Genomic DNA, 276,652 nt, shown 5'->3' on the forward strand with positions numbered 1-276,652 from the left:
TGGCAGGGGCGGTTTGGCGGGGGAAGGCTGGCTGGGGGCTCCGAAATCGCTCAGCTGGGGGGGGGGGGGACGATGGCTGGGGGGGGGTGCACGCTGCCTTTCAGCAAGGCAAATAATCACAGCCTAGGTTAGGTCTTCCGTCGAGAGAATAATTGTGCTTCTAAAGGCCCTGATATGATGAGCAGCACCGCTTTGAAATAGAAATAAATACATAAATAAATCAGGGATCTTGGACTGATTAAGGCAATTGCTTCCCTTGCTTTTGCAACCCCTTTGGGTCCTGGTTCCCAGAGCCAATTACATATTTAAAAAGTTTCCTTCTTAAAAAAAAAAAAAAAAAAAAAAAAAAAGGGCTGCAACTCTAAAATAAAGTTTCTTTGTGGTTGCCTAATGAACAGCGAGGGCCGGGGCAGTTTACTGCTTATTAATTGGTTTTAAATGGCTCCAGCTCCATCTCGGAGCATCTTTACGAGCCGGCCACAATGCACAGGGTCAGGGCACGGCGGGCACGGCGGCCCCGGGTGCTGCGCTCCTCCCGCACGGCCACGGTGCTCCCGGGACCAGCAGCCACGGGGGCAGCCCCGGCAGCTGCACAGGGGGAGTCTGTTTCCAGCACGTGGAAATTCGGGACGTAGGTCTGCTCTTGTGCACGTTAAAAATGTTTTAATTTATCAAGAGATTCACTAAACCACTCGAAACCTTCAATTCCTGCGTTTTCCAGTTGCCTGTAAAGCTGGTATTCTTAACCCGGCTTCAGTGGTGGCTGCTGCAAATGTCTTTAAGCGTGAGCATGGTAGGCTAGTATTTTAACCTGACTTTTCTTAGCTAAAAACCCCTAAGTACGTGATCATATACTTATGGTATGCATATACTATGCTCGGTTGTGCACCAAGGCCCCACAACCAGGATGCAACCAGGGGAGAGGAGCTGGCGAAGCCCTGAGGATGCTCAGCCGCTGCTTTTGTAAATACGTACTCATTTTTTCCAGCTACCTACCCCTCCTTTTTCTCTCAGTGCTCCCCAACAGGGAGACTTGCTTTGCCACCCTCTCCCCATCCTGTCCCACACCACGGCACGCTGCACAAAGCCCCTCGCTGCCCAAGCCCCGGATATTTTTTAGGCTCTGCACAACCACGGGAGCTTTGTCCCTGCTGCTCCTCCTGGCCACGAGCGTCTGGGCACTGCTGGGCACCCAGAGCCTGCAGGCACCGAGAAAAGGCTCCGGTCCCAACCCAAAGACAGCCAGGGGTTGAATTCAGCCACCAGGTTCATTGTGGGGGACCTTATCTTCAAACCATCACAGCCTTTGTGCCGTGCTGGCCTCCACGCCAGACCTCCAGTGGGAAGGGAGAGCAAGCCTGGGAGGGCTCCGACAGCCGGGGCCTTGCCAGCATCTCAGCAGCTGAGGCTATGAAAAGAGACCGCTTTTGCTGCCTCGATTTGCCTCTTCCAACATCTCCTCTCCATAGATGTGCATTATCGGCAGCGGGAATTGCGTCTGATTGGGTTTGGGAAGCAAGGAGGTGCTGATGGCGTTGATATTTTCCAGAGCTGCTTCCAAGCCTGGCCTATTCTCGGCCCCGAGCGCGCAGCGTGTGTCATCTCCGATGAACAATTTGGAGCTTTAACTCGAAAAATAGCATTATGTTTGCGACACTATGTAAGGTTCCATGCCGGCTGTCCGCGCGTGACTATATATATATATATATATATATGTGTGTGTACGCGTGTGGGCCTGGGGGTGTGCGCAGCGCTGCAGTGAGGCAAACAGCTCAATGCGCAGCTCCTGCAGGACAAGAGCTGCTGGGGCAGCCCGCAGGAGCGGCTGCTTGCCTGCACCGTGGTTTTAGTCCCTTTTGACCAGCCAGCAGGGTTTAGGGGCGCCTCGCCTGGCTAAACACCTAAGAGCTGTCCCCGATGCACAGACACACACGGCGGTGCTGTGGGTGCAGGTACCCGGCTGGGCCGTGTTGGGGCCGTATTCAGCACCTGTTGGGCGGCGGGGACGGGCTGGTGCACGACAATATGCCAGGCGCCTTTCAGCCCGTCGGATCTGTACCTCAGCACTTTTCGGAGCAGGAGAGAAGCAGCAATTAGCCGGCGGGACTCGCGCCGCGCTCGCGGTGCGCCCGCTTTACCCGTGCACACGCGCGTGCAAGCGGGCAGATCCACGCCGAGTGGATTCACAGCTTTTAGAGCACAACGCTGATTATTTTTTTGTTGTTTGTTACGGCGATGGATAAATTATCCAGCGGGAGCAGCGCTCCCCGATTCCGGGGTTTCTCCAGCAGCACCTTGGTGGCGATCGCTGTTGGCCCCTGCCCAGCCCGCCTGGTTTTGTAAAGGGCTCTGGAATAACGCTGGGAATGTCAGTGTGTGGGAAGGAGGAGGAAGGTTCTAGCTGCATGGGGTCTTCCATCTCTAGCTCTGTTTCTATGGATATCTGAATGGAGTTTATATTTATCCCTCCTGTTTGAGCCATTTGTGCAACTTTGGAGGTGGAGGAGAAGGAGGCGGAGGAGGAGGCAGAGGAGGAAGAGGAGGAGGACGCGACCCCCCACTGCCCGGCTGGGGATAACAGGGCAGGAGCATCGCTCCTGGGCCCTGGTCCTCCTGCTGCTGCCCTGCAGAGGGCCAAAACTACTGGGGGAAAGGGCTGCCCCCATCACCTTTGCTGTCAGGGCAGGATTTAGGGCAGCGTGCCCAGGCACCGGGGCAGGTAGGAGCGGGGAGGCGAGCGCCCGCCTCGGCCTGGCCCTCGTGCACCAGCTCCCAGAGCATTACCGTGATGGCTCCATCATTAATTGATCAATCACAGGATGACAGTTAATTAAGTAGAAAATAAAGCTACTCTGCCCAGCCTGGCATTAGTAGGCAGAGGCATTAAGATTTCTGGATTACAAAGGGGGGGGGGGGGGGGGAGAAAAAAGGGATAAAAGGAAAAAAAAGGGCACAGCTGGAGGAATGGAGCCGTGGTGGTGGCGGGGGTGGCACTGCCACCAGCAGCCGCCCCAGGCCCTGTCCAAGGCCGGGATGCTCGGGAAGCCTCGGGGTGGCGATGGCCGAGGGTCCCTGTCCTGCCCTGCGGGTAACCAGCAGCCGTGGTGGGGACAGACAGACGGACAGAGAGCAAAGCATCCTCATCCCCCCCACCTTGTGTGCCAGCAATTGTCCTGATATGAAAAATTATGGTTTTTGTTAAAAACTATTACTAATGAGGCGTCTTTCCTGCCCTTAATTGTTGCCAAGGCGATGACCCCAGCCAGCCATCTTTAATTAACTTAGACTAGATCTCCTGAAATGAGTTCCTCGGGTAAATTGCTCACCACGGCTTTCAGGCACGGAGCCGTGTTTGCCAAGCCCACCCGCTCCGGCACGCCGCCACCGCCGCCGGCAGAGGCGATGGCACGGGACCACGTCCCCCTCCGTCCCCACCCTGCCACCCGGGCAGGGGACCTGGGCTGCACAACCCAGAGCAAGAGGCTGGAAAGGGAGCGATGGGGAAGGAGCGGCTCGTGCCCTACAAATGGGAACGGGATGAGGGAAGTTTTCTCCATAAAACGGGAATTCGCACAGGCTGCCGGCTCCTCCCGGTGTGCCGGGGACCGCGCGGCTGCTGGCGCCTCTCCCAGCGCGCGGGGAGAAAATCACATTTCCTGCCTGACAGATAACGCCGGTCAAGAGAATGCCAGGACAATTCCTGAAAATGCCCATAATTGTTTTAATCTGATCGCGGATAAAAGATAATGACGCTAACAATATTTAAACGTAATTATAGTTTCCTGCGGCTGTTGGGCTCCCTGAATACTCTCCACTCAAGTGGCTTTGTTTACGAGCGGCTTCAATAACGCCGGGCCCGCTGCTGCGGGTGCGTTTTTCTCTTCCGAGGCGTTTCCACCTGCACCTCCAGCAGGCGGTGGGATGGACGCTTGCCAAGGGGCTCGCTCCGCTCCGAGCCGCCGGCCCCGCGCCTCTCCTGCCGCTGCCCCACCGTCGCCCTCCCGGGATTTGATGCCCGCCTTGAAATCGGGGCTAGCAGGCATGGCCTGTACCCTGCCAGCACCCAAAGGGGTGATCGGGGTGTAAATCCCCCCTATATGGATGGGGCAGGTGCATGGGGGTGCGTTTGTAAAGGTCCCCAGGATGCTCCGTGCCAAGCCTAGAGGTGACGCTGGGGTGGGGACGGTGGCTGTGGCAGGGGGGAAAGGAGCAGCAAGGGCAGGAACTGCCCAAAATGTGTGGTACCGGCACCCATCAGTGCCCACAGGGTTTTGGGACATGGGCAAGGAGACGGGAGCCCATCCAAATCCCACATTATAACAAACGTGCTGTGGGCCAATGCGGATTTAAGGCCACCCGGAGAAATCTCGCAGTCAAACAGAAGAGCAGAAGCAAACACGTGCCCTGAAAACGCAGAAACCGGGGAAAATCCGGAGGAGCAGCAACGCCCAGCACGGATGTAAAACCGCAAGGCAGGACAAAGAGCTTCCCGGGAACAATTTGCCAATGGCAAATAAAAAGCCCCAGAGGTGGCCGTGCAGGCAGGGCTGGGCGGTGGCAGCCGGGCAGCCGAAGAAGGAAACCAGATGAATCCCCTGCCCTGGCAATTGCTCCCAAGACCTTAAAGAAATTCCCCCACAGGAGGCTTTCTTACGGGAGCTGGGTGCGCTCGCAGGCCAGGTAGTGGTGGAAAAGGTCGCAGAAGCTGCTCCCACAGAAATAAATAGCGACAAAAGATGAGATTTCCACAGGAGTTTTGGAAGGACTTAAATATGAAATGGCTATTTCAGTAGCTGGAGCATAGCCTCCTGTGTGAATCGGTCTTTGTAAATAGGAATGGAGGATAGCCAACTTCCGAAAAAGGGCTCGACGGGGGGTCCGGAAAATCACAACGTCCCGAGTTTAATGGGGAAAACAGATAGAAATTGTAACAAAGAATGAGTAGAAACAGCAATAAACCTGATTGTTTGGTAAATAAGGCCGGTCCCGTTGCTGAGAAGGGAAGTTTGAAAAGCAGCTCGGGAATGAATAACCGGTTAAAAGTTAGGAGACAAAGTGGCGTAACAAAACCTGGGGCTCCCGCAGCGGAGGGGTCACCGCGGGAGCCTCCGCGGCGCAGGAGCGCGGTGCTCGGGAGGCTCGGAAGTGGCTGGGGAAAGGGAGGAAGCTGCCAAGTGCCAACATCCAGCGCTGGTACAGCCCTAGCACTGTGCGGAGGGGGATAGAAGGGGCTCTGCGCTGATAAAAGCCTTAAAATGAGAAGGGGATTCGGTGGTGAGCGTGCACGGAGAACGCAAATCCGCTGCCCACGCAACAACGAGGCGGCTGCGGGAGAGCTCCGGGCTGTGGACGTGGCTTTGAACAGCTCGCATCGCCAGCTGGCAGGGGGGCAAAGAGGCAAAATGACCTGGGAAAGAGCAGAGCAAAGCGTGGCGATGGCAGGAGAGGAGCCGGGGAGGCTGCAGGGAAGGACGGGGAGGCCGGCGGCTGGAGACGCGCGGTAGCTGCGGTCAGAGCAGGGACTCAGTAGGCTGGGGCTCTTCAGCCTGCCAAAAGAGTTGACAAAGGGGGATAAGAGAGGGGGCTGTGAAAGCATGAATGGCAGGGAGAAGGTGACCGGGCACTTATTATTCCCTGCTCGTCTCAGCAGGAGAGGCAGAGGGCATCGGATGCTCCGGCTGGGCGCTCGGCACGGGAGCAGCTCTGGCGCTCACCTGGGGGGTGCAGGGCCTCAGGTTTAGAGGGGCTGGAAAAATATTTGGGAAATCAAGAGCAGAGAGGTGCCTGGCTGCTGGGAGGGCTGACGGGGAGCCGGCTGGGGGCTCTGCTGGGTGCGGGCAGGCAGGAGGGCACATCCCTTGCTGCCACCCTCCTGTGCCCTGCCCTGGGCTAGGGCTCTTGTGGGGATGGGGTGGCTCATCCCTGGAGCTGCCGTGGGTTTGGGGGTGCCTCAGTGTCCCCTGCTCGTCCCCAGAGCATCTCTGTCCCCCACAGCACCTCGGGAGGGGACTTTTTTCCTAAAGCACCGGACGGCACCAACTCCCCGCTCCCAAACCCTGTTCCCACGTTTCCCAGACGACCGCTCCCCAAAACCTTACACGGACCCCATCCCGTGTTACCCCCCCAGCACCTACATTTCTCCAGCTCCTTGTCCTTCCCCTGTGCCCCCCTCCAGAGCCGCACAGTGCCTCTGACCCCCCCGGCCCGCCCGCAGCACCCCCTGCCCTGCTGTCCCTGCGCAGCCAGGGGACGGGGGCGCTCCGTAGGGGGCCGAGGGGGCGCCCCTGTCACAAAGCTGGTGAAACGCCACGCTGCTCGCCCACGCGGGACCGAGTTGCGGGTGAAGGCGGGGGGGGGACAGCTTTGCCAGGGAAGCCCCTTCCCTGCTCCTCCCAGCGCCCAGCCCGCCGCCGCGGACACGCGTGGCCGGCGCCACGCGGCTCCACGGGCTCGGCGCAGCCCCGACGGGGCGTCCTGACATCTGTAACCAACACGGCGGCTCCGGCGAAGGCAGGGCTGCCCGGCCAGGCGGAAAATGAACACTGACATTGAGTTTAATTAAACAAAACAACCGGGCTGCCACTTGGAGCCGAGACGTGGCGGCAGCTGGGGGAGCCGGCATGGGCGCGCTTCGGCGGCGACCCCCGCGGTCGCCCCAGCGGGACGGGCCCGGCCCCGGTGTGCCGGAGCCACCCGGACCCTGCCGTCTAGGGACGGGAAACGCCGTCTTTTCCCCGAAAAAAAAAACCTTCCGCGGGGGATGCCACGCGTGTCCGTGCCCCTGCGTGGGCCGGGGGAGCTGCGGGGCGCGGGGGGGGCGCGGGGCGGGCGTCGAGGGGCGCTCGGGGGGGCGGATTTCGTTGACAGGGGTTGGGAAGTCGCCGCTCCGGACATCCCCGGCGCCGGCAGAGACCGACGGACACCCGCACCCCCTCCGGCTCCGGCCCCGCTTTCCCCCTCCCCGACCCCAAACTAAAACAGGTGGGAAGGGCCGGGGCCGGGCAGGGAAACCCCGGGGGAGCCGCAGGCAGCGGGGAAGAGGCAGCGAACCGCCCGGCAGCGCCGCTCCGCGCCGCGCACCAGTGGCACCAGTGGCACCAGTGACACCAGTGGCACCAGCGGCACCAGCGGCACCAGCGGCACCAGCGGTGTTTCAGGGAAAGCTCTGGGGCTCCGCAGCCCCACCGGGCGAGGCAGAGCCTTTCTGCTCGCCGCCCGCCGCCCGGGAAGGCGGCGCGGAGCTGAAAATAGCGCGCACCGTCGGCGCAAGGCAAAGCCGGGGCAGCCTCCGCCGAGCCGGGCGGCTGCAGCGCCGGTGTCCGCCGGTCGGGGCCGGGGGGCTCGCCCTCGCCTTGCCGCTGCTTCTGGCTGACCCCCCCCTCAACCCTGTGCCCCCTCGGGAGCTCTCTCCAGCCTCAAATCCTCCCCCCCCACCCCCCAGACACCCCCCCGCCCGCCCCAGCCCCGCTCCTGGAGGCGAGGAGCCTCTGCCGCCGGGCTCAGCACCCTCCTCCTCGTACCCAGCCCCTAGTTTAGGGGCTCTCGGGCCGGTCATTTTATTTTATTTCTTTTTTTTTTCTTTTTTTTTTTGGGGGGGGGGGGGGAAGGCCGTGAAATGTCGGCTTTGAAGGATATTTGTAATAACATAACCAGCAAAATGAATGTCATATTTTTGCTCCAATGAATTGGATTTCCTGAAATATTGTCTCCGTAATGATGCCTTGAGGCTCCTCTGGATTAGATAACTCTCCAACCACATCAAGAAGGCTAATTATCCCGCAGCCACTTTCCCTGCGTTTCCACATCTATTTTCTATACGTGTGGAGCTGTGATATTTTCCCCAAACCTCCGGAGCCGCGTGGGGACGCGAAGCGGGCGGGTGGCGGGGTGTCCCCCCCGGTCCCGGCAAGGCAGAGCCGTCGGGGCTCATTCCCCCCCCCCCCCCAAAAAAAAATCTCGGTCTCCCGTGCCGGGGCGGGACCCCCGACGGGGGACCCCCGTCGAGCGGCCGTGACGTCATAAATCCGAGCCAATTCTGGCGAGTTTGGCTCGTGTCGTCATCGCCAGCTGGCCAACGAGAGCCGAGAGGAGCGGCCGTGGCGCCATCCCCTCGACGGCTCGACGGGCACATGGGGAGCGGGGTCCCGGGGGGATGGGGACAGGGCTGGGGGTGGCCGGGGCTTGGGGTCCCGGTGGCCCCGAGGTGCTGCGGGGAGGGGGGGAGGGCTCGGTGCCTGCCCCCAGGGCTTCCGAGGGAGCCCCCCCCGAAGGGGTTTAGGGCTGGAAGGAGCCTGGTGCCCCGCAAGGAGCTTTGGGGACACGGGGACAGCGGTGTCGCCGGGTGACCCCCGGACAAGAGGCGAGCGGCTGCACCGACCCCGCCGACCCCCAGCGCCCCCAGGGACGGTGGGGGGGGGGGGGTGCGGGCAGGGCCGGCCCTGCACACGCGTGGGTGCCCCCACTGTGCCCCCCCCCCCCCCGGCCCAGCGCTGCTTTCTGTCCCGGTCCTCACTCGGGACGGGGAGTTTGTCCTTCGGGATTATTCATCTCCTGCAAGTTTTTTGTTAGGCGGTCCTGAAAGGCCTCAAAGGCTGGGAATACCATTCTAATTACAGGGAAGCACAGCTTATTTAGAAGATAAAAAGAGACTTGTAGTCTCATAACAGCTTCTTATATCCGTCAAATAAGGATCTCTAATGACGGGGTGAGAGCCAGTGAATGCCTAAAACAAACTAAAAAAAGGAGCGAAAATAAAGCAGCCAGGGGCTTAAGATATATTAAATTACCCTGATTAGGAATTTAGGCCGTGGCTCGAGTCTGCTGGAGAGGCTGGCGAGGGGGGGGGACGGAAAGTGCTGCTATTCATTTCTGGGGAGAGGGGTCAGTAGGTCGGAGGAGTTCACAGGGCCTGGCTCTATTCTTATGCTAACAGAGAATACAAGCGCTGGCCTGGAAAATAGAAATGAATTTGCAATAATCCGAGCCCCTCTGTTTGCAAGGCGAGCGGCTCTATAGCTAATTGCAGCCCGGCCTCCCCCGCCTCGTTGCGGACAGTTGTAACGATGCATGGGAGATTAGAGCCCGAGGGGGCTTTTTCTTTTTTTTTTTTTTAAGCTGTCTCCCCCCCCCCCCCCCGCTTCCCCTCTCCCCGACGGTGAAATATTCCGGGGCAGACGCTGGTGTTTGGGCTGGCTCTGCTCGCAGGGAGCGGGGCCAAGCAACTTCTTGAACTTCCCCGGAGCGGCGGGCGCGCAGGGGAGCGGGCTGCGGGCAGCGCCGTGTGCCCGGGGGGGGGGGGGGGGGGAGAGAAAAACGGGGGGGTCCCCTCGGCCCCGCTCTGCACAGCCCCCGGGCGAGGGAGGGGGAAGGCAGCTCAGGTCCCGGAGCCGGTGGGGGGAAGCTTTGAGCCGCCGGTGACAAGCAGTAAATCGGGGAAGAATAGCGCCTGCAAAGGCGCCGTCGGGGCAGCCCTACAGCTGCCGCCCCGTCTCGCCGCCAAGCGAGCCGGCGGCTCCCCCGGTGTCCGCCGCGGCGAGGAGCCCGGCTCCGGCCCCTCGTCCCCGTCCCTGTCCCCGTCCCTAAAGTGCCTCCCGGCCCCGTGCTCGGCCCGTCGGCGGCTGCCCCGGCCCGCCCCGTCGGCGCCGAGCGGGCGGTTTCAGGACCCTGGACAGGAGGGGCCGGGCGGGGCCGCCCGTCGGGGGGCGGCTCCGTGGGGTCCTGAGCGGCCCCGCAGCACCGCGGCTGTCCCGGGGCTCCGCTCCTTGCCCCCCCCCAGCCCTTGTCCAGTCGGTACCGGGCTGGGCTCGGCCCCCGCCGGGGCCGCGCTTGGGATGCGGGTCGGTGCCGGGCTCGGTGCGGAACGAACCGGCTGGGAGAGGAAATGGTTTGTAGGGTTAATAAAGGTTTGTAGGGTTTATAGGGGAAAGGCTGTTATTATCCGCGGTAATAAACGCCCAGAGCCTTCGCCAGCCTCCGCCGCTCTCCCCGGTGCCGGGCTGCTGCCGCGGCCGGGGAGGGAAGGGCACCCCCGGCCCTGGTCCCCGTGAACGCCCCGACGGGCCCCGACGGGGAAATGGGGTGGCCAAGCCTGGGGCTCGCCTTGCCCGAGCCCGGCGGCGAAAAGCTGACCCTGCTGCCAGAAACGCAGCCCCCTTTCGTTAACCGGCGCTTCCCCTTCTCCCGCGCTGGCCCCAAAACCGGAGCTAAGGATGCTGCGGGGCAGGGCTGTGCGTGGGGCGGGCGGCACGAAGCAGTACCGCTTCTGACCCCCCCACCCCAAAAAATCCCGTTCCGGGTATCGGGATTTTGCCGGGCCGGATCCTGCACCCCGCGCCTCGCCCTAACAGCGCCGGGCGCTGCGAACTTGGCTCTGCCCTGCCGCAGCCCGGGGCTGAGCGCGGGGGTCGCCCCCACCGTCCGCCGGGGAAATCGGGCACGGGGAATAAAATAAAAAAATAATAAAATAAAAAAAAATAAAAACGGGGCAGGGAGAAGGGCTCCGGGTCTGGCTGCGGGCTGCGGCCGGGAGCGGGGCCGCCGGTGCCGCCCCGCAGCCGCGGTGGCCGCAGGTCCCTGGGTGTCCCCCCCGTGCCTCGCTTTTTCCCACTCTCCCTCCACCCTCCGGTAGTTCCTAAATTGACCGAAATGAAAAAAAAAAAAAAAAGGAAAAAAAAAAAAAGATTCCCGTAAGTGGCATCGGCTGGACACGTTCAGCCCCGCTCGGCATTGTCCTTGGCACGATGCTTCTCCTGGAGGTTTCAGCTGGTGTTTTTGTCGTTTTAAAAGAAGGAACCGCTGGGTATTATCCAGCGGGCTGTTCTGAAGGGCTTCCGAACCTTAATTATATTTCAGGTACATTTAAAAAAAAAAAAAAACGACAACAACGGTGTTGGTGTTTCTAAGTTCCGCTTGTATATGGAGGCGCTGAGAAAAGAGGCAGCGTTATTTGTAAGAATAATCTATTAACTCTATTTGGGAGGAATTTTCAGCAGGAAGAATTCATCGCAGGGCTGCTCCGCGTGTTCCCTCTCTCCCGAGGAAACGCGGGCAGATACACGGGAGCTTTTCAAAATTGTGCTGGAAAACAAAATCCGGCGGCGCTTTAATCTCCCGTGCCGTGGGACGCGGGGACGAGGCGGCGCGGTTGGGTTTCTCCCCGGCAGCCGCAACTTGGCTTTACCCCCGGAGCCCCCCGGTCCTGAGCCCTCTCCCCAAATAACGCCCGGCCCCGGAGCCCTCTCCCTCCCCGGTGCCGCCGGGGACCGGCGGAGGAACGCGGGGCTCCCGGCCCCGCAAACCGCCCGTGCGCACCGGGGACCTGCTGCTGGGGGCTGCGGGAGGACGGTGCCGCGGCTCGGGGGCACCTAAATTGGGGCCGGGGAGCCCTAAATTGGGGACGGGGACCCCGGGGTGCGGAGAGCAGCGAGGGGAGCCGGGGACCCGCAGCATCCCCGCAGCATCCCCGCAGCCGGGGCAGGGAACGGGAGCTGCCCGCTGCGCCCCCCCGCACCCCCGGGGCCGCCCCCGCTTTCTCCCAAAACCTCCGTGGTTTTTTTTTTTTTTGGGGGTGGGGGAACCGTGACGGGTACCCGGGATGTGCCCCCCCCCAATTTCGGACTGGGTTCGTCCCCCCCGGCTCCCTCCGTGGATGCTTTTTCCTCGCCCCGCGGCCCGCTGCTTCGCCTGCCGTGCCGGCAGGGCAGGGCGAGGTTCCCACTTCAACGAAAACACGCGGGGGTGTGGGCAGGGCGCCCCGCGGCCCCCCCCACGCCGCACCGCAGCCGGCGGAGAGGGGATGCCCGGCCTGGGGGGCTCCTGGCGGCTGAGCTACGAGCGGGGGGGGCACGGCCTTCCCCGCACCCCTGGGGCCGCGGCTGCGGGGCTCAGCCCGCCGTGGGACGCACCCACGGGTGTCCGGGGAGCGGGCACCCACGGTGGGTGCGGGACCAGCCGGTGGGTGCGGGTGCCCTCGGTGGGTGCGGGTGCACAGGGCTCGGATACACCCCCCGTGTGAGGGTGCCGGGGGGTTTGGGGGGTGCGGCACGTGCAGAAATCGCCGACACCCCCCGTGGGTGAGCCCGGGTGGGGCCACGCGTGTGCAAAATTTGGGGCCGCGGCCGCGCACGGGCACGGACAGCGGCGGGGGGACGGGGGGACACCCCCCGAGGGAGGCTCGGCCATGGGTGCGGCGCGATGGGAGCACCCCGAGGGGTGCGTCCCGGTGCCCCCCCCAGCTCCGGGGCCGCTCGGGGACCACTGCCGGGCCCGGGACCCCCCCGGCCACGCTCCCACGCCCCCCTTTTCCCCTTCCCCGCGCGGTTTCAGGCGGTGGCGGAGCCTGGAAGCAGCAGCGGTTGAACGGAGCCCCCCCAGCCCTCCGCCTCCTTCCCACGCACAAGGTGAAAACCCAGCCCCAGCACGTCCCCGGCTCGGGGCAGCCTTGTAGTGACCCACGCGTGTCCCCGCGTCCCGCGGGGCTGAACCGAGCCCAACCGGGCCGGGTGGCTCCGCACCGGGGCCGGGGCCGGGGAGGGGGTGGGGGGGTGGGGGGGGCTGCGCTTTTCTCCCTCCTGCACCCGGCCGGGCTCGGGAAAAGGGGCGACAGGAGTGGGGTCCGGAGGGGGTCGGGGATGGGGGCGCGGGGGGGGACGGTGCCAGCTTCGGGGGAGCTGGGGGGGGGGCGAAAAGGGGCCCGCAGGTGCCGCTGGCGGGAGCCATCAGCAATGGCTGTTTGGGTGTTGCATTAACACACGCTGCAGTGCGCACACAGGCGGCCCCTCCCCCCCCCCCCCAATCTGCCTGTATGTTAATCACATGCAAATCGTCACATTTGCATGTTTATCTCTGTCAATGGGCGAGCGTGCCGGGCGAGGCAATACATTTCCCACCGTGGCACGGAGCCCCCCCAGCCCCGCCGGGCCGGGGAGGGCAGCGAGCACCTCCCGCCCCCCCCCCCCCCCCGCCCCGCCCGGCCCTGGCACGACGGCAGGCACTGCCGCAAAATGGCTGCCGGGAGGGGGGGGCCGGGGGGGCCCCGCCAGCGGCCCCAGCGCCCACCTCTGCCCCCCAGCACCCCCCGGGCCCCCTCCCCTCAAAGCCAGCGCTGGATTTTCGTGCTTAAGCGGCCAATCGGGGGGCGCGGCACCCTTCCCCCCTCCCGCCCCCCCCTCCAGCTCTCCATCCCTCCTTCCCCCCTCCATCCCTCCTTCCCTCCATCCCTCCTTCTCCCCTGCATCCCATCCCTCCTTCCCCCCTCCATCCCTCCCGCCTCCCCCCCCCGCCGGGGAAGGGCTGTTTCCATGCGCAGGGGATTTCTGATTGCCGACCGGCCGGGGGGGGAAAAGTCGCTTTGCCCCCCCCCCGAAGGGCTCCGACGCCTTGCGACGCCGGCCCCGAGCACCTCGTGCCCGCTGCGGGTCCACCACGGCCGCGTTCCCCCCCCGGAGCCCCCCGGGTGGGGGTCCCAGAGGTGGTTTTATCCCTGCGGGGTCTTGGGGGGGGGAATCCCGCGGGGACACGCAGCCCCGTGGGTACAAACACGCGTGGGGGTCCCCACGGCGGCGGAGAAATGGGGGGGGGGGGGCTCGCCAGGCAGCGCACGGATGGGACGGAGATTAGAGGCACCGGGGCGCTTTTATTTATTTATTTTTTTTAAAATAGCTACAGAAAAAAAAAATAAAATAAATAACGATAATAAAGCCTCTCCCACATCAGCGGGCGGGTCCGCGCCCCGATGTGCGCCAGTTCTGCTATTTTCAAACGTGCGCCGCCTTGAAGCGCAGGGCTCGTGCTTTGGGGAGGGCCAAGGGACGGGCACCACCGGTGCCCAGCCGACCCCCCCCCCCCCCAAAAAAAATTCCCCCCCCGTCCCGACGGGGCGATAACGGCCGTGGGGAAACGGCTCTCGTGTTGCGCGGGGGGGAAACGTGGCGCCCCCGAGGGGAAAGGGCCCCCGCGGTGCTGCGCAGGGCGCGGGGAAGGGTCCCGGCTCCTCGGGACCCCCTTCCTGCCTTCCCCACGCCATATCCCAGCCTCTCGCCTCCCTTTTTTTTTTTTTTTTTGTTCTTTTTTTTTTTTTTTCCCCCCCAAATCTCGCCCTCTCCGCCCAGGTAAGGTGTTTTCGTTCCCGCCTTGCCTTATCTCTATTTTAATCGCGGGAGGGGAGCTTCGTTCCACCCCCTTCGCCCAAATTTGTCTTCGAAGAAATGCAAAAAAAAAAAAAAAACAAAAAGCGGAAAACCAAATCTGCCCGCCCGTGCCCGAGGCCTGGGGGCAGCCGTGGCCCCGCGGCCCCGCTCCGACCCCGCTCCCCCCCAGCGCATCCCAGCGCGGTGCTGGCACGCGTGGGGTGCTTTGCGTGGGTTGAAGCCCCCCCCCCCGGAGGAGGGCACGGCCACGGAGCTGTGCCCCCGCAGCTCAGGTGCCAAGCCCGGGGCTGGGCCCCCCGGCTCCGCTGCTGTCCCCCCCTTATACCCCCCCTCCCCACCTCCCCCCCCCGTTAAACCGCGCTCCCCACGGGCACCCCGACCCCACGGCGCCCCGAGCGGCCCACCTGCCCCCCCGGGGGGGCGGAGGAGGCCCCGGGGGTGGGGTTTGCCCTCCGGAGCCCCCTCCGGGAGCCCTCTGCTCCCCATCGCCCCCCCCCCCCCTTCCCCCATCGCCCCGACGGCAGCGGGCCCGGTTTTACCGGCGGTCCCCGGCTGCAGGTGCGAAGCCGCCGGGGGTGCCGGCTCGCCGGGGTCCCCCCCGAGCCCCCCGGGCCCGCTCCGAGGTGGGTGTTCCCCTCCCGAGGGGGGCGGAGGAAGTTTGGGGAAGTCCCCCTCGGCCTCCCGACCTCCCCCCGCCAGGCAGCGCCGAGCATCCCCGCACCCCGGCCCGGCCGCCGCCGCGCACCCCTGCGGGGGAAGGGGTGCGGGGGGGGGGGGGGCACTCCTGGGGGGACCCACGGCCACTGCAACCCCCCGGCAAGCCCTGGGAAAGGATATATTTTTGGGGGGGGTGCTGGGGGTGCAGTGAGAGAGCCCCCACACTTGCCCGTACCGGCGCGCCCCGCAGCAGAGGCAGCCCCCAGGGATTAAATTTGGGGGGGTGGGGGGGTCCCTTACCTGAGCGCCGTCCCGGGGCAGCAGCGGCCTGGGGGAGCCCCCGGGGGGGGATTTGTGCAGGATCCGGCTCGCTCCTGTGCTCCCGCCGTGTCCCGGAGCGGCAACTCCGCGGCCGCCCTCGGCGGGCCGGGGCCGGGCCGTGGGAACCGGGGGGGGGCAGCCCCCGGGGGAGAGCCGCGCACCCCGGGCCGTGTTTATACGGGGAAAGAAGGGGAATTTGAGTGCTTATAACCAAGAACCGGGGCTGTTAAGTTTGCAAGGCAGGCAGCTAAACGGTGCCAAGTGCGGGAAGGGGGGGGGGGGGGGGGTCGGGGGGGCTTGCGGGGGGGAGGCTGGGGGTGTGTAAGAAATAAAGAGCAATTGTCAGAGGCGAACAAAAGGCGGAGGATGGGAAGGAGCTGGGAATCCCGGGGCAGAGCCCCCTCGGCGTGGACTTGAACTTGGGCTTTGACACCGGCTGCGAGGCGGAGAGCGGCTCTGGCCCGGCCGGGCCGGGCGGTGGGGGCTCCGTCCCCCCCCCCGGGGCTGCAGGGGAGAGCCAGCAGCACCCAGACACATCCCCCTGGAGGGGGGGGTCCCCCTTATTTTAGACCGGGGGGGGGGGGGGTGACCCCGTCGGGCTGAGCGCAGCTCCCGGAGCGCCGCTGCGAGGGGGGCGGCGGGGGGGGGACGGGGACCCCGTCGGGGCTGGCCGGGGCCAGACGGCCGGGGGGGGCCGCCCGGTTCTCACAGTCTGCGCCCGAGCCTGGATTCTCTGCACGTCCCGGCCGGTCCCCCCTTTGCCGCTATTCAGCACTTAATTGAACATTAATGGCAGCTGGGGATGAGGTCATTGGAGCCGGCTTTTCTCACACATTTTTCATGCAAATCCGCTAAACTCTAAACAAATTTGAATAAAACCCCCTTTGTGCGGGCCCTCCATGGTGTTTTTCCACGGGCCGCTCCGCCTGTCTCCGCACACTTCATCCGGGCCGGGGGGGGAGCCGGGGGGAAACGGCGGGGAAAGAGGGGCTGGGGGGGGAGGGGGGGGGCCGGGGGGGCCCCGGCTGAGCCCGCTGCCACTGGGCTGCATCCTCCGAGAGGCCGAGCCTCGTCCTCTGCGGGGATCCCAAAGCCGCCCCCACCCCGCATGATGCCCGTGCCAGGCACTTCACACGGGCTGGCTGGATCCCGCGCCGTGCCATCTCCTCTCTTGTCATGCCCCTTCTCCCTGCAGCACCAGTTTCCCCAGTAAAATCCGCCAGCGACCCCAGTTCACCCTCTAATCCAAGACCCTCACTAACCCACCCCCAGTAACACCGGTTCCCCAGCACGTACCGCCCCCCCCCCAATAACACCAGCACCCCGATAACCCAACCCCCTCCCAGTATCACCAGCACCCCTCGCTCCCCCGGGCATCCATCCCCAGCGCTCCCTGCGAGGCGCTTTTGGGGCGCTGGCGGCCGCGCAGGATAACGGCACGCAGAGCCCCCCGGCCCCCCTGCTCCCGGCCCCGAGGCTCGGCAGCCCCATTAGCATCCCTGCGCGCCCGGCCCCCTGCCCAGCCTTGAACTTGGCCATGCCGGGCTGCGCTCCTTCTGCCTGCCTGGGCGCGCACAATGCGGGCCTTGACCCATTGTTTGCTTTTTTTTTTTTTTTTTTTTTTTTCGGGTTTCAGCTGGGAAAGCAGCCACCTCGCGCGCTCTGCCGAGAGCACGCCGGGAGCCGGGCACAATGGGGAACCCCGCTCCGCAAGCAGAAGGGCTCCAAATCATTTTAGAGACATATTCATTATCCCCTTTCACAGGGCCTGTTTGCCTTGGGTTTAGCGGCTGCTTCCCAGACAGGGTGCAGACCAAATAAAGATCGCCCTCGGCTGCGAGGCGTTCGCTCGGGCACCACGCAGCCCGGGCGCCTGGGCTGGGCCGCTCCCGATGCGTCTGCGGGCGCCTGGGGTTGTTCTGGGCCCGTCACCTCCTCCGTCCCGAGAGCGCAGCAGATGACACAGCTCGCTTTTGCAAAAAGGAGTGTTTATTTTCAACAGTGCGAGGGGTGGGGGTTGGTTTTAATGGGAGACAATTACAGACAGTACTTTTTTTTTTTTTTAACAGTGCAAGAGAATGGCAGCAGGGCTGCCCGGCCCGGACGCAGTCACAGTCCCGTGGGCTCCACACACACGGTGCCACCAGGACGGCTGCGCCCTCGCAGCCCCGTGGATGAGCAGCAAGGGCCAAGCCCTGCTCCATGAGCAGAGCCCAACCTGCAGAAACCTGCTGGAAGCAGGGTCCAGCCAGCTCCCACCTCCCTCCCGCCCCCTTCGTGCACCCAGCATTTTGCCAGTGGAGGCAGTGGCTTGCTCAGATCTGAGCGCTGTGGTTCTGCCGGGGGTATTTGGGGTACCGGAGGCGTACAGGAGTTAGGCGGGATTGTCCCTTGGTTCCCTGTCCCTCCCCGCAGCTGCAGGCTGTGATCCAAAGCACCGCAGGAACCCTCCGTGTTCACCAGCCAAAGCCGCCTCCTCGCCAGGGCCATCGCTGCAGCAGGTTGGGACCCTCCTGGAGGATCCTGGAGGCATCAGACAGCGAGCCCAGGCAGGCGGCAGCCAACTGCGACGAGGAGCTCACAGGCTTGAGAAATCCCTTCTCCGCTCACTGGGATCTAGGAAGGAAAGGAAAACACGGAGAAGTTACAGCCTGCAGCAGGGCAGGGCACGGAACCAGCACGCAGAACCGCAGCAGCGCTCGGCTGAGGGCTGAACACCTCGGATCACGGGTGGACCAAAGCTCCCCACCCCACGCTGCACAGCCCCTCCAGCCCCGCAGCTCGGTGCCACCTTGCCCAGGTCCCCCCTGGTCCCCGAGACGCTGAGCTCCCCCCGTGCCCGCCCGGACCCCCGTCCGCCCCTGCCCCGCCAGCCCGGGGAGGGGTTGCCGCTTGTCCTTCCTCCGTAGGCTTTGGGGCATGGGATTACTCTGCATGTCAGAGCCACTAAAGGAACAGCCCTCTGATGTTTTAATCTTCACGTTAACTTTCCCTGCCCTCAGCGCCCTTGGCTGTCTGTAGAAAGTGATACTGAGCCTCGGAGCTGGAGCCAAAGCTGTTTGCTGGGCAAAAGTGCCGTCTCGTCCCCTTCACGGCTCTCCCTGCGCTTCTGCTTTTGCCCCACACTTTGTAGCAGCTTCTTCCCTCCTTTTCCTGATTTTTCCTGATTTTTCCTCCATTTCCTTTTTGTTTTCCCCATGGCAAGCACAGATCCCCTAGCACAGCTTTTGAACCCAGTCCCATCCTTTGCTGTCCTCCCTTTGCTTTGCTTCTAAACCGCCGTGCGGGAAGGAGCCAAGCCAAATACCCCCCCCAGTTCCTGAGTACTCTTGGACCCAGGATGCAAAAGGAGCCATCAGCCGGCTAATTTATTCTTCTTATTGCGCCAAATTGTAATTTTATAAAATATTGCAAATTTTATAAAATATTTGCAAGCCCGTTTTGAGAGATAAATCTTCCGTGTGGCTCTCTAATGAGCCGCCCTGGGAGTAGCTGGCATGTGATGTGCTGTAGGTCGCACAGCGACGTTCCTGGGCTGCGAGTGGCTGAACCGCCGTCACTCTTTGAACTGTGCAAATACTCCGCACTCTGGGGTCCAGGCTGCAATTTTCACGGGTATTTTTTTTCCCTCTTAAAAATAGATACCTTCTGTAACCCCTTTATTACAGTATTCATAAAGCGCTTGATGGGAATCCGAGGAAAATCCCTTCCCTTTCACAACTTTGAGGCGAGCCTAGAAGCTGGAGGGGCAGGAGGCAGCTCCACCCCAGGTGAGCTCAGCTGTGCTTTATCCTGACATCCCGGTGGGCAGGGCAGCACGGATGGGAGCTGAAGGGTGCTGGGCGCTTTCCCAAGGCCCAGGAGAGGAGGAGGAGGGTGCACCCTCGTGCTTGCCAGGGGAAACCCTTGCTGGGTGCCCCTGACCTCCACCTGGGCAGGCTGAGCTTGCTACGAGCTCCTGAGAACCCCATTTAATGCGCAGATGGGGAGGATGCTCGCTGGTACGAGACATCACCCCACCTGGTGATGTCCACCAGCGCTTGGTAAGAAACTGGGGGCAGGAGGCGCCGGACCAACGCGGCTGGCCGGAGATAACGCCGACAACCTGCCCCGCGGGGCTGTTCGGGGCAGGGAGAAGGGCACACACCCCCAAATAACAGCACGCCGGTGCACGAGGCTCTGCCTAATCGCATTCCCATCCCTTGCCAATGCCCCGTTTGTGGCCAGGAAGGAGGGACTCCGCTCCTCCCCTCCCCTCAGCCCAGCCTCCGCTTCGCAGGCTCGCGCGGAGAAACTTTCTGGACAATTTAATCTCGCCAGGGTGTTACTTAGAAAAACCTTTTTCACTGTCATTTTTTTTTTCCCTCCCTTCCTTCTTCCCCCCCCCCCCACCTTTTTCTTCCCTCCCAGCCTTGATTGAATTTTGCAAGCCCCTGATATCTTTCTTTTTGTACTGATGCATGCTGCTTATGCAAATACAAGCCTTTCATACCTCCTCCCTGGCTCAAGACCTCCAACTTGAATGTGACCAAAAGCTGCGCTCTCCCCTGCTAACTCCTTAGCACAATTACACCTCCATTCTGCTCCGGGGGCCTGGGGAGGGAAAAAATCATTTTAACCTAATAACACGTGCTGTTTGCTTTGGATAATTACAAGGGAGCTTCAGCTTCTGAGAGCAAGGGAATATTCGGCGCGGCGGGGCGGGAGGGAGGCTCCGCGTTAACGCCTCCGCGGCGAGTTTTATCTCCTGCCTGGCATCGGGCGCGCGCACGGCCTCTCGAGGCTCCCTCCACCTCTTGTCCTGTGCACCTGGGCGAGCATTTACATTTCCGAGCGAGGAACCGGGGCTCCGCGAGAGGAGAACGCCGCTGACATTTTCTTATCTCAAGTTACAATTTCCTGCAAGCATCAAGATAATGAAACGGGGGCGAGCTGCGGGCCGGGCAGGAGGCGTGCGGCGCGGGCAGGGCCGGGGAGCGGGCAGGGAGGACGCCCGAGGGATGCGGCTGCCGCTCGCCGTCATTGTTGTCCTCCTGCCTTGTCTTCTGGGGAAGTTTATGTGGAGGGCTTTCGCCAGGGCGAGGAGGAGGAGGAGGGGAGCTTTCCCCCCAGAGCACCCAGGAATCTGTCAAAAGAGGGACAGAAAAGAGAAGAAGAAGAAGAAGGGAGACAGAGAGTGGGAACGTCAAGGACCCCTGACTAATGAATAGCAAGTTTGCCCTTGAACCTCCCTGGGCTTTGCCATTCCCAGGCTCCAAACAAGGGCTGATGCATGCTTGGGCCCAGCTGCAGGGGGACCGGGCTATGGTTCATCTCAGACACTTTGACAGCCCGGGCCTTTTCCCCGCATAGCTCAGACTCGCCTAACTACTCCCCTGGCAACAGCTCAGTGCAGGAACCTGCGCTGAGGCCCTGCCTGCTGCATACAGAAGTGCGAGGAGGAGGGGAGCGCCGGGAGAAATTAGCTGGAGACCGGCTTAACCCATTAAAAGCTGGGCGGGCGCCGCCGGCCGGCACCCCCGGCCCGGCGGCACGGCGCTGGCGGAGCCGTCGGGCTCCCCGCGGGGTGGTGACGGGGTCCCCGTGTCACGGAGAGCCCAGGTCCCGCTCCTCGCGGAGCCTCGGAGCTGCTGGGACGGAGCTCTGTGAGGCGCCCCGGAGGTGGGAAAGGCCACGGTGGGATGGAGATGACACCGAAAGCCGCTCGGATGTGTCACCTGTGTCGCTCGTGTCACCTGTGTCCCAGCCTTGCTGAGGTGCAGCACGGTGAAGCCAGAGCAAGGGCAGGGCCTGGCCCCGATGTGGCAGGGCTGGAGCACCCCAAAACCAGGGGTCGGGCCGGGCACGAGGGGCACGGGCTCGCCCCGGCCGCTCTTTTTGCATTGCAGATCAAAGAGCCGGGGAGAGCTGGCCGTAGGGGTCTGCGCTGAATGGCGGGGGGAAAACAGGCGCTGCAGACGGCAGCAAGCACCCGACGGCTCCAAAGCACGACCCAGAAACGTTCCCACATCCCGGCCCCTTATAAATCAAGGGGGAGAGGGGGAGGGCTCCTTCCCGGCCTCTGTTTTTACAGAGCATCTTTCATGTGCAGCCCCTGAGAGAGAGGGCTTTGCCGAGCTTGTTAAGGAAGGCTCCTGCGCCAGGCAGAGAGGGGGACGCACCATATGGAGAGGAAAAAAAGAAAAGGGGACACTGAAAATGGAAAATTATGCAAATCGGGAGGAGAGAGGCTCCGGCGAAAGGGGGGAGGGAGGCAGGGAGGCGGAGGGGGATGGGAGGCCGGGAAGGGAGCCCTGACTTAGGGGACACCAGCCGAGCCGGCAGGAGGGACAGAAGTTTCCCACGTTCGGTGTCCGGGCGTGGGACAGCCCTCGGTGGCACCTCAGGGCTGTCACTGGTGTCCCCCACGAGGGCACCGCCGCGGGGTGCTGGCAGCCCTGGCCCCGGGGAGCAGCCCCACCGAAGGGCAGCTCGCCAGCCCCGTTGTTCCCGTGCCCTACCGGGGGGATGCCCCGGCCCTGGAGAGGCAGCAAAACGGGGTCTGCGGTGACCTACTTGGCAGAGGTGTCCTCAGGACCTCTGTTACTATGGCAATGAGGTAGTGAGCAAATACATTTTTTTTTTTTTTTGGTCAAGGTTTTTGCTTTTTATCAATCCCCAAAACTGGACTGATGCACCAAGGTGCCTCGTCATAAACGGCCCCGAAGGGCGGCACCAAGAGCAAAGCCCTGAGTTGTCCCTGAGTTGTCCCTGAGTTGTCCCCGAGTTGTCCCTGAGTTGTCCCCGAGTTGTCCCTGGGTCGCAGCCGCTGGCCAGGTGACACCCAGGTGAATTCAGCAAAGTCACAGGGAGGTCCCCAGAGTTCTTCCCTTCCCGGTTCTGGAAGCTCTTCCCTCGGTTCCCCCAGGGTCCCCGTGCCGCAGGGAATTGGGTGCGGGCAGAGCTGCAGCCCCAGCGCGGCACGGGGACGCTGTGCAGGACGGGGAGCAAACGGACCCTCCAGACCCTCGTGTGCGTTATTCCCTGTGCTGGGCCCGAACTCCAGCCTGGAGGCCAGGCCGGGACTAACGTGGTGCCCGGAGAAACTCCTCGTCTCTTCCCTGCCCGCGGTGCTGGCGGTGGGGAGAAGGACCCCAGGGCTCCCTCCCCAGGGCTGCTGCATTTCGGGAGCAGGTAAGTCACCCAGCTCACCCTCCCGACCGCAAGCTGCCTTCCCCCTGCGTGCACCAGCCTAACTTGCCAAGAGGTGCGCGACACATCCGTGTCAGCTCCTCCTCCTGCCTGCAGCCGCTTTGGAGAAGAGCTCTGAGAAGAAACGGCTCTCCCACCTCTCAGGCATGGCCACGGCTCCTTCAGAGCTCCTCCTTGCTCTCTGGAAACCTTGCTCAGGTCCTGGCTTTTGGGCTCGGCTCACCTTCGGGAAACCACCTGGCTTGGTTCTGTCCATCCTGCTCCCGTCTCCCCCATATCTCCATTCAGTTGTACCCATTGAGACACATCGGTGCTTTCCCTTTCGCTCTGTGCAGCACCGCCCGAAGCCCAGGCACACAAACCACTCCTGGCTGCCACCTCTCCTCCTCCTTGCTCCCATCACAGCCTTCGACCACTCCACTTGCTTTTTTTAGCTGCTTCTCCCGTGCATCCCATCAGGACACTTCCCCGCGTGGATCATCCCACTAATCCCTTCTACCTCGCATCCCTCCACTTGCCATCAGCCCCGAGCCGTGCTAAGAAGCTTTCCATAAGGGGCTGATCAGGTCTCGGCGTGCCCTGGCAGGGCAGTCATTAACCAGGCTCCGCACACCCGCCCCATGTCCGTCTGTCCGTCTGTCCCCGGCATCACGCCCCGTGTGGGTGCTCCTGCGGGTGGGCGAGAAATAAATCTGCTGGGGACCTGAGGTCGGGAGGAGGCAGAGGCAGTCCTGGCGAGGAGCTCGCCCCGGTGGGACTGCAGCACCGAGATGTCCCCCGGTGCCAGGCTGGGGCGAGCTGGGGGCGCAGCCTCCAATTCCTAATATTTTGCTTTGAGACGCCAGCACTTGCTGCTTCCTTCCCACCCGGCCAGTCTGAGCCCGTGCGTGCCCTGACAGGTGGCAGAAACGTCCAGCAAATAAATCAACCCTTGCGATTCAACGCCAGTAAAACCCAAACCCCTTTAAGAAGGCCCTTCAGAGGGCCGCCCTGCCCTCACCTTGCAGCCCAGGGCTTCGGGCAGGGACGGGGCACGGGGCCGTGCTGCCGTGCAAGCACACGCGTGGCCGTGCCGGTGCGGATGGGCACGCGTGCCCCAGCATGCGCGTGTTCCTGCCTGCACACGCCAACACCTCCGTGCTCCTGCCCACGTTCCCTCTGCTGCCTGCCAGGCTGCCAGGAGCTCGGGGGGAGCTCTTCTTGTTCTCCCGCACCCGGGGCACGTGCGTTATCCGTGCAACACGGCTGCGGGCAGGGATTTGGGCTGCTCAGCCTTGCTGTGGCTGGGCGAGAAGCACGCCGTGTCCGGCTCCCAGTTTCTTCAAGAGCCGTACCCTGGAGTAAGGCTACATATGTTGGCCAGATCCTCGGTAAAGCCCCGGAATCAGCTGTAGGCACTGAAGAGGATTCATGTAAGCGGCGCACAGAGAAAAATAGCAAAAAATAAAGTTCACGGGGGTACAAGGAAAACAGAGCTTCCACCCACAGACCAGCTGTGTGGGGCTCCAGGGACAGGCAGACAATGTGGGAGATATTTCAGAGCTTGCTCTCAGGATGATGCATTTGCAATCGCTCCCCTCCTGAAAGTGGCACAGGGAAAGCGAGCCACCAGCCCTGCCGACACGCATTTCCATGCCCCTACCTTCAGGTGAAGGTACGCGACCTGCCTCACCTCTCACCTGGGCTGCCGTAAGGTTGGATAGCCACCAGGGCTGAGCTACAAAAAACATGACGCGCCCCCAGGGAAGAGGAAGAAGAGGGGTATCTGCCGCCCCTCGGTGCCATGACATAGGCAAGAAACTGCCCCTGCTCAAACAAAGCCGGGCGAAGGGGCTGCTCGGTGCCCTCCCTGCAGGTTCCCACCAGCCAGAAGCGGGTGCGTGGGGCGGGGGGAGCAGGCGGGAACTGTTCCGGGTGTCCTTCGGATCAGGCTGGCCTCAGCTGCCACGCTGGAAGCTGAACCACGTCCAAGGAGGATACGGCAAGAACAGCGAGTGCTGCCCAAGCGGCAGTCCGGAGCGCTGGCACTTAGTCCTGATTCAGCCTCGACCCAGATTCCAGCCCCTGGCGTGGATCCAGGTTTCTCTCTCCTTGACCCGTCCCCATCAAAAGCAACGCCGCGGTGCGTCTCTGCTACGAGTTCCTATTCTACAAATAGAAGCAAAGGAGCGCCCCGCTCCTCAGCTGAACGTTCCCACTCACCCCTAGTTTGATGCCTGCCCCGCTGAAAGAAACCTTCAGAGACCGTGCCCTTGTAATGACCTCCCCCTCCAGCGGCGCAGGACAGCGCCGTGACACTAAACCACACCACCACCAAGTGTCCCCGCCATCCTCCCCGCACAGCTGCCCTGCGAAGGCCCCGCCTCTGGATGGGGACAGGCAGCAGGGGCACGATGCGGGCAGGACGGGCTGATCCCGGCTCCGAGGAGCATTTCATTTCCAAACGGGGCCCTGGAGGCCTCTTGGGCGAGGGGCTTGTCGGGGCGATGCGGGAGAGCAGGAGCACCCAACGCCGCCTGGCTGCCTCGCACCCGGAGCGGACCGTGCAGAAGTGAAACCTCCCAGCCACGTGCTCGCCGTCCAGGTGCCGCCACAGCAGCGCCGAGCCAGCCACTGAAATCCTCCCCAGCCACCACGGAGCCCTTCCTGCCGGCCCGGCCCCTTGAGCAGGAGCATCTCTGTTACTCTGGGAAATGGCGAATTGGGATTTTTTCGCCTCCCTCTTCCCACAACGCTTCCCTCCCCCAGCTCTTTTTTCCGCATCATAAGCAAAGTCCTAATAAAGCTCCCATCCCCACTGCCGGCCCTGCGCCATGCTCCCAGCAGAAAAGAGATGCAAAGCCACGCTTGGAATCTGATTCCCCGGCTTTAAACGCTGCTCTGCCAGCAAAGTGCGACTTGAAAGCTCCCCTGTCACAGTTACAAAGCTCCGAACAGCCCTTCCTCGGATAATCACGCTTATCTCCAGATTAAGAAAGAGAGACCTGCAGCTGAGGCTGGTCACATGGGCTGGGATGTGGGCAAATCTCTTTTAAACAATCCCCATATAGCTGTGACCTCCGCCGCAGCCCAAATACCCGGCCCCTCGTTCCCACTTGAAAGCCAGCTCCGGAGACACGGCGGAGCGCTCGCGAGAGGGGAACACGCCGGAGAGAGCAGGGGCACGAGCGAAACCGGGGGAGGAGTGAGAAAACGACGCGGCAGAGGAGCGGTGGAAGGAGAAAGCAGCCAGGGGAGGAGGTGGGAGAGGGAGAGAAAGAGGTGGGATGCGGTGCGGAGGGAGGAAGAGCGCGTGGATGAGGGGGAGGCCGATGAAGGACAGGTCTGTGCTACTCTTCCCGCTGGGGATGAGCTGTCCCCGCTCTGTCCCCACGTTAACTCCTCCCGCTCTGTCCCCGGCCGGCAGCCCACGGCGGTTACGTGCCTCCGGCTGTGCCAAGCAGCCTTGGCAGGGCGAGCGCGCTACCTACTTTGCTGCCACGGATTCATTAAAAGGCTTTGCTTGTGTGGGAATAGTCATCCCAACGGGGGAAAGGAAAAAAAAAAAAAACAAAACACAACCCTTCTGCAGCTCAGCCTGGCAAGGAGCTCTGACAAAGCGGTTTCCATAGCCCCGCGTGGGGCCTGGGAGCAGGATGAAGGAGGCAGGGATGCGCGGAGGGGTGGGAGAGCAGCTGGAAGGGGTCTCCAGCAAGGATTTTGCTTGGGGATGAAGCGCAGGGAGGGAACTGCCCGCACTTTGCAGGGTGCTGCTTCCCTCTTCGTCCTTGTGACTAAAGGCCACGATGCACCGGGTTCAGCTGTGGGCATCAGATTCACCCCGTGAGCAAACGATGGGTCCAAGCACCTGCACGGCGACTTCTCCTACCAGCAGCCTCCCCTCTGCTTTATAACTTAATGTCAGCACAATGGCTTTGCGATGGAGGAGCCCCAGCGGCCCTGAAAGGGGCACAGATGCCGAGCAGCGGGCTGGCTCTCTCCGAGGACACCCACGATTTGCTGGCACCGACTCGGGGTTTCCAGACGTGGGGCTTGGCCACTGGCTGCAGCCCGCTGGGAGGACGGCGGGGCTGCCTCCCCCACTGCTCATTATTCACCCCGCGCAATTAGGCACTGCTGATAAGTCACACCAAATTGCCTTTGTTCTCCAACCGGATGACCTGCGTTTCGCAAGGGTCCCTTCTTCCCGCGCGCTGCCCACGGGTGCTCGGGGTTGCCCGCTGTGCCTGCTGCTCCAACGGCAGCGCGGATCTCGGAGCACTCACCCCACGCCCCGCCAGCTCCCACCCAGGCTCCTGCAGGACCCTGCTGCTCCTCCACGCCTTCGCTGCCAGCACCAGGACCCCAGCGTGGAAGAGAGAGCAAAGCCACCAAACCTCTGCGTGCAGCAGAACTTCCCCAAACGAGCCCGGCTTCAGAGCAGCCTTGCGTTGGGCGCTGCTCAGCCGCGTCATTCCCTGCTCTTTCAGCACAGCAGCTGCTCAGAGGCGGACGGCAGCACGGGCAGAGATGGCATCTCACGCCTTTCTAGGGCCTCTTCTCGGTCTGCTCAAGAAACGTACGTGGGCTCTGAAGTCTTGGTGATTTAAGGGAAAGGATGCAAAAAAAAAAATAAATTGCACAAGAAATTAATTTTCCCTAAGTGTGCTACGGATTCTTGGGTGAACCTATCGAATGCGGATGGATGGATGGATGGACGGACGGACGGACGGATGATAAAAGCACTCTAGGAACAGCATTATGTGCTGGTCCATACACTGGGGGTGCAGAAAGACTTTTCTCTCTGTAATTAGTAACTCCACCCCGAGCCAACGTTTATAAATCCTTTAAGCCCTTGATAGCGCCCACCCCTTTGTCTCCCCAGCCCCTGTTTCCACCGCCCCATCCCGCACGCCCAGCCATTTTGCTTCCTTCCCGTGTTTTGTGGCTGGCACTGGATCCGACTGCCTTTCTGGAGAAGCAGGCCGAGGTTTTGTGTGCGGGGCTTTGTGTGAGTGATTGCGTGTGTGTGTGTACATACAAAGATGGATACAAACCCATTGGAAATAAACACCCTTAAAAAAGGGACTCGAGAGAGAGACACAGGGGCAAAGGAGAAGAAAGAGCCCACAGCCCCTCAGCCAGACAATCAGCAAAGATGAACAGAAAGACCCAGTGAACCAAAAAAAAAAAAAAAAAACAAAAAAGCTTCGGTTCTCTTTTAAACTCTCCCCAATTTGCAGCAAGGGCAGCCGCTCGCATCGCTGGGAAGCCCAGCTTCACCCCGGCTTCTCCCGGCTCCGCACAGCTCAATCACCCCGGGCTGCACCCAGCACCCCCCCCCCCGCCGCCTCCCAGCGCCCCGCATCTCCCCCGCCGCCGAGACAGCTTTCGCCAATGGAAGGAGGACAAATATATTCATTGGCACCTTATCAGACATGCATGCAAAACTAATTAACATGGGGAGACATGCAAGCTGCCACCCAGCCACAAACACACACCCACGAGCATGCACACACACACGCACACACGCACAAGGCAACCCTTGTCTAGGGGGGACATTCAAAAGGCTTTGTCACTAATTTAGGCATCTGTCTCAGTCTGGTCTGGTCCTCCTGGCTAGGCTGGAGTTGTGGTTTTTTTCCCACTCTGTTTGACAATGCTGGGAACATGCCCGGAGACCCCTCATTCAAATCACCCCTTGACAATGGTCTCATTGTGTGAGCGTACAGAAAAGGGAAAGGATGGGGGAGAAGATGGGGAAGGGGGGCAAGGAATTAAAATGTGAACCCAAGGAAGTGTTTACTAACACAAGCCCCGCAGCTGCCCCGGCTCTCCTCCACCCCCTTCTTCCGCCCCCGGCCACTCCAATGGCCCGGGCTGTCCCCGTGCAGCGAGCCCTGAGCCCGAGGACCGCAGGGATGGAGCCTGCAGCACCTCGGCGGGGATTTAGTGACTTAAAATGTCCCGCAGAGGACATCTTTGGGGAGCTGGACGGCTGGCCGGTGGAGCAGGGGATTTATCAGTAGAACCGCCCGCTCCCAGGCTTTCCAGAGAGGGAGGAAAATTGTTTAAACGTGGCCTGGTGGATGAGAGGAGGAGAGCAGAGCGGCGGCGCGGGTCGGATGCTTCCCGCGGGGCTGCCGCCGGCCACGCCACGGCGGGAGGAAGGCGGCGAGCAGAAGGGTGTCGGGGCCGGGGGCTCGGGGAGCGGAGCAGACCCCCCTCCAGGACCTGACCGCCTTCCTTGCTAGTCAGAGGGAATTAAGCAAAAATCCCCCTGATGTCCTGCCCGCCCCCCGACCACCCCACGGCCCTCTAGGGAAGGGAACGGCAGACGGAGGAGGGCTCGCCCCCAGCCCCACCACACGCTTGGCCGGGCTCGGCAGACACCGTTCAGCTGGAAATGCCCACGAGTCGGCGGAGCGAAGGCAGCGCGGGGCTGGGGAAAGGGGGAGGAGATGGTGGCAGCATTTTCCATATATGCAAATGCGGCTGCACAAGGTACTCGAGGGGGAGACAAAACAAAGAGACCTCCAAGAGGCAGGCGCACAAAGCCCAGCACCTCCATCCACCTCCCATGCTCCCCAAGGAAGAGCCGAGCGATGCTCGGAGGTGTCCCCCCCCAAGCCGAGCAGGCACCAGCCCCGCGTGTCTGCTTTGGAGGAGCTGTAAAGGAGGGGCCCGGCGAAAGCTGCCGACACAAATGCCACAGCCCACGTCCTCCTCCACCAACAGATGCACCTCGGGAGGAAGAAACTATTCCCGGCCATCAGCTTAATCGGGAAAAAAAAAGCCGTGATGTAAACCCGAAAAGAGAGCTGCCTCGCTGCGGCAGAGGTCTGGGAGCTGGAGAAAGCCCGGCTCCCGTGACATTGTTCCTGCAGGCAGGCCCACCACCCGGAGCTTTTTTGTGTCCTCTGAGAGGTTTCTGGACCCCGCCACCAGCACGGCAGGGCAAAACTTCGCACGGAAACCCCAGAACCTGAGTGAGGGTGAAGCATCCTTCCCGTGACCGCTGTGCCACAATGAAAGCGCAAATATTTCTGCTAGAAAGGGGAAGCCGCTGCCAAGGAAGCAAACCTGGGCTTTTTATCCGCACGAGTAGTCGTGAACAGTTTTAGGGCCACATCCCTCTCCTCCAGCACACGGGGACAGGCACTGGACACAGTGCCACGTACAGGACCAGGAACAGAGCTCTGGTTTTAACGGGGCGATGCAGACACCACATGAGATAAAACCCACCAGAGATCAGCGTGCCGGGACGCGGGGCTGCGGGAAGCTACTTGACGGCACAGAGAAACAAGGACACGCGATTCCGCTCTCATTTCCCTGCTGTAAATTTGGGCGGCTTTTACCGACCGCAATTAACTCCCCACTTGGGGTTTAACCCGGGGGAGCTGGGGGCAGAGCTCGGTGCAGGACCCGCCTCTGGGCTCCTCTCCCTGGCTTTATCGCAGAGGGCAGCGGGAGGTGCGAGGGAGCTGGGTGAAGACGTAGGGCGATTGGTAGCCAACGCGGCCAGTTCAAAGTCCTCTCCAGCTCTGGCCTCGCTCTTCTTTCCCTAACCAGTCATTTGCCACTTTGCTGAAGAAGCCTCGGCTGCAGGGGAAAGTCAGTGCCAGCCTCTTGGGCACAGAGACTCAAAGGGATTTGGGCATCTCCTACCCTTTAACAGGGGCTGAAGACCTTCCACACACCTAGTCCCTGTCCCTGAGGGCTGACTCTTCTTGTCAAAGACCCCAAGGGTCACAGCGTGTATCCTGTGCAAGAAAGCGCGCAAGACCCTTCATTATTAACTCTTGTTTGAATAATCTTTACATTTCCCCTTTTCCTAAGTGCATTTCAAAGTGCTGTGGGGTTTTTTCCCGACCAACCCTCCGGGTTTCACCAACGCCAAGAGACAAAGCTCCTCCCCTGCCCGCGCCACGCAGGTCAGGGCACCTCCACGGCCCTGGCAGCGGCAGGCTCGGGGCGCCCCTGCGACCTTCCATCCACCCACCCAGGCTTCTCCTCCCAGACACCGAGGCGTGCAAATCTCAACGTCTCATTAAACCGACCCGCGGAGCGCTCAGAACGGATTGCCTCCCAACATAACTTTTCAGCTGGTCACTATCCACGAGCAGATGATTTTACATGACATTTATTCATGCAAATTACAGAGGCTGCAGTCCCGTTACCCGGTTAAGAGCATAAAAAATTACAGTTTAGATGCAGAAATGCTTGCACCAGCACGGAAAGCGAGGCGAGGCTGGAAACGCATCCCCGGCTTTTAAATGCGGCACAGCAAAACTCAGCGCAAGGCCTCGTCGGACGGGAGTTTATCGGAAATAACCCCCCCAAAAAACACCCAGGGGAGGCAGAGAAAGGCATGTGCAAAGCTGCAGGGGACGCAGAGAAATGAACTTCTCCTGCTGCATGTGCAGGAACCTGCCACGGGGAGAGCGCACACGACATTTTACGTCACTCACAAAGCCTACCCTGTCCAATAAAGTGTGGAAGTAAAACAAAGCATGAAATCCAGGCATAAATTAGCATCCCTCCAGTCTAGCTTTATTTGTGCTGCTGCTGATGTGGATTAGCATCTAGCTAGCTGACAGGCTGATAGGCAGACAGAAACAAGGAGATATGAAAAAAGCAGTGGGTGTCTTTTTTTCCCTACGGTTCCTGGGACGGCTGCCATCAAAGTGCAGGCAGTGTTCATCCCTTCAGGACCAGAGTTTTCCCGTCTTTCCGGGGAAGCAATAGGATCTGTAGGAAAGCAAATCCCCCCTGAAACATTTGCGCCTGCACCCTACGAAGCCGGCACCCGTTGTCTGACTGCAAGCCCAGCGTGAGCCTGTCACATCCGCGGCCGGTGTCCCTCCGGCAGCCACGGTATCGCTCCAGGGGCATTTCGGAGAGCCCCAGGAGCGGGGGCCACGAGACTTTTAGGACAGCACCTCGCCGCAGGCGTGCACGTGGAGCAAACGCCCCAGGATCAGCCCTGGATCGTGTTCGCCAGCGCTCAGGGCAGCTGCTGGCAGCCACGGCCGGGCCCGGTACCCGATCCCGGCTGACACGACCAGGATCTCACGCTGGCATCTCCTCTCCGTTCGTGTCACAAATGTGTCACCGCCGGCTCCGCGGGCAGGAGGGCCTGCGGAGAGCATCAGGCGGGCTGTCACGCAGCCTCCCGCTCCCCAGGGCTGCGTGGCAGAGCGAGTGGTCGTCACCAGAGCCGTCCCTTCTCTCCCTCGGGCTCGGCAGCCCTGAGGTGCCCCCTGCCACCAACGCTCTCCCCCTGACGCGGCACCACGGGAGCACGCCAGGCAGCAGAGGGGAGCGGGGATGCTCGGGGAAGGCGACAGCACCGTGGCACTCGTGCCCAAACCAGGGGAACAACAGCTTCAAGCGTGACTGCGTGCAGAACGACCTGCAAAACCCATTTCCACCCTCACTGAGCCGTTCACAGCTTCGTCAGGCTCTCGGGTCACAGGAGACCTCTAGTCCCTGCCTGTCACTTGAAGAGCCAACGGGAGAGCTCGGTTTTTAGGCTAAGGAAAGCAAATTTTCAGCCGTTTCCAGAAGTGGCCTAGAAAATGCAGACTAATTCCGCACAGCCGTGAAGCCGGTCCCTCAGGGGCACGGTGTGCGGTTTGCACAGCCCGGTGTCCCCGTGCCTGCCCGGGTGACACGTACCGAGCAGGTCTGAAGGTTCAGCAGGACGAGCAACCAGTGCCAGCAATCCCAGGCTGCCCCCAGAGGACGGGGAGCAGGCAAACCCTGCACGCAGCGGGCGTCTGTGGCCAGCTCGGACGGACCCAGGCCCCGTGCTCACACGGGGCAGCCCTTCCACAAACGAAGGGAAGCAGCAGAGCCTTTGCTCCCCCAGCACTCAGCCATGTTGCGCACTGTTGGTTAGGGACCGGAGACCAGCCACCATATCCTAAAGCTCTCGCAGCAAGAGCAGGCGCTCATTTAACCTCTGGCACGTGAGGATGGAAAGAGACACAAGTCTGAGGTCCCACCAGCCTACAGAAGCCCAGCAAGCCGCAGGTAACATCTCCCCTTCGCAAGGCAGCGGTCCCCTAAGGGGCTCCCCAGCCAGCCCGTGTACGTGAGCCGTTTGTTTCCTCCCCAAGCTCTCCGCTTGCTCTGCCACGTCACCCCTGAGCCTGATCACGGGCAAAACGAGCCCGATGGGCCCCGGCCTAGCACCCGCTCATTAGCGCTCTGCGTTTCCACTCTGCTCCGCAGTTCCACACCGCCGGGAAAAGCCCAGCCCGGGGACGGTGCAGGACCGGAGCTGCTTTAAATGCTGTGGATGAGCAGAGCCGGCTGTGTGGGGTAATGAAAGCCAGACCCAAAAGAACTCAAGAAGCCACGGGGCCAGCTCATACAAGTCCTGACTCGTGCCTGCAGTTTCCCCTTCATTTCGGTGAGCTCCAGCACATTTCCACATAAGATATATTAAAAACCACGCTGGTTACAGCACGTTCAGACAAAGTGGTGACTGGTGTGAGGGTGATGCCTGTGCAGCGCATCACAAACGGACTGAAGGAGCATGTGCCCCTTTGAGACCGGTCTGAGTGGCAACCTGGGACGTGGCTGTGGCAACCCAGGGAGCTCCTGCACAGCCCCAGGAGGACAGCACAGGGACAGTGCCTTCTCCCCTGGCTCTTAAGCAGAGTCCCCCATGGCACTGAGCACAGCACTGACCTCTCAGTTAAAGCAAGGACCAGAGAAATGAAAAAACCACGCATTTTTCTCCTGAGCCCTGGCAGTGGGGAAGTCAAATAATGTTCTGCCAGCTGTCCCCAGAGTGTGCCAGACCAGTACAGGTCCACAGGCACAGCCAGTCTGCCTCTGTGCAGCCTCACCCCCACCAGCTCCATGAGCACATACACACGTGGGCACCCCTGACTTGATCTCCTGCAGAACAGGGTGCCTTCACCAGCATCACCAACTATTACAGGTCAGAGGCTGAAGCACACACCGCAGACATTCACTTCCAAGTTTCTCTACGATCAGTGGCTTGGACCGCTCCTGAGAGTCATCAGTACACCCAGCAGGAGCAAGCCAGACCCCATCCAACCCAATGCAATCCATCGTACTTGAATTTGCTAGGCTCTCTTTCACTCCCCAGTCAAAGCTATGCAGCATTTTATGCTTCCAGCCTCGAGCTCTGAATACCAGGAATCTGACTCCTCAAAACCATTAATTTTGACTCCAGAAACACCCGAGGATTTGGAGGATCTTTTTCAGATTGGCAATTCCAGGCCCTAGCATGTCTTTGCCTTGTTTCCAGAGCTTCCCCTGTAATGATGATGCCCATAAATACACTTCTCGTTAGCACCATTTTATTACTTTTAAGTGAAAACTGAAACTTTCAAGCAGCCCTTGATTCCAGGTGATGGGGTTTTACAACAAACATCTCAAATCCCAAGCCGTGTGATAAACCCCCTGAGAGTCATTCTGGCCGAGCCTCGCCAGCTGCCGTTCCACCCAGAAGGCATCCACCCCTGAGAGAGGGATGGAAGAGGGGAAGAAAGCTGGAAAACAGGGATTTCTGGCACCCAACCCAGAGTGCAGGGGGGGCATTCCCACCTCCACCTTTCCTGAGCAGGGCATCGATTCCTTATTTCTTTGTTTAGGGTACGGCACAGACCCTAGAAGAGGGCACTGATGCCTTCTACGGGCAGAGCTTCTCAAAGCTCTGCCTAGTGCTGCTTAAACCAGAAGAAATAGCCCCAAAAGACTGTTCTAGCCCTGGCCACCTGCAGCAACGACTTGCAGAGCTCCCTCTGAACTTGGCTGAGTGTCTGATAGGGTGGGAACCAGAGGAAGAGAAGCACTGCTCCTGGCTTGCAAGGTTTTCAGCCAAGCTTGTCCATAAGGCATGCTCAGCCTATGCACACATACCCCAACACCCTCTCCCTTATGTGGTTTCCTGGATATTTCCTTCCGCCTCCTGCTGCCCTCCCCAAACCACGAAGCCACCACAGCCACGTGCGAGGTGCTGCACACGCCTGGCCTGAGCCCTTCTGCTGAGCCAGCCCCAACGTGGGGCATGCAGGCAAAAGAGCTGCCTGAGGAATCCAAGCCAAGCGGCGCTGAGCACGACCTTTCTGCTTTACAGCGGCAACCTGAATCCTAAATACTGGATTTCTAGGCACGCATTAAAGCCATGAGACAATGGGGACTGCGAGGCTGGCGCTGGCTGCAAGCCAGCTCCGCTCCTGCCCTGCCAGTGTCCTCCATTTCCCATTTCCTTCTTTTTTTTTGCCCTGGCAGATAAGTGAAGTCCTGCTAAGCGTGCACATTTTCCCTCGTGACCTGGGGACTCACCCCCACCGGACGATGGATGCCTAAGAAGTCACAGAGAGGTGGCCATCTTCCCCCCTCTCTCTCTCATAGAAGCATTGCTTCTCCTTTAATTGGTTTCATTCATGGCGGCCCTCCACTAAATGTAATTATGCCAGGCTCTCTCCATCTGTCTGCATTCAGTGTTTTTATTCTCAATCTTTATTTCTGCATTAATTCCCCCTCTGCAGCTTACATGCACAACAACGTCCAGGACCTCCTGAGGATGTGCAGACACCAAGTGAAGAGCAGGATTTGTCCCAGGTCTCTCCTGGCTGGACGCACTGAACGTTTTTTCTCGGGGAAAGCCCCATACCTCAGCTGCTCTCTGTAACCATTTCTCAATAATACCCACACAAGCCAGTCCTTTTGCAAACACCAGGCAAGATGAGATACCTTGATTTTTGTCTGCACCCTACAGATGCAGAGGTATTACTGCCCAGTCTTCCCAAGCCTGGTGCTTAAAGCTACCAAGGGGAGATGTCTGCTCAAGCTGGCACAGACCTTTTTTTTTTGCATGAGGACAGCATTTAGTCCTACACAAACTAACATGCTAATTTTCCTTCCCATGAATGCAGATGGGGTGAACACGGCTGAGCACGGGGATTAACAAATCTCAGCTTTGCAAGGGTAGCTCGTATCTGCATGGCTGAGGCTGCAAAGCGCTGAGCACTTCCAGAAGCATCTCCTCTCTGGGATACATCACCCAAGGTCCCTACATCGTCCTTGGACAGGACAGGTAGATCTTTAGGGGACACAATACTAAAGGGCTTGTTGGCTTACAGAGAGACCAAACCCAGCGACACAGACCCTGGGCAACCAAGCACCATCTGGTGACCGCCGGCTCCCGACACAATAGCCCACGTTGGCATGTTTATGATAGAGACCAGAGGCAGATTCCCTTTATCCCCATCGGACCCTGTGATGTGGTTTCAGGAGAAGGACCATGAGAAGCAGATGGGATAGCAGAAGAGAAAAGAACACGGCGAGACAGACAGACAGGAGAGATTTATATGAAGCTAAAGCACATACCCATAAACATGGGATAAGCAAATAGCATGTAAGTATGAAATTAAATGCAAGGAATCCACGTTATTCAATAATCAGTCAAATATCTCCTTCACCTCTTTTTTTTTTAGTTTGTCATCAGCATTTTAAAATGAGATATGTATGCCAATAAGTAACCCAGTTGTATATTGTAACCTTGCAAATATTGGATGGGATCTGAGAGATTCGTCCCGACAGACAATTCATTTTTACAGTTATTTTTGGACTCCCGGCTTTCGTGGAACACCGGCTCTCTGTGTTGGATTTTATGCCCCTGAAATGTATTTACAATGCATGGCATCTGTATTGTGCATTACACACTTAAATCACTGCTTTTCATTCATCGCTTATATATATAAAAAAAAAAAAAGCAATATCCTGAAGCCCCAAATACTCAAATTCAAAATATTATTGGTGCGTTTTCAGAGAAATACTGTAAAATAGCATTGCATTTTTAGATAAAGGAGGGAAAAACGATCACAAGGAACATGGATTCCCAAGATCTGGGAAGAGGGGGAGTTTGGATTTCATGCCAGGATAAACGCAAAATAAAAATAAAAGCTGAAAAAAACACAAAGGTTTATTTTCTAAACAAAAACATAGAAACATTTTGTCATTTAAACAAAGGGAGGAGGGCGGGGGAGGCTCCGCATCCATCGCTTGCTCTGTGCAATGGACAAATACTATCAGAAACAAAAAGCATGGCATAGTTAGCAGGAGCGGAGCTTAGTGCTTTAGATTTAATGATATGTATTTAAGTTCCTTTTAGGGGAAGCCTTCTGCAATCGTTGGGGGGGAAAAATCATGGTTTTAAAGGCTTCTGTCATTGTTGCATACGAGCCGAGCAGAAAGGCGCTTTCTTTGTCATCCAGGGGTTTATGGAAACACCTTAATGTGTCCTTTTCATAGGTGAAGCAAGGCGTACAAAGCAGCAGCGTGCCAACGCGTCCCCCCTGCCATCGGAAAAATAAATAAATGGAGGAACGCGGTGAAAACGGCCGTCGTAATCCACCAACAAAACGACAGCAAGGATGGTCTATCTCGGTAAATATTGCACGTCTCCTGCCAAATCCCTCATGGGCTATTGTCCCGCCATCCCCACCCCCACGCCACCCCTTTTATATGTCATTAAGGATTTTTCGCATACAACCAAACGAGCGGAGGGGAAGAATGCGCTCGCTCCTTCCCCACCAGTTGGATAAGCCATGACGAGGCGGCTGGGAGCCGGCGTGCAGAAAACACAGGGCAAATTAGGAAGTATGTTAATTCAATTAATATCACAGAGGGGCTGGCGGGCGGGGGGGAGAAGGGGGGGGGGGGTTATGCGTGCAGATTTTCCGCCCGAGGAAGGAGGTGGCAGAGAAAGAACTGGGGCATGCCAGCTCCCGTTATTGTTCTGCCTTCATTGGTAATTAGCAAGATAAGGAGGGGACGGCGTGAGGGAGGCAGCGTGGCGAAGACGAGGCAGCGCTGCACCCCACCTCATGCCCATGCGGCCATCTTACAGGCAGCGCTTGCCTCCCTCAAAATGGCCGCCAGGGCCCACGCTGCCTCAGGGCTGCGGCTGGCCTGCCCCGGCGGGCTCCTCTCTGCCCGGCCCTTGGCAGCTGGCACCGGGGGCTGGAAGCATGGGCAGCCACCCTGCAGCCCTGAAGGGAAAAAAGGGGGGCCCTGGGAGCCAGGGAGACGCCATCACGGGCCTGAGTGTGCCCACAGGCGGGGCGAGCGGCCATCTTAGCCCAGGCCGCTCGCTCACAGGGCCGAGGCGCCAGGTGCATAGCGCTCCCACAGCTTCTCCCCGAGCCTTTCTGACCTGAAAATTCAGCTCGTGGGGCTATTCACTACAATACACCTCTCCTTCACAAGGCAGTGCACGTTGCCAGGAACCTGCCTGTGATTATAGAGGTGGCTGTGCCCTCACAATGCCTGTCCCTTTAGGCACCTGCTGAAGCCGAGGCGGGCCTCAGGTCCACCCTGCACACAGGCAGGCGCTTTCAGTACACAGCTGCCTGTCTGGATGTGCCCCATAAATCCCGTAAGCTGCTGGAGACTGTGTCCCAACTGGGGTCTGACCCAGGGAAAGGTTTTGTGGACATCTACAGCAGCGCAGGTAGTTGGGCTGAGAGCTATGAGGGAAACCATGGCCTGCCCAGCCACCAGAACAAGTCACGGGCAAATCCTGCCTTTCTCCTGTGCGGAACAAAACAAATCCCAAGCTAAATCTGCAGAGGCACCCGTAACGAAAACACAACCTTCCCAAATTTCAATTTAACAAAAATTTAAAACAAAGTCAGTTATAAAAACGTAAAGGTAAGGTCATACAGATGACGCAAACAATGCTACACCTGGTGTTTCCCATTTCATGAGAACTTTACAGTGGAAACATCAATGTTGTTCCTCTCCAAATGAGTAAGCTCAAATACTGAATGAGGAACTCTCATCCGTGGTCTTGGGCTGTCCTCAGGATGGCTATAGCAATTACTGACATAAAAGCGGTATTTGGGAAGCATTTCATGTACCTTTAGCCAAGATGGGGCTATTTCGCGTGGCAAAACAGGCACATGACACACATAGAAGATTTGGCATCTGCTCCACTACACTGCTGAGAACCAGAGCACGCGTTACCCGGGCAAGAGGGCGATTACAGCCGCACGCAGACAAGCTGTGTTATACATCTCAGTTAGACAGTGAAACATAAGGGATGGCAGGCTAGCTACTCCACTCTGGGGTTGTCTACACGGAAAGCCACACCGTTATCATGACAGCCCTATAGGTCAACCGATTCTGCTGCTTGCTGCTCCGGTGCACATCTCCAACTCATATTCCAGGCCAAGACCGGCTTTCTCCAGTTTAGCTTAAAGTGCTTCCAGCATGACATAACCATATGCAGGACAGTCCTGCCTTCTGCTGAAGTAAATATCCACAGAGGTTGTACGCGTACAGCTCGTTGCTTTAAAATCCATCCCCCAACCATAAGTCTGTAGCTAGACCTGCCCTTCGGCTAACCTTTCTGTACTCTGCGCACTTCTGGGCTGTTCACAGTGCCCGTGAAACACTATTACACCCTGCTTCCCTTGGGTGCTAATCCTGCTTGTCAACCCAAAGGCAGAAACAGACGGTGGCTTGGCATTTTGATTACGTTGTGATCTGTTTGAACCTTCCAGACTCTTTTGATGTCTGTGCAAATTTGAAAGGGGGAGTTGCAATCCTCCAGAATGAAACTCTGCTATCGCACGGCAAAACATCTCGGGACTCCTGCGTCCATAGCCATCGCTAGATTTGGAGCAGGGAGGGGAGTTACAGCTCCTCCAGGAAGAGTCTGAATTTCAGGCTAACCAATTCTGGCCCTGAGCGGAGAACACCACGGGGACAGTGCGTTGCTCTTCAAACAAATGCATGCGTAGGGGAGTGTGCGCATGCACGGAGACACCATATTTATACAAATAGATGCATTCATAGGAAAATGCAAATAGCATCCTCTTCCGTCCCAGGCTCCCTTCGAGCTCCTGACATCCCAAGGTTTCAGAGGAGTACAGCCGAGCCTCAGATCAAACATTAGCCCTGCGGGGGTTCCCTCAGGGAAGCAGCCATGCACCGGGGTCTCTTCCCCGCTTCCATGCGAGGTTTCCCGACCCGACCTTCCTTGGGTGCTCTGTTCTGACACACATACAACGCGCACGCACACATGCAGAGCCTTTCTAAAAGGAGCTCTGGGAATTGAGCTCCGCTTCCTCCTTCTTCTAAATCAATTGTCATAAAACAGCTTTTGTTTTATTTTTAACAAAGCGACAGAAATAAATTCTGCTCACAGATCTTCCCACTCCCACAGCCCGGTCCTTTAGCACAAGCTGCCCAGTCTGCCTGAGGAAGCAGGCAGGAATGCATTCTGGTGCACAGAAACCAGCTCCTCTGCCCTTTCTCTTGAGCCCATTTCTTGTCAGGACAGCAAGACAGTGGGATGGGAAGAGGGCTAGATGGTGGGTGAGGCACTCTGAACCTCCCCAGCCCAGCCTCCAGTTGTCCCCTTCATCTGCAGCCCACTGAGGTGCCCGCTTTTGACCTGCATTTTTCCTTGTGCTCTGCAAACCACGGTGTCCCTCGCTCTTTGATACCAGCAAAAGGTGACCCTGCAGCAATCGATGGGCTGACATGCAACCTGTGTCAGCCCGAGCTCTGCCTGCCTGTGGCGCGTCCTCTCTCCAGGCTGGCCGAGGACCGGTCCCTCCTCCTGCATGGCCTTGCTCGCCCGGGCCCACAACTCAGACATGCAGAGACAGTTCTTGATGAAACCCATCAGTGGGTGAGTGGCAGCTGAGCAGGTACTGAGCAAGACGCGGGGCCAGACAGCAGCCAGGGGGGAAGGCAGCGGGTGGAGGGAACGTGCCTCAGGAGGAATACTCACAAAGGGCTGCTTTCATTAATAAAACATTCCCCCCTCGGTCGCCTTTTGATTTGGGTGTAAGAATTAACCCCATCTGCCCAACAGCACGCTACCTACCAAGTCATCTCTGCTGAGGAAGACCGTCTGACATGTGTCCGCTCAATTGCTACGCCTCCCCCTGCCCGTGCTCCTCGGCTCTCCAGACCCCCTCCAAACAGCTCCTGAGCCTCGCTGGGTCTGCCCTATTGAAGAGATCCTCTTCCCACAAGATAGATTAGACCCAGTGAAAATAGGCTTAGTGAAAATACCATTTCACTATTAATGCCCCCCCCGCCTTCACACTCTCACACACCCAGAAAGATTATAACAAATCCCGGTCACCTTTTGCCCCTGCTAACTACTGCTCCAGTCTTTGCACTGCACGCCGTCTACTGCGAGCCGGAGAGCCGGGCAGAGAGCAGTGCTGACATATACAGACACACATGTAGTCAGCAGTGGAGATACTCTGCTACAGAGCACAGATCTCCCTGCACATCGCCTCGCCCTGCCACAACACCCCAACCTGTCCCTCCGCGCTGTAATTGTAATGCCTGGTTCTTGGGCATCAGCAGAAAGTTCAGCAAAACCAGCGCCGGTTTAATCTTTCTGTTCGAAATTGGTGGGGGGTTGCTTTTACGTCACCGAGACATTTCTATTCTCTCCTCTGCCTTGACTTTCTGTTTTAAGTAAAGCCGAGATGCAGAGATGCCTTCGAACAGACAGCCCCTTCATTTTTCCAGAGGTGTGTTTTAATGAGTGACTCGCCTTCCAAAAAGGGGCCAGCGGAGGGGAAGGGCGGCAGATTCTCCACACAAATTCAATAGCTGGTAGGTTGCCATGGGCTAAAGCATTTCTTTGCACACATGAAGGGAAGGGACTCCGGAGCGCTAAGGGTTTTGCCTCCCATGAGTTATAGCTCTACCCTTCAAGAGCGGAATAAATGCTTTATCCCATTGCAGCCTGCGATGTATTCTACATAGATGGATTGATTTCCCCTATTGTTCTTAATAAATCCTGGCGCATGAAGAAACTCACTGCACAGCCATTTTTCCTGCCTTGTTCTACCTTGCAGAAGTAATAAGGGTCAGATGTGACTGCAGCGGGAAGCAAAGGCCGTACACAAGGCAGTACTTTGCTGGATGTGGTGGCTGTGCTTGCAGGGGCTTGGTGGGTGCAGACAAGCAACACCCTTCTCTCTGCTTATTTCTCCTGCCTGAGTCTAAGCGGAGGAAAACGGGAGCCATGGCAGGGCACCGAAGCACTGAGGGCAGCAGCTGCTGTACAGGCTGAGCCTGCATGAGCCCCCTTTCTCTTAACAAAACAAACCAACCAAACAAAATGCCAAATCCACTCCCCCGCTCAGTAACTCCCAGCTACCCAATTCAAACCCTCATTTTTATTTTTATTTTTTTTGAAAGGCTCTCACCCTCCCTATTGCTTTTTCTGCTCGCAACGGTTGCACCCATCCTCTCTCCCTGCTTCAGGAGGGAATTTGCCGGCCACAGCTTGGTTGGTGCCCAGCAAGGAGGCCGGGAAGCAGGTGGCTTTGCACGGACCTGCCTTGGCCGCCTGCCTCCAGGTCCACCCAGGCTCACTGGATTATCGCTGCTGGCCTTCTCTAGCAGCAGCGAACTGGCCCTGTTTCAAAAGCCTAGCTGGGAAATTTGGCTGCGGAGGAAGGGATCAGGTAAAAGAGCTGGTCCCCCATGCCCAGGTTGGCCTCGGTCCTCCAGCGAGACTCCCAGGGACTCACCTCTCCTCGCTCAGGTGGAGACGTCCCAGCCCTTCCCAAGGCATCCCACTCCGCGAACTCGCAGTCATGTCTGATTAAGGAAAAGAGAATTTGTCTGAATTAGAAAGAGGCTCCCACACGTACGGACGGGTGTCAAGCAGTTACCAAGTGTCACTCATGAAGAAATGGCTGGAAAAGAGACCTTAAATTTGGGACCGTGCAAACTCACGCACACGATTGCAATTGAGTTACGGAGCTTGGCATGCTTCAGAGCATACCTTGTGCAGACGCTTTCAAGCCCGTCCCCTCAGCTGAAATACACACGGCCACATAAAATACAGCCAGACACGGCCACGTCCTCTAATAAGGAAATAAAGCCGAGCGGACCTGCGTTGCCAGAGCCCAGAGAGCAACACTGTCTCTTTAATTTTCTCCCTGGCTATCTCATCCTTTGCACAAACTCTTTCCTCCCCGTGGCTTCTTCCAGCCTGGTGGGCAAAGTGGGAAAACATCATTAGGGAGGAAAAATAATTTAGTTTGTTAATCAGTATCCAGTGGTGGGAAACAAGAAAGACAGAGAGCAGGGCTGGCGGTTAGGGCTTAGGAAGGGCCAGCACAAAGCCCACCATTCATGACATCTGGGGCTGGGATTCTCATTGAATTAAACAGACACAAAGAGCAGAGGCATTTCATGCTCTCTTCACAAGAATTATCATATCTCCCTGGCACTAGGAAACCTTCAGCATGGGAGAGAGAGGAGAGAGAGAGAGAGAGAGAAAGAGAGAGAGAGGGGAAAGCGGGCAGGCTGGGTAGAAATATGGGGCAGGGTAGAGGAGGCTTTGTTCCAGGGCTGGATTTATGGATGGGATGCAGCGCGTTGCTTTGCTGGGAGAGACGGGGCCCTCGCGCGCTGGGTCTAATAAGAATCAGCAAACGTGAAGCAGGGGGCCCCTGTGTACCATGAAGCAGGGAAACCCGCGTCTGACAAGCCAGCAGAATAACCGCTCGCGTCTCGGGGCTGTGGAAGGATGCTGACGTTCGTCCGAGATGTGTCGTCTTGTGTGTGTGTCAGCGAGGCGGGGGGAGAAGGGGAGCGGCGAGGAGCATAAGCAGGAGACCAGGCAGCATCGTTCAGTCATGAAAATTAATTAGCTAATATGCAAACCATGGCTGCCTCTGCCCGCTGCCCTGCGAGCGCTCCCCGCAAAGCTACGGTGTGTGCCGAGCCTGTGACTGGGAATGACAGGGGCAGATTAGGCAGCTCCTTGGGACACGCCTCGGGACACAGCAAACCCACAGCCCATGAAAAAGGCGAGGAGGGGACGGTTAGGGTCCTCGGGGAAGGGGCAGAGCCTAAGGGTCGGGAGAAAGAGATGTGGGAGAGCCTGGGCACCGAGCTGAGACCAGGCATCACACTGCTGCAGCAGCAGGAATCGGGGTGGATCTCAAAAACCAGCCACCTTGGTGCCTGGTGGAGAGCGAGTGCATTTAGGGTTTAGACCGCAAGCTCTGTGGGGCAGGACCTGCCATCTCCTACAGGCTCATGCAGCAGAGAGCCCTCCTCCTCGGTCTCTGGGCATCACCAGAGGAGCTGCTTTAAATACTAATTGCTCCATGACCAAGACCTGTGAGCTGCCGAGAGCCTCCCTACAGCATTACCTGTGGGAAGAGGGGACAGATCTCTGACCTCACGTCCCCGGGGTGATTTGACCCCGTGCACTGGTGCCACAAGCGAGTATTGCTACCCGGTGATGGAGATGAGAAACTCCGGGCGACTTTGTGCAGCCCCATCCCCGAGGTCTCAGATCCCACTACAACATCATGCTTTTTTTTTTTTTTTTTGCTGGGAGCAGCCACGGGAGGAAGAGGGTGCAGGCAGCAAGTACCAAGGGAAAAAGAGGATAAAAAGGGAATGAAGAGATGCAGAAAGAAATTGATAGAAAAAATAAATAAATAAAGAGAGAAGCCCCTTCGACATGGGATGCGTGCGGTGAACGAAGAACGCGCTGGAAACAAAGGGATGCAAGGAGAGAGGAGAGGCTGGGGTGGGCATCGCGGCAGACATGTAGGTAAAAGTTGAAAAGGAAGCACTAATTAGCACCCAGACCATCACTTTCCATTAATAGCTTGTCACCGTTTCCTTGATGTTGCTGAGAGCAGGAAAGTTGGTATGTGTGATGCTTACCTGTCTCTATCTCATTAATAGAAGTCAGGGTGAGAACAGACGTTTATTGCCTGCATCCAGATAGACAGGCCCTTTGCTGAACTGAGATGCAGGAGAGAGGGGGAAAGTTATGAAAAAGAAGCTCGTGAAGCACCAGGCCGTACCCACACAATGGAAACCCAAAGCGTAGGTAGGTATCTGTGTCAGGAACAGCCCCCAGCAGGGACCAGGCTCCAGGAATCCACAAGGCAAAAAACCCTAAGGTCGTACAATTATAACCCAGAGCAAATACACTGCTGGCCGGAGAGTGTGCGCCAGTGTCAGCACCGGGTGTGTGCGAGGGGACAACACTGGACGAGACCCAGGAAAGTAAAACAAAAGAGCGGCCGCCTACTTCCCCAGACAAATTTGCTCACCTAGAGTCCGCTCTGCTACAGGGCAGGAAGAGCCAAATCTTTCCTGGTGGATATCGCGAGCCAGAATGGAGAAATTCCCAGTAAACAAAGGAAAAAAAAAAAAAAAAGCCATCTTGAGCACAGATAAATCTGCATTGCATGTAATCACCTCCCAGGTAAAGTGGAGGAAATTCTTCCGGCAGTTAAAAGAAGAGATTAGATCTCCCGTTTAATGCACAAAGGCCTCCCCTTTCCCTCCACCACGTGCGACGGCTCCCAGTAGTGTCACGGGGAAGAACGAGCGTGCAAGGCCAGGGTGCCAGGCAGCGGTGCCTGCGAGCTGGCAGTGCACGTCTGGCCGGGCGATGCCGGGTGCGTGCACGCTCCTGGGGACACGCTCGCTTCCACCAGCCCGCAGATTCACTGAACGTGCTGAAGATTCCTCAAGAGAAGGAGCCCGAACCTCCCCAGGAGTGAATGAGGCAAAACCAAAGGCAAAGAAAACATCAAGGCCGCTGCTGGAGGAACAAAGGCTTCCCCCTTTCAGCTTGGAGACATCTTCTTGGCCATTTAGCTCAGATCAAGTGTAGGCTCCGGTGACTCCCCCACCTATTCAGACGAGCACTTTCAATACTCTGATGGGTCTTTTCTGCTCCTCTACCCCTGCGCTCGCTGTCCCCAACCGAGGCGGTCAGCGCAGAAACCCTACCCTGAAAAGGCCTCGCTCGGACCGCGTGGTCGGGCACTTCAGAAGTTTGGAAATGCTCAATTTATGGCCGTCCCTGCAACCTTAATTCCACCTCGCTGTGCAGCCACCCTGGCCAGGGAAAGAGGGAGGGAGCTAAAAATAGGCTGTGACCGAGCCATCACAGCCCGCTGCGGGCACAGCCTGCGTTCACACCCCGTGGCCAAACCGCAGCCGGGTGCCCCCGACCTGCTTCGGCGCCTTAAACCGGGCACGTTTTTAATCCGCAGCAATCACGTGCATTCTAAACATACAGAAAATGTATTATTTATGGCTAATAAATAATAGATTGTTTATATAAGCCAAAAAAAAAAAAAAAGAAAAGAAAAACAATTGTACGCGAGGGTGGCGAATTCCCCCTCCCTCCGCCCCACACCCATCGCTGCCTTCGTCCTGCGCGGGGAGAGGGATTTGGAGCCCCGAGCCTCGGCACAGCTTTCTGCCACTGGGAAATACAGGGCTAATGTTATCTGGCAGCGGCAGAAGGCTGCTCTCCCGGGGCCGGCGGTGCAGGGAAGGTGAACCGCTGGGGCTGGCAGGACCCAGGCCCCGCACGCACACAAACGCAATTTTTTCCCCCCCCCCGCCCAGGACCTGGAGGAGCTCGCTCCCGGGAGGCTGGGACACGGCGCGGGAAGATCAGCTGGATGTGGAAAGGGATCGTGGAGTTGGCCGTGACTGTCCTCCCGCCCAGCCCAGCCGTGCCAGCGCACCGCAGCGCTCTACCCTGCTCCCGGTCTGTGATTATTTCAGTGAAACACCGATTTTACCCCTTTTTCCCCCCCTCCCCGCGCCACAAAAGAGGCAACCGAAGGGAAATTGCGATCCCGAACAATTCATAATTCAGCTAAACCTGAAAGGAATTTCGGGGACAAAGAATAGGCATTTCTCTAGCCGAAAAGCTTCCCCCCGCCGAATTTCAAGGGCCCGCAGCAAACAATGGGAGTGTCAGAGGTTCTCAAAAAGAAAAAAAAAAAGTTCAAGAATCTTTACAATAAAAAGTGTTAGGCAACACAGAGGTCAGAGCCAGCTCCTCCTATAATAAATAGCAGGGCTATCTTACATTAACTATAGGAGACATTTTAATGCAGTGCCTCAGCTTCGTGCTAATTATACTTTTTCACCATATTTTGAACCTAAGAAAAAATGTCATCAGTTAATTATAACAGATGAGGGAGTGTGAAGACTTCCTCAATAAATAATGCCTTGATATCTCATATCCAACAAGCTGCGCGCACTGCTCTGAAGGTGCCCAGAAATATGTCCTCTCAGGAAATATATCAAGAAATGATGGTCCCATAAGCTGGCTTTGTTTCCAAGCCTTGATTTTCGGCCCAATAATTAAGTGATTTTTATGGATCTGGGAGAGTAAAGGTCATGGGACTGCTGGAATGGTGCCAGAGACATTCAGCATAAGGAAAAAAAAAATCCCAAACCAAAACGAGATACAAAAGACCTCAGCAAATCCCCCCTATGGACACACACAAGCGATTTGGTGCTCCCCAGGTCCCATCCTCCTGTTCCTCCCAGCATCTCCATGGTAGTCTTGCACAGAAAAAGCCTGGTTTTAATGACACCAGGCCACCACGGACGGTGTGCTCAGCACCCAGCCACCGCCAGGCCCGTCCCTGCCTTCCACCCGCCCCAAGAAGGAGGGACCCCGTCCCCGTGCCACCCCTGGGTGCCCCGTCCCAGCTGAGGCCGGTGGGTGTTGGGGTCGTTTCGGAGGTCCGACCACCCCACCTTTCTTTCAGCTCCTTTCCCCACCCGGCACCCCTCACTTCCCCCTCTGAAGAGCTGGGATTTGGCGTGGGAAAGATGTCTTTGGGCTTTTCACAAATCCAGTATCCCCTTGAACCAAAACCAATTAGCCTGGCCCAAGGTCCTGCCATTGAGGGACTGTCCCTTCTTTTCAAACCCCCGCGGGCTCAATTGCTCTAAGGAGCCTGGATGTGAATGAGCAAAGCCCACTTAAAGTGGTACTTAAGGCCAGACCAGGGTGAAGGAAAAGAGAAAGCCTCTATAGGAACAGCGAGCTGAGTTTCCAAGAGACAGCTAACTGACGGAGATTGTGTTCTTTCCTCCCCCCCATTTTCTTTTTTTTTTCCCCCCACTCCTGAGCTTTCGAGGCGAATGCTCCTAACCAAACCTGAGCCGCTGAACAAACACGGAGGGCGGCACCTGAAAACGCCGACCCCAAAGCCCCGTCCGTCCTCACCCACGGCGGACACGGGCAGCCTGGCTGCGGCAGGGCGACGGCTCCGCCGGGCCAGCACGAGCTCAGGTCCCCAGCACGTGCTGCCGGCCGGGAGAGCAGCGCCAGACCTCGCTTCTGCGAGCCGGGCTCTTGGCAAATGCACCCCCGCCGGGTAAGAAACGCTGAAAAGCGGCAAACCCACCGGGGCAGAGTGACTGCAGGTGCCTGGTGGCACCGCACCCACCTCGCACCGCTGGTCCCGAGGGCTCCCAGGGGCTTGGAGTGGGAAGGGGTGACAAATTGCCCAGGTGCCGCGCGGCCAGACGCCAACACCTCCGCGCTCACACCTCGGAAAAACTCCCGGCACCCAAATTAGCACCTCGCACCCAAATTAGCACCTCGCACCCACGGAGCCGCGTGCGTCAGGGAGCCGCTGTCCGTGCTCTGCAGACCCGGGCACAGCCACGAGCAGGATGCGCCCTCAAAGCCACCGAGCTGTGCCCCTGGCTCTGCCCCTTCCCCGACGGCACGGACAAAGCCCGGGACGAGGGGCAGGTAAGCGGAGGCACCGTCCGCCTGAGTCAAGGGCGCACGGAGGGGGTGGGAGCCGAGGGAGACAAAAGAAACGAGAGAGCCAGGCCTCCAGCTTCACACCAGCCATTGCCAGGCGATTCCACAAAAATGCCCATTGATGGGATTTCATCCAGAACCGAGCGGCCGGGCTCACACAGCCCTGCCTCCATTCACAGGCAGCTGGTTCAAACGGCAGGCACCGAGCAGCCCCTTCTCCACCTGCCCCCGGAGCCGCACCGGGTTGGGCTTTCTCGGCTACCTGGTGCAAACCCCCTCACCTCGTGCCGGGAGCCCAGCCCGCTGCACGGGGGAGAAGTTTTGGGGAAAGAAGAGAAATAAAGAGAAGAGTTTGAGCACTCGACGTCCCGGGGCGTCGATCCCCCGGGGTAAACCCACAGCTGACGTTTTCCACTTACCCCCAAACCACGCACGCCGCTCCTTTACGCTCCTGGCTCCCTCTGCCCATCCCCAGCACTGCCTGAAGAACAAAGACATCAGGGCCCAGCTCCAGAGACCTCACCCGCGCCTGGCCTGCGCCGCGTCCCATCTCCTCCGCCAGAGCCCCACCGAGGAGGGAAGAGCCGAGGGCGCCGGGCGGCCCCCTGGGACCTGGGCTCTCCTCCCTGCCCACGGCATCGCCCCTGCCCCACAAGCGATGGGGCAGGGCAGCAGCAGGAGACCCCTTCCCTCCTGGGGGTGGGAGGAAGGATCCCGCTGACGCCAACAGCTACACGAGCAGGGCAAAGGCTCGGATGCGGGGGGACCCGTGGGGGCTGCCGGGATGTTTCGGCTGAGGTCCCGCTCGCCAAAATCCACCCCCGGCCCTAAGGAAATGAATCGGTGACCCCCTTCCGCCAGGGCTTCAAAAAGGGCACAAAGCGAGGAGCTGGCACCAGGCTGCAAGGAAGGAAAGAGGCGGTGGGTTTTGCACGAGGATGGGTTTACCCGGGGGCTTTATCCGCATCTTTGCCCTCCGCCCACGCGCACGAGCTGGCGAGGCTCCTGCTACGGTCCCCATCCTTCACTGCCAGCCTCAGCCTCCTTGTTAATCAGGCCGGGGCTGCCTCCGTGCCTCCCCCAAACGTGCAGGCAGGGAGGGCGGAAAGGAAGAATTCAGCGCTAGCAAAAATTCAACCACGGCTTCTCCCCGCTGGAAACTAAAGGCCAGACCGCTCCGTCCCCGCCTCAACCCCGTTTTGGGGGGGGACTGCTGTGGGTTACACCAACCAGCCCCACAGCCTGCGAAAATACCCGAAAAATCCGCCCAGAACGCGGGCTCTGGGGGAGAAAAAATTGAGGAGCCAAGGGTGGTTTCTGAACAACGGATCCAATAGCAAGGCGAAAAAGCTTGCTTCGATCCTTTGTAAGAGTTTACATGTAGACACTGATTTCCACACTTCCATTTTATTTCGTAAAATTATATATATATAATATGTATTTATATACACACATACAAACACATTTAGTATATGCGTGTATATATATATAATTTTTTTTTTCCTCCAATCCTCTTTTTAAATTTTCACCTTTTGCAATTACAAAAGCCAGGGACAGAAATACCTCCTGGGCTCTGCCAGCGCAGAAACACTCCCACCAAACAGATTTTCTCTACCACGCTGGTCGAGTGATTCCTCCTGAATTATATTCATTAGGAATTTGAATGTTTCTTTCCTCCATCCCCCATCAAATCATTACTCCGGAATAAATGCATTCATCAACCACCTTGCTCGGTTCTCTCCTGCTTTGTTCGCTCTAGTTTTAAAGCATCTCCACCGAAACCGTTTGCACCTGACTCGATGCTATCATACGGAAGGGGGAAAAAAAAAATAAATAGAAGAAGAATCGAATCGAGTGCCACTCACAATATTGTGGAAATAATTGGAAAATTATTTCTTAAAAATAACCGCCATGATAAAGGAGGGAAAGCACTACATTCCCTCCTCCCCACCTCCGATCTCTTCCACAATTTCTGGGATTGCATTGAGCATACATATTCCAGATGGGCTGGAGAGAAGGAGGTTGGTTCTTAATGACACGTCTTTCGCTGCCTTTGGAATGAATGATTCATTCGGATCTCGCCGAGACTCGGTGCCACAGTTGAGTTACATTTCTAGAAAATCCGTATCTTTAATTCTGGCGCTGCGTGTGGGACCCAGCAAATCATGGAATTACTGCTGTAACTTCGGATTAGTAACGCTCTCTAAATGATAGTCTAATTCCAGGCCTTCATGCTTTTCAGCGTTCACACTCACACAGCCTTTTCCCTGGGAGGCTTCCTGCGGAATTAGTGCTGCCGTCGTCGTCTCTCTCTGCCCTTTTTAATTTCTCCAATGACTCCTCATTAGAATACATAATACCAACAGCTCCTCAGAACTTTTCTTTCTCGCGGTATAGCCCAATTCAGGCTGAGATCCTTTCTCCTTACTGCGGTTATGGCGACGCTTTGCCGGCCCTGGAAGGGTGCACAGGCATATTTAGCTTTGCGGGCCTACGTGGCGTCTGACGCCATTCCCCCGTGCAAGGGCTGCTGGAAAACCTGCCTCGGGGCTGCGCGGGGCTCCCTCCTCTCGCCTCCCCGGTGGGCACGGGCGGCTCAGCCCCCCGACGCTGCCCTCGCCCCCAGGCCGGGCACCCGCAGCCCACCTCTGCCAGCGGTGGGAGCGCGGCCGCGGCGCCCCCAGCTCCCGCTGCGGCTCCCGGGGGGCAGAGACCCCGTGAGGAGCCCACTGGAGCCGCGGGAAGGGTTCTCCCTGCGGCCTCCCCGGGGATGTCACAGCCCACGGGGGCTGACGGCGGCGTGGGGACCATCCCCGCAGGATGCAGGCGAGGGGCTGGCGGCGATGCCCCGTGCGGACCCCAGGGTGCTGGGGGGGGCCCTGGAGACCCCAACCCCGGCCGAGGGCGCTCGCCCCACACCGGCTGGGGAAACGTGCTGGGGAGGCTCGGCGGAGAGCGCGGTGCTTTGTGTCGCCATGGGAACGGAATGCAGATTTGCCAATTGCTTTTTTTTTTTTCTCCTTCTTTCTTTCCTTTTTTTTTTTTTTTTTTTATTTGCCAGACATTGTAATACATATTATGTTTCAACTTCTCGGGCTTGCAGCGGAGGTGAGGGAGGCTTTGTGCCTGCCAACTGCTCGGCTCCCGGGGAAGCTGCGGGGCCGGCGGCTGCACGCCAGGAGGGGTGCACCCAGCAGCGGGACCCCTTCCCTTCCCAGGGGACCCCCCCCCCTCCCCGGGGACCCCCAGCTACGGACAAAAGCGAGAGCCAACGCGGGGGGGGGGGGGGGGAGCGATCGCGTTATCAGCGAGCTGACCTTCCAAGAGGGAGGCCAGAATCAAGCCAAAAAGGAAAAAAAAAAGAGAGAGAGAGAGAGAAGAGAGACAGGGAGGAAGAGAGAAGGAAAATATCCCAAAACCGGGGGGGTTTTGAGGTCGGACCCGCGGGGTGGGCACGGGGGAGGCTTTGTTAGGACAGGCGCCCGGGGCGCTCGCCCCCTCCAGCCTCCCGGACCCGGACCCGGCGGCCGCCCGCAGCCGGGAGCGGGTTTGTAGGGCTGCTTCCCGGCGTGCTGAGCCCCGGAGCGCTGCGGGCGTGTGCGCGGGGCTCGGCCGCCTCTCCCCGCCCTCCCGTCCCGCCGCCCGGAGCCCCGGGAGCGCCCCGACGGGGCGGGCGCGGCGCTTACCTGGAGCCCCGAGGTGGCGGGGCCGCGACTCGCCTCTGCTCCGGGCTCCAGCGGCGCCGGTCCTGCTGCAGCCTCTTCCCCGGGGGCGAGCAGGTTTGGAAGTCATTTCTACTTTCGGTTATCTAGCTTTATGATGGCTCCACAACACTCATACAGCTAGATAACCAAAGACAGAAACATCCCTCCGGCGGGGCTGCCGTCGGCTGCGGGGAGAGGGCACACGGCGGAGGGGGTGGGGAGAGGGGAGGCAGAGCGGCCGGGATCTGCCAGCGGGGAGCCACAGAGGGAGAGAGAGAGGGGGGAAAAAGGGGGGAAAAAGAGAAAAAAAAAAAAAAAAAAGATAAATACGAGGAGCGGAGGAGACGGAGCCGCGCTGCGGGAGCGAGCAAGGCACCGTAAGGGGCTGCGGGGAGCCGAGCCGTGCTGTGCCGAGCCGGGCAGAGCCGAGGCGAGCCGGGCAGAGCCGTGCCGAGCCGAGCCGAGCCGAGCCGAGCCCCGCGCGGTCCCGACCCGGGCGGCAGCAGCAGCGCTCCCGCTCCCGCCCCGCCGCCCAACTTCTACTCCCCTCGCATGGTAATCGCCCCCTTTGGGAAGTGACGTCACGCGGCCCCCAGCCAATCGGCGGCCCCGCATTTAAATCCGCGCCCCCTTTTCCCGCGTTTTGGCGCCCCGGCCCCGGCCGAGCCCCCGCTGCTGGACGGGGCGGGCGGGACGGGGCGGGCTCGGCACGGCTCGGCACGGCTCGGCGCGGAGCGCAGCGGAACGCCCCCAGCTGCACCCTCCTCCCGCGGCGCCCCGGCACCCGCCTGCCCCCCGCCCGCCGCGCTTCGCCTCCCCGCCCGTGCTGGAGGAGCCGCGTTGTGGGGTGCCCCCCCCCCCAGCCCCATAGTGCCCCCCTCGGCAACAACGAGGGGGCACGGGCGGGCAGCACCCCGGCACGGCACGGCACGGCACGGCACAGCGGACCCACCTGCAGCTAACTTCCCTCTCCTTGTCCTTCGCCCTCCCTTCGCCCTTTCCCCTCTCCCTTTCCCCGGCCTTTCCTTTTTCCCCTCCCTTCCCTTCCCCGTACATTTTCCTTCCCTTCTTCCCTCCCCTTTCCTTCTGCCTTTCCCCGGTCCCAGCACGCCGTTGCCCCCCCCCGTCCCTCACAGCCTCTCCTCCTGCAGCAGCGCCCGCCCCGTCCGGCCTCTGCACCTGGCCGGGCGTCGGGGCAGCCCGGAGGGCGCCTTCCCCGCAGCCAACGCGGGGCCGAGGAGCAGCCGGGCCGGGAATACGCCTGCGATCCCGCCCGGATCCTCTCGACACCCCTTTTTCCCCTCGGTTTTCATTATTTCCCCTCTAGGTTTTGCTCTTTCCCTTGCCGGTTCTTAGCGCGCCGTGCGTGTGGCGACGAACGCGGCGCATACAAATCCAACAGCAGCAATAAGAATAATAAAATGCCGGGAGGTAAATGTGATTATCTGGGATGCTTATCTGACCTGCCCCGCAAAAAAAAAAATAAAAATAAAAATAAAAATTGTAATCCGTCGCCGCTCCTAAACGTTGCTTTGCCTTAAATCTGAGGCTTAGCTAAAACGTGACCTGCTGCGAAACGGGGGAGCCGCGGAACGAAGCGATCGCTGCGGGAGCAGCCGCGGCTGAGCGCAGCCTGCCGGTCCCGGCAGCTCCGGCTCCCGGCGAGCTCCGCTCGGCTTCTTTATTTCTTCCTCTCCTCGCTTCCCCCCTCCCCGCCTTTCCTTTGAATAATAATAATAATAATAATAAAATAATAAAAATTAAAATAAAATAAAAATAAAAATACGGGATCTCAATTAGGCTGAAAGCTCAAAGCTCAGCCCTGGCAGCCCCTCCGCGCTCCCGGCGCGCAGCCGAGCCGAGCCGCCCTGCCTGCCTCCCGGCTGCCTTCCTCCTCCTCCCTAACGAGAAACGGGCCCGGGGGTGCCCCGGGCACCCCGACGGGGCTGCGGCGGGTGGGGAGGAATCTTTGCTCCTTCCCCAGCCCCTCGGTGCCATCCCCGCGCCCCCGAGCCGCTCGGGAGGGGGCTTGGCTGAGGTTATTCTAACCTGCCCTGGAGAGAGAGGAAAAAAAAATAAAAATAAAAATCCACTACAAATCGGATCTCCTTAATTTTCCGGCTGTGGATTTTCCCCTAATTTATTGCTGCCGTCGTTACGGTGATTGCTGCCCGTGCGTTCCCCGGCCGGGGCCGGGGAAGGTGCCCACCGGCCCCGCTCCCCGGGGCTGCCCCTCGGTGGCGGCGATACCGAGCGGTGCCCGCAGCCCGGTGCCCACGAAAGGGGCTCTCCCGGGCCACGGCCCGGCCTCAGTTTCCCCCCGGGGGTGTCCCCGTTATCCCCCAGCCGCGGGGAGCACCGGGGGGCTGCCGGCGGCGGCGGCGATGCGGCCCCGCTCCGGTCCCCGTCCCCCTGCTGGGGTACAGGGAGCGGGCCCCCCTTTCTCCGCCGGGTAAGGGAAGGGATTTCTCTCCGCAGAAATAAATCCCGGGATTCTTCCCTGCTGCTTTTCGGCAACGCTTCGCTCGGCTCCGAGCCCCCCGCCTCGACCCGCTCCGTGCAGGTGGAGGCCCGGCACCTAGGAGAAAAACGCTGCTGGCCTTTGGGGGATTTTTTCCTACCGCTTGGGCGTTGGTTTATATATTTTTATTTTTATTATTATTATCATTTTTATTATTATTTAGGGCGCAGTTTAAGCAGGACGCGTACAAAATGGCTCCTTGGCACATCGCAAAGCAGCGGCGAGCGGAGCGGGGAGCGAGCGGGGAGCTCCGGAGGCCGCAGCGGGCAGAGCCCGGAGGCAGCCAGCGCCCGGCCTCACCTGGGGGACCGGGAGGGTCGGGGGGGGGGGCACCGGGATGGGGGGCACCGGGGACTGCCCTTCCCTGCACTCACAGGCAGAACAACGGGGGAAAACGACCCCTCGGGCCGCGGCCCGGTTTAGCCGAGAAGGACGGTGAAAAAAAAATATTAAAATAATAATAATTAAAAAAAAAAATTAAAAAGCGGGGAGGTCTCCCAAACGGCCAGGCGGAGGTTCTGCCTCCCCGACGGGGCGGGGCGGGCAAGGCTCTGGCCATGGTGCTGCAGCCGCCGCCGCTCCGCGCCCGCGGAGCCTCCGCGCAAATCCCCCCGGGGGGGGGGGCGGCCCCGGAGCCCCCCGCTTTTTGTAGGGCACCCCCGAGGGCAGTGGGAGCGGGAGCGGCCGGTGCTCCCCTTCCCGCAGCCGGGCAGCCCGGCCCCGCCGGCCGCCCCTCGGAAGGGCCCCGCCGGCCGTGCCGGCCGCTTGCCGGGCGGCCCCGCGGCTCCCGAAGGCGCCCGCCCTGCCCCGAGCCCCGCTGCCTTCCCCTCTTTACGCCCCGCGCGTCTGACGTCACTTTTCTTTAATTAGGAGAAGTTATTTTTAGCCAACCTAGAGTAACCCCCCGCGCCTCGCCGCCCCGAGCCGCATCTCCTCTTAATTGTGTGTTGTTTTTTTTTTTTTCTTTTCTTTTTTTCCCCTTTTTCCTCCCACAACCGGGGCTTCGCCAACTTCACGCGGAAGCGGCGGCTCCCGACGGGCGTTGAGGAAACGTGTTGCTTTGTTTAGCAATTAAAAGCCACGTCTAAAGCAGCCCCGGCGCTGAAAAGGCTCCGCCGCAGCGGCCCGGCCCCCGGCTGCTCTTTCCTGCGGCTCCCGGGGCCGGGACGAGGCGGGGAAGGGGCCGGGGTCCCGGCCGCTCCTGGCCCGGTGGGGCCGGGCACGTCGGGGGGGGGGGATCCGGGCGGGTGCAGGCTCCCAGGGCACCTGCACCGCTCCCGGTCGGGTTTCCTTAAGGCTGAGGCCTAAAATGCGTTTCACTTCCAGGGAGACACGGGAAAAATAAATAAATAAATAAATAAAAAAGCCGAGGAGATAAGAGTCCGCGGGAAAGGGAGAGAAGAGGGCAGATAGGGGAGAAAAAATGAAGTAAGAGAGAATTGAAGAAAAATTAAAAAGAGAAAGAAAAAAATGCGAAAAATAAAAGGAAAGAAAATAAAAGGGAAAAAAATAAAGCGGAGATGCAGAGAGAAGCGAATGCGAAACAAAAAAAGCCTCCAGCCGCTGGCAGACCGCAGCACGGGCAGCGGCGCCCCGGTGCCGCTCTATCCGAGCAGGGGAGCGGGGCGCACGGTGCCCCGGTGCCCCCCCCGGCCCCCCCCTCCCCGCAAAGCGAGGCCCCGCAGCAGCCCCCGCTGTGCCCGGAGGAGAAATTGGGGGAGCCGGGAATTGACCCCGGGGCCTAAAAGCTGGATGTGCCGGGAGGCTCGGCCCCGGTCAGGCGTTTTTTGCGGCGCCCACCCCTCCGGCCGGCGAGCGGAGACATTTGGGGACAATTTGGCTGCCGCCGGCACAGCTCGGCCCCGGCTCCCCGCCGCCCCGTCGGGGCACAGCCCGCCCCGTCGGGCTGCCCGGTGCCGGCCGGCCGGGGAGAGGTTGCCCGGAGCCAACTCGCCCCCGGCAGCAAAAGGTCGCCCCGTGGCCGTTCTCCCCCCGCTGGCCTCCCCCCTGCGCCTCCCCCCCCCGGCCGCCGCCGCTCGCCGCGGGCTGCTCAGCCCCGACGGGGGGGGGGGGTCCGGGCCGGGGCAGGGAGCGGCGGGGGGCGGCCCGCTCCCCCGGGAGAGCCTCGCAACTTCCCCGCGGGGACCGGCCCAACTTCAGCTCCCCTTTCCCACCTCCCTTCCGTCCTCCCCCCCACCCCAGCAACCTCCTCCCGGGGCCACGTCCCCATCACCCCCCCGCCCCCCCCCGCGCCCTCCAGCCCCCCGGGGGACCCCCGATGGCGGCGGCGACGCCCGGCCGCGACACTCACGCTTGCAGCCGGGGCGAGGGCAGCGGCGGCCGTCCCTGGACGAAACGGGCGGCGTTGGGGAGAGGGGGGGGGTGGGGGGGGGGGAAGAAGGACGGCGACCCCCCCCCCCCCAGCCCCTCCCCGGGCGGGCGGGCAGAGGGGCGGGCAGGGCTGCCCCGGGGCGAGCAGCGACCCCCGCGGCCGCCGTCCCCTGGGGGTGGCCGGGCACGGAGCGATGGGGGCGGCTGCTGCCGGGCTCCCCGCCGTCCTCCCGGCGGCTGCCGGTGCCGGTTGTGGCTGCTGGCCGGGAGCTGCCGCCGGCGGCAGGCTCTGCCCGCACTGACGTCAGCCCGGCAGCCTCCGATTCACTCCAACCATGGCGGAGAGGAGGAGGAGGAGGAGGAGGAGGAGGAGGAGGAGGGAGGAGGAGGAGGAGGAGGGAGAGGGGGAGGGGAGGAGGCGGGGGAAAGGAGGGGGAGAGGAGGAGGACGGGAGGAAGGTGGCGGCGGCGGGGGTTGCTTGCTGCCAGGCTCCGGCGAGCACAGCCCGCAGCCCCTCCAGCTCGCCCCGTAATTACCCCCCGGAGGATGGGGCTGCGAGGGGCAGAGGGGCCGCTCCCCCCCATCCACCCCCCTTATCCCCCCCCCCCCAGCCCCCCCCCACCCCCCGGCGAGCCGCCCGCCCCCTCGGGGCCACCTTGTCCCGCTGCGGGGCTGCCGCCTCCCCCCTGCCCTGCCCGGCCGGGGGCCTCCCCTCTGCCCCCCCCCGGCGGGGCACGGAGCCCCCCGGAGCCCCCTCGGGGTGTCGCCCCCCCCGGTCCCCGCAGGAGCAGAGCCCCGAGGCGAGCAGGAAGGGGCCGCGGCCGCCCCGCTGCCCAGCGCTGCCCCCGGGGCTCTTTTGGCACGGCCCGGCCCGGCCCGGCCCCGCTGCCGCACCGCTGTCCAAGTGCTGAAAGTCCGCACGGCTCCCCGCGGCGGGGCGGCACGGCTCGGCTCGGCACGGCCCGGCACGGCTCGGCACTGCGGCCGTCGGGCAGAGCAGCACCTCGGGCTTTCCCCGGGGTGCGGCCGCGGCCCTGGCAGCGGGGGGAGCGAAAAAGGCTGAGAGTCCCTCCTGCGCCGAGCCGTGCCGAGCCGTGCCGGGCCGTGCCGAGCCGTGCTATCCCGCCCCGACGGCCAGGCCGAGCCGGGCGATGCTTTGCCCCGCCGGTAGCCCGGCGGCAGGCGGAGGCGAGCTGGCAGCCGTCCGGCACGGCAGGTGCCGCCTGCGCTCCTCTCCTTCCCTCTCCTCCTTCCTCTTGCTCCCCTCTCCATATTTCCCTGGCTTAATTCCCCCTTTTTATATAATTACACACGTAGCGCCTCGCCTGCAGCCTCTGCAGCAAGGAAAAAAATGTAAAATAAAACAACGACAAAAAAATAAACCACCCTCCTGGCACACCTTTACTTCGCTTCCGACCTTTTTTTTTCCTTTTTTTTTTTTTCTTTCTTTTTCCTCGTCTTCCTTCCTGCGGTTAACCCGGCTGCTGGTTTTTTATCTCGGATTCTCTCAAAGCAATGCCCCGGACCGGCTTTGGGGAGCCTCTCGCCGCCCTGGCGAGCACGCAGCCAGCCCCGGACGGGTTTTCTCTGTAGGAGAAAATAAACCGATCGAGACCGAGGGGTCTGGAAGAGCCGAACTCGCCGCCTCGCCTTTACATTGGGGTTTTTAAATTTCCCCGTTATTTTCCCTTTTTTTTTTTTTTTTATTTTTGCGTCTGCGAGTTGCCACGAAAGGAAATATAACCCCAAACGCCACCGCCAGCAGAAACCGGAGCTCGTTGCCAAATTCCGTAGTATTTTATTTTAAAAGCAATTAAGTAACACCATAAAAAGCGTCTTCTCCTCTTCCCGGGGAGTGTAAGAAATCCTTTTGCTCACCCAGAGTCGAAACCTAATGGCATTGTCGTTAAACACGAAAAGGAGAATATTAAGAAATTGCAACACTCCCTCCAGAGCGCTCCCCCCCTCCCCAGTTTATTTGCCCTAATAATTAATTCACAAGAGCTTAACTTCGGTGTAACCCTGGCGGTCTTTTCATTAAAAAATCCCCGCGTTTCCTATTGAATTAGCTCTGCTCCATTGTCGCTGAAATGAAGACGCCAAACCAACTTTTACCCTGAGCATTTTCTCACCAGCCCAAAGAAAAGTCTCTCCCCTTTTTCTTTTCTCCGATTTTTTTTTTTCTTTAATTCAAGCACCCAGGCGATGGACGTGTCCTGCAATTTAACTACTTTCAAATTCTTTGTTCGGGTCCCACTGGGGCTCTATTGTCACCCTATTGAGAGAGCTTATTGCCAAGTCAAGCCTGAGTGAATTGAGACACGCACGGGAGGAGCCCGGGGCTGGGAGCGGGCTCCGGGGGCTGCTCCTCCCGGGGGACCCCGGCCCAGCCCCGACGGACGGGGCAGGGTGCGGGGCACGGGCTGCCCGCAGCCCCCGGCACCACCGCCACCGCCTGTCCCCCCCCCGGCCGCTTCCAACCTCCCCCCGGCCCTAAGACGGAGCCCGCAGCCCCTCCAGGGCCCTGCCCCGCGATGGGGAAGGGGACGGGGATGGGGCAGGCCCGGCTGTGCCCCCCCCCTTGCTTCCCAGCCCCCGGTTCCTTCGCGACCCCGCAGCGCCGGCACCGCCCGTGCCCGCAGCTCCGGGCGGAGGGGACTTACCTCGGGTGCCAGCCTCCTCCCCCGCCGGCTCGCCCCTAGTCCCAGAAAAAAAAAAATAAAAAAATAAAAATAAAGGGGGTTTTGGGGGGGTCTTCCTCCCCTGCCAGCCCCCCCGGCCCCTCGGCTCGGAGCCGGCTCCCGGCCGCCTCCCCTCGCCCTCGCCCTCGCTCACTTTCGGAGCTCCGGGGCTGGTCTCCCGAGCAGGAAAAAGAGGGGGCTGCTTTTCTTTTCCCTTTTGCTGCCCCCCTCCCGCTCCCCCCAGGCTGGCAAGGGGGGTGCGAGCTGCGGGGAAGTGTCGTGTCAGGAGAAAAGGCGCCGGGAGCGCGGTGCCGGGCACGGATTCCCACGTAAGCCCGTACGTCACCTATAAAATGCCCATTTCTCGGCTCCTGGAGAGGCGGCACAAGCCCCTCTCTGCCCGGGGAGATGCTGCGCGCCTCGGCAGCCGGCTCCCTCCTCCCGCGGCCCCCCCACGGCCGCCCCCCGAACCGGGGGGCGAAGGCAGAACCGGGGGGTGCCGGGGGGCAGCGGCCGCTTCTCCGCCTCCCTCTCCTAAAGAAACGCGTGGCCCCGCTCTGTCCCCCCCTAAAAATAACCCCAAACGCCCTCCCGGAGCCCTCCGCACCCCCCCCCCCACCCCCGGTGCCCTTCTCTGGAAGGGTCCGGGGGTCCCGCACCGGCCGCCCCCTCGACGTGGCGTTCCCCCGGGGCCGTGCCCCCGGCGACTGGCGAGCCCTTGACCCCTGGCCCCGGCGGCCGGGGGGCGGTGGGGTTAAACAAAGTCCCGCCGCCGCCCCATTGTGCGGCCCGCAGCCCCCAGCCCCGCCGGCGGCAGCTCCGTGCCCGGCCCCGACGGGGCGCGCAGGGCTGCGGGCTTCCGACGGGCAGACAAAGGGCCCGGGGGGGAAATCCCCCCTGCCGCCCTGCCCCGGCTTGTGCCTGCATCCCCACCGGCCCCGGCCCCGGGGAAATTCCTGCGGGCTTTTTCCCAATTTATCTTTATTAGTAGTATTTTTTTCCCCCCTCTCCGCGCGTTAGGAATCGGCGGTGGCGGCGGCGTTTCGGGGAGAATTTATTTCATTTATTTCTTTTTTTTCGTTTGAGGAGGGAGCGATTTTTTTTTAGTGGGGTGATTTCTTTTTTTTTTTTTTAATTTTGTTTTTTCGACCGTGATAGAAATAACCAGAGCGGAGACCGCACAGAAGATCGGCGTGAAAACAAAGCACCGCAGGGGAGGACGAGACCCCCCCCGCGCGGTGTATGTCGCGCCGGTCGCGATAGCGGCGCAATTGCGGACACAAAGAGGGGCCCAGGGCGCACGCCCGAAGCTCAGCCTCGCCTTTCTCCGAGCGGGCTGCAGGGGCCGGGGCTGTCCCCGTGTCCCCGCACAGCTCCGTGCCAGGAGCCGCCGGTCCCCGGGCAGGTGACACCGTCCTGTCCCGGCCCGGCCCGGCCCCAACCGGCCCCCGTGCTGCCGTCGGGGCTGGTGCTGGGAGCCGGGGCTTTGTCCCCGCTCTGCCCCGGCCCTCGGAGCGCTCCGCGGGGACCCGAGGATCGGGGGCAGGGTCCCCGGTGCCTCCCCCCGGCGCCCTGCGGGGGAGCGGAGCGGGGACGGAGCCGTCGGACAGCGGAGGGACGGCGCCCCGACGGCCCCGGCCCCGGCCCCGGCCCCTGCCCCGGGTGAGCGGCCCGGAGCGGCCGCCAGCAGCGGGACCGCAGCGACACCTGGTGGCTCGGCTCGGCTCGGCTCGGCTCGGCTTGGTTTGGCACGGCCTGGCACGGCACGGCACGGCCTGGCACGGCACCAGACGGCACGGACGCCCTGCGGCACGGCTTAACCCGGCGCAGCACGGCTCGGCACGGCCCGGCACGGCTCGGCACGCCGCAGTGCTCCGGCTCGGGAGCCACCTTCCCAGCCCCATCGCTTCCATAAAAACCCTTATAGGGCCGGGAGCCTGCTCCCACCTGCCCTGTCCCCTGTCCCCTTGCACCCTCGGGTCCCCCTCTGCATCCCATAGCACCCGCGGTCCCCCGGGGCTCTCGGCCGCCCTGTCCCTCGCCGCGCCGTCCCCACCAGTGCCACGCAGCCTGGTGACGGGGACCCCAGTGCCACGCTCAGCCCGTGCCCAGCTCCCACCCGTGCAGCCCCACGGCCCTCAACCAAGCTGGGTCGGGCGATGGGGTCCTGGGGGCGTCCCGCTGCGTGCCAAGCTGCCCCCAGGCCTCCGAGCTGGGAGGTTTTGGGGTGCCCTCGTGGAGCACTTCTGGTGGCTGTGAGCACCCCGTAAGCGTCGGATGGGGGCAAAATGGTGAGAAAAGCAGTGCCCGGGGTGGGGCTGTGCCCCCTGCCAGCCCCCCCCGGCTGTGCCCCTGGGGTGCCCCAGCAGCCCCTGCCCCGCTGCTGTTACAGACACGGGTGATCCCATAGATTCCCCCGCAGAGTCAGCAGCCGCCTTTTTTCGCGCTGCTTTTAAATAAAGGAGCAAAACGCACGGAGCGCTCGGGGCAATAACAGGGGCGGGGAGGCACCAGCAGCCGCGGGGCACCGCAGCTTTAGGCTCCCCTACAGCCACGCCTGGGGGGACGCCCTGCGTCCCCTGTGCCTGCCCCGTTTGATTTTCTTGTAGATCCCGAAGAAAAGAAGCAGGGAGGGGCAAAAATAAAACGAGCAGCCTGATTTTTCAGGCGGATTTCTCTACGACCGCGGCAGGACTCGAACCTGCAATCTTCTGATCCGAAGTCAGACGCCTTATCCATTAGGCCACGCGGCCGCCTCTACCAGGCGCTCCCCGCGCGCCCCCCTGACTGCACCACCGCCGGGCCGTGCGATGTGCGCGGGGGCGGGGGGGGGGGAGGGGGCCGGGCAGCGCCGAGCGGCGTGGGGACGTCAGCGGCAGCCGGAAGCTCCCCCGCGCTGCTCCCGGTTGGTTCCGCCCGCGGGACGGGGCCGGGCGGCGCGCGCTGGGCCCAGGTGGGCGCGTGCGGGGCGGGGCGGCGGGAACGGGGTGCGCGTGTGCGGGGGGGGGTTGCACGCCCGGGGGGGGGGGGTGTGCACGTCTACGGGGGGTTGTGCGGCTGTGGGAGGGTTTGCACGCCTATGGGGGGGGTTACACGCGTGCAAGGGGTTTGCACGCCTATGGGGGGGCTTGCACGCGTGCAAGGAGTTTGCACGCCTATGGGGGGGCTTGCACGCGTGCAAGGAGTTTGCACGTCTATGGGGGGGCTTGCACGCGTGCAAGGAGTTTGCACGTCTATGGGGGGGCTTGCACGCGTGCAAGGAGTTTGCACGCCTGCCGGGGGTGTTGCACGTCTACAGGGGGGTTTGCACGCGGGTAAGGGGTTTGGATGCCTGCGGGGGGGTTGCACGCGTGCAAGGGGGTTTGCATGTCTATAGGGGGTTGCACGCGTGCAAGGGGGGGTTGCATGTCTGTAGGGGGTTGCACGCGTGCAAGGGGGGGTTGCATGTCCATGGGGGGCTTGCATGCGTGCAAGGGGTTTGCACGCCGGCGAGGGGTTGCTCTCCCGCCGGGGGCGTTGCACTTCTGCAGGGGGGTTTGCACACCTGCCGGGGGTTTGCGCCCCTGCGGGGTGGTGCGCGGCTGCGGGAGGTGCGGGCGCGGGCTCCCAGGGCCGTGCACGCCCGCAGGCGGGCTGCGTGGGGCGGTGCGCGAAGTAACGCCCAGAGGTGGGAGGGCGCGCGCCTGCAGCGGGCTGTGCACGGCCGCGCGTGCCGCAGCCGCCGTCGGGGCTGTCCCGCGAGGGGCCGAGCGGTGCCGAGCTCACCTCCTGCCGCTGCTCCTCCCGCAGGGCCCTGCGGCCAGAGGCCCCCGCAGCGGGCACCATGCGGCGTGCGCTGCGGCGAGGCCGGGCGCTGCACCCCAGCAGCGTGCCCCGGCGCTGCGCCTCCAGCTCCTTCGCCGGCCACCCGCTGCCGGAGGGCGCGGCTGAGGACGCAGAGAAGGGCCAGCGCCGCGTGAACCCCCTCAACATCCAGATGCTGTCCCGCAGCCTGCACGAGCAGATCTTCCGCGGGGCCCGGGTGGGCTACTCGGAGGCGGCCGTGCGGCGCAGCGTGGAGCACCTGCGGCGCCACGACCTGTGGGGCAAGGAGACCTCGGCGCTGCCCGACGTGGAGCTGCGCCTGCCCCGCATGTACGGGGACAACATCGACGAGCATTTCCGCCTGCTGGCCCAGAAGCAGAGCCTTCCCTACCTGGAGGCTGCCGAGGAGCTGCTGCGCTGCCGGCTGCCCCCCGTGCCCCCCAGCTGGGCCTGGCAGCTCGGCTGGACCCGCTACGGCCCCGACGGCCGGCCGGAGCCCGTCGACTTCCCCCGGGATCGGGCGGTGGTGCTGGACGTGGAGGTGTGCCTGGCCGACGGGCAGTGCCCCACGCTGGCGGTCGCGGTCTCGCCGCACGCCTGGTGAGATGCCGGCGCGGGGTTTGGGTCCCCTGTGGGTCTCGGTGCGCAGCCCCTGAGTCGTTTTGACGGCCGTGTGCCCCGCAGGTACTCGTGGTGCAGCAGGAGGCTGCTGGAGCAGCGCTACTCCTGGTCCAGCCGCCTGACCCTGGCGGACCTCATCCCGCTGGAGAGCGCGGCGGGCGCCGGCTGCGCTGGGCGGCAGGACTGGCCGGAGCGCGTGGTGGTGGGGCACAACGTGGCCTTCGATCGGGCGTTCATCAAGGAGCAGTACCTCATCCAGGTGCCCTGTCCCCTGGTGGCTCATCCTGCCCGCCTTGCTCCTCTGGCTGCGTGTAACGAGGGCTGGGCGCGACCCGTGGCGATGCTTCGTGCTGGCACCTGGGGTCTGCTTCCCAGATAATTTGTGTCCGCTCTTCGGGGTGGTTTTGGCAGTGCTGTTATGCACGAGTAGCCCCGGGTTGTGCTGGCCTCGTTTGGCAGCACCAGCTCCATGCCTTGCGTTTGTCCCCCGCACGAGAGGCCGTAGTGGGAAGGATTTACTGGGAGGTGCTCGTGCGTCCCGTGAGGTTATCACAAGCTCCGAGGTGGCCACGGGCAGCTCCATGCCCTCAGGAGAGGGGTGCTGGGAGGCAAAGCTTGGCCCCGGCACAAGCAGCCTGAGCAAGGCCTCGCAGCTCAGCAGTTTCGCAGCACGTTTCTCCTCCAGCATGCCCGGCACCACCTCTCCTCTCTCCTGGCAGGGCTCCCGGGTGCGTTTCCTGGACACCATGAGCATGCACATGGCCATCTCGGGGCTGACGGGCTTCCAGCGCAGCCTCTGGATGGCCGCGAAGCACGGCAAGAGGAAGGGGCTGCAGCAGGTCAAGCAGCACATCAAGAAGACGCGCAGCAAAGCCGAGGGGCCGGCGGTGAGTGCGGGGCCGCGCCGCTGCCCGCCTCCTGCGCCCGGGGGTGCCCAGGGATTTTGGGGCGGCTCTGCTGGGCGAATCGCTCCCAGCGCCGTCCAGACGGGCACGGGCTAAAATAAAATAACGCGGTTGTCCTCTGCGCCCACCAGGTCACGGCGTGGGACTGGGTGCACGTCAGCAGCATCAACAACCTGGCGGACGTGCACGCGCTCTACGTGGGCGGGGAGCCGCTGGAGAAGGAGGCGCGGGAGCTGTTTGTGAAGGGGACCATGGCTGACATCAGGGATCACTTCCAGGTGCGGGCGGTGATGCTGGGCATGGGAGCGGGGCGGGAGGAGCTGTGGGGTGCTTCCCGTCTCGGTGCAAGGGCTTTGGGCCCGCGTGTGAGCCGTGCAGGGGGCCGTGGGTCCCTCCTGCTCCCGGTGACGCCGTGCCGTGCCCCCAGGACCTGATGTCGTATTGCGCCCGCGATGTCCGGGCCACCCACGAGGTGTTCCAGGAGCAGCTGCCGCTCTTCATGGAGAGGTGAGGGGTCCCGGCTGGAGGCGGGGGCTCCGTGGGTCTGCTGGGGACGGGATGTGGCTGATCCGTCCCTGGGGAGGCCGGGAGGGTGCTGAGCCCCGTTCCAGGGGGCTCTCGGCCCCGTCTGTGGGTGAGAAGGAGCAGGCAGCCGTTGGAGCTGCGATCTGCTGCTTGGGGGGCAGCTTTGCTCCGGGAGGAACCTAATTCGGGGCTGCCTGGGGCTGCAGGTGCCCCCACCCCGTGACGTTCGCAGGGATGCTGGAGATGGGGGTGTCCTACCTGCCGGTCAACGGCAACTGGCAGAGGTACCTGGACGACGCCCAGGGCACCTACGAGGAGCTGCAGAAGGAGATGAAGAAGTCCCTGATGAACCTGGCCAACGACGCCTGCCAGCTGCTGCACGGGGACAGGTACCACGGCCAGCCGAGGGGAGGGCGCGGCGCCGTGCCCCCACCCATGGGTGCTGGAGCACGGCCACGGCGTGCCGGCAGGTACAAGGAGGACCCCTGGCTGTGGGACCTGGAGTGGGACACGCAGGAGTTTAAGCAGAAGAAACCCCCGAGGAAGAAGAAGGATCAGAAGGTGAACGGCGGCGAAGCCTCCGGGGCAGGATTGGCGCAGGAGTGGCAGGAAGGTGAGCGCAGGGGGGCTCGGGGGGGACCCGGGGCTCGAGGGATGCTCAGCCCCAGGCCACCCCCCGTGCCCTGCCAGACCCCGGCCCCCCCAGCGAGGACGAGGAGCTGAAAGCAGCCCCCGAGGGCGGTGCCCTCCTGCAGCGCCTGAAGGACACGGTCACGCTGCAGCCCAAGAAGCTGCAGCATCTCCCCGGCCACCCGGGGTGAGTTGGGGACCGCGGGGGTGGCCGGGGGGGCTCGCTCCGCGCTCCCTGTCCCATCGCCACCCCCCGTGTCACCCCCCCCCCCCCAGGTGGTACCGCAAGCTGTGCCCGCGCCTGGAGGAGGAGGGCTGGGTGCCGGGGCCCAGCCTCATCAGCCTGCAGATGAGGGTGACCCCCAAGCTGATGCGCCTGGCCTGGGACGGGTTCCCCCTGCACTACTCGGAGAAGCACGGCTGGGGCTACCTGGTGCCGGGGCGGCAGGACAACCTGCCGGCAGCCCCCCCGGAGGCGGGGGGTCCCGTGTGCCCCCACAGGTGAGGGGGATGCTGGGGGCGCTCCGTGGGGGCTCGCCTGCGGCGCGTGGCCGCGTCCTCATCGTGGCTCCGTGGCTACAGGGCGATCGAGCAGCTGTGCCGGCAGCACCGGCTGGAGAAGGGCCGAGAGCAGCCCCCGGAGGAGGCGAGCGTGGAGGACGAGCTGCTGGTGATGGACGGCAGCAGCATGTGGCAGAAGGTGACGGGCTGGGGGGGGGCCCCGCTGGGAGGAGGCCTCCTGGTGCTGGGGCTGGGCTTTTTTCCAATGCACCCGTAAAAACCAGCAGAGAGAAAACCTCTTTAATAAGGTGCCTAACCTGGTCCTTTTGGGGCGGCCCCTCTCTGCCGCAGGTGGAGGAGCTGAGCCAGCTGGAGGGGGACGAGGGCAGGGCGGACCAGAGCTTGGTGCAGGTAAACGGGCTTTGCTGCGGGGATGGGACCGTGCATCCATCCCCGTTTCCTCGATTTGTCCCCCTGCCCCGTGCTGGGGGCTCCCAGCGAGTGCCTGCGCGGAGCAGGAGGGCCCCGTGCCCCCCACGCCTCGTGTCACCGGCTGCAGGAGGAGGGGGACGAGCGGTGCGAGCTGGTGGAGGCGGACAGCCGGCCCTCGTACCACCACGGCAATGGGCCCTACAACGACGTCGACGTCCCCGGGTGCTGGTTCTTCAAGCTGCCCCACAAGGCAAGGCGGGGGCTTGGTGCTGAGCCCTCCCCAGCAAATGGGGCTGCATCGCCCTGCCCCGTGGCCCGGCTCCCCCCTAATGTCCTGCTCTCTCTTCCAATATCCTTAATCCCTTCCCGGCGGGCATGAGGGCTCACGGGGCTGTGCTGACGCCGAGTGGTGGCACGCTGAGCCCCGAAATCTCTTTGCTGCTAAAGGACGGGAACGCTAACAACGTCGGGAGCCCCTTTGCCAAGGATTTCCTGCCCCGCATGGAGGACGGCACCCTGCGGGCTGCCGTGGGACGCACCCACGGGACGAGAGCCCTGGAGATCAACAAAATGATCTCCTTCTGGAGGAACGCTCACAAGCGGATCAGGTGAGCAGCCCCGGCCCGATTGCCACCTTCCCACACGTCTCAGAGTACGTATATGTGTGTCTGAGTCCCTACGGGTGCTCAGAGCTTGTATTGGTGCTGGGGGGTCCCTGTAGCCACGGGTGCTCAGCACCCTATATGCCCTTACGTGCCTCCGCAGCTCGCAGATGGTGGTGTGGCTGAAGAAAGGGGAGCTGCCTCGCGCCGTGACAAGGTATGGAGGGGAACGGATGGTGCCGGGAGGGCTGCGTCGGGCTGGGGCTCACCCTTTGCCCCTGTCCCAGGCACCCAGACTACAACGAGGAGGACGACTACGGAGCCATCCTGCCGCAGGTGGTGACCGCGGGCACCATCACCCGGCGGGCCGTGGAGCCCACGTGGCTGACGGCCAGCAACGCCCGGGTACGGCCGCGCTCGGGGGATTTTGGGGCACGGCAAGGGGGGCGTCTGTGTGGTTTTGGGGTGGCGGGTGTGTTCTGTATGGGAAGACGGAGCTGGGGAAGGTGGGAGCCGTGCTGGGATGCGGGAGGAGGAGGAAGAGGAGGGGGAGGAAGGCTGTCCTCATGCTGCAGAGGAGGAGGGGGCGTTGCACGGGGTATGCTGAGCTGGGCACCCCGTCCCACAGGCCGACCGCGTGGGCAGCGAGCTGAAAGCCATGGTCCAGGTGCCACCCGGCTACTCCCTGGTGGGCGCGGACGTGGACTCCCAGGAGCTCTGGATAGCCGCCATCCTGGGCGAGGCGCACTTCGCCGGCATGCACGGTGAGCGGGGCGCCCCCGGTGGGGCGTCAGCACCCCCAAAACGCTCGGCATTCAGCCCCTTCCTTCCTCCTCGCCGCAGGGTGCACGGCCTTCGGCTGGATGACCCTGCAGGGGAAGAAGAGCAACGGGACGGACCTGCACAGCAAGACGGCCGCCACGGTGGGCATCAGCCGGGAGCACGCCAAAGTCTTCAACTACGGGCGCATCTACGGGGCCGGGCAGCCCTTCGCCGAGCGCCTGCTGATGCAGTTCAACCACCGGCTGACGCAGGAGCAGGCGCGTGAGAAAGCCCAGCAGATGTACGCGGTCACCAAGGGCATCCGCAGGTGGGTGCTGCCCCGGGGGCTGCAGGGTGCGTGGGGACGGTGTCCCCGTGGGACCTGGCTGTGGGTTACCCCCGCCTGGATGTTGCTGCCCAGGTTTCATCTGAGCGAGGAGGGCGAGTGGCTGGTGAAGGAGCTGGACCTGGCTGTGGACAGGGCGGAAGATGGCTCGGTGTCAGCCCGGGATGTCCACCGGCTCCAGAGGGAAGCTGCGAGAAAGTGAGATGCTGTGACCCCAGACGGTGTTCGTGGGACAGGGGCGTGAGGCGGGGAAGGCCACGGCTGGTGGGCAAAAAAGGGGCCGGATGGTCCCAGCTGTCTCAGGTCCCTGTCCATGGGACTGGGGTGCTCCCAGTCTCTCCCAGTGTGTGAGCAGACGGCTGCGGGGGCTCCCCCGGCTGCCCCCAAACCAGAAGAGGGTGTCTGAGACTCCAGCAAACCCGCCTTCTGCCCCGACAGGTCCCGAAGGAAGAAGAAGTGGGACGTGGTGGGCCACCGGTTGTGGGCTGGCGGCACCGAATCCGAAATGTTCAACAAGCTGGAGAGCATCGCCTTGTCCTCCTCGCCGCAGACCCCGGTGCTGGGCTGCCACATCAGCAGGGCGCTGGAGCCCGCTGTGGCCAAGGGGGAGGTGAGGCCGGGGCTCGGTGCTGCTGTGGCGGACCCCAGCTCTGCCCTCCTGAGGCGCGGGAAACCCTGCGAACCCCTCGGAGCCGCAGAAGAAACCCGTAGGTGCTGGGTCCTGTCCCCCTTTTCTCTATCTGTGTGCCAGGGGAAACACAGGAACCCTGACTGAACAGCCTTCGCCCCTCTGAGAGGAACGGGCCCAGGCCCCGAGCGTTTCTCAGAGCATTTCTCTGGGCATTTCTCCTCATGTTTCTCACAGCGTTTCTCCTGGTGTTTCTCTGAGCAGCATTTCTGCGTTTCCTCTCCCCAGTTTCTGACCAGCAGAGTGAACTGGGTGGTGCAGAGCTCGGCCGTCGACTACCTGCACCTCATGCTGGTCTCCATGAAGTGGCTCTTCGAGGAGTTCGACATCAACGGGCGCTTCTGCATCAGCATCCACGACGAGGTGCGCTACCTGGTCCAGGAGCAGGACCGCTACCGGGCGGCCCTGGCCCTGCAGATCACCAACCTGCTGACACGGTGAGCTGGGGGGCTGAGGGAGAGAGACGGGGCCGGGAGAGAGATGTGGGGCTGGGACCCCTCCTGGGGCCAATCCTGAGCGCGTCTCCTCCCGTTACGCGGGGCTGTGGCTCCCGTCAGCTCTACACAATGCCCTTCCCCGTGCTTTATGGCATGTGGTTTATAGAGGAGCTGGCCGAAAGCAGAGCTATTTTCTGCCGGGCTGAGGTAAGGATACAGCAAACAGCTTTTCTGTGCCCAGGCAGCGTTCGCAGCGGGGGAAGCCGCCCTGATGTTTGTGCCTTTATCCCAGCTATTGCGAGCACAGGGCTTCCTGCTGGGCAAATCCAACATCTGCTCTGCGTGGGAGGATTAGGCAGGAGTGAAGGGCTGGGTTTGTCCTTTCTTCCTAGGAGGCTGAACCTGGCGGTGCCGCGTTCCTCTCACAGCTCCTGTGGCAGTCCTTGACCCTCCCGCTGCCCGGCGCTTACAACGCACTTTGTCTTCCAGCCGCTGACTGACATGGGTGCAAAGCAATCTGCGCCGAGGGCTGCCCGCTGTTTTGCGAGGCCGCCTTTGTTCCAGCCCAACCTGCGGCTGATCAAAGCCCCCCGCGTGCAGTAAGAGGAGAGCTGGCTGAGCGTGCGAGAAGTTAGCGGGCTCGCTCTAACTTCTAAGTGGTGGCTGGTTTCTGCCTTTCAAAAAAAGGCCACGGAGTTCTTTCCCCAGCGGAGAACCAGCGGTGCTCGTGGTGAAAGAAAAGGCTGGGCAATAAGCTTCTCCATTAAGCAACCTCCCTGGCTTTTTTTTTTTTTTTTTATTCCCCAAGGGGTGCTGCCTACAAGGAATTTTCTGCTGCCTGGGACCCCATGGGACATAATTTGGCGCCCCTGTTCTGTCCCCTGCAGGGCTGTGCCACGCTGCCTGCTGCAGCCCAGGTGTGACGGAGCCGCGTGCGGTGTGGCACGGCCCCACTTGCTCTCCTTGTGGTTCCAGGTGCATGTTTGCCTACAAGCTGGGCCTCCAGGACCTGCCGCAGTCGGTGGCCTTCTTCAGCGCCGTGGATGTTGACCGGTGCTTAAGGAAGGAGGTGACCATGAACTGCGTGACTCCGTCAAACCCCACGGGGATGGAGAAGAAATACGGCATCCCTGAAGGTGAGCAGCAAGCAGCCCTTCGAGCGCCATCCCCTATAAAAGCTGGAGGCCCTACAGGAGCCGCACTGCTGCTGGAGGTAGAGCCCTTCCCCAGGGGCTCATCCCTTCAGCCCCAGCGCCTCAGGCCCCTACACGCTGGTGCCAGCCCCTCTGCCTTGCTCCCCTTTCTCAGTGCCCGAGCAGTTTGTGCTGCTGCTTCCACCTATTTCTGATAAAGAACTCAGGGGCTGGCTCTGTTAGCCCGTGCACAGGTTCGCTTTGTGCCCCTCAGAGGGAGATGCGCTTTCCTCTAGTCTTTTAAATACAGCCCAAGATGGACTTGTTCCCTCTCTGAAATGAGATAGCTCTACGGTTGTGTATATTTTATCCTCCAGGCCCAAACATTTCTGGCCTTCAGTGTTTTCTCTCCTTCCGCCCTCTCCCTCAGCTCAGCAGAGCTGGGTTCAGAGCCCAGCCAGCCCATCCTGCACGCTTCAGCCTTGGCAGGGCTGTGTTCTTCCCCAGCAGTCCCGAGGTGTACAGTTGTCCCTGTCTGCACCTGACGTAACCCTCTAACTGCTGCAAACAAACATTTAATCGTTGGCTGGGAGCCGCTTTAAATAGCACCTCCTCACTATGCAGCAACGTTTTGCCAGATAAGAGGAACCTGCCCTCAGATTTGTTCTGTCAGTTATTGAACACATCAGACAGTTCAGCCTTAAGCAACATTTATTAGGAGTTTTACAGGTGAAGTGTGCTTTCAGAAGAAGAATCTGGGCTCTGTGGGCAAAAAGGGTACTTGTGTTCTCATCAAGAACAAAGCAAATAAGTGCCTCGAGGTCAGCAGAAATGTAACACAGCCCATACTGCTGGCTCTCCAGAGGAAGCTGGCACCTCTCTGCTTCTTGGGCGCTACGCACAGCAGCGAGCTTCAGCTCCAAGGGAGAACAGCCCCTCTTTGCTGCGTCCTACTGGTGCTGTTTTCTGCACTCACAGCACCACACAAACCAGAAGTTTGAATAAATTTAGGGCTTTCTGTGCTACATGCTCTGAGCTAAAAGCAAATAATTACTGTTACTCTCTTATTCGTATGTTGTACAGTCTGTAATTGTACTGCAGAATGCAAGGAACTCATTGTCCCATTGTCTTCCAGGAGAAGCACTGGATATATATCAGCTTCTTGAAATAACCAAAGGTTCGCTGGAGAAGAAGTGATGACGCTCGAGTGCCAGAACAACAGCTGTCCAGAGAGGGTGCCAGAACCTGGCTGTCCTTTCAGGAGCACATCTTTTGTCAGGGACTGATCCTGGTTGAGCTGCTTGCTTGTTGCTGGAAGAAGGGATGTTCCTGGAGAAAAGAACTGTGGTAGCAGCATGTTTGAATGGCAGAGGCATTTCTGAGGGCAGCAGCCAGCTTTAATACCTGCGACGCTTTACAAGAGTCACTGTTTGCACATCCCTGGGCATGAAGAAAGAAGTCTTAAGTATTTGACAAGAGAAACAACAAACTACTATCTCTGTACACACGGTTCTTCAAGACCAAGGTGAATGCCACAGAACAGGCACTGTAGAAGGAGGGGGCAGCAGTGGCAACCACACCTTTATTTTTTTCGCCGTCTCTTCTTTTTGGGTTCCTGGTTCTCATCTGGCTGCTCTGCTGTGGTGGACTGGAGAGAGAAGGAGAGAGTAGCAGTACCAAGTATGAATGTTTTTGTGTGAGTACTCTAATGAGTGTTTACTTTAGGAAAGCAGACTGACAGAACAGTATTGAGCACTTTCTCTTCCCTAGCAAAAATGGCCTGAAATAGGGGACTCCTCTCACCCACTGAAACTTTCCCCCTGGACCTCTTTAATTCATGCTGGAATTCAGACCCCAGGTTCTGAACGGCACAAGACAAGGCCTGGTTGTTCAGTGCAGGATCCTGGCTTGTTGATGCTGATTACACTCTGGGAAATATGGGCAAAAGCACCAATAAAAACCTGGACAATCAGCAAAGGCAAGTGGCGTATCTTTTGTCCAGCACAAGTTGTGCTACCTTCCCCAGCACTGTCTGCTGGAGGAGGCCAGCCAGTCGGGCCTCAGGCAATGCTGACAGACTTCTCTGCTTGCTGAGACAGGCAGAGGCAAACAAGAAGGTTTATAAACAGTCCTGCTTAACGCCAGGCATGCAGCCAACTGGTACATGGACACAAAGGTCACTCAAGGCAGAGGGCTGGACTGTAGGGAACACTTCAGGGCTATTTGCTCACTCCCGTTAGCTCAGTATTAAAGCGAAGGCTAACCCAAGGGAGACAAAACTGGCCTAGTTTTACATATACCTAAACAGCTCACACGTACACGTGGCAGCAGGACAGCAGAAACCCAACAGTAACAGCAGCTAAATGAGTTCTCACCTGGTCATTGTCTGGTTCATTTTCAGCATCCTCTGTGTTATGCTCCTGCAACACGCTGTCTAGCATGGATGCGTTGATGCGGAAGTCCCGGGAGGTACTTAGCTTCATATATTGCATCAAGTTCACCTGCAGCAACCGGAGGGGGCAGGACATACGGCATAAGCTTAATTTTCTACCCTGCCTAGTCCTACACACAGAACTAGAATGAAGTCTATCGTGATAATGATGTAGGACTGAAGCAAGAAGTAGGTGAAAAAGCACCTGCCCCTATGGAATCCAGTGGCCCGTTTATGTTTTTAAAAGAGCCCGGTGCTTGCCAATTATTCTAACTCTCATGTAGTACCTCATCTTGGTACATTGCTCTCCTGTTCAAGGAACAGGCTGGGGGGTGGGATGAGGTAAGCCAGCATTATGTTTCTGCTCTCCCGGAAACCGTAAGATAACAGGTCACAGGCACTACTGCCACTGATCCCTGCTGATATCAGGGTGACAGCAATTTGGTTTAGTTGAGCCAGGAGCCTGGGCAAAGATTGAAAGAAGGGTGAGGTTCTTACACTTTCCTAATCTGAGCAGCAATGGAGAGATTTTTTATTTTATTTTTTTATAAAGTGAAAACAGCAGTAGCCTTCTACCATGCCATGGTACCACTGTTCCATTGAGATCGTATCACGGAAGACCTCTGCTTTACATTACCTTTGATTTCTTGGAGAGATGGATAAGGAACTTCTCATATTGCTCTATTGCAAAAATCAGGTTGGGGATTGGCTTGGTATCCCGAAGCACCTTAGCCTGAAACGCAGAAAGGTGGGAGACAGGGCAGATTTGAAGCGAACAGCATGAAGTCTGCCTGGTATAGTCATCACTAACAAGCATCCCAGCTATGGCACCTGTATTTCTAGCAGCAGTTTAGATTCCCCTACAAGCCAGTGATGCTGTAGCATGACACGAAGGCCACAACCACTCCAGTTCAGAGAATTGCCTTCAGTAGCCTTGTTCCATAGCAGTCCTGCCTCACCAAGCCTTGCCAGCCTAGTTTGTTGCTGGGCTTAAAGTGCCTCCCAGAATGGTTCTGCAGTGAGGCTCTTTCAAGTATATATATTTTTTTCCTCAGTCCACAGCCCTGATATGCCTGACAGCCAGAGCAGAACTCGCTCTGCTCCAGCTCTGCAAAGACATTCTAAGCCTATGCTTTCCAGGCAATGAGCACACTGCTGTTTCATCACATTTCTGCCCTGTATATTTTACACCACTAATGTTTGTTCCCCATGCTGACAGGGGAGTGGCAAAAGGATGTGCAGCATTTCTTAATATTTCCACACACTCAGGAAGTGGCTAGAAAGATCAGGCTTGTGGTTTTTAAACACTTAGCATCACAGGAATGTCTGGGACAACAGACAAGACAGGAGACACCAACAAGGAGCGTAAACAGAGGACACAAAAGGCCAGGAACCTGCCAGCCTGCTGCTTACCTGCTCCTAACAAAATCAGCCAGACATTATCAGCTGCTTTACTTTAATGGAATCCAGTATTTTATCTTTAAAACTACTGATAAAATTAACAAACACTTAAATAGCATGGAGTATTGGCTCCAATAAATTATTCCATTTATGTAATTTCATAGCTTACCCCAAACAGAGAATAGTCAGACAACACAAACTATCCAGACTTGACCTTTTTCCATCCCTGGGAGCTTTTAGCCTGCATTTAGTATTTTTGTTTGTTTCACTTTTCGTAAACTTTTCGCTGAAGTTCAGGTTGAAGAAATTAGATTTTTGCTTAAAGGCCCAATGACAATGTGCCATTGGTGATCTCTAAGAAGCCACCAGGTAAAGCAAGCCTTGAGGTATGATCCCAAGTTCAAATGTAGCCCATATTCTAATAGAGAGCAAGACAACCTCACCATGACTGTGGAGACTGCAGCAGCTTCATCTTCTTTCTTCTTCTTTTTCTTCTCTTCTACAAAGCTTAAGCTCTCACTATGAATGTTCTAAAGAAGGAAGCCAAAAGATGTGGTCTTAGAGGGTAAACAGGGAAGGAAAGGCCAGCCAAGTAAGGCCACAGAAGGCTTTGCTCTAGCCAGCTAACACAGCATTTACCAGCTACATGACAGAAAGGCAGTACGTAAGGATGGAATCTCACAAAAAAAGGAAGGGAAGAAAATAACTTCACGGTTTATACATTCAGAAGCACGTATGTGTGAGACATCCCCAGGAACAAGAGCTTTGCATGCCACTGTATTTTCCCCAACATGCCAGGTCTGGTTTACAAGTCCTTTGGTCCTCGCTCAAGCACCCACTTCGTGTCTAAACAGACAAATCTCATCCCAGGTTGCTGTCTTTGGCACCCACAGGGCTTTGTATTGTGACGACCGCAGTGTCCTTGACCTTTACTTGCCACTGTGATTAACAGCAGTATCAACTGCGTACAAAAAAGCCACGTGAACAGAAGGGGAAATAAAAAATTAGAAAGCTAAAAACCAGTTCCCTAAACATTTTCTTCCTTCCCTGCTCAAACAGAAATCAACACGCCTGGTCCCAATGGTACTGAAATGTCTTACACTATTATTTGACATATTAAAACTTAAAATATAAGACATTCAAGTCATGTCAAGAAGATTAATAATCCCAAAAGGTGCCCATGCACTGCATCTGATTCACCACTCAGCATCAGACAGATGAAGTATGATTTTGCCACAGTTATTTTAGATCCTACCTGTACATAAGTAATGAATGAGTAACACTGTGGGGTCAAATGGGAACCCGAGAGCTTCACCTGCAAAGAAGCAGAGGCTGGTGTTACTCCCAGCTCAAGGCAATGAGCCATTTCCTCCAGCAATTTGCTCACACTCACCAGCTTTTCTAGCCTTCCTGGAATCGTATTCGAGGTGCTGCGGCAAGCTTGAATATACTGCAAAGAAAACATGAATGAGTCTCTTCTAGAAGCACTGTTCCCATCCAACAACCTGTACTTTCAGGCACGGGCTCAAAGCAGCTCATTCAATTGCCACTGACCAATTAAGAAAGGAAGTTCTGACAAAAGGATGAGGAGCTCAGAGGGCTGCCGGCTGTCCTCAAATCAGAAGACAGCAGGGTATCATTTCCAGAGCATCCAAGTCTTGTTTTTGTTTAAAGAAAAACTCTTTCCTATGCCAATGTTCAGAAAGAAATGAGGAACACCATAGATTGCCTGAACATAAGTTGGGTTCTTCTGAAACCATGACTGCTGAAGCACGTACAGTATTGTAGAGGTTACAGGAGTAGCACTACCGCTCGCAGTGAGGAGGGCAGCATTTGCAAGAACTATCCTCCCCAGCGGCTTGCTACAGCCCAAATGACCTCTGCATTCCAGAGCTGTGAGAGCTCCAGGGAATTCATCATCTTGTCTCAGATGAGTTCCCCAGTCTGAGCTCATGTCCCAGTTGCCCCAGGTCCAACGCTTTGAGCCTTACATGGGAATGAGTGGCAAGGGCAGGATTGCTGAGCACTGTGAGAATATTGTTAGTGCCTACAAGAGACGCTGGAAAGAACCAGTATAAGCCAAGTGCAGTCAAAGTCAGCTGGAGAAAAGCTTTCCTTTATCTCCCCTGGTATACCTATCACTGCTGTGGAAAGGTCACAAAACTGAATGCATAAAAGCCAACAGAATAAGGACTCATTTTATACAAGAGATGAACAGCCCAGTCCTGAGCATGGCTGCTGCCAGGGGTCACTGCGAGCTCGCTGAGGCAGATGGGGAAAAAGTTTTTAGATCCCAGCCAGCCCACTGTCAGCAGAGCTGCACTCACATGTTTGATGAGGGAGGTGAGGATTGTGTAGGTCTTGCTGAGGCTTCTCAGCAGCGTGTCCACACAGCTCCCTGCAGGAAGTGCTGTCTGCACCAGCTCGTGAAATACCGTCAGCAGAGTTCCCAGCTGCAGAATTATGCCTTTCTCCAGAGCCTGGGTTTGGTTTGATGCCTGAGAAGAATCTTCTAGTAGAAAGAAAGGAATACTATATAAATGTGTGTCTAACAAGCCAAATTAGGCAGGTGGGAGACACAAAAGACCACTTTTTGTCAGGTGCACATAACACCATGTCCTGGTTCCAGTTAGGACAGAGTTAAGTAGCTCATAGTAGCTGGTAGGGTGCTGTGTTTTGGATTAGGATGAGAAGAGCGCTGATAACATGCTGATGTTTTAATTGTTGCAGAGCAGTGTTTACACCAGGCCAAGGACTTTTCGGCTTCTTGCTCTGTCCTGCCAGCGAGCAGGCTGGGGGTGCAGCAGGAGCTGGGAGGGGACAGACCCAGGACAGCTGACCCAAACTGGCCAAAGGGGTATTCCATACCATCTGACGTCATGCTAAACAATATATAGGGGTGGCTGGCCGGGGTGGGGGGGCCGGCTGCTCGGGAATAGGCTGGGCATCGGTCAACGGGTGGTGAGCAATTGCATTGTGCATCACTTGTTTTCTTGCACATTGTTATTGTTAATACTATTACCATTATCACTATTATTATTGTTATTGTTATTATTATTTTCCTGTCTTAGTGAACTGTCTTTGTCTCAACTCACAGGCTTCACTTTCCCGTTTCTCTCCCCCATCCCAGAGAGGGAGGGGGGAGGGTGAGCGGACGGCTGTGTGGTGTTTAGCTGCCAGCCGGGTTAAACCACAACACACCAGTGTGGCACAGGGAAAATAACTGGGACAGGGGTTGTGACAACTCTCACTGTTGATGTGAAACCAACTCAAGGGAGAGTTTATCCGCCCTGAGATGATGCTACCTGGGAATCCTGAAATACCTTTTTGTCTTCGTCTGTCTTTGACAAAGGTGTAACAGTAAGAAGTGGGCCACTGCTATTACCTGATGTGTCCGATCCCAGACTGGTGAGTTTCTTGATAAGCCAATCCACCTCTTCAAGGACCTTATCTGCCTGACCCAGAACCAGCAGCTAAGACAGAAACAGCAATAACAAAACAGGTTCTTGGAGGAGTTTGACACAACAGAAATCTACAAGCCACTTGTAGCAGAGTGGCTGGTTGCTCCGTCCACACAGCTTTGACTCACACAGACAGTAGGGGCTGCAGTCTTGGCATTCACTATGGCAAAATGGGACCGACTCTCGACTTCTATGTCCTGGTGGGGGGAGAGAAAAATTCTGGTGAGCAAAACTTCAGCTCCTATTGTGTGGTTTGCTCTATCTGTTCTGCCCTGACAGAACTAAGTGAAGAGAGGGTAAGCTGCTGTGGACTCTGCATCATACCTGATCTATGTCTCCCAGGCAAGCATGGATATCTTGTGCAAGTTCACGCAGCAGGCTGACAGGACTCTTGTACAGAACATGGAGACTGAAAAGGAGAGTCAGCAAACCCTTACAGCAAGAGAGGTCCTCTGTGGGGGAAGGGAAGTAAAGCAGGATGTTAGCGGATGTAGAACTCCTTTCACTATTCAGGAACATCAGACATCCATTGAGGGAAAGCCTCAGATTCATTATGGATTTAAGTCTACGCTCCCAGAAACAATACACAGTAAATGAAAACCCTATCAACATGCTCTAGTTGCAACAGCAGAGTTTACAACAATGGGCACTGAACATAATGTTACAAGGGGGAATATCAGAGCTCTCGTCTCACAGGAAAATAGTGCTCAGAAGCACCGAGTAAGCACAATACAAACTCTGGCAAGAGTAATGTTTTTCCAGAATACAAATCCAAATTTGAACAACAGGTACACTAAGTAACAAGAGAAAAAAAGTCAAGTGGCTTCTTTTTTCAGCTGCTCTAATATTTATAGAGATGAAGTTTCTTTCCTAATACCCATGCTAATAAACACAAAGTCATGGCAATCTGCCACAGGATAGGACCTGAATCTATCTGCAAGAAAGAGATGAAAACAGAAAAAAGAGCAGAGCATTCAAGAGTCTAGTAACAGACCTGAGACATCACATCTGAACACACCCCTCAAAGCTTACTTACCTAGAGCATTTTCTTTGCAAATTTTGACTGTCCATGTCAGGAACTGAAGGAACTGTATAAGAGGAGAAAAAATATTAAGGGTTTGAAACAGAACTCAAAACACAAAATTAAACAAAAACAAGCAAGCTAGCAAACAAAAACACAAAAAGAGGTCATTCAAGACAATGAATCACAGCAACGGGAGACCAGCAGAGTCCCCTTCTGGCAGAAGGGCACTCAGCCATGCTCTGTTAAATTCCACAAGAGACACTTAACCTACTAACAAGTCAAAAGCTGAGATGCAGGACACAGGAATGGCTATACCTTCCCTCCGACAGAGTAACTGCTCCATTTAATTTAAGGTAAATGATGACTCCAGACTTCTAGCACACTTTTAGTGCAGTGCCTAATAGGTAAAATTGGGGCACCTCTCATCTGTGCTTTAGAAAACGCACCCTTGCATGGAGTAAATTAGGCACTCGGCCAATCCTTTCTGAAAAGCTGTACTTGGACTAGTCACAGATCTGCTGGCCTTTTTTGACTTTACTCCCACGTGGAAGCCAAACCACACCTAGGCTCTATTAGGAGTTGCTTCTCATGGAAACAAGCAGTTCGGGCTCCAGATGCCCAAAGGCAGCATCAGAATGTGCAAGGGGGAGGGTGGGAAAGCAACTTGTTCTTAACTGTGCTTGCAGGCATTTGACAAGATAATGCTTGACAGCTTACTAAAACTGTTGTTTTGACATGGTCTGGTCTGCAGGAGGCTAGAACATGAACACACACACACACGTCAAAGCCCAGATCAAAGCCCTCAGATATCAACTCAATCTGGTAATGTTCTTCCCACACCTATGATTGCTACACACATCCTCACCACCCCAAGAAGGTTATGAAGTACCTGCTGAGACGTTGGGTCCAGGAGTTTGGACAAAGTGGAGAGAACGGTGACAAGTAACTGTGTTTCCTTGGGGTTGAAGTCATCTTCAGCACTGCTGAACTGGTTCACCAGAGACCTCTGATCACGGGAAGAAAGGACAGAGACACTGAGCATGCATGCTTGTTGCGGGGACGTTTTAAGAAGTAAATAATCAGAAGCTGCATCATATAAAAGAATTGGCAATGTTCAAGAATGACAAAGAATATAATGAGAGGAATCTTCTAAGGAGCACAGATTTTTTTTTTTTTGAGTGCTTACTCAGAGGTCCATGTTTGATTCAGTGTGACTTCTACAACTTACTCAGGTATGCTTTGTGCTGCATTGCAGGACCTTAGAGCTCTCTGAATACACGTGCACTTCAATCCTGCTCTGCACACTGCCCTGAAGAAGCCTTCCTTAAGGATCAGAAACTTTTCTGAACAGCCAATGACTCAGAGTGTCAGAGTTGCTAGTGTATACTTGATTCTATGGTCAAGCACGAGAACTAACAGCATTTTCTGCCAGAATTACAAGTGCTTTGGAACACTTGCAGCACACAGTGGTACTTACCTGAAACTGTCGGATCTGGAAGGCAGCTTTCTCCGTGACATTAATATCCGCTTCTTCTGCGTCACCATCAGTAATATCTGGCAGACAGAGAGGTGCAGAAAAGAGCTAAATGCCAAGAGCAGAATACAGGATTTATTTCCAAAAGTAGGAAAGACTGCAACTGCTCGCAGCTAGGGAAGGAATACAGACGGTAAAACCGTGGTGAGCACAAAAACGTGCTAAAGGCAAACCTCAGATAGAACACTATATCAGACCCCAACTATCCTCTGCTGACAGAGTGATAGCAGGTAAACGTATCTCTGGAACTGGCATGAAAATCCATGGCTACTAAGCCCTCCTTGCTACTGAGGGACCAGGACTGGACCTCTCTAGCTATTTATGGATAAAGAACACACATGGGCTGGGACATGAAGGCTAGAAACCAGAGCAGAATTGTACCACATGCCTACCCAGGGCTTGTAGAAACTGGGGGATCCTTGCAGCGTACAGCTGCTGCACCGTGTTGAAGATCCGCAGACAACCTTCCAAGCACAGCAGGGAAATGCTTTTGCCTTTCTTCTTCCCAGAGTCTTCAACAACAGTGGGAATTGAAGTGTACCTCCAAAGCAGAACCCTAGGGGATGGGAGAGGAGTTGACAACACACGCTCCAGTAAAGCTGGCTGCACATTGCAAGAGCCTAGAACTCGGCTAATCACAGAATCTTCAGTTCATATTTTTAATATAACTAAACTGGAAAGTCTTTTTCCTTTAAGGAAGAGGAGGGAGAAGAGATCCACTCTAAAGGCTGTTTCAATGTGAGCCAAACAGCCACTGCTTTCTGCCTGCACAGCTAAATAACTTAATCCTTCCCACATGCCAAGGGACCTTCCAATCCCAAGTCCATTTTTAAGGACTCCTTTCTTTCACGCAGTTTTCCTTCTGTCTCAGACTACCCAAACACTGACCACTGGTGTCAAATCCGTCAATGACAAGAACAGCTCATCTCTTGGCAGTTTAAATTTGTGAAATGTCAGTTATCTCCACAGGGCTCTATATAAATAAAATCAGAAAGGTAAATGCAGGCAAAGCAAAGTGAAAAGCTTCGAAGAAAGCTAAATTGTTTGGCCTAGAGGAGACATTTCTATTTGCAGGCAAACACCTTTTTCCTGCCCCTCTAACTGTTCTTGTTCCCTTTCTTATTCTCTCTCCTTTCTTCTCATTAGTTCTCTCTGTTGTGTAGATGAACTTACTCTATTTCCATATCCAATCACGCAAACATGTAGCTCATATTTAGCTCCAGTGACTGCAACAAAAACAGTTTCATCTATGGGATGAGACACAAAATATACAGGTAATTTGTTTTTTGTGCTCTCTGCTGAGAGGGATCTGAAACAACCACTTGCACATACGACCCAGATCCTAAAAGACATTTAGTTGCTTAACATTCTCAGATTTCCAAAAGATTAGATGCCTGAGTATCTTCAAACACCTTGCAAATGTCCTAAAAAAAAATGTTTTCTGAAGCTGGTGTCCCTCTTATACCTGTTTTACAGTGAAGTGAATTTTAATTTCATAGCTTTCCAGAGGCCTCAAGAATCTAGCCTGTAACCACGCTACCTCCCCTGTGACTATAAGTGATGAACCAAAAGTCAGAAAGAGGATTAAAATGAGAGTTTGATGTTGTTTGGTTCTTCCAGGCTAAAGTAAAAAGTTAAGAGTTGTATCACTCACTCTGGCACCGAAACCATAGTTGCTCCACTTGATTTCTCAGGAGCAAAGAAAGGCAACAATCTAATTCCAGTGATAATAACTGTTTCAGTTACAGACTGCATTCTTCTTTCAAAACCATGAGAATCTAAACTCCCCAAAATGCATTGCTGCTTTTCAGGGCTGATGACTGCACGTTCCACAGTGACTCACCGTGTGATTTTGCAGAGGTTCTGAAACATCTTCTCAGGATTTTGTCCGTCTGGCCCGTCGGTTTGTCCTGTCTCCTCCAGCTGCTGCACCTTCTGCAGGGCTACACTGACAGCATAGCGCAAGAACTCTGTGTTGGAGCGCAGAACCGCCAGGCTCTCCTCGTGGCTTTGGGCATTGTCCCTGAAGAATCAAGAGCACTGTCAGGGAATTGAGGATGCACTGAAAAAAGCACAGGGATGGCCTATCAGCACTTCGTCTCTTCACACCAGAGCTCAAGTCACAAGCAAAGCACCGTATAGAACAGAACTATCACTACACCTACTGCTTGCTTTCAGTTTGCCACATTAAATTCAAACCCTAAATATGCATTTACACAAAAAAAAACTCACTGGCTGAATCCAGGGTGAAAAAGACCCTTTGCTTTGGTAGCTTAGAGAGAACACTTGGAAGACAGAGCTCTACCAGCATTTCCAAGTACACTAACTGGCACGGTTCAAATTGATATCAGACTCTGTTCCATAGAAGACTGGAGCTCAAACACTGGAACTTATTGACTGGGAACGGCCCAGGACTGTAGGAATAGGAACTCTCCAAACCTTTTAAGTCATAAGCAAGGTCCAGCAAAGCCGGTTGGTCAGTACCATAAATTTCATAGCTACAGTTCCTGCCTGGACTGTGATGCTGCCCTCCAGACACTAAGTGCTGTTACCACAGAGGCTTTGTACAGAAATGAAAACGTCTGTATGGTGTACACAGTGCACAAGACCAGCCAGCATGCAGACACCATGGAAGCAGCTCGTGAGCGGGCCTGAAAGCTACTCCAGATGGGACAGCTTCTCACCTGAACAGAGCTGTGAGCAGAGTAGATACGAAACCCATGGACAGGAAGCTCCGTGCAATTTTGTTGCCCAAGGCAGATTTGTTCTTTCCAGCTTTCTCCCTCAAGATTTCAGAGAGTTTGTTGTAACAGGTAAACAGGCCTAGGACATCCTCAAACTTATTCTTACTGCAATAAAGCAAAGGAAAGCATTAGAGGAGAAACTCCAGTCTTAAGGTTCCCCATTTGAAGCTTCAGCTGCCAAATTACACAGATACTTTCTAGATGATAAATCTATGACATGACATCTCCCTGCCTCCCTAACAGCGTATACCTCATCCACTCCTTCTTGACCTGCCCTTCTACAAAATGTTGTATCACATCTCCCACAACACATGACATTCAGAAGACACTCCCAAGGTTCTGTGAATATCTGTGCCACAAGGCACATACACTCAGAAAACATCATTCTGACTCCGCATTGGGACTATTACCCTGTGCTTGCAGAGTCTGTGTCCTGCACTCCGAAGAGCAAGGCACAGCATAGCACAGCTAGTGCTAGAGGGTAAGATTTGATGTTTTACCTGAAATTCCCTATGTTGAAATTGTACTCAATCAGAACCTCACAAATTCCCATCACCTGGATGGCATAGATGTTATTCTTTACACCAACACCAGAAGACAGAGAAAAATCTGCTGATTTATCCTAAGAAGTAAAGGAAACAAGTGAAAAAATTATTTCAAAACCTGACAAGAACTCAGTGTCTTCTGTCACTGAGTCAAACTGAAAATCTGATTTACCAGTTCAAAGTCTTCCAGCTCACTCTTGATCATCCGTCGTGTGACAGATTCTAGCATCTCCTCAAAGTTTTGCTCAAATCCCACATCCTCCTCCTCCTCATCGTCATCTTCAGCTCCTTGGCATAAACGCACGGTGCTCTTATACCAGGCTAGACAGTGTTGGATACAGCAGAGCAGATGGGCCTGAAGGAAGCAGCCACACAGTCACATTCAGCCTTCTAGAAAGAGACTGCTGTCAGATGAGGACAGCCCGTTCAACGTCACAGGCTGGACCATTATAGCTTGATGCAAAGAACCATAGGTGCCTTCAGAGGTTCATGTCAGTCTCAAGAATATGCCTAATTCCCAGAAGAGGCTTTCTGTAACCCTGCACACAGTTAAAGAGTTCTAGCTTCAGACAAGATTGTCTGTGTGAGCTTGCCTACACAGGATGTACAGACTTAGCTCCCACAACCCTGCTACTTTAACTGTTGGAGGAGACAGAAAGGGAATTTCCAAGAGGGCCCTCACTGTAGCTGAAGTGTCTGCTCCCTTCCTGGGTGTGCTACTGCAGCACAGCATGGAAGCTTCCTTAGGGAAAAACAAAGCAATGAATTGGAATTTGTTCCCTTGGAAATCCTATGAATCGAGATCTCATCTGCACCAATATCAAAGGAACAAGATCAAAGGGCAGATTCTTCCCCCACATCACACACTGCACGACTATTTTATGCAGAATTAAGTTGAAGGAGGAAAAATAACAGAGTGAGCTTGATAGAAGATAACAGAAGGACACTACTCCTCGTGCATTTTTCACACAGGTCCCCCAAACCACTTTGCTAACAAAGCTCTGATAGATAGCCTCAGGCAGGGGTGAAACGCCCAGCTCTACTGTCATTAAAAGAATTGCTCCAAGCTAGAAGAGGTTGAAGAAATACAAGGTATTCAGCTCATGTAGCAGCACAACTAAAATCCTATGGAACAGATGAACTCGCAGCTGTGGCCAGCCAATATAGCTCTTACCAGCGGTTCCTGCAGAAAGATTTGATCTCCTTGAGCCATAATACAACCCTCAAGTTTCAGTGGAGGTAGGAGGTCTGGCTGGGGCAAGTAATATTGTTTTATCTGCCACAGAAAACACGAAATAAAAATAACCAGTTACTTAGTAACTGAGCCTCTTGAGTTGTTTGAATACAGAATACGATGATCTTTTATCTCAGATTCTACAAAGGAGAAACCAGCACCATGGTAATGGGACCATACACGTAACTCAGCCACACCATCTGCTCTGCTAGTAATTAAAATCCCCTCTCCAGTTGCTCTCGTGCCTCTCAGCTAAAAGGCCAGGTCACTGCACTGAAACAAGTCTATCTGACCACTTCCTGTTGTGTTGCTTCAACACGCAACGCCACTTGTGTTTCACCTGCAGTGTTATCCACCCTTTAAACAGTGAGAAAAAGTAACTGTTCCCGTTGTCCGACCTCAATACTGAACGCTTGGCCCTGGTATAACATAAGCGTCCTGGCCCAAGGATGCAGGCAGATATGGAGGCTACACTTGGCTCTACAACAAATCTGTGACAGACCGTGCTTGCACCAGGTCCTTGCTGTCCAGCACAGCACATGAAGGAGATATGCTCCAAGTACTGATGTAGGAATAGAACCAAATAGGGAAAGTTTGGCATATAATGATGCTATAAAATGGTACCCATTTGCACCAAATTCCCATTATTTGCCCTCTGCTACCCAAAAGCTGCCTTGGCTCTGTTCTTGTTCCCTTCTCAGGCCCTATATTGGTGTGGGAAAGCTGGAATTAGTCAGCATGAACTCTATGGATGATTAAGGGGAAGAAAATTATTTGTCTCAAAGAAAGCACAGCCTGTCCAATGGATTGAGGAAATGTGATTGCCTTGTTGCCATGAGCAACGCTGTTGGGGGATGAGTTAATCCTCCTAGATCCTACAAGGACTTGGGTACTCTCCCTATGGGAGGACAGCAATAATAATTACATATCCTTGGGGATGTATGGGAGGCTGACTGTTGTGCACTGCTATGGAACGGGGAGCACACAAAACACTTCTCTGGGCATCAATTCCAAGATGCTGCAAGAAGTGTCAAGGATTGTAAAGGGCTCCAAGACATCATTTCTCTTCCATCCTGTGTCCTGAGACAGGATATGAACCTGTTTCCACAGATGTTTACCTAGTCTGCTTTCTCAATATAGCAGGGATTCAAACACCTCTCTGCAGAAGTGCCGCAGCACTTACACATCTTTTGAGTGCGTGGGAGAACTGTTTTCCTGATATTTAACCTAAATTGCTTGCTATGCCGGTTGCAGTGCGGAATTCTTAGTGCCTCTGCAGCCACGGCCACAGAGCAGTACTTTACCTGAGACAAGAGCGTTTCCATTATAGAGCTGGCCAGCTGGGAGTTCCTGCGAAGGACATCATAAAAACCCTGAAGACAGGAAGGAAGGACAACTTGGCTTACTTGACAAAGAAAAGGAACCATATGCAAAAGCAGTTTGCGTCACAAGACAGAAATGACCCTTTAGCAGCAACCATGAGCAAACAACAATGCACTCAGTGTAAAACCCCATACCTGGCAAAGCAAAGACTCGACAGAAAGAAGGTATGAATCAGAAAGAGCATATATTTCCTTGCAGGAGCCCTCTCACAAGCTGTATCTCCCTAGCAGCAGTGGCATCAAGCCCAGAGTGACTTTCATTGCTATTTAACACCAGCACTAGATCCAACTTCAAACTGTGAAATCCTGCTTCAAAGGCAAAACAAGTCAGTGGGGAAACTGTAGGAGGCAAAAATCCTTTAGACTGAGAAATCTCAGTGGATGGATAAAACAAGCACAAGTTCTATAGCAACACTGAAAAACACATACAGAACTTGCAGCTCACTAAAGGTCAGTCCAACCAAGTCAAGAAGGAAACAAAATCTCTCTCATCTGAACAGTTTAACTTCTCTCAAGCTGGTACCCCACAGTTACCTCAGTTATGCACCCACAAATTGCTCTGTATATTAGGCCCGTTGTCATGAGAAATCTAAGAGAAAAACAAACCTTTAAAGGAGGCTGCAAAAGGACAGGAGAAAAAACAGATCCATGATGCAATCTTTAAGGATGTTTCCCCATACTCTCCGAGGAGGGCTTTCTTTGGAGCCTGGTGTTAACAGAGCTACACTGCTTCCATCCAGTGCCTGCCATAACACTGCTCCCCACTGGGCATCAAACATGCTTCCCATTTCCTTGGCCATGCCAAAGGAAGAGAGACTTTGATTTTTACTCTTAAGCAACGCACAAGACAAGGAAAATACATTAACATGCCTTTGGGCTTATGATGGTCCAAAATAAAAAACAGCAGAAGGACTGAAAAAAGAAATGTATTTTTTTTTATCCAGTCCCTGGTACAAGTACGTGTCCCAAGAAGAACATAACTGAGACGATGGGTCATTTTCTACAATAACGTAATCATTATTTACCTGGGGCTACAGCAGAACCAGACTACAGAAGAGCTACTGACTGTTTAAAAGGAGGCCAAAGAAACCGTGTTTACCTCATATAACATGAGTCGGACATCCGCTTGCTGGCTCAAACATCGCCTCAGGCTGCCCAGGATTTCGAGGCAGAAGGCCTCGTTAGCTGCAGAATTATAGCAGGCGTGAACATCTGCCTGGACCTGAGATGGAATATTAGTCACGTTATACTGGTTACGGTTCTCAAATAGCACAGAAGCAAGGTGAAAAGGGGCCTGACCCCTAAACAGTCACTGAAATAGTCATGAAATAAGCATGCTGCCAGGCAGCGTGCTGTAAGAGATAATGACTCTGAGAAACTACCTCCCCAGACCAGCTTGTCTCTGCATGCTGCATTTCCAAAAGTTCCGCTTCCAGGACTAACCCTTACTCAAGTTATATCTCCATTTTGGGGAAACACAGCACTCCAAATTGTTTCAAACTGTGTCTGTTAGATGCAAGACTGTCGCATACCTGCACCAGAGACTGCAGAACAGCACTTACCTGAGTGGCACCAATGGCCTGGCTGCACTGGGAAGAAGTCAAGCTGCCCAGAATCTTAAAATTTCTTAACAGAAGCAAAAAGCCAGCAACTGCAGCTTTACGAGCATCGAGCTGCCTGTGAGTCAGGGGGAGAAAAGAGAAGCATAAGGAAAAAAGGAAGCAAGAACAACAACATAAGAACAACTCAGCGATGAAAAAGGGTCCACAAAAACACAGTGCCCAGGCCCACTGGCTCTGTATTCCCCAAGAGGACAGCACAGCCCCGAGCAGTTAAGAGGCTGGGAGCTTGCTGGGAACTCCTTTGCTTTACACTCCCAGCATTTTATTTCCTTTCTGCCCTTCCAATGCTCACGCTGAGGGAGAGCCCCAGACACAAGCATTAAACATCCCTTGAAAACTGGAATAGGAGCATCTCGCAGAGCTCTTCTCAGAGGTACAAAATTCCTCAAAAAAAAAAAAAAGCTCTTGCTTTGCTCACTGAAACTCCAGATCTTTTCCCAAGACCAAGTCCCTTGCCTTGAATAATAATGCTGAATTATGAATTCTGTTTTCATAACCAGGCAGCCACTGCCCCACAAAACCCAGTCTACGATCACAGCATTACGAAGACAGCAGGATGTATTTATTGCTCAAAGCATTACCAAAACAAGCCTGCTTCTCTACCATTTTGTAAGAGATCAGAATGCTGAGATGCCACCTTCCCTCTGAGTCAGTGGTGCCTTCTAGACTCTCCCTAGCATCTGGATGCACTCATTTGTAGAGAGCACAGGATTGGTTTTAATTTTGCCTTCTTATTTGGAGTTCCCAACAACTTTCTGAATTTCCAAAGACCTTTAATGTGGGGGTTGGGATCTCTCAGCGGGTAGAGCTGTGACTGTATTGCAGCCCTAAGGCTGAAGGGACAGATGTCACCATTAATTATTGGAAGAACACAGTAAGATGACACATAGCCAAAGCAAACAAAAAATTCTTCTGCTCCAAAAAATTACACATATGAGTTGCAGAAATCTTTTCAAAGAATCCCCTTCCCAGCTTACCTGGAAAAGATAGCTTTTTGGAGAACCAGTATCAGGGAGTCCCTCACTGACATGCTGACTTTGAGCAGGGGCTGGAAAGGAAAATATACTTTGGAGAGAAAAGCACTAAGGCATGCCAAGCCCTTGGTGCATATGAGCTCATCTTCCTCAGGCCCATCTGGCCCTGCATTTCCAATACTGTCATCAGTACAGTAGGGAAACCAAAACATGTCAAAACAGTGTAATATAAAATTAAACCCAGAGAGCTGTAGCAGCAGGACACCTTAGCAGGTTAGTGAGGACACAGTGCAAGGGTTTGGGAAATGACTGCTATAACCAGTTTGGACTAAACAGGTAGAAGTTGAACCCCAGGGCAATATCTCAACCCAGTCAAAGAGAAATACTGACATGGAGCTTGGAAGGAGAAAAAAACAACAATGGCAGCTTCAGCTGTTGATCTGGACCGATATACCTAGGTTTCTACGCTGTGGAGCATGTGGGCATCTTTCAGATGAAAGGTCAGCACAGAGCAGTTCCAGCACCGTTCCAAACGGCACCATGTTTTTTGCTAGAGGGCACGTGCATACCCATGCTTGAAGAACAGTTCCGTGCTACATTGAACAACCTACAGCAGAGCATTAAGGTTTATTTTACAAGAAAGGTTGTTAGATCATGCGTGTAATTGTGGCCTGGAGCTATCGCTGGAACTAAACTAACAAGGGCGTTTACGGAGAAATGCAAAGCCTTACCTGTACTGCCCGAAGGAGCCCTTGCACTGTGTCAATGGGCAGAAAAGATAAATTGTCAAAGGTCTCTGTGACTCTGGAGGATGAATTCTGAAGCACAAGAGGAGCAGACACAACAATATTGGACAGCAAGTCTGAAAAATAAAATGACAAAAGGAGCAGCTGCTGCCAAGGGACCAGAAAAGTCTATATTAGGAAAGAGAGCAAAAGATTTCTGTAGGGTTAACAATTATAGAATAATCAAAGCCCTTCCATTCCTTGGAGAAGTCGTAATAGGATGAGCATTGATAATCTGAGCTCTACGGCAGGCACAAAGCGCAACACACTCGCAGCCTGGCTGCAGGGCCTTGCCCCACCAGAGGGCACTAAGGTATAAGAGAAGAGGCTGCAGCACAGGCATCTCGGCAGGCCCAGGGACTCCCAGGCACCTACCCAAGGCTGACAGGAAGGCAAGCCTAGGAACTGATGGCCACCAACTTTCTGTGCGTCAGCCATTCCACGGCAACCGTCCGAAAACATTTTTCACCTGCGACAAACGCAAGGTGATCCGAGGCTGACACCTCAGTGAGGAGCAACAACAGATTTTCCCGGCTTCGGGTCACTTCAGCAGGAACTTAGCTTCTGAGAAGCTATGTTTTGAAGTGTTCACAGAGCAGTACACAATTCTCTCTTTCCTGTTACCTATGAAGTGGCTGACAGGAGATGCTGCTTTCGTGAGGACTCTGTTCAGGACCTGCTCAAGAACATCACTTCTGATGGGCTCATGGACCTGAAATGACAGACAACAACAAATAAAATCAAAACCTACACAAACGTAAGATATTCCTGTACACCAGAACACAGGCATTGTCCTGTACAAAGCAGATCCATCCAGATCTAAAGGCTAAACTGGGACTGGTTGTCAGAAGTCCCTTTTTCAGCTGAATTCAGACAGGCTGATTCAGGTTTCATCCCGGTCCAATCAGAACCAGCCCATCAGCAAGGCACACACAGTACACTTGAAACAATCGGGTCAAATTGTCTGTGGGATGCAAATTTACCACTTCAGTGAAGATGCTGGTTTCAATCCCACATCTGTCACATTTTCTTTGTGCCTCTGAATCTCTCTACCTTCTCTGCAGTCTCTCTTGTGTAACAGTGATTACACAAGCACCATGCTAGATGGAACACATTAGGATTCGGTCTTTATGAAGATGACCTCTTCCTGCTGGACAGGAATAAAGAGGAAACCAAATCCTGTCTGTGAAGTGCTCATGATGGATACTGTAGGCAAGGTTTTGACACCATTTACCAAGGGAGAATAAGAACAGTTTCCCCCTGCAAAAAACTCTCCAAACCATACGCTACCTTAAATGTTTCCAGCAGGATACTTGCTCCCAGTCTGCAAGCTTGCTGGGCTGGTGTTTTTGAAAGGCCAAAATTGGTCTCAGCTGCCTTCCCTCCAAAGGGCTTTTTTGGTTCATACGATTCCATTAGGCTGAAGCCGAGATCCACCAGGCCCTGAGTAACATAGTCCCAGCCAAATGCACTGGGGAAAACATTAAACAGACCAGGAAAGAAACAACTTAGTCACAGAAAATACTTGTATTAGAGCAGTCTGTATTAAAATCTTCTAGTCATTCCAGACGCAGAGCAGCAGCAAGAGATGCTTGCTCACCCCAGGGAAGGTACCATCCCTCTCAGCCCTGTGACTATCCTTAGGTTGAGGGGCAGGTGCTCAGCCCACACATTTTGCGTTCCTGGTTCTCCAGCCATCAGACTTCTTTTCCAATCCAAAGGTTTCCTTCCTCTGGGAAGTGGTGTGCACTCTGATCTCATCTCAGTGAGACACTGGGCTGCAGTCTGGATGCACGGATCCTACGGATCCTGAGTCTTCAAGGCACAGAGGAAGGCAGAAGTGGAATGCCTTACATCAAACTAAAGGACAACTGATGACAGATCACAGAGCTATCCCACAGGATGTTTAAAGGAATAACCATGTGGAGGAAAGTAAACAGTGAACCTATCACTCATCCCTTGATCAGAACACAAACTACAGCAGGCAGCATGACTCATACCATCAGTTTCTTTCCTAGTAAGAAACAGACAGGGTTCTGATCAGTGTAGTCCTCTGTACCACCAGATGCTGAGATTTGGGGTGGAGGAGGCACATTTATACATCTACGTTTGTTTGTTTGTTTAAATTCACCAGTAGAAAACTGTGATAGAATCGTAACATCATAGAATGGTTGGGGTTGGAAGGGATCTCAAAGATCATCCAGTTTCAACCCCCCTGCTATTCCACTAGACCAGGTTGCTCAAAGCCCCATCCAACCAGGCCTTAAACACTTCCAGGGATGGGGCATCCACAGCTTCTCTGGGCAAAAAGATAGAGACTTTGGATTTTGACGTTGGTCCCTGCTGGTAACAGGTCAGCACCAAACATGTGATCCCAGAGCATTCCAGCAAGGCTGGAACACTCTCCCTCCCCAAGCCTGCTGAGCGTTCTGCAGCACACAGCAACAACTCACCTATTTTTCACCACCTCCAGAATCACAGCTGTTATATCGTATTGTTGAGGAAACAAGTCCTGCAGAAATTTGGAGGCCTGCAGGAACTGCAGGTCCTTGCAGCTTCTCGTGATTGATGTTTTCAAGAAATCAAATATCTGGAACATAAAATCACTGAGCATGAGGAAATAATCTTTGAAATGGGATCTGTATAATCTTGGGCACGTTCCAGTACAAGCACCAGGCAGAATACAAGTCTCAGTACAACCTGCCAAAAACCTTAACTCACTTCTTTCTCAGGACAAATACACCAACCTCATTAAGTGTCTCAGAGAAGGTAATTTGCTGCCAGATGCACTTCAGGTGTCTACCACAGAGCCAAAACGTTAGAGAAGGAAGACAATGCTTTTCTTCTCACCCTACATTTGGCCCACAGGCATTATGATTCTGGAAAATTCTGATATTGTTCTCGAGTCTTTTACAGTGTTTGGTAAACTACAGTGTACTGATGATCTGCCTCCCTCCTAGCATCCCAAAAACACTTTTAATCTGATCCTGATGAGACTATGATCTAACTGCTCTTCCCTTCTTGTACAAGGCTGTGTACACTGCCACTGAAGTTCTCTGTGTATTTATCACACGTACCTGCTCTTGCAGTCTGTGTTTTACTGCAACCGACAGCAAAAGAGCCACGCTGAAGGGACACAGAGCTTTACCAGGGTTCTTCTGTTGCTCAGTCTAGAAAATAGTACGCAATAGTTAGAAAACATGCTATCTTTACCTGCAGCATCCTGCAAATCGAAGAAAGTTATCAGGCTCCTACCACACTGCTGTTGTGGCACAGATGGGAACATGTCTCTTTACACATAACACTTCATGAAATCATAAAATGCCCATAAAAATGATTAAATCCTTTCTAAAGATAACCAGTGTTGATTTTAAAAGCTCTGCTTCAACACCTTCAAGAACAGCGCCTGTTCCATCTCTGTCGTACCTTTAGATGTTTGATTAACTCCTCGCCTAGGTCCTGATCCAGGTTGATAACGGAAATGATATGGAGAATAACAGTGCCCTCCACGTGGCGGAGCTGGTCTAGGGGCACCGTGGCTACCTCAAGGTCCATTGATCTGTAAGGTTTATCAGATTAAAAAAAAAAAAAAAAGAAAAGAGCCATCCAATGCCACAAATTATTTCTTAGGCATCAGGGAGTATGTACTTGTACGACGTCTGACACATTCAGGAGTACTGGGCAGGACAAGGGTGACTGTAAATACCCAGGCTGTAAAGAAAGGGGATGACAGAAAGAACTTACTGTGGAACCTTCTGTTCCTCCTTCTGTCTCTTGTCCAACTGATTGAAAAAACTGATGATTCCTTCCAAAACAGTCTTCTTACTGCCCTGCAAGAAAGGACATTACGTTATGCAGCTGCATGGTCTGCAAGATCCCGGAGAGCTACACTCTATTCCCACACCAATTACAAATGTCATGGTATCCTTTATTTCCCTTCATAAATTGCTGAGGTGCTGGAAGGCTCCTGCACTGCTCGCTTCCAGATGAAATGACGAATGATGATTTTAGTTTGTCCCCTTCTTTTGACCGCACTTATTGAAGAGTTGCAGAAGCTGAATCTCTCACAGCTTTTTGTTTTGTTCCAACTTTTTATTAATTGGAAAGGATCCTTTATATTATAATCAATAAGGAAGGTTTTAAAACCCCTAACTTCATATATATTTAATCACATTTTGGCCAGTGGGGACACAAACGACCTCCTGTAACACACAGGTAATTTGTCTTTGTCTGGACCATTTTGGCGTGTACTCAGTCACAAACAAAGCAAGAGCCAGATCGCTCTGACAAAGGGCAGATACGTCGCTGGCAGCCTCCGCCTGCAGGACAAGCACAGGAGGTGAGACATTTCCAGTACGAGTCACAGGACAACCCAGAAGAGTTATACTGCACGAGCCAATATTACACTAGAAGCGAGCAGGCCACAAAGAGTGAGCAGAGCCACGCTTAAGAACACTGAAAACAACCCACTCTGCTGTCTCCTGGCTCTGAGCTCATCCCTTACTTCCCAAAGGTTCCCTGCTACAGTTCCCCATAAGGAAGAACAAGGTTATTTCTTCCTCTGAGCATTCAGCTTCTTCAGGCTAGAGGGAGATAGAGGAGAAAAAAATACAACAACAAAACAATGATGTCCTGCTGTGTCCTGCTCCCCACAGCACGTTGGGAGCAATCAAAACCCCTTCCAAAATCCAGCCTGTAGCTCAGCTTGTGTATATTTTTTCCTGTGATGCACGCTCAGGAGGAGACCATCTCCCGTGAGCCTTTACCTTAGCAGAAAGCAGCAGCAGCTGATAGACCAGGGGGGGAATTTCCTGCAGGTCTAATTTGGAGAACATCCTAAGGACCTTTTCCACCACAAACTGCAGCTCCTCTCCTGACAGTGGAATATCCCTGTTGGGCCAAATACGCAGCCTGATCATTTTCATAAATTTCCTTCAGAATCCCCCAGTAGATTCAACCCATAACTAGACAAAGAGTTAACGTACAGACAGGCAGCAAGTGCTCCCAAAGTTCTCGCCACAACACAGACCACCCGATACCCAAGCACTGTCCCAGGATACCATTCAACCAATCTGATGTGGACGTTCATTGACCGAAACATGCACGGGGTGACGCCTGGCATGTTCAGACAATTTGTACTTTCCCCAAGCTACCTGTGAAATGGGACACGGGCACAACTGCAGCACAAGAAAGCACTGACGCTTGCTGAAGGAAAACAGAATTACCTGAACATGTTGGCAAGATGTATCACGCTCTGAGGATCCCACCTGATAAAACAAAAGTTTGCCAGAAAACTGAGTGGAAGCAGAATTACTGTTTATCCCTTTACTCAGTTTCCCTGTTTGTTACTTCCTGATATTAAGATCAGGAGCCAAATTTCCAACCCGAAATCACCACTGTCACCCAAATTACCCAGACTTAGAATGGTTCCCAACTGCCCTGGCCCCCACAACAACAAATATCAAGAAAGGAATAAAAACAAACACTTTCTGAGACCAACTCACGCAACACTGTTACAAGACCTGGGAACAGGGTGTTCCTTTGCCTTTCCAGCCAGAGAGGACACTGTCACGGAGGGCACAGATTCAAAGACGACAGAACAGGACACAGACAGTGCCATCCAACTCGTCACGGTGTCCTTCTCAAAGCACAACACGAAACACACCGTTTTGACCCGTAACTAAGGGGATGACGGGGCTCTGGACACATCTAGCAACTGCAGATTTGGCTCTCACCACACCTCTGGGGTGTCACAGGGAATTCTGTAAAAAGCCCAGACAGAACTAGGCCCTGACTGAGTTTTTACCAAACTAACACACAGCGGAGCTGGCAGAGAGGTACGTACTTGCTGGAGCAAAGAGTATTTATCAGCTGTTTCTTAAACTCTTCCCCATTCAGTTCACCTAAAAAACGCAAAAGTCTTTTAGGAGTACACTCCAGAGGGAGAGAGGAGAGGCTGGCAGAAGGAGAAGAGGAGGTTACCTTTCCCATAAGCCAGGCTCTCCTTCGAGCTGGCCAATGCAGTAAGAACAGTGGAAAACAGCTCCAAGGATTTCCCATTAGACAGGCTGCCTCCCTTAATAACATCAACAAACAGGGTGGCAAGTTCAGCCAACGCGTGGCCTGGCAGCTGGCGAACCTGGGAGAAGATGGAATAACATGAAAGAGCCTGGGGCAGACACAGGAGCACTCCTCATACGTGTCCGCGTGGTCACCAAACACCAGAAAAGGACGACATTTCTCACAGTGCAGCTTGTCTAAAGGGGGAGTTCGCCCCACGACCTCTATTTCACGCTGTCTTTAACAGAACAGAGCAGTTAATCAAGCGAAGGCAATTACGATTTTGGAGTCTAAGTCTAGATATCCAAAGATAATCACATTTACACACGCGGCAAGTTCCAAGACCAGCTTAATCCAGGGCAGATCCGTGGGCAGGCCACAGCTCATTTTTCTCAGTGGTGAAGTACTCAGTGTACTTACTAGGGGACAGGCGGCAGACCCCAGGAGAGCCAGCCCAAAGGAGCTCCTACCTCCAGCATCAGCAGCCCTATGATTTCGGACGCCTTGCTCAAATGCAGATCCCCCGACTCCACCAGCGGGACACAGTGCTTGTAAACCTGCAGCCTCCTGAGAACGCCACTCGGCTGGGAACACGGGGAGCCTTATAATGAGAAAGCAAAGGAAGACAAAGAATGGAAACAAGGTTACACAAATAACAACGCGTTACTAAACAGGAAATTTGCAGGGCTAAACTGTCAGTCAGCTGCAGCTCCCCATTTTATATCTCTGACAATGCAGATAAAAAACAGAGTACAGGAAATGAGAATCTCTTGGATAAAACCGCCGAAACACTCAGCCGTCTTATCACACACCGGTTCTGCCGACCTGCCCTCCAGGCTCGGGAAGTGGCAGCATTTTGAGGTGAACCACTTGGGAACTGAGCTTCAGCGGCCAGCTGGTGAAACACACCTCCGTGCTGGCAAAAGTAAAGCCCGTATAGAATACGGTCATCAAAAACGCGTTACTCTAGTCCCCCGTTCCCCCCACAACTACCTTCTGGTGTCACATCCCGCTTACACCCGCCTGGCCCTCACCAGAGGCGACCCTCACAGCCCGTGCTGCTGCCCGCTGCCCTCACCCAGCCGGCCAGCTCACCGTGCCCGCCCGCAGGGACACAGCCCCGGGGCCACCCACCTCTGAAGATCCCCCTCAGCAGCGCCGCCGTCTCCCTGCCCCTCAGGGCCTGCTTCGTCACCATGTCGCCCAGCTGCAACGAGAAGGCCATGCTGCCAGCCGCCCCGGGCCCCGCCAGGAGGGCCCCCGGCTCGGGGGAGGGGGTGACGGGGGGCCACAACCGCGCACCTCGCCCTCCCCCAGGCCCTGCAGGGCCTCCTGGAGCCGCTCGGGGCCCTCCTCGGCCGCCAGCGCCAGGACGCGCTGCGCCATGGCCGCCGCCATCTTGCCCGCCAGCCCGAAACTCCCGCCCGGAAGCGCCGCCCGTCACCCGGGCAACAGCTCCCGCCCCCCGCCCTTCACTTCCGTTGGCCTGAGGGAGACCGACCCCCTCCTTCCCCCCCCGCCTTCCAACCCCCAAGGTCGCGGGTTCGAGTCCCGCCCCCGGCTGCCGTGCGGGGTGCGGGGCTGTGGCGTTGGGTGTTTGTGGGGTGCGTGGGGACACGCCGAGCCCTCGGCACGCAGCGACCTGTCATGCGTCGTCCCCCACCTTGGCCACAGCGCTGTCACCTGCGAGCGGCAGTGCATGGGGCACCATCTTGGTGCAATGCCCTGATTCCCCCTGGGGCAGGATTTGGCCGCTGGAGCCGGGCGAGCGGCTTTGTGAGCCCCTCAGTGGGGTCACACAGCTCGGAGTAGGTCTTCGGACCTGTCCTGGTGCTCCCCTAGGGGCTCCAGACTCAAAAATCCTCATGGTTTGCCCCCACAGGGCGCCCAGCAGGCCAGGAGGGAGGCCCCTGCAGCCCTCAGGGCGTGAGGCGCCCGGTTTGTCTGTGGAGAAACACCCAGAGAGATCCAGGGCACAGCCGGGACCGTGTGGGGTCGGCACGGGGCAGGGACGGGGCCGTTGGTGGGTCTGGCGTGAGGCCTGGTGGAGCGTGGCGTCACTTGGGGGCTTGCTACAGGCACGGGTTTTCCCTGCCTGCCCCTCATCGGGAGCCTCGTGCCTTCCTCCTCCTCCTCCTCCTCCCTCACCGAGGGGTCTCGGCTCTGCTGGCGGGGCAGCGCGGTGAAATCCAAATCCGTAAATCCTCACGGCGTTACAAAACATGCCTTGTGTAAGCCCCTTCGTTCCTGGCCACCCCCCCCACCCCCCAAATCCCCAGCGCTGCAGGAGCGCGGCCAAGCCCCGGGCTCTCAATGGGCTCCTGTCTTCCCTCCCCGCGACGCCAGGCAGCGGCTGGAGGAGCCACGGGGCTGCAAAAAGCAGCCGTGCATGGCACCGTCCTCATCCTGACCCCAAAAGCCTGGCCGAAGGGAGAGCTAAGGCTGGAAGAGCTCCCCAGCGCCCAGCAGCCTGGGCACAAGGTGATGTGGACACCCCAAAAAGCCTCGTGTCGCTGTCCCCAGATCGTCCCCCTGGCTCTGCCCAGCTCGGTGTGTGCAGCATGGACCCAGGGGGGGCTGCCCTCGAGTTCCCAAAGCAGCCAAGCACCGGGATCACCGGGATCACCCGTGATCCCTGTCCCCTGGCTGTCCCCTCCTTGTGCGGGATGCCACCAGTGAGCCTCCACGCTGGGGCTGTCCCCTCACCGCATCCCGGGCACACCGCGCAGGACCAGCCACCATTCGAGGACACTGTTTGCCCACATATTTTTATTTTAAAATCATATAAACGCTGCTTTGCAGGGAGGTGGCGGCGGAGAAGGAAAGGATATGGGTGCATCCGCACCTGCCCCACAAGCACCCCTGCCGAACTCACCCCGTGCTCTCTCCAGGCGCTTGCAGAGCTGGGGGCAGAGGCGGGGGGTGGCACGCTGCCCACCCCCGGCCCCACGCTAATGAGGGAGTTACACAATGAGAAGCTTTTATACTTCGTTAATCGGGCCCAGCATCCCGCCCCTTCGTGCACCCGGCCTGCAGCCCTCCTGCTCCGTCTTTCCCTCTCCTCATCTGCCTTTTGTAAGGTTTTACTGGGGTTTCCTGCCTGGTTTGCACGGACTTAATTATAAAGCTGCAGCGAGTTGATGCCTTGTGACGGCCTAATCCCAACCCGGTGACTCTACAAAGCTTTCTCCTGGCTTTCTTGCTGCTCCACTCCGGCCTCGCTGCCCAGCTGCCCGGCTCCACTCCGGCACTCCCAGCCTCGTGCAGCGACCCTCTGCAGGCGATTCGGTTTTCCCTGTCCCTGGTGAGTATGGGGGACGTTTTGCATCTGAAATACTTTGCATCAGACCCTGTAGCCCAGCCCTCCTCGACCTGGCACCTCCGGGGCTGGGGTTGCTTTCTGTGCCTCAAAAAAGGGGGTGCTGATGGGGGAGCCCGTGGGAGGTGTTGGCACAAGCGGGGCTCTGCAGCCCGGCAGGGACATCTCTGGGCTGCGCTGGGAAGATGCTGAGGGGCTTGGGGTCTGGTGTCACAGCTGGGGACGGGCTCTGGAGCTGCAGGGGCTCCGGTGTCTGTCAGACATCGTGGGGACAGCGTGCCAGGAATGAAAGGCAACAGGGTGGGCAGGGAAGGCAGCTCTGTGTTAAGAGGAGGAGGTGGGAGCATTGCCTGAGGTCGTTCTGCATCGCCCTCAATGACTCAAGCCTTGGAGCGGTGCAGGAAGAGCCCAAGGGCCAAGGGGAGCGTTTGGGGAGCAGGAAGACACCCCATTCCCGCAAACATCCCCAAACCACCAGCTCAGCAGGGCCGTGGCAGCACTGGGCCATCCTGCAGGGACTCCCCAGAGCAGCACGATGTTGCTTGGCACCCACAGGGCAGCAGGACCCGCACCTTGTGTGCTGCTTGGGGCATGTTGCTCTAGCCAGGTCTTTGGGAGCACTTGGTGCTCCCCGCACTGCTCTGGATGTGGTCGGAGGTGACACCGTGCTGGAGGAGCTCACGGGGCCGTGGGTCCCCATGACCCATGGGTGTTCCTGCCCACAGCCCCCCACAAAAATGCAGACCCAGAAAAAAAACACGCTGAAGGCGTCAGATGACCAATACCCACGTATTTAATCTGCTTTTGCAAACAGCCCTGGTGTTTCTCAAACACTCTCAGCTTCCCCCAGGCAGTGACACAGGCAGTGGGCGGTGGAGCTGAGGGTGCTGTGCCCGCAGGGTACCCACCTCCACCCCAGTGCAGCGGGATCAGGGCAGGAGGGACAGGGGCACCGGGGGCTGCAGGGACTTCAGATCCTCGTGGTAATTCCTCCTCCTCTCTTCCAGTGTCCTGCAGCTGATAAAGGCTAAAGGAAGACATGTCTGCTGTTGTGAGTACTGCCCACCCCCGGGCTCTGAGCAGCCCCTCCATGCAGCACTGGGCTGCGGCACCCCTCGCCCTTCCGTGTCCCCTGGGGTGCAGCCCAGAGGGACCCACACAGCGCTGGGGCTGTCCCCAGCCTCGTGGGGCTGGCGGGCAGGGAGGTGGGGGGCCGTGAGCGGAGGATTCATCAGCCCCCCATCCTCTCCTCGTCCCCAGACGGGCACCTTCCGCATCGTCTCGGAGGAGGAGCAGGCCCTGCGCACCAAGCTGGAGCGCCTCACCACCAAGGACCACGGCCCCGTTTTTGGGAGGTGCCAGCAGATCCCCCCGCACACCCTGCAGAAGGTGAGGCACAGCCCCCCGGGGACCTGCTGGGAGCGGGGCAGGACAGGCAGGGGGGGACCTGCAGTCAGCGGCACCGCGTCCGGCTGCTTTTCTGTGCCAAAATGCACGCCGGGGTGCTCAGGCAGCGGGGATGGTGCTGGGTCCGGTGGCTCCGCGGGTGGCTCAGGGTCCCCCGGGGCGTTGTGAGGATGCTGAGGGCCCTTCCCTGCTCCCCCCCAGGCAAAGGACGAGCTGAACGAGACCGAGGAGCAGAGGGAGGCGGCGGTGAGGGCGCTGCGGGAGCTGGTGCAGGAGCGGGCCGGCAGCGAGGACGTCTGCAAGGCGGTGGCCGAGAAGATGCAGGGCAAGGACGACTCCTTCTTCCTCCGCTTCATCCGCGCCCGCAAGTTCGACGTCCACAGGGCCTACGACCTGCTGAAAGGTGGGGGCCCTGGGCTGTGGTGCTGGGTGGGGATGGGTGCCCTGATCCCCCTCTGCCCCTTCCCAGACAGGCAGGGCACTGGAGAGAGCATCAGCAGCAAAAGGCAGGGCTGGAGGTCTCTGCACGCATCCTGATGCGTTTTGTGCATGGTGCCTGGTGGGCTCAGCACCCCTGGGACCGCTCCAGGGCAGGGGGGGCTTGTGGCACCCCCTCCCCACACCAGGGGTGGCACACAGGGACGGACGGGGAGCAAGGAGGCAGCCCGGAGTTGGCCATGGGCTTTGTCCTGCCTGGCTCCGCTCTGCTCTCCTTTGTGTCTGCCGGGTGGATAATGAGTTGTAATTATCAGCGCTGGCTCGCGGACGAGCAGTTTTGTTCACCCCCATTTTCCCAGCACGTTTCTACGTTTCGTGCCTGCGGGGTGCCAGGGGAGGGGAGCTGGGGCGGGGAGCTCACCCCGTGCTCTGCTGGCTTCCCGAGGACGGGCAAGCAGCTTCTGTCTCCCTGCAGGCTACGTGAACTTCCGCCAGCAGTACCCCGAGCTCTTCGACAACCTGACCCCCGAGGCTGTGCGCAGCACCATCGAGGCGGGCTACCCCGGCATCCTGGCCAGCAGGGACAAGTACGGCCGGGTGGTGATGCTCTTCAACATCGAGAACTGGGACTACGAGGAGATCACCTTCGACGAGGTCAGCAGGCCTGTTTTTGGGGTTGTTCCACTCAGTCTGAGCACAGCACCCCTTAGACACACGCATACATGTGGGCACTCACACCCTCTGGCTGTCCGGGTTTAAGTAAAACTCTGAATTTATCCTGGTCCGTCCCAAAGAGCTCCCCTTCTTTCCTCCTGATGTGGTGCAGGTTGCAGGGCACAGGGTGTGCATCTCCCAGCCCAGATAACTCACGGGGTGAAGGGGGGCACCACAGCGCTAAATCGGGGGGCTTTAGAAAAGCAGGACCCGCAGGGCAAAGGAGGAAATGGAGGCACAGAGCATGGAAAGGGCTTCTTGGCAAAGAAGCCTCCAGGCACGTGATCACAAGTTCTGGAGTTAAGCAGATCCAGCCTAACGCTCCATGGGACTGCTCCAGGGAACATCCTGGGGTCTAAGGGAGGTGAGACCTTGCTGTCACACTAACAGCAGACCCTGCTGTCCCTCCTCCCATCCAGATCCTTCGTGCCTACTGCGTTATCTTGGAGAAGCTGCTGGAAAACGAAGAGACCCAGATCAACGGGTTCTGCATCATTGAAAACTTCAAGGGCTTCACCATGCAGCAGGCGTCAGGGATCAAACCTTCCGAGCTCAAGAAGATGGTGGACATGCTACAGGTGAGGTGGAAGAGAACGTGCCCGGGGCTAGCAGGGGGGTTGGACTGCCGTTGTGGAGAGGCTGTTCCCCATCACATGCTCCTTCCCTTGCTCGTTAATTGGCTTAATCCTGCAAGATGGATGCAGAGGCCGAGGACATTTGGCTCTGCCCAGGGCGAGAGGACAGCAGAGATGTGGTCTCTCTTGTGGGATGGGAGCAGTGAGCCATCTGGGAGGCTCTGCGGCTTCCCTGCTGCTCCCGGGACTGGGCTGGCTCAACCTCTGGGTCAGAACAAAAGAGGGAGCACGGGAGGGAGAACGGGAGGCTGGGGAAGGGGCGCGGAGGCAGTGTGGGGTTTCTGTTGCTGCCCACCTCCTCTCCTGGCACTACGTGGCCAGCACGGTCTGTAACTGGCCCCGTCTGGGTTTGGCATCCTAGGACTCCTTCCCAGCACGCTTCAAGGCCGTGCACTTCATCCACCAGCCTTGGTACTTCACCACGACCTACAACGTGGTCAAACCGTTCCTGAAAAGCAAACTGCTGGAGAGGGTGAGTGCGGGAAGGGGACCCGGGGGAAATGGCTGGGTAAAGCTGAGCAGATGGGGAAATCTGTCGCCTTCTGCATGCCCAGCCTGTGGGGACACGGGGACGAGGTGGAAGAGCCAGGGGCTGCTGCTGGCTCCCCCGGGAAGGGGCAAGCCTCCAGCTAGGCACGGCTGCGGTTGCGCCGATGAGAAAGGAGGGCAGCCCTCACACCACTGCTGGTGTCCCTCAGCCACCTCTGTCACGTGTAGGGTCTCTGCTCTCTGCTGAGGGTCACTCCTCTCTTGCCAGGTCTTTGTGCACGGCGAGGAGCTGGAGTCCTTCTACCAGGAGATCGACGCCGACATCCTGCCGGCAGACTTCGGTGGCAACCTGCCCAAGTACGATGGCAAAGCAACTGCAGAGAAGCTCTTTGGGCCCTGCATCGAAGCTGAAGACACGGCTCTCTAAGGCGGGGTCCGCTCCCCTTCCCCCGTAACATAGGCTCAGAGGTGGTCCCCTAACCCCAACCACCTCCTTCCCGTAGCGTTGGTTGAGTGACTGCTCGGAACGAGGCGCTCCGGGTGCATTGCCCCGTGCCTGTCCCCATCCCCAGACCCGGCAGCCCTGTCCCTCCTGGAATAGGGTCCTTTCCTTGGGAGCCAGCAGAGGAAGCTGGCCACCAGTCTGCTCCTGCAAAAAAAAAGGGGGCACGGGGGAGTGACCATGCTGGGAAGGGGGGGTGGTGACAGCAAGGAAGAATTCCCTTTGTCCCTTTGCCCCAAGCACACCGCAGGGGTTCGGATGCAGGTAGGACGTGCCTTGCTCTGCTTCAGCCTTAGTCTTTACTTCTGTGGGGCAGTGCAGCCGGAGAGGGGCTCCACGGCCAGCCCTGCGCACCTGCAGCGGGGCACTGGGGAGCCCCTGGGGTGGCTTCAGCTGGAGGGGAAGCAGCGCAAGCAGGGGGGACAGGCAGGAGAGTGCGGGTAACGCAGCCGGAGGCTGTCACAGCAGGAGGCCCCTGCCAGGGGCTGGCTGAAAGGTGTACGCAGAGAAATAAAGACATGTTTAACAGCAGAGCTCCTGGGTCCCTCGTGGCACACGGCAAGGGACAGGGGGAAGCTTTTGGGCACAGGCACTGGCTGCACAGCTCTGTTAGGAGGCGTGGAGCGGCAGCCCTGATGTGAACAGGCCTCTTGGCACAGAGGCCAAGGAACCGTCCTTCTCCATCCTCCCTGCATCCCAAACCTGGGTTCTCCTTCCGCTGGACCAGGACCCCCAGTTCTGTCCTCTGCTCTAGCCAGAGAAAACAGCCTAAAAGATGCAAGGAACCCTAGCAGAGGCCCAGATGGAGCTGACTACCTAATCCTCACTCTGTCAGGCAGTCAGGGAGAAAGAACAGCAGCCACTGAGGGTCAGAGATGAATTTTAACCACAGGACAGTGAAAGATGAGCAGATCTTGCCCTCGCAAATCCCCTGAAAGCCTTAACACAGCCGCCTCTCCCAGCACTGCATCTGAGAAGGAGCTCAGATCAAAGCTGTTCACATCAGAAAAGCCCCAGGAAAAGCAGCCGAGGAGGAGGAGGAGGGCACAAGAGCTGCTCAGGACCAGCGAGGGGTGGCAGCGCTGCTGGTCTGGAGTCAGCACAGGGCAGGTGATGGCACGGGGAGGAGGAGGAAGCAGCCCCCTCCCGGGGAGAGCACTGCGCCCTGGTTTATAGCTAGAAGCTCATCCAAGGAGCCCATCAGGTACCTGTTCCCAGCCCATCTTCTCACGTGGCCACCAGCCCTGAGAGCAGCAGGGCTCGGAGAGGAGCAAGCGGCCGTTCCCTGCCCAGGACTCGACGCTTACCTCCTCCTCTGCCGACCTGGTAGCGCGGCGTGCCCCCTCCTCCCTGGCCCCCAGCCCCGCAGCCACACACCAGCGCCTTTCATTAGCAAAGCGGAGGACCAGAGCCCCATCCAGAGCCGGAGGGTGCTGACAAGAGCTGCATTCATCAGAGCACTGGCTCAGGCTCAAACCAAACAGGACGTTGGCTGCGAAGCCGCCGGGAGGACGGGGCCTGTCTGGGCAGAGGGCTGGGTGAAATCCTTTTTCTCCAGCCTCAGCAGCGCCGCCAATTCGCTGAGCACCACGGACCGCTGCAACCCCAGCCTGATCTGCACCAACCTTGTGCGAAGGCCCCGAAGAAGACTGAAAGGCGCCTCTTTGCTCCGCTTGGCTCCTCGCTGTGCCGAGCTCCCTGCAGGGCCAGCAACCAGCCGCAGCAGCCCCAGGGAAGCCACGCGCGACAACCACTGCAGCCATCGGGCCACTGAAAAACACAACAGCCCGGCTTGCTCGGGGCGCAAAGCAATCACACCTCCTTTGGGGAAAGAAAAAGCAACTAGGAAAGGCTTGAGCATTACTTGTGCTTGCAACACGTGCTGGAAGGGAAGGCAGGGAGAAGATAAACTCACAGCTAGCTCCCCACGCTCGGTCTCGGGGCAGGCTGAGCCACCAGCCTGTGAACAAAGCAGCCACCAGCCGCTAATAAAGCCACGCATGGCTTTGATCAGGGGACAGCTAGACACCCCATGCTTAGCTACTGCTCGAGCCAGGGCAATTATTTGAGATGCTCCCATCTATATACATATTTATATAGGAGTGGCAGAGCTTCTCCCCAAGGCAGGGAAGAAGAGTGCAAGCTTGAGGCTTCTGTCTCAAAGGCGGCAGCCACCCACACCTCCTGGAACAATCGGCTGCCCTGCATTTACCTCCAGAGGAGCCAAGCAGTAGTCAGAAACCCAGAGGCAGGACTAGAGTTCATGACATGGGAATTACTGACAAGGGTTTTTCCTGCCTGGGAGACAGGAGAGGGAGCAGCAAGGCAGCTCCTGCTTTTGTGTACACCACAGGGACACGTGGACAGCCCTTCTCTGAGGTACTCGTGTTTTAGACCACTAATGAACAGAAGCCTTAACATCAAACACTAAATTCACATTTAAGGGCTAGGGCCAAAGGATTGCTCCAGTTCCTCCTTGAGCTAATCCAAATCCTGTGACTGAGGGAAGGTGTTCAGATACCCAGCTGCATTTTGGTGAAGATGACCTTGTTGGCCCAGTATGTTCCCACATCAGACAATCCTTTCCTCACTGCAGACAAAACAAGAAGGTAGGGCTGCTTTACCTGTCAAGAACAACAGCTGGACTTTCCCACCCAATAACACTGGACGCAGCACTCCACGTAGCACTGACTTCAATAAGTCCTTTATTTTTAAATAAAGAAATCCCACTGAATCAAAGATAACAAAATTACATTTTGTTGTGCAATGACTTCCATTTTACACCACACAGAAGAACAAAAATTAAAAGAAAAATCAAAGACACTTTAATATATATTTATATATATAATTTTAAAGGTAAACATCAGCAGATATAGAAAAATTGCATTGCTAGTTGCAAATCATCTCCCCTGTAGCTGTCAGCTTCAGAGAATCTGACTCAGAACGTGGCAGCAGGGAGGGTATCTCGGTATACACGCTTTTTCAGGGCAGCATTTAGAGATTGTTCCAGAGGATAATTTTGCCAATTGGAGAATATATCCTTAATGAACCGCACTGCTCACCAAGAACATCAGATGTCACTCAGCCTGTTCTAACACAGCTGCAGCAACAACATGAGAAGGGCACAGGTCTGCCTTCCTCAGGTCTCCACCCACCTCTTCAACTTGGCATCTCCAGAGAAAGGGCCCCTCTTGCAAAGAGGTTATCGCTTTCTCAAAAAGGATTTCTCATCATTGGGAAACTGGGACAAGTTGTCAGGAATGAGAAAACACGTTCCTTTGGAAAGCTGCTGACGTGGGCTAAGCAGTAGTGTTTGGTTACATGAAATACACTTTTCATTGTTATTATTTTTAAAGACATCCCAGTTGGCAGGAGCCACAGAAGGGTCAGCATCCCAGGAGAGCTATAATAGAGAGCTCACAAGGAAATTCTGCATCTAATCAAAGCTCTTGCATGACTGCAGGCAGGCGACGCAAGCTCGTCATTCAGACAAAAGCAAAAAGGCTTTGTGTTGAGCCACTCGTGGCATCAGGCTCCTTGCTGGTATTAAAGTCACCTGTGTTAGGCAAGGCCATGGGGTGAGGAGGAGAAACATGGTCTTTATCCACAGGGGATGCAGGGCTGGAGCTTTTGGAGAGTGTTATCAGACAGACTTGGAAAAAGTTGTTCAATACCAGCAGATCCAACCAGATAAATGCTGCCCTGGATTGCAGTGTTTTTGTCCATTGATTAACCAGAAAAAAATACAAGAATACAGATGTTTGAAATGCAATAGTTCAGGATAATCCCAGAAACCTTTCCACCGCAGCGTGGAAAGCTGGCAGCTGCTTTGACTCACTGATGACACTTGTGCCTGAGCTTCCCTACCAGCTGAGAGAAGTCCAGGCTGGTGTAAGAGACTACTAGCAATAAAAGGGTGCAGGTACAAGGCACCCCCCTCCTCAGGTCTGGGTAGCTCTGAGGCGTTCTAAGCTGGTAGACAATTCAGGAAGTCCTCACACCACGAAGAGCTGTTTGCTTTTTGCCTAGAACTAGAAGCCCTGAAGGAGACCCTGCTTTGAATCACCGTGGCTCTGGGATCTACCCAACTGACAGAGCTGCCAAAGGGCTAAGGACACGTGGAGCACGACTTGACACGATGCTTTTCACAACAAATGACTTACACACACGGCACAAGACTAGGGCCTTTTCTGGTCTTTTTGAAAAAGGCTGTGAAGAATTTCAATAACCTCCGGAGAAGCATAATATTTCTAAAAAAAAAACCTTGGAAGCAAACCAGGTGACTGAGCCATTCAGCAATTAATTCTTGAAGTTACCACTCTGCTCTTTCGTTTGAGATGTAGCCCCTTACACAATTCACCTCCAGCTCCGTTGCTGAAGAGTCAGACACAAGAACTTGGGGATCATAAGGTAACAAGTCACATATTAAGCAAACCTTCCCTCTGACTCAATCCCTATGGCTAGAGGCAAATTTGAGGAACAGAGCTGAAAAGTGATCCACTGCTTACATACATTGCTATTTTAAGCCTTAAAATAGACCATCTAGTTGTAGGCTGCCCACAAAGGTCCTTTAAGTCAGCACACGCTTGTACAGTGTACATTGCCAGAGGGGTCTCACTGTTTGGTGTATGAGAAATCCTTTACTAAAATGCAAAGCCCAAAAGCTCTGACAGAGCTGTTGCTGAAGTCTCTAGATATGCTGATGTCAAGGGAGGAGGAGAAAAAGGGCAAGGCACCACGTGTCAAAGGGCTGAGGTCTAGGAACTTGTGACAGACCCAGGACAGATGACACACAGGTAGCTTGGCTAAATTCAGTACTGGAGATAATAGTTCTTAACATCTCTGCTTAATGCCCCGTCTTTGTAACCTGCACCTTCATAAAACAGGAACTGCAGAAAAACGGTCAGGAAAAGACTGCTGGGAGGTTCAAGTGTCTGTCTTTACAGTGCAACTATTACACTGTTGACCCATTTGAAAACACCTTCGATTTAGAATCTAACCAAGGGATCATTAAACATGCTGGCAGATCTGGTGTCGTGGAAGCTGCAAGTTCCTTGTGGTCCGTAAGAGCAAGTCCCAGCTGCTCACCTCCAAGTTTCAGGTGTCTCCAGACACTGACGAAGATGGCTGGACCAGCCTAACCACCAAAAAGTAACAGTTCTGCAACTTGCTATCTGATTGAGACGGTCCTTGGGGTTTACGTCTGAGTGTTACTTTTACATACAGTGATGAGGAAGAGGGGTGTCTACCACATGAAAATAAATGAAGAGCTCTGCTAATGCCTTTTCTAATCCCAGTTTGAAACTAAACAGAGCTCATGACAGATTCATCATGCTGTAGTCCTGAACTGCACTACCAGGCTGTACTGTAACGGGCTAGAAGCACACACTTCAACCACCTCACGTGTCTTCGCAAGAGATGAAAACACTGCTCCACCTCTACGATCTAAAAGTTCATATTGCATGTGAAGACCATCTGCCAACATCACAAAACCAGTATTACCTTATTTTGGGAGAGAAAAGCATTTCAGGTAAGGATTGGACAAAGTCCCTTCCTGCTTGTGGTACTGGCACTAGGTATCAGCTGCCAATCTGTCAGCAGCAGTATTTAACACATGATTCCTTTTTTGAAGGTCTCTAGATAACATGCACTGCAGCTTCACTTCCTCCTCTCCTGCTTCCTTGAGATCTCTAACTTGCTGCTGCAGGTTTGACAACATGAGTTGCTTTAAAAGCAGCACATTGGGTGGGATGGGGAGAACAGATTTTTACTGCTTCTGTCTACAATAAGGTTAGTAAGGTGACTCTCGGGTTCTGGAACCCTTGCACAACCAAGCTATGACAACGCTCTTCCTCCCCAAACAGACTAGAATTAGTTGGTCAAGCCACAAGCGGTTTAAACAGCTGTAGATGCAAGTGCAAAAACAGGTCAAAGGAGCAGGACAGACCCCTACTACTTCTCTAGTTGAGTTTCAGAAAGTCCATAGCATTGGCACTTCTGAAATAGGAAGGCTCATGAGTTATAGGGCAGGAAGATATAGTATTCCTTGAAAAAAACTCAAACACTAGACCAAAATCCCTATTTGATTAGACAAAGCTCTTGCTGCTTTGAGAATTGCCCAGCTGCTCACCTCATTTTTTTTAGGAAAGATTTGCTTTAAAAAGTCACTGATTGACCATCTACTATAGCAAAGTCAGTTTGAAATAAAGGTACACTTGAGAAGGTAACTTCCTCGTATCTCAGAAACAGGAAATGTTTCAAAACCCGGTCTGTCAAGAACAGTTCTTACAAAAAGGAATGAGGAAAAGTTCTTCAATAAAAACCTTCCCAGTTCCTCTGAAAGTGGAGCTTTACTCTGGCATGTCTTGGCCAAAAAGCAGTTTGCTCCCCAGCCCCAACTCAGAAGCAAGCAAACACCAGCTCTGCCTCAACATTCACTTTCCAGACAGCAGCCAACCACCGTTGTCTCACTTTCAACTTCCCTGCCTGGGGCAGCCAACAGCTGAACTGCTTCTGCAAGTTTGGGGTCCTGGGAGGGAGGCAGAACTTCAGCCACGTGGGGAGCTGGGCAGGGAGCCCCTGCTTTTGAGGAACTTTGAGGAAATCCGAGAAAGGACGGTATTCTGATCTCCAAGGAGGCTTGATGCACACTGTCCTTCCTTCATAGTTACATGTTGGGTCGTATGATGGGCTCCTCACCTCAACAGTGGGATCACTACCAAGGGAAGCTTCTGTTCCCCTAAACCTGTTCGGAGTTGATACTCACAGCACAGTAAAGCTGGACTGAAGCAGGACATGAAGCATGTTTAAAAGACCACGAGAAGAGCAGCTTTGCTTCCTCAAGGCAGACAGCCGTGACCTGTGAAGCTGCAGTTGTAGTATGCCATGAGAACTGAGACACGTCTAAAGTTGTGACCCACTGGAGATAAAAAAAACACATACCCTACACACCTAAATTCATACTGTGGCTAGTTGATGCATACAAATGTTGTTTACACTCCAGTTCTGTTGAAATGAGAATACATGTACACCACATCCAGGAAAAACTGCATGAGCAGCTATTTAAGCAAAACTCCGAATGTCTTGTATGACAGATTTTAGTGATATACAGGTGCACTATGAATGAGAGAACAACAACACAAAGACAAGATATCCATCAGTTAAGAATATCCTTGCTAACTGATGCCCTAAAATAGTTCTTAAGGAACAGCCACAAGCACGGCCAAGTACTGCTACAGCTTTACTTGGCCACGTCTCTGTCTTTGAGGAACAAAAGGAAACCTGGATTTATTTACTAACACGGACAACGCGCAGATACCCACAGTTCATTCTAGCAGGCTGCGGTGTCTGGCCTAAGGCAAACTGAAAGGAATTTCCTGATATGATAATGCACCTTTGCTACAATAGTTAATTATTGCTTTATTAAAATGAAAAGCTACCTCTGCAACCTACTGAATGAAGTTCAGGGACAGGGCAGTCCAGAAGGCTTGTTCCCCTGCATTACCACACTGAAGTCTTGCAGCTTGTTTCACCCTTCAACTATAAACTGAAGTGCCTGGCACACAAACCAAGGCTAAAGCAATAAAGTGCTCGTTGGATGCGGGAAGTGTGACGGGAAAAGAACTTCACTGACACTGGGACAAAGAAGTCTCAAGGGTGGATTAATGAGACTACAATATTGACAGAGCAAATAGAAAAAAAAAAGAGATTGTGACCACAAAAATTCAGTTTCCAGATTGTCATGGGGCAACTTTCCTACCAGGGGACAGACTAGAGCCCTTAATAACCACCTCGGCCATAACAGCCACTTGAGGCATCGCTCCTGCAAGGTGCTTTCGCACTTCACTTTGCACATTACAACTAGAAGAGGATGTCTGGGCATGTAGAAAGGAATTCACGTGAGGAGCCCAATGTCTTACTGGAGCCAGTAAAATCCTGCAGCATTTACACAGATACAGAAGTAGTTAGTCAAAGGTATTTTACTTGCACAGGGCTAGACCCATCAAGTTCCCACCAACTGTAAGGCAAGTCATGTCTGAAAACCATTCAATGTTTTGAAAATTAAGGACGAGAATTTTGGTATAATCTACCCTGACGGAAGGGGAGTAAATCTAGATATATTCCCCCCCCCACCCTACAATTTAATCCCTAACAGAGTACATAACTATGAAATATTCTTAAAATATACTGAGCTCACAAAAAGATCCTGCAGATTCTTAATCACTGGTTTCCATTCGGAAGCCAGAGCCAATTTTAAAAAGCCCTGGGTCAAACAAGAAATCCAGTACTAAAAACATGACTATGTTTAAAAAAGAGGCAAATATGACAAGGTGACTGGTCTGGTCTTGGTGTGAGAATATGGTTACAGAGAAACATTAACTGGTATTATCAGCCCGCAGCTTTTCTTTACCTGGAGTCCCAGCGTAAAGATACCCCAACCCACAGATATCTGAAGCATGGAAAAGTTAAGCATTTTCAAAGTGATTGACTTGTGTAACTGCACTCCCAGGAAGTAAAACACTCCCTTAAGATGGTGTAAGATTAGGACTCCACTGACAGTCAAGCATCTGTTTTTCCAAGCCACTATTTAGTGGCTCATGGACTGAACCACTCACTGGCCTGTGGCTTGGTACAGGGTTTTTCCAGCACAGGGACTGAAAAGGTCAGTTACCTCGTCATCTACACCGCAACAAATGCTTCAGATCAAGTTTTTGACCAACAGGTGAAAGGCTTTTGGCATCTGAAACTTCTGTTACATCAAAACAAACTGTCTTTAGCTCAATTACCCTGTAACAAGTCACAGTCAGAATCTAGTTCTTCAAGCAGAGCAGTAAATTACAAACCCAAGTGACTATATAAGCAAAGATCCTCTGACCAGACATTAACCTCTGTTTTAACTCCACTTCAGAGGGAAACATTGTGATCAAACCCCAGCCATAGGATATCAAAGGAGAATGGAAACCTGAAGCAGCAGGTGAGGGAACAGAGTTCCCAAAGGGGGAGATATACTGAAGTGATCCAGAGTCTTTGGGTCAATTACTCCTGGCCAGATACCGCCTGCTCTGTGTCTGAGCAATGAGACTTTGTCTTCTCCCACTGGCAGATGGCATTGGCATACTGCACCACGAGCTTATCCATCCAGGTAAGAGGTTCTGGGAATAGTACAGACCCCTCGAAAAAGCCCAGGTGACCTCCGTGAAGGGGCAGCACGTGCATGACATTTTCCCGTTTCTCTGTAAAACAGAAGGAAGCGCACAGTTCCAGAAGGTTAGCGATTTGGAGCTGAGAACTAAACCACCTTAAATTGTGATAATCAACCCGATCCTTGGCATAGGGCCTGAACCAAAAGGAGCAATCCCATGATGGAAGCAGAAGTGTGCTGACAAAGGCCACAGCTAATATGAAGTCAAAAGCACATAACCTTACAACTTCACAGAACAAGATGGTCAACAGGAACCAGGCTGCCCACGAAGTGCTGCTGGCTGGGCCCTTATGGCAATATAGGTCACATCCTTCCATCTCTCTTAACTCACGTACACTGGAACTAGGACTGTTAGCATGATGTTGAGCTGCACCAAAGCCCTGACATTGTATTATCCACTTTGTTCTACATACAGCAGGAAAAATCCCTGTGCTTGCATCTGTCTGGAAGCAGCTGTAGATGAATCCTCTGCTCATAGCTTTCAACAAGAAAAAGAACGAACCCAGCTTTCCTCCCTGTGCACCATTTGTGCAGAGAAACAGCAACTGGCTCGCTCTTCTGAGCTTCTAAAGGCTATTTGACTTCTTCTTGGCTGAAGATAGACAGCTGACAGAACTCCTTTCAAAGGACACACTTTATTTCATTATCAAATAACACAACTAGGCATGGGCTCCATTCATCAGGGAAGGGGACTGTTCATCTATAGCTGTTCAAAACTATCACTGCAATAACCCACCTTTCTAGTAAATCCCTATGAGGAAAAAAACATGAAGCATTTTCTTTTTCTCCATTCAAGAAAGTAACCTGAATGTGAACTGCTGGCTATCAACACAAGCCTAAACAGCAGAAGATGCCCGAAAGGAGGACTCAAGTTCTTCCTCCTCACAAAGAACCTCATTAGTTCTAGCAACTGGTGTTTTAAAGAGGCTTAGTACACCTCCCACAGGATTACGGACATAATAAGGCAAGTCAAGCTGCTTTGTAATCACGGATCATGATGAGATAAGGAAGCTGCAGGTACACAAATATGCACTGCTGGAGCAGACTGCTTCAACATACCTGAAAGAGCTCTTGGGATTGATAGAAGGCTCTCATGCACAAGAGGGTCATCAGCAGCATTAACCAACAGAAGAGGAACATAGATCTGCATCAAGAAACATAGTAAAGAGAAAAAACAACAGTTAGGGGTTGGTATTTGAGTTTCTATCAACTGTTACAAAGCTTCTTAGCTTGGCTCAATTCAGACATCTTATTTCAGAGTTGTCCTTTATCTGGAGATCCATCAGCAAAACAGTCAAAAATTCAGACTGGTGGCTTTTTACCAATGGAGTACTCTGCAGCACTTTATTTTTTTCCAATTCAATTGTATGAAAAGTGATACGGGTGTAACAGAGCAAACACAGATTAAGTCACAGATCTTCCCCATTCTCAGAATTCAAATAGCTACACCCTTTTTACTCTACATTGCTTTGCACATCAGGCAGCTAGTGCCAGCTGCTATAGACACCTTGGTTAAAGTCCAGGAAACTCCCTTGGAGTGTCTCCATCCTCTGGTTCAGCAAATCAAGAAGGAATTAATTTTCCAGTTCTGCTTCTGCAGCACTTCAGCCTGCTAAGCATTTGCCTTCCAGATAGCGTGCTGAGCCTCTTCCAGAGTATCCAGTCCTTTCTGTCTGGAAGGCTGTATGCCACCACCCGTTTCCCACCTTATGCACCTATACTCAGAGGGGTTCAGCTGAACTTCTGGCTTTACCTAGGTCACTTGGATGCTACTACCCAGAGTTACACTCTCTAAAGAGCCCAGAGCATTTAGAACCAGTATTGGGAGTACTAAGAACTGGAATCCCACTCCAAAATACCATGTCTGAATACTTCTAAAAGTCCAAGCTAAGACAGCTGTGTTTATGTATCAGCAATAGAAAGCACTGAGCATTTTATCTCCAGTAGGAAGAAGACAGTACAAGAGCAGTCAATTGCAAGAGCTTACCCTGTGCAAGTAGTGCAGGCAGCTTTCTTCTTCGTAGTACTCCTTCAGGGAACTGTATCCATGGAACTTCCTGGAATGGACAGTGTCATTGCCATCATGTTTCTAGTATCCACCTGACTCCCATTTGCAGGTAAGGACATATATGCCCAGACCCATATTTTTAAGGACGATGCCTTTTTCTACCCAGCATCTCTGCAAAATTCACCTTTGGCAGCACATGCCTTTATGCTTTCTGTGCTTACACAAACACTGATAGCAGGATTTGTTTCTTCTACACATACCAAGTTAAACATTCAAGTGGAAGTCTAGCAGCCTTCAAGGTATCTTTTTTAAACTTAATTTGCTTTCTTCTGTACAAATTACTTATAAACTTATTCACTGCCTGAAAGCCTTTACAAATATAAAACCATCACAGCTTACAAACCTCAAAGATACTGGACAAAAGGGCCTGCCTACAAGCCACCCAGAATTCACTGTGGTTCCATTTCTTTGCAATATCCTTAGCCCTTCATCTCGAACCAAGGATTCAGTGAGCCTATACTCAAGTGCTTTTATTTTTCCTGGGGTAGGAGACACAGATGCAGCTGTAGGCCCAAAGTAGACAGGCCTCAGAGATGAAGGACAAGTATATTTCCCCTAGGAATCACTTTCAGAAAGACAACAAACTGCAATATTCCTAGTCCTCCAAAAACCTTTTAGCTGTATAGCTGACAGCGTACAGCTTCAGCGTTTTGTAAAGGTGTCAATGCCTGATATAGAACATGCCACAGCAAGATCACAGCCACTGAACAAAGTACTAAGTTGTTTTCAAGGACACAGGCAGTAACAGACTGCTGCCTAATAATGCAGAGAGCTTAATTTAGGTGTAAGTATGACAAGTTAAAAAGTTCGTGTTATCTCATCCAGTCCTAATGTTCACAGAGAAGGTATTATTCTGGGGGGGAGGGTTGTTTTTGAAAATTCAAGTAGGACTAAAAACACTCATGAACAGTTCTGAGATGCTTTCCACATTCTGCCTTTTTTTTTGTAGACCTCTTGGCAAGGGCTTGCCTCTTCCTAGTTTATTCTGGGCTGCAGGTTCAGATGTTACAGATAAATGCCTCCTGGATGACTTTACAGAAGCTGTGACTGTCAAAAATAAAGGTTGGTTGGTTTTTGTAGTTTTATTCCATGTAAAGACGAGGAAGGATTTGGGGTTGTAAGCACTGCATTTCAGCAGATTCCTACAGGCACAGCGAGAGGCATGCAAGAGTAACACTTAAAACAGAAGGCACTTCTAGAGACCCACGGAGAAGCACAGAGTCCCCCTTCATACCTCATAACATTATCATCGATCTGCATAAGGGATGTTGCCGTATAGAGTTTGCTCAGATCAGCATCTGAAAGGCTTTGTGGCTTCTTCACGTTATCTCCAAAAAGAACTTGCCTGAAAGAGGAATAACAAGATAAATATCCAAACACCATAACGAGTGCAGCACGGCCATGACCTGCTCAAGGGCAAGTGAGTTTACCAAATCCTTGACAAGATAAGAATAGAAGTGGGCTACATACATGAGGCTTTCTTGGAAACAAGCACAGCTTTTTTGTCCACCTCCCTTCACAATGAGGTACAACAGAAACTAACAGCCACTTCAGAGAAAAACGCTCTCGTTATACTGAAAAACTGCAAAAGGTGCCTCTAAAAAGAGCCTTCCCAGAACAGACAGCACTAGGGGGATTTAGAACAGAGGCTTCATGTTGGAGGGAGGGTCCTCTGGCTTCAGATCAAACCTGTGGGTGGCTCGGGGAGAGCACTAGCAGTCCTGGGCATAGCAGCCCCGTCACCATCTGGTCCTGAAGTCTCCCCAGCACAGATATTAGGTTAGCTCATCCAGCAGAAATTACTTGGGGGCATTACCTTAGCAGAAAGCTATTTACTATGGACACTTGTCATAATTAGTTATTACCCTCAGGAGAGGATGTGTTTCTTCACCAGAACAAACCACTCCCTTAACAAATAGAACAAAGGCCGCAAGTTGGAGAGGATTTTTATTCCCTTTTAGAAGCAGCTGCAGGGCAGAGCAGGAGGGAGACTAGGCTTGACTTGGGGGAGCTGCCTTAGAGCACAAACGATTGTGGAAAAAAAGATTACTTAACTGAATCTCCTTCAAGCCAGCATTGCCTTTATCTGGCTTATGAATCTAAGCACCATTTCATGGGGGCTTATATACCCTGACATGTATAATCTGGTCAAGTTGTCCAAATATTTATCAGTCTGGAGTGAATTACGTGGATCATCCTACACATCAGTTGTCCTAACTCCTCCTGCGAGTATTTCATACTGCACAGGAGTGTTAGCTATGAACCAAAAGTTGGCAAGTGACACATGCTCCTCATTGGAATGGGCCTTAATTAGCATCCACAGATGAGGTACTTCCATAGTCATTGCCCTAGAAGGACCCAGATCATTTTTGGTCTAGGAAACAACAACACGGAGCATGTCACCTGTTTAACAAACACACTCCTTTCGAATCTGAGAGCCACAGATCACAACAGTAGCACAGGGATACTGCAAGGACGGTAGCACTCTAGGAAGAGCAGCACTAAGTATTCTGCTGGCTACATGCTCTTCGGAGAAGAAAACTAGAAGCCAGATCTACAGAATGACTGTTTGCTTATTTGATAAGCAGCAGCCCCTTGCAGCAGATCTTGAAGATTAATCCTACCTCCAGTAGGTGGCAGAACCAGAGGCTCCTTGAATAGAGGATTCTTTAGCTAGAAGTGAAACAGATGCACAATACTCCACTTTGAAGTTTAATTACAATGTTTTCCTGTGCTCATCTTGTTTATTCATTAAGCAAGTCTCCTCAGAAGGCAAAAAACCACAACAAAGCTTGCTTTCTTCTAACAGGATCACCAGAGCTTATTTGTATATTTTACAGCATACGCAATTGGCATGGGCTCCCCTTCTTTTTCTTGCTGCACTTAAAAGACACTGAGCAGGGGATTTGTGCGTAATCTTTCAGGAGTCTGATTTTCAAAGTCTGACTGAGAAGAGAAGATAAATCCAATAGAGCAATTGACCCAATCAGCAGCACCAATGCAAGTTTACCTGTGAGAAAGGATGATCTTCTTCATGTTGTCTGCCATGAGGAAGTTATAAAATCTTCTGCACTGATCCCATTGCATGAAGGTTTCCTGTGCCCTAGAAAAAACAGAGCAAAACAATCTAAGCTGTTAATGGAGATCTTGAAAGATCAGAGTAATACACCGTAACATCTCACTGCAGCCTAGAGGCTAAGTAAACAAATCTCCAGGCTTTCCCTGTCATAGCTTAACCTTTTCCAGGAAATGACTTCTACTTTGATGAAGTTCGGTAGTATCAGAGAACAGATCTGCAGTCTCATTTTGCACAATGCAATTAGCTGTCCTGATCAGAGCATTTAGGAGCCATCAGTCAAGATCTGCAACACTGACAAGAGGACTTTGGTATCCCTTCGCATAAGTTGAATGCAATTTACTTAATGGAACCACCAAGGAAAGGACTAAAACCTGTTGCTGAAAAAAACTGTGTGTAATAGCTTTGCAAAGGAAATCATTTGTGCAGATGTTTGCAATATTTACATACACTATTATCGTTTTACCTTCATTGGCAGGAACTGCAGGGATAAATACTCGTTGCAGCTGCAAGTGGCATCAGAGTTGAAGCCTTTACCTATTCTCAGAGCAGAACAGCACTTCACAGCTTATCTGTTGTTAAAACAGAATTAAAGTCGTCCAGACTTCTGTGAGCTTTGCCAGATACAAGCACTCCTTGGCTCTGCAGGGTCATGGGCAGGTTAGAGCTTTACTCTTACCAGGGTTTGCTGTTACTGAGGAAACATACTATCATTTACTGAGCCACCTAAGAATGCTGGGAGCAGGCAGTTTCAGCTACTGAACTACTCCCATTTAAACATTAACATACCATGAGAACTACAGTGGATTTATCACGACCTTCCAAGCCACAAGCTGCAGGTTTCCTAGCAGAGCATAAGGAAGCTGCCTGCTTGCAAGCCATGCTGCAACATGGACTTGTTGTCTAACCAGGCTATAGCTACCATGCTTACACCAGGACAGGGGAATAAAGACAGGAAAAGATTTCCCAAGCAAATCTTTAAAGTCATTTCAAGACAACTGAAGTTAAAACTACTACGTTTCCCCACAATTACTATGGCAGACAACAGGGCTCCTAATATGAAGGGCTGCAAGCACTGACAAAAATGCAACTTCCAGTGTTTTTGAGGACTGCACCGGTTTCAAAGGTGGGGACTCTCCCCACAGCCTGTAGCTACACTAAAGATGCATTCCACAAGATCAAGAAGCAGAATCAAGCCTGTGCAGGCAGAGATTAAGGAATAAGGAGACATGTCGCTGCTTAGCCTCAGGGAACAAATTCCCCAGACTTTGTGTTAATTCATTAAGCTGAGACCCATTTTCTACCAGCAGAGCCTTCTATTTTACCATGCCCCTCTATGGGACACTTGCTTAGTGCCCTGGAAAGGCTTTCAAATTTCAAGTGCCTACTTCATCTTGCTCACCACCACTTTTTCCTATTTTTTTCCCCTTTACTTCCTAAAGATATTTGCAGATAAAGGCTGTACAAGCTAAGAAAAAGAGGAATTGTAATCTAACCAGGGCAATCCACTTTTGTGTAGCTCAGAGGGAAGAAACCAGTTATTTTCACCTAGCAGACCAAGTCCAGGAAGGCTACGGCTTATCCATTCCACCTAGAGATGCTTTGTACCTCTTCCCTCCCCCTTCTATAGCCAGGGGTACAAGGCCCACCCTATGCTGTCATTTACTTCGTGGATATTTACTGACGTTGCTTTCCCCTAGCTCTTTGTCTAATTAGCATTTAAAAGCAGCACTAAATATTAGGTGGGGAGACACAAGATATGAGAAGCCTTCCTGCTGAGTGCATGGTAATGCACAGCAGATGTTTTGTGACCGGAGACTTACTAGTAGATGTTTACCCAGCAGGTGGAGTCAAGAGCTCAGTAATCCACAAGAACCCACAGAAGACTTGCATTAAACTCACACGAGCAGCTGTTATTTTTCCACGCAGATATCCAAGTGCAGCATTGTTAAACAGGTTGTCCTTACTCTGCCATTTCACCAGCACATCATGACATACTACTAAGAAATCAGCTCAGGGAACAGAATTACTCAGAACGTTTTGGAGACCAGAAATACAACGTTGCATAACTGTGTAAGATAAATCAAACCGGCCAAGGCCAGATGCAATCCTTGCAAACCCCGTTTGATGGCTACAAAAACAGTTTCAGGAGCAGGCTTCAATAGGATGCTCTGTGCCAGAACCTCAAGACAACGAACAACATTTTACTTGAAACAAAAACAGACTATTCTTGAACGCATCTGTTCGGATTTCTAAGGGTGTGAACTCCTGGGGACCTAGCAGTAGACTGCACACTGTTAGCAACAGTCACACCTGATCTGAAGTCTCAGAAGGCATGAGGTACCCTGGAATGTTACTGAATTGTCTATCAAACTTTTAGCCACACCTAATGCTTCCAGAAAAAACTTATTACTTTCACCTGTAAGAGCTTAACTTACAAAAGGTGCCTTCAGACTGCTGAATACCAAACCAGTCACAGCAGAGGTAGAGCATCAGCAGCACGGAGAGCTCCGGCTAGCTTCACCAGGCTGGGAGGCCCAGTTCTACAGCAAGCCCCTCGCAGTGCTGCCAGTTCCATCTTTATCTGCCCGAAGGATCTTGACACAAACACCCTGCCCTCAACAGCCCCTTGAGCAATGACAATTGCCTCTCTGCTTTTCAAATATTAAGTTACCGTACAATCAGCCATACCTCAGTAGTTGTCCATATGGGGAGACAGCAAGAACTGGGAGCATTAGCTTAACGAGTTACACTGTTTTAATCTTCAGTAACTGTGCACACGGGAAGTTATTGCACATTAGTTGGGCTGCCGGTTTTCAAGCAGCAGTGCTGTGCCCAAACCCCCCCATCAGTGAATGTCAGTGCTAACGCTAGGTGGAGCCCTTACAGCTCCTGTGAAGTGCTACAGCCTCGGCTTCCAGGCAGGGAACAACAGGTTAATGTTTTAGGCAGCCCTTCGGGCTATAAGCCTTAGCCTCCCCACCTTCCCCATTTCAGGCAGATAGCAGAGGGTGCAAGAGCCTCTTTATCCTCCCACCAGCCCCCTGCCTGTTTCAGTGGCACCCCCAGAAAGAGGGGAGCATGGACTGAGAGTATGAGCTGTGTCCTTCCAGCCTCCCCAGATAAGAGCTGCCGGATGACACTCCGCAGCGAAGCCAGGAAAGCTATTATGGACTAAGTGATACTCCTCAGAGCGATGAGAAAGCAAACTATTGCTTCAAACTTGGCACCAGCTCAGTAGCTTGTCTCACTGCCCAGCCTGCCTGCTTAATTAACCAGGACTGCATGGGGAATGCCTCTCCTTACGACACCAGCAGTTCTGCCACGACACAGGCAGGCCAACTCGCACGCGCAGAAGCTGCCAGCGTTTACCTGGCCAGGTACAGAAAGCTAATTTGTATTGCTGACACAGTTTGTTTGTGCTGGTGATCAACAAAGCTTTGACTGCTGCTTCAGGAAGGTGGCATCCTGTAGTCCTTCAGACTAGTTTGATTAGGTGCAAGAGAACCAGCATGCTTTTCCCCACCCAGAAGAGGCCAGCAGAGACACTGCAGACTCACCTGAGCGCGCTGTAGCCCTGGCACACGCTGACGCAGCACAGGACTCTCTCCTGGTTGGCCTGGCTCTCCCCCACGTACTTGCACACGATGTTTCCACCCAGGCTGAAGCCTACCACAACCAGCTGGGTCTGAGGGTAGGTCTTCTTGATGTAATTAACCATCGCACTGAATTCCCAGGTGCAACCTGAAAAATAAGGACAATGTCAAGAGTCATCTTCCAACAGCCCCAGATTTCTACTTCAAACTCCAGTTGCATGCTTTAAGCTCAGCTTCTTCCCCTTTCTGACTTTTCAATAACCTCAAGATTTTAAGGGCTCTGATTCACACACATGTTCATGTCTGTTTTATGAGTCCTGTGGACCTTAGCTCATGCCTGTCTGACTGACTGCCAAAGATAAAATCTAAAAAATCTAACCCTTGGAACAGCCAGTCTGACAATCCAAACTCTTCCTTTCTAAAGCAACTGAAGAAGTGAAGTCAAATAACCCTGGCTTTGACACTGCTATGCAAAAACTCTGCATATCAGTACCTACAGCTATTTCTCCTGCCTTTGAGTTTGGAAAGTGGAAAGAGGAGACAAAGAGAAGCAGCTCCCAAACTGAGGGTATTAGGACAATGGTATCAACAGGCTATGCACTTTGTTAGCCTTCCAGTTGGACTCAGTGCTTCAAACCGCACAGAAGGCATCACATGAACAAAAGCAATAAAACTACAGCTGTTTATTCCGGTTTAGAGCCAGAATCTCAGCTCTGTCCTGCGGAGCTGCTCCAGGAAGGTAAATCCAGAGGGTTCGGACTGTACACTGTGCCACCCAAGTGCTGCTCCAGTATGCCCTGACCCCAAAAGCAACATCCTTGCTAGACATCAGGCACAGGTTTTGGCTAGCTCTGGAGGAGATGCTGAGCACTACAGTTTGCGTTTGCTTCAGTGAAATCGGAGGCTTCTGGCCGAGCCTTTCATCACAGCTTGGGCACTTCCTTGTGAACATTGGTAATGGACAATTTTCCTCAAGATGACAAATGCTGCATTGCTCTAGTCTCCTCTGGAAGAAGCCAGTGGTCAAAACACTAGTGTTTGACTGTCGTGATTTGACAGCAGCTGGCAGCCCTTTCAGAAACCTGAAGCTAGAACAGCAACAGGTCAAGCTCGATATAAAGGCTCGTGGATTCAGCAAATCAAGTTTATGCTACTTGCTCCCCAACAAATGCATCAGGAATCCAGCATAAGCTGGAAGGACAACAGGGTATTTGGGCTGGAGGCAGAGTAAAGTCTGCGCAGGGTCTTGCTGGCACAACACTTGGCAGAGTTGCTTGTTAAGTGATTCACTGTCTTACTCAAAGGAAGCGCTAGACATTCCTTGCCCTTCCCAAGGCTGTAAAAGATTTAGAAAGGCATATCTTCAGAGCTACACTGCAAAATAGCTCCCTAAGGTCTAAAGGACAGCTACATGAAATGAACAATCTGCCATCAGCTCCAGCAAACTCTCAGAAAATTAGAGGAGGATTGGGAAATCTAGACTGCATTTGACACTAGATAGAGAAAGAGTTAGAGCACCATCTTGTTCAAAACAGCACCAGGCAGAGCGGTAGCAGATCTATACACCCTGATGGTGGTGTTACTTCCCTTCCTCCCCAGTCCCTTATTAACTATTTCAGCTAATTATTCAAAAATTTAGGCTATGGCATTATTTTTAGGTATCAAGCTAGCATGACACTGCCGAAAGTTTCAGAGAGCAGCCAGCAAATTTGGGGATTGTACCTTGTCCTAGGAAGGTACTATTTTTGGAAGGAAGCTCTCAAATTCTATCAAAAAAGCAAATGCTTTAGGGAAGTCAAGCTTGGTAGACTCAAAACAACTACCAGTCTAGGACCTCATTACAAATTGAGGCTATTGGTATTATTGGTATTCCTGAAGTGTTTGTCGTCTCAGGAGCAGATTTAATAGCTACAAAACAAGCAACGAAGCACCTACTGCCTATTTGCCTGCTAGACCCAGCGTTTCCAAGCACAAGATGTTTTGGCAATTCAAGTGTTCAAGATCAACATTCAAGCTATTAATCCAAACTCTTAGCAGTAAGTATCTTAGTTACCTTTAAAAAAAATATAAAGAAACCCAACACCAGCCTATTGTACCCACAGTTGACTCCTGATGTAACTATAGATGTTTGTGGTAAAGGACATGAAGGCTCAACAGAACTCAGGAACAAGCAGATCAGGTCCCTGGCAAGAGGGCCACATTCTACCAAGATCACATCACACACTATCAGGGCAGTTAAGAATAACTAGAGTCACTCTTAACCCACCTCAAAGTACTTTATTCCTTTTGATTTCTAGGTTAAGAAGGATTTCCTTATATTCAAGATGAAAGCCCCACATCACAGTAGATAAGCACTACCGCTTCTGTAGTTTTACTGTCAGACCACAGAGCTGCTGCCATTCCTTGACGTTTGCGTTACATTCAGGGACCAATCTGACCAAGTCCTTCCTACAACAGAAGTGTACTTTCTGGATAAGCTGGTACACACTCCTTCTCATACTACATTTTCCAAAGTGTCAGAAATAGCTTTTATCCTACAGAGCCAAGTTTGTTCATAGCCCACTAAACTGACATTTAAGCATCTCTCCAGTCATTTGAGAAGGCTCATAGTAGCCATGAGTGCTTTTTTTCCAATTTTTCTTTCAAAAACGGTCTCCTTAATTATCCTAGTCCTAACATATGTAAGAAAGAAAAACTGAATCCTGGTATTAGCCCCTTTCTTCCTCATCAGTTAGGTTTAGATCCTAAGAAACAGTATAAAATGATCAGCCTAATTCCCCTATGGCAATTGTGGTGTGCTGAAGGAGCCTGATCAAGTCCTAGAAATTCCACAAGACCAAAAGCCGTCAGCTGTCGCAGTACCCACCGTACGTGAACATGCGTGGAGAAGTGAGCTCGATGTTCGGTAAGGCCCCCAGGTGATTCAGAACAGCACATCTGTACCCATTTTTCTGCGCGTAGTCAACAAAAGTGCGGATATACTGCTTTTCACTGTGGTTAGCAATCCCAGGGCAGATTACCATCGTGACATCCTCTGTGCACAGAAAGAGAGGGAAGTTAAGTAAATGTCACTTCATGCAAATTAAGAAATTCAGAAGCTTTCCATTTCAGATCCATGGGAAACCACATACCAGAAGAAAGGTAAAATCCCTACTATTCTTTCAAAAAGCCCGGTGTGGGACAGAAGACTAGCAGCTCTATTGCTAAAGATGGATAACGAGTAATTCATGTTATAAAGGTGAACAATTTTCTAACTTCGGGGAAGGCTGACCAAACAGTTCTACAGAAACTGCCTAGTGACCAAGGGAAAATCCTTCCCTTTGAAGAAAGATGTTTGACATCACACACGTTCTGCCTTCTGACAGCCCCTGTTGAGACTGCTAAGCGTGTGGAAGCACTAGAGCCCACTGCTTCTTCATGCACCAGGCACACTAAGCTATTTTTCTCATTTCCCTTTCAGAATCCAGCGCAACCCAGATCTTCAAAATGAAGCTTTGCTAAGCACAGAAATTCTGACCAACTGACATTAGCCATCACCTGCTTTGTGGCTAATCTAACATCTGATCTGCTGGCACTGCTCATCAATTTAACAAGGTATCATTTTATCAGCTAAGAAAGCCGTTACCGTAATTCAAGTGAGGACAGTAAAATATATTCAGGATTAGCATATGTACTTCCAATTAGCTATCATACTCTTTGCACTTACGTGCAAAGCTCTAACTCTACCCACTGTGCGTTTTTGCCTCATTAGGAGAGCACTGTTCAGATTCTCTTCAGTGATAAGGACAACAGAAACTGCTGCAGCACAGCATTATACCACAAAGATCTCAACTCCGATAATGTTAAGAATTTGGCCTTTTCTGAAGGCCAAATGGGAGTCGTGGGCTTACAATGAAATCAGCTACAGCAGAGGTTAGATTGTACTACTGAAGTCGAGTCACAGTAACTCAATTTTAAGTATTGCTGTTACCACTAGTAATAGTGCATTTTAAATCTGACATTCACTCTGAGTATATATACGTAATGCAGTAGATCACTGGGATTTTCTACTTTTTGCATAGATTTCTCTTATAGTATAGACTCCTTCATATCCTAAGCACACGGACTGTTTTCATACAGAGGGGTTATGGAACACTTCTGCTGCTCCTTAATGTCCACCCCTCGCCACACAAGGTTAATAGTCTAGTGGGTCCTGCTCCGCTGTCTGAGATACGAGTGCACAGCAAGATGGTCTCACAGCCTCCACAGGTTGCCTAGTACTGTGTGGCTGCCCCCTTCCTACCACCAAAATTAACAGCTATCCTTTCTGAGAATCAAGCACCAGGGCTCTTATCTATCCTCCTCCGTGCCCCAGAGCACAGAACCCAGGTCAGCAGCTAGACGCAGCCAGCCGCTGCTTCGACTGACCTCCGGTGCAGTGCTCGGACTGTGGCTCGAAGAGATCAAAGGTTGCTGTTGCTCCATCTGGCATGGTGAGGTACTTGCGATGTCCGTACGGGTGTGGTGATCTCACTCTCCCCATTTTTCCATAAAGGGCAGTCTGGATATGTCCACTCTTGCCCCAGATCAGGGGTGGAATGTACCTGAAAGAGGGAGTCACTTAGTTACACATCCCTGCTGCGTTAACAAGCTTTGAGAACACACAAGCAATCCCATAACAAGTCTCCCCCTCATTTCCAAACACAGTAACAAACACAAAACTGCTTTTGCTGTGACTGAACCGACAGCACCGCTCTTCACAGTCTTACTAGAGCAGAGAGACTGATACGCTCTCCCTGCTGAGAGATCAGCACTAAGAGAAGAGGCCAAAACGCAGACACAGACATTCCTACACATTGAAATGTTGCGTGCACAAATGCTTCTCACAGACTACGCAGAGACCTGCTGTCTTACTGAGACTGGAACAGCACGTTGCTAGCCAACCAACCTGACCTTCAGAACTTGTCAAATATTGTAAATCTGTTTTAATTGAAGCACCGAAGCCTGCTGGGTTGAGCCACATGGACTTGTGTAAGCACTCGATTTCATAAGTCAGCAGTAGAAACAAGAGGATTCATAGCAAGGTCTGAAAGACTAAAAGCCACAAGACTTGCTCATTGCGACAAGTTTCTACAGAAATATTCTTCTCAGTTGAATGAGGAGCACGGTATGGGGAAATTCTGCCTCTCAAGCAGGGCTTGGTAATAAAGCAGGACCAATTTCAAAAGGACCTGTAAGAACTGACCAAGAAAAACACCACTGAATAAATCCACCCCTTTCACCACAAGAGGGGCACTCCACCAACCTTGTTTACCAAGGGCATGTTAAAGCTAGGTGCCCAAACAGACTGCCTTTTTCTTTCTGGCTTTAGCAGTCCCCAAAAAGACATTGGGGTAAGCAGCCGTTAGCTGGAAGGGGTTCAAAGCTTGGCTCTCTGCTCCGCTGCTACAAGCAGAGCTGCAAGTGGTCTAACAGAAGAGGTGCTGCTGCCCAGTGGTGCTGGTGGGGCACTCACCTGGCCACTCCGCAAAGGAGAGACTGAGCCACTGCCTTTAAAATGAGGCTTACATCACCTCTTGACAGGAAAGTGTGAATGATTCATTATTTAGGAGAAGAGCTGCCCCAGGGAACATGCTTCCAATTAAGGAGCTGTGGTCTCTGCTGCACAGGGCTGGGTATCCAGAACAAACTTGAGAGCTGCCCCCACCACCTTGCATCCCGAGAGATCAGCAACACATTTCCCGCCCCCCCCCCCCCCCCCTTTTTTTTTTTTAGGGCTTCTTGCACTTATTCCCATCTACTGCTTGGGACCACATGAAGCAGGGATCCTGTTCTTTCATGTCTCTCCCTGTTCACAGCATACCAGGCAGCTTTAGGCTCATCCAATTTATTCCTTAAGGCTGTAACCCATCAGGGTGTGACTGAACAGAAGCCTTGCTTTATTCTGACACTGATCACCACTGGATCTGCTTCCCCATGGCAGCTCTTAGTGCCACATCTGTAGCCCCGTCCCCCTTACATACCCTTTAAAAATAACTTTGTACAGAAGAACTCCCAGTGCCTGTTTAGCAAGACAAGAGCAGCAGTTCCTGCAGAAGGATACCCATTGTTCTCCATTCTCTTCCCTCATCCGTAAGGGTGCCTTCTCCAAGTCAAAGCAACACAGCAATAGCCCATTGTACAGTTTCACCCAGTTTTTACCAGTGTAGTTCCCAAAGAAACCCGTAACAGCTTTCCAGAGTAGTAGATATCCCTTCAAAAAAAAAAAAAGCTATGAGAGCTGCCAGCTGATGCTTGTAACCTTGTAAACCGGCCCCCAGTGCCTCTTGGATTCTCTCACTCACCTGGAAGGCTTCTCATACAGTCTAAATGAGACTGGCAGCGCTACCCATCTTTTATCAGCCCCACATCTCTACACCGGGAGACGCACTGCAGCTAGGCGCCTGCCAGGAGCAGCACGCCTGCCATGCAGATTCCCAGCAACGACGGGGACTGTGCAAACTCGTCCTCTGTAACTGCTGGTAGAGGTGAAGAGAAGGGAGCGGACTGTCTCCTAACACGAAGCGGACACACACAGGGACAGAGTCAGTATGAACAAGGCGGGACAAGGACTACGGATGGCTCTGCTCAGGTCACATACTGCTCACTGCAGAGGGTTTTGAGCAGCTCCTGTAACTATTACACCAGATGGAGGTGACACTGCTCTTCCAGAAGACCACAAAGCAGCTACTTTCACCCCAGATATTTACATCACAAGCAGTTCAGTAGCTGTACCCCATACCTAGATGGCGCCTGACTTTTTACAGAAGTCTTTTGCTGATGCATTTTGCTAGTAGCTTTCTTTCCCCCCCACCCCCCCCCCAAATACAACCCATCAGAATCTGCAGCTCCTCCAGAAGAGACTCCGACATCAACATCGGGGCATTGTTTCTAACCTTAGGATAAGAACGGACATTGGAAGCTTGGGTGATTTTCTACACAGCACTTCTTAGAGTCAAAATTATCCCAGGTAGAATCTGAAGTCTTACCCAGCAGGGATAATAGTAAAGCCATTTCTCCAGCTACAGGAGCTAAGTTATACAGCTGTGACTGATTAATGCTGCCACTTTGATGAAAAATCCAAAGATCTGTGCAAGCACCAAATCCTTCCTCATTTATCTGCAGTTTGGTTTCCGGTTGTAAGTCACAGTGCTCCAGAGCAATCGATGCAGCAGCTGCAGCCGCACATACCACAGGATATTGTTAGAAAGCAAATTAGAAGAGTCTTCAAGGCCCACCACTGCTGGAGTTTAAACGCAGACAAATGGCTTCGAGAGTACTGTTTATCAACAGCGTGCAGCCTGCTTCCTCAACTCACAGCTGGGTTCTTTGGGGAAAAAATAAGACTGCCTTCAAATAATCTGACTATAGAAGTTGCCTGAAGTACTGATCTTCAATAAGTCAAAGCTTTATGCCATTTTTTTTCTCTGATAGGCAAAGAGCACACGCCGTTTCCCTGATAGATCCTTTGTTACAGGACCGAGAACAAGGCAGGAATCCCTACGACTCCATCTATAACAAGGGACAGCGGCTGCCTATGGGTTTCACATTTCCATCTGTGCTAAAACTGTGCAAAGCCTTACAGAAAAGGGTGAATTCACTGCCTGGTCCCTTCAGAGAGCACGAGCCAGTGTTTCTGAGCATCCTATAGACAGAGGAAGAAAAATGCTCAGCTTATCTTTTAAACAGCTGACAGAAGTTAAGCATGACTCTGCCTGCAGCAGAGATGTGCTAGCATTAGTCACCCTGCGTGTAACTACACTTCTAGATGAATATTCAAAGGTCAAAATCCAGCGTGAGTAATGTACATAGGACACTATTGTGATGCAGAGACTTCTTACTCCCACTTAGTCTTACTTAAATACATTAATTTCTGGTGTTCGCATTTAAGAAGAACCAGTTACAACTCTGAAATACACACAAGTGTTATGGCAACAGCTTGTTATCTCACCCACCTTTTCTTTTACTACTGCCCACTGACCTTTAAGCTACAGGATAGAACAAGATAGATAACCTCTGAGTCCCTTTAGTTTCCAGCCTCCAGGAGACTGAACATCACAAGACTTCAACGGGGAGTGTGGAAAGAATTTGCCCAGATTGCATAAATCCTGCGTAGTTAGTGAAAAACTAAACCAGATTAAAACTCACCAGAACAGATTGCTGCAAAAGCAGCCAGCTAGTACAGTGATTAAAATATTAGACTTTTTTTTTTAACCAAGACAACAAGCTGCCAATTTGACCTACTACAAAACCCTATAAAGCCTTGGCAGTAGCAAAGGGATGTGTCGATATTGATGCATTCCAGTAAAATGCTGTGCTCAGCTGATGGGCAAGCTGGACTTTGCAAAGCATCCTTACAATCTGTAGCAGCACAAGATCTGAGACTATTTTTTGTTGACCCTCTATTTTGGCAATAGATAAACCTGGTTTTGAAAGTCTTCCTGTGAGTGACTTTGCATCTTTCAATGGAAGGAAGTCCACAAGAACTTTTAAGACCAAGTACTGAGCACTGCAGTGCGAGACTGCACAGGACTGAAGGACAAAACCTGTGTCGTTATTCAGGGTTTAGGTAGACTTTCAGCTTGCTTTTACTGAAGAGTATAGAAAGAATTCTTTAATCTCAAAGGCAAATGAAACCACACCGGTGAGAAAAAAAACACTAGCCAGGAATTATTCAAGAGTCCTTACCCTCTGAAAGTGCAGGTTAGATAAGCTACATTTTATTTCAGCCATATTATGTAAAGATCAGTTCCAGAAATATTTTCATACTCAACCCAGCTGAAAACACTTAACCATATCCAGTGCTGATAGCTATAGCTAGCGCAGTCTGTTTTACAATGAGGCCAACATTCCTCATGGCAAACAGCTCAAAAAAGATGCTCCTCCGAAACAATCCCCCTGTAGGCAGGGGAGCGTGTACTCAGGCTCTTTTTCTTGTGGCTTACCTTAAGCAAACAAGCTCAGCAGGGTGGGACACGTGAAAACATGTGCTAGGTATCATGTGGGCTCTTAAAGGCAAGCAAATAAGTGTTCAGTTCAGAAGAAGCCTTCAAGCCTTGTCCTTTAGGTTTTAACAAAGAAACTACCACTACTGCTAAATTTTACCGTGTCTTTCAAACAAGGGCTCTCACTCACAAAAGCAGGTGGCCTCCCTCAGATACTGAGAGCAGGAAGAGGAAAAGTGCTCAAGGACAAGACAGACTTCCTCAGCTCCTCCGTAATGCCTGCTGCAGACCAAAATAGTTTTGAAACAAACCATTATCCTGTAGGGATTATCTCAGGCCAGCAAGTTTCACTGTATGGAGATGATTCACCACGCACTCCTCGGCGTGCCCTGTTACAGCCAAGCTGTTCACAGGCACAGGCACCACGTCTACCTACGGGCAGCACTCCCACCGCTCTGCAGCGGCAGTTTGAGATTACTGGAGCAAGACAACAAGGTGTGAGCAGACAGCCGGGCGGGGAACAGCCGCCAGAAGACCTCTTGCCTGCACGAGGACGAGGATGACATATCACAATAGAGCACACAACCAAGTGTTGACACGTGGGAGATGCAAACACAAAGCTGCGCTGTAGCGGAAACAAAAATCTCAGCTTCCGTGAAAAAAATGGCTTCCCGGTTTGCTCGAGATCCAAAGGCTTTCAGCTAACGTGTCTGAGTGACTTCCCGTTTTGATTCGGTGAGCTGCGATAGACAGCAGGTACTGTGGCAGAAGAGAAGCATCTGAGGCAGGTCAGGTTTCCCGCAGCTACGACTTCTGGTAACTGGACTCAGTGTTTGGGTGGCGGGATTCTGCAGCAGAAGGTGGACAGGAGAGCAGGTCTGGGGTTGCAGTTACTTATTATGGAAACCGATTTTAGTGAACTATGTACTCATCATGTCATGTGCCTTAACTGGCCAAATGAATTCACAGTTACATCAATCTGCTCACAAATGCGAGCGTTTTTATCTCCAAGTGATTCATTTTAGCTGTAGAGCCCATCCCCACGTCGTGATAGGATATCTTATCCACAACAGTCCCTGCGAGCAGCAACTCCTAGGTGTTTCAAAAACATTCTCCTAGCATTTTTATGATTAAAAATAATTCCAATCTGTGCTTGTAGATTAAATTTTAGCGGCTGTCGGACAACAGATTATGATTTTAGAGCACGTACATCTCCCAGCACACAGGAATTTAGGAAAGCAGCAGCTGCATAAGCAGCTCAAACAAAGCACATAAAAACCGTGCTATTTTTATTAGCAAGCATCAGCATTCAGATCCTCAAAGATCTGAAGTGGAAGTTCAGCAACAGGCTTATTTTTGGAGCATTACTTCATTTCAACCGAGGAGATTAACACTTTAAACATTAACTCTTGCATCTACTCTGATGTGCTGTAGTACATCGGATACCAACGACAAGAAAGCAGTCTACAATTTGTTCCCATCAGGGGACAGCCTGAGAACTGCCACCTGCATTACAACAGGTGACAGGTCGATTTCTTCCCCTTTGCAGACCAATCCAGAGGTATTTAAAGGATGATTTACAAATCAAGCCTTGCTTGAGCCTCATCCTTTATTAAGGATATAAGTGTGCAGGAGGCAAGGAAAATTATTCTCCATAAGGATGATGCTTGTGCCATGGCTCTGCAGGACTAGACACACATACACTTGACAGTAGAAGAATTAGGAACAGCCAAAAAATCTCTAGCCCAGGAAGGCAAACACTGGCCAAATTTATTTTTGTGAGGCAAAAGAGTCAATGCTGCATTTCTTCAGGAATAAGAGGCAGCAAACTTTTTGTACCAATTTGAAAGACACAAAAAGTAGAGCACCAGTGGATAGGCCTGAGTGCTTGAGGGTACCAGTAGCTGAACTGGTATGCAAGAGGTTTCTAGCAAGCAGCAGATATTAGAATAAAAAAGGGGTTGATTACACTACTCCACTTGGTGAGCAGAAGTACAGAGCTGGACACTGGTTAAGGAAGGGAAACAGATGAGAATTCCTTCTGATCCAGTCAAAAACTCTTTTGTTTACCAGTGTTTGATAGATATGTAGAAAGCTCCCAGCAGTTCAGAGAACTGTAAAAAGCAGTACTGACATCTGCAAGTACAAGGTACCTGGCACACAGCCATCTCGGGCAGTTTTACTATCCAAAGCTCTTAAATTATTCATCCACCGTCACTTGGCTTACTGAATGACGCTCTGTTTACAACTTATCGAGTAAGTCCATAGGTAAGGATGATGCAACGAAGGGGAAATACAATACAAGTGTTTTCCAGCTATTTTTAATAGCTGCACAGAGAGAATAATTTTTGCTTATTTCTTTCTACCTGGCACCCTGTTTGTGGTACCTTCACTCCTTCCTCTCTTGAGCATACGGGCACTGAACGCACCACATCTGAAAGACAGTTTCCATCTGCGCAGAAGAATCAGTGGGAGATCTTACAACAAACCCAGCACCGATCTAACAGAAGGGATTGCTGGGCTACTTATTTTGCTTTCATGGTAGAATTTGTAAAGAGCTGCTTAATCAGCTTTCCTAACACTCTGAATAATTAGCAAGCAATCAAAGCCTTACAAGATTTTTCAGTGGAGTATAGCACAAGATGTTTCCACATAGCTCTTCCTAATTAGTACTACAAACCATTTCATGCATAATTGCAGGAATTTAAATATATTTGTTCCCCATTAGTCTCCAGGTGACTTTGATGCATAAAGACAGGGCTTCTTTGATATTTCAATATTTGCATTTAAAAAAGTCTGCGATAACCTCAACAGAATAGCAGAGTCTCAAACATTATTTTTACAACTGAGTTCTCCTTCCAGTAAGCCCTTTCAATCACCAACAGCATTGTATCCCCCTCTGCTTGAGCAGAGCTATACAGGTTAGCAAGACTGAACGACTACTTGACGTATTTTATTCTAATTTGTTTGTTTCCCGGGGTGGTACAAGCCTTTCCCGCAACATTCTGCCCAAGAACCAGGTGTTGGAAATCACAGCTACAGTATTCAGAGGAGCTGGCAAGCGTGAGCTCCGAGTTGATCCAGAGAAAAACAAACAACGCGAGGGTGCACACAATGAACACAACGCTAGGGCTCTGCAAGAAGCTCTTCACGCCTGTAACTAATACACAACAGATGTACTACAATGTTTAGACATGTTCTGCATTTTCACTCCTTTGGGAATGCTTTGTTCTTCAACTGCGTGGAAGTCCGAAACATGGCTCTAATATGGTATTGCTTAGGAGCTCGTGCCATGGGAACGGTGCTGGAATAGCAGTAACACAGACTCCGAAATACTCTACAACAAGCATATCCATCTAAATTTCTAAGGATTACCCTGTTATTAATACATCTTCAAGACCGGCAATCAGCACAGCTTAATGCTTGCTCTTTCAGTGACTAGGGACACGTCCATCCAGAGTGCCAGCTCTTAAATGACAAGTGTCTAAAATGGACTAAGGAGGTTCTATCAACTTGACATTTTCTAGGGAAGCAACTGCTTTGCAGTTATGGTACTAGAAATAATATTCACCTTCAATGCTCAGCTTCAGACATACGTTACTACTAAACTGAGAGTGCATCAGGGAATACCCTTTGGGCTCCAATTTAAAACAGATAACACTTTGTTCTCTCTACGAGTTTACAAACCCTATGGTCTAAGATCATAACACTTTATGTAACCAAGGTACCCAACAGCACTGCTAAAAGACTCACCTTCCCTGAAATAACTATCTTTAAGTCAGTGTGACTTCAGCAATCCAAAAGGAAGGTCCATCTGGCAGCACTTAGCACTTACTAAATAATTGATGCATTTAGGGCTTTTAAAAAGGACTTGCAAGTTTTCAGGGTGATTGCGGTGTCAAAGCCCTTGGCCCTCTACAGCTTCATGAAGTTGTAGTAAATGCTTCATATTATTGGTGAAGGTAAGGGCAACTGCACTGGTTCTGGAGGTCCTAGATCAGGAAGCTGAAGATCAATCTGCTCAGATATACAGTTGATATAATCTCAAATTGAGGGTGAATTCAACAGGATTTTCTTAGAGCTGTCCAGTATGTTGTTACTTTATTAAACTAGTTATGATGATGTGCTTTATCCAGTAATAGATTTCATTAGCCTTCAGTCAATTTAAGGCACTTCAGATAGAAGTAGGCACTTTACAACTGAGAGCCATCCCCATTTTCATTACAAGCACATGGCCACACTGAAAATATTTCCTTCCTGCGAGCCCTGATAGATTTCTTCTCTACTAGAGAGCAGAGCACATGAACAGGAACAAGTGCTGATTGCATCCATCCCTCAGCCGTTTCCGCAGACAGCAGGCTGTACACTGCAGTACCTGCATACAGATTCTATACAGAGGGACACAGACATGTTTTTCCATATATTTGTGGAAAGCCCCACACAACAAGGGTCGGTCTTAACCCAGCTACCTGGAACACTAACAGTAATGAAGTGCTGCACTTAGGACATTTATTTCTTCGAGAGAATACCCTGCCATTCATTAGTATCCATAATTAAGAAATACACTAGGCAGAAGGATGCCTAAGCGCAGCTCTGCTCCCCACAACACAGGACAACATGGAAAAAGCTCCTACTTACTCTTTGGTCAGAAGCGGGCAGGATTTGAGAAGGAAGCGGGACAAAGCAGAGTCCTGGTAAATGAGTTCAGGAGGGGCAGTTGGGCTTTTTAAATTCAAGCAGCGAACAATAACATAGAGAACAGCAGCGACTGCAGCAAGCTTCACCCCATCAAACACTGCTGGCAGCTCAGGGGTTTCCAGCATCACACTCATGTTGAACCTGGAGATAAAGAGCAATATTAAAGCCTTCTACAATATACTGCTGGATACGAATATCACTTGCCATGTTGAAGACAAAACTGTGCTAACCACCTTAATTTGTCAGTTAAATCCTAGTATATCAGTTCAGTCTAGCAACTCTGAAGATGAAAGGAAACTTATTTTGTACTGCTCTAAACACCCTGACCACCAAAAGGAACGGAAACTGGATGACCTGTTGGAAAGGAGATTTACTCCTAATCAGTGCTGGACTAGGACTGTAACAGTATCTCAGGTGTCAAAGCCTGCAGACTGCAGCCAGTCAATGCTTTCGGGATCTTGGCCAAGACTACCTAGCTCAAATAGAAGCTGAGTGAAAAGCCAGGCTATAAAGGGATATTGGCTGCTTGGGATAGATGCTTCTTCCCAGATGTACAAGCCAGGCTTGAAAAGGAGAACTTGAAAGAACTACTGCGGTAGGTCCTTAGCTATACTGGTATTAACTCCCGCATGTGTTTAAGGTGGTCACTGTATATATATCACTGAGTTCAGCATTTAATTCACTGTTCTTCCACAGTTAAAGGAGGACTAGATTAAGATCTAGCCCTTCAAGGGCTTCAGAGTAAAGGAAGCGGGAAACGGGTGGGAGGGAGAATTAAAAAGAAATGCAATATAACAATATCCTTCCAGTTTGAAATCAAATTCTTGAACTGAGCCAGCTGCTTTTGAACATATGGTTCAAATAACTGGATGCAGTTATTACAGAGATATTTCATCTGTATTGAAGGGACGCTTTTTTTTCCCCTTGGACCCTCCTCTGCCACATGGGTAATGCAAGTAAGATAGCAACTGACAAGTAAAGTCTTACCAGTGTCACTTTTTCTTCAAACAAGGAATAATAGCCAGTCCTCTGTTGAATTTTCACTGTCTGGATCCACGTGCTAGCCGAGCTATCCTGCAAAGGGAGGGAAAACAAATCGATTGTTACTGATAAAGCTGCATCTCTTGGCTGCAAGGGAAGAACACAAATTTATACAGCGGTCCCATCACAGACTTTGCAATTGATTTGTGTGTTCGGTCATAGCCACTTCAACTCTGACCCATCTGCATTGCAAACCTCTTGCCTGCGGAGTTTCCAGACTAGCTCAGTTGCCTACAGCATACTAATTCCTCTGCAGCATGAGGATATCTTCACGAGGAGAGACAACAGCAATGAAAAATAAAGCGACTCAGAGGGTTATGAACTTGCAGAAGACCACGCAGTCACTATCTCTGCACAGATGGTGATGGTGGCACCCTCCTTAGTTCCAACAGCTGCCCAAATCTCTGCACCTTTAGAAGACTAGAGGAAACACAGCACCGTTCCTCTCAGCCTTTTGTAGTACCTACACAATTACTGAAGTGCAAAGCCAGGCAGAAAGAAGTTTCCTGCTACTTTCAGGCAGGCTTAGCAAGGCAGCCTCCTGCAGACAAGTTTACAAACAGCCTCTGTCTGTTCCCACACTTGCTTTTTGAGGAGTTAGAACATATCACGCATGCCACACTTCAACAAGAAGGTGAGAGCCACCGGGAGGCTGAGACACAGCCACCTAATTAACACTGCTGCACATGCACAAGGCTCGCTGCAGAAATTTGATAATACCAATAAAAGAGTGCTGCCAGCCTGTGACTGCAGAGCAGAAGCGGTATGTACAGTTAGAACTGGATTCCTTACAGACACAATAAACCGATATGGCATCGGAACCTCCAAGATAAAGCTCCAGAACTGTCTGCTCCTCCTGACTTGGAAAACATGCCAACAGGACAGGCCGTACTGAAGCCTTACTCTGCTTCCTATCAGGATGACAAAAATCTCAGGAGTACTCGCTGTACTCAATGCAGCTACACCAAAAGCCCTCGTAAGAAAACAAGGCTGACATCAGCTATTGATCAGCAGCACGCCGGAGAGCCACAAGTTTCTGCCACCACAGCCATCTGTGCTGCAAGAGAACAGAGGGTGAGGACTGCAAAGACATTGAATGTCGGACAGTTCTGAAGCTTTGGTTTTTCAGTCCCAAGCTTCATAGGAGAGGGGAGAAAAGAGTAGGTTATTAAAAAACACTTTCCTTCTAATCAGGAGATCATGCGAGTCCAAGTATAATGTTCTGCTGGCTTTTTCTCTTCGCTGTTTTATTCAGAAAAGTAACAGAGACACCAAGACAAACTTAACCTAAGACCTTCCTGCCACATGGATCTCAGGCCAGTTTGCTGTTTACAGCTTTCAATCATTAGTGAAGTTGTTAAAAATAAAACTGGGCACAATTAGTCATTAGCGTTTTGTACTAGTGACTCAGTGTAACTCACCCAACTAGCCTGCACCTCCCCGAGTCTCCTCTCCCAGACTTCAGATTACAGACACACCACCTTAAGGTACTGCTGGGTTCAGTTTTTGCCTGTCGTTACCTTCTAAAAGCATACCAGCTTGGAGTTGCTTAGAGGAAAACCAGCTGGTTGGTAGGCAGGGCTATCCTCGTCACTTACACACAAATATTCTTCCCCTTCAGAGTCTAAAGCCACATTCACCGAACATGTTCTAAGCAGATGCAGACACCTCAGACACGTGCTAAACGGTGATGTGTTTGCCAGGATCTTTACCCACAGGCTCAGATCAGTGTGTACGAGCAACACGGAGACAGATGGCTGGCTGCGCAGATCGATTTCTGCAATGAAACTAGTCTGAGAAGCCCAGGCTGGTAAGCTCGGTGCCCCTGAGCCCACCCGCAGCACTTAGGGCACTTCCTTGAGGTTTTGGTATTGCCAAAGACCTACCTAGGCCTGCCTCAGCCACAGCAGATGTGCAGAAACTGAGCCAGAGTACTCAGGCTCTAAAAATTTAAAGGTTTAGCTTACTGAAATGGATTTGAGAGCTCTGCCTCTAATCACACAGGACAAATGTCTATTTACGAGCAGGGATGAGGTCACCTTGCTTCGGTTTTGGTAAACCCTTTTTGCACTGACCCAATGAACTTGCGGGTTTACAAAAAAGTACAGATAACTACAGCGTTGAGCCAGTCAAATTTTAATCCCGAATCTCCTCTAAATGGGTCAGCACTAATACAAGCAAACAGACATTTGCCCTTTTCTGTATACACAACATGGGATTCGTTTTTAGCAAGCTAGCCAAAATTAGCGAGGGACAATAAGTGCATTGCTGGAAGCAATCAAGCCTGCCTTCTCAACCATCACGGGGTTTGAGAGCCACAAGGAGGAACACCAGGAAGCTGAAGCCCTCAGGGCCAAGGATGTTATTTTTTGATGAACCTGAAGTATACAATTCCTTTTTTTTATTTATTTATAAGTCACTTAAAGGCATGACATCCCTAATGAACTACAGCTCTTTAATCAGTATACTTAAGTCCTGTTTGTGACTTAGGACTAACTTTAAAAATCCATCATTGGAAAACAAGTGCTAGATTTGTGAAGTCTTCATCTGCTCTTTCATCACAGAATAAAAAGTTTTAAACCAAGCAGGAAATAATTATTTTAGCACTACTGTTAACAGAGCGCATCTCACTTGTACCAGTGTAAGGAGGGAAAAAAACCAGCAACATCTCGCTTTCCAGATAGAAAAGGAAGTACCAAGAAGCTACAGCAAATTCCTTACGTATGCCTTCAAAGATGCTGGGCTTTGGGAAAGCCACCACCCAGATATTTACTTGCATACTCAGTGAAGTCATGCCTGACAACGCACTGGACTTGCACACGTTTCTGTTCCAACTTCCCTGGGGAGAGGAGACTCCTGCAGGGACAGAGGTCGCTTCACTCCCATGACTCAAGGAGGCCCAAACAGGATTTGGTAGCCACCGAGCTCTGCAGCTCCTCCACCCGTGCCAAAGCTGCACCCAGCCCTGCGTGCAGGAGAGCCACAGGCACGAAGGGACGCCGCTCCCAGAGGGGCCTGCCCTCAGGGCCTTCCTACGAGGAACTGGAAGCCTGGCACCCGTTTTACCAAAGCATTAGAAATACCTTGGGCTGAAGGGAAGACGCAGCTGGGTGGAAGCGTCCACAGACCAAACAAGGGGCCAGCTCGTTACTTACTCTACGAGTAAGTTATTTTATACTCTGTTTCATTTACAGAAGGATCTTGGAGGAATCCAGTTTCCAGGAAGGACAGCTGATACAAAACCCTCCCAGATACCCTCTAACCATCTGCGTTCGAGCTTGCTAGCGCTTACGGAGCTCAGCTGACAGAAGAACACTGAAGCATGTCTGGCAAAGATGGAAAGCATTAAAAAAAAACTTTGCTTTTTTTTTTTTAGAGCTTCTATCAAAAATCACAATGCCCTTTCTTCCCCACTACGATTCAAAGAGCCAAAGAGGCTCTCTCTAAATGGATTAAGCAGGCAGACCTCATTAACTAACTTATCGGGCATTTCTTGGACTAGTTTAATTTGGTTTTGGTGCTTGCACAAGGAAGAAAATTCTGAAAGCAAGTCTACTAGCCAAGGGAAGCAAACACTCTCCTTTACAGAGTTGTGCCTGGAAAGATTCATATCAGAAGTAAGGTTTATTGTTCCCTCCCCCCCCACGCCCCGAAGGGAGAAGGAAGGCTACTTCACTGAAGTTCTTTAGGAAATGTTTCCAGGAAATCAATAAGTCAAAGCCACACCTCTCCCACACGATACACCGCACAACTAGAGGTTACAGGCCTGCTGATATCACGTAGGATATTTAGGCCTGCATTAGGGAGAAGGGAACTTCGCTATGGAAAGGGTGGGAACTCAGGGCACTACAAGGGAAAAAGCCAAGCTTTACGTCAGAGGATTACTTGAAACTCACTCCAGGAAGCATACAGAAGCGTCAGTGTGCTGTGCTTTCAGCCAGATGTTTAAATGCAGAGGGAGATGTTTAGAGACCATCCAGATGAAAACGTACATAGGGAAAGAGCTTGAAGTGCTGTTTCTTGACAAGAACAACTGCGGGATTAAGGTTTTGTAAAGCACTGGAGGACAGCCTGAGGTCACAGCAGCTACCCCAGTACAGGAATCTGAAAGGGGAACAATGAAAGAGCTTCAAGCATTACTGCACAGCCCAGTATCCTGTCTTCTACTGAGCACTTTTTATATAAAAGGTGCTCATTTTTTCAGCAAAAAGCATTAAGCCTAGATTGCTACTTTCAGCTCTCCAAAGAATTACACAAATACAAATATTTTAGGGCCACACCAGTACTAACCCCATCATTTTAGGGGCACAAAGCAAGGCATGACACCGCAGAACCTCCTGGCATCTGCGGGGGTGGCTTAGAAGACAACACATCAGAACCACTGAGATCATCATGATGTGCTCCTCAGTACTTCTGGCCATTTACAGGAGCCAACTGAGCTTCAGACCTAGAAGCACAGAGGGACTAATTAAGCATTAGCTGAGCACTTGGAGCACTTTAAGCACTTAGGTTTTCAGGAGATGTGACCAAGAGGGAGAAAGTCACCAGACCATCAGGAGTCTGGCAAAGCCCACTGCGGATTTGTCATCAGACAAGTTTTTATCTCCAAACAAATGGGGCACGCTGACATGTCCCATCGCCGGGATGCTTACTAGAACATTATTTATACAGCACACAGGTCCTCAGTGCAAATCCCTCTGCCTTGTGCCAAAGCCAGCTCCCAGGCCAGGATTTGGCTGGCTGGTGAGTGTACAAAGCAGCAGGTACTGTTTACACCCTGTTCCAACAAGAATTTGTTGGCTGCTGTCTTCACGGGAATTTGACCTTTTCACCAGATACAATATTTGGCTCATGCGCTAAATCTAGAGGTACTGTGAGGCTACAGGGACAAAGTTCATAGCATGAAGCACCATCAGTGCGGCCAGAAAGACAGCTACCTTTAACTGGAGCTTTTATTTTTCTTTGACTCTGAAAAATCCAGCACCTGCAGAGCAGAAGCCAAGCCCCTCGGAAGGCTGGGTGTACGTGCCTAAGCAGCTCGCTTGAGAAAGCGCTTGAAAATAATTCTACAGCCCACAGGGCCAAAGGCTCCAGAGCTCCTTCACTTCCCCAAGACAACTAATTTACAGTCAAATGAGCCTTCAATTTCACTTCCTTCCGATTGCCAGGAACTGCTTTTGTTTCTTCAGCTGATCAGAAGAGTTCTGCTGCACGACAGGCAGCTTCTGCATCTTACCTCAGAGGAAAGGTGGCACATATTGGAGGCTGCACAGCAAACTAGCTGGATCCTGTTTGTCATAGATGAATCGAAAAAACTTTATTGGCTTTTATTACACACACCTGATATACAAGATTAAACTCAGACAAGACCATTAATGCTCTGATGACTCCATAGAAATCAATTAATTGCATCTTATCTTAAGAGAAAGGCTTATGTTATTAAACAAACATAATTCATTGCTTACTGCAGAGACTTAGGACTTTGTCACACCCTAACTACTGCTTCGTCGAGCAGCAGGGGTTCAGCTCTTCGTAGAAGTGGTTAAGCTTACTTTTAGGTACTGTAGGAAGGGAAAAATACTGGCTAACACCCTTCTGTGGTCTCACAGCATTAGCAGGTGGCACTTACCTACCACATCGCCCGGAGTCAGTGGGCAGCCTTAAGTTCAAGAGAAGAAGTTGAATGATGTTGCAGAGAACCTGATGATCCCCACTCAGCGAGAGGAATACTACCAACATCAAGCCACAAACAGTTACATGAGCTGCTATGAACTGCATTAGACTGAAAAGCCCCAGAGGAGTCAGCTCTGTTCCTTCACTGCGGTTTGAAACACAGCATCACGCTGTCAAAGCCTCGTTTGTCCTCAGACTCGTTCCCTCTGTCCCCGCACTGTCAGAGCTCGAAGAGCAGCCTGAAGTCCACGCACATCCCAGCTGTTTCTCGCCCAGCTGCAGGGAGCACAGCTGCACAAGCAGAGCCTGTTCCACGCCACTTTAGCTGCGCAGCAGGGAACACCATCCATCAGCAAAGCACGAGTCAAGCCAGCCAACAGTGCTCGATCTGGTCTAATCCCGAAGCAGTCAGAAAACACCTCTACCTGAACAGAAACAAAGCTGAGCTGCCACTGCGCTCTGAAGTCCTCAGGCAGCCTGCCTGTTTCTCCCCCAGCTGAGCAGCTCTGCTCCACGGCAGCACAGAAGATTTGCAGAGTCATTCACGCTGAGGCTGCCCACAACAGACAGAAGGCTGATTCGCATCATTGCATTCAAAAATTAAACAACAAAGCTTCAGGGGAAAAGAACCGGATACAAGGAGGCAGGACCTGACCAACACATACTTACCCCTACTGAAAAATAACGCAGCTTTTATCAGGATGTTGATTAAAGCAAGCAGGTTTTGGAGCATTAGAGCAGTCACCAGCAACTCACGCCCTGGAGAGCTCGACTGCCCTCCGTCCTGCTGAGCAGGAATGGGAATTTAGGGAGATTACAACCACACTTCTTAGGGATTTCTCTCTACCTCTTACCAGGACATTGGCTTTGTGCATCTGCTCCTTCTGGTACGAACCTTCCACATTCACATATGCCCGGCCCACACTGTACAGAACAGGGTGTTCCAGTTAAGGGACAGCCAGATTTGAATGCCCTCAGTGTAATCTTTCTGGAATCTGCATCCTGATGCAAAAGCATCTTTGGAAGATGTAAATAAGTTTAGAAGCTAGGAGAGAAACAGGGTGAATGGGTGAGCAGCAAAACCCTCACTAGCAGCCAGCCACTTGCCCCGGCTGGCCCTTTCTGCAGGGAGCCCACATCACACCAAGCACTCGGTGCCCTGAAAGCACAATTTTATACCAAGTATCTGAGCAACAAGTACAACAGGAGTTTCAGAAGGGTTTGGTGTTTGCCGGAGCTCAGTCCATACTGACGAAGTTGCTATTGCTGTTTATTCTTGTCAGACTGAATCTATGACAACAAGAAACTCAAATATTTCTCAACAGTAAAAACAGGTCTCCAGAGCTAGGCAGCTGCACTTCCTGGTGAGTCTAGAGATACGGATGAAGACATCTGCATGTTGTAAAGCGCGACGCTTCTTCCACTGCCCTTACCTCTAACAGAGCACAGGCAAAGATGTTTTCAAGCAGGTGGTTTGTACAAAACTGCTCTGTAGAGCAATTTTGATTATTGCTGCCCAATGTTGGATGAGCAAAGCTGGCAGCCAGACAATTATTTTTTTTATTATCAAGTCAACTGATAGAGCTGGAGAAGAGACAAGCCTCAGGGCACACAAGGCTTCCTAGAGCTGAAAGAGGCTGTGATGTCTGCCTGGCTAGGTTAGCAGCGTTACCAGACGACAGGTATGTTGGGCAGGCAGGACCGTCTTCTCCATAAGGTCAGACTGCCCTTGCACATTGAAAGGAAGTAAACTGCTTGGTAACGAAGTCAATCGAGTCTTAAATTTAGTGTCTGAAAAGTCAGACGAGTTTCATCAGTTTGTTCTTTGAACTGCCTATAAGCTTAATCTTCAAGAGCCATTTAGGATGAGGAAGTGCAAATATTTGTAGGGAAGTTCATTTGCCATATATAGAAACAGTTGATCTATAGCACACATCACAAATAGCTGCTCAGAGCTGTACTCTAACACACCACGAAACGAGATCTTCCAGAGAAGCTCAGCAAATATAAATGCAGACTCCAACACGCTACCAGATCTTTGAAGATTCATGCTTTTGCTGGGAAGTCCATACCACCAGTTCAGAGCACTGGGAGCCATTCCTAGCAAGCAGGAAAGCCAGCTTGCTTTTCCAATGGTAGGGTAGACAGCTGAGCACTTGGCCGTTTCTAATCCACTAATGGCAGCATTAGTCTAGACATGTTGCAAACAAGGACCAGAGAGGTGAAGTGTATCATTAAATATTAAATTGCTAACTCACAACACAATCACAAGAAGGCACGAGAAGCCAGAACTTCCAATAATGCCAGCTATGCTATGGATCTGGTTCGTACCTGCCAATTTTATCTGGTTTTAATGCAGCTCCCTTCTGCACCCAACTCATCACCATACACAGTGGCTTGTGTGGTGTTTGACGTGCTTCCCAAAGCCTGAACAAATAAGATCTGCTGGGTCTAGGTAGTGTCAGCACCATTCAGCTGGGACACTAAAGACCTCAGCATGCAACCCCCTACTACAGACTTTGGTAAATCCTGTTGTTTGTTAACTTAATCCAAGTTCCAGCACTGCCAGGGCTGGCAGCACAAAGAGGTAGGAGAGAGCAAGAAAGATGAGTAAAAGGACAAGGTGAATCCAGCAGCACCAACGTTTCCATTATTGGGTGAGGTCAGACTACAGAATGATTGAATCATTGCTCTAAAGCCACCATTTTCTACGATGCATCAAAAGACATCTATAAATGCAGTTGAAACTTTGTGTTTGGACAACCTCTCCATGTGCCTGTCAAAGAGAAACGTTGTTGTTTTGCCATCTTTCCTTCTCTACACCACAGCCCAAAACAGTGACCATTTCACTGTGTTAATCTCTGGGTTTTCACATGACAAGTTTAATAATGCAGCTTTATGAAACACTGAAAGCTTAAGCTGCTATTTATTCACTGAAGGGAAAACATAGCTTTTACAAGAGGAGTAGAACAAACCGGTTTTTAGTTTAACTTCTTCAGAAACGGTTTTGCAAGATGGAAAGTGTTATCCCCAACCTCCATGGCTCTCTGGAGCTCAGAGAGGGAAGAGATTCCACCCCTAGAAAAGACAGAATCTGGCAGAATCCGAGGTCAGCCTCGTGCCCTATTCAGCTAATTCACTCAAGAACACTGAGGACCTGCCAATGCAAAAGCTGAAAAATGACTGTTTTTAAGAGTAAGACAGGAGAACAGGAGAACCCAAATGTTACCTCTCAGTTCTTTAACATCCTTCTTGTTCTTGCTCTAAGGAAGGCTGTATGCCCACTGATCCAAGAAGAGACAATTTACTCAAGCTGCTCCTGTGACACGAGACAGGAACAAGCATCTCAGAAAAGAGAAGTAGGTAACCCAGCAAGGGGACCAATGGAACAAAGGCAATGTCAGTAACAAAACTCCCCACTCAGGCGCAGGAAATAAACATTATGGAAGGTGTGAAACCGAGATATTAAGAACGCAAACAGCCCAACGCTGCGTTCTAGGAACACGGTATCAGCGAGGACTAGAACATGCCAACCCAAGCAGTACTACGGACACGGCTCAATGTGATAACCATTGATAAATGAGGCACGTAAACCACCGTGAACCCACTGTGCCAGCGAGCTGATTAATAACCCACAAACATTTATTACATTAGGAGGCACTGATGATGTGGAAGCGAGCAACAACCTGCAAGGGGCAGAGAGGAATCTTTGGAACTCACCACGGCAGGGACAAGCGTAAAGCAAGGGCGAGAGGGAGCTGATGGATGGTTTTGGAAGAGACTCACCTGAGAGCGCAATGACGGGATGCAAGCCTTCCAAGGAGATCCTTCCAATGACAGCGTGATCCTTCCGAGGAGGGGATGGGATCCTTCCAAGGACAGCTGTAGGAGTAAAGCCACCGGTAACAGACCCCTTAGAAACTTACTGTATGGGGTGAGGGCTGTCCCCAGGCGCAGCGTACCGGCTATACACGTACCATACCTGCTATAGGGCCACCTGCCCGCCCCGTAGCCGCACAAGCCACCCGGGACGCCCCTAAATTTGTGAGAAGAACCCGGCAGAGCCCCCAGGACGCCGAGCAGGCTGCGCAGCGAGCACCAGCAGGAGGAAACGGCCGCTTATTACAAACCGCAGCGCCGCGAAGCCTCCACCCCCCAGGCCTGGCGGACCTTTAAACCCCTCCCGGGACCGAAACCGGGATGCCCCCGGCCGGAGCAGACTCCCCGGACCCCGTCACGGTGCCGGGATCCCGCTCCGGCCCCACCACCACCCCCTCACCTGCGGGCCCCACAGCCTCCGCCACCGCTCCCGCCCGTCTGCGGCCGCCCCGCCGCCCGCGGCCCCTCAGCAGCCGCCCTCGTCCTCCCATTGGCAGCGCCGCCCCGCCGCTCGCGCGCCCATTGGTGAAGGAGGAGGGTAGGGGGCGGGAGCTGGAGCGGCTCGGTTGCCATTGGGTGGTTGAGGAGCGGGGGGGCGGGGACCTGCGGGTTTATTGGTGCGGAGGGCGGTCAGTCCGGCCGTGATTGGCGTCCGGGGGAGGGGCGGGGTTGAGGGGGGCTGTGGGGAGCCGCCGCCATGACAGAGCGGGGCCGGGCTGGGGGTGGCCGCGGGGCGAGGCGGCAGCTGGGGCTGGGGCGTTTTGCTCGCCGCCGGCCGTTCCCTGCCGCCGGGGCCCGAACCCCGGTTTTGGGGAGGGTAGCCCAGGGAGCCGGGGCACGCCCGGCCGTCCGTGGCCCCAGGGCTGGGCTCTGCTGAGGGAGCAGAGCAGCTCCAGTGGGGTGTGAGGTGGTGGTGTGCAATAAAGGTTGTTCCTTCGTGAAGTGCTGGCGGCGTAGGGCTGCCTGGCGATTAAAAATGGGCGCTTAGGGTTCATCATGTAATCATTGGGGTTGGAAAAGCCCTCCAAGGTCATCTGGTCCAACCATCCCCCTGCCACCACTGTCGCTAAGCCATGTCCTCAAGCACCACATCCAACCTTTCCCTGAACACCCCCAGGGACGGTGACGCCACCACCTCCCTGGCCAACCCGTCCCAGTGCCTGACCGCTCTTTCTGAGAAGAAATGTCTCCTCATTTCCAACCTGAACCACCCCGGCGCAACTTGAGGCCATTCCCTCTAGTCCCATTGCTACTTACCTGTGAGAAGAGCCCAACCCCAGCTCCCCACACCTTCCTTTCAGGTGGTTACAGCGAGAATGATGTGCTCCATTTTGGACTTCCAAAATGGTGGCTGCGGCTCCACCAGGACAGTGCATGGCCAGGGGCCCACCTTGGCGTGACCAACGTGACCCTGAGGGGCGAGGAGGGCTCCTGGCTGCTCAGAGACACCGGGGAGCCATCTGGCTGCCTCCCGCAGGACGGGTGGCATGGCTCGCTGACAGCAAAATCCTCCCATCCAAAAACAGCCTGCGGGTCTAGGCACAGAAAGAAAACACATAATAACGAAAGAAATGTCTGCAATGCGATGTTTATCAACTTGCTCCTCTCAGAGTGTCCCAAAAGGGCAACATGTTACAGTCCTAGTAGCATCAGCTGTTCCTAGCTATGTTTTTTGGTCACTTTATGTAACTGGGTGGAAAAATCCCTTCCCTGATTTCAGTCATCTCGTCTCCTCTGTTTACCGGCAGTTGGAGCTTCCTACGTCGAGAAAGCTTTCAGGGCGCAAGTCACATTTTCCAGAGAGTTGTGTATCTGGAGAGATGAGTAACTGCCGTGCACTGAGTCACCGCGAAGGAGGGAGCTCGGGGAAGGGCAGCACGGGGACTGCTGAGCCGAAAAAGGTGGAAGAGGTACAGCAGCAGCGCCTCAGTGCCTCTTCTCCTCGCTATAGGAGCGATCCCGCACCTTGCGGTCAAGCAGGAGCCGAACTCCTCATCTTCAGCCTTTAACAAACCTTGTAAAAATGCCCAGGGTGCGTGGTGGTTATTAAACACGGCGTTAACGTGGCTGGGCTGAGGTCTGCTGAGCTATGCCTACGATCAAGCCGCAAGACAGGCTGATTAGATAAACTTCTGGTATCAGCCTCTTAACCAAGTATTTGAAGAATGTGTTTGGGTTTGATTACACGCAATTGCAGTCCGATTGATTCCAGTTATACCTTGTCTGCTCACCGTGGGCCCAGGCGAACTGCAGGAAAATAAGCAGTGGAGCAGTGCTGAGCCTCCAGGCAAGGCTTTTACCGTAGCGCCTTGAGGCTGTTGGGGATTTCTCTGACCTGGCTATTAGCAGGGAGCTTTCTTCAGCACACCGCCACAAAGCACAGCAAAGCAAACTCTTATCTGCCCGCTTGCTGGGAAGGAGAAGTAAAACATATGGCAGCCTTTTATACAGGGGTGCTCAGACCTGTCAGTGAGGAGCGAGATCTGAGAACTGGGGGAGAAAAAAACATTGAATAAGTGGCAGCACAAATTCTGTGGCAGGGGGAGCCGAACTGCTGAGCTGTCTGGTTATGGCAAGGAGAAGGGATGGGGTGGAAAAGGTGCTGCATCTGCAGGCGGGGAAGGAGGAACCTGGTGCAGGTCAGCTGGAGAACATCGGGGGGGGGGCAGCTCTACCTCCTGGTGCAGGAGTTGAGGTGGCGGGGAGGAAGCAGGCGTGTTTGTGAGTGCAAGCCCGGCTGCAGGCTATTAAAACAGCCTCTGGGTTGCGGCTTGCGAAGGAAGCTGCCCTCCCTCTGCGCGTGTGGGGAGCTGCTGCTGCTGCAGCCGAAGCCCCGCGATGCTCAGCACGGTGCGGCTGGCTGCTGTGGGAGCAGTGGTGTGCGCAGGATGTGGCCCGCAGCCAGGAGGCTGTATCACTCGCAGCGCACAGCTCACGCTGGGGAAATGCCATCCGAGCAGGAGCCTAAACCGTCCCGTAACGGCAGGGTGCTGGGAAGAGCCGAGCTCCGTTTCCAGCCTGCCTGCCTCATAGGGAGCCATTTGGCAGCTCCAGCCCAGCAGGTCCTCGTGTGATGTTCCTGCCCTGCAGTGGGATGAGGGTGTCCAGCAACAGCCAAATGCTTCGGAGACAGGAGGATTCCTCTGATTAGTGAGGGTACTGCAAAGGAAGCCAGATGTATGTGCTGGGAACTGTAGGCCCAGGAAGAACAGAGCTTTGCCTAGTGCATTGGGCAGGCACTTAGCTCTGTACACCAAGGCCAAGGAAAAACACTGTAATTTTACCTCTAAAAACCCAGCAATTGGGAAGACAGCAGGCAGAGAGAACTTGGTGCAGTGCAAGGCCAGGCTGAGACATGCCGTGCAACGCCTTGGTGACAGTGACATTTTATTCTTCGCATCCCTCTCTCTTTTGCTCGCTGCTGCTGTAAGGAACCGACTCTTTTTCTGCTTCATTTCCGTTGGCCCAGCTTTTCTCCTGGTCAGCAAACTCACCGTGCACCGGTCCACTGAAGGACACCCAGGGACTTTGCACCTCTTAGGAAACCTTTTTGCTGGAGGAAACATCGGGGTGTTGATCTCCGCCAGTGCAGCAGGAGCAAGAGAGAAAACATCTCTTATGACAGGGTTTGATTGCCAGCTGAAAGTAAGCAAAGTGCCTGTCAGGGACATGTGAGCACAGAAAAGCTTTACAGATGGAAATAAAGGCAATGATTTTTCCTCTCTGCCTTCCCTGCAGCGCCTGCGAGGTACAGGCTCGCCGGCTGCAGCACTCAGCTGTTTGAGAGCCTGCTGGATCTGGATGCACAGTGCTCTTTGGACTCTTATGTGTTTTCTGAAAATGGTGTCTAAAAGCGTAATGGGCACTTTGCAGATCTCTAAATAGACTGGCCTTCTGTCCTGAGGAGCTGACAACGTAAAGAGACAAATGCCAGGGATGGGAGAAGGGCTGCATCACACAAGCCAGCCGTGGAGGTGGCACGTGGCCCACCTGCTCAGTATTTTTCCATCACATTCTCATTCGGTTGCTCATTGCCAACTTCCAGCTCTGTCGCCCTCCTCAAAAGCTTCTGCTCTGGGTTTATTTAGCATGCTATTTATTTCCTAATTATAGAACTTGGTGACTAACCTCTGCCTTACCAGGTTACTGCTGTCCACCCTTTCGTCCCCTGCAGACCAGAGGTCCCTGGTCCCTTCCTGTGGCTGAAGGCATGTCTTCTGCTGCCCAGCGCTAGCGACTTTCTGACTCTTTTTTTTTCTGTTTTTCTGCCAAACCAGGAGGGCTCTGCCTGCTATCACAGGGACTCATCATTTCAGAGCAGATAGGCTGCTGCGTTCCCAAATTCTTTAGGCCGAAAGAGAAATGCCACTGAGCTGAGCGCTTTACCAGGCTGTGCTCAGCCGGCTCTGTCCACAGATTCCTGACAGCCAGCTCACTGCTTTTACCCCGTGTCAGCCACAGCTGCTGGCTGGGGGAAGAGGCTTTGGGAACCGAACTCCTGGGTGCTGTGTGCTGGGGGAGGACGGGGTCTGCCTCCTGCTCCTGGGTGCTCCGTGGCACTCAGACACTGCCTGCTTCCCCAAGCCTGGCAGGGGAAGGATCCTTCAGTATCTCCCTCAGCTGGATCCGTGCCACAACACTCCCGAATTTTCCAGGGAGCCTGGCGAGGTGAAATCCTCATCTCCTGCACCAAAAGCTGCCAGGCTGAGCAGACCTGTTCCCAACAGGAGCCACCTACGATAGCGCTTTTTGTTTGCTGGGAGCCATTTCTGCCCCTTTGTCCCAAATTTTGGTGAATTGAGACACAGCTGCAGGCACAAAGAGGAGTGTCGGTGTGCAGGGGAGGCAGCGCGTGAGCAGTGGGTATCGGGCAGGCAGATCAAGCTGGGAAGGGAGCTGTCGAGCAGGAGGGAACAAATGAACGCAGCACAGCCAGGGAGACGTATGAGCTGCTCCTGGAGCATTCCCAAGATGTCACACCGAATAAAGGAAGCTGTTTGTCTTCTGCTTAATTCCGAGTGGTCTGCCTGACATTTGCCATTATGCCGTGTTCCTGAGGTTGGAGTTTGGAAAGGCTATGATTATCCAGCCTCAGGAAGCCAGCCAGGGAGACTGCTAAAGCCACACTTTTTTTTTTTTTTTTCAGTGCCTGCTTGTGAAATACTTCCCCTGGAGAAGTTGCGATAGAAGTAGTGGTGAATGAGTTTGCAATCCTGCAAACTGGAGGAGCTCGGTGAACCGAACGGTGGGATTATCGGTCCCCTACAAAAACCTGAACTTTAGTACTGCTTGAGGGGTGGGCGAGAGCCTCTTCCTAGAGAGCAGTATTTATGGAAATGAAGCGAGCGGAGGTGGAAGCACTGCCTCGTGCCAAAATAGTGGGGATGGGGCTGGGCTGGGAGGTGGGGAGTGCAGACTGCGTGTGGAGGAGGGTGGGGACGAAGAGTGAGGTTGCAGTTGTGATTCGGGGGAAAGGGTGGTGGTGTTGGGGTGCAAAGAGCCAGAGCTTTGTTTCGTGGAGGTGCAGAAAGGAAGGGGGTGTGAGGGCCACACAGCCCCTCTGGAAACCTTGCCTGTACCACCGCCGAGTTAAATTAAAGCAAGGGCTGGAGGAAATAAACAGCGCTGCTGCCACCGTAATGATTCCTTCACGGGCTGGCACCACCTCTGCCCCGCCTGGGCTCCCCCTCGCAAAGCCTTTCAGCCCTGGCATCTGCTTTACCACACAGTGGCTCAGCACGGAGCAGCTCCAGCTTTAAGATCCCGATCCACGAAATTCCCCTGAGATCCACCCTCTGTGTAACTGCTGGTCGTGCCACGAGGGCGTTGTGCTGGCGGCACACAGGGCTGGATGTGTCGGGGCACACCGGAGGACGCCTGGCTGAATGCATGCTGGTGCTGGAGGTCCTCCTTGGGACCAGTGAAGAGCTGCGGCCCCAGCGGAGGCTAGAGGGTGCTGTGCTGCAGGGAATGGGTGGCCTCCTCCCTCCCCGCTCAGCATCCTTCCTAAGGCAGGTATAATTCTTTGAGGTGAGATGGAGAACAAGGTGCCGGCTGCAGTCACCAACAGCCCCAAAGGCTTTTTCAGCCTAAAACACCAGCCCCGTCTAGCTTACTGTTTATCCCCCAGAAGATAATGCTGTGTGGCTTTCCTCGGGACAGGGCTTTGTGGTTTCAGGGCCGTGGGATGCAGCAAGGGGAATTCTTGCTGCGCCGTGCTCCAGGGATGTGGCCTGCGGGCAGCTGCTGTTTGCATTTTGGGGCTGCCGACTGCTGGTCCCGTTTGTTGCCGTGCAGATGGGGCAGCGCAGGAGGGTTAGGCTGGGAGATGGGAAAGCGGAAAAGGACGTTGGAGAACAGATAAAGTATTAAAAAGGATGAATGGAAAAGCAAAAAGGAGGGGATAGAGACAGGAGCGGGGGAAAGGAGTGAGAAAACGGGGAGCAAATTAGAAGATGAAGCTGAGAATGGAAAAAAAAAAAAGAAAAAAAAAAGAATAGAAGAAGAAGAAAGAAAACAGGATGTGGAAACAGCGCAGAGGATTGCATCCACTCCTGTGTCCACTGAAGGGCTGCGGACGTGCTTGGCAATGAGACGGGAGATTTCTTCGGGAGAAAACCGAAGGAGCTCTCCCCCTGCACACCCGGGACTCTCAGCAGCTGAGGCTGGGAGCCCTCGGCTGGTGGGGCAGGAGCGGCTCCTGCTCGCCCAGCCGAGGTGGGGCTGATCTTGGAGCCCAGCAAAGCGCAGAGCGGATGAGAGGCGAGGGCGGCACGTTCGCCGGGGCCGTGTTTGCGCGGCGCCTGGCAGGCAGCTGCAAGACCGGGCAGAACCGTGACACGCTCCCAGCCAAGCTGCTCCCCGCATCCACGGCTGCTCCCTGCAAAAAGCCTGCTGGCTAACCGCAGGCAGCCCGGCGAACGCACCTCCTGCGTGGGGCTGCACGTGCTCCTCAAAGCACGGCCCCGCCGCCCCCACGCTGGGGCTGTGGGGTCACTGTCCTCATGGCTGCTCCGTCCGTCCGCCCGCAGCAGGCGAGGCAGCGCGCAGGCACAGCCAGACGTGCAGGCGGAGGTGTCCTCGCACGGCCGGCTCTTGCAGAAGATAATCTATGGGAAAGGAGACGCGGATATGACAAAGGAGAAGGGAGACCGCAAAGGAACCCCATCTCGCAGCAACCCTAAAGGGATCGCACCCACCGCAGGGTCACGGGCAGGTCCTGGGGTTCCTGCTGGGGACTGAGCCCTGGATCCGAGGCCGCTCCACTCCTCCTGCAGCCGCCGGGAGCACGCGGGGTGCATGGGATGTGCGGGCAGCATCGAGTGGCTCGCGGGGCACGATGGCAGGGCGGCAGGAGGGGACCGTACAGCGAAAATGCCTGGAGGGGGGTTGATGGCAGAAGGCAAACTGGTTAACACCTCGGGCAGAAACACGCTGAAACGTTTCTCAGGATGTTATGACACCTCTTGTCACTGCGGCGTGGGGAGCAAGGGACGGTTCAGTGGGGACAGAAGCTGGCAGGGACAGGCAGCCTGTTAACAACGGGTTCTTTTTTCAGTTGTTTCCCACCTCCTCCGTTCTCCCAGAGCAGTCCAGGTCTGAGATCACTCTGGTGCCTGCAGGGGCCGAGGTAGAGGCATGGGACACACGGGGAGCAGCTGTGCAGGTGCTGGAGCACTGCCCGGTGTCACAGCTGCCACCACCACGGGTGTCACCGCTCCCCGAGCCCCGGTAAAGGCTCTGGCAGAGGCTGGACGAGGTCAGTGGTGCGGTGGCAGTTCCCACAGAGAAGGAGGGATGATTGCAGAGGGTGCGTGGGGCATGACTAACAGGCTGGGTGTCTTAAAAATATATTAGTGTAAAGCTCTGGGCAGGAAGAGAGAAACGCCTTCCTGTGCCTGGGAGACTTTACGAGGGTCTGGTACTAAGCTGAGCTCTAGGAAATGTTCTTCGGAGGAGCTTTTTGAAGCAGCCAGGGGATGGGTGTGCACTCCGGCCTCTCAGGACACTCTTGTTCCTGCTGAGGAGGCTGTCAGTGCTCAAAAACTTGTGTTAGCTACTCAAAACTGTACGGAGGTGCCTGGTGGGCTGTGCCTCGGGTGCGTGCTGACCCCGGGGATGGCTGTGGGTATCCGCTGCAGAGGGTCTGGACACCTGGACCAAGCAGCAGCCCGGGTCAGCGCTCACACGTGGCTTTCCTGGAGGACACACGTCTGGCCCGGAGTTTGTTTTCGTTTCCCTTTGAAAAGAGGAGGAGCTGTGGGAGAGGAGGAATGGAGCGGCCGAGCCGGCTCTGCTGGACGCAGACCTCGGTGCCAAGCTCCCGCTGCGCTTTCTGCCGCGGCCCCAGAGGCTGCAGCCCACGAGGCCGGGCCTCTGGAGCTCCCCACCGGCACAGAGGTCCTCCAGGAGCCCTGGCACGGGGACACGGGTGGCTCCTGGTGGCCTCCGAGGGCTGCTTTGGGCTGCAGGCCCCGCGTTTGGGGCGTGAGGCAGGGATCTGTGCCCTCCTGCTGCCACGGCCGTGGATGCGGCTGCTGAAACACAGCCCCAAAAGCCCCACACGTGCCCCTCCTCAGGAAGGAACAAAGCCCGGAGCTGTGGCAAATCTCACCCTGCCCGGCTCTGGGGGGGATCAGAGCGAGTGGGAGGCACGGGCAGGGGGCGAGGCGGAGCCCCCACCTCCTAATTATGCTCCGAGATAGGAGATCAAAGGCAGCTTCATGAAGGAACGAGGCCCAGGCCCGGGCAGAGCCTCTGCCCGCACGGCTGGGCGGGCGGCAGGGAGCGGGGAGCGTGCCCCGATGAGCACAGCGCTGCTCAACCAGCCGGTAGGGCAGGTTGGGGCTCCCTGCGCACGATGGGGCTCATTATTGCCGGTACATATTCATACGGCATTAGCGCTCTGAGGCCCGGGGTGCTGGGTCAGGTTGGAAGCCGAGTCCCCCAGGAAGGGAGGAAGGCCCTGAGGAGGCGTGCGCTGGGAGCACGTGCACCAAACCGACGGCTTTGAGCAAGGAGAGGGCCTGGGCCAGCAGGCGGGGCTGTCCCTGGCCACAAAAACCTCGGTTATCACGGGAACGGGGACGATAAGCTTATCAGGCACACAATTTAGAGTTTCACGTCAAGGCAGGCGCTCGGCGGGAGCTGCAAGGGAAGAGCAACTAGGCACGGCTTATCTGCCTCCGGCATCTGCTCCGCGCTGGGGCCTGCTGGGGTCACTCGCGCCGCTGGTCGATGCGCGGTTTCGATCGCGCGTTGCGGCACAGCGCCATCGGTTCTGGCACGGCCCGGGTGCCCCTGCCCCTCGGGCACAGAGCGGGCACGCAGGGCTGGGATGTGCCTTTGGGATGGGGCAAATAATCGAGCCCTGTCCTCGCCCCCAGCCCCTCCAGCCCTCGGTTTCCCGTCTGGAGATGAAGGAACACCTTTTCTGTCGGAGACACAGCATGCCTAAATCCTCGAGGACTGCCAAGCACTCGAATTCGGAGAAGGGGTTATATAAAGGTGCTTATTTTAAGCACTTTACACGGACACACCGGCTCTAATCTGGATCTAATCTTGTTTATCGAGGTTAGAGCAGAGTTAAACTGGCTGGGATCTCATCTGAGCTCTGACACGATCAGCAGTGGGAGCTGAGCAAAACTGAGGGTGGGGGTGCTGCCCTTTGCCTCCTTCCTTTTAATTCACGAGGTTTTTCATACCCCACAGGGAACTTGTGAAGAGCTCTCCATGCCCCGAGGATATTCAGTGTCTAGGTTTCTTCAGATAGTCCTGAAATTCCTGGTACCTAAGCGTTAGCATCACTGTAAAGCCCGATTTACAGAAACCACTGACCTTTTCGTGGAAAGGGCAGAGGATTTGGAAAGCTTTTCTTCTTCTAGAAAATAAACAGAGGAGTCGAGCCAGAAGCAAGGATTGGCCTGGCTGTGGATGTCTTCGGCAGCCATCGGAAACCATGAGCTGGCACCCAGACGGGAGCTGACGACGTCGGGGCAGACGGGGCTGCGGGAGGCTCGAGATGCTGGCAGCGAGCGCCGGGTTATCCTGGTTAGCAGGATTAGGATTAGGGCTGGGGCTTAATCCCCTGAGGCGGCGCTGCAGATTGCTTGTCCCTGCTGCTCGGAGGGACAGACATGTGGCAGGGCAGAGGCTTCATCCCACGGGGCAGGAAAGCTTCCCAGGACCTGTGCTGTGGCCTGAGCCACAACTCTGTACGGAGCTGCTCTAGGAAAGGGATGAGCTCGATGCTGGGGTGAGGGAGGAAAACCACATCAGGAATCCCTCCTGGGTGTAACGCTGCCCTGCTCCCCAGATAAACCTGAGCCATCAAACTGCTTTATGGAGGGATTGCTGAAACAATAGGGCTGTCCACCCACACGAAGATCCACACGGGAGGGGTCTCTGGTGGGGGGGAAAGGTCCCTTGGGTCAGAGGGGAGTGCCCGTGCCCGGGGGTGGTGAGGAGGAGTGCGAAACCCCAGTGATAACAGCGCGACCCCTGCAAACGTATCGGCCCTCAGCCGAAACCCGCGGGGTTTATGGCCCGGGAGCTGGCTGGGCGCTTGAGCAAGGGGAAGGCCGGGGATTGTCAAGGGGAAACAACTTTGTATGAGCTTGGAAATAAAGAGGATTGCATCACAGGAACACGCAGCCCTATCACGTATGTTTCTCTTTCTCACCCCCCCGCCGGGGCCCGGGGCATTGGCTATCTGCGCGGCTCAGAAAGAGTTACAGCGCTGCTCGGCTTGGAAGGTCTCCACGCGGAAGAAACCAAACCCAGTGGTAAATCCTGCTATAACAAGGCCTAAATAGTCCCTGCAGAAGGCAGTGAAATTATGCCTGACCTTCGACCTACCAAACCCTTTCAAGTAGAGCCATCCCTTGCGAAAACTTGGCGGCTGCGCGCAGCTGGGGCGTGGTGTGCGCGTTGGGGGCTCTCTCTGCTCCTCAACGCTTCCCCGGGCTTCACAGGTTGCTTCTCTCTCTTTTGACAGCCAGTTCATCCCTCTTCCAGCCAGGATCTTCCAGCACGGCACCTTTCCAGCCCCAGGTGCCCCCCTACCCTCTCTGGGATCCCTCGTCCCCCTGCAGGTCCCCCTTCAAGGAGCCCCTGGTGCTGCCAGGACGGGGGGTCCTGCGGAGAGCAGAGCTCCGGCTGCCTCCCCCGCCTCCGTTTTTAATATCCTTTCCCATGCGTGTCAGTAGGGACAGCGGCATTTATGCCCCAGGGGACAGAAGGAAAACATTCCGCTTTCTGTTTTTAGAAAGGCTGCTGATTTTTCTGGAGCTCCTTCTGGGACACAACCAGGCGGTTGCTCCTCAAAAGGCAAAACAAACACCCTTGGCCTAGTTGCCTGCGTACGGGCCTGGGAATCTTGCCCCGTGCTCCCCTTCCGACCTTGTTTCCCGCTGAACACAATAGCAGTAATTACCCTGAGGCTGAAGGGTTATTCGAAAGCAAGCTCAGTGTCTTGTCCACTCTCTCCTTTCCAGCTGCTGTTTCTCCCTTCACTGAGCAAAACGTTCGCTGGTGTTTCCATCGATAACTGACGGAAATTCCACCGCCGAGCTTGGCCGTGAGATACGTGCGTGCTCCCTGCCTTCCTCACGCCCTGGTGCTCCGGGGATACGTTCAAAGGGTTTATTTACAGGGGTGGGCAAGCTCCCTTTGCGTGGGGCACCACTTGGCTGCGCCTCACAGGAGGCACAGGCTGTGTCCGAGGGACGAGGCGGCTGGATGCTGGAGCGGGGATGGAAAATGAGGTGGAACGGCTGATCAAAGTGCACGGCACGTGGCCGGGCTGCTGAGCTCGCTGCCGGCTGAGATTGCCAAGTTGCCAGAGCAAGAAATGGAGCAAGACTCGGGAAGAGTCAACATGTAACGGTGGGCAGCAGCAGGACTATCTGCAGCAGATTAGCTAATGCTAAAACAGAGGGTTTTGCAAGAAGAGATAAGGTCAACTTCATGTTTAGGGGGGATAGGAGGAGATTTCCAGCGCGGAGGCAAATGATCCTGCATACTTTTACTGTGTGGTTTCCTGTACCCTCTTCAGAAGCTTTTGCTGCTGAATATGAATTCAGCCTGAGCGTGCTTTAGCCCGACAGTTTCTGCCTTCCCGGGCAGAGCTTCCCACGTGGCACCAGCTCTGGAAAGCACGGCTGGGCTTTTCCAGCACAGCCTCCCCTGGGGTCTGAGCTGGACAACGCTCAAAGAGGGTCTTGTTCATGGCTGAGCCAACAGACGTGTGGTGCTGCGCTGTGGGGCTGTCCCCGACCTGGCTGCAGGCTGCTCCGGAGGAACTTGGGCTCCTTGGGCTGATCTGTGCGTGGTGGTGTGGGATGCGCCCTGAGCTCCAAAGTGCCCTGCAGGAACATAGGGGAAGCCCGCCCAGGGAGAGAAAATGTGCCCTGAGCACGCACCCTGTGTGCTGAGTGTGCTCCCCATGCGCTCTGAGTGTGCACTCCATGCACCCTGAGTCTGCATCCCTGCGCTCTGAGTGTGCGCCCTGTGCTGAGTGTGCTCCCCATGCACCGTGAGTGTGCATCCATGCACCCTGTGTGCGCCCTGTGCACTTTGAGTGTGCACCCCAGGCACTCTGAGCGTGCACCCCATGCACTGAGTGTGCACCCTGTGCACTCTGAGTGTGCATCTGTACACCCTGAGCGTGCACCCCGTGCACCCTGAGCGCGCACCCCACGCACCCCAAGCGCGCTCCCCGAGCTCATTAGCGCCTCGCTCGGTGCTTCCTAATTAACCACCCCTACCTTTGAAGCCCGACCCACGGGGGCAGAGGCGGCAGGGCTCCGGGGGGCCGTGCCGTGCCGTGCCGGTCCCACCCCGGGGGCGGGCGGCGGAGCACGTGAGGCCGGGCCGGGCCGTGCCGAGCCGTGCCGGGCCGCCCCGAGTCACTCCCCGCCCCGAGCCCCGCGGCGGAGCGGAGCAGGAGCGGAGCAGGAGCGGCTCGGCACGGCTCGGCTCGGCACGGCTCGGCTCGGCACGGCTCGGCACGCAGCATGGAGCCAGCAAGGCGGTGGCGAGCGCTGCTCCTCCTGGGGCTGGGGCTCTCGCTGCTGCTGGTGGTGGCCGGTGAGTGCAGGGGGAGCCCGGGGGGTGCGCGCAGCCCCCCGCAGGAGCAGAGGGGCCGGGAGGGAAGAGCTCGGGGCCGCAGCTCGCTCCTGGCTGCCGAGCCGGGAGTAGCCGAGCCGAGCTGGGCCGTGCCGAGCTGGGCCGTGCCGTGCTTTCGGGCTGAGATAAGCGTGTAAACAGCTGCCCTGGGAGCGGCACGGCACGGCACGGCACCGGGAGCCGCGGGGAGAGGCAGCGCCCTGCGGGTCACCGGGGGGTGGGCGATCAACCAAAAGGCTGACCCCCAAGGGTTACAGTGGGGTGGCTGACCCCAAAAGGCTGACCCCGAAAGGGCGATCCCGAAAGGCCGACCCCAAAGATTGACCCCAAAAGGTGACCCCAAAGGGACGGGTGTGAGCAGGGAGCAGGGGAGCGAAGCCCCCGCGCAGGAGGGCGCCCGTTCGGCCCTCCCCGGGCAGCCCTGACCTGACCCCCCCCAGCCCCGCCGGTTTTCGGAGGATGTTATTTTTGCCTTCCGGCCAGCCTGTGGGTTCACATAAGCAAACATTTCCAAAAGCGGTGCCTGAGCTTTGTGGCCTTGGTTCCTGGCTGTCCGGGCCGTGACAGCTCCGTCCTTGACCCGAGAGATCCGTGTGTGGGGAGGATGGAGATGCTGAACCGCTCCGCCGCCGGCCCTGAAACGTCCCAAAAAGTAGGAGCATCCAAAACTTTTTGCAGCACTGGAAAATGTGAGCGGCGTGCCTCGCTGCTGGGCGAGGGGCCGGCCGGTGACACCCGCCACCCGAGGAATTATTCCTGGGAGGGGAGAAAAGAGAATCTGCTCCCTCGGAATAAATGAAGTATAAATCTAGCACCGGGACCCCTCCCGTCCCAGCCCTGGGAAGATATGCAGGGAATTTTACGCCGCTCGCTCCTTTTCCCGCAGTGTCCCACCCCAGAAACTCCCCCGTCGGAGCGGTGTGCGCGAGGATGCCGGGGCGCACACGTCCGCTGGCACGCCGTGCTGCAGGAGGCAGCCGGCTCCTGCTGCTCCACACAGGCAGCTCTGTGCGCAGGGGGTCCTTGGGATGCGCCCAGGACCTGCGGAGGAGTGTGGGGCGAAGGCATCCCCACGGAGCAGCCCGTGTAGGAGCTCTCTCCTCCCGCGCCGTAGCTCATGGCAGCGCATTGATGGAGCATGAGGTCATGCAGAGCTGGCTGGGCAGCGCAGGCAGCGACTTGAACCGGTGCCCGAGGTTTTCTGCCTCCCAAGGCTGGGCTAAGGGAGCTCCAGCATCCTTTTGGAAACCCTCGTGGGACGCCCGGGCCCCGCCTGGCCTGCCTGCTGCTGGTGCCTACCCTACAGTTGCTGAGCATCGGGAAGAATAGGATTACCTCGGAGCAGCCCTGCTATTAAAAGGCTAATGAGTAGGAGCTCGCTGAGTAGTAGCTTAGGCTAATGAGAGCCTTGCTGCTTGGTGTGGGTCCAGGCAGCAAGCCCACAGCTCATTACCTTCCACCTTCTCCGGGGCACGCAGGTGGTGGGGGATCGCTGCTGGGTCTCCACCTGAGTTGGAGCTTTGCTCCGACTCGAGCGTGGCACCGAGCAACGTGCTGTCCCTGCGCTTGGCGTGGGGCTCTTAAGGTTTTCAGGCAGCTCTGTGGGAATCGGGTCGAGGTTTACGGAGAGCGTTGCCACCCTGCAGCTGTTTGGGCAGGATAGATTGGGGGTGGGAGGAATTTCCCCGAGGCCATGCGGCACCCTGCGCTTCCTCCTCTCCAGCGGCTGTGAGCGCAGGCACGTGGCTCCCCCTGCGATGATTTTTTTGTTTGTAAATACTAACTTTGGTTAGCAAAACCCAGCAGGGTGACCAGCCCCGTTCCCTGGCATCATCCTGTCCTGCTCATGCCCGTGCGTGCCCCAGCCTGGCCAGCCCCGGCCTCCCGGCACCGCAGCCGAAGCAGGCAGGGCGCTGCGGGCCTGGGATTCCCCTGGGCGCTGGGCTGACCTTCGGGCTCTGTCCAACCACTTTTTCTGTGCGCTTTTTTCCTGATGGCTCGCGGTGACACGTGGCTTTGCTGGCAGGTGATTTCTGCAACGTAAACCACTGTCAGAACGGGGGCACCTGCCTGACCGGCATCAACGAGGCCCCCTTCTTCTGCATCTGCCCTGAAGGCTACGTTGGGATTGACTGCAACGAGACAGAGAAAGGTGAGGCTCAGGGAGGGACCCGAGTCCCCGTCGCAGGGGCTCTGTGTGGTGCAGGGGACCAGGCAGCCCGCAGGAGCCTGGCAGCGTGCCCTCCTCGTGGCCCCGTGCCTCCAGCCCTTTTGCGTCCTCAGGCACTGAAAACACAGAGGATGCTCTTATTTCCCCCCTGTGCCCATATAACATCCCTTTTTACCTCCTTTCCCCTTTCCCAGGCCCCTGCCACCCTAACCCTTGCCACAACAACGGCGAGTGCCAGTTGGTCCCAAATCGAGGGGACGTCTTCACCGACTACATCTGCAAGTGCCCCGCGGGGTACGACGGGGTGCACTGCCAGAACAGTGAGTACAGCAGGCTGGGGGGCTGGGGGGGGGCTGGAGGTGGCAGCTCAGGCACCCCTGGACCTGCTCCCAAGGGGATGTGGTGATCCCGGTGATGTGACGGGGCTGCCCCAAAGCTCAGCCTGCTCCACACATGTTACCAGCCCTGCGGCCAGCAGGGACACGGCTTGAAGGAGAGCTTCAGGCTGTGCCAGCAGGTGTGGGGGACCCTCGCTCTGCAGACACCTCTCTTCCCGGGGCTGGCTTTGGGGTCACCTCCTGAGCCCACTCTCCTCTGTCCTAGACAAGAACGAGTGCTCCTCCCAGCCCTGCAAAAACGGAGGCACATGCCTAGACCTGGATGGCGACTACACCTGCAAGTGCCCTTCTCCCTTCTTCGGGAGGTCCTGCCACGTCCGTAAGTTCCTGGCACCCCTTGTCCCCAGGCAGGAGGCAGACGAGCCCCTGGTTCTGCTGCCTGGTCACGTATGGCCCCTGCTCTCCCTCCCTCCCTCCCTCCCTCCCCGCGCCCCCAGGCTGTGCCGTTCCCCTGGGCATGGAAGGAGGAGCCATCTCGGACGCGCAGCTCTCGGCCTCCTCTGTCCACTACGGCTTCCTCGGCCTCCAGCGCTGGGGGCCGGAGCTCGCCCGCCTCAACAACCACGGCATCGTCAATGCCTGGACCTCCAGCAATTATGACAAGAGCCCCTGGATCCAGGTACCTATGGGAGGAGCGGCGAGCAGCCCCGTTAGCTGCTGCTGCTGGGGTTTAGCACGGTGCCGCCTGGGGCACCGCGTGTCCTGGAGAAGGCGGTGGGCACCCGGCGGGGTGACATCCCCTCCTCTGCCCAGACCTGGGGCCAGGGGATGCAGGGCTTTAACACCGAGGAACCCACGGTGCCCAGGTGTTCCTGGGTGTGATGCTGCCAGGCTGGGTGGTGCCGTGGGTGCAGACCTCACGTCCCACTATATTCACCCTCTTGCTCCCGCCCCCCAGGCCAACCTGCTGAGGAAGATGAGGCTGAGCGGCATCGTCACGCAAGGCGCTCGCCGCGTGGGGAAGTCGGAGTACATCCGCGCCTACAAAGTGGCCTACAGCCTGGACGGGAGGGAGTTCACCTTCTGCAAGGACGAGAAGCAGGACACGGACAAGGTGGGCTGAGCGGTGGGGCTGTGTGCCCAGTCCTGAGCTCGGGGGAGTGCTTCTGACCCGGGTCAAAGCCACGTCGGGGACCCTCCGAGCAGCGTGCCGCACCGCACGGGCGGTTCGGGAGTGCTCTCCGGCTCTTTAATTGACCGTAATGAGCACACCCAAAGAAGCAGGGCTGATTTATTCAGGTCATTCAGATAACATCTTTGTAGTTAACGTGCTACAGAGGATGTGGGCACGGCCTGGAAGCGCCAGCAAATAACTTGCGTGGCTTTGGGCTGAGCGTGAGCCCACCGCGTATCTCGGTCTCGAGTCACTGAATGCAGCACTTTTTTAGGGGAACTGCCTCCTGGCTGTTTTTTTGTGCACCCAGGGAAAGGCTGGGAATATCTGCCTCGCTTTAAACAAAGAAAAGTTTATCTCATCTGCACAGTGCTGGAAAAAAAAAAAAAGCATGGAAGCGTGACCTGACAGCACGCTGCGTTTTGAACGCAAACAAGCACGGCGCCCCTCTGCTTTTCGAGCGCACGTCACAATTTGGGGAGCGCAGCTGCAGGGAGTGGGGGCAGCTCTGTGCGGATGAAGCACGGGGCATCACGTGGCAGTGCTGAGAGCACTGGGGCTGCTGCCAGCTCGTGCGCCCTTCAGGGGCACAATCGATGAGCTCAGGTTCCCCTGGTTCTGGGGAACAGACGCCGAGGTCTGTCCGTCTGGTGGGCAAGGGCTTTTAGCGGGTGCTGGGGCGCCCACCTCCGCCTGCTTTTTCCAGGTTTTCCAGGGGAACGTGGACTATGGCACCATGCAGACCAACATGTTCGACCCTCCCATCACGGCCCAGTTCATCCGCATCTACCCCGTGGTGTGCCGCCGCGCCTGCACGCTGCGCTTCGAGCTCATCGGCTGCGAGATGAACGGTAAACGCGCGCCGTGTGCCGCGGGGAGGTGGCTCTGCGCGGGCTCCGGGTGCCGGGCAGGGGCTGTCCCCTCCCCAGGGACCACGGGGCTGGCAGGGGGGTTCAATCCGGATGGGTGTCGGTCTGGCTCCACTGCTGACGCCTCGCCTCGCCAGGCTGACCCCGTGGTCACTGCAGGGGACGTAGGACAGGGTGTCCCCCCCTTGTACCCGTCCTCGTCCCTACTTGGCCAGCGAGCGCTTGTTTTTCTCAGGCTGTCTCGTGATGCCTGGAAATCCCCACGGGAGCTTTTTGGGAGCGCAGGCTGTTAATCCCATCAGCTCAGCCGGGTAGTGCTGCGTTCTCACGCTGCTAACACCTTCCCAAGCTGTCCCAGCTCACGGCTGGGGTTTTTTTTTATTGTTCCCCATCCAATCCCTGACCCGGCTGCTTTTCCTGCCGGAGAGCTTGAAAAGCTACTGAAGATCAAAGTCCTGTGGGAAACGTGACTGATGATTAGCCGGAGCCCTCGGCTTTCCCTTCTCCTCCCCGCATTCCTGCCCTGCTGCACGTCCCAGGCAGTGCCTGGCACAGCCCTGAGCGGGGCGAGCGTGCCGGGCTGGGGCTCGGGCCGCATCCTGCCCCTACCCAGGTGCGGTGCCAGCTGCGAATTCAGCGCTGAGCTCTGTCCTCGTGCTGGGCTGTGCTGCAGGGCTGTCCACACGTCCCTGCAGCAGGAGGCACTGTGAGGCAGGGAATGGCTCGGCACCGAAAATACCGTCCTGGCTGCGGCCGGGAGCGTGGGCGAGCTGCCAGCCCCGCACATCCCCGGTGCCGTCCCGTGTCCCCGGTGCCGTCCCGTGTCCCCGGTGCCATCCCGTGTCCCCGGTGCCATCCCGTGCCCAGCTCTGCTCTCCGTGCCTCCGGGATGTGCCCTCCGGCCCCGCGGGGCTCTGCCGGCTGCGGTGGGGGTGCTGGTGCTTTGGACTCTTTCCCTTTCACCGCCCGCATAAACCGTTGTGTTACAGTGTATTTCAACACGGCAGGTTGCTCGGAGCCTCTGGGCATGAAATCCCACCTGATCCCTGACCAGCAGATCACAGCCTCCAGCGTCTTCAAGACGTGGGGCATCGACGCCTTTACCTGGCACCCCCATTACGCCCGCCTGGACAAGACGGGCAAGACCAACGCCTGGACGGCGCTGCACAACGGGCAGGCCGAGTGGCTGCAGGTGGGTCTGCGTGCCCCAGGCTCTGCCCCGGGGCTGGGGGGGGGCTTACGGCAACCCCCGTGGGGCCCTGACCCCCCCTCCGGACCCTGACCCCTCAGCCCCAGCTCCTCCTCCCTTCTGTTTTGCAGGACAGCTCAGGTCTGCGTTTCCATTCCCAGCCTGGAATGGGAACAAATAGTTTTGAAATTTCCTTCTCGGTTTCCTTTCCTCCGCTGTTTTTATACTTTTCACATGATTTCGTGACATAATAGGACAAAGCAGTTTAGATATTTGTCCCACTTTTTCTTTTATTTGGGAAATGATTAAAAGCAGCTGCTCCTCAGCCCTAAATCAAGCAGCTGGTGGAAATGCCTCCTGATGGGGTCGCAGTGACACGCTGCCGTGGGCTGTAGCACTGAAGGCTGGACGTTTGTGTACGTGCAGATAGGTTTACATTTACACTCATATATATAAATATACAGCTACGTATGGCTAGGACTGGCCTGAAGGAACATAAAATAAGAGCTAAATTAATGAGGCTTTCAGCTCGTTTGCTGCGTTGCCCCGCGCCGTGCCAGCAGCAGTAGCACAGCGTGGCAGAGCAGGAGGCAGAGCAGATAGAACAGAAACCACCTCACTCACAGCCCAGATGTCAGACCGCGTTGAACCGCGTGTTTCCTCAGCCAGAATCGCTTTCTGCTGGAAATGCATTTCCCCTGGGGATTCTTTATTTTTATGCCTGGAGAGCTTGGCCATCCTTCCCACAGTGACCTTTTCAGCGAACGGTGCGTAAGGGGCAGCAGCGACGTGCGGGGAGCAGACCCCTGCCCCACGGGGGCTGAGCTGAGGCAGCTGGGCTTGTGTCTCGCTTTGGGTCGCTCTGAGGGATGCTGCGAGTGTTAAAGGTTCAAATATTTCACGACAGCATTTTATTAGCTGCTCTGCCACCGGGGAAGAGGTTGAGGGGTGTTTTCTGTGCTCCGGCCCCCCGGGAGGTGCGGGATGCTCTGGGTGGGAGCGCTGCTGCCCCGGCAGGGCTGTGCCAGCCCCGCTGATGTGCGGCGCCGTGCCCGACCTCCTCTCTGTGCCAGATCGACCTCCGGGACCCGAAGAAGGTGACGGGCATCATCACGCAAGGCGCCCGCGACTTCGGCCACATCCAGTACGTGGCAGCCTACAAAGTGGCCTACAGTGACAACGGCACCTCCTGGACCGTGTACCGGGACAGCCAGACCAACAGCACCAAGGTGAGGGGGCGGCGAGCTCCCGGGGCTCGGGGACGCCTCGGGGTCGGGTGGCACAGGGGAAATTGGGGCTGGTGGCCGGGGGGGTCCCCGCGGTGCTCACCCCCACCCTCTCCCCCCCCCCCAGATCTTCCACGGCAACAGCGACAACTACTCGCACAAGAAGAACGTCTTCGACGTGCCCTTCTACGCCCGCTTCGTGCGCATCCTGCCCGTGGCCTGGCACAACCGCATCACGCTGCGCGTCGAGCTGCTGGGCTGCGACGAGTAGGCGCCGGGGCGGCGCGCAGAGCACCGACGGGGCTGCTCTTCCCCGCCGCCCGGCCCGCGCCCTGCCCGCCCCCCCGCACCTCCCGCTCCCACCTCAAGCCTCCCTCTTCCCCCTCCCCGAAAATAAGTCGGAGGCGCTGCCTTTTGCCCTGGCCGGATGGGGCTGGGGAGCCTCCCCCCGCCCTGCCTTGGCGCTGGGGCTGCAGCACTGCACTTTATGGGGCTGTCGTGGGTGGGATGTGCGGATGGGTCCTGCTCTTTTGCCCCGTGAGCTGGGAACGAGGGGCCCTTCTGCAGCTGGGGCTTGGCTGTAGGACCCCCCGCAAATCCTGGAGCCAACTTTTCTGCCCCTTTTTGCTTCTGCTTCCAGCAGCGAGGCTACAGCCAGCAGCAGCGCCCTGCCTGCGCCGCGCCAGAGCTCAGGGCTTGGCTGTTTTGGGGGGGACCAAAAACCAGCCCCCGCCGTCCCTCCTGCTCCCCGCACAGCTGCACGCAGGGGGCTGCAAACCCTCAGCTGGGTCCCCCGTCCCTTTTGCAAGGCCCCGAGTCCCCTTGCCGGTGGTGTCAGTGCCGCATAGTGCGAGAGGAGTGATGAGACGGGGGAGAGGCTGCTCCTATCACAAAGTGCCGCGTCGCCTTGGCCGGCAGCTCTGCCCCCTGGGTCTGGCTTTTTGGCAGCCGAGAGCCCTCCCCAGCCCCCAGCCAGGCTGTTTTCCCCAAGGGAGCAAATCCGGGGGTCTGCGGGGTGCAGGTGGTGGGGGCACCCTGCCCTCCTAAGGGGGGAGGTCTTGGGAATTGTTTCTCTCCCCTTCGATCACATTCCCAGGGTGCCAGCACCAGCGTCCTCCAAGCCTCAGCAGTGCCACCGTCCCCTTTTACTGGGGGGGCTGCAGGTCCCTCGCCCCCAGAGCCAAGCAGTGGCTGCCGTCTGCAGTGGGGACGGAGAGCTGGGCACGGGGTGCCGGGAGGAGCAGCGGCAGGCGGTGGCTGAACAACGCAAGTGCAGTGGGCAGGCAGCCGCATCCCTGACCCTTTTTGTAACCTGATTTTTCCCTTTCTGTGCTGGGGGGGAGCCTCATGATGCCGGAGCAGTCGGGAGTGGTAGTAGGAGAGGGGTGAGAGCTGGCACTGCCAGGCAGGAGCGTGGCCAGGGGCTCAGGGCAGCGGCAGGACAAGCCCTCACCTTGGGGCCATGTCCCCGTGGGCAGCACTGGTGGCGATGCTGTCCCCATGTGCTGGGACAGGAAGCGGCCGCGGGGCCGGGCTGGCTTTGGAAAGCACCGAGGGGACCTGGCCGGTCTGGGGCTGGCCCTGCTGGGGTGTCACTGACAGTATTAAAACCAGCTGAAACTTCGGGCCGTGTGCTCGCTGCTCTGTGATGCGGCTGGAGGGAAGGCGGAGGGGCCCCGGGGTGCCCCAGTGCCCAGGGTACCCGGGCTGCGCGCATCCTTCCCACGGCCTCCACCCCTCCCAGCTGCGGCAGCCCGGTGCTCGCAGCTGGCCCAGCGTAACGGGACGGGACGTGGGGAGGGGAAGTGGCTATCAGCACCCCACACCCTGCGTATCCTCCTTTGGCTCTGATCCTGGAGCAAATCCCCCACTGTGAAGCGAAACTGGCTCTTGGAGCGAGAGCTTTGGCCAGGGCTGCGCGCGGGGATGCGGCCGGCCGAGCTCTGGGGGGGTGGGGGACGGAGGGTGCCGGATGGGGACCCTGGGCCTGGCGGGGAAGGCACCGAGGTGTTGGTGTGGATCAGCTTTGCTTCCTTCCAGAGGTTTCTGCCTCACTGGGCAGGGACCCCGAGGCTGGCACGAATGGCCCTGGTGCCACCTGCATCCCGCCACAGCCCCGCTGTCCCCGCAGCTCCTGAACTCACCGCGGCCCTGGCTGCTCGGTGACAAATCGGTGACACAGCCAGAGCAGGGGGGGGACGCACTGAGCTCCGCTCCCACCCAGACGTGCCCCCCTTATCGCCGGGAAGCTGCGGCAGCGATAAGGGCAGCCTGCTCCAAGGCAGGCCGAGACAGCCCTGAGCCGGGGGAGGCTGTGCGGGGAGGACGAAGCGAGCCAAAGCCACACGTCGGAGCAGGGGACGCGTCCTCCACACCCTGGTCACCGCTGTCCCCTGCCACCCCCACCCCGCTGGGGGATGCCGAGCCCCTTCCCAGCACTGTGCCGCTTCCTTCCTCCTGCAGACCACGGGGCTGCCTTTGAAGAGGGCGAGGAGGGCCGGGGCACCCTGCTCACCACGCGAAGCCTCTGTCGGCTCGTCCCTGTCCCTCGGATGCTCTTCCCGGAGGCAGGAAGGCCGGCACGCTGCAGCCGCGGCACCCCGCTGCCTGCTGACCCCGCTGCCGGTGCTGCCAGCTGCCCGCGAGCCTGCTCGGCAGGAAGCAGCCGCAGGGGAGAGCATCCTCTCGCCTCTGCCCGGAAAGCCCAGCGCCGATCGCAGCCTCCTCCGTCCTGCCGCGGGTGCGGGTTTTCCTCCCTGCTTTTAGCCTTCAGCAACAGGTTCCTGCTGGGAACTGAGACGGGTCCCATGCAGGCGGCGTTTCGGAGAGAAATCCCCAGCGGGGCCGCGCCGGAGCTGTCAGCCCCTGGCTTTGAGGCGGGCGAGCCGGGGATGACATTTTTATGGCTCCTGTTCAACCCGCAGCTCGGCCAGCCCCAAGCACGTGCCCGTCCCACATGCTGCGGGCTTGGATCTGCCCTGACCCCGCGCGGCGCCGCTCACCCCGCAGCCCAGGGCCGCCCTCGGGGGGCTCGACCCAAAGCCCCAGCAGAAAGCAGGGCTGGGAGCATCCCCTAAGCACCGACAATAGGGTGAGAGGAGGGAAGGAGCCCAGGGGATTCACCAAACAATCCCTCTCCCCTTCTCCTGGGGCCGTGCGGAGGGATGGCTCGTTGCAGGGCATTTCGGGCACCCTGCGGCTTTTTCCTCCTCTCCGAAACAATGGGGCGGCCGCGCCAAGGAGCAGCGTGCCCCGGCGGGGAGGGGACCGTCCCCGATCAGATCAGATCAGACGCTGGCTGGGACGTGGGGAGGCACGTCCCGGAGCCGCCGTGCCGGGAGATGTAATCGCCCCCATTGTGGGCTGCGGGGCAGCGCGCTCCGGCCGGCAGGGCGGGCGGCACGCCGGGCGTCATGCACCCACGGCTGTCCCTCGCCAAAAGCGAGCTGGCGGTGCCGTGCATCGCGGCCCCGTGACGGTGCTGGGGGCAGGATGTATAGGATTACAGCCAGCACGGGGGCTCGGTGTCCCCAAAATACCCGTGATGGCCTCTGCGTCCAGCCAGAGCTGCTCGGCGAGGCCGCCTGAATGCAGGCCGTCCCTTTTTTTTGGGGGGGGTTGGATTTAATCTCTTACTTCTTTGTGATTAGAGAGGCAGAGCCGAGCCGTGAGACCCCGGGTCCCCCAGCAGTCCCAGCCACGCTTCCCAAGGGGGTCGGGGCAGCGTGGGCCCGGCGGGCTGGTGGCAGATAACGCCGTGTCCCGGCCGCCGCCGCTCCCTATCAGCGTGCCGCCGGTGCCAGACGGGCTCAGGCCCGGGGCCGCCAGGATGGGGTTTCCCATTTATTTTCGCACGCCTTGTTTTCTTTCCGGTTTGACGCCGTCCTGAGCGGCGGCAGGAGCAGGGCCCGGGCCCCCGAGCCTCATTTCCTCGCCATAAAACAACAAAGCGCAGCGCCGGGCCGGGCCGGCGGGGCACCGGGTCAGGCCACACGCTGCTGCTGCTCCCGGGTCCCGCTGGGCGCTCGGCCACCCCCAGCCCTGGGACGGCAGCCGTGCCCTCCCGAGGGACAGATCCAGGGCTCTTGGAGCTGGAAGGAGCTGGGGTTGTGCTGTGGATGGAGGTGCCCCAGCGGATGGGCTGCCCGAATGTTCTGGCTCCGTCTCTGTGTCCCGGTGCAGAGCCATCACTGAGTCGCGCTCTCCCAGCTCTGCTTTGCCCTCCTGGCCTCCGGCTGAGCCCCAACGAGGCTGAGCCTCGTGGCTCAGTGCCTCCCCTTGACCCCAGAGCACAGACACCCCCGGAGCTGCCTGTTGCCCGCATGACATGCTCGTGGAGCTCCCACAACGTGCTTGTGGCGCTCGTGGAGCTCCCACAACGTGCTCGCTTGGCACCACCGCCGCCCACAGCCAGTCCCCACGTTGGGCAGCGGGATGCCTCCTCTCCCCGCGCACATCTTTGAGCAGGACACAGTGGGGCTCACCCCCCTCATCTCGGCATCCCCGACGGGGCACCCCGTTCCCCTCGGCTCCCCCCACAAGCCGGGGCGATGCCGTCCCGTTACCAGGCGGGTGCTTGGCGAGGGCACGGCCCCGGGCAGGGCGCGTGGCTCCGGCTGGGGCTGGAGGGCGGGCGGGGGTCTCGGGGCACCCACCCCTGCTCTGGGCTGCGAGCAGGGGGTTGGGAGAGGCGTGTGTTTCCCTTTAAGAGGCAGGCCCTGGAGCTGCTTCCTCTCAGCCTTTGCAAGAGCCCCAAACACACCGCACCGCCTGCAGCCTGCCCGCTGCCTGCCGCTGCTGCCCGGCGTGAGTAGGGCTCGGTCCCGGGGACGGGCGCGGGGCGGGCTGGCACCCCGGGGTGCGGCACCCGGCGGGGTGCGGAGGGCCGGGAGGGCTGGCATCGCTTTGGGACTGCCGGGCATCAGCGCCGAGGCTGCCGGGCATCACCACGGAGGCTGCCGGGCATCGCCGCGCAGGCTGCCGGGCATCGCCGCGGTCGAGGACGCCGGCTCGCCGTCGCGTCCCCACGCCGCCATCCGCTCGCGGGCAGCGAAGAGATTTGGGATGCAGCGGGGCGAGGTCCGGCGTCCCCGTCCCGAGGTGCGAGGCTGCCGGTGCCTCGAGCCCCTGCCGCCGCCCCGCCGGCGCTCGGCAGCACACGGCGGCGTGCGCATGGCCGCGGTGCCTCGAGCAGCGCCGTGACGCCCCGCGCGCACCCGCCTCGCGGCCGGCACCGGTGCCCACCCCGCGCCCTCCGTCCTGGGGTCACGAAGCCCTCGGGGATGGGGGTTTTTGGGGCTGGCTGTGCACGGGCTGCACCCGCAGGGTGGTGGCACCGGGCGAGGAGGAGAGCCCGGGGTCGGGCACCCCGCGGGGGGAGCAGGGGGCTGCGCGTCCCGGCCCCGGCGGCGTGGCTGGATGTCACCGCTGTCCCCAGCCCGGTCCCCGCTGTGCCAGGCGGCCCCCCCCGTGCCCGCACCTTGGGGCACCCTCGTGGTGCTCGCAAACCTTGTCCGAGCGGGGGGCGCGGGTGTCACATCCCTGCCTGCTTTGGAGGGGGGGCTGCGGAGGCTGGCCGGGTGCCGTGCCCCCTCTGCCGGCTCCGGGGAAGGCTGCAGGCCGGCAGGTAGCGATGTGCCTGGCCTGGGGGACGCCGCGCTGGGCACCCTTGGGTGCCCCTGGGGGCCGAGCTGGGGGCAGCGACCCCATAGGTGGGTCCCCGGTGCCGTGGGGCAGCCGGGCTTCTCCCGGGGGACGTGGGTTGCGGTGAGCTCGGTGTATGGGGACAGCCCCCGCTGCGTCCGGGGCGGGAAGCGGCACCCGGCCCTGGGGGGGAGCTGGGGGGGTCTGCGGCCAGGCCGGGGGCTGCCCCCGCTGCCCCGGCCCCGCACAAAGCCGGGCGGCCCCGAGCTCTCCTCCCCTGCTCGGCTGCACGCTCTGCTGCCTCTGTAAGCTGAGCCTGCCGCCCGCAGCCGGGCTCGGCCGCCGTGCTCCCCGTGCGCCCCAGGGGAGGTGTTCCCAGTGCTCCCAGTCCGGAGGACGCCCTGGGGTCCTGCTTTCCCTGGCGGGTGCTGCCCCGTTCCCTGCTGTGCCCCCAGCTCTGCGGGCTGGCCGAGCCGCGGTGCTGGTGGCAGTGAGCGCCCCGTCGTGCCAGGGAGCACCGTTCCTTTTGGGGTCACCCTGCAGCGTGTCGGGTGGCCATTGTGGGGGCTGTTAAGGGGCTGCTGGGGTAGCGCCGGTGCCTCTCCAGGTGCAGCCCCAGTCCTTTCCGTCTCTGCAGCCCGGGCTCAGGGTCCAGCCCCGCTGCCAGCCATGCTGCTGCTCCCGCTGCTCCTCGAGGCCACCCTGCTGCAGCTGGCCAGCGGCTCCTACCACCCCTTCTACAACGGCTTCTACTACAACCACGTCATGAACGACAAGGGCAACGGGCATGAGAAAGGTACGGCAGGCACTGGGGGGGCTGGTGCAAGGGGCCGAACTGCCCTCCTGCCTCTAGGATGGGGTCAGCACCCACGTTTTCAGGAGTACGCGGGGCTGGAGGAGCACTGGGGGTGCTCAGAGATGCTCAGAGGTGGCTGGGGGGAGAGGTGAGGCCCAGCCCGTGACATCTTCCCTCCCTGTCTCCAGTGGCTTACTTCAACGGGGCAAAGCTGGTGGTGGAGACCCCCAGAGACCCCGTTTACAGCTCCAGCGGCGCCAACGTCACCCTGCCTTGCCACTACCGGTTCGAGCCCGACCAGGAGGGCAAGCGCAAGATCCGCATCAAGTGGTCCAAGCTGCGGGACGACTACACCAAGGAGCAGGACGTGCTGGTGGCCATCGGCAAGACCTACATGGCCTTCGGGGACTTCCGAGGCCGTGCCCACCTCCACCAGGGCGGCCGGCACGAGGCCTCGCTGGTCGTCAGCGACGTGCGCCTGCAGGACGACGGCAAGTACCGCTGCGAGGTCATCGACGGGCTGGAGGACGAGAGCGACGTGGTGGACCTCCGGCTGCAAGGTGGGGACGGGGCGCGGACCGGCGAGCGGGGACCCCTGCGGGGCAGCGAGGTGTTTGGGGGGAGAGCCCAGCCGGCCCCCGTGGGCAGGAAGGGGCTGGGGTGTGCGGGGTGATCCTCGGGGCTCAGAGCTCTCTGGGATGGGGGTTTTTGGGTTCCCGTTGTCCAGCTGTCCCTGTGACAGTGGTACGGCCAGCCCCGTGTTGGTGGTGTTCCTGCGGTCTGTGCGTCCCCATGGTGGTGCTGTGTCCCCCTGGGACCCCTTTCTGTGTGTCCCTGGGTCCGTATGTCCCTGCAGTGGTGGTCTCTGCATCCCTATTATCGTTGTCCGAGCATCCCCATGTGTGCCGGAGCCATGCCCACGAGGGAGGTGTGTGCGTGTCCCCAGGACGGAGCCACCAGCTGTCCCAGTGCCACCAGATGTCGCTGGCATCTCGCTGCTGGTGGCTGCGTGCCCAGCGCAGCCCCGCCTGAGCCTGGGGCTGTGCTGCCTGGGCTGCTGCACCCTGGGGTGCTCCCTGCCCCGCAGTGTGGGTTTGGGATGGGTCGGGGACCCGTGCAGGCTCCCGATGGCGTCGGGTTCGTGGGCTGCCCTGCGAGCCGGCTGAGCGCCCCGTCCGCCCCCAGGCATCGTGTTCCCCTACCAGCCTCCCCGCGGGCAGTACCGCCTCAACTTCCACGAAGCCGAGCGAGCGTGCCAGGAGCAGGGCGCCGTCATCGCCACCTTCAGCCAGCTCTTCCAGGCGTGGAGCGAGGGGCTGGACTGGTGCAACGCGGGCTGGCTGGCCGACGGCACCGTGCAGTACCCCATCCGCCTGCCCCGCAAGCCCTGTGGCGGGCTGCACCTCGCCCCGGGCATCCGCAGCTACGGCCCCCGCCACCGACACCTGCATCGCTTTGACGTCTTCTGCTTCTCCTCCGCGCTCAGAGGTGGGTGCTGAGCCCCGGGGAGGGGGGCTGGGGACGGGGCTGTGCCCCGCAGATGGCATCTGGTGCCCCGCTGGTGGCATCCCGTGTCCTCCCTGCCCCTTGGGGTACAGGGCTCGCAGCCCGGCGGGGATGCTCCGGGTGATGCTCGGCACCGGGGGCTCCCCCCCTGATTCCCTCCGTCCCTCCTAGGAGAGATTTTCTACCTGGAGCGCCCGGCTGGGCTGACGCTGGAGGAAGCCAAGCAGGCGTGCCAGGACGCGGGAGCTGAGATCGCCAGGGTGGGACACCTCTACTCCGCCTGGAAGTTCCTGGGGCTGGACCGCTGCGACGCCGGCTGGCTGGCGGACGGCAGCGTCCGCTACCCCATCGCCAAGCCCCGAGCCAACTGTGGCCCTGCCGAGCCCGGCGTCCGCAGCTTCGGCTTCCCCAGCAAGGGCAGGTTTGGGGTTTTCTGCTACAAGGAGAGATAAGGAGCCGGGGGAGCTCCTTCTCGGCCAGAGGATGCTTCCAGCCCGACGGTGCCTTGCACCGGGTGTTTCCCAAGGCTGTTTTGGGGGTGATTGTGGGGGGAGGCGGGGTGGGAGGTGGCTTATTTTGTTTGTTTTTTTTAGGTTTTTTTTTTTTTCTTCCTTTACATTTTACACTTTCTCAACGCAGCAGGGCTCCTGGCTGGGGCATTTTGCTCCACGTACAGCGTGGGGCTGCTGCTCGGGGCCGGGGCAGCCCCTCGCCCACGCCGGCCACCCTGCCGTTCCCGGGCTGTTTCTGCCCCCTTGTCCCCGGCCACGTTTCTGCCCCCTTGTCCCCTGCCACCCCGGCTGCAGGGGACCGGAGGCACAAAGCGGGTGCCTCTGCTGCACCCCATCCCCTGCTGTGGCCCTGTACCCATCCCCGTCCTGCTGGGGGATGCTGCTGTGCCCGTCCCCACGGGAGCCCCAGTGCCTTACCTCCGTGCGCCCCGCGCCCGGACTCCGTGTGAACTCTGGTGCCTTCTTCTTCGAGCGTTTTGTTACGAAAAGATGTATTTTCCTGGAGCTCTTCTAATAAACGAGGGAGAAAGCCCCAGAGTGATGTGGCTGTGTCCCCACCTCTGTCCCAGCCTGGTGCCGTGGAGGGAGGATGTGGGGGGGTCCCCAGCAGGACCGCCAGGGTGCTGTCGGGGCCATGCATGCCTCCATCACCTCACCATCATCTCCTGGGGGCCTTCCCCTCGTAACGAGTGCTAATTAACCCCCCAGGGGCCGGGCCTGGAAGGCAGGGGGTGAGCATCTGCTGGCAATGGGATTTCTCGGTGTTGGGTTTTAGCTGTGGGGTGTGGATGGGGTTGACCCCTCCTGGGCAGCTCCTCCTGCCCCAGCCCCTTCCAAGACAAATCTGGGGAGCGGTTTCTCCTTTTGGGGTCCCCCTGCATTTCTCCCTTGTCCCCACAACTGCACCCCTGGGATCTGGCTGGGGCTGGTGCATGATGCCCCGTGCAGCCCATTTGGGTTCCCTTCCTTCCCCGTTCTCTTGCCATGGAAAACCCTCCACCAGCCCCCCCCAGACACCTCCCGCCACCCCCTTCCCCCCCCCCCAAAAAAAAACCACCACACAACCCTATCGGATTTGGCTCTCTTTATTATTTATCATTCTTTCAAAATAGGATATGTTCAAAAATATAAATAGGTGCAGGGAACGCTGGTGCCCCGCACGGTCCCCTGGAAAGAGCACGTCGTCCCGGGGTGGGCGCTGCGCCGTGGGGCGGCGGCGGGGAAGCAGAGCGGGGCCGGGACCCCCGGGTCTCAGCATCCCCCCCCCCCGGCTCCCCCCTACCGCAGCCCCCGGCCCCCCCGGTACATTCACTGCCCATCTCCCCACCCGCCCCGACGCGCCGCAGCAGTAGGAGGATTCTGGAAAAAAAAAAATTAAAAATAAAATTAACCCCAAAAGGTGCTGTCCACCCTGGAGATTAAATAACAGAAATAATTACATTGTTCGTGGATAAAATCAGGAAAAAAATAATCATCTTTATTATTTAACTTAACCCCCTGCCCTCTGCAAACCCACCCCCCTCCCTGTCCCCGAAGGCACGAAGATAATTGGAACCGGACGGTTAGTAAAAAGGCTGACTTCTAATTTGCTTTGCTTTGGTGCTTGGAAAAACATTAATTTTTTTTTTTTTCTTTTATATATATACACAAAGGTGGGTTTGTCTTTAATATAATTTTTTTTTTCCTTATATGACAAAAAGCAACAACAAGAAGAAGAAATCGACTCTGTTAATATAACTGTTCTGTAAAAATCTCTTTCTCTCTCCGTTTGCCCCTCGGTGTCTCTCGCCCCGCTCTAATGGGTGGGTCTGTGCACGGCGCTGCCGCTGGGTCTCAACCGACTCCGGGGGCTCCTCTTGTATAGCCTGCGCTGGTAGCTGGAGGCTGCGGGGGGAGAAAAGACACCTTGTTGGCAGCACAGACACTGCTGGTCCCGTGCAGAATAAAATCCCTGGGCAAACGGGTGAGCACGGGGAGAAGAGCAGGGTGTCCCAGCGGCAGCCAGCACACCGCCGTCCCTTCTCTCGCCCCCCCAATAGCTGCAGGAGGGTTCAGACGGGGGCAGCAGAAAGAGGGGAGCAGCCTGAGCCCCCTGCCCTGGTGCTTGGCAGAGCCAAGGCTGCATCGGGCCGTGGCTGCCCCGCTGCCGCCTGCCCCTGCTCCCCTTCTCCTCCCTGCCTGGAGCTTTGTCCCCTCCGCCCCGGGACTGCAGCCGGAGCAGCAGCTGGGCTGACACTTGACGGATGTGATTTGGCTGAGGGCGATGACATTGTTGGGAAGCTGCGAGCAGGGATGGGAGCGGGGTGTAGGCAGCCTGGGGATGGGCTGGGACGCCTCGTGGAGAGGGCTGGAGGGCCGAGAGGAGAGGGGCGAGGAGCCCAGCCCCGTCCCTCGGGGCAGCTCTGCCGCGGGGCTCCTGTCTGCTCGGCAGCGTGCTGGGACGGGGGGACCCCGGGCACAGCGCCCTGCTCCTGTCCTCTGCTGATGCCAGAGCTCACCACTGCAGGAGCGTTCCTTTTCCTTCCCTAAGTAGCCTTGGTTCTTATTAAGCTCCTTTTTCCCCTTCCTACAGCCCTATCTCGGGAAAACTTCCAGCAAGACAAGGGACCAGGGCATCCCTTTGGCTCGGAGCTACCCTGACCCCATGGCGGTGCCACCCCTGCATCAGCCCCAACCCTCCCCATTCCCCAAAGGGTGGCCGAGGGGGGGAAAGGTTTGGTCAAAGGCATCCCTCTCTGACATCCCACGGGATGGGGCTGTGGGGATTGGGGCAGCCGAGACGTACGGTTTATGCAGGATATCCGCGGCTCCTCCCACTGCCCGTTGGGCTGGCAGCGGATGGTGGGCACGTGGCGCTGGATGTAGCCCTGGTCGCACTGGTACCGCACCAGGGAGTTGATTTCGTAGCGGTCCTTCCTCCGGCCGAAGGTCCTGGCGTTCTCCACCACGGGGGGATCCCCGCAGGCAACTATGGGAGACGGGCAAAGACAGGGAGAGATGGAGGGATCCGAAAGGTTTCTGGCTCATCACCTGAGCCCCAGCGCCAGAGAAGCAGCTGACAATGGGGGGATCATTTATTTTGGGGAGAAACAAATGGAGGTGATACAAAAAAGGGGACTCTTGCCAAAAAAGTTCATAAAAACTTCACCAGAGAGGCAGGTTTACAGTGAGAGCTTCCCTGGCAGGGCATGGGGCTGGCATGCAGGAGCAATGCTGCCACCAGGGTACAGCCTTGCCTGGGGACATGAGGCCCCCGCTCCTCCTGGCTTCTGTTATTCTTTTTCAAGACCTCAGGGGTGTTCCTCCTAGAGGCTTGATCAAGGTCAAATCCTAATGCCAATTCTTTCCACCTTTTTGAACACCCCTTGCAGTGACAAATCCATGTTACGTTCCTCTTTGCTCTCTGCGTTGACTTTCTTGTGCAGAAATGAAGCTTCCTGCGAGGAAAACCCCATTGGACCTGACCCATGGGTTCCCATTCACGTGCACTGGGTGCTCCCAGTGCTGCCTTCATGCCCTGGCCCAACAGACACTGGCCCCCCTCCTTGCTGGTGCAAGGGCTCACCTGTTCCTTTCTTGCACGTGAAAGGCAGGTGGTAGTTGCAGGGGACGTCGTTCCATTCGCCTTGCTCGTGCCAGATCATCACAACGCAGTCCTCACCCGCGGCGAAGAAGTTATCGGGTTGGTTGGGCCGCCAGTTCTCAAATTGCTGGGGAGAGAGGAAAGCCTTTTACCTGGAGCCAAGCCCTCCCTTTTCTCCCGCTGCCTCTCCTCCCCTCCTTTGTGTCTCCTGCCTTTTATCAGGAGAAACCACGGGCTGCCCACACCGCTTCTACAGCGACTATTTCTACCACCATGGGGCCCAGCCTGTGGCTCTGTTTCACGAGAGGCTTGGAAATGCCAGGGGAACCCCGCTCCTGTGCCCCCTGGCCCTCCCCAGGGACTCACCAGCGAGTGCCCGTCGGACCAGCGGAAATCGTTCTCCACGGCTCTGTCGCTGAGCCCGATCCACTGGTAGTCCTGCGCGTGGCCTGCGAAAACCAGACGGGGAGAGAAGAGTGGGTGGTGGCTCCCCACGGCTCGCTGCGGGTCCTCCACGTGCCCCCCAACACTCACTGTTCACAAATTCTTGCTCCTCTGGGGTGATGATGCTGCTCAGGTGGGCTTGGTGTTCTCGGCACCTGGTCTCCGCGTCCATCCACGTCTCCCTCTCTTCAAAGTGCCTGTAGCAGTGGCCCTGGAACTTGGTCCAGCCGTCCTCGCAGTTCTCCAGGTCTGAAACACACAAGGGCGTGATGACAAGGAGTTGGAGCGTGAGCCTGGAGGCCTTCCGACTCACCTGCTGGCAGCTCATGCGCTGACGGCACAGGACAACACACGGTCACTGCCACTCAAAAGCAAACCCTGACAGGGGTGTCTCTCTGACACCCCAGGGAAAATGACAGAAGACATTGAAGAAAAATGCAGAAGAGAAGGGAGCCTGTGTCGAAGGCCCTGTATTTGCCATAGGGTGACCAGTGCTACTGGAAAACTTGAGTAACACAGAGTTATTGCTGAGCGATTCCATCCTCGTTGGTGTCTGGGCTTCTTGAGGAGCTGGCCCAAGCCACAACCCTCTTTTCTCACTTGTGTTGGCCTGCAGAGTTTTCTTGCTTTGGAAAGCATCTCCAAAACGCGAATCCCAGAGCCCAGAATCGACATTCGCATGTTGAAAAGGAAAGGGGGGAGGAAAGGCTGGGTTCAGGTGGTCACATTGTTTGCTGTGGTTCTGGGTTCTGAGGAAAGGGAAACCTACCCAGATGGAGAAAAGAGAGGGGGCAGGAACTTACCATGGCAGAGACAGAAAAGGAAATCTCAAGAAAAAGTCTTGGAAACTGCAAGAAAAGGACAAAAATGTCTCAACTTTTTGAGTGTCTTTTACCACCTGAGAAACTTTGAAGAGTTGAACCTACTACTTATAAAAATAAAACCACAGATGGGGAGAACAGAGGTGAATGGAGAAGCCACCACAAAAGTAGCTTTCAGAAGCTTCCATCCAACATGACAGCACGCTTCTTCTCCACGTGCCTGAAGGAAACGAAGGCAGACACAGAAATGGTGCTATGGTGGCACACGAGTCTTGGGTTTTGGGCAGGAGCAGCCACTGGCTGGAGATGGTGTACCTCTAGGGCCTTGAATGAGCTCTGCCACATCATTTTTTTCAGTACCTACATTCACAGGGATGAGCTTTCCCTCTGCCGTCCATGAAGAGGGAGCAGAGAGAGCCGTACTACACCCTGGTCGGAGAGAAGTCTGGTAGAGGTGAGAGCAGAAATCGAGGACACGCCAGGATGGGTTTAATGTCAGCCTTGCAGATGCACGACCTCCCACCCTTTCTCAGCCACCTCCTGCTCTCAGAGCGGTGAGATTTCATCAGTCCTCGTGCCTCTCTCCCTTCCCAGTAAGGTTTTCTGTGCTCAGTTTCTTTCTTCTGTTGTTAAACTCAGTAGGTCAAAGCACGGTCACCTTCAATCACACAAACTCCTGCTAATCCACCCTTCTGTCTTCTTCCAACTGGGGACTGCAGGTGCTTCATAGGTGTTGGAAGGGTTTAAAATGTTTTCTGTCCTCCTTAGCAGATCAGATGGATTATCTGGAAGTAGCTGAAGCTCTAAGGACCCTTGGTCTCTGCAGGCAGACCACTCGCACGAGGTGAGCAGACATTGCTCTGTCTTTTGAGATTTAAATATACTTTTTTCCAGCTGCTTGAATGTCACCTCTTGTCATCACAGCCCGGGGATGGGACAGCACATGGCACAGAACCTCAGCAGGACATTGCCTCGGAGAAAGGCCACTCTTTCCTACACAGCTGTTACTTATGGGAAAATATGACAGCAATCGTCTTGGAGAAGGACAACAAAAAGCTTTTTCCCTGGTAGGGACACTGTTGTGGTGATAGGAAGGACTGGCTAAGTGCACAGATGGCAGAGATCACCTGCAGTGTCCCGGTGCTCTTGGAGACCCATAGATGTCAGAGAAAGGAAGGCTTGCCACATGGGAATAATCAAGATTTGCATTCACCACTGAATTTGGGGCATTGATTTCCTCTTGCATGTCCCAGGCTATGGGCCCCAGGCATCGCGAGCCCATAAATCACAGAAAAGAGGAAATTAAGGCTGGCTTGGACCAAACAAGTTTATAAGCAGCTGCAGGGTAGGCATCTTCTGGCAGAACAAAAGGCAGCAGGGAGGAGTAAATCAGGAGCTGATTAGGTTTCATTAGCAAGGAGACATAAAGACAGCATCATTCTTGCCCAGACGGTCCCAAAATCCTGAGCCTTCTTCTTATGGTCTACTCCACAGCTTCATAATGAAAGCAGAAAGAGAGATGCAGACAGGTGAGGAAAAAATCCAACGTGTGTTATCATTACTTGTGTCAAGGTGAGTAAGAAATTGCAAACTTATTCCTCTTGTTTGAGCAAGGCAGGGGAACTTCCCCTCAGTTAAGCTGACAAAAGTTTGGGCTTTCATCAGCTTTAAGAAAACAAAAATTTTTTTTCTTTTCTTGTAGAAACAAAAAGAAGTATTAGTGCAGGTCAAAGTGCGCCTCATTTTGATGTGAAAGTAGGTTGCTTCATGTTTTCTCAAAGACACACGTTCCCTGCTGGTTTTGCCACGGGAAGCCGCGATGCAGAGATGACAAAAATGTCATGCTGTGTCAGATCTGCGGAGGGTCCTGGAGTGAAGGAGGCTCCTCTCAGCTGCATCCTCACAGAGTGAAACGCAATCATTTCACATGGCTCGCTTGAAGCATCCTTCCATGAAATTCCAGTCTAGCAGAGACAGCTCGCCTGGGGTGAAGATGTACTCAGATGTTTCCCTGCTGTTACAGATGAACAGGAGGACCCTTGAGCCAACGAGACAGTGACTTCTGTGACCAGCACCACTACAGTCTGTACGGAGCTCCACCAGAGAAACTGAGCAAGAGAAAGCTGAAGAAGACGCCAGAAGTTCCTGCTCAGGGATCTTAGAGAACACACTGCCGTGATGAGCAAACTAACTGGAATATGTAAGCAAAAGGCTCAAAACGTTCCCCTGCCGTACTCCAAGCTGCTGTTAGAGGTTAGCTAACGGAGATGAGGGCTGACGGGAGCACCTGGGGTCAGCTCTTTGGGGTAGGGTGGGAAGGAGGTGATGTAGCTGTTAGTAAGATTAGCTGAAGCCAGGTAGGCCGTACCGATCTCACACAGGTCCCCTCCGTAGCTGGGAAGGCATAAGCATTTGAAAGAGTCGATGCCATCAGCGCAGGTAGCTCCGTTCAGACAGGGGCTTGAGTGGCACTCATCAGTGTCTGCAAGAAATGAAGGGCTTCCATTAGGGCTCTGGGCAGGGAACTCCACCGACAGGAGAACTCGTTTCCTTGCTTGTTTAGGGAGTACCAGGTGTTCTGGGGGAACCTGGGAGTTGTTAGGTTCTTATTTGGAAGCATACTGCCACTGCTGCTGCTGGAGGAAGGAAGGCAAGAGGCCCGACCCACCCTACGAGGAGGATGTTGTTTTGGTGTCACTTGATGGTTGAACACCGCTCTGGAGATACCAAGACAGCCTCAGCAAGACGTATATCCGATACACAGCACTCAGCCTCTTTGACAGCTAGGGTAACTCTTCCTTGTCTACCATCTCTGCCCAACGGATGGAACATGCAAACTTGTGGCCGTCTCCACCAGTTATGTGTATATGAGGAAGAATGTGGACTTCTCAAAAGTGAGAAAAACATCCTGAAATAGATGTCTATCTTCCAGCTGGCATTCCTGGAGCCAGTGTTCCCTACTAGTTTCTTCCTAACCTTAATTCAGATGAAGCCCCAGGGCAAGTAATCTCATCTCAGTGAAGCTAAGTGCAGGGAAGAAAAGAAGGGCATTCAGAGGTGGTTCAAAGACCCACAGCCTTTTCCTTGTGAGGATTTTAGGAAGAGCTATGACAGCCTCTTCCTCGGTGAAGAACACCGGAGTGTAGTGCCATTCTGGACCTGTCCACACTATGCACTTTCTTGCTTGTGATGGGTCTGGAAGAAGCTCTAGGTCTTTCCCAGCTGTGGATTCCCTCATGGTGGTGGAAACTATTCCTATTTCCCCATCTAGAGCAGCTCTTAAGATTCCTTCTGCTTTTCCACAGGTGAAAAGAGAAGTTGGGATGGGAAGAATTCAGCCCCCAGCTCAATCTGCTAATTTGCACAAGCCTGGGTGGTAAGTGCCATTGTTTGGTAGCACTTCCATCCTCTATCATCTCAGGGAAGAATGAAGGAGACATGGATGCTCTGAAGAAGGCCATGTGTGGGCAGTTTGTATCTATGTAAGAAAATGTAATTTGTGCTGGAATTAAAGTTCTTCTCCTAGTATCTCTCCATAGCGAGCCTTAATCCTATTTATCAACCTCTGGATTCAGAAGGAAAATCATTCAGAATGGAAAGATCTCAGAGATGTTCAACTAAAGAAACAAGACTAAGGAAGAAAGTGGGAGCACACCGTGCAGGTTAGGTTAAATGATGATTGATTAGCTCTTCATGTGAGATAACACTTCTTTCTTTCACACTCAGAAGAAAAGTAAATCTTTAAAAGTGCTGACTAACTTCCCACACTCTTCTTGTGGATCAGAGGCATTAGTGAGGAAACATTCAAAGATGATGAAATGGTGGCTGTGGAAATACCAGAGCAGGGCAGTGTCTCCTCAAGGTCTGTGTTCTTCTGGTTAGGGCATTTTCACTCTGATACTGTCTCCCTGCAGAACAGTGGCCCAGTTGCTCAGTGTCCCCAGACATACGAGAGCAGACACGTTATACCCGATGTGAATGTCTGGCTGCTCAGTGGCCAACGTCTGATTATGTCAGCTAAAATATGGCATGCTTTGTAACGTGCCTAAGAAATGCAAAACATTCTTCCTGACCTTGGATGGTAAATCGATTCGTGCTTTGGAGCATGAGGATTGTCATCTTTATTCTAGGCTGCGTCACTGTGAGCAATGTAATCATTCCTCAGATGGCTGATGGACCACTTCCACCAGTTCTGCAGTTAGTTCTTCACTGAGAGAAGGAATTTCTTCCTCTGATTGCCCTTCTAAATAATCGTGAAAGATTTCTGGATTTCTATATTCACTGCCGCATGAAGAAAACTGAAGATCCTGTCTCCAGGACACTAATAAGTCGGGACTTTCCAGAACATAACGGAGGTCATGGGTCTGGTAAAAGAGAGGAGCTGCACTTGGCTGGCTATTGCTTATCAGTGACACTTGGAGTTCTTAGAAGACAGAAAGTGTGAAGGAAAATGAAGCATCCTGAGGGATGATTACAGCTCTAGAGGTCCCCCCGGGCTTCCAACAGCAGTGGCAGCAGACGGTTGTACTGATTCCAGTGGGCTCCAGCTGAACAAGTAAGGAAAGGCTCTCCTTTGTCCATCAGGCTCCATCGAGGGGAAAGCACACCACAGAAGTGGGAACAGAGCACTAAAGCAAGAGCTAAAGCAGAATATTCAGTGGGGAATAATGAGTCTTCAGTCGTCTTTGGCAACGTGGACTAAAGCTTGGTGCATCCGAGATCTCTTCTGAGATGCATGAGACCCACTGCGAGTTGTTGCCATCCCTTGGGCCAGAGGAAGAGGGAGCAGACACACACATGCAAATTCGTTGCCACAAATCTCCAGCCGGGAAATAGCACTGGGGCAGAATTTCCTTTTACAGATAGTGTATATAATATGACTGCACATATTATATAGGCTGTAAAAACAAATCTCTGCGTACAATATATATGTTATATATATCTCCATACATACACATATATATCTGTATATATCACACAAAGAGAAAAGGTGTGTACTCACAGGTAGTAAAGGAAAAACAGGCAACAAATAAAAGTGAGACTTTTTTTTTTTTTTTTTTTCCCCAGAAGCATGCTGCAAATGGCTGGAAAGAAGACATTTTAAACACATGATGATCATAAATACCAAACTCCCCCTTCAGCCTGTTTGCTGTTGGGACAGTGACTGTGCCTCCATCTGGATGCAGGATCACCTCACCAGGCTGATATCAGGAAACTTAAACATGTCAGCTAGCTCGGAGGAAGTGTTGCTGATTCTGGTCCTCCCAGAAAATCTGGTCTTTTAGAAAAGTAAGCTTTAAATGGTAAGATTGGCAGCCGTGGTGCCTCTGGAAACCCTGGCAAGCCAGTTTGTGGGTGGTTCTAGGATATCGCATCAAAGCCATGGGATTTATGGGAGGTGAGAACTCCAGTGAAAAGAATCCCATCTATCACTCAGCGCCTGGCTTTTTTCTTCTTAACCTTTTCTGTGCCAGAAATGCATCCGCTTCCCCAGAGTCTGGGGCTAGGTGAGGTCAGCACGTCGCTGTGCCCATCACCAGCTGGCTGAGAAGCCTGCGGCACGCACGAGGGCAGGCTGTGCTCAGCAGGGGCCAGCCCCAGGCTCCACAGCACCGCCTGCCCCCTCCCTACCTCGCCACCCAAGGGTCTTACGCGTACGTGAGCTATTTATTTGCTTGGGTGAGCAGTCATTCAAAAGTCAGCTTTGCTTTGAGGTGCAGCCCAAGAGCTTATCAAGCAACAAGAAGAGACTCCTGCTATTATTACCCGGCGCTAACAAAGGACAACTGATGTGGCATGGGATGCAGAACAGAGGCAGCCCCTGGCTTTCAAGAGCTTCAGCTCTGAAACAGAGGCAGAGAAGAAAATGCTTCGCAGTGCCAAGAATAGGAAGCCCATTTAGATCATGTTATTAACTCACTTCTCGAGGATAATGCAAAATCAACAACTCTTCGCGAGATGATTTGCACTGCAGTTAATATCACCCAGAAGTTGCAAAAGATTATTCAAACCTATTGTCACAAGAGTTTCTATTTTACAATATTAACTGGACCTAAGGTCTAACTTTTGGATTTATTTATTTTTTTTAAATGAAACCAGAAATTAAAACAAAGAAATCTAATGTAAATAGGCTCTTGCATCTGGAAGATGTAAACTGTTGGCTGGCAAAAGCAAGGGGAGTTGCAGTGTTACAATGAAAACTTTGAATTTCCTTCACCATTTTCTTCCTAAGATTTCTCTTGCATTGCCAGATACTTACTATATTTAGTCAGTACTATTTTCTTTTGATGCAGCTAAACACAGCAGAAGTATTTGCCCAGTGTCTTTGAAGACAATGTGCTGTACTAGATCATGGAAATTGGAAAGAAAAATCCTTTAGAAATGAAAGAGAAATAGATCAGTCCTGGTTTTGCTCAGAAGGCAAATGGCACGCAAAAGTGAACACACAGTGAGAAGGGACTTCTTTCAAAATCCTTCATCCCAAGCTAGGAAGACAATGCTAGAGACAGTGCTAACACTTCTTAAAATGGTGCAGTCTCTGCATTTCTCCCAATGGCAGCCTGGATCGATGATAGCAAGTATATCCATCAAATAAGGCCAACTTTGCACTTAAAACATTTCCTGGGGAGGAACAGCTTGCAAACAGACAGGATGCTATCACCCAACTCCTGAAATAAACTGTGCAGTTTTACTGAAGCTCTAAGAGACTAGTTTAGAAACACACTCTAGGATTTAAACTCCTGCTTTTGTTCTGCAGAGAGGAAAATATAGGACTGAAAGGCAAGGCATTTTCAGGATGTCCAGCTGTCCCTGTTGTGCCTCTCACCTGTTCTTTATAGATTCCTGTGTGTTTATCCAAACAGGGATTCAGAGACCAGATACAACATTATCTTCTAGAGGCCAAAGGAAAAAAATAATCCAGGTACAAATTAAATTTGCTTTTCGGAGACTCCAGGGAAGTTTGAACTGATAACTCAGAGAAGAAAAACATTTGAGCAATTGTAGAATGACTCCTACAAGAAAAGAATAGGAGGAGCTGGAGAAAACAATTCCCTCACATTTTAAGTAAAGTACCAGCATTGAACATCATGTAGCCAGCTAGTGACTTATGATGAGGAATTACGTTCTGAAAAGAATTAACTTTAATGATTAAACCACATCCTCCACGCAGTGGAAGGGCAGATATTGGCACAGCCTGTTTCTAGGAGAAGCTGCCAATCTGCTGGGATGTTTGATTTGTCCAACACTCCCATGGAAGGAGAGCTCAGCAACTTTGAGCATCTCTGCCTCCAAAACGTTGTGTGTAGAAGTTAACTGATGGATATAGGAGACTATTCCAGGGCTGTAGGCTGCGTCTTCAGAGAAAGGTCTGAATTAAGCAAATAAAAGTTTGATGCAAAATGCACAGTGTGTCCAGGAGACATCAAATCATCTGGGTGGCCGTTAATGGTTTCTGATTTTGCTCATCTTTCAGCCAGGACTGGAAGCTCCAATTCCTTCTTGAGCATGTACGCTCCTTTCCACACTGGGTGAAGCATTATGAACCAGGTGAATGATTTTTAGACATTTTTCTTCTGCTATAGTCTTCTTTAAACCAACAAAGCATTATCCCTTGCATTTCCAGGGTATGAAGAAGGAGGAAACCTCATCAAGACCTTTCTCCCTATGACTTCTAACCTTCAGCTGTGCTGGGGCCCTAGGCAGCAGGCTCCGTGAGTTCATTTCACCAGAGACAAGCAAAACTTAACATAAATTGCTGCCATTTCAGCACATTTCTATTTTCCCCCCTGACCTGAATGAAGTTGTTAAGTCATTGGCTGGTCGGCGTGCTCCAAACCACAGCCTCTCACTGAAGCGCCAGCTTGCTTTTCTCAGCTAATAATTATTTGTCTTCAAATGTTACCAGAAGCAAAAAGACCCACTGAGTTGGCAAAACTCTGGATGGAGAAGCCAACTCTATGGACAATTCTTCAAGCTGTAGGCTCGTAGGGTTCCTGTCCTCATGGAGGAGTCAAACTGCTGACTAAAGACATGTGCAGGCAAAGCCTTCAATTTGGTTAAAAACTAAAGAATACTGGCATGCCAAGCGTTAATTTCTGGTCTTCTTGTGCTTCTGGCTCTATCCTTCAGAGAGAAGTAGGGACTACAGCAGAGCAGAAAAATATCATTCTTCTGAAGTCATCCCACTAAAAAGGCTGCTGAATCTAACTGGAACACTTAAATGACAGGACAGGAGCCCAGCAGCCGCGTGCCCCCTGCTCCTCACTCCATGCTCCTTTTGTAAGCTGAACTAGCTTCACCCATGCTTCAATGATAGCCAAAATTCATTGCATTTAATGGGTAACCATTACACCCTATGAGCTCTGAGCACAGCGCAAGGGACAGGTATTAGAACTGGTCTTTTTGCAAGAGGTAAAGTCAAAGACCAGGGAGCTTCAGGTAGAAAGGGAGCCACAGCACAGGAAATACAATTTTGGGTTCCAACCTGTGGTTCTTCCTTGTAGATTTTTCATGTTCACGATTCCCAGTGCAGTGGGAAGAGTAGTTGAAATAAAAGACCTGTGAATATTTTTCCTTCCTCCCCTCCCTTCTGTCATCACTTTGCTTTTCTGGAGGAGTTTCCCCTCGGTGCAGAGGTGCTGCACATTCACGGTCAGTACGCTTTCTTGCTGCCTAGATGAGCCTCATTCAGACCCCAACCTGGACTGCGTTTCACCCTGAAGGGATACTGCTGCGAAGCTCATTGACCAAAATGTTCTTTCACCCTAGAATATCTTCTGGGGGAGCACCAACCAAGCACGGGTCCTGAAGCTCTTCTCTGGTTGATCAGGAATCCGCAGTTAGGCTTCAGGCAGTGGTCGCTTACCTCTATCTGTCACCTGCTTAGAAACCCCAGCTGCCGGAGCGTCATCCCCGTGACTCATGAATACACAGCATGTTCCAGTTTTGGAACATTTTTCAAACTTCTTCACACATGAGCTGCCGAACACATGGTTTTCTTTCTAAATACTTCACAAGAATGTTGGCTAACAAATGCTCCGCAGAATCTGGCAATCGCCTTGTGGGTAATTTATAAAAAGAATAAGCAGTGAAATAAAACCATACTTTGGGGCCAATTTTTTTTTCTTTTGCTGAGCCTCACTGGCTGGTTCCTTTCCTTCCCCTCGCCTCCGCCTTTGCTGACTTGTTTTTACCTCCAGGCTAGGACGTGGCAGTGAGCATGGCCCAAAAGCAGAGCTCGTTAGGTGTGCTAAGAAGTTTTTTGGGTACGCAGTTCCCAAGCCCCAGGCCCTGGGACTACCCTACTGCCTTGCCCTCGCCCACGCCTGCAGCATCTGCTCTGCAGGGGCTCTGCAGGGATGGGGGACCTCAGATGTGTGGGACCAGGGCTGAACAAAGCTCTACAATTACCTGGTGTCTCAGAGAGAAGTGATGCAGAGGGAACTCGCTCAAACTACCTTGAGGATGGAAGCAAAGTTAGAAACTGGGCTGAGCTTCACAGAGCCCTGCATTTACAGACCCTTGCCAAATCCAGAGCTGCCTGTGGTGCAAGCTGTGGATTAACCAGTCCGGGAGGTAAGATGGGAAGGGGGCAGGATGAATATTACTTCTGCTAGAAGGAACTGAGTTGGCCTTTTAGCAGATACTTTTTGTGCCATGCTTCTGCAGAGTGGCCACTGTGAAGGTGCAGCCCATTCAGAGCCGTGATGCACCTAAGCACATGTAGGACCTTTATGCCACAGCTCAAGTATGAATGGTTTTGCAGTGGGGCCCATGCCCCAGAACCTGCTACTGGCAGCCGCAAAGTGAAACCAAGCCATGGCCAGGGATGTCGTGGGACATCCTGTGTTACTGGGCTCCTTCCTGGCCAAGAAACAGCAGCTGGCAAGCATGACAATACCCCTGCTCTTCTTCTCCTTGTAGCATCCTAATGCCTCCACGGCACGTCAGCACTGCTTGGTGGACGGTTGTCAGAAAGCTAGCGAAGCATTTTCACCATACAAGGCTACTCAGATTTAAATATTGTATCTGTTTATACTTGGCAGCAGTGGGTCCTGCTAAAGCACCAAAAAGGGGCAGGGTGGAGGGAAGCACATCTATCAGCGGGGCTGCCAGAAGGCAGCGTTGGCTTGCTGTGAGCATCGCCTCGTGCGTTTTGCCCGTTTGCACTGCAGAGAGCAGCACAGGACGCAGACCAGAGGGTGGCCACGCTCCGTGCCAAAGGGCAGCACAAAGACGGGAGCAGCGCGCCCGATTCAAACGTCACACCCAGCAGTGACAAGGCGGAGAGTGGAGATTTTGGTCCCCAGCTGGCTTGTTTTGCCTCTCAGGCCCTCGGCACTGCGCAGCAGCTGATGGCCAGCCTGCAGCCGTGGAGCAAGTGCTTGGAAACACCCGGCGGCCCAGGCAGCAAGTCAGCACATCACGGAAAGAGAAACAAAACAGGGCAGAGGCTCGCAGCCTGCCTTATCCAACTTCTCAGCCACGTCCCTCAGCCAGGGTGGAAGTCTCCAGCGGGTGGAGCCGTCTTTGCTTTAGTTTCCACATGAGAAGAAAAAAAGATGTTGTTTTCTTTAGATGATAGCAATGGCTAAGAGCAATTTCAGATGGGGCGTGAATGCCTTGGTGCCTTCCCCAGCCATATCACACCCAGTGGCTCTCGCCAATCGTTCACAGAATACTCTTTTTCCAGCCCCCCCTCCAGCAGCACGGAGGGGAGAGCCCACCTACGTGCCTGTGGTCAGCTGTGGACCCGGGGGGCAGCAGCAGATGATGCCCCTGCCGTGTTCCTGGCAGCTCCACCAGGCTGCTCATGGGGGCTGGGCTGCAGCCGCATCCTCCAGGAGCAGCAGCTCGGAGGAGCGACCGATGCCTCCTACAAGGTGCAGCAGGGGAAGGCCACCTGTGCATCTCCTGGTGCTCCCCTTGAGCTGGTCCCCAGCTGCCCTCCCCGGTAATGGCAGGAGGGAGGTGCAGAAGGCTTCTGGGGATGCGGTTACAGGGGCTGGATAATTAGTACCTACCCAACACAGCCTGTTAAGACAGAAGCTATTGAACATGACCTGGTTTGGTGCCTCGTGTGCTTGTGTTGCTGCAGTGCGACACAGGAGCATTCCCCGTGCAGAACAGTCCCCGTGGTCAGGGCGTTAAACACAACTTTCTTCGGGGACACCAGTAATTGCTGCATGAGGGACTGAGACCGTGAGGTTTGAGCTGTTAATGCATGGTGGAACCCCCCCATTTTTATGTCTTCCCACCATGTTCTTCTTGAGTCTGCTTATGTGTTAATGCTCTTTGCTGTAGAAGAAGCAAAAAAGTAACGGCTACGCCCCCTCCCTCCCTCCCCTTCCCTTCCATAGCGTTCGGATTAGGAGAAGGCACAGTACCTTCTGTAGTGGGTCCTAACGCCTCGATGGCTTCTTGTGAGGCTTGAGGCAGAGCAGCAGTAGCGGTGGCTGACAGAGGGGGGTTGTCCAGGACAGCAGCTGTTTCTGTCTCTTGTCCTGATGCCGCAGGAGTGGAGGGCTCTATTTCAAGCTGAGCCTCTGCAGGGCTCCTGGGTCCCTGTGTTAGCTCAGCATCTGGAGTGCTGGTACTAATTACAACGTCTGGGACAGAGGTTTCCCCCGAAACGCCTGTGACCGAGTGTGTCGCAGTTCCCGATGTTTCATCATGAATTTCCTTCCCCTCAGGAGCACCAGAGGGCTCACCACTGGCCACAGATGTGGCAGCAGTTTCCATGTTAGCAGCAGGCAATGCAGATGTTTCCCCACTGGTTTCATGGAGAGTGGAGGCTTCTATGCTGATCTCAGGATAGGCAGATGTTTCACCCCGGGCTTCTTGACTTGTGGGCGTTTCTATTCTAATTTCAGGAAAGGCAGAAGTTTCCCCACTTACTTCTTGAATGGTGGATGTTTCAATGCTAATTTCAGGATAGGCAGAGGTTTCACCCCTGGCTTCTTGTCTTGTTGATGTTTCTATGCTAATTTCGGGAAATGCAGATGTTTCCCCACTGGTTTCATGAACAGTGGACGTTTCTATGCTAATCTCAGGAAAGCCAGATGTTTCACCTCGGGCTTCTTGACTTGTGGATGTTTCTATTCTAATTTCAGGATACGCAGACGTCTCACCACTAATTTCATGGACTGTCGAAGTTTCTACACTAATTTCAGGAAATGCAGATGTTTCACCACTGATTTCGTGGACTGTCGAAGTTTCTATGCTGATTTCAGGAAATGCCGATGTTTCGCCACTGATTTCACGAACTGTTGAAGTTTCTATGCTAATTTCAGGCAATGCAGATGCTTCCCCACTGGTTTCATGGACTGTGGAGGCTTCTATGCTAATCTCAGGAAAGCCAGATGTTTCACCCCTTGCTTCTTGACTTGTGGATGTTTCTATTCTAATTTCAGGAAAGGCAGAGCTTTCCCCACTAATTTCATGGACTGTGGATGTCTCTATGCTGATTTCAGGGAAAGCAGATGTTTCTCCACTGGTTTCATGGACTGTGGAGGCTTCTATGGTAATTTCAGGGAAAGCAGATGTTTCTCCACTGGTTTCATGGACTGTGGAGGCTTCTATGGTAATCTCAGGAAAGCCAGATGTTTCACCCCGGGCTTCTTGACTTGTGGATGTTTCTATTCTAATTTCAGGAAAGGCAGAGCTTTCCCCACTAATTTCTTGAATGGTGGATGTTTCTATTCTAATTTCAGGAAAGGCAGAACTTTCCCCACTGATTTCTTGAATAGTGGATGTTTCTGTGCTAATTTCAGGAAAGGCAGAACTTTCCCCACTGATTTCTTGAATGGTGGATGTTTCTGTGCTAATTTCAGGAAAGGCAGATGTTTCCCCACTGATTTCTTGAATGGTGGATGTTTCTGTGCTAATTTCAGGAAAGGCAGACGTTTCCCCACTGATTTCTTGAATGGTGGACGTTTCTGTGCTAATTTCAGGAAAGGCAGACGTTTCCCCACTGATTTCTTGAATGGTGGATGTTTCTGTGCTAATTTCAGGAAAGGCAGAACTTTCCCCACTGATTTCTTGAATTGTGGATGTCTCTATGATAATCTCAGGGTAAGCAGATGTTTCACCCCGGGCTTCTTGCCTTGTTGATGTGTCTATGCTTATTTCAGGAAATGCAGATGTTTCTCCACTTACTTCCTGAATTGTGGATGTTTCTAGGCTAATTTCAGGAAATGCAGATGTTTCCCCACTGATTTCTTGAATTGTGGATGTTTCTACGCTAATCTCAGGATATGCGGATGTTTCCCCACTGATTTCTTGAATTGTGGATGTTTCTACACTAATCTCAGGATATGCGGATGTTTCCCCACTGATTTCTTGAATTGTGGATGTTTCTACACTGACCTCAGGATATGCAGATGTTTCCCCACTGATTTCTTGAATTGTGGATGTTTCTACATTAATCTCAGGATATGCGGATGTTTCCCCACTGATTTCTTGAATTGTGGATGTTTCTACACTAACCTCAGGATATGCAGATGTTTCCCCACTGATTTCTTGAATTGTGGATGTTTCTACACTAACCTCAGGATATGCGGATGTTTCACCGCTGGTTTCATAAACTGTTGATGCTTCTACACCACTTTCTGGCAGTGCAGATGTTTCCCCACTTAGTTCACCAGATGCAGAGGCCTCACCGCTTGGCCCAAAACCATAGGGAAAGGTGACAGCTGCTTCCCCACCCAGTTCCTGTGAAACTGTTGGTCTTGTCACAACTTCTACTAAATCAGAAGTGACTAAAGTGACTTCTGGAAGTCCTGAGACCTCCCCGCTGATATCAGTCACTGCTGAAGGTTGTCCACTTATATCCGTAGCTCCAGAAATGTCTCCACTGAAATACGGGACCCCAGATGGCTCTCCACTGAAGTCTCCTGTCCCTGAAGGAAACCCACTAGACTCCACGGCTCCGGACCCTTCTCCAGATAGTCCTCTGTCTCCAGAAGGAAATCCACTGATCTCCATCACCCCAGATGGCCCTTCTCCCACTTCTTGTGCAATTGATGTCTGCGTTACAACTTCTACCAAAGTGGTATCCACAAGAGAGACTGTAGGAAAGCCAGAGGCGAGTCCACTTTCCTCTCCAGAAGGTAGGCCGCTGGTGACATCCACACCAGAGACTTCTCCACTGCCGTCGATGACCCCGCTCGGAAGTCCGCTGATCTCAAGCACCCCAGAAACACTCCCGCCAAAGTCCATATGTCCTGAAGGCTGACCACTGACCTCCAAACTCCCAGACGCCATGCCTGATATCTCTCCACCTCCTGAGGGCAATCCACTGATTTCCAAAATCTCTTTTGCTTCTGCTTCTGCGGTTGAAGGGGTTGTCACTTCCTCCAAGCTGGCATTTATAAAGGTAACGCCCGAGGCCTCACCACTTCCATCACCACCAGAAGTAAGGCCGCTGAGGTCCACCACACCGCTCACCTCAGGTATTCCAGAAGGTTCTCCGCTGACATCCAGCCCCGAGGGGAACCCGCTGAGCTCAGGCACCCCAGAAGGTTCTCCACTGAGCTCAGGCACCCCAGAGGGCTCCCCGCTGAGCTCAGGCACCCCAGAAGGTTCTCCACTGAGCTCAGGCACCCCAGAGGGCTCCCCGCTGGTTTCAGCTCCTGAGGGCAACCCTCTGGCTCCTCCACTGGTGTCCCACTCAGCAGATGGAAACCCTGATAGCTCTCCTTCACCGCTGACTCCAATTGATCCTTTTCCCTCCTCTTGCCGTCCCGGTGCTGTTGTTACAACTTCCACCAAGGTGGAGTCCACAAGAGAGATGGTAGGAAAACCAGAGGTGAGCCCACTTTCCTCTCCAGATGGCAGGCCGCTGATTAGTTCAGTACCGGAGATTTCTCCGCTAAATCCAGAATGCAGCCCGCTGCTTTCAACTCCAGATGGCATCCCGCTAATTTCTGGTATCCTGGAAGCAGACACAGTTATATCTTCCTCCGCAGAAGGTAAGCCACTGATATCAACAGTGCCAGAAGGCAAGCCACTCAGGTCCCCTGAGGGCAGGCCACTTTCTCCAGGTAGAAAGCCACTGGTATGCAGGTCTACAGATGGTAATCCACTTTCTCCAATCCCTGAGTGTTCTCCACTAAGGTCAAAACCTCCAGAAGTTGGTTCTCCGCTTGTATCTGGGGCTCCAGATACCCACCCAGATGCTGAAGATTCACCACTGACTTGATGCTCTCCGGATTCAGGGATCTCTCCTGACACTGGCACTTCAGTGATGGAAGCATAGGTGCTTGTTTCCTCTGGTATTACGGTAGCTGGAGGAAAAGCAGATGGACCCACTGGAAAAAAAAAAAAGGAGGGGACAAAGAGAGGGAGATAGGACAATCATTTACTAAATTATTTTAAAGAAGCTATCAACAACTTCCTCATTGACTTTACCTCCAAATGACATCTAATAAAATAATAAAATCACCTTTGGGATAAAGGCACTTGCAAAAATCCTTTGATCCCCTCAAATTTGTTAATGAGTATAATATCTTAAATAACTGTTAACTGCATCACATATGTCCCGAGCGCCTCCACGCTTCCCAGCACACTCCTCTGAAATGCACCTGAGGCTGTTATGTGAAGAGCTAACTCCACATGATAGGAGACTGCTGAGCTTCCTCTTTGATTCCTTGGATGCATTTGGAGAGGATTCCCTCATGCGAGGACACAGCTTGTTTGTTTTAGGAGTGCCCTGGCCCAACAAGAGCAGCCAAGCGTGACCCAAGAGATGGAGGAGCACCTGACCCACCTGAGAGCAGCGATACGTCAGTCGGGAAGAACTCTGTTCCCCAGGCTGTTTGGTTCTCAATTTCGGTGGAAAACTCCATCTCCACAGTAGTTTCCTCCCCGGAAGGTATCCCCTCCACCCCGGGGATCACTTGGGTTACCATCACCTCTTCTTCAAAGAGTGAGGTAACCCCCTCCTCCTCCACAGATGGCAGAGCTGGAAAAGAAAGATATGGAGGGAGTTTCCAGGAATTCGCATTCTCAGGTGAAGTGGCTGCACGGGGGTTGAGCCAGATACCAAAACAACAACCCATGGTGAAAAAGTAGACAAAGACTCTGATAACAGGAGACAGGCTGAGCAGAGAAGCGGAGGCAGAGGGAATTGGGTGAGACTTTCCCTCTGAGCGCTTATCAAGACAATAAAGTAAATACATAATTATGAGGATGTGTCTCTGAGTTCCCAGAAGAAGCAACTCTTTGGTGAATCTGGCTTAGCCCAAACTGGGACCCCGATGTGCCCAAGCTCCCTCATGAAACCCTGTTCCCTGAGCAGGAAGGTATTTATGACCTACGAGGGGTGAAATGGTACCTCTGAAGCAGAAGGCATGATGCCGTGACAGCGGGTCAGGAAATCCTGTCTGGTTGTAGTGCTGGTAGATGGTCCTGACACCGGGCGCATCTCCCCCGCAGGCGGGCCGGGGGCTCACGATAGGATACCGCAGGCTGCCGTCGGCTAACCAGCCAGGGTAACATCTATCCAGCCCCTGCTTCCAGGCAGCGTGGAGCTGCCCAACAGAGGCCAGGGTGGCATTTTGGCTCTCGCAGTACTGCTGGGCTTCTTGGAAGGTAAACTGCTCTGGTTGGGTGGCAAAGAACACCTCACCTGAGGGACGATGGAGAAGACAAGCATTAGTCTCGGAACCTCACCACGCTTGGCATCCTGCGGTACATCTGCCCAACCCCAGACGTGGGGGTGTGGGGCATGTTTTGCTCCACAGCAGAGCTCAGAGGAACGGGGACAACACACCCTTTAGCCTGTCGATGTAGCAGTACACGTCGTAGGTCTCCGAGGCTGGGCGCATGCCATACGACCGCACGCCTGGAGAGCTCTCTTTGTCTCCTACACAGTTACTGCGGGGATTCACGATGGGGTACCTACAGAGGGAAGAGAGGAGGCAACCCAAGGTCAGCCTTATGTGCTCTGGATGAAGGATCTCAGTGTATTTGGGAACAGGACATAAAATCTTCACATTTAGAGGTGCTCAGAGACCCCAGCACGACTTGGAAAAAAAATTTAAGCTGCACCTCCAGCTCGGGGCAGTGAATACAAATTTTTCCTCCATTTTTCCTGCAATGTGTCAGTATGCTGTGAGGCTCAGAACTGCAGGATGCTCGCAAAGATTAGGAAAGGGTTTGGACAGGTTGATAAGAAAGGTCTATAGGCCACTACTAAATATGATGAGACAGCCTTAGGGCAGCTTTAAATGCTGACGATCAGAGCAGCAGGGCAGGCTGGAGTGAAGCCTCAAACTCATGTCTGAAAATTCATTCCAGGGGGTGCCTTGCCCTCGTCAATATGGTTTTACCTGACCGTCTGGTCCCGCAGCCAGCCGGCATCGCACTGATCGAAGCCAGCCTCGTAGGCAGCCTGGAGCTGTTCGGGGGTGGCGATAACCGCGTTGTTCTGCAGGCAGGCCTGCTGGGCTTGCACGAAGGAGAAGGCGTATCTGCTGGTGGCAGCGCGGTAGTGAAACACCACACCTGGGGGAAGAGGAGACACAGTGAGGCAGGGCACACAGGAACCATAAGATCTTCCTGATGGCAACGTAAGGACTGCCACCTGTCAAACCCACTTTGATGGAGATCCCTCACTCATTGAGCTCTGCTGTTTTATAGGGTGATGCTCTGGGGATCTCTTTAGCCTTCCTCCAGGATCTTGCTACCTTGACTTCCCCCTTCCCTGGAGCCAGATGTCCATGGGAATGCAGATATGACCACTGCAGCCCCAAGCAGCAGCCACCTGAGCCCCTTCCAGCATATACTGAGGTGGCTCACAGCCCCCTCCTCAGCCCTCCTGTCCCACCTCAGTGGAGGCATTCAGCCTGCCTGTGACCCCCAAACAGGCCCACATGCCTCCAGAGAGCTGGGTGCCCTCCGTGGTGGCAGAAGCTCAGATTTTTCAGCTGAATAGTTATCTCTAGAAGAAGCTGATCTTCAGGTGTCTCAGAGTCCTGCTGACTTACCGGTGGGGGAAATGGGCTGCCGGGGAATGAGGGCGACATCAGGGGCTGCTGTCACTCGCACAAGATGATCTTCCACTGTGAACGCCGAGGCAGGCTCCAGCCCTGGTGTGGCAGTCACCCCCACGGCCTCCTCCACCGAGCTCACCTCTGCCGTTTCGGTGGTGACAGTGGTGACTGATACCAACGTAGTGACCTCTTCAGGCACAGCCCACACCCCCGTGACTTCCTCTCTGGTCACGTTCTCCTCCCCTGGGGATGCTGTCTCTCCTGTGGCAACGGTGGCGAGGAGATCGGGCAGGCCGGTGAAGCCCTCGTACAGCTCCGTGGCAGCGGGGGTGATCTCCATCGGCTCCAGGGTCGCGATGCTGCCGCGGGCCTCCTCCTCGGTGGCGTTGCGGGGCAGGGGCAGCTCCACCTCGGTCTGGGTGACGGTCTGCACGGTGAAGGCGCTGCCCAGCTCGCTGCCCACCTCGTCAGTGAACTGCCCCGGGACTAGAGTCTCAAAGTCGTCACCTGCATCACGAGACAGAGCAAAATGACCAGGGGTCAGCCCAGAGAGGTGTGCGGTGCTGGGGCTGCCTTGGAGGAGGAGCTGGGTGTTTGCTGGCTGCGAGGTTAGCAGGAAAATCCTGATGTTCTTGTAAAACACATGGTTTTCCTTTCTCCACTCTATAACAGCCCAGCGTGGAGGGCATAGAGTCATGGAATCACAGGATGGTTTGGGTTGGAAGGGACCTTAAAGCCCATCCAGCTCCAAGCCCCTGCCATGGGCAGGGACACCTCCCACTAAATCAGGTTGCCCAAAGCCCCATCCAGCCTGGCCTTGGATGTTGATGAGTTAGAGGCAATGACTCACCACAGCTGGGAAAGCAGAAGACTTTCCCTGTTCTCCCAGCTCTCGTTCCTGGGAGCATCTTGCCCATATCCAAGTCTGCACTGACCTCTAGTGCCCGCTGCAAGGAATTTAAGGTGGCCGGAGGAAAGCAGGGGACTGGGGGAACCTCCACAACAGGTCTGAGCCCGAGGGAGGTACAGGGAGACACCCGGAGCCTCACACTAAAAGCGTGAAGTCTCACCAGGATCACTGCCTCCTTCTGCTCTGAGAGGACCTAGGAACTCATCACATGCAAGCATGCTTCCTCCACCACCAAACAAACTTTCCCCTCCCAAACCATCTTCCTGCAGAAGCCACATCCCTTAGGGGTAGGAGAATGTGCTTGTTGACCCTCCACTGAGAAGGTCAGCCTACAGCAGGTACGGAGGCTTGAAGAGCAGCATCAAGCAGAACCGAGCAGGTCAGGGAGGGATAGAAATGCAGCAAGGCAAGTATCAGCTGGGGGGGGAGAGCTAACAAGACACTGCCAGGCTTTGCCTCTAAGACTGTTGTCCCTGCTCTATTTATTTCCAATTCCATTTTCCTGATAGTTCATTTTAGGTCGTACCTCCTAGATCTTAAAGGATTCAATAAATTAGACAGAGATGTTCAGACAAGGACTGGCTGTACTCAGCAATTTTGAATGCATGCCCTGAGATAACCGGAGGGCTGTGCTGATGGAACCGTCTTCGGCTTGGCCACATAGATGGATACCAAGAAGTCTGAGAGGTTTTACAGGGACAGGCACTTGGGCCTTCTGATACACTGAACACACCTACATCTGGGCACAATAGGCCTGAAAAAAAGGGTTTCAAAACACGTCTTCTTATCATTTCTGCAGAGATGGAAGCCTTATTCGAATGCTGACCGCTGGCTGCCCTGAGCTGACCGTACACAGCTGTGCTTTGCCCCCTTCTTGCTGCAGGGAGAAGAGGGCAGTTAGAAGAAAGAGGGCATCGCAGGGATGCTCTGCACTTCCCGGCTGCAATTTTGCCCCATTTACAATTGCCAGAGACTGCTGCAGTCTCTGATTTATCCCAGCACGGAAACTAAGTGTCTGCACCACATCACAGCACTAGACAGGGTCAGATCTGTTCTCTTTTCTCTTCTTTTCCAGCATTCAAAGTCCCGTACAAAAAGCACCTGGGCTCTGTTCCACGTCTGCTACCAAAGCTGGAAGGTGTGGGGGCACTGGGGAGCAGAGGACTGTGTTGCTCTCCCCTCCCTGGAGCATTCCTGCACAGCACAGGCACCTGTGAACTTTCTGGACTCTTTTCTTCCAACCTGAACATAAATGAGGGATTCAGCCCAGGTCCCTTTGCCTCTGTGCTGCTCTGCAGTGACCAGACGCACTGAATTGCTACCTGGCAGTGCCTGGGATGAAAAATGACCAGGAGTGGAAAATTCTCCCCTCCATCAACCCGTGTGAATTATTGCAATTAATTTAATTCATGCTCCTAGACTACACTACTGGGTGTTTCTTCAAGAAATATTTGGGTAGTCCCTCCCGGTCGTCTTTCAAACCAGAACAGAAAAACCACTGGTAAGCACTGCGACAAAAGAAAGCACTGGGGACATTTTCAGGCTAACTTAGCTGTGGCCAAGGAGCTGCTCCTTGCTTGCAGGGTAGAAGGACATCTTGTATTGCACTCACCGCTGTAGCAGATGGCATCGTAGCGGGAGTGGGGGTGCGGGTACCCCGTCTGGTTGACGTACAGGTACACCGTCCGCACGCCCACCAGGTTCCCCCCGCAGTTGGGCCGTGCTCTGGAGATGGGGTAGCGGACGCTGCGGTCGGCCAGCCAGCCCGCGCTGCACATGTCCATGCCGTCCTTCCAGGCCAGGTACAGCTCCCCCGTGGTGGCCAGCCGCGCTCCCAGGCTGCGGCATTTGTCGAATGCTTCCTGGAAGGTGAACTTCTCGGGGGAGGTGGCGTAGAAGACTTTGCCTGCAAGCAGAGCATCCGTTAGCACAGGGGTTCGCTGTCGGGTTTAATCCCAGTTCTCTCTCTTTCCCCTTCCCAAGCCTGAGTCTGGATAAGAGGAAAAATCCTGTGCACTGCGGCTGAGCTGCAGCCCCACCTTGTGACTGTCTCTAAAGACCAGAAGAAAGGGAGTCTTACGGAGTAGATAACTGAAGGAAAACATACTCAGCTAGCTGGAGTCACAGGGTAAGAGGAAAATAAAGGACAATTTCACTTCCGATGTGCTGAATATTTCATTGGGTCCCTATTATAACCATGGGTGGTGGACACTTCTGGAAATCACAGCCCTGAATGAATGATCAGAGACAAGCAGGATGGCATGGCCTCTGGTGGAGGTTAGTCCAGCTCCACCCTCTGGGCTGCATTAGTCATTTGACATTAAAATCGTCCAAGGTCTAACAAAGACATCGTAGAGAACATGCGGCCTGGCTGGGGGATGATGTGTTTTTCATCTTTAACCTGCCATCTTTTAGGCCCTTTGTGCACTGTTGTCTGGTCTAGGCACAAACAGAGCTTTGTCTGCCTCTGCACCTAGCAAGACCCGCCCCCCCCCCCCCCCCCAAATCACCTTGCATTTGCTCTGCATAGCAGTAAACATCATAGGTTTCATCAGTCTCGCGGACTCCGTAGGTCCTCACTCCTGGAAACTCATCCTTGTCGCCGTAACAACGCTCCCGGGGCAGATGGATGGGGTACCTGGGGGGAGAAGGTGCGTGGGGAGATGGAACGGGACAGGGCAGGGAGATCTGCTGTCCTGCTCTCCCCACCATGGTCCTGGGCTCCATGCCAAGGTGCCTCCTTGTGGGGGCTGAGCCACGCTCGGGGACCTTTCCTTAGCATCTCTTTTGTTCATCAGAGATGAAGGACTGGGGTTAAGCTGTTGTCCACTCAGCTCTCCTCCTAAAGGTCCCTCCCCGGCACGAAAAACCTTGCAGCCCACACCTCCCACTGCACACCAGCAATTACAAGAACCGCTATTTCACAGCTGCGTCCCAACCACCCTCGTCCGGCAGTTTATCGCAGGACCCCTTCCCTCACAGCCCTGCCCTTACCTGACAGTCTGGTCAGCCAGCCAGCCGGCATCGCACTGCTCGTACCCGTCCTCGTAGGCAGCCTGCAGCTGCTCGGGGGTAGCAATGACGGCGCTGTTCTGGATACAGGCCTGCTTGGCCTTCTCGAAGTTCAAGGTGTACCTCGTGGAGATTGCTCTGTAGTGGAACACGACGCCTGGAAAACACAACGGGCATCAGCGGCACGCCTGCTGAGGGGGAACCAGCCGCTTCCTTCCAAAGGAGTTAGGGATGCGGAGAAAGGGATGAGAGACAATGGATGTTTGTGCTGATTTTCTGTGTTTTGGCATCTCGAGCCCAGGGTGACTCGGTGGGCACAGCAGGGGCTGTGCTGATGTGTGCATTTGAAGGGTGCAACCCCTCGGTCCTGGTCCTGCGCAGGACCAAGGGTGCCACCGTGCAAACACCCAGGGAATGATAACGTTATTTTATACAAGTCATACCACTTAAAATCTCTGGATCATCTGAAAATGTAAGTTTTGTTTTTGATAAACAGGGGGCTTTACAAGGGAAGGCTCTCTGCACACTCTGGTCTGGCACCAGTCAGGTGGAAAATTCACCGGGACGCAAAGAGGGGGCTCCCAGCCTGCGCTGTGAGAGGGAAACTCCAGTGCCTGTGACCAGCAGAAAGCTCCTGGTTTCTCCTGCTGTGGTGGAAGCTGTCTCCCTGACTTGCACTGAAAGCAAAACCCGTGATAAAGATAAGGATCATAGGAAACTCAGCTTTTCTTATTTTATCCACCTATTAATAGGGTGGGCTTTTTAAGACTGTGGGGAAAGGTTTTCCAGGACAGACCAATTCTCCAGCTGAGGGCATCCCATCTCCTAAAATGTCTGGATGAATTAAAAGGTTTTGTACTAGCCCTGTTCCTGCTCCACCCCTCTGAGCAATAGCTCAGCATACCCAGCACCACCTCCTGACAAGGGCGTCATCTTGCTGCCTCTGTAACTCACCTTCTGCCAGAAGAGTCATTTTATTGCCATGTATTCAGCCATGAGTCATTTCTGTTCTGTTTAGTCTGGTGCTAACCTGCTGAAATAAAAGCTTGGCCCATGGCTTCTGCTCACTTGCCCGTGACCCTATCTGAGGCCTGACCAAAAGGGCCGATGCTTATGGGGAGAGCAGCACCTTCCCTGCCCATATATTTCTTCTTCCCTTCTGCCCAGCACGATCCTGGGAGGAGACAGCAAAGGCAGGGTCTCACCTTTTACTAGGACCTCTATTGTGTCTTGCCTGTCCTCAATCCCGTACATCACTTCACAGCGGTAAATCCCAGTGTGGTTGGATCTCAGCGCCTTGATTTCCAAGGTGGCGTCGGTGGGGATGGCGGGGTAATTGGGCAAGGAGACCACCTCCCTGTACTCCGTGTTGAGGCGGATTTTCCCACCGGTGGCCACGAGCAAGACAACTTCTGTTCCATTTGAGAGCTTGCTCCACTTGATCCGCGGGGTCAGGAGAGCACTGGTGTCCTCTTCCTCCGGGATGTTGAAGTAGCAGGGGATGTTCAGGGAGCTTCCCAGGGCAACGCGCAGGGGAGACTGCTCAGGTATCTTCACTTCCAGGCCATCACTACTGTCTGCCAGTTCCCAAACAAAGCAATGGTTACAGAGATAATACACTTCATCCAAAATATCCAGTGCTTCTGTACATCCCTATGCCTGTCTGCTATGAAAACTCCTACCCACATGTTCAGACGAACCCTTTCTGGCCTAGTCTACAGGAAAATACTTTGCAGAAATGTAAGTTACAACAATGACCCCTGCTCCATGGTTGCTCTTGGGAGTTAGGACCAGTGCTGGATGTGGGAATGAAGGGAATGAAGGGCTCTAGTGCAGTGTGCCTACTGCCCGCAACACGAGATCACACCTGGTAGGGCTGAAAAAAGGGGGAATGATGAAATTCCCTTGGTTTCCCCCTAAATCCACCTTTGGCTGAGCTACCTCCCCAGCTCCCCAAGCACGAGGACATTGACAGACTGTGATCGCAGCCACCTGTCAAAGAGCCCTGTGTGTACACAGAGCAAATTTTGGGCACACCTAGAGATGCCCACGCTCGGGGGTGGGACCTGCATGCAGCACCTTGCTTGGTGCTGACTACCTGCACCCTGTAGCACGTACCTGAGAGCACCACAGTGCTGGCCGCGGTGATGGCTCGCAAACACACAAACACTAGTAGTAAAGTGGTCATAGTTTACCTGCAAGAAACAACACAGGAGAAAGGATTTATGACAGCCACATGTCCATGCAGAGCAGCATGCTGCGGCAGGGCAGGGCAATGCTCTTGGCTGCCTCCTGCATGAGGCTGGCAGGGGGAGCACGGGAAAGGAGCCCTTGGGCAAGTAAATCAGATGCTCTCTTATGTACAACAGACCTAATTGTCATTGTAGATCACTTATTATATTTTTCTCTTGTTCTTTCTCTTGTGATTCAGTCTTCCCTGTGGAGCAGAAAGACAATTTTCCAACAAATTCTACCAGCTATTTTGTATTTACGCCACAGGGACCGTCACACACACTAATGTTTCACCTCACAGAAGGAGCTGCCCCTCACCAGCATCCTCCATCCAAGCCAGCACCGGCTCTCAGGCCAGATGCCTGGATGCATTTTGTACACCTTAAAATGCTCTGAAGGGAAATCTGCTTCCGTATGGTGAAAAAGCCAAAGGTTGCAGTGCTTTGGTCCACTTCATTTCACTGACAGCATACATAGGTGTAACTGCAAATGGATCTTGAACTGATGCAGGAAATCCCCAGGATACAGTTCTGGGCATCTTAACCCACCCAGTAAATTTCGTGTTGGGATCCATCAACCAGTCAGAGCAACCTGTTACTTCAGAAAGCTTTAGGAAAAGAAATGAGCACCCTCCTGACGCTGAATGGCAGAAGCAATAAAGGCTTGACCAACTAAATTAATCCTAAATGGATTATCATTCATAACCATTCTGAGGTATAATATCATCAGATTTTTCAATAGCCACGAGTGCTCTGGTCGGTTTCAATATTTCCAATAAAAACGCATCCTCCGGCGACCCAGCGCTGCTTGGCGTTTCAGCACTGACTCAGAAGGAAGGATCCCACCTGCTGAATTACTGGAGTTTCCTCCTGGTCACCTGTCCAAATATCAGCTGCCTCGCTCTTGTGGCCCAGAAAGATCCCAGCTGGCTGCAGCTGACAGGGAACATCCTGAGCGTATGCCTATCAGCCTGGCAGAAAGGGCCATGAAATATCCTTGCTTGCTTCTGAAATATCCTTGCTTCTGAAAAAAAAATGACCTCCACGCACTCATCCATTTCAATGTGGTACATTGCAAAATGTCATCTTTTTGAAACCTTTGGTTAAAAGAGACGGTTACACTGGTGGAAAACAGGACAGAGCAGGGCTGGAACATGTTGGTGGAGAAGCAGGAGGCTTGAGTTTGCAGCTGTAGGGCTGGGTAACGTCAAACCAGACATATCTCAATTTCTGCTGGGCCTGGGAATAAAAGACAAGGTAAGGGCCAAGCTCAAGGAGAAGCCATGGAGTCGTGTGTATGTGTGGGCGTCTCTTCAGTTAGGAATGGTATATACCTGTGTAAGCAGCTTAATAGGAACCAAAGAAACACCAGCCATGGTACTGGCCATCAGCAGAGGGGAATGAAGACAACTGTCATGGAGCGGTGGTGCAGGAGAGGCCAAGGGGTTTGGCACTCAGTATTTAGGCAAAGGCAGGGGCATGTGCCCATAGGATGGGGTGGGGGACGGAGAAGTGCCTTCTGCTCCTCAGCAGGCAAGGAGAATTGGAAACACCATCTGCTCTGGATAAACAGGCTGAAATCAGCGTGCCCAAGAGTCCTTAAAGAGCTGGCTGTGTAAATTGCTGGCCCACTGCTGTTCAGCTTTAATCTGTGCTGGAGCACTGGGGCAGGTCCCGAACACCAGAACAGTGTGCCAAGATTTAGCAAAGATATACAAAGAAGAACCTCCTAAATACACCCTGGTTTGACTGACATCAGCTCCAGGCAAAATAATGGAAAATCTGATACAGACTTCAATTCATTAAGCACTGAAGAAAAGGCATAATATTATTTTTAGTTGAAGCACTTGCAGAGAAAACAGGTGCTTCCAAACTTGATTTTGTTGGTTGGAATGATTCTAAGGTTGCCTGATAAATCTGCCTGCAATATTTTAAGGGAAACAAATATAAAAATTATCCACCGATGAGCAAGGGACGCAGAACATGACTGAAAATGGGATGCTGTGTCCTAGGGAGCAGTACAGAATATATCCACGGGTGAGGATCTGAGGGCTGGAGGAAATGCCTGATGTGGGGAGACTAGGAAGCCTGAATCGAGTTATTTTAATGACAACGGCGAAGACTGAGAAGTTGACCATAGTGCACAAATATCTTTTCAAGCAGAAGCTGCGGGTACTGAAGGGCTCTTTAATCTAACAGAAAGGCATAACGAGAACTAATAGCTGGGAGCCATATGCCAAGCAAACTCAAATGGGAAACAAAGCCCACATTTTAAACAGGAGGTGATGGATCAGTGAAACTGGCACCGAGGGAAACAATGGAGTTTCTATCCTTTGGTAGCTTCAAATCCAAACTTGAAAACTTCTTCGGAAAAAATGGCTTAAGCAAATGTGAGTTACTGGGTTCTGTACAGAGTTAGCTGGGAGAAGTTCGAAGAGTCTAGATACAGAGGAGATCAGCCCCGGATGGTTTCTTCTGACATTAAAATTCATGAATACAAATATATCAATGTTTCGATCTCTGCTCTTGTATTATTAATCTTGCCTGGCTCTAGGCAGTACAAAGAGCCATGAATATCATGCAAATTTTTTAACTGCTTTGTAGGATCGAAGGCAAAAAGACATCCTGTGAAGTTAACTCCCTTCCCTCCTCAATCTAAGCCAACCATCCCTGAAGTCTGCGTAGGATAGGCATCAGGAGGGAGAAAGAGATTTAGGGGTAAGCTGCCGGTGAAGGAGATGGATGAGGGCTTAACCTGTATTTTGGGGAGCCCACTCTGGTTATAGATCAGTCACTGCTGACACAAGGCACTGCAAAGAACTTGAAGCAGATACAGCTTCAGCATTTTGGCATACCTTTATGCTTTGGGAGGAAAGAAAGTCCAGTCATTGAAGCATATTCTTGTTTAGTTAGAAGAATGCTTCCTACAAGCACAAACAGGTGGGGGGACTAGGCATCGAGAGCCCTCCTGGTCACTGCTTCCACTACGGAGCAGCCTGACCTCAAATGAGAGATGAACTGGAATGATTGGCATGAACTGGGGTTGTGGGGTGTGCTCAGGTATTTTCTGCTTTCACCATCCCAAACCTGCCATGCCAGCGGACATGAGAAAAGAGAGCTACTGAAATATAATGGGAGCTGAAAACTCTTTCAGGGTCCCTGTCTACAGCACGCTACTATTGTTTTGAGTCCCACACAGTGGTTGTTTCTGTTTCTGTGTACATTGGCAGTAGGTAGGAAGAGAGCAGGTTCACCTATACATCAGTGGGACATCACAGAACAAAATGCCCTAAATGGAGGAAATTCACTGTGTCCCAAAAGCTAAGACAAGCTTGTGCACTCCTGGTCTCATTCAAGCCTTATGCTGATCTTCCACATGGAAAAAGTAGCCTCATACGATAAGTGCTGGGACCTGCAGTATCTCCACAGATTAGCTTAGCTGTAGGGAAAAAAATCCTCAGAAGCCCAGAGGCAATGCCTTTGCCTTGTGAGCAGTGGTTAAACAAATCACAATAATAATGTTTTGGGTGTGCTCTGCCAAAGCATTGACTCCCCGCAGGAAGAAACCCAACCTACTCCTCCGGGTGCTGTTTGCAGTGCTGATCTCCATTTTTCACTCCCCGTAAGCACGCCAGAGAGATCCAACCCTGAGCCTGCACGCAGGGTTCGCAGTGCTGGGAAAGCCTGTGACCCACGTCCCGTTTTTACAGCGAGGCTCCGTGCTGTAATGCTGCCACGCCGCGATGACGGCCAAGGGCGTGATAACCGGCAAACAGCTGCTTTAAGGAGCAGCTCTGGATTTAAATAAAGAAAAACAGCGATCTGCTGAGGTAACACCAATCGCACATATGATGGAGACCTGCTCTGCCTGGCCGGGGGATTTGGGTCACTCTTCTAGTTTTAAAGCACCATCTAAAGCAGACCACACAACACGTACTGCAGAACTGATGGCCGCCGCCTGTCGGAGCAGAGGGGGTGATCAGCTCAGGTGTGGATGTCCTCTCCACAGAGGTCTGGATTTGGATTAGATGAGCCATGCTCAGGGAGCACGAAGGCACAGTTCAGCACATGGGAGAACCAACGCGGAGCAGTGTGTGCTCAGGGACTGGATCGTGCGTGCCTAAGGAAGAGCCTGAGCTGCACGGCTGAGTAAAGGCAGAGCAAAGGCCGGAGCATCGCCGGCTCAGGATTGTACCGATGGCCCCATGGTGGCTGAACAGCTAAGGAGAGAGGTGGTCTGAGCCAAGTGTTGGGGACACAGGCAATGCCTCTACCATTTGTATCATAAATAACACAGGTTTCTGGTGATAATTTCATTCATCTGTTTTTTTTTTTTTTTTTTTTTAATGAACAAGGTAACCCGTCTGATAGCAGAAGGTGGGCTACTAAACCCATAGGAGATACCAGGTCGCTGTTGTCAGCCTCCAATTGAGTGGCAAGGTTCTTATCTCCTATTAGAAAATATATATCTCCTAGTAAAAAACCTTGAAAAGAAGTTCTGCAGACACATTGGTGGAGCTCTTCGTAGGGTGAGTCCTAACTCAGGGCTGTCCAAGCGCTAGCAGGGAGCACTGGGAGGGACTGACTCTCACAGCACACACCCACCACAAGGAGCTGCGATCACACTACGCTTTCTGCAAGGCCCATGCTACCGAAACACCTCCCAGCCCTGCAAGTGACTTTCTTGCAAAGCTCCGTTTGCTCGTGCTGGGAGAACAGCTGGGGCAGGGAGCTGTAGTGGCGGGAGGTGGCACACGTTGCACAGCACCCCCCTGCAGCAGAACAACCATCCCTGCACAAGGTACCAAGCAGCGTGGAGGAAGAAGAATCCAACCAAACTGCCACAGAAATCCCGGCCGTCCTACCTTCTCTAACCAGTGACCGAGGCAGGACCAAAGCCCTCTCCGATTCAGCCTGGGCCAGGAAGAGCTCAGGAAAAGCTCTCGCCTTTCCAGAAAAGACAGAGCCGGGAAATGCTGGTAGGCTCAGGAGCTCTCCGCCCCGGAGAACAACTGTCCCTTTCACTGGAGTTTATTGCCACTTTATTTTATGCCTAAGGCCGTGCTTCTGTATCAGGTTGTGTGCAGGCTGTCCTAAATTGGCTGCATATAAATATGTTTATTTGAGAATCTAAGTGTGTGTGGAGCAAAGTGTGTACATATGTGCAGACAGGTTTAATCCCTTACTCTTCCAACCCTGTCCCCAGGTTTTCAAAGGCCTGAAGAATCTGGAGAGAGCAAGAAAAAGAAAAGTCACTGCAGTCAAGGCCCAACAAAGTGCCTACACAGTAAGACTGTACGGTGGAAAATAGCCAGATGGCCCACTTGCAGCACAGTCTAACTTGTTTGCTTGCTGGAAAGCATTTTCTGTTCTAGTTTATTTTAATTGAGTCCCATCTGCAGTTTCTCCTGTGGCCTTTGCTTGTTCCATACCACGTTAATCACCCTTGTTGCAATTAAATTTATTTTCATCACCCGTAATCCTGCTGTTGTCCTTTTTCTTTTTTTTGGATGGGGGTGGACAGGTCATTTTAAGCTTCCTTGTTTCTCATTTTTGGAAGACCTTTAATAAACTTACATATTGTTTCTGGCAGCTAATAAAATGCCACTCATTAACTAGAAGATATGCCTGGGCATAAAGGTGTTTCCAAAGACAACATTTCCTTTCAAACTGTGGATATAAAGAGGCTCCTGAGCATGAGTCAAAACCAGCAGTAGTCATTTAGCCTTGGACTCTCTCTCTCTTCAACTAGTTTTCCATCCCCTGTTTATTCTCCATCAGGGAATGGACCTTAGTATCCCTAGGACACCTCCATCCAGCACTGTTTCAGGTACCAACGCTGGGGACCAAGGGTACGATGAGGTATGAGGAGACACCACCACCCAGCAGAGACATCAGGAGGGTCCTCACGCCTGGTCAAGCAGCGTGCTCCATGTCCTTCGAGAGTGGTTTCTCCTCTCCCGTGTAAAACTACAGACCGTTCCTCTATGATCTCTGTGAACAAACACCTTATTGTCCCCCTGCATGTTCCCAGCCTCTGTGCAGGACTGAGAGCGTTTCTGTTAAAAACCTCAGCCTGGTCCAGGAAATGGGAGGGAAGGAAGGGGAAAAAAAAAAAAGTGAGGAGGGTGGGCAAAACTCATTTTATTTCTTCTTTTTCTTTCTTTAAATAAGGCAAACTTTGGAACTGAAATACGGTAATAAATGCACTCCTGTGATTTTTCATGTTTTTTCAGCTGTAAAGAAAATAGGAGAAATATTCCATTCTGTCTGGCTTCCAAACCATTCTGAGAGTAAGGTCTTTATGTACAGAGCAGCTTGGATGCTGCTCCCGCCTGCTCTGCCTCTGAAACCGTCCCTGGAACAATAAAGCCCTTTTTTTCCCCAGTCAGAAGGACACACAGCAGTTACTGCTCTGATGCTGTGTCATCGAGGGATGTCGTCCTCCCTGCTGACAGCCCTGCACGACTGGCTGCCTGGATTGCTACAGGAGATGGCAAATTGGCAGCGCCGAGGTGTGCTCAGCGCCCAAGACAGAAAACAGAGAACAGTGGCTGAAGACTAGGAAAAATGTCAGGTTTCTGCTGGAGCCTCAGCTGGCTCCTGTCCTGAAGCACCCCTTGCTACTGCAGGCACGAACGTGGCCAGATGCAGCTCCGCTCACACCCCTGGGGCTGGTATCAGCGTGCCCCTTGGCAATATCGTCTGGTCCAGAGCTCCTCTCTCTCCTCCTCTACAAAGAGCCAAAGTCGCCCCGACCTGTAATTTTGGTTCTGTGTTTTTCCATTTTCCATGTCTTTATGGCCTTTCCTTTAATAAAAGAGCTGCAGTCTGTTATAATTTGACTGTTTACTTAATTATATTGCACTTACACTACAGGAAGAGCCAAAATACCCAAGGATGTGTGGACAAGACTTCAGTAAGCAGGATGCCAAAGGAAATCTTGGTCAAACCGAAACAGTCGGATGCTAGGCTTGGTTAGCTACCCAGGCTCAGACACACGGTCTGGAACTAATGGCCGGCTGAACACAAAAAGCTTTATAAGCATTTATCTCTTTTCTGGTAACTACCACAGAATGCCTCTCATTCTCCCCTGATTTATACTGGTTTTACATTACATCTCCATTAACTCCAGCAGCATTTCTCCATCTATTTTTTTTTCCTGAGAGCAAGCTAAGCAGGCAGACCTTGCCACCAGCCACCCCCAAACTAGTTCTCATGCAGGAAAACCAAAACTGCCTGTCACTTGCAACACACATAGACAATTTTCCTGCCCTTCAAGGACAGAGAAGCTGCAAGATGCCCACTCTGGTGAGCAGATGACAGCTGGAGTCTCTCATGCAAGCTACAGGATCAGCACTACGCCTGAGCTGCCGTGGCTCTGAGTGTCTGCCCGACGTGGAAAGCAAGAGCCACATTCAACAGCCCCCAGAGCCTCTAAATTCAAGGCAACAATGAGCCTTTGAGACTTGCTGAAACTTCTACTCAGAATCCTCTCTGGTCCAAGGGGAGAAAAAACCTTCTAAAGAGCAATTCATCTCCTTATGAAATAGATGTCTCGGCTGAGAACCTTTAAAGAGCTGCTCAGCCACTTGTCTGATGGGTGGTAAGGGAGCCTGGAGCACTAACATCTAGCTTTTAGAGATGGGTGGGTGGTTAGGCACTTCATAAAGCCTCCTTACACCCTGTTTTATGCACAGCAGTGGTAATTGGGATGTATCCCTTGGCTTGCAAGGAAGAATTTAAGCCAGAAATAAAGAAATGGGACTTGGCAAACTCCTTTCTCCTGGATATGGTGTCTCTGGGAATGACAGTCACCCATCACCCTTCTTTGGTGGAAGAGGCAGGTGAAAAATGCTAACCCATAGAAAGAAAGTAACAGTACACATGTGTTTTCTGGAGCTGTCATCAGCCTTGAGCAAATCACTTCTAGACACAGAGGAAAACCACCGAAACACAGAGGAAGGCACCTGAGACATCATATTCCCTCAGGATGTCAAGCGTGAAGGTGGTAGCTTTGGCCATGTGGCTCTCCAAGTGACACCATTGTCTGCTCAAATGCATTGTCTCACCATAAATCCCACTGAGAAATCCCAAAGCTGTTGCTGCTGTGCTCCTAGGACCTGAGCTACCTATGCCTGGTACAGAGCAGGAGAAAGGGACGTGGAAAAACCTCTGTCCATTAACTTGGTAAGGCTCATACCATTTACCCTCTCTAAACCACCACATACCCACCTCCTCCAAACAGGCAAAAGCTAAACAGGCGGGTAGGTTCTCTGCAGATGCCAAGAGAGATGAAGGACAGGTAAGGCTCAGCTGACGGACAGCAGATATTTGCCCTGCTGGGGGATGAGCCATTACTCTGTTGGAGAGTGTGAATGGTGCTCAGGCTGTGCTGGGGACATCCACTTGTGCAGAATTTGCCTCTTCACTTCTCTTGTGAATGGGTTGAAACCTCATTTGTGCAGAGAAGCAGCTTTAAGAATGAGAAAATGTGCTCCTGAGGCTACAGGACAAGATACAAATGTGATTGCAGAGAAGCAAACCTCAGTAACGCTTCTGTGCTGGCAGAAGCTTCATGGACATAAGCCTTGCTTCCCTTCATGGCTGATGCTGCACTTAGGACAAAAAGTTTTCCACAATGCCCGTGAGACCTTGTGTCAGTACAGAATCCGTAGGCACAGAGATGTAAGCGTGAAGCTCTTCACTCACTTTGCTAGCTATTGCCCAAACCTGATATCTGTCAATACTCTGCTGTCCAAAATTGCCTTGGTTTGAACATATGTGCTCCTAAGAAATGTGATGTGGAAATTCACCTAACGAGGCACTGGGCAGGACTGGAAGAGACAAACCAGCTGCCAGCTTCACAATGGACAAACATTTTCCTCTTGCTCCAGGTAGAGAGAAAACATCAAACTAGCTTGGAAAGTCAAGAAACGTAGGAGATTTGAGGGAAGAGCCGCATGAGCTTGTGCATGGCTGTAGGGCCTCTGTAATAACTGCATGTTTGGGCGAATACACATGGCTGGCAACACTAACCATCCTCCCACTGTCACCGCATGGACACAACAGGGATAGGTGAGCAAACACATCCTATCTGGCCTTTGCACTACTGAGTAGTTCATGTTTAACAGTGGGAAAACAACCTCCCATCCACGCTGGAGGAAGAGTTTCTAGCTTCATTACAAGCTCAGTATCTGCCTCTTTTTGCTCCCCATTTTCTCTTTCCAAAGCTGGCACCTGAAAGTTTTCTCTGCATTAATTCCAGACATTGTGTAAACACTGTGCTTAGATTTACTTAAACGAGGCTGTTTCAGCTACAACTTTCCTCCCAAATAGATTTCCTGTCTCATAAATTCAAGACATGCACAGTTTAGTTTTGCTGGGAAGGTGGAATCTCGACTCGATCCTCCCTTTGGGGTGACCTAGAAGACAAAAGGGCAAATGGCATGGGAGAGGGCCAGGGCCTTTCTGGTTACTGGCCGGGAAGGGCAGAGATATCCTGCCATGTGCTGCTCAGGAGGCAGAGCCTGCAGTCCAAGCATTACTACTTGCCATAAATAATCTGCAAGATTTGCAATCTAATGATCTCTTGGCATTTTTTTTCTCCGTAACTCATTTTTCAACACAGGACAATCTCTTTCTACTGAGCAGACCAGTGACATTTCCAGCAGAGAAGCAAAGGATTATTATTTTCTTCTGTTTCCAGATGCTTCAACTCTTTGCAGCTCCTCAGAGAGCCACATGCATACAAACTGTTCACATGTATTCCTTGCACAGGAGTGGAGGAGCCTTTTTGCCTTTATTCACAAGCCTCTAGTCACCAGCTTACACCGAAGACTTCAGATACTTCTTCCAACAGCAATGTGAACCCCCAACTGCAATGCAAGCGTGGGTTTTACTGCTGCTGCCGAAGGATCTCTCACACCTCTTTGTCTGGAGAAGGGCTTTGCCAAAATTTCAGAGCAGGTTTTCCTCAAAGTTTCTTGCCTCTAAGGCTGATTTGATGAGCCTTGGTTCTGGAGGCACTGGGCTAGGCTTGCCTTCCAGTTCACACGTCATACCAACTGAGACCACAGACTTTACATTCAGACTGTAAAGACGGGCTGAGGTCAAGAAGAATTTGGTGCTTCTGGTAACCCTTGGTTCCTAACCCGCACTTCTCCCTGTGCTGGACGTGTCAGCTTTTATGTCAGGGCTCTTCCTGTAGCACAGCAGCCATCTAAGAGACCATTCATACAAGAGCCGCATCACCAAACCAAAATACCTGCAGAGTTTGTACAGACCACCCCTCCCAGGCAGCGTACTGATTTTCCTGTAAGTATGCTGAAAATCTGTTAAAATCTCCCTGGCCTGTCTCTTCTTTTTTTTCTTTTTTTTTTTTTCTTTTCCCTTTATTCACCCGATATTCTGTTGACTCCATCTCATGGCACATGGTTGCCCTCCACCATCCCTGTACAATCCCTTCCTTCTCTGTGTGCTCGCACCTCTCGCATACCAGGAGGCTGTTCTGGCATGCGGTGCCCTCTTCCCTCGCAGCCAAGACACACAGCGCGTGTTTAACTCAATTTGCCTGGCTCAGTCAATAAGGTCCCTGTTTATTGCTCTGTTCCTCAGGGGGGATGGAGTTATCTGCCCTGCCCCATCGTTCCAAGGGGATTTCGCTGCGTTGGGAACACTGAGGGATGCTCAGCTCCCCTTGCTGGGAGCAGCCCTGTTGGGCATGGACACTGCTCCACTGCCTCTATTCACTTGTCAAGCCATTTTATCCGAACAATAACTCCTGCCTTTGGTTCAGCCTGCTCTATTCTTTTCGGGCAGAAATCAACTGGGGCTCCAGGCAGAAAATAAATCTTCCTCTTTTTTTTTTTTTCTTTTTTCTTTCTACAACAGTGATGTTTTTGAACCAAGCCAAATTGTAAAGCAGGAAACAAAAGAAGAAAGAAGATAACAGCAAAATAGTTCACAGCCAAACTGGCTTGCCTGGGGTTTGCTACAGAGAAGACCATCCATCAGAGACCACAAAAGTTTTGGGTTCTACTTTATGAGACTGGTAAGGAGTTGGAAGGGAAGGAGAAAGGTGATGGAAAAGATGCCTAAAAAATTGTCCTGGCCCTCTGTGGGAGTGCACGTGAGTCTCTGGGTGATGTATTCATCCAGCCAGCAGGAACAATAAGGAGACCCCTCAGCATGGGGGAGGCAATAACTGGCAGAAGGGTTTCAGTTCCCTGGCTGAGATTTCCATTTTCAGTCAGTCCAAAACTTCCCCTAGAAAGCTCCTTAAAAAAAAAAAACAAAAGAAAACAAACAAACAAACAAAAACCCCAACCACTTTCTGAAATTAGCAGCAAATATAAAAGGATTAATTTTTAATCATGTGAGACCTATCGTTTAATCCAGAAACAAATCACAGGTTTCTGCTTTTTTTCCAAGGGAGATTTCAGTATCTTCCAAAAAAATGCCCACTCTGAATGGTCTGTTCCCTTCAAACACATGATGAAATTAGCCTGAAGAAAGAATAGAAACATTGCACTTTAATAACAGCCTAACTCTTTGACCTGAATGTATGTTATGTATACAGAGAGCTCTCTCTACATACATCTGAATCTATAATCAGGCATTGGTTTGGTGTTACTGAGGAAGCAACTGTGATGACATGACGTTGAAAGAGAGAGCAAGGCAGAGACAATTAACCTCCCCAAAATTAGTTTCAGATGAGGGTCACTGAATGCACATCAGTAATCATTGCCTTACAGCTCAGATCTCAGGGCTCCACTGAATTATCCCAGCACAGACAGACAACAGCCCCTGCCTCAAAGCTCTCACAATCTACAAAGTATGCAGCTGACCAAACCTAGCAAACGTAAATTTGGGGAGACCATGGAAATACTGAAACAAAGCAAGGCTCTTACATGAAATGTAAAATCATACAGTGAGGTGCAGACTGCAAAGGGAAAGAAATTTAACCTAAACACAAGCCACAGACATTTGGAGAGCCAATGCTGTTAAGCCCAAATCTACAGTTTGCTAAGAAAAGTCCATATGTCATACCTTCAAAAAGAGAAAGCGAGGTATGGAGGAAACCAGAAACGCAATTAAATAGGAATACAAAGTTTTCTGAGAGGCAAATAAATTCCTATGCATGAGATGTGGTCGGGAGAGAGAGCCAAAACGCTGCCCAGTGTTTGGTGAAGCATTCTGTAAAGGCAACAGAAAATGTTGTTTTTCCAGAGGTATGTGGAACAGTTTGAAACCAACAGTGCCCACATTTTGGGGAAACAGAAAGGCACCAACACAGATCCCCTTGTAGGCAAAATAACTGCCTAGTGAAGTGCTTCTAACCAGCAAATACACTCAGGCAGTGATGGAAGAGATGCGGGCTCTAACACAGACCCTGGAGCATGCTGTACTGGTGTTTTGACTCAGGCACACAGCACTAGCCAGAGAAACTGTAAACAAATAAAATTTGTTTTATACTATTGTCATAAAAGACCAATTCAAAGACAAATAATAATGATCTGTTTTAAACACGGTATCTTGTAATTCTCCCGGTAAGATGGGTAGGTAAATTATCTGGCGGCCAGATCCAGTTTTTCCATTGGAATCAGTAGAAATGAGGCCCTATAACTCCAAGGTTCATGACATTAAGCCCAAGCTATGGTTTTAAAACCTAGTCTAGACACGTAACTCTTTGAAAGCCCCAAACAGGCAGCAGGGAGAGCACTCAAAAGGAATTCCCAATCCCCACAAGTTCGCACAGAGCACTCTGCTTTCAGACAGCAGAAGAATTAATTCCATAAGACGACATAGCAAGGAAAATCCTGTTTGGCTCTCACAGGGTAGAAGAACTGGATCTAATCACACATAACATTTGGGCACTGTCACGGAGCAGTCTGCAGATTGTGGCAATTCCATAGCTGTGACCAAAAAGCCATCACGACATTCATACTCATCAATCCACGCTGCTTAAATAAGCCACGCAATGGGAGTGATGCTCAGTAAGACCAGCTGACAGTTAAATGCTCAAAATGAAAATGTTCTCTAGCTTTTAAGATGAGCATTCCGGCAAATGTGGTTGAATGAGTCCTGCTTCAAGTTAATGACTTCTAATGGAAGTATACTGGGAAGGTGAGGGGCAAATGCTGGTATAGGTTCTGGCCCTCAAAGGTCAGTCCCTGCAGAGCCCAGGCTTGTCCAGCCTATGTCTGGGGCCTCCAGAGCTCCCTGAGCTGCTGCAGCACTGAGGATGTTCAAAAGTCTGTTGGACTTTGTCTCCCCTTGGGCTGGGTGCTTGCTCCCTGAAAGACTCAATGCGATGTCCTTCCTACTGCAAGGACGTCACAAAAGAGAATGAAAAGTATAAGCGAGTATTTTGGAAAGCAAGAAAAACATGCACTGCTGGTCATTAAGAAAATTAGCAAATGGCTTCTGAGCTGAGCTTTAAAAGATTTTGATTACAAGTTTTGATACAGCAGCAATAGATTAAATTCTTACAGTGTACTCTCCAATGGTTACTGCGAGAGTTATGGGAATGTCAAAATTGCTTTGTAAAAGTCTGATAACCTGCCCAATTGTCCACGGTATCTCAGAATTTAAAGATGCAAAAGGATGTCTGAGGCACTCAATGGAATTTGCAGAAGTGCTTTTCTGTGTCTTGGGGCACTTTGCTGCTTCGCAAGATGTGTCCTTGAGTCCCTAAAGCAACTTCTGGAAAAGGACATAATTTTATAAGGGAAATAAATCCAATCAGATATCTGAGTGTCTAATGACTCTCATTCCCAATCAGTTTCAAAATATTATTGTTTAATTACACTAACAGCACAGATAAGAGAGACGTCTCTGAAGGATGGGGCACCACAGTTCTATACAAAAAGTCAGCTGCATTTGCAGTTGAGGAACAGAGAGCAACCAACTTGGAGATAAGAAGAAATTGGTAATAGACCATGCCAGAATTGAAGAGAAGGTGCCAACCACTGTATTCCAGTGTCGTCAGTTTCCCCAGTATACATAATGGAGGCATGAGAAAAGCTTCAGCATTACTCAGAGTGCAGCATGAGAAAGCTGTTTGCATTTTAAGCATGAGCAAACCCAGCCTTTTGTCTTTGATGTTAGACTGTGACTCTGCAGCTGCCAAAACTCTCTGTGCAACATGTGGACAGGTGAGCAGGGGCCTGAGAACCTAAAAAAGAAAGGGCTGAGCATAAAATACATAAAGTACTTTTATTTATTTATTTTTACACCAGTTGGATGTGCTTATCCGAAGTCGGGAGGAATGCAGTTTTAAGTCAGCTGGTGGTGGCAATTGAATGAAACTTTTGGCAAAGTATTGCCAAAACAAGAGCACAAGTAGCAGAAGTGAGGTGGATTGAAAAGCTGGAAGAAAGGCTTGTGTTAGTCAAAGCATCTTTGCTTTCCAGCATTCTCAGCTGCTCTTGGAGATACCACCTCAGTCACAAACCTTACCTTGACTAAAGGAGAACTTGTGGTGGGGCTAGCAGAAGGAAGGACTAAAGATTGTTAACTCTTTGAAATGGGGTCTCTGTGGGAAAACATAGTTTCTCTAATGGAGGATGTAGGTGAAGACTGAGGGCTATGAGCACTGTCTTCTTCAAAAGGTGCTGTAGAGACGGCTGAGCTGGTTGCCCCCTGGCTAAGCACCTTGCCATGGCAGTGGGGTGTCTGGCAGATGCCAGCTCACCCAAGAATTTATCTTATCAGGAAGGTTTTGAAGCCCACACTGAACTCAATGCTGTCTAGGTTGGAGTGGTAATGGTAATGTGAAGTCACTTTGGGAACGCCAGCGAGAGCTGGAAGCAGGGTATTGGAGATGAATTGAAATGAAGATCTCCTTTGCTTCCCTGCCTCTGAGATCTTCATGCCTATAACGCATGTCCTACGTGGCTACAACGAGAGAATGGCCCCAAACAATGCCAAACATACTTCAGAAAGGTGTAAAGAAATGTGTACCAGCCTATCAGTGCTCGATACGAGAATAATTTTGGAGCAGAAATGGGCACACGATGCACACAGCTGTAGTCTCAGGCACTGCACCCTCCTGCCGGCACGCTCGGCAGCATTAGCAGACCAAGTGCCCTGCCGCATGAGGGTATCACTTACATATCAATTGCTACGAGGCAGCAGGGTATTATTTATACAACAAGTGCTATATAAAACAGCAGGGTAATATTTAGAGGGCAAATACAATGGAGAGGAAGGCTGCAATTTTTTCGGCAGCAGCAGGATGTTCTCTGCTCTCCAAAGCACCATGCAGGATCAGGGTGACACTTAGATGCCAAGTACTGTGGGAGGACAGGGTATTATTTAAACCCCAGATACAAGAGTAGGTAAAGAGTATTATTTACTAACCAGACGGAATGCAATAGCAGCAGTAACTGCACGGTATAATTTACAGCAGAGGAAAAGACATCATTTTGCAGACCAGTCATTACAGAACGGGAGGGTATTCGTTAGAGTACAGCACTGAAGCATTGCTTTGAAGCCGAGCACCATAAAGACACAGGGTATTATTTATACACCAAACCCCACAGAAACTATTTTTCTGGGGTAAGTAACAGTGACAGTTAATCATTCATACAAAAGCCATCCTGTAATTTCCAATATGTGAACTACGTGATGATTTCAACCTTGAAACCGTGGTACAGATGATGTAATGTTAATTACACTTAGCTGCTGTGCCACAGCACTGCTAATCCCGAGTAATCCTCTGAAGCCAGAAGAGTTATGCCAGCCGGGCTGAATCTGCCCTGCGCAAAGCCTGCTCTGACGGGGGATTTCCAGGGCTGCGGCAGGGATTTATCTCTGGCCCGTGCAGGATCCCAGCAGGAGCAGCAGGTTTTGCTGTGCATTACGGGTTGTTCAGTCCTGGGCACGGCTCTCCTGGAGGGGGTGTGAATGAGGGAGGGGAGCTCCAGCTGGAAGGGATCAGCGCCATCATTTTCACCTGTTTATCAGCTGCTGGCCTCCGCGTTTCCTTTGCACACCTTTTTCCCTTCAGTCCACGATCTAAGACTCAGTTCCTTGGTTATTTCTTGTTAGTTTCCCCTAAAGAATATATATATATATTTTCCTTTCAAATTATTCCTATTTAATTTTCTCACTATTAAGTCACATCTATCCCTCCTGTGGCCTTCACAGACAATTCCTTCTGTCCTTCAGTGATTGTCATGACTGTTAATTACCTGTCCAAGTCCTCTGCCTAGTGTGAACCAAGGGTATTGTAGAAGCCAAAAGCACTTGGAAATTGCCAGCCCAGATGAAACCAATGCTGTGTCCAGGCCAGCATCCTGTCTTGGACAAGATCTGTATCACCAGCTTCAGAGCAAAGTTCTCATCATTGAAAAACAGGGGAGAAATTGCTGAGGAGGAAGTTTCTTTTTAACACTAGGCATTTAGTGGTTGCCTTATGCCTTGAAGCATGAGTATTTACATTCCATATCTTCCCGCTAATGTAAGCGGGGTTTATTGGGCATGGCTGGATAGACAGATTTACTCTCGGGCCTAACTCGTGAGCAGTCCTTTCCCTACCCGGCCGGAAACCCTTTCCTGTCCTGGTCACCTCACTTCTGCCTTGCAGATGCCCTTTTGTCTCGTGTTGCCTGATGTGGCCCCTGTTGCACCTTCCATCGCTGGGTTCAGCTCCTTACACCCCCTGCGTGAGACCCAGGTACTTCAGAAGATTCCTAGCTCCCACGTAGACGCCCAGGTAAGATGGTGGCAACCAGGGCCATCTGCGTGGTCAACCTCCGTCAACTGTAACAGCAAGTGCAGGACAAATGGAGCTGACCTGCCTTCCCCAGGACAGCCCATTGCCCAAATTCCTCTCAGCAACCTCCGCTCCTGGCCAGCACAAGCCTCCGCACCCCGAGGACACCTCCGATTCCCCGGGGGGAGCTGAGCAGCGAGGTACGGCCCTCATCTGAGTTCTGGGCCTCTCACAAACTTCCCCTACTCCACATGAGCCAGCTGTGCTCCGGCTTGAGCCAGTGTCTGGAGAAAAGCCACGAATTGCCATGCCTTGGTTGGCACAAACAGTGACTACAAGGGTGAAAACGCAGATGGTGGTGCTTGTCAGAGGCCTCCTAGTGCCCTGCTTTCCCAGCACAGCAGGCCTTCCTCCCCGGGGAAGCGCAGAGCCACTGGGACACCCGGTCACCCAGGTGCCACCATCTCCCCTGCTCGCTTGTGGGGCTGTAACCTGGCTCCAGGTGAAGCCATCTGGGGCGTTAGCTCGCCACGGTGACTGCACGGGGGCTTGTAAAGCAGGGGAAGGATAGCTGAGCGAGGCGGTCCACTTGGCTGCTGCTTGGCACCTCAAGGCATTTCAGCAGCTACCACGTGTGGAAGCTGTTGGGGTACCCAAGTCAAAGGATTCTGGTCTTCCTCATCATTTCCCCCAGCCTTCGGCTCTCTAGTCTGTGCTGAGGAATCACTGGGAAGGAAGAACATCACGCAAGGGAGAAATGGAAATTTTTATTAAAAAGGGAAAGCCCGTCGTAAAGCACATGGGGGGAAAAATCTCAGTGCGAAGCATCAAAAAAAAAAAAGAAAAAAAAAAAAAGGCTGCCCGGCGAACACTACAAATCCCCCCGCCTATTCATGAGGCCAACAAAAAGCTTCTTGAGCTCGGCACTGTGAGCCCATTGAGCATGGAGCGGGGCAGCGGCGCACACACCCTGCCTTGTGCACACAGGCAGTGCCCGCAGCCCCGCCGCGCACACAGGCTGGGCTGTTCTGCCCGCGCACAAGGAAGCACTGAGTTTTTAAAAGTAAACTGTAAGGTTTCCGTTGTTGCACTGGGCTCAAGTATTTTTTTTTTTTTTAAATATATATCTATAACAGCTCCCTCTCTTTGCCGTCTCTCTCTCTCTCTCTCTTTCCCTCTTTAAACAGCCCTGAATGCACCGGGCTGCTCCGCAGCCGTCCTGCTCTGGCTCCGTATGTGGTCCAGACCCGGGATGAAGACGGCTTTTGTTGCTGCTGCTGGGAAGCTGCCTGCGAGCAGCACACACAGCCCGGCTTGTTCACACGTGGAGGCTGCCGGGGGGAGCAGGAGGAGGAGGAGGAGGAGGAGGAGGAGATGGAGGCAGGCTGGGGAAGGCTGGGCTTGCGGTGGAGCAGCCGTCCCACTGCCGGCGGGGAAAAGGGGGAAGCGGGGAGACGGCGGCGGGTGGCGGTGGAAAAGATGTCTCAGGCAGCTAAGAAAGGTCCCGTTGAGTGTCGAATGGGCAGCAGCTGGCCCTCCACCAGCCCGCGTCCCTGCTGGGTGTAGGGCAGCGTGGGGAGGCAGGGAAGTCACCGGGCCTGGGCAATTTATGGCTCAGGAGGAGCTGCCCCAGGGAGAGGAGGAGAGAAGAGACCAGTAACGGAGGGGATTTTGGAGTCCCCGGGTTTTCTGGCCATTATACACATCTCTGGTTGATACCAGAGCATGGAACAGCAGTTTACATGCTCATTCATTGATTTCTGTCTTTTAAATGATACCAACCATCCTCTCCTCCTCCAAACCCCCTAACATTTCTCTCCAATTAGGTCATATTTTACAGTGAGGAGCTGCCGTTTACTCTGACGGTGCTAAGTCTGCAGCATTTTAGTTAATGTCCTCAGCTTCCTGACCCCCGGGCTCTCTTTGCCCACCTGTCCTCCAGCCCTCTCGCTGCTGTCAAACCCTGCTTCTGTCCGTGGACGTGGTTGTGGGAAACATCAAGCAGGAGCTCAAGCAGAGGAGATGGGTTTTTCCCTAAAGGCTGCTGGGGCTGCTCATAGCCCTCAGGCAGCACGGGAGCATCCCTGGCCCAGCGAGGGCAGGCGGGGATGCCTCCCTCTTCTGCGCTCTGACAGCACCTCCAAACGTCTCGGAGAGGGAAAACACCTCCTGTCTGCCCTACCGGGTGGGTACGGTCTCAGAGGTTTTACAGGAATATATAGCACCAAATAACTAAAGCAGAGAAACAGCTCTCCTCCACAGGGTCTGAAAACCCACCAAATCAGTCCCCAAACCCCTGGCCCCTCTGCCCAGCCAGCGTCCTTTATCTGGAGCTTGTAGACAAAAAAACAAAATAGCGGGGAATGCTAAAAAATTCCTCTCACCCAACTATTTCATCATGGGATATTTCCCCCTTCCCACATCTGGCAAAGCTATTTTAGAAAACTGGGAGAACTTTTCAAACTGCATTTTTTTGGCTAAACATCTCAAAAGGGCAGAGTTAAAATGCATGCTTTCCGCTACGTGCAGAGGGTAGGCTGCTGCTGAGCACAAAGTTTAAGCGAAAAGTCTTAAAAAGCAGGGAGTGACCTAAAAGGAGAAATTTCCGACAGAGGCTCCGAAGAACAAAAACTTTTTGCTCTGCCTGCTCTTAGAGGAGAGCTCAGCTACTACTGAGCTACTGCTAAAAACGGGTTTCAGCCAGGAATCAGCTTGGAGAGGGGCATCCACTGAGCAGTGCCCAGCACCGTGCTCTGGAAACCATCCAGGAGCCGCCTCCGGCGCCAGGGGCTCGCTTGCAGCCGTGGCAAGCGGGCTGCACACCGTCCGACCTCCCCGATCCCGTCTCCTCTCATCCTCCTGCTGGGCTTGTCCCCCCGACCTGTGGCTTCATGTCCTTCGCGCCCGCAGAGCGCCCGTTGCGCTCTCGATAGCGATGCGGCGGCAGCGAGCGGAGCAGTCACTGGCAGACAGCCCGTGATGGTTTGGGACGTCAGTGACAAATGAGCTCAGCCGCAGCCTCCTTGCCCCGCGCTCAGCAGCGGGGTGAGAAATGCCACCGACAGCAGCCAAAATCCATCGCGCAGGAACGCCGGCAGCTTGTGGGGCTGCTTGGGGAGCAGGAAGAGGGGTAGCCCCCTTCTCTGCGCTCCCACCTGGTGGCATTGGATGCCCGGTGTCCCAAGCCACGTGCCTTGCTTTCCCTCCCTCGCCCAAGAGGACTAACAAACTCAGCACATAGCCCCAGTCTCAGGCTATGGGGCCATGCCCCCACAACCCCATATCAGCAGGGGTTGGTGTGGGGCCGGCACGGCAGTGCTGCTGGCAGCCCAGCCCTGTAGGATCCCGGCAGGCTCCTCTCACAGCGGCGCCGCTGGCATGAGGGCAGCTCCGTGGAAAACCCTGGGAGCAGTCAGCGTGCAACTTCCCTCGCATCTCTGCTCACCAGGGAAAGAGACGATCCACTTTTTTAGAGCCCACGTCTATAGAACACCGAGGAAAGAAGTGGGGAAGTTAAGGAAAAAATCCCAAAGAGAGAAGAGGGAGGTAAAGCGCAACCCCTTACCTTTAACAGTTCAGTGCAGTGCTTGGAGAATCTAAGTCCCATACACCTGGCAGAGAAATTAGGTGTTTTTTGGTGTTCAGGATGGAAAGAGCTTGCCACTTCTTGCTGTTGCTGTATGTCTTCTTTGCAATCTCCAGATGAGTTTTCCTGGCTTTTTTTTTTTTTTTCCCGGTTCCCCAGAAGAAATCAAAATTCCCTGTGTGGTATTTCAGGTCCTTTCAGGCAGTGGCAGCAGCAGCAGGCTTGAAGAGTAAGTGCTGTGTGTGAATGGCAAAAAAAGAGAGAGAGGGTTCAGACCACATTAGCTGCCACTGGCTGCAAGAGAGACCATCAAACTCCTGTCAGCCTCCTTAGATACCTCTTGAAGAGCTGGCAAACTAAGTGTATTGGATCCTCCTCTGGATTTTAGAGTAAAGGTAGGCAGGCATCCAGGGGGCAGGGGGAAATAGGAGGGCTTAAGGACAGAAAAGGAAGCCCAGCCTCTTGGAAAGAGGGGAAAAAAATAGAAAAGAAAAGAAAGGGGAAAAAGAAAAAAAAAAAAAGCATTGCCAAAAAAAAATACTGTAAATGGAGAAAGCTGAATGGGGAGTGGGGGATTAAATTTAGCCCTCTGGTTTGGAAGCAAACTACATGGAGCACCACAAGTGGTTGAGAGAGAAGAAATAGTTTATGTAATAAAAAGAGAACGTGGTTTATGCAAACTAAAATAACATGAAGCTAATTAAGGAACCTGAGCAAAGCACGCGTGTCTGCAATGCAGTCAATATCGCCGCAGTCCGACCAGCAATGGGCACGTTTACCAGGGAGCCCAAAGAGAGCAGCAGAGAAGAAAGTTCGGGGACCTCTCCGGGGGGCTCTGCGGGGCAGAGGGGGAGGCAGGTGGCGGAGGTGGTGTTGGTGTGGGAAGAGGGAGAGGATGCTCGCTGTTAGGACATGGAAAACACCTGGAGCAGCGGTAACCGATAAGTGGCATCGAGGCAGAGGAATGAGGCTGATGGGTGGGGTGGAGTTGTCCAAAAGCTGCGCGTGTGGAAGAACTGGGGAAGAAATGCAGAGCTAGGGAGCACTGAGGAGTGATGAAGGCTGAAGCAACCATCCCAAAACCTCAAGGAGGATCCCGTAATGGAATCCTTGGCAGTTCAGATGCTGTGGGAAGGTGCTGAAGAGGCTGTAATGAGTTTTGACTTTTATTTATTTGTTTTTCAGTGGTGGATGCTGGTGACTTTGAGTGGGAGAAGCTGTGCCTGAGGAAAATGCAGTGGGTCTGCTCCTTCAGGCCTGCACCTCGGCTTGGGAAGGGGCTGAATGGCAGCTGGGAGGGGTGGGAAGCAGCTGAGGCTTTCCCAGTTGAGAAAACCTCTTCTGGCTGAGAAACCCCGCGTGCCTCCCCAGCGACACAGGAGGGTGGGCGCAGGTCTGGGGACTGAACCTCCTCAGCCTTGCGAGGAGTCCCCTGGCTCAGGCTGTGCCTTGGTCCCTTCTCCTGCCCGTTCATCCCCCTGTGCCTGCTCAGACATCTCCAACAGGTCAAGGTGGGGAGGCCCCAAGGACAGCAGTACCTGCAATTTCAGTCTGCATTTCCCTCTCTTCCCCCAACACCCTCCTTTGCTTTCTGTTTTACAACATAATGGTTTGCCCTCCCTCCATGAATTACCTTGATGCCATGCCTCATTTCAAAGCTTGTTTCCTCGGCTGTCCCACTGCTAAACCCAAGGCTCGTAACCCTTTCACTGCGTTCGTGCCCTCTCGTGAGGGCCAGGCATCCAGCATCCTGACAGCCAGAGCCAGACCACAGCGCGTGGAGACGCGCTTCTTCCCAGGAGGGAATTTGGCCACGAATCTCCCCCTTGGAGATCACCCTTTTTTTTTTTTTTTAGCAGTGAAAACTCAATGCTGTAACTTTCTTGGTACCTTTATTCTTAAGGTCAAAAGGGCGGGGAGGGAAAACTCTTCAGGACCACTAGACAGGACATTTACAGCCCTGTCCAAGACTCATACTTTATTTCCACCTGCCTTGCATGCCTTTTGGTGTATAAGAACGCTGCCTGTCGAAGTCATATTTAATCTTCCATCCTTTAAGGCCAAGCGGGGGCGTCCCACAGACTTAAAGGGCACGGGCTCGGCCCCAGGGGCTGCTGCCATCTCCAGCGGTGCTGCGGTGGCTGTGCCGGAGCATCGCCTGCCTGCCCACCGTGCTGTGCCGGGCGGCATGGCGTGGCTGTAGCAGCAAAATGACAGGCGAGGCGCACTTCAGACAGGGCACGATGGCCTGTGCTTGAGGCAGGGCTCGGTATTTCCAGCTGGGCAGAAAGAAAAGCACGTAGACAGGAGCTACAAAATGCGCCCGGAGTGATTCTGTTCTGACTCATGTGTGCGAGGGGCTCTGCGACACATCACGCCTGGCCACGGCCCTTTCTCACCGTAACAGAAAGTCCTCCTGGGCAATGTATACGCTCGGTTGTTTTGCTGGGGAGGGACTGGGAGCCCTGTGTACCCTCTGCTGCCACTGTGGTTTGGCGAAGAAAACCCCATCTGAACCTTTCGTGAGCTGCAGCCAGGGAACAGAGAAAATTCCACTTTGGAGCTGACCAGCTAGGAAAATGTGATGCTCCACACAAAGCGGTTCCTTAGCAACTTTTGGGAAGGGATAGAAACTGCTCAGTACCTGCTGGCCGTCCCAGTTTTGTGTCTGCATCGGGAGCGATTGGAAAAACAGCTAAATACGTGCAGAGAAATTGTGATTCATAAACCGCTGCTGGAGCTGGTTGTGTTTGTTTGTTTTGAAGCTGAGGAGAGGCTGGGTCAAAAAAGCCATATAAGTGGCTTTTGTTTTTTGTTTAAAGCAGGGATGTGACAATTCAGAGGTCTCTGGAGTACAGGTAACAAGCTGGAGGAGTGCTTACGTTTAGGTAAAGATTTTACATGTCATTATAACGTTCAAAGGAGACCTGTGGCTATTCCCAGTGAGGTTCAGCCTTTGGGGAGTGCAAATATTTGATCAGAGAACAAACCCTCTGCCCAAGGAAGGGTGAATAATAGCTTTGCCTATTGAATATCCAGAATTTGCATGGTGGAAACAGTCACTGACTGCAAACAGGCAGAAAAGGAAACAACACCAGACAGAAAAAGATTGAATCAGTTAGGCTGATAGTTATTTGCGGGTTTCCAAAAGCAATGAAAGGCAGGCTTGGGTGGATTTCCAGCCAAAAAAAAAAAATAAAAATAAAAAAAATCAGGAATAGAACAAGCAGGAATAAAGAATAAAATCTCCAAACTGCTTTAAAAAATTGTGCAGACCTACCCACTCACTATCATGAAGTTGTTTCTTCTCCTCAGCCACCGGTTCAAACCATCTCACAGCCTGCAGCTCAAACCCTTGTCTTCCTCTCAGGGTGAAAAGGAGGGCTTGGCATCCTAGAACACTTACTTCTAGTATTATTTAATCCTATTTAATGCTAACTGGGCACTTAAGAAACCAGCAGGGACATGAGAAGGGGGTGCAGGATCCTGGCTGCTTCATGTGAAGGCCCCTGAATGGGGCTGTGCACAATTTAAAACTGTGCCAAACCTTCAGAAAAAGGCACTGGAGATTTAGGGGCAATCTGGGAGCTTTAAGCTTTTGCCTAAAGGGTATCGTCCATGCTTTTACAGCCAGCGTCTGAGGGGTTTCTTGATCAGCCATCGCAGGTTCCTCGTCTGTAACATATATTTGGTGAAGGCTGACCATCTCTCATCCGAGTGCTGCTGCCAGGGTGCCTCGACACCAGCTCCGACTGTCACATTTGGGTCCAGCACTGCTCCATGCCAAGGTCCTGGGCTGGGGAAAGCAGGGTGCGATGTACACGTGTCGGCACAGCCCGTGTCACTGGGTGCTGGGGGGGAACGTATGCTCCTACCTGGGGTCCCGTGCCAGGATGGGCAACCAGAGGGCTGGGAAGAAGCAGTGCTGAAAGCCCTGCGGGTAAAGATTAGGAGGGGCATGAGAGCTCCCGGAGGAGGTTTTGCCCACTGAGACTTGCTGAGAGCAAGGGACAGAGGCTGAAAAGAAACCTGGAGGGACCTCTCCCAAACCCCAGCACCTGTGCCCCCGTACTCCGGGGTGAATATCAACCCTTGTCAGCGCGGGCGGAAAACTCACCCATCTTTAAAAACCAACCCCCGTGCTCACAGGCAGCTTCTCCCGGCCCCGTTTGCATCCCGGCTCGGGATGGCTGCCCTCCCTGAGCCTCCCGCGCGGCACAAGGCACCCATTGAGCCCGCAGCGGCCGTGCTGTGCTCAATGAGCTGCGTTCTGCTCGCCCCGCGCCGGCAGACGTAAACAGCCCGGCTCGCCCCGCGCCCCCACCCCGATATTGTGGCTTGTTCATCACCCGGTAAAAATAGCAGCCTGCGGGTGGGATGGGGCGCACAGAGCGGCTTCTGTTTGCCTTTTTTTTTTTTAAAAAAAAAAAAAAGTATTTTTTTCTTTCTCACTTCTCCTGTCCTCTCGGTGTCTTTCCGATTGCTCAATAGGGCTGCGTGGAGGGAGCAGGGACGGACACCTCCGGTCACATATTTGGGTGCAGGATGGGGCGTCTTGGCCTTGTCCCAAATCCTCATCTCTGTGCTTGGATAGATGGAGTTTGGATGCAATGGAGGATACAGGGAGAACGGGCTCCAAATATTTATGGTTTTAGGGTTTACACTGCCAGAGGGCTGGGGCTTTGTGAAATGTGGGGATGACCTAGAGAGGTGGCCCTGGGACCCCCCTCCTGCACCCAGGCAGGGTTTTTGGGGTGCAGGATGCTGGTCATCTCCTCTGCGAGGGGCAGGGGCAGCACCTCAGGGCCACAGCCTGACGTGGCAGGGCTGTTTGGGGCTGCTCACTGGGGCTTTGTGGGGTCCAGCTTCGTGCTCAGCGTCGCCATTGCTCAAGGGATCTGTTATCCATCCCTCTGTGCTCTGTTTGTGTCCATCCCCTCCCAGCGATCCCCAGGTGATGGGGAAATTGCTTTTGTTCCGGAGGATCGTTCCCTTGGCTGGCGTGATGCTGTGTGCAGCTCCTCTCCATGATGCTCCTCTACTGAATGCACTCCTCCTTTATTTTTCCCCGTCTTGCACATGTGCGTGCCCTCACCTCACCCTGCTGAGCCTAACCTCCCCCCCTCCCCATCGCAGACCTGCAAGCTCCGGGAGGAAACAGGGGGGTGGGCACCACGCACGATATTTATACAATGAGCGAACGAAAACAGCGCTAATTTTATGTCCCTCCTAGCCGGGGACGGAGCAACACGGGAATACAGCACCTTTTGTGCGGGCAGAGGACATCTCCTCTGTTTGCTTTCCTCCCAGAAGGCCTCCTCTCGCCCAGGGCCGTACAAACAGCTCGCTGTTGACCTTGGAAGCTGGTGGGGAGATTACGTCAAGCAAGGCAGGCTGGAAGGCTGGGCGCTTCTGCTCCCGGTCCCCCTTTGCTTTGGAGGATATGTTCTCCATGCCCATGGGATCGGTGGCAGGCAAGGGGGAGGCTGAGGGCTCCCTGACCTCCAGGGACCTTGTGCAGAGAGCTTCTCCCTTTGCTTTGTTTAGTTTTTAGTTTCTTAGTGGAAATTTTGCATCATTTGTTGTTTATTCCCCCCCCCACCCCCTCCCTGACGAAAGGTGTTTGCTCATCAGGGCTCGTCAGGGAGGAGGCAGGGAGGGGGTGTAAATGGGGGATGACAGTAGGTGTAGCTCTGACCTTTTTCTGCAAACAGCACCAATTTCTTGCACCTCCATGACCAGGCTCTTTGGAGGTGGGAGAGGTCAGTGGAAAGGCTTTTGACAGGATCACGCCAAAGCCCCTCCGCACAGAAATGTTTTACCTGATTTGTTGGTGGTGAAATGGAAGCAGAGCAGCCAGAGCCTCGGAAGGGGCTGCCGGGCAGCTCTGGGCACGGCTTCTCCTGTGGCAAGGCTTGAGGAGAAGCAGGAGCTGCTCTGTGCATCTCTGGTACGTGGATGAGGTGCTCCTAGCCTGGATGTGCTTCTTATTTACCTCCCACAACTTCTTATTTACCTCCTGCCCCGCAGTCACGGCCGTTAGGCTGGCGCCTTTAGAGCTGTTGGACATGTCGTCCATCGCGGCCTTGAGGGATGGCCCTAGGAAGCCTCGTGCAGCCTTGTCAGGGCGATGGACCGTGGTGATCCTGCTGCCAGCGTTTACACCTGGCTCTGGGATGTTGTGAATCTCTCGCCAGGGTTGTGCTGCACCCTCCCATAAGCAGTGTGTTGTCGTAGAAGATTCACTGGCAGACCCAAGGCTCCTCCGCCATAGAGTTGCCAGTCCTGGGTGAACCCAGGGAAAGGGAAGCAAGAGGAGGTTTCTGTTGTTTCTGCTTTTCTTGAGGGCTAGTCAGCATCCCAGCGAGGAGCACAGTCACGTACACGTGGGGTACCAGGAGCTGCGGGGAAACTGGGGGACATGGGGTGGTGTTTTCTTCCCTATCCCCGTAAGCCAGGGATGGGCAGGTGCCATGTAGCATCTCTGGAGAAGCCTCTGGTGACCACGTTGGAAAATAAGAAATGAAATAAGAAATTAAGAAATAAGAAATAAGAATTAGAAATAGGAAATAGGAAATAGGAAATAAGAAATAGGAAATTAAGAAATAAGAAATAAGAAATAAGAAATAAGAAATAAGAAATAAGAAATAAGAAATAAGAAATAAGAAATAAGAAATAAGAAATAAGAAATAAGAAATAAGAAATAAGAAATAAGAAGAAATAAGAAATGAAATAAGAAATGAGGACAGGCACAAAGGGGAGAGACTCAGGAAGATGCAAGCACCAAGGGCTGTCTTCAGGCAGGGTTTCCTGCTTCCAGCCCCCTGCCGAGGACGAGGCCCGGGCACCGAGTCGCAAAGAGCTTTCCTATTTCCCGGATCCCCCCCGGCCGGGCAGTTTCAGCTGATAAGCCAGGAGACAGGGCAGACTCGGCTTGGCCGGCACACAGCAGCCCAGAGGTCATTTGAGAGGTACAGAGCCCGAGGACAGGCACGGCAGGCAGTGAGCTTTCCTTACTGTAGGTAAATGCGGCTTAGGTCCTTCAGCGACAGAGGTGGGTGCCCGTTTTTGGAGCTCAATTTTTTGTCATCCCGTTAACAACAGAGTCCCCTTGAGCCTTTTAACCCTCCCAGCCCTGTCCCCGAGCACCGACACGTGCAGACACTGATGAATTGTCCCCCCCCGGCTTGGCAGTGAGTTGGCAGCTTGTTCTTTTTGCTCCTCGTAGGTTTATTCTTAGGCTTTCTCTTTCTTGGCCTATTTACCTGTGAAACCTCATCCTCCAGTGCCAACATTTCCCTCCTTGTTTTTCAGTCCTCAGCAAATGCATCTTTTTGTTTGCTGCAGAAGAGAGATCATTCCTCTGTCTGGGCTGCAGGATGGGTGGCTGGAGCTGGAGTTTTAATTCAGGAGGCCCAGAAATAGCCTCAGGGTTACTACTAATAGCACACCTCACCTCTTTGTGTCCGTGGAAGACATAGCCTGCCTCGGCTTTTAGCTCTCAGCTTTCAGAGAGCCAGATCTGACCTCCCATTTAAAACCCATGGAGAGCAGGTTGGGGCTGTCCCGTCCTTCCCCCAGCACGAGTGGCTCTGAGGGCATCCAGGGTTACAGAGATACTCCAGTGATTCCCCATCACCAAACACACCTCTGGACAACCTTCTCCTTAGCTCCCCTCGGCTGAGCTCTTGGCTGAGTGTCCCCATTTCTCTGTGTATGGCTGCTTTAGAAGAAGGATCTCCAGTCTCTGCTTCTGATCCGTTTCCCCTGAACGTCCTTCGCCCCGTTTGTGTCCTCTGCTGAGCTCAGAGCTTGAGTGTCTGGGCTGCTGAGATGAACAATGGGTGTTTTAGGCTGAGCTGAGGCATATGGTTGGACTTGGAGGCATTCCCATGGGTTCCTGGTGCCTGAAGCAGGGTCAGGCCAGCCAGATCCCCACAAGGCTCTTCTATGGGAGAGAGGAAAGCGAAGGACCAAAATCCAAATCCCCCCAGTTAAATGCAGCCCTGAAAACGTTACTTCTAGGCCGGGATGCGGAGCTCCCTGTGTCAATATTTGTGAAGCAGGAAGAGCCCTGCCAGCCGCAGCGTTCCCAGAAACCGGGCTGTGTGTGCAGGGCCGGGGGCAGCCCGGGGCACGCGGGGCTCCCCCAGCACCCCCTGACCTGACCCACCCCGGGGGCCGCAGGAGGACGTGGGGGGGCTCCGCTCATGGCCCTGGCCCCTTTGGGGTCGGGGTGGGCTCTGTGCTGTGCTTCAGAGCCTGCAGTAAGCGTCAGCGTTGCGGTGTTGCTGCTCCAGCGAAACGCGGGCGAGCGCGGCTGCACGAGGGATGCTTGTGAAAGGGGTAGCGCCACACTGATGTGGTGTCACAGTGCCACGTCCTCGCTGGGACGAGGTGACGGTGACACCAATCACCCAGACCTGGAGGGACAAGAGCAGGCAAGAAGCGAGAAGTGGGAATAATTCCCCTCGGTGTGCTCGGGGCCGGTGCCTGACACAGCGCCAGGACCCTGCGGGCACCGAGTGGCAGTCCTGGCACAGCGACAAGAAGCGACATGCTCTTCTTACGGGGCCTGAGCCTGAGCCCCTCCCCTTTTTCTTTCTACTTTGCAGTATTTCAGGAAGGTCCCAAATATGCAGATAGTGTGTTCTTTAGTGGTGGTTGGTTTTGGAAAAAAAAACTAAAATTGTAAGGATATTTTCCCGTATGGAAGAAATGACAGCCATGGTGTTGTGAATGAAGCCATGGTTTATTTGGAAGATATTCATGTTCTGCACCCGCATTTCCCAAACACTACAAGAAAAGTCAGGGAACGTGACCCTGATGGCAAGGAAGGAAAAGGCCTGAGCAGTGTCTGAGGGCTGCAGCGAGGGCGAGGGCTCAAGCAGGGCAGGATTTACCGGCGCTAGGACAGCGCTGCGGCAGGGACGGGTGCTGGATGCGCACTGCGGGTGCACCCATGGGCTCCCCGGGGACAGGGCTGCGGGGTGCTGGAGGTGCTGAGGTGTGTTGATGCAGGCAGGATGTGGAAAAGTCCCACGTGCTCTGAAAACAAAATAAATTATTTTTCTCTTGCTGAGCGCACTCAGTGTATCTTGGCCTTTGTGGGGGCAAGGTATAGACTTCAGAGCATCCCCTCCTCTTGCCACCGTACCCCAAATGTCTTCCTTCCAACACAGCACCCACGTCCTGTCACGCAGCACACAGCCGGCCTTTGACTTGTGAGCGTTCAGGTGGGAAAATGGCCTGTCAGGGCTTTGTCATTTGTTTTACCCTTACCTTTGTTGGGTCCTTTTACAGAAGCCCCAAAGTGCTGTTGTGAAAAGACAGCAGGGACTGTGTGGACCTCGGGTAACTTTTCTGAAGACCGTGAGACCTGCCAAACAGCCCAAGAGAAAGGATCTTACTGTGTTGATTTGTTTTCTTTGGTTTATGGGGGGAAAAAATATTTCACACATAATTAGAGCAGCCACAGAGAGATTGTATTAAAGGCGCTTTACTGGAAATTTCAAGGGACAGAACAAGGGAAAGCTGTGTTAACACTAGCAGCCAGGAGAAGGACCTTGCCTGCGAAACGGTGGGGAAGGACAATGCGGGGCGTTCAAGCAGCAAGAAAGAAACTGTTCAGGAGGGCAGCATGTGCATCAGGGCCTGGGATTAAACTAAGCTGCTGCGGGCCACGATGCTCCCAGCTTGCCTCCCCTGGGCCCCGGAGCGCTGCCGGCCGCCGGCCTGGGTGGTCAGGGGTGGGGGGCACAGGCACGGCACCGCGTCAGAGGGAGGGAGCCTCCAGCGTCAAGAAATTCGGTGTTTTCTTCAGCAAAACCCACCCAATTTCCCCCCTGTGGCAGTGGGTAAAGCCAGGAGGTCCTTCTGTCCTGAAAACCTCTCCAACATGGTAAAGGAGCTCTTGCCTGCTGCGTCTGTCTGATGCTGCTGCTCCAGAGCAGGTCTTTTAAGACAAGGACCCCCAGGACAGAGCCAAGACTCAGCGACAAGCCCACCACAGGCCTGGCTCTCTCTAAACCCCATCACCGTGGGCTCTGCATCCCCTAGTCTGGAGTTCCCTTGTGGACCTTGCTGGATGTCTCTCCCAGTTTCCCATTCTTTCACACTTTCTCCAAAGAGAGAGCTGTGTGGGTGGGCTGTAACCTTATCTAGGTGGGGTTTTCACTGTTGTTGGGATTTTTGGGTCCCTTAGCCTCAATGAGAACCTTCAAAATGAAGATCTTGGGTTTCGTTTTTACCCTAGTTTCAAGGAAACTGATGGAGGGGGTAAAGGGCTGATGTGCCCACAAGACCCACTCTGCTGCTTTAGTGCGTGGCACCGTCTGAGCTCTCCGCACAGGCTGAGCTGTCACTTGTGACATGCAGAAGTACCATTATTCCTGCTTTAAAATTAGACAAATGAAGCACACTGTCTTGCCCAGGGCCATGCTAAAAATCTTTGATTTTTAGAAGGGGGGAAAAAAAATCTTTGATTTTCAGAAGGGGAGGCAGCACCTGGACTCACCTGCTCTCAGACCCTGCTCTCCCCTGCGATACAAAGCGCTTGCTGCCTGCTGGCTCGTCCTCCTCATTGTTGCTGCTTGCTTCATTTTCCGAGCTTACATCATCCTGCGGGCAGCAACGTCCCGTGTGTCTTACAGGAGCCACTCTTCCCAGGTTACCTGAGGGCAAGGCAGGGCTGAACAGCAGCCCTACAGAGGCAGCGAGCACACTGTGCCCGTTCATTTCCTCCCATGTGCAGGAGGCGAGCGAGGCATACTTGTGGTGGCTGCTATTAGACATCAGGGAGGAGCATTGCCTGGTGGTTAGCGTAGGGACCGACAGGCAGGAGTCCGGGGGTGTATTCACAGCCGTGACACCGACTTTGAAGGCAAAATGACATGACCTCGTCTCCTCACGCGGAACAGGGGCATCAGTATATTTAACTGCTCCGCAAATGGCCCAGATAGGTCAGTAATTCAGCATCTGCTCATTTCTTTGTGCCGTGCCTTCCTGGCTCAGCTGCCGTGCGGCTCTGGCTATGTGGGGCTGGCTGGCTGGAGGGCGTGCAGAGTTAGGGGCGCAGAGCACTCGTGAGGGACCATGGAGGGGAAGCAAAGCACACAAGTCCCTCAGCGCTATGTTCGAGCTGCGTCCATCCCTTTTACTCAGGGGCTGTTCTCCTTTCTACTCCTCCTCTTGGCCTTTGCACCTTTCCCCAGCAGATATTCCCTGCTGGAACATCCCTCCTGGTTTCAGTCCTGGCTCCGTTTCTCCATGCTCACCCCCGACTCGCAGTCCGTGTCCCCTCCGTGTCCCCTCCGTGTCCCCGGGTGTCCTCCCTCTTCACTGGTCGTGGAGCAGCTCCCCGGAGGCTGGCTGAAGGCTGTGTCTGCAACAAGGACGGGAAGGGGAAGGAAAGAAGGCAGAGGAGCAAACCTAAATAAAATCAAGGCGAGGAGGAAAGTGAGGGGAAGGGTGTTTGGGCTTGGGCAGGATCCATCTGGTGAGAGAGGACGCAGCAATGGTGCTGGGTCTGAAACAGAGCTGAGGAGCTGGCCCAGGAGCACCTGGGCACTGGGGGTTATATAGGTGGGTATTTCTGCCTGGTACGGAGCTATGGCCTGAGACAGAGGATGCAGATTAATTGGAAAGCAGTACCAGGAGGCAAGGAAGGCTCTGGGACAGTGTTTACAGCCCTCCTCTTTGGAATAGGGCAAGGGTGGCCAAGAATAACCTCCACCAGCACCGCTAGTGGGGTGAGCAAGTTGGATTTTTCCATTTGCCCTGTGTGTGGCTCTCATCCTTGTCCCCTGACTCATGCCAGCCCAGACAGGCTCCTCTATTCACCCCAGCTCAGCTTGCGGGGAGGAGGCCGAGGTGGAGGAAGGACCGCGCGCACCCCCGGATACTTCGGGGCAGCAGTCCCTTCCTCGCCGCTCTTCCCTCCCTGAAAGCCACACTGTTTGCCTTCAGGTCTGGGTGCCCAGGCAGAGGGCTGGCAGCCCTGCAGCATCCCGAGGGCAGGACACAAGAGATGGAGCAGGGAAACGGGGCTGAACACAGCTGGGCAGCTCCGTGGGGATCTTTCTTTTGATGTGTGCAGCTCCGACCCGCGCTCCCTCGGCCACTGGAATTACACCGGTTTTCCCAGCCAATTTTCCACGTCCCTTAGCGCTGAGGTTGGTTCGTGACATTAGTTCTTGCTGTGCCGAGGTGGGCGAACAAGCTGCTGGTGTGGGTCTGGTTGAAGAAAGCCAACGGTGCAGCGCTTCTGCCCCAGCCTGTGGCAGCCCACGGGCAAAGGGAAGGGAACCGGAGCGAAACACGGAGACACAGGCAGTGGGAAAGGGGGGTTTAGAAGTAAATTGGCCCAAAGCATGTTCCACCGGGGAGCCAGGAATAGAAAGCCTGAGGGAGATCAGGGGGATTGAGAGTAATTGGCCATTTTTCAACACGGCACTGGTGAGATGACATGAGAGATGGGATAGGAGATTTGGGGAGCTAGATGAAGGAGGGGCTGGTCTGCTAGGGCAGTTTCTAGCTTCCCAACAGCAATACATTTTTCTCCCCAAATTGGACCCCAATTGCCTGCTGAGCCCGGGGTCTGCACTGCAGCAAGCACCTGCTGAGGGCCCTCCAGGATGCTAAAGACGGAGAAAGAGGTTTCCTTTTAGGCACGCTCAGGGGCTGCGGAGAAACCAAGGAACAGGTTAATTAGAGCCGAGACCTCAACAGGATGTTCAAGACAGAGCCCAGGGCAGGCTGACCTCCAACACACTCTGACAAGCCCTCCTGAAAGCCCACGGTGCCAGGGGAGAGCTTGTGCTGCCTTCCAAGAGGCTGCCAACATGCTGCAGGAGGAGGCTCACGGATCCTGGCTGCGGGGCCCGTGGCTGCCTCCTGCTTTGTTTCTGACCTCTGCAGAAGCGACAGCACCCGCTGGAGCCACAAGTGCCAGTGGAGAGAGAGCAATAGAGAAAAATACAGATGTTAAGGTTTGATTACAGACACGTTCCCCCTGCGCCCGGCTCTGGCATCCTGCAGGGGAGCTGGGTGAAACCCCGCTCAGCCCTTGTGCAGAGCAGGAGGCTGAGGAAGGGGTCTTTTATTTGGGATCTGCTGCAGATCTGGAACCACAGATTGTGTTGACCCATGGAGCTGGGTCAGTGGGTGCTAACCCCAAACGCTGGGGCTCGTGGGTGCAAGCTGGATTAGCAGGGTTGCTCTGCTGGTTGCCTGTGATTTCCTTCAGGCCATGAATAAAGAGGGCAGGAATTTCACATAAGCTCCAGCCTCGGTGGCATCACGGATCGCATCGCAACCTTCGGGTAAAAAGCAGAACGGTGTTTAATTGAAGGTCATTTTTACAGCTCTGTGTTTAGAGGACAGAAGAGGCAGCTCTGGTCACCTCGTCCTGGCTGCTGGTGCCCCGGAGCTGGTGACCGCAGGCATCTGGCAGGGAGCTGGGCTGTGCGGGAGGACTGGAAGTCCTGCTGCTCGCCGCACACAGACTGCCCTTGTTCGGCAGGGCTCAGGTACGGCCCTGCACCTCGCTGCACGCTCCCCAGCTTGGTCGGCCAGCTGCTCTCTCCCTGCATCCCTCCCTAGGTCAACAGGCTCCCGTGCCAGCTGCTTTTGTGTTTTGTTTTGTTTTGTTTTTTTCCCAGTAAAATTCAGCAGATATCTGTTGTTGAATCCTTTAAGAGAATTAAACGGGAGTTAAACTGTTATCTGCGTGGCCTGAGCACAGCATCATTGCACTTGGCTGGAGCAGAGAATCAGCTACAGCCACCCTCTGCATCTCAGAGGGTCCTGCTGACGTAGCTGAAGGCTTCAGGAGAGTATGTGATGGTAGTGCCCTCTAAGACTGGAGCACTCAGATAATCCAATGGTGGCAGCTTCACAGGAAAACCACCAAGGTGGATGTGCCAGACACCGCTGTTTTGGGTAGGGGGTGGTGGCATTTCCCTACTTCTTTGGGATTAGATGGTTCCCCCCTCCTGCTTAGCGAAGAGCTTGTGGGCCCCGCTGCAGGTTGGGGTAATGGCCATAAATTATGAGCTGGGAGAGCTGATCTAGGTCTGGAGCATTAAAAGTCCTGAGCCCTGCTTCTGAGGGTGTTAGAAGGCAAGGAGCCAGTGTGGATGCATTCACTCTTGTGATTACCTGCAAATGAAGGCGGCCGCTCTGACTCATGTGCTCGTGGAGGGGAATTACAAAGAGAGCGGTATTCTCAATGGCTCCCCGGCCGGCGGGCAGGAGCTGGGAGCTAATGTGCAAATCACATCAGAGGCAGAGGAGAGCCTTTCTTCTCCCTCCGCATTGCTGCACGAAGCCCACCGACACGGGATCTGAATTCTCCGATTTCTTACACTGCATCAGCTTAAGAAAATATGGGCATGCCTTCGATGCTGGTATTCATTCCCAGGTGCTGCTTGGCATGCTTTGACACTGGGATGAGTATTAACGCAGGGACCGGTCCGTGCCATGCTGCAAACAGGGCTTAAGGCTCTGGTTTCTGCTTCGGGATACAGTAGCTGCTGGCTCAGGGGAGACACTCTGCGTCCCTGACCCCAAAAGCTGTCCTGGAGCTGCTGGGCTGCTGGTCTGGGGAAGCGTTTTATGAATCAAGGCAAACCGAATCTGGTTTTACACAGCTCCCTCCAGTTTCTCTCCCGCCTGTTGACAGGGAGGAAATGCTTTTCACATGCCAGCTGGTGACACTGCTCCATTATAAATTGCTCCCCTCCTGTTTTCAAGGCACGACTGCAAAAGGCAGAGACAGCTCTCAAAGGTCTGCACCTCTGGGGCATCTGTCGGTGCTGGGGCTTGCAGCTTTGTAAGGGTTGCTGATAGCTTTGTTTTTTTTTTCCTGCACAGGCTCGGAAACCTTGGGGCTGCCCAAGCAACCCCTCCTTCATCCTCTGTGGGTATTGGGGTGTTGGATGGGAACAGGGCCAGCCCAAGGTCCATTTGTCGTATCTTTGGAAGGATGAGGCCACTTGGACTTTATCGCTTTATAACGCTGTGTGCCGGCAGGGTACCCCAGGCCTGGTGACAATGCCGTGCCACTAGCAGCAGCTCCTGCCTGATGTCCCACGGCACCTCCAGAAGGTGCAGGGACGGGTGTCCAGCCCAAGGCAGCCTGGTGCCAAAAGCCATAGCATGGTGCATGCGTGTGTGAGCAGTGTGTGTGCATGTGCATGGTGTGCGTGTGCACGGCGCCTGCAGGAGGAGGGCTGCCTGCACTCACCGGTACTTTTCCATCCTCCCCGAGGCTGCTGCCTGCCGGGGTGGGAGCTGTTTGTAGGGCTGAGGCCAAGAAGTGTCCCATGACGTGGCCAGCCCTCCTTTGCCAGAAACCACCTTTGCAGCAGCAGCGTTTTCCCCACTCCCACAGTCATCTTTAGTTTCATTTTTCTCTCCCAGCTAGGCAGGGCAGGGAAGGCAGCCAGCAGGCCGGTGGAGATGGAGATGTCAACTGCAAGGGGAGAGACAGGAATTTAGCAGCCCCTGGGCAAAGCCAGCACATCTGAAGGGCTGGCTGCCTTTGGCACACCTTTGTGGATTCCAGACCCGTTGCCACAGCTTAACTCCTCCAGTGCCAGGCTGCCACAGCTGCAGGTACCCGCGGCCTTCTTCTCACTTTCCAAAGACATCTGCCTTGTCAGTTTTCCTGACACGAGATTTAGAAAGACAGCGAGCAAAGGAGAAGTGGGTATGAAAGTTCCCCAAGAGCAGGGACAAGCTCTGTGCCTTATTTCTGTGCCTGTAGTGACTTGGGTGGTTTTTGGTCTCTGTACAGCGCCCATAAGCAATGGGTGCCTTCAGCTGGCAGTGCTTTATTTCATAATGTGACACTCCAAAGCTGTAAAAATAATTGAGATAAATTATGAATTACTTGTTAAAACAGAACAGAAAAGATATCCGGAGGAATTACTTTAGCCATGAGGCCTGATGAATTTTGGCCCATCCCCAGAGACAATTGGTACACTGTAAGTGGAAGTACCTGAGTTCGGTGTAAAATCCTGCAGGACAAAGCTGGCAGCATTACATAGCAGGCATCTTACAGGGCAATAGGCACTTGAGGGAGGAAAGAGAGGGGTATTATCCTGCTCTTTTGCTAAATTTAATGCACCTGTTAAAGGCAAAGGGCTGGACTGAGCTGTGACTTAGCCCGGCCTAGCATGGTGTACAAATGTCCACCACTACAAGACTTAACCCTGTCGAGGTTTCCCTGCTGCCTTGCATGGCAGTGAGATTTTTCTTCTCCTTGGGCAAATCCCTCATGCCCAGCTCTGTAACAGATTTCAGTCTGGATGCATCACAGCCTCGGCATTTACATGATGAGGCAGGGAGAGAGCCAGGGCCAGGCTGCCCCAAGTGAGCTGCATTTTCTGGAGAGGAGCAAACAAACCAAACCACCGCTGCCTCGTTTCACCAAGGCATGCCAACACCGGCTTACGCACGCGCTGCAAGTGGAAAGAAACAGCAGCGAGGTTTGTTTTCTCACAGGAGAAAAATAATCAAAACCAGCCCTGGATGAAAAACCCCACCGTGAACAACATGGCGTTTTGTATTCCGGCTGGCAGTTGTGAGGCCAGAAAAACACGATGTTCTCTGGAGTGGACAACAGAAAGCTGCCGGAGACAAGCAGCCGAGGAGCTCCTGGGGCCAGCGTTCCCGTGGATCAGTCCCCTCTGCTCTGTCCTGCCTCTCCTGGGTCTTCTCCTTGCTTTGCATTTCTTCCCCTCTTTGCTGCCCCGAACACTGCACGCTGTACGGCTCCTGCCGGGAAACAAGGGAGGAGCTGTGTGAGAGCCAATTGCTCTCTGTAAAGTGATTGAATGCAAAAACGAGAGATGAAAAGGAGGTCAGGGCCAGGCGGCCAAAGCAAACGCACGTAGCAAATGCAGGGGGAGAAGAAAGGCTTGTAAGATCCCTACAGTGGTGGAAACATGGCTGTGTGCATGGGGGGAGCAGCCTGGCCATCCTGGGGGAGCAGCCCTTCCAGCCACGCTGAACTGAGCTTCTCCTTCAGGAACTGTCCTGCACATTTTTGAGGAGTTTCTGCATCATCCCAGCCAGCCCAGGGGTTATTTGTGTGCCACGTCCTTTCTTTACTGGGCCTCCACATTCAGTGATTGGCAACCAGCGCCCAGCCCCTGGTTGTACAAGGTGTGTTTTCAAACAGCAGGGCAATAAGAAAGGGCTTCTGCTTACACATTTCCTTCACAGGCAGGTCTTTGGGCTACCATGTAGACCGTCATCAGGCTTGCAAATATTTTTGCAAGCTCCCAGTGGCTGGAGGAGTGTTTGCCTTCAACAGGTATGACCCTGAATTACAGCAAATGGGACTCGGTGCCTTTCTGGGAGAATAGTTGTCTACCTACCAGCACAAGTAGCGAGGCAGGGAAGCAGCTTTCCTCTGCAGTGTCAATCCTTCCCTGCTTTCACATTGGCCTTGTCCAAAAGCCATCAAGGTCTGGTCGTATGTTTGGTCAGGTGAGCTGGGGAATGCTGGATTTTGGTGTTGTGTGGCTGCTCTGGCAGAGATTCGGCAAAGGGATGGATCAAGGTCAACCTGCACGCTCCGAGTTCTTCCTGCACATCCCCAGCAGGCGCAGCCTCAGCATACGGTGAATGAGCAGTGTCTGCGCAGACTGTGTCTGCATTACTGAGCAGAGGCTATCCAACCCACCTTTATCTATCCAGCTCTTCCACTGGACCTAAAAGTGTCTTCAGAAACTTCAAATACAACTCTAGAGACGCTGGAAGTGTGTTTGTATTTGGCTGTAAGTAACTTGAAGTGCAAAACATTTGTGAAATGCAAACCAGACACAAACTGGTGGGTAAGTGGCGCACCCTGGTTTCTCCCAGCTGCAGGTCTGACCACTAGGACACAACTAATGTATTAAGAAAATAAGAATTTCAGCTTCTAGTAAGACAAAACAACAAGATAAAAAAAACCCACAACAAACAAACAAAAAACTAAACAGGGAGATCGTATGCCTCCACCTGTATCAATGAGCTGAGGAAAATGGAGCTGGTGCTGGCTTGGGTTTTAGGAAACCACTGAGGAAGGTGATTTCTCCATCATGCTCTAATGAGAACCATGCATCTCCTGTGTCAATATCCATCAGGTAAAATAACGTGAGCTCCAGATCACTTGGGAGGAAATGAAATTGTTAGAATAAAAGATCAGCATGGGATTCAAGCCCCTCTGTGCAAGTAAGCACATTGGCTTTCCTGGGGAATTTATTTAGCAGATGGAAATCCTTAAGCTTAAAGATAAAGATCGTGTCTCCAAAAGAGGGTAAAATCTTTATTATTATTATTATTATTATTTTCTGTTAGCTTTCAAACATGCTGCTCTTTGTAAAACATGAAGGCAATATTCCTTTACATGTGGCTCCCTCCCTCTCTTTTACAGTAGCCCTGGGGCTGTTTGTCCTGTTACCTACACAGGCAGAGGGAATACATCTAATCACAAGAAGAGGGTAATGAGATCGCACAGAAAGGTGGCTGGTTTGGGTTAAGATTTGACAGGTATAACAGCGACAGGCCCCGGGATGACTGCAGCAGCAACTGCCACCGAGCTGCACGCCCAGGGGTGGCTGCCGGGGGCTCGATGCATCGCGGTGCCCGGAGCAGACTGCAGCTTTGGAAATCCACACCGCGGCGAGCAGCTGGTCATGTTGCAGTTCCACAGCGCAGGAAAAAGAGAAAAAGAAAAGAAAATTATACTGCTGGCACGCTCCCCCCACTTGTCCTCACGTCTGGTCCGCCACATGGTCTGGTTTCCACCATGGGGAAAGCCACGTTGGCGTTTATTTTCCAATTTGCGCTTGCTGATAGTGAACCAGGTGCAGAATGCGTTTCAGGACAGAGGCTGAGCACTGTCCCTGTCTGTGCAGTGTTTTTCCAGGAGCGGGGCCGTGGGAAGCGAGCGCCACTTCCCCGCGCTGCTGTGGCTGTGCACCCGCTGCCGCCTGCGTGCTGCGGGCTCCGTCGCAACAATTAGCATGAAAAGGGGAAAGGAGAGAAAGAAAAGCCTGGGGGAACGCATCCGAAGAAGCGAAAACGCCAGTGCAGGCCAAGAGAGATTTTCTCCAGCCGAAAATCTGTCCTGCAAGCTCTTGAGCTGGCAGAGGGCTGGCGGGCTGGAGCCGCGCCGCTGGGTGAGCGGCTGAATGCCCCTTTCTTTCCCTCTGCCTCCTGAAAAAAGTACAAGGGAGCCCAAAGCAGGGCAGAGAGACGGATAAATCCCACGTGTCATCCCGTTTTTGTGGAGTCAGCCCCGTGTGTTTGAGACTCACCTTGGATAACTCGCCGCAGGGCGGGACGGATCCTCTCATCCCCACCCCAAAGCCAGTTTGGGGAGGTTTTGGTTGTTTGCCCCAGGCAGAACGCACGGGGAGCATCCAGAGCTGGCACCGGGGTGGCCGTGCTGTCCTGGGGACAGCGGCTGTGCTGCCTGCCCCTGGGGGAGCCCCTCAGGAGTTTAATCTGGTGTCACCTGCACAGAACGTGACTCGGAGAGACAGAAGGAGAAGAGGATGGACCTCCAACCTCCGCTGCGTCTCCAGCTGTTCCCTAGCCGTTTCTTCCCGGAACAATTAAGACCAGAGTGCTTAATTAGAGAAGATTCTGGTTTATGTATTTACATAGGATTTTTGTTCTCAGGCTAAGTGCTCTGCAGAAAGTTACATGGAAGTGTGCAGGAACAGCACACAGGGAATGGGGAAAGCCAACAGAGCTGGCATATTTACAAGAATTAGGCTTTTAAAAATTATTCTTATTTTCTCTGTGGAAAGGTCCATTCTTAATTCATTGAGGATGACAGGAATAATTAAAAAAGAAGAAAAAAAGTAGCCCCGAAAGGCCATGAATAGAGGAACCTTTTTGACATAAAGTCAATATTTTGAGCTTGTTTTCCTGGGACAAATGTCCGAAGGAGGTGAAGGCAAGTGAAAGGTTGTGTTTGTTTCGGATTTTTCTCATTTAGAAGAAGGGTTTTGTCACGGCGTGTGGCAGGAGGGTGTCTGCAGTGGGGCCTTGACACCAGTTCTCTTGCTTTTCCATCTGCTGCGGGGTGTGGATCCCCTGCAAGACGAAGGCTTGCTGTGCCTCCCCGTGCCCTACCTTGAGAGCACTGCCGCCTGCTCCCAGCCCCAGGGGAAGGGCCAGCAGCCAGTGGGAGACCAGTCTGCTTTCCTTGGGCTTCTCTCGGTGTATGTCACTGTGGTGTGAGCCCACGTAAAGCTGCTTCGCCCAACCGAGCTGGCGGGCTTGGATGCTTCTGCCATTAACGCCTATGGGAAAGCATCGGAGTGTCACGGGGGAAATACTGACCCCCCAGAGCCACGCAGATGGGGGGAGGATAACAGCTATAGGAACATCTGTACTGGTGTGGAGCCTTATGGGGAAAAATGCTTTAATTCAGTAGTACCCACATGTCCCTCTGGCCTTTCAGCAGGAGATGGCCCTTTGCATATTGGGATCTGTGATTCCTTGGAGCTGCAAACGTCCAAGCTGCAGGGTGGAGAACCTGGGGAATTTCATCTGAAGAGCCAGCTCCCCACAATGCTTCAGCTAGGAGATAGGATTACACTTAATTCACTGCATCTGAATGCTTGCACAATTTTTTTCCATGAAAGGAAAAAAAAAAGTCCTGGTCTTCCCTTGCCTTATCTTCTCCTTGTCCTCACCCCGGGATGCTGCAGTGCTACCCTAAGTCACCCCCTGGGAATCTCCCAGCTCAGGGTCCTTCCATGTGCCCTGTGCTCCCCGCAGTGCCACGGGGGTCCCATAACCAGATGGGGGTGGGAGCAGCCGTGGGACAGCAGCAGGCTGCTGCTAACCCCGAGGCATGGCTGGAGCAGCGAGCGGCATCCGGGGCTGTTATCCACTTAGTTACTCCTCGTAGGGCAGGTCAGATCACCTTGGTGTGAAAATTATTCAGGGGGTTTTATAGCATTTTTCAAATAAACATGCAAGGCAGACTATTTTCATTACTTTCCCAGCCTCCTGTAAAATTTGTCGACGGAGTGCTTGGGGAACAAATTAACCCTGTGCGCCTGGCCGGGAGAGCTCTGCGACGAGAGGACTGCTGGACCTCGCCGCCAGCAGAGCTGCAGGATGTAAGGGGTCCCTCTGCCCCTTCATACGGCAAGAGCCAGGAGGAAGACTGGCCCTGAGAAATGTGCTAGGCCAGGAATTCACAGCCTCCATGAGTCCCAGGATGGCTGTGGAAAAATATATCAATATATCAACGCTGGCAAGGCTCAAAGGATGAGGTGCCTCCATGGGGAGCAAGCGTTGGAAGACCCTTCCCGTGGGGAACTCCCCTGGGATGGAGGAGAAACTCTTCCTGGCCGTCAAAGAGAGCATTTCATCTCGGTGTGTGTGCCGTGGGGTGCCTGGTTTATGGCGGGTGAGCTCATTGACGGGCTGGGGGATGAATGCCCCACTTCTGTGGGGGCAGCCAGGCAGCGGCGTGGGGCCAGCTGGGACCTGAAAAGGTTCAAAGATTCCCAGCGCACCAGGCAGCTCTTCTGCTAATGGGGCTGCTCAAATCATTTTACATAATGTTGAAAATGCCCTTTAATTAGCAGTGACTATTTCTCTTTGTCCCTTTGGTGACAGAGACAAAGTCTCAAGCCTCTTCCCTTTCATTTCTCCCCATTTCCTCTCCCCAGAACTCTTTTCTTTTTTGATGTGCTTTCACTGATGCCAAAACCACCAACGGTGTTTCTCTACAGGGCTAAATGTGGGAAGAAAAGCTTGTGTGGTGGCCGCCATCCTCGGCATGTGGAGAGAAGGTCCAGAAGCCGCACAGATCCTGCTTGGTGCGGGGCTGGGAACCAGCCATCATCTCAGCCTTTGGCCGAGGCTCTCAGACCAAAGACGAGCAGGAACAGGCAGACTGAAAGGAGAGCTGCTCTCAAAAGCTCTTCTGTCCGATATACGCTTTTCTCTGCTGCTCTGAGTCAGCATTTGGCCTTACACTTTTGCTTTTCCCGGCCCAGCTAGGAGAGTGGAAGAACTGGAGTTCCTGAGTACTTGGTAGCGAATGTGACTAAGGAATAAAAACAGTGATTCACGCGTGTGTTTGTGAGCTTGAGCCCTCTGTTTGAATTGCTGCTATTTATGGGTGGTGGAACCTTGTCTTCTGGGTGAAAATATTTGCAAACCCCCGTATTATTTAAGCCTTAGCGATCATCTGTTCACATGTCCTTGCCATACAGGTGCTATTTTTTGTTGTTGTCTTTTAGACTGATTTTCTGTTCTCTGTTCAGAAAGGAAAAAACAAAACAGCAACAACAAAAAAAAACAAACAACTCACAAACAAAATTAAACCCAAAACAAAATCAAAACTGTGTCCATTTCAGCGTCTAAATGTCACAGTGTAGAGAAAAAACTGGAAATAACGATCAAATAGTCCTTATCCCAAAAATCATCAGAGAGAGGTTCATTGGTAGGTACTCTGGAGCAGCAGTCTCGAAGTTGGGGTCACTCCACCAGCAAGCTGAAAAGTCCGTGCCCTTACAAATAACTGCTCAAAGAGCAGACAGCTGCTCCTACGGGAATTCCCAGCATATCAGCCTCCAATCTTTTCCAGTAGTGAGGTGCTCCAGTAAGCAAATCTCATATTTTCATCATGACTGACTGCTTCTGCTCCTCCACAAGCGCCCCATCTCTGGTATAACCCAGTCACTGGACTTTTTGGATTACTTGGATTTAAAAAAGAATATTGAACTGTGGCAAATCCGAATGTGTTTTCCATTAAAGCTGCTTGGCACTGTGGTTTCCCTTCTGTCTCACCCTCTGGAGCACTGCCTTATGCTTTACCCACATTCAGGTTCAGGCTGTTGAGACATCCGAGCCCAAGTGCTTTGGGTGTATACAGGGCTGATAGAAATAACTCTGGATAATGGCTCTATATTTTAAAAGTAGCTATATATGCTATGTGTGCGGGCTATTAATGGGGTCTTTGGCCACACAAATGAACACAGTCACATATAGCCTAATAACAGAATAGCACATTCTGCTAGCAGTTGGTTCCTCAACATCTCTGTGATGAAACCTGCTAAGGAGCTGCAGCTTGTGTCAGGGGGGGCACAGACCTCAGCCAGAGTGACCACAGCCCCCTGAGACTGATGGCGTAGGCACAGGCCTCTGAAGGAAGAGCAGATTTGTTCTGATTTCTTCCAACGTCACCAAATTATTCTTGCCACCGGTCCACACGGATGCTACGGTCGGGGTGGGAAAAGAAATAATCAGATTTATTGAATCCTTTTGTCTCCTCTGAGTTTACAGTTGGGCTTTTGTTCTAGTCTCTCTCGTTGGTATTTCCTTGGCAGCTCATGAGGGATTTCTTTTTTTGAATGATCGAGCTTGTTTTGTGCCAAAGGAGAAAGGAGAGACAACCATTCTCCAAAGCTCAGGAAATGTGACATCACCCAAAATGCAGACCCAGCTTTTTGGCGGCCAGGTGGTAAAATGAAATATTCTCAGCAGTCTCAGCATCTCCACTGCAAGGAAATTAGAAGCAGAAAGTTGGGATGACAGCCCTTGGCAGCTCTATTCAACTTGGGGTTGGGACGCTAAAAATACCAGCTTGGCAAGACTGCTAGAGAGAATAATAAAAAGGCCTCAATTTTGCCAGAATTGTGGATTTCTGCTCCGCCGCCGAGCAGAAGCTGTGAGCGGTGACTCACACTTCGCTTGACACAGTCTGGCACTTTGGTAGCTCGTCGGCCCGGGGATCTCAGAGCTCCCGTTATCCCAGCCAAACCCAGCCGCATCTCGGCAGGGCTGGCGTGGAAGCAGGGGAAGCTGGCAGATAACGGGCATTTTCCTCCGGATCCAGACAGGCTCCAGAGCATGGGACCTCACACACGTCTAACGGCTCGGGTCGCAGCTAGGCTAATTTTTAGAGGCGCGTGTTTCCGTCTGAGCAGTGAGCACAGGCACCGGGTTTTCAACAGAGCTTAACACTTGGACAAACCAAAATGTGGCCAGAAGTCTTGTAGCGGGACAGCTGGATGCTTTTGGAAGGCAGAACTTTGTCCCCAACAGGTCCACCTCTCCCCGGTCCCTGCACCGATGGGAAGAACGATTTGTGCCTCCGCAGGATTTGCCGGGTGATGTTTTATGGCCTGGGTGCACGCAGGGAGGTCAGGCTGGAAAAGCCACCGGTTCTGGTCTTAAAATCTTTTCCCCTGTGCGTTTCTCATGTCTGAATGTTCTCATCAGCTTGACACAAGCTGTTTATCTTAGGAGGGGATTTGGCAGGCTCGTGTTGCTGTTTGGTACCTGCAGCGTGCAGAACAGGAAGGCAGGCAGTTCCCCAAGCCAAAGAGGGACAGCACAGAGTCCTGCACTTGGAGATTTGCTCCAGACAGACACCAAAGCTGCCAAAGTAACACCATGTACCTGGTCTTTCACAACAGGGACAGCACAGATGGCCAAAACCGCGTCCCACATCCATGGTATAATTCTGTCATAACCTCTGGATATAATGAGCCCATCTCCTGGGAGCGATTCCTAGGGGAGATGTCAGCTGCAACACCTGAAAGAGCTGTCATTACCTCTTAGCAGTGGTATTAACATATCCTGTCCCTGCAGAACAAGGGTGACCTTCAGCTGGGAGCTGAAATGATCACAGAAATAAGAAAGGCCCCATAAACAGGTTGGCATTACCCAGCCTGTTCTCCAGGCTGCATGCCACCTGGGGAAGAGGTCTCGGGAGGGAGGGATGGATGCACGCAGCACTCATTTTGGTACCATAACCACTCCGTGCAACACAGCACGTGTGCCATAGATCCCCTGTATTATCAATCGTGCCTGTACAGTAGATTTTTTATTTTTTATTTTATTTTATTTTTGGCAATGGAGTTGTGGTGGCATCACAAAACCAGGGTAGAATATCAAAAGCCAGGTGTGTGGCCAGAGCAAGCAGCTGGATTAGCTGCTAACGCTAAACACTGCTCTCCAGCCGCAGATGGGTGCAAGTGGAGAAAGCATCTCAAGGCTGTTCAGAGCTTGCTGGATGCTATACTTGTCAATTCAAGTCAATTTCAACTTTTTTGTCAGGTGTATCTGTGATAACCTTTCTTTAGGACAAACCTGGGAGTGACTGTTTCTGCTTATTTTTAGATGAGAGCCTGTATGGAAATGTTCTTCCCCTCCACTTCAGGGCCAAGTCCAGCAGTGGAGGAAAGCACTGAGAAAAAAGAAGAGAGAGAAAATAAAAAGCTTGGCTCTTAGCTCCCACACATGCAAGAGGACCCGAGAACCAGGTAGAGCCTTCTCGTGTCGAGTCCTTAAAAGCTTCATTGTGATGCTTTTGCAAGAACATATTTATTTTGTTTCCTGAGCCGTATGAGCAGGGCATTGTATCTGCTGGATTAAGGCAGCTCTGTGCTGCTTGGAGAACTATGAAATCCCTCCTCTGTCAGGCTGAAGTGAAAGGATCTCATTCATCTGGGCACTCCCGCCCGGTGGGGTCTGCTTAGCATTCATCCCCAAGTGCAACCGAGCTCCTGCTGCTGTCTCTGGCCCGTGCCACTCCTCTCCCACATCCCCCTGCCCCACAGGCGCCGGCAGCCGAGAGAAGAGAATAGGGAACCTCGCTCATGGGTGCTCATCGGCATTCAGCGGGCGTTTGCCCCAGTACCCTACTTCACGCCAGTGAAGGCTCTTGGCCCCGCTGCGTGCCAGCGACGTGCAGAGCAGCAGATCCAAGGGCCGGGGAGCTGCGGGAGAGCAGCCGCCGGTGACGACATGTGAATCAGCATCATCCACAGCACGGGCACGGCCGGGGCAAGCGGGGAGCTGGGGCCACGTGCAAGAAGGTGCGGGTGTCTCTGTGCACGCAGGGAGGTTGGCACATGGAGGAGGATGTGCGCAGGAGCTGGAGGAGACACGAGGGGATGGAAATCGGCTCGGGGTTGCAGATGTGTGGGAGAGATCAAGGGCTTGGCCAGTTTCCGCTTTCTTCTCCCGTGTTTGCTTTAATGGTGACCGGCCGTTGGGTTTTTGTTCATAGTTTGGATTCCTGATACGAAGCCAGATACTATTTATTTGCTCTAATTTTTCTTTCCTAACATCTGTCTAGGGTCTGACCTTTTTTTCTTTCCAACTACTGGCTAGAGACAGTGTTAGGGGAAAATTGATAGGACAGCTCTTGAGAATTATGCATTGTCCAAGCCAGACACAAAGCAATGTTTCCTTCCTTGCTTAAATTCTGTCCAGATGAGATTGGACCCATGCCTGAGCATCTGTGATCAACAAAGCTCCCAAATCACTTGTACCTCGGAGATAAGGACAGCCCTAAATCAGCCCAGATCACAGAGGATACGGGGCTGAAAGAGCAGACATTGCTTGGGGTGGTTTCTCCAGATGAGGATGGCCGTTTCTGTCTGCACATGAATCTCCAGCCTGATGGAGTGAAACCTGGCATTGGAATATGGGTTGGTGAGTACAGGCTAGACCTTGAGGCTTCAGGCTCTATTTCTGCAGGTCAGCAGTGACGGAGGGAAGAGGAGGCCTGAATTAGGGTCAGGAGCAAGTGTCTCACCCTTCTGGGTCCTGGCTGGGGCTGGCTGGGGTATAGAAAGTTTCCCTGTGGCTGTTCTGCCTGTATGCATGGCCCTAGCAGCAGAAGGAAGTATCCAAAATCTCCTTGGGAAACGAAGAGCGTAGAGACAGCGGAGGAAACCAGCCAAACCTCAGTGTGTGGCCACATCGGACCTCAGCTCTGCCCATCAATAACACCATTTATTGTTTTTAGAGGGAAAAATGTACCTTTGTGAAAACAGCATTTCCCAAGCTGACTGCTGCTTCGGGGAGGGAGGGAAAGGGGTCTCTGCCTGGCTGGAAGGCACCGCGTTGCTGCCTTCTGGGCCCCTCCAGAGGCATCGCATTTCAGTCAAGTTGTCATTTCTGGTTACACTTCCAGCGCTTTCTACTAACGACAGGCAGGGAACAAGCGGCCCTTTCTTTCCAGCACTCTGACAGACGCGGTGGAAAGACGGGAGGGCTGATGAGAGACATCGCATTGTGCCCTCCTGGTGCAATGTCCCCCACGAGTGCCCGCACAGCCGGGGAGCGACTCAGGCTCCATCTTGATAACGGCGTGCTGACCTCACTGGAGACATGACGCAATTACCGGGCCTGCGAGAGAAACCCCCGGAGACCAGCTGCTTCAAACACTGCTCCCTTATGCCTGGAACAACACTGCCAGTCTTCCAGCCTTGAGAAGCTCCTGTCTGTCCCCAGCCTGGCCTGCCAGACACTGCTCGGGGCTTGCTGGAGGCTGAGGGGTCTGGGGACGCAGAGCTGGGGTGGCAGCCCCAGGCCACCCAACGCCTCTGGGGCCACTTGTCCCCGGTGTCACTTGTAAGAAGCAGTCAGCTTGGTGGTGATTTTTTTTGTTTTTTTTGGGGGGGGGAGGGGAGCAGAGAAAATCTGTATGTCCCAGGAGATTCCTCCAGGAAGAACAGGCCTTCTTCTTGTTATAAGAGATACAGCACTCTCATAGCAGCTCTTTTGTGTGGAGTTTGCTAAAGTGAAGCCAGCTCCTGCTAAGAATCGTTTTTTCCTGGGAAATTCCTACATTAATGTGTGCAATGTGGCTGTGGAAAAGGGCTTTTCGCACCCCTGCAGGGCCTCATCCAGCAGGGCTGGGGCTCTGCCACCCTCCCTGTGGCTCAGGCTCCAGCTCCAGGAGGAAAGGGCCAGGCAGGCCTTCCTACATGTACGGCAGGGAGCTCTGTGTCCACGCCAAGCCAGCTATCATCCCTTAGTACCATTTGTGCCCAAAGTGCCAGCAACCCTGCTTCTAAACCTTGTCAAGATCCCGGTCCTCTGACCGCATGCGAGTGACGCAGTTAGAAAAAAGAATTTAGTGGTAACAGGCACAGAAACTGTGCTCAGTCCAGCAGGACGGGCTCAGAGCTACGGGCCTTTTGCAGCCCTCATTGTCACATTTAGATCTTCGGGCTGAAGGACAGCAGGATAAAGAGAGTTTCTAGAGCATGGCCCTAGGGGGCTGTTAGCCATCTCCAGGTCTGTTGAAGAGGAAATTTAGGTGGCTCGGGTGAGCCCCAGCAGGGCACGGCGTGTTGGGGCCTCACCGCCCAGCTAGCACCAGGTGCGGTGAAATGCTGAATGGCGTTCGAAGGAGCAGACGGCCACGGAGTTTCTCTAGTCGCTGTGTGATTCACACTTTGGCCAGTGTGAACCCGTCCTGCCAAGTGGGCTCTGGGGTGGCCCGTCACCCCCTGCCATCACAAGAAGGCTGGGCCTGGAGACAGCAGCTCAGAAGGGGACTTAGAGACAGAAAGGCTTTGATGAGAAAAAAAAAAAAAAAGGAAAGAAAAGGGAGGGGGAGAAAGGGGGGAAACCCATCCAAATGACTCTTTTCTCAGTAATTTTTGCTAATTATGAAGCCATTGACTTCTATTCCCAAAGCCTCCCTGTGTGAGGGAACTTAATCACTGATGACAACTTTTTGGCATATTCGGAGTTGTCGCTGACAAGAACACATACCAGACACCTCCACCCAACAGCAATATCCGCCTCGACAAAGTGAAGTCTCCACGTTACTTTCAGTGCCATCGTTCATTTTGTCACATTCTCTTCTACTTTTACCCTGTTAGCCACACCACGATGTCAGTTTAAGATAGCCATGGATGTTTCCCAATTGTTTAGAGACCCCTTTTTAACAATCAATACAAACACGTTTTCCTTCCAAAAGGCACTTGGTTGTCTACAGTGTTGACAGGAGGACCAGGTGAGAACCCACCTGTGGGCTGTGTTAGGCTGATTAGAGACACAGATTTATAAACTCGATTTTGTTTGAGGAGCCTCCCAAATACTGTTGACACTAATGGTTTGGATGTGGAGATTCTGCAGACAAATTTCAGCCCCAAGGAAAAAGCAGGCAAGAACCAGCATTGTCATCTGGGAGAAAGGAAGAACCATTTGCCAAGGGAATGGGAACTCGGGGTGAGCTGTGCAAACGGGGGACTGGTGCTGTGAACCACACACAACATTTTCATTCCAGATTCGCCATTCTCAGAGCATTCATTGCATGGGCTGCTAATGCCCATTTTCCATCTGACCAAGACTTTTCATGGGCCCAGCTGCACTGAATCCAACTGCGCTGGAGAAGAGATTGCTTGAAATGGGCTATGGACTTCTTGGGTCAGCAAATAAAACTGCCCAAGTTAAGCAGACTCACACAAACTACTCCCCAGTAGATCACACAACAGCCAAGAAGGAAGTTGTGCCAAAACTACCATTTACCTGTGTCTCAGGGGCTGCTGTAACAGCAGCTACGGTCAAAAACACACCTTGATGAAGGTGGGCATAACAGGAATCTTCTCCTAAGTGTCCCAGCAGTGAGCAGAGGCTCCTGGTCTGAACTCACACTGCATCCCAAGGCACTGGCTAAGCCCCTTCCTTCTCCAGACAGAACCCTAATTGCCAATGCTTGGCAGCCACTCCGTCACGAGCAATAAGGGAAATTCATATTTTGTGTTTTAAATGTGTTTATTAGCCAAGAAGTTATCACCTGAAAGTGGACGCCAGGGCATGTCCAGAAACCTCTTTCCCTAAGGTTCCCACCAACAATGTGGGCACTGTAACATCTCATGGCCCTTTGGTACCAGCTCCACGGCTGCTAAATCTGTGCAGAAGCCTAACGAAATCCAAGGATCTTTTTTAATGTCACAAAGTAACTTCTTGAATGGCTAACTCAGGAGGAAAGGTTTTTGAGAAACTTTATGGTCACTGGAGGAAATTTGTGAGTTGCGATGTGTGGCTATTTGATGACGGAGAGCACGTAAATCGATCTCTCGGGACGAAGCTGGCACGCCTGCTCTCTTTATGCTCATGACCTGGTGCAAATTCACGCTCTGGTCTTGCAGCGTGAATATCCCACTCATCTGACTTCTCCACACCCCCAGTTAATTACAACTCTGCGTTTCCTTAAAGAACCCCAGGTGCAAACATACAGATTAGAGGCAGTTACAGGAATAGGCTGCTTGGCTCGCAGAGCTAAAAGGTTATTGTTGCTTCCACGGAGGTTTCATACAGTGTGCGTGTGTGTGTGCATACATATATTTATATTTCAATTATATTTATGTTATTATTTCAATTACAACCATCCATCTCTTCATAATGCCCGATTTCATTCTGCACCGGATTAAGCCCTGGTTGGATGCCAGCTCTGAAATGGCATGAATGAGTCCTCAGAGCGCGGGGAACCTTTCATCATGAAGGTCTTGAAATAAATGTCACCACTGCTCTCATCTCTTTCTCTGAATCCCTCTTTTGCCCCATCCCTCCTTCCTGCTCACTGAGGACACTATGGCACTGTACTGACTGGTGAAGAAAGTGGCTCTTCTTGAGAATCACACGTGCCCTTCTGTTGGAGGGAGTCTGGAAGCCGCGGACGACGTGTGCTCCACCGTCCCTTGAGATGCCATGACAAGGGTCTTGTCTTCACTGCCCACGTAAAAGTAACTGAAACCCCGTTATGCTCTCCACTCAGGTGCAAAAGTGAAGATGAGGTGTTCTGGTTTTATTGGAAGGCAAATTTACCTGAGCCAACCTTTGGCACCGTTCACATGTCCTACTCGCCGTGGGTACAAACACATGACTGTATTGTTAGAAAACGCAAGATCAGTGACTGCCAGGTTCATCCTCACCCCCTCACACAACGCAGCCAGAGACAGCGATACCTGGTCTTACGGATATAAGCAACATCATATCTCAAAGCCATAAAAACCTCAGTAGCCCTTTGGGAGGCTTTCAGCTGACACAGGAGGAACTTTCTGGGGGTGGGAGCTGGGGGTGTCACAGCCCGATGCTTTGCCATCTCATTTTGGGGCACTTTGTATTCTAGAGTGTTTCTTAGGAGCGAGGGACACATCATCTCTTGAATGCCAGGATGCACAAAATGAGGATGGTGTGAATCATCATGTGGAAAACCACATCTGAACAATAGTCAAATTCCTCAGCATTCATATCTTTGGAGCTTTCAGATGTATCTGCACCAGAAGTAGGAAGTACAGTACAAAATGAGTACAAAGTCTGTTTTCTAGGGGTCTAGTAACCATTTCACAGCTTCAGTCATTCTCACATGCTGCAGCTATTGCCTCACTAAATACATAAACACTGAAGTATAAACTCCTTTAATACGAAGGAAATACCCCAAACACCAACAAATGGATGAGCTGCAGTGAGTGCATGTGGAATAAATCCCAGGCTCCTGCGGGCTCTGATGATTCAGGCTTTGCATTCTCATGGTTTATGATTCCACCAGATTTCCTTGATGCAATTATTTTCTTGCGACTCTACAGTCTACAAATGCTAAATATAACATTGCACATAAAATAATACCCTCATTCCTGAAACAGTCACTTGCCTAAAGCCCTGCCAAACAGACGCTTTTTATATTACATTAGTCATGAGCTGTGGCTGACAACAAGTTCCTCTTTGGAGACCCCTCCCAGAAATCTTGTGGAAAAGTCCTTTCTTTTTTATTTAAATAATTCCAGGCTAGCTGAGCATATCAGGCAGGAAAACATTAACATTTTCCAAGAAGTGGCTGATGTCTCATGCACCCTTTAACAGTTGCTGCTGGTTCTTTAACAGATGCGTGGGAGGGATGTGAGTGGGGACTGCGAGCGGGGAAGTGGTGTCATTGCTCAACACCAATAAAGACACATGAAGCCAAACTTTGGAAAGAGCTTTTATAGTCTAGGAAGGACTTATGAATGAACCAAGAGACCCTCTGTGCTAGTTAGTGCTGGAAGTCAGGTTTAGGCTCCCACCATTTTATCCCTTGTGTTTTCAGGGCTCAGGTGCCGAGCAAGGTGAAGGCTGTAAAATGCTCCCAACATGGGAATATCCCTTCTGAGCTCCCCCAGCCAGGGGTGGATGGAGCATGCAGAACCGAGCAGCGAAAGAGCAGCCCCTCTCCCATAGTCAGAGCTGTGGGTGTCTTTGTAGGGCAGTGCCAGCTTCACCTCCTGGTTGCCCCCATGCCTGGTCACTGGAGCGAGGTGGGAGCCAGAGCTCCAGGTATCCCTGCACAAGGCAAAGGAGGCTGGTTTGGACAATGTCCTTCCTTCACAAGGGAAAGCAAGCCTCTTCCTCTATCCCATTCCCAGAAAGGGACATCAGCAGCGGCCCTTACGGCAATGTTCCTTGGCACCTCATGCCCTACGTTAACACCGGGCACTCTCTGCCTCCCCACTGTTGAGCACCAACCCAACGTCTTCCAGCAGCTCAGGGTTGAGGGAGTGGGATCTGGGGGCAAACAGCAGCACTGTGCAACGGGGTGCCCACTGCAATGCAGGCTGGGACTCAGTCCTTTTCTCCAGCGCCATTTGGAGGGGAAGGAGACGGGAGAGGAGGTGTGGGGTGTGGTGCCACACCGCAGTTTTCCACGTGGCAAAGCCAGTTGGAGTCCACAGCTTGCCAGCCTCCAGCTCCTCTCTGCCGCGAGGCAGCTGGCCACCCCGCTCCGTTGTGCCAAACTCGGTCTAACTGGGTCATGGATCTGAGTTTTAAAAAAAAAAAACTCAAAAATAAACACCAGCTTTCTTACGAACTTTGACCACTTCATTGTTTTTAAGCACAAAAAAAGGTGCTCATCAACAGCAGTTTGAGGGAGGGAGAGGTAAAGAAGAGGAAACAACTTCCCATATCTGTTTTTCCACCAAAGAAACCATACCTGTTTTTCACTGAGCCATTTATTCCAGCCAGGCAGATAGCTGCTGCCCAGAGGACGTGGCAGTCTGAGCCCTGCAGGCAGCAAAGCCGAGTGGGTACCTGCCTGTCGTCAGCAAATACACAGCACCAGACCTTACAGGAGCAGAGGCTCCTCTACCTTGCACCTCAGCCTCCTACAAGGCGTGGTGGGGATGGCCAGAAGAGCACATGGAGCACGCAGGTGCATCCCTCCATTGGCGCACCACGGGGCCAGCTGGTAATGGTCTGCACCGGTGCCTGGTGGTAACGGGGTGTCCGTCCATCCAAACGGGGCTGGAGAGGCCATCGAGTGGTTGCTCTCGAGGGACCTCTGGAGCCTGTTACTACCTCTTGAACTCAAAAACATTAATATTTTGTCCCTGCTCGCTGTGGAATTGAGACAGAGTGATGCTGCCTCTTCTTCACGGACCCCTGGCTGTTCCGTTGAAGGGTTTCTCAGAGCTGACCACCTGAACTAGTGGCTTGTGGCTAAGTCGAGCCTTTTCCAATCTCTGCATCTCCCAGATGAAGTTCTTTCAAGAACAGCTTGTTCCTTTTTGGCCTCGGTATTAGTATTATTAAACAAAACTTGGATCCAGCTCTTGAAACCTTCCCCCAAGATGCCATTTAATTAAAGCAGTGGAAAGAAAAGACCAGTCTAAATGTTGTAACATTTTTAATTAGTGAAGCCTTCATTTTATTTGCTAAAAAAACAAGATTACCTCTAAGTCCATTAAAATGAGTCCTCCATTGAAAGGCTTTGCAGCGTGTGTGAAAGGGAGATTTAAAGGATGTTAATGAGGGCTTAAATATGCTAAAATAATTGAATGATATTTTTAATGGAAGAACTTAAATAACCTTTTATTCCCATCACGCTGAGCATGTATGTTTGTGTGCTTATGCCTTTGAAGTCCACTTGAACACACACCTGGATGGGCACACACCTGCCTCCATCCAGACCCTCCCATTCATCCATCCCTACTGCCATCAGGAACCATTATCCTTCCCTGCTAATTCCTGAATAATGAGATCTCTGAAACAGTAGTTATGTGCTCAACTCATAAATACTTCAAGTCCTTCTATTTACAGTCCCATGAGTCATTTATTGTGATGGAGGACTTTGTTTCCTTTGGTTATGGGGGCTTTTTAGGAAACATAATTTGTCTTCTCCTATAAACATCACTTAACGATTTCAGAATCAGTTACTCTACATCTAACAGCTACCACTCACAGATATGAAGGTATCCAGGTCCATTCCTAAAAGTCAAAAATGGTGCAAAAGCTGTTCCTATTCAGACAGATGGCTGGGGGATGTTAGCTAACGGGGCTCACTGTACCTGACTTCGTAGAGCACAGCCTGCTCGTATGCCTTCCTCACTGGGAACCCACCACATGGCTGACAAAGTCTGTAGGCTCTTCTTCAGAGCCTTCTGGCAGAGGAACCTGCTCGGAGGAGGCAGTGCTGGTGTTCTGTCCACCTGCATCTCTACAAAACACCTCGTTTGCTCTATCAGCATGGACAGACATTAGCTGGCCACACGGGCACAGAGCGCTTGGCTGTTTTTCCATGATGACCTGATTCCTTTTTGTTTCTCCATTTCCAGATGTTCTTCTATGGCCTCTTGTTATCACAGATGAAAGATCCTTGAGGAGACCAACTCCACTGCCTGCCTTCTCTCAGAGACCACGTCCTTGGTCATCTTTGCTTGGAGGTTCTTTGAGCTTCAGACCGTGCTCAAGCCAAGCACCCTCCTGCTTTCCAAGGCCAGCAGCATAAACCAAAGCAAACCAGGATTAATCCGTCCAGCCAAGAGCCTGGGAATACGTATAGGGAATATATATAGGGAATTGCAATGCACCCTTCAGAAGGTCCTGCAGCACATCTCCCAGCATAATACAACCTTTTCCCTGCAGTCCTCAAGCAAAAAATATAACCCTTCCCCCCACCTAAAAAGACCTATTCCTTATGATAGTAAAGAGTACTGATTACTATTAAAAACCCAAACCCTGCAGGAAAGCAGGGAGGGGGAGTTTATGGCCATTGACCTTTTAACTCAGGTTGGTTTATAAAGAGCTGTCTTTCTGTTGCACCACTGGGATTGTACAAGTTTCTTGGCCATGAATGGGAGCTTTGTAGGATTCTACTGTGTGGTCATTCACAGGCAATCTGTTGGTCTTTTTAGAGACGTTTAATAAAAAATAAAACCTATCTGGAATACAGGAGGAGGGGGGTGAGCTGAGTATCAGCTAGCGGCCCAATCAATGAGTGAATGTGTTCGGGTCTCCTCCCGGAAGAGAAAGCTTGTTTTAGGAATTTAGCCTGGCACTCGCAGGGTTCTGTTTGTATAGCCCTTTCATTTAAAAAAAAATACATGCAGGCAATTAAGAAGAGATGGCTTGGAGCAGGCACAGGGAGAAGAGACAGGGAGGGAGGGAAAAGGGGAACCTAGAAAAAAAGAACAACTGTTAGAACGGAGAAGAGGGCAAGGAAGGAGGATAAAGCCAGAAGCAGTGCCATCTTCTCGTTCTGTCAGCACCATGCGGTTCACCAGCTGCTGAAAGGGTGCTCGCAGGATGCAGCAGTATCCCCTGAGGGTAGAGAAACCTTGGTCCATGCATGGTGGTGCTTGCTCCATCCCCTGCTTCCCTCCTGCACCGGCTGGTACAACTCTGCTGGATGCTGTCTCTCATCCACTCGTTTGCTAGAAGACCTGCTGCTGGGCCATGGGAGATCCAGCACTGGATCCAGGCTTAGACTGGACCTCCAGGCACCAAGACTCCATAAAGCAACACACTTTGTCAGCAATGGCACGGTTTGGAACAAAATCTGCCTGTGGTGGTTGTTTAAGAACCTAGCACGACGGGGAACTGGGCAGGACTGGGTTCCCGGGGTGCCACCGCACCGTAGATGATCGGGATGAATTCCTTCAAGCTGTTAGGACTTGGATGAAGCTGATTTGTGGGAGGTTTGTCCCGAAGGCAAGAGGTGTCCTGATCTCCTACAGAGCGTGGAGGTCACCTGTACTTGCTGGAAGCCGTGCTGCTTCCTGCCTGTCTGGGCACGGGGCTGCTCACCGCGCCAGCACGCAGGCTGGCCCCAGAAGCACCCGCCGGCATGGTGGTGCAGAAGCTGCAGATATCCCTGCAAGTCCAGTAAGAAGCTGTCAGCATGAGGCAGCTCTTCTGGAGAGGCCAGCCTCACCTGAAAGGCTGCCTTTGGGCTGACGGGGGAGGCAGAAACTGGCAGTCTGTGGTCCCCAAGGCATCCCCCGGCACCTAATGCAAGGAGCACATCAACCGGGCTGCGCCAGCTAGCCTCCAACAAACCTGCCTCCCCGAATTAGCCAGCAGCTCCACTCGGACACTGCACTTTCTCCTTCAAGGCGTTGCTATGAGACATTAAAACAACCCCCCTATTTTTCAGTGGCGAGAAGCAAGCGCTGTCACACAGCCTGATAAACCATGCTGGGCTCCCTGAGTGATGGAGGCAGTGCAAGTGCCAGGCACAGCCATTAGCTAAATTCGTTTTCTCCGTCTGTTTGTACACTTATTTTTATACACGTAGAATATTTATATATAAATCTTCACATAATTCATCAAAATGTTGGTCTGTGTGATTTTGGCCTTGTGACATGTGGCTTGTTAAATTCTCTGCATCACCCTGTAGTGATCAAAAAGGATCTCAGCTGTGCCCTCCCCTCTGCTGATAGCCCTTGCTATCCACAATCTATCTTGGCCTTTATTCCAAAAGAAAATTAGAGACTTAATCTGTGAATTGTTACCAAGAACATTTAAGGATAAAATAAGTACATAGCCTGGGGATAAGAAATGTTCACTGTTCTTCACTGGGGCTTTCAAAGAGCTTAAAGAAAATACCTCCCACCAGCTGGTCTACAAAATGTGTGACTTGTACATTTGTAAACCTGAAAAGTCAACAACCATATATGTTGTTAGGATTTGCCAGCCAGAACCCACAACCCATATAGAGAGACCTTTGCTCTGTCCTTGCTAAGTTGAGGACTGGATTTTAGTCGTGACCGGCCAGAGGAAAATAAATAAATAAATAAATAAATTGCCTCGTGGAGGAAAACTTTCCATTAGCATAATGCCAGCAGCACCAGCCTGGGAGGCGGCTGGAGCTGCCTTCGCTCCAGGGCACGGCAGGGGCAGGAGGGAGGGGGCATGGGGGTGTCCTGGGCCACAGGCACAGTCCCTAAATTAGGCCAGCCAACAAGCGGTGGAGGGCCTGGGCTGGAGATAAGTAGCTGTGAGGTCTCTGTACCCACAGCTCGGAGGATGTGATGTCTGCTGCAGGAAAGTCACTGCTCTGCGCCTCCAGGGCCATGGAAAGCTAAGGAGGAGCAGGGGGAAGATCGAGTCAAATCCTCCTGTGGGCCCTACTGCACCTCTCAGGCAGGGCCAGGGCTTTGTAGCCCTCCTGAAATGCTTTATTGCACGATATGCATCGGGGAATTCCAGGGTCTCTTTTTCAGGGTTTCTGAGGAGCTGATCCAGGAGGCAAAGCGGGCTGGGGTTGCTGTCAGTGGCTCTAACGAACGGCAGGGGCAGACACAGCGCAGAGCATGGGCACTGAAATGAGGAGATTCATTTCAATGAACCATCAGCAGCCAGCTGCTGACAGCAGCACGCACACGGAGGTCGGCACCTCGCCTCCCCTTCTGGTTGCATCACAGATGGGCAGCGATGCAGCAGGACAAAAAGCAGAGATTCCTGCTTTAGGATATCAAACCTCAGCTCCTCTCCTGCTCGGTTACTGGCTCTGAAATGTTTGTCCTCCAAATACTTGTCTAGATATCTCACCCCCGTAAGGACTTATGGAGGTTTCATATGTGTCTTGTGTAATTGCTGAGAAACCTTCCAGCTCACTGAAATTGGCCAAGGGATGGACAAGCTTGTGACCTGGTGCATGAGGCTATGCCCTCACCAACTGCTAGCTCTGTGAACGTGGCAATCTGTAGCTCAGGGTGCTTCCAACCAGGTGGACTTCAGCTGATGTGCTAACCAGTGCCCCAAACTATCCCTCTCCTCGAGGTGTTGAGCTTTCCCTGCCTCTGCCCTTCATCGGCACAGCCCTGTGGCAGCCTTTGGTCAGCCACGGTTGTCCCAAGGCACTTCACTGTCTCCAGACAGGGGTGCTGCTCAGGAGAACAGCAGCTTGTACTGTGGAGTTAAAGGAAGCTTGGGTTCCTGCTCTCCAGCAGTGTCTGGGTTTTCTGTCTATATAAGCATGGCGAGACACAGCTGGTTTCTGAAGGCACCAAGTGCCTGGAGAGCTGCTACAGGCAGCAGGAGGTGTGGGCTTGAGGGACTGTGTCAAGGGACAGCCACAGACCCTGCGGCTTTCCCCAGCCCCAACACAGTGAGCTAGATTTGGGGACAGAAGTGGCCTCTCCGTTCGTACTGAGGCTTGGAAAACAAGCACGCTACCATAAGGGCAATTCTTCGGGGCTCTCCTCCCATGCTTCTAGCAGCAGTCGGCATCACTTGGGTTTCAGCCCCATGTGCTATCCCTTGCCCAAGCTTGGGTCGACCTCAGGGGAGGAAAGAGGGGCTCATGGTGCAGGTTTTGGTACGGGGTACGGCTCATCCCGGGCCTCAGCCTGCCCAGCAAGAGCGGAAAGAGCCCGGGGATGACAGAAGGAGCTCTCTCTCCTCATCTGACTACGGCTTTTGTGAGTCAGGTCGTGTTTGCATAAACTGGACCCGGTTGCTAGCGGCAGGTTTTCCTGCCCATAACCACCGTGCCTTTTAGGGCTTCTCGCAGCACCATCGTGGTGATTATTATTGGCAGCTCTGCCTCGGCCCTGCGCGGGCACAGCCTGGACGGCGCAGCCAGCGTGTGATAGCACCAGGGAATAGGATTATTTGGGCAATTTTTCTTCTTTTGACAGCACTTGAACTAGAAGAGATTCCAGTAAGAGAAATTACTGGCAGAATGGACATGGAAAGAGTGATTTTTAAGCAAATATTGGAGAGGGTGTTTGGAGTGAGAGATTCAGAGAGAAACCTGACCCGTGTCCCATCAGAGCAAGCAGTGCAGCTCTGACTCCACAGACGTCCTCCAGTCCGACACCTAGGGAGAGAAGAAGTTCAGGCAACTCTAAACAAACACACTCTCTGCAGAAGGCTCTGTTTTCTTTTCAAGCGGTGGACAAGGGAAGAAAGGCAGAAGCCTTTGGTAACCTCTTGGCTGACAGGTTTCTCCCTATTCCTACTGAAGGAAGGGAAGATATCCACCAACTCACCTCACCCAAACAATGAGCCAGGCTCAGCTCTAAACTTCTGCCCTTATTTGTCGACTGAATCTTCCCCCAGGAGCTTGTTGAGCAGTGGATAGAAACCATCCCTTTTGTATCCCCCGTTGCAGACCCTTTGTGTAAGCCCATGGCACAGAGAAAGGTGGGTTTTGCTGCTTGACCTAAAGCAGCACACAGCCAGCCCCTCTCTTGCCAGCTGCAATATTTTGGCAAGGCGGTGGTTTGCAACAGCACACGCATACATCCCATTCAGGTTCAGAGATTGCTTGTTACTTTAAAAGCCTATTGCTCAAATTCACCTTCCTCGGGGTAAAAAAGTACATCTCCAGAGCTGGGCAGCGCAGGCTGGCACCTCACCGCTTACAGTAGGGAATCGGTGCTGACGAAGGTGGGGCTGCCTTGGAGAAAGGCGAAACGCTGGGCATTTGTCTGTTGGAAAAGCAGCATCAGAGCAACAAAAGAAAATCCAGATGTTGCATTTGCGTGGTAACAGTCTGGCTAATTGGAGACAGCCCCACCTGATTTCTAGCAGCTTAGCATTTCTCTTCGCTGTTTATTGACTGAGGATTTTCTCATTATTGGCACATCTTTAGGAGAAAATAGTATCCTTGTTTGGCTTCTGATTCTTTCAGAAATACTGTTTTTATTACTGTACCTTCAGCAAGATTTCATAATAAGAAATGGAGGCTTGTTAGCTCAGCTGGGGTTTTGCCATGGCTTCTGCAGGGACACAATCTTGGCTCGTGGCAAAGGTCTGGAAGATGGTGACAGCAGCAAATATCCACAGATGCCCTCCTACATGGCAGAAGCTGGGATTACAGCAGTGCAGAGTTGCTCTCCCACTTGTCTGCTTCTATCCCTGTGAGAGAGCTGCAGGGGCACTGGACACAAAGCAATATCTAGAAGTCAGGCACAGGGAAACTCTCCTTGGGCACAGGATTAATCCAACCACCCCCTGTAAAGGGTAGCAAATAGAGGGAAGCCTTGCTGGGCCACAGGCAGGTGAAGGCACCTTTCCCTTGTGAGAAAGCTTTTGCTTTTCTGGGTCACGTTTTCCCACCCAGAGAAGTTTCAATGAAGCATCCAACAGCCAGCAAGTTTCGCAGCTGTCTGCTCCAGAGGGTATCCAGCCCCTCCGAGTTCAGGCATCTGCAGCTGGCAAAGCACCCAGTGCTGAGCTGTGACCTCTGCTTTGCTTTGAGGGCCAAACTAGGCCACTTGTTCTTCTGCTGCCTTGTTTTGAGGGCCAAAGCTGGGCCACTTGTGTTTCTGCTGTCTTGTTTTGAGGGCCAAAGCGGTGCCACTTGTGCTTCTGCTGCCTCTGGGGTGCTGCCCTGGGGAGAACCCCACGTAACTCAGCAGAGACAGCAAACTGGCTCCCACCACTGCTCTCCCAAGCCTCACGTTCCCACCAGCCTGTTCTGCCTCTAGGAACAAAAACAGCTCAGCCAGGCTGCATCGCTGGCCCCGTGATGCAGGGGAAAGCTCACGGCTAGTAGGGAGCAGGGCGAACCCACAGCGAAGTGGATTTCAGCATCCCCAGCACGAGGAGGTCGGATGAATTTCAGGCATCTCTGGAATTTCAGCTATTTCATCGAGCAGCCGTGCCCTGCAAGCGGCACTCAGCGCAGAGGGCTGGCGAGAAGCAGGCCGGGAGCCAGGCGTGGAGGGAAGGCCAAGGCCAGGCCGCCCCCGTCCTGCCTACAGCCTCCTGCGCACCGTCCTGTCACCCCGCCAGCACCTCAGGGCTTTTGCAAAGTCCCTCTAAAACCACCGAAGGGAACAAGAAACCAAACTCCAGCCCTTGCCCCGATAACACAGCCTTTCTCAGAGCCCTCCCCACTGCAGGGCTTTACGCCTGGCTTTTTGGGGCCAAAGCAGGCCGCTGGCTGTCCTGGTGCCGCAGCAGCGTGCGCGTGGCCAGAGGCACGTAAGCTTGGTGGCCCAGCAGAGCAGACAGCTCTCTGTGAGGGGTGGAACAGGCACAAAAATGATCAGTCCCCCTGAAGGCTTGCAGCGGTGTAATAAAAGTCCCTGTGTCCTGCATGCCAGGGAGGTCCAGGGGAGGGGTAGAGGCTGAAAGTGAATTAAATGGCCCTTTCAGGAGCAGGGAGCACTTCAGCTTCCCTAGCCCGTGTAGTGCAGTTGCTGTTGAAGTCTCCCCACCATGATAGCCAGCAGAGCTGGGCCCACATTGTCTTTGCAGACACCGTGTGGTCCCCGAGGAAGGCAGAGGAGCAGGGCAGGAGGGGAAGGGATGGGCGCTGGATTGAGAAACGAGATTAGCTTGTTCAGGCACACAGGAGGGATCCAGGAGCATGGCGTGCCCAGGCACACAGGGACAGCACGCATCACACCCAAGGTGAAATGCTTTGTCTGTCCCAGCACCTGCACACTCCTGGGCCAGACCCTCCCCGCCTGCGAGTGAGATCAGCTACAAGGTGTGGAGCGTTGAAAGGGGGCAGAAAGAAGAAAAGAAAAATCATTTGTATGAGAAAATCACCTTCATATATCATCACCAGCGATGCCAAGAGGGACCAAAGCCCCTACAACAAATCCGTTTTCAGCAGCCCCTGCTGTATGCAGGACAGGGTGCAGGTGGGCAGAGCAGCCACTCACGCAGCACAGCTGAGCCCATCCTGCTCCCCTATATAGGGTTGGGCTCAGAAGCATTTCTCCTTTTTGTCTGGAGTTTGGGTAGAGGGGGAAGAGAAGAGAAATAGTATTCACCGTGCTGCTGGTATGCAGCTGGTAGTACCTGTGAAGCCAGGGAAGATCATACTGAAGCGTTACAGAGGTGAGGAGTACTAGAAATACAGTTTTTTTTAAAAAGCCTCTGATTATAAGGACTTAAAAGAAAGCTATTCCTGAAACAGTTGGTAGCAGCAGCTCAGGGTCAGCAATGCCTTCTACCTGGGGCCATGTGAACTAAGAACATTAATTGAGCCTCCTGGGTATGTAAGCCTCTTATCTACTTATACACAGCACTTTCTCTGAGCTGGAAAAAAATGAGATTACAAGCTATTTTTAATGAACAGCAGTAGGATGTGCATGCTCACCTACTCTTTGCTATAAGATGCTTCCTTCTCTCTCTGCTTCTCTTTAAAACAGTTAGCTTTTTAGGATATGAGCTCAGACTTCAAAAGGGGTGTAGGTGTCAGAGGAAGGGGGGCAGCTCCTATTCATCCTCCTGGGGCTAAGGGTGCTCTCAGAGCTGCTGCTGAGCTCCTACAGGTGTGGCTCAGTCCCTCAGATCTGACATCTCAAAGCTGTCGAGCGGGGCTCTCCCTGCCTTCCTTTCTTGCTTAAGTGACTCCCTGTTTAGCGAGGCAGCCTTTGAATCCCCTTTCCTCGGTGCCTCGCTCTCTGGAGGTGCACATCAGAAGGGGAAGGTGGATGGGTCTCAGCTCCTGGTGGGTGCAGAGACCTCAAAGGTGGCTGTGGCAAAGCAGAGGTAATGCTTTGGGTAATGCAGTGCTTTCAGTGCAGCCCAGAGGCTGCACAAGAGTCTGTAATGCTGCCAGCAGCAGAGCAGGGACCCACAGCTGTGCTGACATGGTGTGCAGGAGCTGTTCCAGCCTGGAGGGCATGGCATGGTGATGGGATGCGCTCTGCTCCCCTGCTGAGAAAAAAAATGGTCCTGGGGGCCCTTATTGCTCCTGTTCACTGGGCAGTCTCCTGCCCCTTGGGCATCCCATCCCATGTTTCTTTTTGGGATGTCCTGGTATGATCTGAAGGGGCTTTTTTTTTCCTTAATGCCTGAGAGCTGTGTACTTTGCAGTCTGCCTTCGTGGTGGTGTGGGTCATGTTGGGTTGGAAGGGACCTTAAGGGTCACCTAATTCCAATAGCTCTAATTATGAGAGAAAGATGCCTGCTGTTCCCATTCCCTTTAAAAGCCGAGGCTTTTCTTGCTGCTAGTCAGCTGTGAGCACGTTTCCTGTTACAAGTCTGCCCTTTCAGCTGATTTCTGGCTATAATCAGCGCTGCTCTTCTGTTTCTCTTGAGGCTGATTCTCATTTATTGATCTCTTCTCTGCAAACCACCATGTGGCCAGTAGAAATGGGTTAATTTCCCCTGTAATAAGCCATGGTTTTAAACCAGGTTAAGCCTGGATCTACTGCTAACCTTAACTACGCCATACTCTAGGGATAACTCAGGCCAGGGTGAGGATCTGAGCGCTGCAGGGCATCCTCTGCCCTCCAACGGTGTTTGAGCAGAGAGGTTAATTGGGAGCCTGGTCCGGGGGAAGCAGCAGTGCTCTGCAGCTTGGCCAAAATGATTCCTAAATGGGCAGGGCCAGTCCCCAAACAGGCCTTTTTCTGCTCAGCTTTTGCCTGGGGCTCAGCCCAAGACTTGTTCTTGCTCTCCTCGTGGGGACCAAGCATGTCAGAAAGCAGCCCAGCGATGGAGCTCGAGGCACAGCCCGCTGGGGGTGCTGGGCCTTCTTGACCACGTCAGTCCTGCCTGGTGGCTTCTTCCCAGCCTGGGGTCAGGAGACCCAAGCTTTGCCTTTCTCTCCACTCTCCCCAGGGAAATTAGGGCCTTTTTGTAGGGCCATAACATCCCACCCAGAGCAATGGGATGAGCTCTGTAGGCACAGCCCAGCTGCTTCAGAGCCTGGGGCACACCTGAAGAGCTCTTTCCTTGATTTTGTGTTTATCATACCAGAACAACAGCATGAGAGGCCTTCCCTGAGAGCACAGATGAATGTTTCCTGCTGGTTATGACAGACTTTCTGCCTCGTGGTTCTGTTTTCTGGCCTAAATCCTGCTCCCTCCAAGAGGCCGATCCTCCCCCTGCCTGTTTCAGCACTTTCTAGCTGTGTTCTCAGCTTGCTTTTTCAAAGCAGTATCTGAGAGCCAGCCTAACGTCCCTGTGCATGTCTCACTTCTCTCTGCTGGGTTGTTTCCCCCATCGGAAGGAGGGAGGTACGGCTCCCATCACTGAGGATCTCACGGTGGTTTGCAAGCCTCCCTTCCACCCACTGCGACGCTGCCGGTGGGAAAACTGAGTCAGGGAGCAGCAACGGGGCCGTGTGAGCATCAAACGCCTGGCAGAGCTGGAGCAGGACTGGTTTGCTTCCCTAACCAGCACGTGCAGCGCAGGACAGGCTGCGGTTACTTTGCACCAGAGCCTGGCAGTGTCAGCCCCCGGGTTGGGGTCTGGAGCGGGGTGAGGTGCAGAGGGAGGCATCAAAATGCTGGGGGAGTTGGCAGGAGCTGAAGAAAAGCAGGACGCTCTCTTCCAAACTTTATATATATATGATTATATTAAAAAAAAAAAACAGAGCTAAAAAGGCAGCTTGAGAGAGAGGGGAGTTTTCCGCAGAGCCAGGGCTGGTGGTGCTTGCCTCCCTCCTGCTCCTCCCGTGGCCAGGCTCAGGCTCAGCCCATCTGTCCATCTGTCCCCAGCAGGCTGCCCGGTGTCCCACGCAGGAGCTTGGGGCGAGGGGTTTGGCCCTGGGAACAAGCGCCCTGTGTGCTGCCCCTGAAAGGGGTTTTCATCCGGTGCTCGCTGAAATGGCCCGGGATGGGGCACAGCTCAAACATGGGGCCCAGGTGGGAATCCCAGTGTGTGTGCCCGTGGGGTGTCTGCCCTGGGGTATGGGCAGCCCAGGGGGTGGGTCTGCTCCCTGCTCCTTTCCCTGAAGGTTCCTTCTATGGGGTGATGGCCTGAGATGGGGGATGCGTTTGGAGGCAAGTCCAAGGAAAAAAAATCTCCCTCCTCTCTCCCATCAGTTTCTCCGTCTCTCCTTGCTGCTGTCCCGTCCCCTCCAGCTGCTCTGCCTCCACCGGGCCAGGCTGTGCCCCCCCAGCTCAGCACTGTCACCTTGGGAGGAAGGGAGCAGGCTCCAGGGGAGCTCGGGGTCAGAGGAGAGGACAGCTCTCTGGAGGCTTCATTAATCTCCGCTGACCCTCGTGTCCGTGTTCCTCCACCAGTTTATGAATTCCCGAATCGTGCTTTGTTAAATACCTCGTGCGCTTGGGAAATCTGTTGAAATGCACCAAAACCAGGCGTTTAAATATTTCGTAGCCCATTAGTAAAAATTCACCTGTTTGAGCAGATGGGTAGAGGTTGGTGTTCCTGCTCTGAGATTACTCCCAAGCTACAATTAGACGTGGAATACACACGTCAAATGTAGCATGTGCTACAACCACGATGCTTTGTAGTCACTTGTAAGGGGACGTGCTGAGATTACACAAAGGTGGATTACAAAGATTACAGGACCCCCAAACCCTTCCTCCCCAACTCCCCCCAAACTGACCAGTGAGCCTTGCCAGTGTTCTTTTCCAGTGCAGGAGCACAGACTCTGCTTTTATTCTGGAGGCCTGTGAGTGCCATTTCGCCCCATTTCACACCTTTTTACACATTTTAGCCAGCCATGCCAGAGGCCAAAAGGCATGCACCTCCCTCAGCTGCCATAGCTCCTCAAGTCTCATCCCCCAGGATGTTTGGGACAAAATTGCTGCTGAAAAAGCAACAAGAAACCATTTTTGGAGCAACTTTTTTTTTTTTTTTTGACCAGAGCTGCGTATTAATGCCATCTTAAAATGACAACAAGCGTTGCTCTGTGCAGCTCTGGCTTTGATCTTTTCCATCCTTCTGCTATTTTATGAGACCAGAGGGTTAGGGGCGACGTGGGCATGTCCCACGGTGCCACCGCAGGGTGCCCGTGTGTGACTTGGCCCTGGCAGATGCCACTCACAGCTGGGATTCCCATTTTATGAAGGCGGGAGCGGTTTCTAATAAAAGGGAAGGAGTCTCGGCCGGGCCAGGTGAGGGCCAAAAGCAAACAGTGACCTCCCAGCACTGCAAACAGAGCCCGGCGCTGACCTGCAGCCCCTGCTATTCCTGTCCCGGGTCCCCTGCCCATGCCCTGCCACCCTGTCCCCTTGCCTCCTCCCGCTCCTCCCTAACAGGGGTGCACAACGCTGCTTTATGCCGGCTGTTTTACGTGTAAAAGTGAATAAATATCCTATTAGGGCTAATGTGCCTCAGCTCATCACCCTCCTGCCCTGGTCCTGCAGAACCATGGCTGTACGGGGGGGTTGGTGCCGGCTGTGCATTATTGCTATTTTATTAATCGGGGTGTTTGTGCTGAGGTTTCAGTGCTGCTCCCCGTGACGGCGGCCCCTTGTTGTGCTGCCGTGGGGGCTGGATGGTCAATGCAATGCTGGCTCGTCTTTTAGTGCCACCGTTTCAACGCGATGGTCCCCAAAATTTGATGGGGGCAAAGCTCAGGGCATTCACGCTCCTCTTCTGGGCTCACCCACCAAATTAACGGCCGCGGCTGTGGGTCAAGGGAAGGGCCGTGCATCGCTTGGGATTTTGACAGAAGTCTGGGGGGGTGAGGCGAGGGGTTAAGCAAGGAGAGGCTGCCCCGGCCCCGGCCCGCGAGGGACCAAATGGGAGATCGGCAGCCCGAGGGCACCACCTAGTGAACAGCCCGGCCTGCAGGCAGGGGCGGAGGGGGAGCCGGGGGGGTCCCTGGGGGTCAGCCCGGAGGAGCACAGGGTCACGGTTTTGCTCTTTTCCAGGTTTCTGTGTTGGCGATGCCCGAGAGGAGCCTTCACCATCATCACCATCGCTGCGGGGAGCTGGGGCTGCTCCGTTCGGAAGCGGGGTCGCGCTGCCCTCCCGACACCAACGCTCGCTGCTCTGCCCTGTGCCGGGTGGCACTGGAAAGATGTCAGTGTTTTGCTGTTTCCCAGTTTGGGGGAAAAAAAAAAAATCCAAAAATGTGGTGGCTAGCTCAAGGCTTGCTTTGTGAGGGGGTCCCAGGCGTGCAGGAGTGGTGGTCCCAGTGCTCTCCGTGCTTCTCCCAAGGATGCTCCTGGCCTCTGGGCGGCTCTGAAACCTCCCTTTTGGCTTAGCAAATTAAACAAACAAATAAAGAAAAAACGCACAGGTGCTCTAACACCTGCCCATCTGCACACCAGAGGTGAGCTGGGATGGGGAAAAGCAGGCCGGAACCCCAAAAGTTTGGCGCGGAGCTTCAGGCTCCCCAAGATGACGCAGCTCCTGGGGACGGAGGAATCACTCTGACCCCTGTTGCTTACTGGGAATTGCACATTTTGCCATCCCACACCTTACTGGGGTCCCCGTCGCAGAGCTGGGGTGACCCCACACGTGGCAGATGGAGCTGTGGCTGTGCAAGGAAGGTTTCTCCCCCGGGCACACCCTTAGCACCCACAGCAAGCCCACCCCACGCACCCCACACCCCTGGTGCACGGGAGCGGGGTGAGCAGCCTCCGGGCGCAGCATTTTGGTGGCGGGCACCGGAGTCCCCGAGCAATGGGGCAGGGGGAGATGTGCCATCTCCTTCTTTCCTCGGCAGCCAGCCGCCGTGCTGAAGTGGCTTGTTTTCCATCGGGGAACGGCTGTTGCTAGGCCACCCCGGTCCCTTGCATCTGCTGCAAGGGGTTTCGCAGCCAATCCGCGAGGCTGCGCCGGCAGCTCGCACGCCCGCACGCACACCCCTCCTGCAGCTCGAGCTGGCAGATGTGCCTGTTCATCTCCAGGTCGCACCTCGTTGCTTCTTCCGCCCGGGCAGGTTATTAGGGCGACAGATTTTAATTTGGAGCAGGCGGAGAGGTTTCTGCCCCCTAATTCCCACTGCGGGCGGAGAGGAGAGGGGCGATGCTGGGGGTAGGGGTGTAACGGAGCTGATTTCCCATGTTTGCTGTGAACTGGCTTGGTTTTCAACAAGTGGCTGTACATGGGGGAAATCTGTGTCCCTCTGTGTCCCCACGGTGAAGCAGCACCACCACGGGCTGTTCCTGGGCAGGGACATGCCCTGGGCTGTTGGTCCCAGCATCGCTCCGTGCACAGACACAGGGGATGGGACCACATTTGCACCAAATGCTCGCTGCACGGGGTGGGAGACACAACCCTGGAGCCAGGTCTCCTGGCCAAAGCTGCTGTTGGGGTCCTAAATACAGCAAGCATCCTACGGGCATCCCACACCCACCCCGAAGAAGCCCCCATCACCTCTGGCTGTGCAGCCAACGTGGTGCAGAGCCCATGCAAACCGCGGTGGGGACGTGCACGTCTCCACGGCTGCAAAGCCCTCACCCTGCAGGATAGGAGCACCAAATTGTGCAGGGAACAGGACAATCCAGGGCTCGATTTCTGAGGGTCCCCCACGCCAAGCTCCGTTTCGTAGGTCCGTTTAGTAGGGTGGCAGGAGGGGGGGGGGGGTCTCAATAGCAGCGAGGCGAGCGGGTCGCGGTTCGAATTGTCTCTGCTGCTGGAGGAGAAGCTGTTGCTAGACAGAAGTAAAAGCCGTCGCCATCGACTCCCATTGGCTCAGCCCCACTCCAATGACGAGCTTATCAGTTACCTGCTCCTGCAGCTGCCTGGAAAAAAAAAAAAAAAACAACTCATTTGACAATGTTTTTCCTCTGATAAAAAAGCCCCGAGTTCCCATTGCCGGATCCATGGGCTCGCGTTAATCATTATTCAGGGTCGTCGAGACAGCCGGCGAGTTTTCTGCAGGTTCTCGAATTGTCACGAAATTTAGCGGGGATGACGAGCTGGCCCAGGCTTTGCTCCTGCTCTCCTCTGCCCACCCGAAGATGCTCAGCACCACCGGGCAGCTCCGGGGACAAAGCGGGGCAGACACGGGCTCTTCGCAGCAGCAGCTCCCTGACATTTAGGTGAATATTCACAAACATCTGTGAAAAATCCTGATTAGGTCTTGATCGGTTCACTGGGTGGAAAAAAAGGGGTGAAAATTGCTGTTTGTGTGATTCCCAGCCAAGCTGGCTGGCACTCCCCGACACCAGGAGGCTGGGGGTGCTGCCACCTCCCCACCATCCACCCCCGGTTTGTGTTCCTACAGGGATGCCTGTGCTGGACTTGGAGGGATGCTCCTCCGTGGCTCTCTCAGCCGTTCCCCGGGGGGCTCGTGGGCTTCACAGCACAGCGTGGGGTTTTTCAGCCCTGCAAAGCCGACGTAAATCCGTGCTGCCCCCCAGTTTGTTCCTCCCCTTCTCCAAAAGCCAGAGATTACGGGCCAGAAGCAAAGCTTGTGCGTGGGCAGCATCACTCTGGCTGCATCGCCGCCCTCAGGTGTGCCCCCGAAGCAGGACAGTGGCTCAGCAGGGCATTAAATCAGCGTGGTGGTGACGGGGACAGGCAGGGAGCTGGGCTGGGAGAGCTCGGCAATGGGAAGCAACGTCTCTGGATCGCAGGGGTGAGAGCTTACAGCTTTCTGTCCCTCTCTGCAGAGCCGACCCCGCACACTGCAGCCCAGCCCAGGCACGCTTCCAAAAGCCGTCCTCACTACAGCGTTTTGATGGTCGAGACTTTAGAGATGTTCTTCTGATTGTGAGGTTTTTTTTTTTTCTCCTTAATTACTCCTTCCTCTCGCCTGTGCCTGGCTGCCTCAGGATGAGTCACAGGCTGATAAACCTCCCGGCCCTCCACCTCTTGGCGCAGCTCTCTGTCCCCATCCCCACGCACCCGCACCGTGTAACAGCCAGCACTTCGGGGGAAGTCGGTGCCTGGGTCACCAGCCTGGGACAGTGAGGGGAAAACACGCTGAGAAACGAGCCTGGAGCCAGCCGGGCTCCTGAGCTTCCCTCCCGTCTTCCCTCCCGTTCTCTCCCCTGGAAGAGGTGGGAATGGCAGCGAGGAGGGACGAAGACCTGCGCCAGCTGTCCCCCTGCACGCGCTTGGGTGCTGCGCGCTTATTTCTTTGGCTGGAGCAGCACAGCTGTTGAAGCAGTGCCGCCGGGACGGCAGGTTTTTGACCTGTTGGATATGTCGGAGCATTTCTGAGCCATCCCCAGGCTTCCTCCGCCAGGCAGGGAGGAGTTAAGGGGAGCGCAGGACGCCTGGTGTTATTGCAGCGATGCGTGCATCAGGTGCGCTGCGTCACCCTCACCGGCTCCTTGCCTGCTTCCATGCTGTTCTCCATGGACTTGGCTTTAACGCTGGCCCCCGCGCCTGCTTTTCGCATGGCAGGACTCCTGGAAACCCCGCGGTGCCATCCCCCAGCCTCCCTTCTCACACCGAGGGCTGGGGTGCCCATGGGACCCCTGCACCCTTCCTACAAAATTCATCTTTTTGTGCTCAAACAGCACAGCCCCCAGCCGCACACAGGTTTTCCTGTCGGCACAGCACTTCCCCAGGCTGGGATGAGCCTTCAGAGCCACAATAGGAATAGTTTTTTTTTTTTTTTATTCCCTTTTTCCTCCGAATCGTTCTTAAAAGCGCCCCAACCGCAAGTGACTCACGCACGGAGCCGCAGGGAAGCGGGGCTGAGCCAGCTCCCCCCCAGCACAGCCACGTTTCATTCTGAAAAACACTGCCCGGGATCAGGCCCTCGCCTCTAAAGCGGGCAGCCCCTCATCAGCAGCTTCCTTCCTAGCACAGGGACGTCCCCACGCAGAGGGTGACAGCCGGGACGCCTTCCCTTGCCCTGGGCTTTCCCTCAGCCGCCTCCTTGCCCCCAGCAGCACCCATCCTGCCCCAAGGGGCGCAGCTTCCCTGCTGCCAGCACCGCTGCTCCAGGACACCCACACCCTTTCCACGACAAGGGACTCGAAAGAAACATGAAAAAAGCACGAGCAAGGCATCCTGGTGCCCCAGGACAGGATTTGTCCTGGACTCAGCTCTGGCTGAGCCCATCCGCTGCTCCTCCTGCCCCTCCTGCAGGGGGCTTGAAGCAGAGGGGAGCATCCCGTAGCTCCCCAAAACCACCTTGCCCCAAGAATTACTTATTCCAGCCCCAAGCAAGCCACCCAAGATGCCTCTTCTGGTTGCAGGTGGGTTTTAAGCACAGAGCACAGCACTTCTTCACGCCAGCACACACAGAAGGTTTTTGCAATAATGATTTTTTAATTCAGAATTTGACAAATAAGACAAATGACAAACAAGACAAAGGGCATCCTAAGCTGTTTTCAACGGGGTTTAGACACCGATTAGACCCGGACTCTCTTTCCAGGATTTGCTGTGCAAAGAAAACAGGGATGAAATTGGTCCCGTCACCGGCCCTGGATGGCCAGGTGCCAGCAGAGCAGCTTCCAGCTGCTGTCCCAGGGCCGTGACCCACGCCACTGTCCGGACAACCTCTGGAGAACCCACTAACCTCCGTCCTCCCCGATCAGCAGCAGGACGTGCCAGCACCCGCCACGCAGGGCGTCCCCTCGGAGAGCATCAGACGTGCCCCCAGAGCCCCACTCCACAGCCACGCACCCACGGGTGCTCCTCGCGGCTGGCACCGGGACCCCGCTGGTCCCCAAGCACCAAGCGCCACGGATCTCATTTTTGGGGAGATCCCCCCTGGGGAAGGAGGTGGGCGGCTGCCTCCACGCCTACGAGCTGAAAGGCACCGGGTCCCGAAATGCATGGACGGGATGCCAGCCCTGTCACGGGCTGCCCGCTGTCAGGTCCGTGGGCCAGTACTGGTCGTCCAGGTACTGGTCACTGTCTGTACTGGGGTCCGCGGGGGGACTGGGGGGCCGGGGGGGCTGGCTGCGGGCCAGCTCTGTCTCCCACTGCACCTCCACCAGCCTGTAGAGCTCCATGGCCGTCTGGGCGTCCTCCACCGACGAGTGCCCTCTGCAGCCCACCTGGAAGAAGGGGAAAAGGCGGTTAGAAGAAAGGGAGGGCAGAAATCCCCCAGTTTGCTTGCTCTTAAGGACAGGTCTTGGGGTTTTGGAGATGGAAAAGACTCGATGCAACGCCAGGCAGGACGAGGAGATGTACGTATCCGTCATCTTTCTGGAGGACACATGGGATGAGCACAGGGGGTCTCCATCTCCCAAACCCCACACAGATGTGGGAAAAGGCTGAGCGCACAAACTGGGGAGCCCAAACGGGAGCCCCACCCCACAGCGAGGTGTCCGGAGCTCACCTGGATCTTCTTGTGGAGCAGGTGCTTGGCCAGGTTCTTGAGCGAGGCGCTGGCCCTGACGGGCATCCCTGCCTTCTGGTTCAGCAGCGGGATCCGGCTGGTGTCTCGGGTCCTGTCTTTGGGGTGGAAGTACTTCAGGGCCTGGAAGTCATTGTGGATGGCGTGTCCTACCACGATCTTGTCTTTCAAGATCTTCAGGATCTGGAGGTGTCGGGGGGGGGTTAAACAGGCAGAGCAGCAAAAGAAACAGCGGTCAGGCATAAAATAAACCATTCGGCATTAAATTCGGTTCCTTCCCTTCTAGTGTTTTGGCTTCCCAGAACTGAGCAGTAACGGGAGTGGTGAACCCGTTCCATAAATTATGGACTGGTTCTGCTGTGCAAGTCCACAGCAGCACACGGCAGGAATACCGCGTGCAACTTAAAGCTTCGGCAAACCAACCTTGGGGGCTCCTGCTCCTCCGCTCACAGCTCTACCCCGCCAACCACCACCGCCCGCAGCCGGCCGGGAACGCACAGCCCCTTTCCCTCTCCTTTCAGCGAGCGCACGCGCTTCCCCAGCTGCTTTTTGGCAGCCCCGGGACCCTCCCCACCCCTCACCTCGGCCTGGGCGGCCCTGAAGGGAATGGCGTTCCTCAGGTGCCCCTTGGTGACGCCGCTCCAGCGCGTGCGGTAGTCGACGACGGGCAGCTGCGGCCGCACGTACTTGTCGTAGATGACGTCCCCGTGGTAGCCCACCACGCTGCACCGCGCCAGCTCGCTCTGCCGCCCCCGCGGGCCCGTGCCCACCATCTCGCAGTCGATGGCCACGTACTTGGCGGGGCGCAGCGGGGGCACCCCGTTGGGGATCGGGGACCCGGGCGCCTTCCCGCACCTCGGGGCCACCTCGGGGAGCCCCTGCGGGGGGTCCCGGCCGCCCTGCTGGTGGCGGGGGGGTCTCAGCACCCCCCTCTGCTCCAGCAGCGCCCGGCGCTCCAGGAAGCGCTGGTGCCTGCGGCTCCGCTTCTTGCTGCGGGGCTGCGGGGGGACAGGGCCCCGCGGGGCCGGCCGGGGGCCGGGGGGGCCCTGGGCACCCTTGGGTGCGGGTTGGGGGGCTCTGGGGGGCGGCAGCGGTGTCATCTGCCCCTTGCCCGGAGGCATGCCTGTAGGGGGGGGGGGATACAAGGGGGGTCAGTGAGCGCCCAGCCCCCCCCCACCCCATAACCCCCCCTCCCCACAATCCCACACAGGCCGTGCGGGCAGGGGGCGGCGGTCACCGTATCACCGCCCGAAGCCCCCCACCCCACTGCCGACCCCATTGTGCCCCCCCAAAAAACTGCCCCCCCCCCCCCCAAAAAAAACTCTTCCCCCCCCCCCAGGACCCTGCCTGCCCATTGCCCGGCCCCCCCCCCGGCCTCGCTCCCGGCCCCATGCCCCTTCCCCCCCCCATACCCGGCCCCAACCCCCGACCCCA

The 276,652-nt window shown here is 54.0% G+C and overlaps 10 protein-coding genes and 1 long non-coding RNA gene across 33 annotated transcripts in view; 5 read left to right on the forward strand and 6 right to left on the reverse strand.

Annotated features, from left to right (window-relative positions):
* Positions 1-17,099: 17,099 nt before the first annotated feature.
* On the reverse strand, positions 17,100-56,142 carry LOC308200986 (uncharacterized protein). 10 transcript variants are annotated; one of them, XM_080607649.1, is made up of 5 exons: positions 51,597-56,142; positions 44,420-44,462; positions 41,861-41,930; positions 19,618-19,718; positions 17,100-17,741 (listed from the first exon to the last, which is right to left on the reverse strand). In XM_080607649.1, exons 1-5 carry the CDS (start codon positions 51,700-51,702, stop codon positions 17,732-17,734), a joined length of 330 nt encoding a protein of 109 aa, XP_080463775.1. In that variant the 5' UTR covers positions 51,703-56,142; the 3' UTR covers positions 17,100-17,731. The 10 variants fall into 10 exon arrangements, 4 of the variants coding, with proteins under 4 accessions (XP_080463775.1, XP_080463778.1, XP_080463777.1 ...); XM_080607652.1 differs by lacking the exons at positions 44,420-44,462; positions 51,597-56,142 and adding exons at positions 48,330-48,391; positions 50,166-50,169; XR_013955976.1 differs by lacking the exon at positions 44,420-44,462.
* Positions 52,322-61,886, reverse strand: LOC308200949 (uncharacterized protein; the record flags this gene model as incomplete). Its single annotated transcript, XM_080607567.1, has 5 exons — positions 52,322-52,337; positions 57,388-58,357; positions 59,130-59,164; positions 59,302-60,152; positions 61,849-61,886. 4 exons carry the CDS (start codon positions 61,884-61,886, stop codon positions 58,280-58,282), a joined length of 1,002 nt encoding a protein of 333 aa, XP_080463693.1. The 3' UTR covers positions 52,322-52,337; positions 57,388-58,279.
* Positions 61,887-61,942: 56 nt separating this feature from the next.
* Positions 61,943-72,504, forward strand: POLG (DNA polymerase gamma, catalytic subunit). Its single transcript, XM_080607630.1, has 23 exons — positions 61,943-62,100; positions 62,937-63,551; positions 63,636-63,831; positions 64,292-64,459; positions 64,609-64,755; positions 64,905-64,984; positions 65,209-65,391; positions 65,473-65,615; positions 65,693-65,819; positions 65,909-66,133; positions 66,215-66,332; positions 66,485-66,544; positions 66,693-66,815; positions 67,013-67,173; positions 67,331-67,384; positions 67,455-67,572; positions 67,796-67,931; positions 68,011-68,257; positions 68,351-68,473; positions 68,714-68,885; positions 69,192-69,400; positions 70,376-70,536; positions 71,669-72,504. The coding sequence occupies exons 1-23, from the start codon at positions 61,958-61,960 to the stop codon at positions 71,728-71,730; spliced, it is 3,771 nt and encodes a 1,256-aa protein (XP_080463756.1). The 5' UTR covers positions 61,943-61,957; the 3' UTR covers positions 71,731-72,504.
* FANCI (FA complementation group I) lies at positions 71,227-97,188 on the reverse strand. Of its 4 annotated transcripts, XM_080607627.1 has the most exons (38): positions 97,033-97,188; positions 96,865-96,937; positions 96,201-96,331; positions 95,653-95,809; positions 95,516-95,573; positions 94,896-94,937; positions 94,437-94,560; positions 93,415-93,500; positions 93,097-93,229; positions 92,748-92,840; positions 92,124-92,260; positions 90,961-91,141; positions 90,295-90,382; positions 89,617-89,747; positions 88,889-88,959; positions 87,852-87,966; positions 87,389-87,511; positions 86,212-86,280; positions 84,848-84,949; positions 83,846-84,028; positions 83,629-83,750; positions 83,069-83,233; positions 82,228-82,407; positions 80,777-80,940; positions 80,328-80,404; positions 79,740-79,856; positions 78,863-78,914; positions 78,151-78,278; positions 77,955-78,023; positions 77,751-77,838; positions 76,693-76,877; positions 75,759-75,815; positions 75,621-75,680; positions 74,809-74,895; positions 73,602-73,697; positions 72,909-73,034; positions 72,114-72,181; positions 71,227-71,973 (listed from the first exon to the last, which is right to left on the reverse strand). In XM_080607627.1, the coding sequence occupies exons 1-37, from the start codon at positions 97,126-97,128 to the stop codon at positions 72,116-72,118; spliced, it is 4,032 nt and encodes a 1,343-aa protein (XP_080463753.1). In that variant the 5' UTR covers positions 97,129-97,188; the 3' UTR covers positions 71,227-71,973; positions 72,114-72,115. The 4 variants fall into 4 exon arrangements, with proteins under 4 accessions (XP_080463753.1, XP_080463754.1, XP_080463752.1 ...); XM_080607628.1 differs by having other exon boundaries at positions 71,227-72,181; positions 76,693-76,874; XM_080607626.1 differs by having other exon boundaries at positions 71,227-72,181.
* Positions 97,189-97,248: 60 nt separating this feature from the next.
* On the forward strand, positions 97,249-106,967 carry RLBP1 (retinaldehyde binding protein 1). 3 transcript variants are annotated; one of them, XM_080607644.1, is made up of 8 exons: positions 97,315-99,034; positions 100,057-100,100; positions 100,310-100,438; positions 100,658-100,859; positions 101,370-101,548; positions 102,028-102,186; positions 102,605-102,715; positions 103,001-106,967. In XM_080607644.1, the coding sequence occupies exons 2-8, from the start codon at positions 100,089-100,091 to the stop codon at positions 103,157-103,159; spliced, it is 951 nt and encodes a 316-aa protein (XP_080463770.1). In that variant the 5' UTR covers positions 97,315-99,034; positions 100,057-100,088; the 3' UTR covers positions 103,160-106,967. The 3 variants fall into 3 exon arrangements, with proteins under 3 accessions (XP_080463768.1, XP_080463770.1, XP_080463769.1); XM_080607642.1 differs by lacking the exon at positions 103,001-106,967 and having other exon boundaries at positions 97,249-99,034; positions 102,028-102,701; XM_080607643.1 differs by lacking the exons at positions 97,315-99,034; positions 103,001-106,967 and having other exon boundaries at positions 99,151-100,100; positions 102,028-102,701.
* On the reverse strand, positions 105,917-145,986 carry ABHD2 (abhydrolase domain containing 2, acylglycerol lipase). 4 transcript variants are annotated; one of them, XM_080607637.1, is made up of 12 exons: positions 145,831-145,986; positions 145,338-145,433; positions 135,825-135,911; positions 134,778-134,978; positions 125,584-125,759; positions 124,043-124,210; positions 121,141-121,324; positions 117,515-117,607; positions 115,739-115,849; positions 114,424-114,493; positions 113,496-113,580; positions 105,917-112,467 (listed from the first exon to the last, which is right to left on the reverse strand). In XM_080607637.1, the coding sequence occupies exons 4-12, from the start codon at positions 134,969-134,971 to the stop codon at positions 112,271-112,273; spliced, it is 1,278 nt and encodes a 425-aa protein (XP_080463763.1). In that variant the 5' UTR covers positions 134,972-134,978; positions 135,825-135,911; positions 145,338-145,433; positions 145,831-145,986; the 3' UTR covers positions 105,917-112,270. The 4 variants fall into 4 exon arrangements, with proteins under 4 accessions (XP_080463763.1, XP_080463764.1, XP_080463766.1 ...); XM_080607638.1 differs by lacking the exon at positions 145,831-145,986 and adding an exon at positions 145,534-145,727; XM_080607640.1 differs by lacking the exons at positions 145,338-145,433; positions 145,831-145,986 and adding an exon at positions 144,781-144,951.
* Positions 145,987-158,285: 12,299 nt separating this feature from the next.
* MFGE8 (milk fat globule EGF and factor V/VIII domain containing) lies at positions 158,286-167,148 on the forward strand. Of its 2 annotated transcripts, none has more exons than XM_080607633.1 (10): positions 158,286-158,519; positions 160,585-160,710; positions 160,923-161,048; positions 161,332-161,445; positions 161,564-161,745; positions 162,025-162,180; positions 162,947-163,091; positions 164,099-164,301; positions 165,372-165,527; positions 165,652-167,148. In XM_080607633.1, exons 1-10 carry the CDS (start codon positions 158,447-158,449, stop codon positions 165,793-165,795), a joined length of 1,425 nt encoding a protein of 474 aa, XP_080463759.1. In that variant the 5' UTR covers positions 158,286-158,446; the 3' UTR covers positions 165,796-167,148. The 2 variants fall into 2 exon arrangements, with proteins under 2 accessions (XP_080463759.1, XP_080463760.1); XM_080607634.1 differs by having other exon boundaries at positions 158,300-158,519; positions 164,117-164,301.
* Positions 167,149-167,300: 152 nt separating this feature from the next.
* Positions 167,301-174,518, forward strand: HAPLN3 (hyaluronan and proteoglycan link protein 3). 2 transcript variants are annotated; one of them, XM_080607636.1, is made up of 5 exons: positions 167,301-170,330; positions 171,805-171,963; positions 172,152-172,523; positions 173,149-173,451; positions 173,641-174,518. In XM_080607636.1, exons 1-5 carry the CDS (start codon positions 170,075-170,077, stop codon positions 173,919-173,921), a joined length of 1,371 nt encoding a protein of 456 aa, XP_080463762.1. In that variant the 5' UTR covers positions 167,301-170,074; the 3' UTR covers positions 173,922-174,518. The 2 variants fall into 2 exon arrangements, with proteins under 2 accessions (XP_080463762.1, XP_080463761.1); XM_080607635.1 differs by lacking the exon at positions 167,301-170,330 and adding an exon at positions 170,376-171,235.
* Positions 174,519-175,634: 1,116 nt separating this feature from the next.
* Positions 175,635-224,645, reverse strand: ACAN (aggrecan). 3 transcript variants are annotated; one of them, XM_080607624.1, is made up of 19 exons: positions 223,625-224,645; positions 223,267-223,523; positions 202,866-202,942; positions 201,953-202,324; positions 200,730-200,904; positions 200,246-200,373; positions 199,348-199,641; positions 196,820-197,332; positions 196,163-196,337; positions 195,604-195,731; positions 195,166-195,459; positions 194,599-194,793; positions 190,217-194,140; positions 181,198-181,311; positions 178,099-178,257; positions 177,931-178,013; positions 177,547-177,691; positions 176,767-176,949; positions 175,635-175,865 (listed from the first exon to the last, which is right to left on the reverse strand). In XM_080607624.1, exons 3-19 carry the CDS (start codon positions 202,933-202,935, stop codon positions 175,777-175,779), a joined length of 7,041 nt encoding a protein of 2,346 aa, XP_080463750.1. In that variant the 5' UTR covers positions 202,936-202,942; positions 223,267-223,523; positions 223,625-224,645; the 3' UTR covers positions 175,635-175,776. The 3 variants fall into 3 exon arrangements, with proteins under 3 accessions (XP_080463750.1, XP_080463749.1, XP_080463751.1); XM_080607623.1 differs by having other exon boundaries at positions 223,267-223,673; XM_080607625.1 differs by lacking the exon at positions 181,198-181,311 and having other exon boundaries at positions 223,267-223,671.
* Positions 224,646-262,908: 38,263 nt separating this feature from the next.
* On the forward strand, positions 262,909-274,018 carry LOC308200987. Its single transcript, XR_013955980.1, has 3 exons — positions 262,909-265,131; positions 271,802-271,994; positions 272,568-274,018. It is a non-coding gene; the product is annotated as an uncharacterized lncRNA (long non-coding RNA).
* A 144-nt stretch (positions 274,019-274,162) lies between these two features.
* Positions 274,163-276,652, reverse strand: part of AEN (apoptosis enhancing nuclease) — a 3,290-nt gene continuing 800 nt past the window's right edge. For both annotated transcript variants that reach the window (XM_080607646.1, XM_080607645.1), the window contains exons 2-4: positions 275,800-276,341; positions 275,201-275,401; positions 274,163-274,916 (exon numbers count right to left, since the gene is read on the reverse strand). In XM_080607646.1, coding sequence (XP_080463772.1) covers positions 274,713-274,916; positions 275,201-275,401; positions 275,800-276,339 — 945 coding nt within the window. In that variant the 5' untranslated portion in view covers positions 276,340-276,341 and the 3' untranslated portion in view covers positions 274,163-274,712. The remainder of the gene's footprint in view (positions 274,917-275,200; positions 275,402-275,799; positions 276,342-276,652) is intronic.

This window comes from Anser brachyrhynchus (genome assembly GCF_964034855.1).
Source record: "Anser brachyrhynchus genome assembly, chromosome: 11".
NCBI lineage: Eukaryota > Metazoa > Chordata > Aves > Anseriformes > Anatidae > Anser > Anser brachyrhynchus.

Bases quoted from the DNA above. Each gene is read 5' to 3' on its own strand.
- LOC308200986 (XM_080607649.1), bottom strand. From the start codon at position 51,702: ATGACTTCCAAACCTGCTCGCCCCCGGGGAAGAGGCTGCAGCAGGACC. The intron at 41,931-44,419 runs GTGAGCAAATTT...TTCCTTAATCAG, and splicing joins TGTAGCAGAGCGGACTCTAG to ACATGACTGCGAGTTCGCGG. The intron at 19,719-41,860 runs GTGAGTCCCTGG...TTCCCTCCCCAG, and splicing joins CTCCACCTGAGCGAGGAGAG to GCCCCCGGAGCAGAATGGAG.
- POLG (XM_080607630.1), top strand. From the start codon at position 61,958: ATGTGCGCGGGGGCGGGGGGGGGGGAGGGGGCCGGGCAGCGCCGAGCG. The intron at 67,174-67,330 runs GTGAGCAGCCCC...GTGCCTCCGCAG, and splicing joins AACGCTCACAAGCGGATCAG to CTCGCAGATGGTGGTGTGGC. The intron at 69,401-70,375 runs GTGAGCTGGGGG...TTGTGGTTCCAG, and splicing joins ATCACCAACCTGCTGACACG to GTGCATGTTTGCCTACAAGC.
- FANCI (XM_080607627.1), bottom strand. From the start codon at position 97,128: ATGGCGGCGGCCATGGCGCAGCGCGTCCTGGCGCTGGCGGCCGAGGAG. The intron at 93,230-93,414 runs GTAAGTTCTTTC...TAAACCTTACAG, and splicing joins GAGGAACAGAAGGTTCCACA to ATCAATGGACCTTGAGGTAG. The intron at 86,281-87,388 runs GTAAACACGGTT...TCCTGTCTTCAG, and splicing joins TCCGACTCATGTTATATGAG to GGTTTTTATGATGTCCTTCG.
- RLBP1 (XM_080607642.1), top strand. The intron at 100,439-100,657 runs GTGAGGCACAGC...GCTCCCCCCCAG, and splicing joins CCCCGCACACCCTGCAGAAG to GCAAAGGACGAGCTGAACGA. The intron at 100,860-101,369 runs GTGGGGGCCCTG...GTCTCCCTGCAG, and splicing joins GGCCTACGACCTGCTGAAAG to GCTACGTGAACTTCCGCCAG.
- ABHD2 (XM_080607637.1), bottom strand. From the start codon at position 134,971: ATGAGTGTGATGCTGGAAACCCCTGAGCTGCCAGCAGTGTTTGATGGG. The intron at 125,760-134,777 runs GTAAGTAGGAGC...TCCCTCTTTCAG, and splicing joins TGCCCGCTTCTGACCAAAGA to GTACATTCCACCCCTGATCT. The intron at 114,494-115,738 runs GTATGAAGGGGG...TGTCCATTCCAG, and splicing joins ATCGATGATAATGTTATGAG to GAAGTTCCATGGATACAGTT.
- MFGE8 (XM_080607633.1), top strand. From the start codon at position 158,447: ATGGAGCCAGCAAGGCGGTGGCGAGCGCTGCTCCTCCTGGGGCTGGGG. The intron at 160,711-160,922 runs GTGAGGCTCAGG...CCCCTTTCCCAG, and splicing joins CTGCAACGAGACAGAGAAAG to GCCCCTGCCACCCTAACCCT. The intron at 161,746-162,024 runs GTACCTATGGGA...CCCGCCCCCCAG, and splicing joins ACAAGAGCCCCTGGATCCAG to GCCAACCTGCTGAGGAAGAT.
- HAPLN3 (XM_080607636.1), top strand. From the start codon at position 170,075: ATGCCGTCCCGTTACCAGGCGGGTGCTTGGCGAGGGCACGGCCCCGGG. The intron at 170,331-171,804 runs GTGAGTAGGGCT...CCGTCTCTGCAG, and splicing joins GCCTGCCGCTGCTGCCCGGC to CCCGGGCTCAGGGTCCAGCC. The intron at 172,524-173,148 runs GTGGGGACGGGG...GTCCGCCCCCAG, and splicing joins GGTGGACCTCCGGCTGCAAG to GCATCGTGTTCCCCTACCAG.
- ACAN (XM_080607624.1), bottom strand. From the start codon at position 202,935: ATGACCACTTTACTACTAGTGTTTGTGTGTTTGCGAGCCATCACCGCG. The intron at 200,374-200,729 runs GTAAGGGCAGGG...TTCTCCCCCCAG, and splicing joins CTGGCTGACCAGACTGTCAG to GTACCCCATCCATCTGCCCC. The intron at 194,141-194,598 runs GTGGGTCAGGTG...TTTTTTTTCCAG, and splicing joins TGACGTATCGCTGCTCTCAG to TGGGTCCATCTGCTTTTCCT.